The sequence below is a fragment of the Ctenopharyngodon idella genome, chromosome 20, assembly GCF_019924925.1.
Source record: "Ctenopharyngodon idella isolate HZGC_01 chromosome 20, HZGC01, whole genome shotgun sequence".
Taxonomy (NCBI): Eukaryota; Metazoa; Chordata; class Actinopteri; order Cypriniformes; family Xenocyprididae; genus Ctenopharyngodon; species Ctenopharyngodon idella.
The window spans coordinates 12867750-13156107 of record NC_067239.1 but is presented as its reverse complement, the minus strand read 5'-3'; the positions used below and the strand labels follow the sequence as shown (position 1 = coordinate 13156107).

The 288358-nt window shown below is 37.2% G+C and overlaps 7 protein-coding genes and 1 long non-coding RNA gene across 29 annotated transcripts in view; 3 read left to right on the top strand and 5 right to left on the bottom strand.

Annotated features, from left to right (window-relative positions):
• snx14 (sorting nexin 14) overlaps positions 1-45054 on the top strand; it is a 75627-nt gene extending 30573 nt beyond the window's left edge. For 3 of the 8 annotated variants that reach the window (XM_051875578.1, XM_051875572.1, XM_051875573.1), the window contains 8 exons: positions 13223-13263; positions 14413-14532; positions 15240-15363; positions 16141-16305; positions 19614-19709; positions 21156-21247; positions 21363-21419; positions 21509-21991. In XM_051875578.1, the coding sequence (XP_051731538.1) occupies positions 13223-13263; positions 14413-14532; positions 15240-15363; positions 16141-16305; positions 19614-19709; positions 21156-21247; positions 21363-21419; positions 21509-21550 (737 nt within the window). In that variant the 3' untranslated portion in view covers positions 21551-21991. Of the gene's footprint in view, positions 1-13222; positions 13264-14412; positions 14533-15239; positions 15364-16140; positions 16306-19613; positions 19710-21155; positions 21248-21362; positions 21420-21508; positions 21992-44593; positions 44722-44795; positions 44848-44941 lie in introns of those variants that run through there. The other 5 variants (XM_051875574.1, XM_051875577.1, XM_051875576.1 and 2 more) reach the window with 5 other exon arrangements.
• nt5e (5'-nucleotidase, ecto (CD73)) lies at positions 24898-99885 on the bottom strand. 2 transcript variants are annotated; one of them, XM_051875582.1, is made up of 9 exons: positions 99496-99882; positions 96895-97117; positions 89718-89906; positions 54596-54793; positions 53565-53719; positions 48505-48613; positions 47054-47203; positions 46658-46858; positions 45007-46567 (listed from the first exon to the last, which is right to left on the bottom strand). In XM_051875582.1, exons 1-9 carry the CDS (start codon positions 99817-99819, stop codon positions 46407-46409), a joined length of 1710 nt encoding a protein of 569 aa, XP_051731542.1. In that variant the 5' UTR covers positions 99820-99882; the 3' UTR covers positions 45007-46406. The 2 variants fall into 2 exon arrangements, with proteins under 2 accessions (XP_051731544.1, XP_051731542.1); XM_051875584.1 differs by lacking the exons at positions 45007-46567; positions 46658-46858; positions 47054-47203 and adding an exon at positions 24898-25127 and having other exon boundaries at positions 99496-99885.
• A 6206-nt stretch (positions 99886-106091) lies between these two features.
• Positions 106092-133824, bottom strand: mei4 (meiosis-specific, MEI4 homolog (S. cerevisiae)). The gene is made up of 5 exons (XM_051875589.1): positions 133615-133824; positions 131532-131771; positions 122726-123216; positions 119823-119954; positions 106092-106449 (listed from the first exon to the last, which is right to left on the bottom strand). The coding sequence occupies exons 1-5, from the start codon at positions 133697-133699 to the stop codon at positions 106213-106215; spliced, it is 1185 nt and encodes a 394-aa protein (XP_051731549.1). The 5' UTR covers positions 133700-133824; the 3' UTR covers positions 106092-106212.
• Positions 133825-133881: 57 nt separating this feature from the next.
• Positions 133882-159825, top strand: LOC127502569 (interphotoreceptor matrix proteoglycan 1). 3 transcript variants are annotated; one of them, XM_051875555.1, is made up of 20 exons: positions 133882-134103; positions 136395-136662; positions 136894-137126; positions 137915-138130; positions 138890-139056; positions 139391-139422; positions 139553-139599; positions 139683-139783; positions 140767-140916; positions 144390-144448; positions 144677-144697; positions 144840-145018; positions 145137-145198; positions 146794-148417; positions 148802-150108; positions 150583-150802; positions 150960-151170; positions 152263-152448; positions 155236-155312; positions 158535-159825. In XM_051875555.1, exons 3-19 carry the CDS (start codon positions 137030-137032, stop codon positions 155273-155275), a joined length of 4719 nt encoding a protein of 1572 aa, XP_051731515.1. In that variant the 5' UTR covers positions 133882-134103; positions 136395-136662; positions 136894-137029; the 3' UTR covers positions 155276-155312; positions 158535-159825. The 3 variants fall into 3 exon arrangements, with proteins under 3 accessions (XP_051731515.1, XP_051731514.1, XP_051731516.1); XM_051875554.1 differs by lacking the exon at positions 136395-136662; XM_051875556.1 differs by lacking the exons at positions 136395-136662; positions 152263-152448 and having other exon boundaries at positions 133884-134103.
• myo6a (myosin VIa) lies at positions 159369-221730 on the bottom strand. Of its 4 annotated transcripts, XM_051875557.1 has the most exons (34): positions 221571-221729; positions 198386-198509; positions 191448-191517; positions 191296-191369; positions 189904-190033; positions 188925-189030; positions 188697-188752; positions 188479-188576; positions 188096-188260; positions 186264-186344; positions 182209-182389; positions 180664-180808; positions 180287-180444; positions 179268-179359; positions 178174-178246; positions 177892-178019; positions 177712-177807; positions 176083-176253; positions 173316-173354; positions 172293-172386; positions 171643-171773; positions 171435-171512; positions 170957-171086; positions 170586-170676; positions 169094-169244; positions 168759-168967; positions 167509-167587; positions 166121-166281; positions 165234-165269; positions 164929-164967; positions 164187-164290; positions 163730-163861; positions 161482-161700; positions 159369-160222 (listed from the first exon to the last, which is right to left on the bottom strand). In XM_051875557.1, exons 2-34 carry the CDS (start codon positions 198500-198502, stop codon positions 160023-160025), a joined length of 3834 nt encoding a protein of 1277 aa, XP_051731517.1. In that variant the 5' UTR covers positions 198503-198509; positions 221571-221729; the 3' UTR covers positions 159369-160022. The 4 variants fall into 4 exon arrangements, with proteins under 4 accessions (XP_051731517.1, XP_051731518.1, XP_051731519.1 ...); XM_051875558.1 differs by lacking the exon at positions 164929-164967; XM_051875561.1 differs by lacking the exons at positions 159369-160222; positions 161482-161700 and adding an exon at positions 163542-163621 and having other exon boundaries at positions 221571-221730.
• A 2638-nt stretch (positions 221731-224368) lies between these two features.
• Positions 224369-232757, top strand: LOC127502581 (uncharacterized). Its single transcript, XR_007926885.1, has 3 exons — positions 224369-224443; positions 224523-224626; positions 232520-232757. It is a non-coding gene; the product is annotated as an uncharacterized LOC127502581 (long non-coding RNA).
• senp6a (SUMO specific peptidase 6a) lies at positions 228729-269337 on the bottom strand. Of its 9 annotated transcripts, none has more exons than XM_051875567.1 (25): positions 268907-269337; positions 264850-264885; positions 264374-264502; positions 261909-262002; positions 260419-260482; positions 257392-257489; positions 257039-257188; positions 256509-256570; positions 253201-253289; positions 249980-250370; positions 248773-249014; positions 244800-244931; positions 244446-244479; positions 244165-244353; positions 240100-240287; positions 239782-240008; positions 238496-238612; positions 236997-237119; positions 236794-236886; positions 235262-235476; positions 235102-235175; positions 234305-234393; positions 233032-233100; positions 232647-232797; positions 228729-229487 (listed from the first exon to the last, which is right to left on the bottom strand). In XM_051875567.1, the coding sequence occupies exons 3-25, from the start codon at positions 264390-264392 to the stop codon at positions 229272-229274; spliced, it is 3126 nt and encodes a 1041-aa protein (XP_051731527.1). In that variant the 5' UTR covers positions 264393-264502; positions 264850-264885; positions 268907-269337; the 3' UTR covers positions 228729-229271. The 9 variants fall into 9 exon arrangements, with proteins under 9 accessions (XP_051731527.1, XP_051731522.1, XP_051731523.1 ...); XM_051875562.1 differs by lacking the exon at positions 264374-264502 and having other exon boundaries at positions 268907-269005; positions 269111-269337; XM_051875563.1 differs by lacking the exon at positions 264374-264502 and having other exon boundaries at positions 249980-250367.
• Positions 269338-281613: 12276 nt separating this feature from the next.
• Positions 281614-288358, bottom strand: part of nrl (neural retina leucine zipper) — a 7736-nt gene continuing 991 nt past the window's right edge. The window contains exons 1-4 of the mRNA XM_051875588.1: positions 287855-288358; positions 286650-286922; positions 284121-284336; positions 281614-281959 (exon numbers count right to left, since the gene is read on the bottom strand). The exon at positions 287855-288358 is cut by the window's right edge and continues 991 nt beyond it. Of these exons, the coding sequence (XP_051731548.1) occupies positions 281810-281959; positions 284121-284336; positions 286650-286922; positions 287855-288358 (1143 nt within the window). The 3' untranslated portion in view covers positions 281614-281809. The remainder of the gene's footprint in view (positions 281960-284120; positions 284337-286649; positions 286923-287854) is intronic.

Sequence of the window (288358 nt, the reverse complement as noted above, 5' to 3'; positions counted from 1 at the left end):
CTGGCCAAAAATAGGAGAAAAGTACTGTATAAGCAAAAAAGAAAATAGTAATAGTAAAATATAGTAAAAATTAATTAACAAAAAATTACTCACATGGACAAAAAGAGGACAAAAGATAATTTCTTTGGAATATTACAACAACAAGTTAACCCCAAACACCAAAATGAAGTCAACAGAAGGGACTGTTGCTCCAGTTCTCCACACTCCAAACATCTAAGCTCTGCCTTTTAACTCCAAACAACTCCTCCAGTGGACCAGTCAGGATAGCGCAGTAATCAGCGAGGTCGCCAATTGATTGAACACCACCTGATAGTCTTTAGCAGAGTTTTAGAGAAAGAAAACAAACAGAAAAAAAAGCAGACAACAAAAATCACTCCCACTTATATACACATCCTAGGACGTAACAAATGCTTACTCTGCTCACCACAATCTGAGTTAAGGTAGCCTTATGGTCAGCTTGCACGTGTGGCTAATCTCTATAGACCTCTCTAATCTGCAAGGCATTTCCGACCGCAGAAATGCTGCTCACTGGGTGTAGCTTTTTAGGGCCCAAGCCACTGTTGGCGCAGGGCCCTCTTGATCCCCTAAGGATTATTTTTTTTATTTTTATTTTTTTTCATCATTCTGGGCTTTTTGGGGGCCTTAACATGCTCAAAAACTCGTGAAAATTGGCACACACATTGGAATCTGCGGCCATTAGGATGCCGCAGAGGCTGGTACCTGGGGTGGCAGGGGGGCTCGACAGCGCCCCCTTGAACGGAGTCCGAAATCTTGGTCCATATATCAAACACGCTTGCACGCATTAGTATGAAACTCGGTACAGATATAGACCTCATCGGGCCTAACAACTTTCGTGCTCTAAGTTATACGCCGGCTCAACAGGAAGTCAGCTATTACGGGTTGTTTGGAAAACGCATGCTCTGGAATTTGATATACTCCTCCTAGGCGATTAATCCGATCACCACTAAACTCAGTCAGCATGAAGTCAAGACATTGATGATGCTAAATTGCCAGCGGATTTTTGATATCTCGAACGACTTGGCTGTGGCGAGGCAACAAATTTATGGCGAGAAAAGGGAAACAGGAAATGTGTTATAACTTATGCATACATTGATTTTTATGAAACTTCAGCTGTGTGTTCGTTGTAGGACTCCGATCACATAGATGTGACTATTGTGAGTCAAAGTTATAGCGCCACCAACTGGTAGCAGGAAGTGTGTCACTTTTAAAATGCTTTTAGATCACCCTCTTTTTTTTTTTTTACCCGATTTCCTTCAAACTTCATCACAATAATGTCAAAACATGGCAGATGTAGACCTGTGAATGTATTTGTGATATCCTAAATATTGTTGCCATGGCAACACGTCAAACTTTAATAATATTCTTGAGTGTTTTTGAGGCGTTTAACATGCTTCAAATTGCATGAAACTCGACACACACATCAATGTTGTCGACCAGTAGACATGGACAAAGATTTAGAAACGGGCAGGGAGAAGGGCCTCTATAGCGCCACCTTTTGACAAAAGTGGGGGGGTTAGTTTTACAAACTCGGTACATGTATTGTTCTCATCAAGCCGGACAATTTTCTATTTTACATTCATTAGCTCCGACCAACAGGAAGTCAGCTATTTTGGTTTGAATGTGGATTTTTTTGAAAAAACAGGCTATGAATTTTATAGTACTACTCCTACAGGGTTTATACAATTTACACCAAACTTTTTTAACTTGGTGCTAAGACATTGAAGTTGTTTAATTGCAAACGGATTTTGGATATCTAAAATGGTTTGGCCATGGCGAGGCAACGAATTTATAGCGAGAAAAGGGAAACAGAAAGTGTTATAACTTCTGCATACATTAATTGATTTTCATGAAACTCCGGCTGCGTGTTCGTTGTACAAGGCTGATCACATGGATGTGACTATTATGAGTCAAAGTTATGGTGCCACCAACTGGCAGCAGGAAGTGTGTCACTTTCAGCATGCTTTGAGATCACCTTCTTATTTTTACCCGATTTGCTTCAAACTTCATCAGAATAATGTCAAAACATGGCAGATGTAGACCTTTGAAAAGAATCATGATATCTCAAACACTGTTGCCTTGGCAACGCATCAAACTTTAATATTCGTTTTGGATGCTTTTGAGACTCTTAGCATGCTTCAAATTGCATGAAACTCGACACATGCAGAATTGCTATCCAGTAGACATGGGCAAAGCCTTAGAAACTGGTGTGGAAGAGGGGCTTTATAGCGCCACCTTAAAGTGCAGTAAATGTGGAGTGAATTTGATATAATCCTTTGATGTTTAACCGTTTTAAATGCCTATTGCCCACTGTGCACAGTTGCCCTGAAGCCAACGGGGTGGCGGTGCCACCGGGCTTGGGCCCGCCATTGCTGCTTGCAGCTATATTTTGTTTTGTTTTTGGTAACATTCTGAGTAATCTCTTTAAACTGTCGTGAGTGAAAGTCCCAGGAGATGTTTTGTGTGTGTCTGTGTTAGCCTAATTAGCCTGAGCTCAGAACTCTCAATGGAACAGACAACATGCAATAAAACAAGAAATTTACATTCCTGAAGAAGAGATCAGGGCTCTGAACCGGTTCAAGGAACGAAAATGAAAACCGGAAACGAAACGAAATTTTGACTGGAACGTAACCAGAAATGGAAACTAAATCAAATTTAATCGTTCTGAACAGAAACGCTAATTTGAAATGGCCATTAACCTGGTTAATAACGTTATTTTTTCGTTCTATTTAATATTTTGATTTGGCAGTCAACCAATCACGAATTCAAATAGTACAGCCTATGCAGATGTGACGCTGACGTATCCAAAGTGTGTGAAATGTCCGCGCTCACGTTCTAAAGTGTGTGAAATGCCCGCGCTCAGGCTCTACAGTGAGTGAAATGCCCGCGCTGATGCGCTCAGGCTCAGCGGTCAAGTCATCATAGGTTAGGTAAGTCACAATGGCAATGCCCTGGCATTAGTTTTTCCGATGATATATGTCACCAACCGTCAAGCATTAGGCCTACATTTAAGTGAAAACGAATGTCAAGTAGGCTATGCAGCTTGTTGTGCGTTTTGAAACCAGCGAAAATTGCAGGATATGTAGAACATAAGTTCACACAACGTCACATCACGCACATGCAGCGCTTCTGTGAACGGAGAAACAGAATAAACTATAGGCCTACATAACACATATATAATAAAAGGGAATATATAGGCCTAGGCTACACGATATTTCACTATATAATTAGGTCTACAGATTAACAAAACGAAAGTGGTTCATTGTGGCGCACTCCAAAGATCTAGGAAAGGAAACAGACATTCTGCTTGTTTTCGTTATTTAAGTGTCTTTTGTAAATGTATGAATTATGTCTTGCTTTTACCTGTATGACCATAAATTACGGAGTACAGTTTACTGTTATGGTGCGTTCACACCAGACGCGAATGAAGCGTTAAGCGCGAGTGATTTACATGTTAAGTCAATGCAAAGACGCGAATAGACATCCTGCGGCGCGAATAGAGAGTTTCGGGCATTTGACGCGCGTAACGCGTGATTCGCGCTAGTTGAAAAATCTGAACTTTGGCGAAAATTCGCGCCGCGTTAACCAATCAGGAGCTTGCTCTAGTAGTGACGTGATTACGACGTAGCGAGAGGCGGCAGAAATCCGAAACACAAAAACCGAGGACAAAATCATCTTCATCTGTATACATCTTCATACTTTTATAGAAACAGGAATAAAAAGTATCTTGCTTGGAAGAAAGTGAGTGAGGAGTTCGGACAATCTGGTAAGTTGTAAAAAACGCTTTTTACTCAATTTGAGCTATATGTATATATATATATATATATATATATATATATATACATATAGGCTCGAGTCTCGTTTCTGAACACTTCCTCTGAATAAACACATCAGCTCGTCAGCGGGAAAATAGTTGTAAAATACGGCGAATAAGCTCAATTTGCCAGCTTTAGCTAGCTTGTAGTCTCAATGTGTATATATATATATATATATTGAGACTACAAGCTAGCTAAAGCCGGCAAATTGAGCTTATTCGCCGTATTTTACATCTATTTTCCCGCTGACGAGTTGATGTGTTTATTCAGAGGAAGTGTTCAGAAACGAGACTCGAGCCGCCTGGCAGAAGCCCCTCTCATGACGCGAATTCGCGTCTGTTGTGAAGTGAATTTCACATGCAAATGAAGTAAGTAAACTCAAAATGTTCAAGCGTCCAACTGCGCGCGAATAGCGCGATTTATTCGCGCAAGTCGCATCTGGTGTGAACGCCCCATTAGAAGGAAAAAAAATTCCAGCGGTCGCGCCGGCGCCTCACGCGCACGCAACACAAATTCTTGCATTGCTTACTTGATATCGCAGCCTGTTAAATAATTAAAATAAAATACAATAAAACATATAAAACGTTACACTGCTCAATTCAATTCTGTAAAACAATCTGCCGTTTACCACCCGTGACCACCGCCTGACTGTGCTGTTATGTGAAGGATGATGTCGATAATGCGAGTGAAGTACAAAGCTTAGCTACATAATAAATAACAGTTTAGCATTCGTCTCGAAAATGGAAACAGTGCTGAATGAGAACGGTAGGCTTCAGATTCACTTTAAATTAATTCGTTTAGCATCTTATTTAGTTTTATTTCTAATAAATAAACCTATTTCTCGCCCTGAATATAGAATAGAAGCTGGAATGTCGTTAAAAAAGAAAAGAGAATTCTTTTTTAAAATTCGTTTTGGCTTGACGTATAGCCTGAATAGGCTGTTAACTTTAGAGGTTTTGTGGTAAAATAAAATAGGGCAGTTCTGTTCATAATTTATGTTTACAAACATTCTAATTATATTATATAGGCTATTTGTAAACATTTTATTTTATTTACAGATTAATTACATTATTTCTGAATGTAATAATAAAATGCAACGTATACGCGACTTATCTTTTTTCCTCTCAGGAATAGCGTCAGGTATTTTTAACCATTTAGCAAACATTTTAAAATATCTTGAAAAAATCCTTTATAAACTGTTGATAGTTTTTCCTTTCTTTTAATAGGTTTACATTTGGACAGAATCTTGTTATAAAAGATAATAGTAGGCCTATTGGCTAAGACGGCAAATACTCTCTTTGTTTTTTAATAAATAAAATGCTGTACGTATTATTATTATTATTATTATTATTATTACTATATTATTATTAAGTAGGCTACATGCAAAAAAAAAAAAAAAACGTTATTAACCGTTATTTTTTGTAAACAAACCGGTTTCGGAACGTTAATAATACAGAAGGAACGCTGGAACAGAAACGTTAAAATACCTGATTCTGCTCGGAGTGAAATGATTGAATTTTTTTTTTTCGTTTTTATGCCCTGGAAGAGATAACAAAGCAAAGGCACAGAAAGCCATTTGCCAATTCTTCTCTACCCACTCATTCACATCCCCCCTGTCCTGACCTAGCCCAGGTCATGGAAAGTTTACTCAAAGTACCAAAAGTTAACCTAAAATGTTTATACAAATTCAAATTCAAAATTGCTTTATTGGCATGACTGTAAATCATACAATATTGCCAAAACATAAAACAATAATAAAAAAACATCAATATAATAGAAAAAAATACACACTAACATTATACACTACATTTCTTATAGCTTGAGAATCCACAATCGCCTTGGTGCGACTGGAAAGATGGATATTCCCACAGCAGTAGTGTAGACCAGAATAAAGATCCAGAATAAAGCAAGTTTTCATTGGTTTGAATTTATGGTTCTTTGTTCTGATTTGGGTATTTAAAGGGAATTGGCAAACAGCACAAAGAAGCATCTGTGAACAGAATTTCAGGTACTATCAGGTATACTAACTCTTTAATAGATTTTGGAAAGACTTTAAGTAACACTTTAGTATAGGGAACACATATTTACTATTAACAATGAATTTTGAATTTTTGCAAATAAATGTTAAAATTTGATTCATTCTGGATTCTTCTAAAACCATTTTGACCAGTAGATTAAATCTGGATTCTTCTAAAACCATTTTGACCAGTAGATTAAATCAAACTCGAGGATCATGAATTGATTCTATTTATATATAATCTTTCCATCTAGAATGTTTATTTTTAGCAGAAATAAAACCATTTCGATGTCAACAACATGGAATGACATCCGGGAATGTCATTTATAACTATTATTATGCAGCCAGTAGTGGGAATGCCCAGTAGCAACCTGACTGTCAACCACTGGTGCTACGAAGCGAAAAATCGCTGACTTTCTTCTTTAGAAAACAACAGGAAGGCGAGTCAATGCACATTTTGTCATTGTAAAATTGTACCTGTTGGGGTACAACAGCTTTTCACTGCAGTGTAATCAAAATAAAAAACCTTGAGAGAAACCAGGCTTATTTAGGAGACTGTTCTGGACAAACAAACCAACATGGTGTTATGATTTCAGGTTGCATCACAAGTCAGATTTTAGATTGTTATCATTCAGAATATTTAATTCAGTTCCTTCTGCTTGAAGATTGGGATATATCATGCCGGCGTATGGTGGGGAGGAGTTGAGGTTGGCCATAGGGGTCTATGCAGAGGACTTGTTTGGTTCTTGTGGTCTTTGCTAAGGATCTGTGCTGATGGCACATCACATTGCTCAGAGAATCAAAACGGCTTGTCTAATGAGACTGCTTTATTTTAATGGGGATTTTAAAATAAAGGAGTACGGTGGATTTTTATCATTGTAGGGTGGTTGTTTTCATACACTGCCAACATGCATTTATGTCCAAACACCATGTAAAAGTGGATTTTGCATAATAGGTGCCCATTAAGAAATCATGAAGATGTGCTCATTATACATTTTAAGTTGTTTACTTGTAAATGTAACAAACAATATAAAGAACAATAATTCCTGTAATAAAATAATAAAAAAACAAAAAAAACAAAAACAAACAAAAAAAACAAAAACAGAAATCATTAATACAAACAGTTAAAAAAAATATATATATCTTTTTTAATGTTACATACTAGCAAAACACTGCAACAATATTTTTTAAAGTATAATTCCAAACTGCTATAAGCAATACCATGCATATGGCTGAGGAGATATAGATTTTAACAAATCAAAATTACCATTCATGACCTCTAATGCAAACATTAGCCATTAAAAGACACAATAACTAATTGTACAGCAAGCAAGTGTCTCTGGATCTATTTTATAGTTGATCATTTATAAATCATTGTATAATGGATTGAGCATGTACATTGAAAAAGCAAATGCATGGCATATAAATAATTATAAAAATAATATAAATGTAACTATAACAGTTCTTATAATGCATTATAGGTCTAAATGAGTCTTTATGAATATATCTATAAAACAGTTATACTCACTTGTAAATATGTATAAATGGGGCTATAATATATTATAAGCATGGTCTTCACCGAAAGTGTTACCAGAATTACCAGTCATACAATTTTTATATCAACTATGCATTCCGTTAGTTTTGTTAATAACAGTGATAACTAACGGCTTGTTTTTTAATGATATCTCCCAAGGGGAGCATGTACAGGGTGAAAAGCAATGGTCCTAGTACTGAGTCTTGCAGTACTCCATATCACACTTGTGATTGATGTGATATCTCTTCATTTACTGCTACAAATTAATAATGATCAGATAAGTACAATTTGAATCATGCCAATGCAATTCCACTAATGCCAACATAATTTTCAAGTCTATTCAAAAGAATGTTGTGATCGATAGTATCAAATGCTGCACTAAGAACCAGTAACACTAATAGAGAGATACAACCACGATTGGATGATAAGAGCAAATAATTTTTAACTCTAATGAAATCCTGACTGGAAATTTTTCTAAGAAGGAACATTTGTGAGGAGACTGCCTTTTCTAGTATTTTTGACAGAAAAGGGAGATTTGAGATCAGTCTGTAGTTAACTAATCCTCTAGGACAGGGGTCGGCAATTAAGTTTGGCATTGGGCCAAAAAAAGATTCGCCACTAAATAGTGGCGAGAACATAGTCAAAAGATAATTTAAATGATGAAAAATGCAACTAGAATTGCCTGTGACAGACTGTTACAGTGTCTTTTGTAACTGGTATTGAGCTGTTACTCTGTGTTAAATCCTGTAGTAGGACAGTCATTAACAAAAAGCCATATTTGTGTGGCAGTGTCTGGGTTTTACACTGGATAAATTAATAAAGCGGAGTAGTGACCTGGCAAGTATCTTCATTCACCAACTTGCAACACAGACCGCCTTGCTAAAACACACATATGTGAGAGATGCGGAATGGATAAAAAATAACTAAGAGGACTTAAAATAAAAATATAAGAGGACTTAAAATAAAAATAAAAGAGGACTTGAATAAGCCCAATAATGGCATGTTTGAGTCATGCTCTTAACGAACTATGTTTTATTTCCTCTTCCCATATTGTGAATAATATGTGTATCATTTGCTTGTTACACAATGGAGCCTAACTTACTGTAATAATTATTTGACATAGCCTACTTTTACACTCAGAATTTTTCCTTGTCATCCTCGCGTACTAAACTGCATTTATTTTAAATTGTTTGCGTGCTGGAGGTATGGTATTACATCGTGTGCAGAGTGATGTTAATATTTAAGCTAGCTGTTGAGAGAAAATGGCACTATCAAAGAGTCTAAAGAGGAAAGTTGACAGCGAAAATAGCTCATACAAAGAAGAATGGAAAGACAACTATGCGTTCATCCTATCTAGTTTTGTGAATGCAAAGCCGGTGTGTCTTATCTGTTATAGTTGTAGCTGTTTTCAAAGAATATAACACCGTGTCTACACCGGACACGAGTGGCGTGATGCGACACCTCAAATGATAATAGAACCCACTATAATCACGAGTCACGCGACACAACACATTCCCGACAGTGAACGGATTCTCTGTTCTGTTTCTAACGTAGTCCAAGTGCTTTGCAACCGTCGGTTTATAGCAATCAGTGTAGACAGCTTTGAGCAACAGCTCAAAGCTGTCTACACTGATCGCTATAAACCGACGGTTGCACAACGCAACGCTAAAAAATTCGCATCTGGTGTAGACACGGTGACAATAGATGGCACCACGAGAAGATCTATTTCAGAACCAGCCGCTATCAAAATAATCTGGCTGCGGGCGCGGGCCAGATATTATTGCTGGCAGGCCGCCTATTGCTGACCACTGCTCTAGGATCAAGTTGTTGTTTTGTTTTTGTTTTTGTTTTAAATGAGAGGGTTAATAACAGCCAGATTGAACGTTTTTAGACATATCCTAATAACAATGATGAATTAATAATTTTAAGAAGAGGATCTATGACTTCTGGAAGCATCTCTTTCAGTAGCTTAGTCGGTATAGGGTCTAACATACAGTGCATCCGGAAAGTATTCGCAGCGCTTCACTTTTTCCACATTTTGTTATGTTACAGCCTTATTCCAAAATGGATTAAATTCATTATTTTCCTCAAAATTCTACAAGGACCTCTTGTAGGACCTCTCAAGCTCCATCAGGTTAGATGGTGAGCGTAGGTGCACAGCCATTTTCAGATTTCTCCAGAGGGTTCAAGTCTAGGCTCTGGCTGGGCCACTCAAGGACATTCACAGAGTTGTCCCGTAACCACTGCTTTGTTATCTTGGCTGTGTGCTTAGGGTCGTTGTCCTTTTGGAAGATGAACCTTCGCCCCAGTCTGAGGTCCAGAGTGCTCTGGAGCAGGTTTTCATCAAGGATGTCTCTGTACATTGCTGCATTCATCTTTCCCTTGATTCTGACTAGTCTCCCAGTTCCTGCCGCTGAAAAACATCCCCACAGCATGATGCTGCCACTACCATGCTTCACTGTAGGGATGGTATTGTCCAGGTGATGAGCGGTGTCTGGTTTCCTCCAGACATGACGCTTGCTATTCAGGCCAAAGAGTTCAATCTTTGTTTCATCAGACCAGAGAATTTTGTTTCTCATGGTCTGAGAGTCCTTCAGGTGCCTTTTGGCAAACTCCAGGTGGGCTGTCACTGATGACTGCCTTTTACTGAGGAGTGGCTTCTGTCTGGCCACTCTACCATACAGGCCTGATTGGTGGAGTGCTGCAGAGATTGTTGTTCTTCTGGAAGTTTTTCCTCTCTCCACAGAGAAACGCTGGAGCTCTGTCAGAGTGACCATGGGGTTCTTGGTCACCTCCCTGACTAAGGTCCTTCTTCCTTGATCACTCAGTTTCAATCCTGATACAATCCTGTCTCGGAGGTCTACAGACAATTCCTTGGACTTCATGGCTTGGTTTGTGCAATGACATGCACTGTTAACTGTAGGACCTTATATAGACAGGTGTGTGCCTTTCCAAATCATGTCCAATCAACTAAATATACCACAGGGGGACTCCAATCAAGTTGTAGAAACATCTCAAGGATGATCGGTGGAAACAGGATGCACCTGAGCTCAATTTTGAGTGTCATGGCAAAGGCTGTGAATACTTATGTACATGTGATTTTTTTTTTTTTTTTTTTTTTTTAATAAATTTGCAAAGATTTCAAACAAACTTCTTTCACGTTGTCATTATGGGGTATTGTTTGTAGAATTTTGAGGAAAATAATGAATTTAATCCATTTTGGAAAATAACAAAATGAGAAAAAAGTGAAGCACTGTGAATACTTTCCGTATGCACTGTATATGCTTTGATTTTGATGATTTAACAAGTTTAGACAATTCTTCCTCTCCCATAGCAAAAAATGATCAGAATTGTTCCTCAGGCAATCTACAGTGCACTGTCTGATGCAATACTGTAGCAGACGGTTGCATGGTTATAATAATAGTATCAATCTTGCAAGTAAAGAAATTCATAAAGTCATTGCTGCTGTGCTGTTGAGAAATATTTGAATTTGTTGAAGCTCTGTTTCCCATTAATTTAGCCATTGTATCAAATAAATACCAAGGGTTGTCTTTAGGGGTAGATAAGGTACAAAGTTACCCCTTTAAGAAAACTGTTGTAACCGTAAATGTCTGATTTTTGCAATTTTTTTCTGTCAGTGGAGGAGTTCTTACATGCATTACTGTGTTTAATGGATACAGTTTAAAAATGGCCATAATTACATAATGCAGACACACTTCTGTGTAATCAGTTTGTGGACAATGTTTTTAACTGTACCCTTCATAGAGAGCTTAAGCGTTTTTTTTTTATGTGATGAATCTGTGTGCGACTTGTTAAATGTTCCTATTAAAAATTTGAGGCGAAGTCATTAAGTAGGGACTACAGTCATTTTGCATTGTCATTCCTAGTGTTATGCCTAGACCAGAATTGGTTAAGCGAAGGAGATATTAAAGCAGCAACAGAGCCAACTTGATCAGCTTACCTAAAATTGTACATTATTTCAGGGTAAGCGTAATTGGACAATTAGATATTTGCAGGCGATGTCAGAATCCTGGCCATTATGCCAGGGACTGTGATGGACTGTGATAATCATCCTCTGGTGCTCCAGCCATATGGCACCTACAATCATGCCACAGTCCAAATTACTGATATTACATTCTTTTCCCCATTCTGATGGTTGATGTCAACATAACTGAAGCTCCTGACCCATATCTGCATGATTTTATGCATTGTTCTAATGCCACATGATTGGCTGATTAGATAATCACATTAATAAGCAGGTGTACTAAAAGTGTTTCTGATCAATTGCTCATTGAGTGTAAGATACCAATGCTGAATAAATAATTATATTTAATAACAGTATTAATAATCATAATAAGCATTTATTCCATCATGTAATTTACAATAGCCCTCAAAAGTTTTTGGACAGTTTATTGACACTTAAAATGTCATTGCATTAGATAAATATTAAACAAAATGTCATGTATGCTTTATGATGCTAGATCCTATCTGAGTTTTAAGAGTTTTCTGGTGTGTAAATCAGTTCATCACTATGAACAATGTTTTACAACCACAATGTACCACATCAAATGTTGCTTATCCAATCAAATGTCAGAAGTGCATAAAATGGCATTGCATTAAAAATTGTCCAGGCTGGTGAAGTTAGGTTGTAGACTTGCTAGATAACAGTCGTGGGGAAAAAGTGTTTGGATAATCTTCAGGAAACCCATGAATCAGTCAGATAACATGAGTTAAAAACATTGTCTGAGACGACAACTGTGTGGATGTTTCTCAGCGGAAAGAGAGAAAGTTTTACATGAACTACCAGATTATGGTCCAAAAATCTTTTTTTTAATTGGTAGCTTTGTTTTGTCCTTAAACATCATTAAAAAAAAACATCCCTTTTTTTGAGAAAGCATCTTAAATAAGTGCATTTTGTATTGCGGCACTGTCAATTTTTTGCACTTATTTTATTTTAAACCAAAGCATTAATATTTATTTATAATGTGTTATTTTTTATCCTTTTTTTCTGTTTGCATATAATAAATGTTGTTATGCATATTTTGTTTTGGGGTAAATATTGCAAAAATGCTGCAACAAAGGGTTTTCAGCGTACTAAAAGTTATAACAAAACTGACTTTTTTTTTGAGAAGCCTAAAAGAAGCTTGTGTCCATCTCTGACACACTCTACAGTTTCATTATCCTTGGGTACTGTAATATGTCCTACAGCATTAGCTTGACCTTATTTATTTATTTTGGCTTTCCAGTGGAAATCCTTTTAGAAGGCTGAAACGTGTATGTTTATCTCAGAGCAGCCCTCCTATTTCCCCTGTTTCATTAGGCTATGCTTAAAGACATTTAGAATGTTACCAAAATCATCCGGACCGTGACCCCAAATCTAAGGTACAGACCAAACTGTTGCATCGCTAATATGTCACAACCATTTAAAAACTTGAAACATCTGTTGTGCTTTCTAGCCCTCCAGGGTCTTGGAGGGCTAGAAAAACATACTGCTTAAGAGGAGTTTTTTCGCAGTTCTTGACAGTGAAATAAAGCACAGATGGCTAGAGTGATTATTGGTTCTTTATTCCTGTTCGTGAGAAACTCAGCTTGACTACCTTAGCTACAATCCCAAATGTTTTTCTTATGCAATCTGACACAAAAGCATTTGTTAGGAAAAGTGAAGGAAATACCAAATTGTAATACTACTTAGAATTGGGAGTTTGTTTAACAAACAGAGGCCAAAAACACTTCAGTCCTTTTTGAAATGTCTATAACACTGAAAAGTCTATAAAACATGGGAAAAGTGGACTCTGAATTAAATGAATTTACTTGATTGAATTTTGTTTTTCTCTGCAGGGAAGATATTTAAGTCTGTGCCAGGAAAACTAATGAAAGAGGTAAGAATTTGGATTTTATTTTCTCTGTTTTTCCACTTTAAAGCACAATGAAATCAAAACTTACCTTGTTTACTTTCTTTATGCACAATTCCTAGTCTTATTATGAACAGTTAATAATTTCGTATTACTCCAAATGTAATGGTGGCCAGCTGATCTTTAGCAGTCTTTGTTTGTGTGCACATGCCGACCATCGATGGTTTGAGCCCTGCACAGGGTGGGCAGAACAGAAGTGGTACACAAAGAAACACTTAATGAACGTTATATTGCAACTTTATTAAAAAAAAATGATAATGAACTTTATTCACAATGTGGTAACGTCTCCACATTGCTCTGAAACAACTTTTTTGGCTGACTTCAATTCGTACTTGGGTCATGTTATTGGTAATTGGACATGGACAACTTTTGTTTCAAACGTAAGGAAATCATTCCCAATTGATGAATCCAAATGTAGTACATACATCATTACGCCATTTCTACTGTATGTCATTACATTTTACAGTTTTTTTTTAATCTGATCTAGTGTTTACATGTCCTATCGAACGGATTAGAAAAGGTTTAAACCACCCCTTACAATCAAAATGAAATTTCAATCGGATTTGGCAATTCATTCCGATTGACATGGTTACATGTGACTTTTTTGTTCTGACTGTGCTACTAGTCCAATTACAATTGGATCCAAGTAAACACAGCTTTTTGGCTACTGTTGTAGGAAATATGGCCTTGCCAGTCAAAAATCTTGCCAATAGTTAACTCAAAAATGTAATGCCACTTAACTTTAATAATAACTAATTACAATTGGGATACATGGAGATGTTCTGAATTGTAAACTTGGACTTCAGCCTCCATGTCACTGTCAAAAGCCTCCTCAGAAGTGTGTGCCAGTGGTGCAGTTAACTAACTGATTCAGTGTTCATGTTTAGTTGGGTACTGCTAATAACATGTGGCACAAATTATTATTATCATGGGAGTTTCCTCCCTGAAATTCTGAATGCGGGGTGGTGAATCAGTGTTGTACTGACATTTGTACTGAAATTCCTTCCGTTCAGGAATGCTGTCTAGCTTGTCTTTTATGTTACCATTGTCAAAATTTAAGAAGCATAGAATGTTTTTATATGACTTCATGATGTCTATTTTCGCTGATTTTTCTAGAAAGGGCAGAACTTGGAGCCATTTATCCAGTCTTTCTTCACTTCCTGTGAATCCCCTAAACCGAAACCCAGCAGACCTGAGCTCACCATCCTCAGCCCCACTGCAGAAAATAATAAAAAGGTACGCTTGCTACTCAAAAAGAAACACTTTCCATAACCCCTTAAGCACTATTATTAAGTATTCAATTTGTGGATCATTTTCTGGAAAAGGTTATATTTGTAAACCAAAAAATTTTTTAACTGAGAATTTGATATGGACAAAATACTTTTCTGGTTGCTTTATTGCTATAAAAATACATTAAACTCATTGTAGCACATGTATACTCTACAAAAAGTCTGAACACAGCTGCTTAAAAACCCAGGTTTTCATAATTATATGTACTTTTAATAGAAGATCACTTAGGAGTTGAAACTTGAAAGATACTTCTTTACAGCAAGGAAAGGCAAATTTTACTCAATTAACATTACTTTTTACATTACTGCAGTAAAATTCTTAATGAAATTTGGTCATTAGTTTTTTCTAAGCATTGATAATATTTGTACTAGCCTTATAACTGATAAGAACTAAATGTTTTCTCTTTCTTAAATTTTTCGAAATATTACAAAAAAGTGAAATATTACAATTTTGAAATATCTGAAAGTGAAGATGAAATATTATTTGGGCTAAACCTTGTTTTGTATAGATCACTGGTACACTTTCATTGAAAGATGCACTATATAAACTGTAATCTTCAGTAAACAATGAATAGTCTTGGACATCCATTTTACTGTTCACAAATCATTTTAAAATGAATAAGTTAAATAAAACTTCTCCCCGTGTCATTTTAGCTGTTCAATGAGCTGTACAGAAACAATGCCAATCTGCCTGAAGGCCTGGAGAGAAAACACAACCAGAACTACTTCATGGAGCTGATGGAGGTTGATGGAGTATATGACTATATGATGTACATAGGTGAGTGTAATTCAAACAAACTTGAGTTTATTGATCCAAACAATTAAAAAAACTCTTATATTGTGTAACACATGTATAGAGCAAATACAGAAGGTATGCACATCAAATCAAAAATGCTTATAAAAGGGATAGTTCACCAACAATTGAAAATGTATTAACCTGTTTGATGTTATCTTTTATTTGTTTATTTTTACATAGAGCACAAAAATAATCATAGTAACCATGTTTGGACCATGAAAGTGTATTAACAGTGGTACATACAGCTTTTCTACAAGTCTCCTGAAGTCACATGACAGCTTTGTGTGAAAAACAGATTCAAGATGGCATTGATTAATCACATACGTATGTAGAAACCAAATGAGACGTGACACTTTAAAGGGGTCATAACATGAGAAATCAAATTTGCCTTGATCTTTTGTCATATAAGAGGTCTTTGTACCATTAATGTCCTCCTCATTATAAACAAAGCATTTTTTTAACCAAGCTCCAAAAACAGCTTGTTTTGGATATTGATGGATTTGTGACGTCACACACTCACGTCAGACAAATATATTTGCATATGCCTGCCTCCAGATCAAGACAACCCAATGAGGGTTGAAAATAACTTTTCACACAAAATAATAATTTTTCCACATCTCAAGGAACATTAAAATAAAATGTCATGACCTCTTTAATTCTTTACGCACTGAGGGACGAGTCAAAGTTATTTTCTCTAGTAATCAACAGTTATGTCACAGTTATTAGTGGAGAAGTTTATGCTGTTGATTTTTGACACAGGTCGCGTGGTGTTCCGCATGCCCGATTGGCTGCATCACTTTCTGAGTGGAGGTCGTATTCTCTTGAAGAGGACTCTAGAGGCATACGTAGGGCATTATTTCCAGTCCAAATTAGAGCAGATCATGCAAGAGCATCGCCTCGTCTCCCTCATCACTCTGTTGCGAGGTTTGTGTGCTCAAGTCCACCTTTATAAATGCATTTCTTCAAGTTTTTCAATATATACTGCAATACCTGTATCTAAAAACTACAAAATAAATATTCTTGTCATGAAAAACATTAAACCAGAACTTCTACCCAAACAGAGAGACAGAATGTTGTTAGTTAGTTCCTGAAGATACCATCAGTACCTTATCTGACCCATGCATTTCAGGAAAGCGTTCCACTTAACTTTGAACATACATTTTCTGACTTCCCTTAGCACTTCCTCCCGGGGAAATTAGCATCACCACTTTTGGAAATTTGTTAGACTTTAAGATATAAAATTATGAAAATGTACACCTTCAAAGCAGTGTAAGTTTCAATGGATAAAAGCATCTGCCAAATGCATTTATGTAAATTCCCTCAGAGGGTAAGTGAGATACTGACATGGCAAATTACATCAAAAAATATTGGCACTTTGCATGCATGTTCATGACCCTAAATGAGGAGAATTTAAAAAAAAAATGTGGTCACACTTTATATTAGGTGTCTTTAACTACTGTGTACTTACATCAAAAAGTAAGTACAATGTACTTATTGTGTTTATGTTCAGAACGGCATCTCAAAACATCCAAGCGCTTCGTGAACATAAAATACGCAAACTTCATCTCTCATTTGGATGAAGAAGACCAGTGTTGCTAATAAAGTTTTGATGGATTACAATTGTAATTAAGGTAAATAATACTATTACAGTGATATGCAGGAGGTCGTACATTAGGCAAGTGTGAGTCCGTTATTATTGATGCACAAACAAACCGTGTATGTGCGCTCTTGACTCACTGATCGCTATAACATTGTATTTGTGCATTAACACAGTTAAAGGTGCTGTATGTAATAAATTTTTGAAAAGATTCAGCTGGGAGAACATCTAGCAACTAATTAAGTTAATTGATATCAGGTCTGTAACATGATTAGCTATAAAATGGATGTCTTAGAGAGGCAGAGTCTCTCAGAAGTAAAGATGGGCAGAGCTGTGAAAGAGTGCGTAAAAAGATTGTGGAAAAAAGCATGTTCCTCAGTGTCATATTGCAAAGGCTTTGCAAATGTCATCATCTACAGTGCATAACATCATCAAAAGATTCAGAGAAACTGGAGAAATCTTTGTGCGTAAGGGAGAAGGCCGAAGGCCTTACTGGATGCCCGTGGTCTTCGGGCCCTCAGATGACACTGCATCACTCATCGGCATGATTTGTCAATGGGCCCAGGAATACTTCCAGAAACCACTGTCAGTAAACACAATCCCCCGTGCCATCTGAAGATGTCAACTAAAGCTCTATCATGCAAAAAGGAAGCCATATGTGAACATGGTCCAGAAGCGCCGTCGTGTCCTGTGGGCCAAGGCTCATTTAAAATGGACTGTTTCAAAGTGGAAAAGTGTTCTATGGTCAGACGAGTCCAAATTTGACATTCTTGTTGGAAATCACGGACGCCGTGTCCTCTGGGCTAAAGAGGAGGGAGACCTTCCAGTGTGTTATCAGCGTTCAGTTCAAAAGCCAGCATCTCTGATGGTATGGGGTTGCATAAGTGCATACGGTATGGGCAGCTTGCATGTTTTGGAAGGCATTATGAATGCTGAAAGGTATATAAAGTTTTTAGAGCAACATATGCTCCTCTCCAGACGACGTCTATTTCAGGGAAGGCCTTGTGTATTTCAGCAGGACAATGCAAAACCACATACTGCAGCTATTACAACAGCATGGCTTTGTCATAGAAGAGTCGACAGAAAGCCTGCCTGCAGTCCAGATCTTTCACCTATAGAGAAAAGTACGTCAAAGACAACCACAAACTCTTCAGCAGCTGGAAACCTAAATCAGGCAAGAATGAGACCAAATTTCAACACCAAAACTCCAGAAACTCATAACCTCGATGCCCAGATGTCTTCAAACTGTTTTGAAAAGAAGAGGAGATGCTACACCATGGTAAACATGTCCCCGTCCCAACTATTTTGAGACCTGTACCGGCATCAAATTTGAAATGAGCTCATTTTGTGCATAAAATTGTAAAATTTCTCAGTTTAAACGTTTGTTATGTTATCTATGTTCTATTATGAATAAAATATTGGCTCATGTGATTTGAAAGTCTTTTCGTTTTCATTTTATTCAAATTTCATTTTATTCAAAAATTCGGGTTGTATAAAGGATACATGCTTCAGGCTGCTCCATATCCCAAAAAGCAACTCGACTATGACATCACAGCAGATTGTGCTTAACCTACCCCACACAGCCGCAGAATACTTGTTACTGTTTTACTTAATTGTATTGATACTATTTAGTTTGTGTAAGTTTTCTCCAACAACTCAAGCATACCTATAGGCTTGTAGGAAGGTACATAAAAAATAAAAAAGGAAAAAAATGTAAATAATAAATCAGCTTCATAGTGGATTCAGGCAATTGCACAACATAAGCAATCACATACATTCCACAAGTTAGTGAGGGAAGAGCATAAAAAATTTGAAGTGGAACGCAGTACAGTCTCTACAAATAGCTGATGAGTTTAATCAAGTGTGTTTTATTAGAATTTGGGAATGTGGAGTGCTGGTGTTGTGGCACATTTAATGTCCTTTCAGTTCTGGTCTCAAAGAAAACTCTCAGAGTCGAATCTCCAGGTCCCAGAAGCGTTAACTTTATTGTCAAGCAACAAAGTAAGATGAAAGCTGCACATCTGATCTTCTCACTCGCGACACACACTTTTATACAGTTTTAACCAATAATCTCATTTGCAGGTGCTCTTCTCCCTTTCTTGTCCTGGTATCTCCCAAATACTCCCCAACATTTTCACCACAGTCACTTCATTAATTGGCTATCTTGTTCTCTTTGTAAGGGTGACCAACTGCCAACTAATCTTCATCTTTTGACTTTTGAGGAATTCTGCCAATTGATGGTCAACCCTTTCTAATAGGCAAACGAAATATTATAACATGGACAATCAACATTCCCCAGAGGCAAGAAGCCTTCACGTGACACCTTTAATGATGGTCTTATTCATTCCACAGCCACCTGTTGTCTAGTGGAAAAATACCAGCAAAATAAGCTTAGTGGCCAAGCTAACTTCTCAGATACATTTGACACTTGTATTCACAGTCAGTTAGGCCATGAGGCCTCAAAACACTTCTGGCTTTTATAGTAAGCAAACTAATTCTACAATTGTTTTCTATAGGACAGATAAAATATTCATCAGTGTACTTCCAGAACCAGTTAGTTATTGTGCTGTACTGTTGTTCATGGGTAGATTTGTGTACTTCAAGTGATCATATTATTAATACTGCACCTCTGCAGATGCTGTTTTCTGTGAGAACACAGAGGAACGCTCTCCTGAGGACAAACAGAGACGAGCGAAGAAGACCTTTGAGGAGATGATGAACTACCTACCAGGTACCTCATAACAGCTGCAGTTATCGATTGTTTGTGACATGCCGTGTTTTAAAGTGGTCCTATTATGATTTTTTCCATGTTCATCTCTCTTTACTGTGTAATGAAAAAAGGTCTGTAAAGTTTCAAAGCACAAAGTCACTCCATTGGGAGTTAGTTTATATATCAGTGCGCACTGTTTCTGATCTCCCTGAAATGCCGCCAATGTAGGGTTGAGTTAGTAGTGTGCTGAAAGTCGAGGTTATGGTAAGGGGCGTGACATTTCCGAAACACGCTCGAAGCAGTTGACCAATCGCAACACACTGGTCCAGCCGACCAGTCAGAGTGCTTTTCAGAAGGAGGGGCTTCATAGAGACAGGAACTAAACAGGGGTGCATTTCCCGTACAACAATGTAACTTATTAACTACCATAGAACGATGCATCATTGGAGAAACTAACCACGACTGTTTCCCAAAACCGTAGTAACATGGTCACACATCTGACATTTAAACCACATTAGTTCAACAATATAGAACTGTCATTAATGACGTCACATGCAGGTGGAGTAATAACATCTCCTAATTAATCTATTGGAGATCTCTGAGATGCTGCTGTAATTGATATACCACCTAATGATGAACAGATAAACAGTATACCACTGTTTTTGTTCCATGTCATTTTGCTTTTTTTTTGACGTTTGATTCATTACAGTTTCCCTCATACATCATATTCTGGAGCTCCTTTGTAAATTTTACACACATGCGCACTTTTTAAAAATGCAGCTGATTGTTGACACGCTAAAATATATAGATTAAAATATTTAAATAGAATGAAAGAAATAGAATGTACTGAAAGAGCATGATCTATTTAAGTCCACGTCATTTAACATGAAACTATGCTTTTAAGCACAGTTCGAAAGCTGTAGTTCCAACCATGTAAGTTTGTGATGCTGTTTGCGAATGTTCATTTGAACTATGGTTTCAGGAAATGCCAAATCATTCAACTATGTTGGTAACAATGGAACTTGCGACCATAGTTAACAAAGCTTTTAGGAAACACACCGCAGAGTGTTACTGACAGACAAGGAGAGGAGAGAATATATTAAAAATGTGTTTTTTGAAAATTCAAGAATGAAAACCTATTCTAGTAGAGCCCAAAAACAAAATAAAGACTTTGTAACCGGGCATAATAGGCCCCCTTTAAGCTGGACCTCCATGTCGAGATGCAGCAGGTTTATGGTTATGTGTTGTCATTTAAAGTGTTTTTGTATCAGTGATAAATAAAAATAATAAAATGCAACTAACCATATCATTGATTTAGGATAGTCAACAATTAAAAGGGAGGAGAAAACACATATATATGCAAATATTGATATGATATAAATATTGATTAATCAGCATATCATGCAGTTTTATAATGTTGATAAAATGATAGATGAACATCACTAACTGATGTGTGGTGTTTCTCAGATCTGATTGGGAAATGTATTGGTGAGGAAGCGAAGTATGAGGGCATCAAGATGCTTTTCAATGCCATTCAGCAGCCACTGCTAAACAAACAGGTACACACTGCCATATGTTTATCTAACGTACTGATGTCATTTCCTCAAATGCTCCTACTTTCTGCTAATTGTGCTGTTTCTCTTTCATCGGACACTACCTCTCATTTGCAAATAGATGACGTATGTGTTGCTTGACATCGCTGTCCAGGAGCTATTCCCAGAGCTTAGTAAGGTAACACTATTCTGTACCATAGTTACGCTCTGACAAAGAGCCGCTCATGATGTTTATTAATGGAGTTTCTGCTGTTTTGTCTTTTGTAGAATCAGAAGGCAGGTCTCTCCATCTCCACTAGGAGGATGTAAAACATTATCAGAGTCTCAACATCAACATTTTAAAGCATTTTATTGCACTACTAAAATACAATTATTTATTGACATGTATGGCATGATTATTTCATTGAATCATTGTATCCCTGCCTTATTTTTCCACTTTTTTTTGTTTAAATTGTAACAGCATTACAACATCAGGAGTTTGGAAATCAACTTCATTCAACCCACATAATTTCATTATCAGTAGGAGAACATCTATCAGACCATTTTAAACCATTTTTACATTCTAGATTGTTCCCCTAAGACATTAAAAAAGACAGAAACAAGTAAAAAAAATTCAAAAATACAACTGAGACATTTCATATAGTGTCATACAGTTAAGAATAACTGTGTGCAGAATAAAAGTACTGAAAAAAAGGTATTTTTGTAAATGTTCTGGCTTTGCTCTCAGTAAATAAAAATGTAATATATCAAGCTCTTTCGTCCCTAGTCATATGTTTTAGAATGAATGAAATTGTTTTAAAAATATGATCTACTGTGGTTTAAATAAATGCTTTATAGGAACATGAATAGCAACTCAAGAAGGAGAAACATGACAAAATAAATAACTCTACCCGAGAAGAATCTCACGAAAACATGTACAGGTCATAATTGAGAAAAAATATGAAAATGATATTTTTAAGGAAGAAAATGTGATGTTCTTAGGACCATCAATATGTCTTTCTTTCTTTCTTTTTTTAACAATTAAGCCCAACTCCATTTTTAAAAAACAAAAGAAAAAAAATTGTATTACTGAAATACAAAAAAAAAAAAAAAAAAAAAGAAAGAAAAAAAAAAGAATTTGAATTAAATCATACTATCATGATGTATTTCTACAGTACCCTCCACAAATATTGGCACCCTTAGTAAATATGAGCAAAGACGGCTGTGAAAATAAATCTGCATTGTTTATCCTTTTGCTCTTTCATTTAAAAAATTCACAAAATTCTAACCTTTCATCGAAGTAAAACAATTGAAAGTGGGGGGAAACTCACATTGTGAAATAAATGTTTTTCTCCAATACATGTTGGCCACAATTATTGGCACCCCTAGAAATTCTTATGAGTAAAATATCTCTGAAGTATATTCCCATTCATATTTACATTTTTTAGCACACCAGGATGACTAGGAGCATGACATTGTCCAGCCATGACTTCCTGTTCCACAGGAGTACAAATATGTGTAAACACAGAGGCCAAATTCCCTTAATCATTCATCACAATTAGAAAAACCAAAGAATATAGTTCTGATGTGCAGCAAAAGATTGTTGTGCTTCACAAAATAGAAAATGGCTATAAGAAAAAAGCTAACGCATTGAAAATCCCCATTTCCACCAGCAGGGCAATAATTAAGAAGTTCCAATCAACTAAAAATGTTACATATCTGCCTGGAAGAGGACGCATGTCTAAATCGCCCTAATGTGTGGTGAGGAGGAAAGTTTGAGTGGACAAAGGATCACAGCTGGAGAATTGCAGAGATTAGTTGAGATTAGTCTCATTAGAAGAGATTAGTCTCAGAAAGACTTAAAAAAAAATGATCAAACAGCACCTACATCCCCACAAGTTGTTCGGGAGGGTTTCAAGAAAAATCCTCTGCTCTCATCCAGAAACAATCTCCAGCATATTCAGTTGTCAGACAAGACTGGAACTTCAAAAGGGACATGGTTCTATGGCCAGAAGAAACTAAAAAAAGAGCTTTTTGGCAGCAAACCCACCAGATGGGTTTGGTGCACACATGGATAAAAAGTACCCCATGCTCACGGTTAAATATACTGCTGGATCTTTAATGTTGTGGGCCTATTTTTCTGTTGGAGGCCCTGGACATCTTGTTACATGATGTTGATACATGACATGGATTCTATGAAATACTAACAGATAAAAATCAAAACCTGACTGCTTCTGCTAGAAATCTTATAATGGGCCGTGACTGGATCTTCCATCGGGACAATGATCCAAAACAAACATCAAAACCAACACAAAAATGTGTCACTGAGAACAAAATGAAGCTTCTGCCATGGCCATCCCAGTCCCCTGACCTGAACACTAAAGAAAATGAGTGGAGTGGAGTGAACTGAAGAGAAGCACCACCAACATGGAGCTGGGAATCTGAAGGATCTGGAGAGATTCTGTATGAAGGAATAGTCTCTGATCTCTTGTCAGGTGTTCTCCAAACTCATCAGGCATTTTAGAAGAAGACTTGGAGCTGTTATCTTGGGAAAAGGACGTTGTAATAATTGTGGCCAACGCGAACTAGAGAAAAACATTTATTTCATAATGAGCTTTTCCTCCCGTTTTCAAATGTTTTACTTCAATGATAGGTAGAATTTTGTGAATTTTTTTAATGAAAGATCAAAAAGATAAACAATGCAGATTTATTTTATCATCATGAAAATATCACAAAAATATCTTAATGGACCTAAAATAGGTATTTTTAAAGTAAAACATGATTCTGGGGTGAAAATTGACCTGCTTCTTTGTGAGGTTTTTCATAGTTTACCCTTTTATTATTTCTATGACTTTTATCTATAAAGACGTGTAGAAAATACCTGTATAGAAGATCTCTGTATTGCTCTAAAAAGAACTTGTGTAACAAGATAAGTGACTCTTTTATCCTTACTAGATCGCAGTGTTAATTGTCAGTTAAACTGAGCTGTTTACTTCTATGAAGGTAACTAATCTCTGGGTTAAAGGTTTCTTTTTTTCCTCCGACTGTACAATTACACACAAATGGCTACACGTTGTTACACAAGTACATTAAAAATAATTACACTAGCTAAACAATCATGACCCAGAGAGCCCACACCAGCAGAATGGTGGGCATGTATCCTTGATGTCCAATGCAAGAGCTGGAAAATTGAATACGTCCTTCCAAAACTGGATGAACTCTCTTTCTCTCTGAGATGTAGCTGGCAACAACTTCTATATCCAGGTCACCTGTGGAATACAGTACATGCAGTAGTATATTGTAATACTAAGTATTTGATGAAATGCGCAGTTAAATGTGCATATGTGCATATATAATTAATTACCACTGTCATGTTTGAGTTTCTGGTCTTTGATCATAGAGAATCCATCTCCTCCGTCCACTAGGTAAGAGGGCAGCACCACTTTATACACCTTCTTGGGGTTGAGTGGTTCATAACGAGGCACTCGACACTCAGTGCAGAGCACATTCACACTTTTAACACGATTTCCAGGTGTTTTTGATAAATCATACACCAGCTGAAAACCTGCAGAGGAATTATAAGCAGTTACATTGCTTCAGCTGATTTAACGTGCAAGTCATATGGACTAGATTTATGATATTTTTATTTAATTTTGAGAGATTTACAACACTTGACAATGGTATTCCAGTACTCAAATTGAGGGGGATTATTGTTTTAAACAGTTTACAAGAAGTTCACAATGTACAATAAGCATACCTGACACCTGTAGGAATTCTCCAGTGTTTCCTCCGTATCTTTGGACTGAGTGCTCAAAGACTTCTCGCAGAGTAGATCCATTCATTTGGACCAGGTCAAATGTACCTCCAAATGGCAACACAGCGATCAGGTCCTCCGTTGTGATAGAACCTTCAATCGAAACATGCATTAGGACTGTTTCAATGCACTGGAGTTGTGCTTAAAGGTAGGGTGGGTCATTTTCGAAGAGGCTAGCAATAGCGAGCTAGCTTTGAAAGCATAAGATCCAACCCTCCCTTCAGTGCGTCTCCAAAGCCACGCCTGCTCCAAAACACGTGAACGCATACAGCAGGGAGCAAACAAAACTGTCACGAGAGACGCGTTAAAGTACCTCATGTCTCAAAGCACATATAATTATGATAATAATGAACATAAATATCTTAAAGAGCACTGACCTGTACCACCTGACTGCTGCAGATTAATTTCCGCGTTGATAGTGTTGCCTTTGAAATGCATAAATTCACGAACCGCTCTGAGTATAACAACATGGGTTTCCATCTCTTCCGAATTATGGTAGTTATGGCGTGAACGCAGCATAAGCTCGTTGTTTTGGTTCAGGAGGAACTGTAAAAGGTAGCTGCTGTTTTGGTTACAGTGCTCGTGACTGACGTCTGTCTGTACTTTGCATTGCATGAAACGCGCTGATAACGCATGATGTCTGCGCAAAGTTGCAAACGGGGCCTCATTTATAAAATGTTGCGCAGAAACCATACTAAACACCTAAATAATGTCATTTACATATAAAAGATCACCAGTCATCGTCCAAATCCTTTAATTTAGAATGGCGAGCTGCAAGAATAAAAACATACGTTGACAGGCAGGTAGGACATCCTATCGTATCCCTTGGACCAAGGGATATGATTGTACGAACATTTTATGGTCCTGCGCCATCCACAGACAATATAAATACATATAAACACATTTACACCACTTAACTTAGTTATTGCTATTGGGATGTGAAGAGCCTGCCTTGAAGATTTTGAATAATCGTACCATTTCGCTCGTCAATAGATTGTCGAATGGCTCCACCGTTCAGAATACAAGAGCTGACATGGTTCCACTGGATTTCATCCGCATGTTTAATATTATTATGGACCTGAAATACAAGCAAAGAAGGTGTCCTATGGTTTAAGGGCAAGATTAATAGCAAATCTACCACTTAGTTTGATCTTTAATAAAATATCAGTTCTGTTTAGGGCTGACAGCACTCTAATTTACCATTTACTTTGAATTTCTTTTTTCACTTTCCCACTCGTTCAAATTTTGCTCTCTGTGTCATTTTTTCTTAGTTTCAATATTTACTTTTGAGGCTGCTGTTAGATGGTTTGTGGTTTTAGAGCTGGGCACTTTGGTTTTAAGAGCTTTACATTTTTGATTTAACCTTTTCAGGTACAAAGATTGTTTATCAATGTATGTGGGTTTTTTTTTGTTTGTTTGTTTGTTTGTTTCACCTGATATTAATAACTGTTTCTGGTGATCTAATCACAAGTGATCAGACAAGACAGATGTTAATACCAGGTGCAAACAGATTTGCATTCAAAAAATTACATGGTCTGTCACTGCAGTGCATGCTGAAGAAAGTGTGTGTTGTTTTACCATGTCTGGCTTTTCTGGGTTTTTTCCCTTTGATGTTATTTTATTTTAAAGCTGCATGTTACTGGCAGAGTGGTTGACTGATGAGGAAAGTAGGCAGTCCTTACTACAAATGTGTTGTACAAGCCTCCTGATGTGGTTTGGGTTATCACAAAACACTTTGGACCTTTTACACCTAGATTTAGCTTAGATCACTTGAAACAAATGTTACTACCAGGTGTGAATGGGGCCTATAAGATTAACATCTGCCTTATCATTGAATACATTTGAATGCATGGATTTTTGTTCATTATTTTTGTAAATGTAGTGTTTGTCCCATCTAGAATAGTCCTTATTAAGAACAATATGCAAAATGATGCTATCAAAAAATTGCACCAAACTTTTAACAGCAAATTTATCTTTAAAATCATATACCTATTGGCCATGGCAACACAGATTAAATTTCCTAAATTACATTCACGAAATCGACATTCCTCAGAAGTTCCATTGAGATAGACAAGAGTCTGTCCTACATACTGAGAAGAGTAATTGGCCACATTCTTCCTCCAAGTGTCCACTTCAGCCTGAATGTCTGGATCTAGACAAAGTCAGAGCACAGGTTGACAGGTTAAAACTGACATATCAAAAGAGAAATCCACAATGGCAATGCATCACATCTGATAGGTACAGTGTAGTACACGGGTGTCCAGTCCTGCTCCTGGATGGCTAACGTCCAACCCCTTCCAACACCACTCTGGAAGTTTCTAGTAATCCTGAAAACCTTAGCTGGTTCAGGTGTGTTAAATTTGGGTTGGAGCTAAACTCTAAAGGAGATTGGAACTCCAAGAGCAGGACTGGACATGCCTATTATAGTACTTTATTACACCCCCAGTTCAGTTTATGGAGCTCTTTGCTAAGAAGCTGGATGAAAATCCAGAAAAACAACATCTTTCTTTTATGAGGTCATGAAGTTCTCTTCCTATAAAGCACTGCAAATGACTTAATTTTGAAATATATAACCATATAAAATCACTGACTTGTAGTCAGTAAGTATGAAATGATATATCTATGGGTAAAACTAGACTCAATTACATTATCGGCAAAGCTTAATGGGTGTGGGAGGCTGTTACTCAATTCCTTTGTTACAAGTTAGATTTTCGTGGTAACAGAAAATTCTTAGCTTGGAATTTGGCTATTGAGCATAAAAATTCTTCATGGTAGAACAAACAAGTTTAATGTCTTGAAAGGATAATTGCTAAAAAAAAAAGCTGTCTCTACTGAGAAGATTGTTTTTTGTTTTTTTCTTACTACTGTCCTATATGCTCTATTGACCAGGTGCTTTAAATACCCTAGCTTGTTTCCATGTTTAGAGTTTCCTTACCTGGTGCTACTGAGCTATTCAGAAGAATTGGGTTGCCTGAAGAATTCACCACATTTCCATTTGAATCAAAAAGTCACTTTTAGGAATCCCAGATATTTTCCAAAGGCATAGGCCTGGACCACAGGAACCTGACGCCCATCCTCAGATTCAACCATCACTGGGTATGGTCCTGCAGGAACCTCTGTGGATGGTGGATCTCCTACAGAGATGATCACACAAAATGGATGAGTAAATATAAAAATCAAATACAGTACTGGTACTGTGCAAAAGTCTAAGACACATTAGATGGTTCACAAAAACATTTGTTTCAAGATGGTTATTTATATCTTTTGCTTTAGTGTGCCGTTTGAGTTACACTTTTTTAAGTTGTCCTTATTACAATGAAGCTACACATTTAAGTACTGAGTAATATTAATTAATAACAACATGTACTTATATGGTTATGATTTGGTTTAGGGTTAGTTGCTTAATTGTGTATAATTTACTGTTATTACTAAATACATGTAAGGTGTAACAAGGACACTGCAAAATGAAGTGATACCAACTTTTACTACACAGAATAATCAGCATGTCGGTAGTTGTAGGTAACAATCAATAGCAATGCTAACTAATATTCTTATAATATAGTTTCACCCATACAGCAATATTGTTTATAGATTGAAATGTTAAGATTTATTAAATTTCATGTGTTAACCACATGAAAAATTAGTATTCTCACTAACAATAACAACAGCCTCCAAGTCTCTATTATATTGTGCTGTGTGGATATGGCTCGGGTCTCTACTTTAATGCAAGTCTGTGGGATTTTTGTTTGTTTGTTTGTTTGTTTTTTGCCAATCTTATTATCAACCAGGTGAAATCCGTTAAGTCTGATCACTTTGTAATATAAAACAATAACACCTCTCCTCAGCAAATCACATGATTTGTGGCATCATTCATGCTCAGAGGACAAATGTGAACACCCAGGTTTAATACTTAGGGTCAGTGGTTTATTTATTATGAACAGTGGTAATTGTGATGCTTGCCTAGACAACACAAAGGCTGCAACAGGTCTGAGTAAAATGCTAATGAGCATTACTTGGCAGTCTGACCAGTTTCTGGAGCCAAAGGAAACTTTCATGTCACCGTTGTCCTGGTTAGCAGTTTGGATCAAAGTAAAACATAAAATGCACTTTCATCTTTAATCCATCATACCCATTATGATCAAAGCTCGTGTCTTTTAATAATACACATATTAATAAAATTTCATGACAGTGGAAATAGAGGAGAATGGGTGTCACTTTGTTTGTGGTGAGATCAGCACAGTCCTTCAGCAAATTCACACCTGTGCATACACCATAACCACTATTGTATTTTTGAGGAGCTGTGCAGAAATACAAGATCCAAGAGACCGCAGCCCTGATCCCGGCTACTGTAATATGCAGAATTTACTCACAGTACATTTAATAGAGTGGAAATAGAGTTCTTGCTCTAATCATGAGTGGGAATGAACAGTCCTATGTCTTTAACAAATAAAATTACGCACAAATTATTCTCTAATTTGTGGATCTGGTGAAACCGGGTGGACCTCTACTCTGTACCCCTTTGTTTAGACTTTGAACAGTAAACTGTACAACAACACAATTCAGTTGAAAATCTACCTCAGTAGGTGATAAAGATCTGCAGTGCTGGAGGCTATGGTTTTCATGCTTTTTATTATTATTCCTTGAGGTTCACTTATAATGGAAAGATTTTTGCACAAAAACACTAATTTTTGGTGCTCTGTCTGCTTTAAGACAGAGGCAACTGGGTGAGAGTATCTCAAATGCCAAGGCTAATGGGTTGCACCCAGTCAGCAGTGGTGAGAATTGGTCTGTGTATTAGTGTTAGGAACTTTCTTAGTAACTTCAATCTAGGTTACATTGTTACACACTAGGAGGTGGCAAGGGACTGGCTTTATGAGTGAGGTAGTAGACCAGTCAATTAAAAAACGCAGATTCATTCAGGAACAAAACAAGGTTTTATACAAAGAGATTGTTTGAACTTTGTCCTCCAGTGAAGTTGAATGAAGATCAATCAACAAGTAACACAGTGCTGGGATAATGGTGAATCTTCCCTTCATAGAGATCAATGCACTGACTATTGCTGATGGCTGTCAAGTAAAATCCCCTTAACTCTTGAAAGGATGCGACCACAAAAATATCACTTTTTACAAAATTATGACCACCTAGAGAACGAAATCTATACCATATGCAGGTAATTACACGCACTCGCTCTCTTTCTCTCTCACAATACTCTACTCAATAATACTGTACACTAATAACTTCTGAAGCAGCCCATTCCTTTGTTGCTAGTTCTAAGGTTTTCGAATTAGTGACAGAGGCTTGGGCTCAACTGTTAAACTGTTAAACTTTCTATTATTATGAATTCAGACACTGATGAACACCTGCTGTTAACAAGCAGAATCACTGAAGGAAAGAGAAACAACAAGAACAGAAAAAGATTAAATCACCTGAAAATAAAAGAAGACATTAAATATCTCAAGATCTGATTAAACAACTTGACCCTTGATTGGTGAACATTAGTTTTTTTATTTGGGTGCTATAACTGTATTTTTAAAACACATTTGTTGTGGCAAAAAAGCTGAAAGAAAACGTGATCAGATGAGGTTAGCTAATTATTAATGGTCACAATCATCATCTAATGGCCTAATTCATCGGTCTCATCAGAGTCTAATCTAGATTGTTTTATGTTCTTGTTTATGGTATTCCTGTGATTCTACAGCATGAGATCCATCAGTGTTGTGACAACCAGATAATATGATTTTGAAAACAGTTTGTGCGTAAAACATTTTGAAGTATTATATCATCCAGAGTCACACAGACATCAAGAATTTGCATATGAATATCAACAATGGTGACAATCAAAAGCTTCATGCTGCAATGCATGCTGGGTACCAGAATAGTACAAAAATTGTCCATGACTCCTAGCATGCATTGCGGCATGAATAAATTATGTTGCTAAATTGCCTGGTTATTTTCTTTAATTCTTACTGTTTGCCTTTATTTTTGCTGTTGTTTTTGTTTGAGTTAATCTTTTATCTTTTTTGTTGATTGTCACCATTGTTGAGATTTATATGCTGATTTTTGATGTCTCTGTTTATCTAAACAGTGCTGTAGTTCAAACATTTTTTGGAAATGATGAGTTTAAGAATCCTTCTTAACTGATTGCTTAGCACTGAATGATCTTATGTTGTAGTATTACAGTGTTGGCAATATAAAATTACATTTATAAAAAAAAAAAAAAAAACATTTCTTTTATCTTCAGTTGATTTCATCTAACCCTGTAGCTGGAAGTCTGATGTGGTTTTTGTGTTTCTGCTCGTCTTTTTTCTGTTCTTGCTGTTTCTCTTTCCTTCAGTGATTCTGTTCTTGTTAACAGCAGGTGTTCATCACTAATGTTCAATCACTTAATTAATCACTGAATTATCTCATTAACTTTAACACTGCTTCAGTGTTACTCTAACATGCTGTAGTGTGGACACTACATTTAAAACTGACGATTTGGGGTTAAAAGGGTTAAAAGTGTAAGATAAAAAAAAAAAAAACAGAGTGAAACGTAATTTAATAGTAATCAACTGTAAATTAATTTACGGCAACATACTGTAAAAAACAGCAATTTACTGCCAACCCTGCTGCAAGTAGTTTACCGTAAAATCAAGGAAAAAACAGTAATATACTGTAAAATGTAAAAGTCTGATTTTCTAAATGAAACAAGTTAATTTCACTGAAATGTTAGTGAAAGTTAATAGAAAAAAGTTATGCAAAGTCAACTGATAATGAGAGTAAATATTAAACTGAACTGTTTTTATGTATTTTTGCACAAGATAATATAGAAGAGATCTGTTAGTTTAATTAATTCATTTTGGGGGTTACCGTTGTGCTTTAGTACAGATATGTGTGCTATTGCTAACTACAGGTGCTGGTCATATAATTAGAATATCATCAAAAAGTTGATTTATTTCACTAATTCCATTCAAAAAGTGAAACTTGTATATTATATTCATTCATTACACACAGACTGATATATTTCAAATGTTTATTTCTTTTAATTTTGATGATTATAACTGACAACTAAGGAAAATCCCAAATTCAGTATCTCAGAAAATTAGAATATTGTGAAAAGGTTCAACTTTGAAGACACCTGGTGCCACACTCTAATCAGCTAATTAACTCAAAACACCTGCAAAGGCCTTTAAATGGTCTCTCAGTCTAGTTCTGTAGGCTACACAATCATGGGGAAGACTGCTGACTTGACAGTTGTCCAAAAGACGACCATTGACACCTTGCACAAGGAGGGCAAGACACAAAAGGTCATTGCAAAAGAGGCTGGCTGTTCACAGAGCTCTGTGTCCAAGCACATTAATAGAGAGGCGAAGGGAAGGAAAAGATGTGGTAGAAAAAAGTGTACAAGCAATAGGGTTAACCGCACCCTGGAGAGGATTGTGAAACAAAACCCATTCAAAAATGTGGGGGAGATTCACAAAGAGTGGACTGCAGCTGGAGTCAGTGCTTCAAGAACCACTACGCACAGACGTATGCAAGACATGGGTTTCAGCTGTCGTGTCAAGCCACTCTTGAACAACAGACAGCGTCAGAAGCGTCTCGCCTGGGCTAAAGACAAAAAGGACTGGACTGCTGCTGAGTGGTCCAAAGTTATGTTCTCTGATGAAAGTAAATTTTGCATTTCCTTTGGAAATCAAGGTCCCAGAGTCTGGAGGAAGAGAGGAGAGGCACACAATCCACATTGCTTGAGGTCCAGTGTAAAGTTTCCACGGTCAGTGATGGTTTGGGGTGCCATGTCATCTGCTGGTGTTGGTCCACTGTGTTTTCTGAGGTCCAAGGTCAACGTAGCCGTATACCAGGAAGTTTTAGAGCACTTCATGCTTCCTGCTGCTGACCAACTTTATGGAGATGCAGATTTCATTTTCCAACAGGACTTGGCACCTGCACACAGTGCCAAAGCTACCAGTACCTGGTTTAAGGACCATGGTATCCCTGTTCTTAATTGGCCAGCAAACTCACCTGACCTTAACCCCATAGAAAATCTATGGGGTATTGTGAAGAGGAAGATGCGATATGCCAGACCCAACAATGCAGAAGAGCTGAAGGCCACTATCAGAGCAACCTGGGCTCTAATAACACCTGAGCAGTGCCACAGACTGATCGACTCCATGCCACACCGCATTGCTGCAGTAATTCAGGCAAAAGGAGCCCCAACTAAGTAATGAGTGCTGTACATGCTCATACTTTTCATGTTCATACTTTTCAGTTGGCCAAGATTTCTAAAAATACTTTCTTTGTATTGGTCATTAGTAATATTCTAATTTTCTGAGATACTGAATTTGGGATTTTCCTTAGTTGTCAGTTATAATCATCAAAATTAAAAGAAATAAATATTTGAAATATATCAGTCTGTGTGTAATGAATGAATATAATATACAAGTTTCACTTTTTGAATGGAATTAGTGAAATAAATCAACTTTTTGATGATATTCTAATTATATGACCAGCACCTGTAATGATGAGCTGCAAAGTTTTGAGTAAAAGTCATGTTTTTAGTTGTTTCATTATTACACATTACGTGTTTGCAGTTTTATATTAAGAAATATTCTTTTTCAGTTGACTCAAATGAAAAAAGTTCACAGTACTAACACCGTATAATACCTAGTTTTTAAACTAGAACTGTTTGGAGTAATCGGTTTCCCAAATGAAATGAGTTAATTTCCATGGTAGTATTATGGTAACATACTGTAAAAAAAGAAGCGCTGTAAATTTACAGTAGAGAGCTGTAAATGAACAGTACATTACTGGCAACCACAGCTGCCAGTAGATTACCGTTATTTTAAAGCACAATTTTTTACAGTGTAAAAAAAAAAGTGCGCTGTAGATGAAATACAATAGTGCGATAGAATGAACAGTGAACAGAACAGAACAGTAACAGAAGCTTATACAATACATTTTAACAGGCAAAATAACTGAAGAAAACATCTAATTTCTAAATGAACTAAGCCAACTAATATGATTCATATTCTTTTGGTTTCTCTACCCAATGTTTAAAAAATTATTAGGCTATATTTAAAAATTGTAAATAATATAATAATAAATTATTTAAATTATCATATTTAAATATTATCTTTAAATTATTATTATTATTTTTTTTAATACAGATATCTGTACTCGGTGTCGGCAAGTACTAAAAATGAAAGTAACGGTATCAGGCTCATTCTGGAAATAGTGGTATCGGTGCATCCCTAGTTACCATTGAACAAAATCTCTGGCATTTTGAGTTCTGCACGCTCGCAAATCCTCTCATTACAACAAAGTGTAGAAATTATGTATATAAGAGATTCATTGTGCAGTGTAGACAGCTTCATTGATTATTACCGAACTTTGCGAGATGAACTAAGTTGAGCGACAACATTTTAGTGATTACCAAGGTAGAGCTATTTGCGTGCTTTCTGCCATGACAAATACAGTATACAGTTTGCCTGCTTTTCTGTTAAAATGAACAGTGGTTTGTGAACGTAGATGCTTTAATAACAAATAATTCATCTGGAGTGTCTCTGCTGGGATGTGTATGTTGTACATGTAACTTTAAATTAATTCATGGAAATCTATTTAAATGTTTTTAAAGGGGAAGCACATCTGATTAGCCTTACCCTGGAGTTGGTTCTCCCTCCGCCTATGGTTTTAATAACTCTATTTTTCAGTAAGAATTATTGTCAATGTCAAAAGATCAAAGAAAATGTGCATCCTCATGTAATGACTCCTTTAAGCTATCTGCCATGTGATGTAGACCCCATTTCTGTCCTTACATATGTAGTTGTTGAAAGTTAACTAGTAGTAGCCCTTCTTGTGGCTGATTCTTGATGCAATCATGGACAGCAAGCACAATAAACCTCACATCAATCGGAAATAAGCTAATTTCCCATTTAGTGGAGTGAGACCATTCATCTCTCGAGCTGTCGCAATCTTTTTTTGGCGCTCTTTAATGTGCCGTGACAGATCGCTGCAGCGCTTCAGCTCAAGTGGCAGGTGAACTCATCATCTCTTCCGCTTTACTACTAGTTACAGCACGAAATAAACATGAATGAACATCAGATATGTTGAAAGATACAGTACAACCGAAATCTGCATCATGTTACATGTAATCACACAATCAGTGTGTCAACTGTGGAAAGACATCAATAAAACAGCTTGTAAACAATGTCATATAACATCACATTTAGCTCAGAAAAGCCATTTAATGTCCAAAAACTTGTTAGTCAGCTAGAAAAAATAACTTAGAGAGGAGCATTTTGATAAATATATTGCATATTCATTTATTTTTACTTACCCTATTCTTCAATATTTAATGTAGGGTGAATTGCCCTAATGTGGGACATTTTTTTGCATTTCAGATTTCTGTGACATATTGCGATGTGTAGCCAAAACATTAAATCCACACCCAATACCATTTTAAAAACCCCAGGATGTGTCCTAAACAAATCAAAAGAGAAAATGCAGATAACACATTCATAATAGAAATGATAGACATATTAGTGCTCTTAGTGCAAGCCGCCTGAGACAATCTGCAGCTGCCTAATGTGGGACAGCTGTGTCCTTAATGTTGGACACTGAAAATGATAAAATGCCAAAATCGATGATAAAAAAAAAAAAAAAAAAAGTCTATGAAAAGGCCAAAGTCTATGATAAAAGGCCAAAATCAATTGATTCATGTAGAATAGTAAAATCTTAGTTAATAATTAAGTTAATAATTCTCTTGGTTATGGATAGATGAAACATGGATAATTGAACAATATCAGACAAATGATACAATATGATAGTTTTGATGCATTTATTATAAAGACATTAAGCGACTATTATCATAAGCCTATGTCATGTTATGTAAATAGAAAAGAGTTAAATGCACAGTCAGCTCTCTAGTTCATTTTACTTAACAACAAACACATACAACCACAACAGGCATAGCCTAGGCCTATTTGAAGGCAAAATTTTAAATCTTGCAACTTGCAAAAAAACAACAACTTCCCAGCTTGAACAAATTTTAGGCTAGGTTCAATCTTGAGTTAGAATTCATGAACGTGCTGTGAACTACAGTTAAATACATTTAAGACCATTTGGCCTGTTTTGTTTTCTATTTTACTAAACAAAAAAACAAAAAACATACAATAATTCTTGCAAAACAACACTAAAACCCTGTAAATAACCATTTTTGTCCCACAAACCATACCCCACCACACATTTTTCACTGACTGAAGTACTGTCCCACATTAGGCTAAACATACTGTCCCTCTTTTCTAAACCACATTTCCTAAAGTGGGACAATGGGAAATTTAATAAAAATATAAAAATATAGTTTATACATACAAAGTTATTTTGATGGACAAACATTTCATTAGCACATTAGGCCAAAAAGTACCAGGATTGTTTTGTGATGACCAGGATGACTGTCATTGACCTTTGGGTGGTTTTCACACAAGGTGCTTCCTGTTCGATAATTGCTCCACCATCATATTGTCACAGGATAAGAGGCTGAAGAGATACACACAACGAAGAAGAATTCAAATCCAATAATATTTACTTCAAAAAGCATGACAGGAACATACAGGCAAATACTAGCACATTCTAACCTAGAAAACAACATCAATACAGGACAAAGGCCAGACTCAAACTGAAGGCTTAAATACACAGGCAACTAATGAGCAAATGAAATGATTAACGAGGTGAAGGACAAGGCACAGGTGATAGAAATTAACTGGTGAAACACATGAGAAAAACTAGGTCAAACTGAAAACAGAAGACAAATCCAAAAACAAAAGACAAAACACACATATTCCTGACACATATATGACTGGACATTTGAGAGGTTATGTGATTTTGATCACATGGCACCACAGCTTTGTCTAACCCATAGTTTCACTGGCATTTATCTATTTATGGGGGACCTACAAACACTAGACCTTAGGTGTCCCACATTAGGCAGTGTCCCACTGTATGGCAATTCACACCTATGTTTGAATAAATCCGTTTTATGACAGCCACCATTTAAATGTATATATATTAAATAATAATAATAATAAAAAAAGTTTAGAAATATATTTTTTGTCATTAAAAATGTATTATTATAACATATAACATTTATGACAGCCACTGTAATTATAAAACTTCCTAATGTATAAAAAAATTATAAGTAGCCTTCAAATCAGTTACTTTTTAACCTTTAATAGTATAATGGTGTACCAACTGGGGTTCCCTGTATAGTTACAGCATTAGTTTGAGATCCCCAGACCACCCTTCAGGGATTTCATTTGTGAACATGTCACCTTTTTTTACCTTTTGTGAGTTTGCAGATCTGTTAATATAGTTGGTTGTCCATCTTATAGATGAACACCATATTTATAATGAAACCATTGTCACGATTATTTAGTCATCTGTTTTAGTTTAGTTTCATTTTCATGGACTTTTAGGGTATCAGCAGGTTAAAGATATGAAATGTAAACACAATGTATAGGTATACTACACACCAACATATTATTTTAAATGAAGGAACTTTATCCCACCATATCAGTCTCACCCATGCTTTCCTCAATACTTGTGTCGGGAAATCGTGAAAACTGAAGCAAGGATGTCGTTGTTTAGAATTAGAGCAGCTGGGTACGCTGCAGTAGCGAGAGAATTCAGCCATTAGTTTTGATTGTGTTGAGATGAGACCAGAAGTAGCGATACACTGCTTCACTTACCGGATATAGGAAGTGTGATAAAGGTCTATTAGTTGGCGATGTCACTTTGTAAAGAAAGACAACGCACCTGTCTGAAGCTTGGCAACAGCCAATCACATTACTTTCTGGTGTTGTGTAATGGAATTTTTTAATCATAACTAACATTCTTTTTCCTTGCAGGAATAACATTTATATGCTTTTAAAACCTGAATGTCCTCAAACCTTGGGCCTAAATCAGTGTGTGTCTGAATCATGTCCAAATATAAGAAAAGGGGAAATTAAACTTAGGGACAGCTAGACATCCATCTAAATATAATAGCCCCATGATATTGAGTAACCAACGAACTAATAAACACATGATTTGGGCAGATCTTGCTTTACCTAGTAACTGGAGGGTTTGACATATGAAGAGCCAATCATATTGTAGAATGCTTTGCCATGCTCCTATCCTATATAAACTGTTGTATTCTTTTTGCTGGTGGGATTCTCTGTGATTGATACGAGGTCCTCTGGCCGTGATTAAAGCATATTCTAAGGCATAGTCTGAAGTCTGACTAGACACTAGAGAATCTTACTTCCATACTCAGGTGATTAGTGTTTAGTGGAGCACTAAAGATCTTATACCCTAGTGATAGTGCTCAAAAAGGGTCGAGACGTTGACCGACACGAACAGATATTGAAGTACGCTTAGTAGAGTATAAATTCATAGGTGTCTGGGACACCTGGGTGTCTGGGACACCTGGTTTAACTTAAGTCAGGTGCGTAGGGGAAAATCTACCACAGTTGCATGAACGGAATTGGCTAGCGACTGCTCTAGGGTATTTGCATAAAGCAATCTGATTGGCTGACGCCTGCGTTGGCGCTTGAAAAGTTGAGAAATGTTAAACTTCTGCCTCAAGCAACGCGAGTGATGCGACGTGACGGAACCCACAATTCAGTTTGCCAACGCTTGACGTCACCCATTCAAAGTAAATGAGAAGAGTTAACGGCGGCACCCCGTGTGAATGCAATAGGCTATTAAAGAGCACTCGCGCCAAATGCGCATGCCTATCCACCTTATTTTTACAGTTAACTGCACTTTGATATTCTTCTCGTTATTTCCCTACAGCGGCTAATAAATCAGAAGTGTACCACATTCACAGAAACACCTTACTTCTGCGTTAAAAAATAAGGTAGATAGACAAACACATAATATGCATGTGCATGCCATCACCGTTTTCACAGATTTTCACTTTGAATTGAATCCGTTCCCTCCTTCAGGGAATGAGGGTTACATACGTAACTGAGATGTTCCCTTTCAGTCGGTCACGTTCGACTTACATCAGAAATGAACCGACGAATTGGGATCCCTAATAAAACGCCACAGTTACTGACCTCTTCCAGCGCCCAGCGCAAGCCACAGCATCCAGGTGCACCTTGGGATTGGAGAAGGGACCGGGCTTACACCAAGAGAGTCTACTGCTGCTCCACATGACCCATTCAGTAAGACTTGGATAACACTTTGTAAAGCGTGCCCACAGGGGATGCTGCGGAGACCACAGCTTAGCCTAACACAGGGGGAGAAACATCTGGCAGGGACAGCAGTGCAGAGTCTGCCGAGGGAAAGACACGGGCTCACCGTGAGAAGGTTACCGTGGAATATACACATATGGGACCGCCATAGGGGACGCAACATATGGTACCCAGCCTAGCACAGGCATAACGAGTGCTTGGCCTAGCGACAGACACTCTGCAATGTCTGAAGCCGCAAGGGGTGGTGGAGGAACTCAACAGCGTTCACCTAGACGAGGAACTTACTGGAGCAATGGACGCACGTATCCGGCCCAGCGGGCGGGACTGGCGTTGCAAGCTGACACTTAGAACGGGTCCTTTGCGCTACTGGCCACGGGAAGATAAGTAATTGAACAGTAACAAAACAATTAAATGATAAAACGGTCAAATGAATGGCAGCCAAAAAAAAAAAAAAAACTGTAGAATTAAAGTAAAATATCCTAATTTAAATAAACAGAAAAACAGTGTTATTTTACAGGTATTTCCTGAATTATTACGATCAAATTCCTTCACTGCAAAAAACTTTAACATAATTTTTTTTATAAATGTTAAAAAATACTGTTATTTTACAGGTATTTCCTGATTTAATTCAAATGACTGGCAACAACAGAGCATTAAACATTAACAGATCTCTCAAGATCTCAGCGTCTTCACTTATTACAGTCCAGACTTTATTTCTTTTATACAAAGGTTCTTATTGAGAATTAACAGGTTTAGATGTTGATGTCTTATTGGAAAAAAAAAGTCACCGTTATGGAGGTAAGCACTTGCTTTAGTTGGACTCTTGACCCTTGACTTTTTCATGTTAGTTTTTCTCTGACTGCTTTAACTGTGTGTTTTTAATGCATGTTTGTTATAGCAAAAAAATGCAAGTGTGATTTACTGTAACCTCGTGATATTGTGGAATCATATAACCTGGTATTCTGATTTTTAAGTCATTATGCAGAAAATGTTTTCAGCCTTTTTTTTCTTCTTTTTTTTGGAGCACAGCGTAATTATACGGTGACAAGCAACATATTCTGATAAACAGATCAACTCTGAACATTAGAAAACAAGCTACTAAAAAGTCACAGAAAAACAGCAAAAATAAAATAGTGAGAATAAAGGAAATTACTAAGACAATTCAGCTCATAATTTTTTCATGCAGCAATGCATGATGGGAGCCATGGATGAATTTTGATTGGTGGTACCCAGAATGCACTGCAACATTCTTTATTATTCTCACGATTGTTGAGATTCACAGGCTGATTCTTGATGTCTGTGTGTGCCTAAAAGAAAGGTTTTATTATTATTATTTTTTTAAAATCAGAAGATCTTTTAAGAAATCCTTTGGGTTATGTTGAAAAAGCTGATCTTCTGCTGTAGAATCACAGTGCTGCTGTAATCAATAAGGTAAATCTAACTCAGAGGTTGGGCTCTCAATGAGTTCAGTGATTCAAGTCAAATAATGATTATGAGAAAACATTACCAACACCACCTGATCATTTTTCTCTTTGTTTGTTTGGTTGTTTGTTTTAATTAAAATTATAACAGCCCAAACTAAATCTAATATTAAAAAGTGAAGGGTCAAGAGCCCAACTAAAGCAAACACTGATCTCCATGATAGTGACTTTAAAATTGTGGTTTTCTCCTTTGGTGATTCTGCTTGTTAACAGATCACCTTCCTGACACATTTACTGTTTTAAAATCATAACACAATGAATGTGTCAAAATTAACACAACAAGTGTTGTCCCTAAACTCACACACTGATGTGTAAGAATTGTATAAGCCAATAGAATTGTGTAAGCCAATTTGAGTTGTTTTTTAACAAATGCTTTTCGACACATACTGAATGTCTGTGTTTGACACGGTGAATGTATCAAAATTAACACAAGTGTTATCCCAAAACACAAGCACTGATGTGTAAGACTTTTTTTTGACTGGACTTGACAAAGAGACCATTGCAAATTTGGTCTTCATGATCGGAAGTAGCACAGGTGTTTTATTTTTTGTTGTTGGTTGTTTTCCTCTTTCCTTCAATGATTATGCCTGTTAACAGCAGGTGTTCATCACTAGTGCTTAATTAATGACTTTATAAATTAATGAATTATCTCATTAACTTCCCTCTTGAATGGTCTTGGTCTTGGAGGGTCTGGTCTTGACTATACCTCTGGTTAATCTTCCTGACACATTCACTTTGTTAAAATCATTGACTCAATGAATGTGTCAGAATTAACACAACAAGCGTTGTCTCTAAACTCACCCATTGATGTGTAAGAATTTAACACATTTTGAGTCAGTTTTAACACATCCTTTCTAAGAGTGCAGGGTTGCACACTCTTCATAAGGCTGTCCCTATTTTTCTGAAAATACTCATTTTTTATCTAGGGTTGTCCACTCTTCACAAGGCTGTCCCGAATTTTCTAAAAAATACTCCTCTTTATTTAGGGTTGCCCACTCTTCACAAGGCTGTCCCTATGTTTCTGAAAATCGTCAGCTTTTGTCTGTTAGTGGTCAGTTCCGAACCTCTGTTTTTCTGAGGAAAAAACATTCAGTGCTAGGTTCTTTTATTTTTTCAGACCAACCCACAGACAAGCGCAGCCTCCTTCACACACACTTTTTCTGAATGCCCCTCTCAAGCAAAATGCACTTCTGCATATAAACGCACATCTGCGTATAACTACTTCTACGCATGCATCACTCCTGGAAATTGCTTCTCCTTTTTCTTTTACTTTAATCAATTAATTTTAATTCAATTATCTTTCATTTAATTTCGTTTTGGTGAAGTCTTAGGCACACTGTTAGACCTTGCCAGGCTTTTTTACAGTAAAATACTGGCAACACTGTTGCCAGTTATTTACTGTAATCTACAGTACGTTACTGTGAAGATACCACACACTAAATTAAAACTCGTGTTAACTCATTTCATTTGCAAAAAACCGACTGCCTTAAATTGTCCCACTGCCATTTAAATTTACAAACTAATATTTGTTATATGCTAATAATGTGAACATATTATTACTATGACCTTATTTCATTAAAGTTCACTAAACACATTTTAAATAAAGAAATTTTCTCTGCATCAGCAAATACAGTCACCATCTGTTGAATAAAACAACATGCAGCATATTACCTATATTTCTTGATCTTCTCCTGAACTTAAGCACAGGCTCTACTCTTCAGCACAATGGTGACCCACAAAACTCAATTTTACAGTAAACTACTGGCAACAGTGTTGCCAGTATATAACTGGCATCAGTGTTGCCAGTATATAACTGGCAACAGTGTTACCAGTATATAACAGTTTTTAACTTACAGTTTGTTACTGTTAAAATACATTTTGTGGGTGTGTCTTTTTATCTTACACCTTTAACCCTTTCAACCCCACAGGAACATCCTCTAGTGTCCACACTACAAAGAGTAAAAGTAAAATTGATGCTGAGTTGCAGAGACATAATTAAGTAAATATGTAAAAGATGATTGAGCATTAATGATGAACACCTGCTGTTAACAAGAGGAACAAAAACGAAAAAAAAAAAAAAAAAAAAAAACTGAGCAGCAGAAACACAAGAACTACAACTGTCTTCCAGCCATTACTCATTAGTGCACTTATTACTGACTAGTTTAACTTTATTTCTACAGAAGATCTTATTGAGAATTAACAGAAGTTTAGATGTTGATGTTTTATCGAAAATGTTTGGTTTGATGTCACCATTGATGAGATCAGTATTTGCTTTAGTTGAGCTCTTGACCCTTGACTTTTTATATATAAATTTTTTGTTATGGCAGAAACAAATGTAGATAGCGTGTCGATAGCCATGTCTTGACGAAGATATAACCGTCGCAACAGTCTGTTAATTTAGTGGATTCATACTGTGTTTAATCTCTTATGTTATTAACAGACTAAAATTTTACATTAACACCACTGTGAAGCTACAGCAACAGTTCTAACAACAATCAGTTAAAATGATTTTTTTTAAACGCATCCACAAAAAACAGCTGCAGCATTACTTAGACACACAGATGTAAAAAATCAGCACATCAATGTCAACAATGGTGTCAATAAAAAAGTACCATTCAGCTGCATAATTTATTCATGCTGCAGTGCATGCTGGGAGTTTTGTACTATGCTGGCACCCAGCATGCATTGCGACATTAAACTTTTGGATGTCACCATTGTTGAGATGCATATTCTGATTGTTGATGTCTATGCTGTCCAAGTTAAGCAGGAGCTCAAAATATTTTATGCACTATATGACTTCAGTATTCTTCTAAGTAGTTACTGAAACACTGTTGGTTCTTACGCTGTTGAATCACAAACTTAATACAATCAATAAACATAAAATACCCATTAAATCAAAGACTAGACACAGAAAGAGATCAGTGCTTTAGACAAGTACAAGATGATTACTGTATCATCACAACAGCCAAAAACATCTGATCAACTTCATGTTTGCTTTTTTCTGCCATAATAAACATGTTTTATAAACACTCAGTTACAGCAGCCAGAGAAAACTGATGTTAAAAAGCCAAGAACCCAACTAAAGCAAACACTGGTCACCACAATGGTGACTGCAAACTTCAATAAATTTTTATTTTCAATTAAACATCAACATCCAAATCTGTTAATTCTCAACAAGAACTTCTGTACATGTGTGAAAGAAATAATGTCAAACTGATTTGTAAACTGGTTTGACACTCAGTGTGGCTGAAGTCAGTGGTAGTTCTTGTGTTTCTGCTTGTCTCCTCTTTTTTCTGGTCTTGTTTCTCTGTCCTTCAGTGATTCTGCTTATCAGGTGTTCATCAGTGTCTGAATTCACTCACTTCTTTTAATTAACTCTGTCAAGTGGACTATATTAGTGAACTAATGCAGGGAATAGTGAATGAGGGTATAAGGTGTGATTTAGAACACAGCCTCTGAGTGTCGATTTTGAGCGCTGTTAACTCGCAGTATATTCCTGTAGGCTACTTTCTCAAAATTGACAAATATTACCCAGAATGCATTGTTTTCTACAGCATATTGCTGTTTTAATGGAAAATTGTTTGTTACTGTCAGAATTTGGCCGTTTGTTTACAGCAAGGTTTAACAGTGAGGTTTATGGTTGTGTTTTCATTTATAGTGTTTTTGTATCAGTGATAAATACAAATAATAAAATGCAACTAACCATATCATTTATTTAGGATAGTCAACATTTAAAAGGGAGGAGAAAACACATATATATGCAAATATTGATATGATATAAATATTGATTAATCAGCATATCATGCAGTTTTATAATGTTGATAAAATTATAGATGAACATCCCTAACTGATGTGTGGTGTTTCTCAGATCTGATTGGGAAATGTATTGGTGAGGAAGCGAAGTATGAGGGCATCAAGATGCTTTTCAATTCAGCAGCCACTGCTAAACAAACAGGTACACACTGCCATATGTTTATCTAACATACTGATGTCATTTCCTCAAATGCTCCTACTTTCTGCTAATTGTGCTGTTTCTCTTTCATCGGTCACTACCTCTCGTTTACAAATAGATGACGTATGTGTTGCTTGACATCGCTGTCCAGGAGCTATTCCCAGAGCTTAGTAAAGTAACGCTCTTCTGTTATATAGTTACGCTCTGACAAAGAGCCGCTCATGATGGTTATTAATGGAGTTTCTGCTGTTTTGTCTTTTGTAGAATCAGAAGGCAGGTCTCTCCATCTCCACTAGGAGGATGTAAAACATTATCAGAGTCTCAACATCAACATTTTAAAGCATTTTATTGCACTACTAAAATACAATTATTTATTGCCATGATTATTTCATTGAATCATTGGATCCCTGTCTTATTTTCCCACTTTTGTTTAAATTGTAACAGCATTACAACATCAGGAGTTTGGATTAAGAAATCAACTTCATTCAACCCACATATTCAACCCACATATTGTCATTATCAGTATGAGAACATCCATCAGACCATTTTAAACCATTTTTACATTCTAGATTGTAAAATTCTAGATTCTAGATTTTATGTCTTTTTTAATGTCTTAAGGGAGACATTAAAAAAGACACAAAATACAGAAACAAGTAAAAAACATTCAACAATATAACTGAGACATTTCATATAGTCATATAGTGTCATACAGTTAAGAATAACGGTCTGCAGAATAAAAGTACTGAAAAAATGCTTTTTTGTAAATGTTCTGGCTTTGCTCTCAGTAAATAAAAATGCAATATATCCAGCACTTTCGTCCCTATCATATGTTTTAGAATGAATGAAATTGTTTTAAAAGTATGTGATCTACTGTGGTTTAAACAAATGCTTTATAGGAATAGCAACTCAAGAAGGTGGTGATTTCTTGCCAGACAAACCACTATCTACTTTAATTGTCACAAGTTGTGCTAATTATTTGTAATCTCCATCAAGAAACATGACAAAACAAATAACTCTACCCGAGAAGAATCTCACAAAAAGATGTACAGGTTATAATTGACAAAAAATATGAAATGATATTTTGAAGGAAAAAAATTTTTTTTAGGACCATCATATCTTTCTTTCTTTTTTTAACAGTTAAGACCAACTCCATTTTTAAAAAACAAAAGAAAAAAAAATGTATTACTGAAATCAAAAAAATGATAAAAAAAAAAATCATCCGGCTAAGAAAGTCAACATGAATTAAATCATACTATCATGATGTATTTCTATTTTACTCCTTAGATTTATTTTCACATTGTAATAATGAGAATATGGGGTTAAATGTGCTGAATCGTCATGAAAATATCACAAAAATATCTTAATGGACCTAAAATAGGTATTTTTAAAGCAAAAAATGATTCTGGGCTGAAAAACGACCTGGGCATTTCTTTGTGAGGTTTTTCATTGTATACCCTCTTATGAATTCTATGATTTTATATATAAAGAGGTGTAGAAAATACCTGTATAGAAGATCTCTGTATTGCTCTAAAAAGAACTTGTAACAAGATAAGTGACTTTCTTTTATCCTTACTAGATCGCAGTGTTAATTGTCAGTTAAACTGAGCTGTTTACTTCTATGAAGGTAACTACTCTTTGGGTTAAAGGTTTCTTTTTTTCCTCTGACTGTACAATTACACACAAATGGCTACATGTTGTTACACAAGTACATTAAAAATAATCTCACTAGCTAAACAATCATGATCCAGAGAGCCCACACCAGCAGAATGGTGGGCATGTATCCTCGATGTCCAATGCAAGAGCTGGAAAATTGAATACGTCCTTCCAAAACTGGATGAACTCTCTTTCTCTCTGAGATGTAGCTGGCAACAACTGCTATATCCAGGTCGCCTGTGGAATACAGTATATGCAGTAGTATATTGTAATACTAAGTATTTGATGAAATGCACAGTTTGCATATGTGCATATATAATGACTTACCACTGTCATGTTTGAGTTTCTGGTCTTTGATCATAGAGAATCCATCTCCTCCGTCCACTAGGTAAGAGGGCAGCACCACTTTATACACCTTCTTGGGCTTGAGTGGTTCATAACGGGGCACTCGACACTCAGTGCAGAGCACATTCACACTTTTAACACGATTTCCAGGTGATTTTGATAAATCATACACCAGCTGAAAACCTGCAAAGGAATTATAAACAGTTACATTGCTTCAACTGAAATAACATGCAAGTCATATAGACTAGAAGATTTATGATGTTTTTATGTAATTTTGAGAGCTTGACAACACTTGACAATGGTATTCCAATACTCAAATTGAAGGGGATTATTGTTTTAAACAGTTTACAAGAAGTTCACAATGTACAATAAGCATACCTGACACCTGTAAGAATTCTCCAGTGTTTCCTCCGTATCTTCGGACTGAGTGCTCAAAGACTTCTCGCAGAGTAGATCCATTCATTTGGACCAAGTCAAATGTACCTCCAAATGGCAACACAGCGATCAGGTCCTCCATTGTGATAGAACCTTCAATCGAAACATGCATTAGGACTGTTTCAATATTATTTCTAATATGCACTGGAGTTGTGCTTAAAGGTAGGGTGGGTCATTTTCGGAGAGGCTAGCGATAGCGAGATTGCTTTGAAAGCAAAAGATTCCACCCTCCCTTCATAACGTCTTCAAAGCCACTCCTCCTCCAAAACACATGAACGCGTACAGCAGGGAACAAACAAAAGCGTCACGAGAAATGGCGTTAAAGTACCTCATGTCTCAAAGCACATAACATTATGATAATAATGACCATAAATAACTTAAAGAGCACTGACCTGTATCACCTGACTGCTGCAGATTAATTTCAGTGTTAATAGTGTTGCCTTAAAAATGCATAAATTTGAGTCACAAACTGCTCCGAGTATAATGTCATGGGTTTCCATCTCTTCCGAATTATGGTAGTTATGGAGTGAACGCAGGTTAAGCTGCTGTTTTGGTTACAGTGCTCGTGACTGGCGTCTGTCTGTACTCTGTATTGCATGAAATGCGCTGATAACCTATGATGTCTGCGCAAAGTTGCAAACAGGGTGCGTGAGGGTAGGTAAAGACATACGTTGACAGGCAGGTAGGACATCCTATCGTATCATTTTGGACCGAGGGATATGATTGTACAAACACGTTATGGTCCTACGCCTTCCACAGACGATATAAATCGAGCGCAGCGTTAGTTCAGTCAGGCCACGTAGGCATAGTGCTGCGACCAGCTGATGCGGTCAGCTGTCAAATCGCTCCAATCACTACCATTCTCCTATTAGACACGGGACATATAAACGTGGCATTACTGCTCGGTAAATATGCTCAAACTGCTCGCAACCCTCCCTCCCTCCACCTTATAAGCATGAGCAGACACCTTCTGGTTGTCGTCTTCTCGTTTCAGATCACTAAGGCTTTCAAGTCCCGGCTGGCATGGACCTCACTGCTGAGAGACACTCATCCTCATAACCAAGCTACAGTATAGACGTCCCACTGCCATATCTACACGATTACCATGTTCGCTTTTAAAGACATTACTAAGTGTCTTAATTGTCTATGTATTTTCAAGCTGATGGTTCCGGGGGGTTAATGTTAAAGCTCTTGTATGTTCAATTAATTTTGAAGCAAGAACCCCCATAAGGAACCATACCGCCAAAGAAAAATTGTGTTCTGTCTAAAAATCCATATAGACCACTTAACTTAGTTATTGCTATTGGGATATGAAGAGACTTTCAACCAGCATAACAAAAAATGTTTTTGAGGCAAATCACCTACCCTGCCTTGAAGATTTTAAATAAACGTACCATTTCTATTTCGCTCATCAATAGGTGATCGAATACCTCCACTGTTCAGAATACAAGAGCTGACATGGTTCCACTGGATTTCATCCGCATATTTAATATTATTATGGACCTGAAATACAAGCAAGGGCAAGATTAATAGCAAATATACCACTTTGTTTAATGTTCAATAAAATATCAGTTCTGTTTAGGGCTGACAGCACTCTAATTTACCATTTACTTTTTTTTTTTTTTTTTTCACTTTCCCACTGGTTCAAATTTTGCTCTTTGTGTCATTTTTTCTTAGTTTCAATATTTACTTTTGAGGCTGCTGTTAGAGGGTTTGTGGATTTAGAGCTGGGCACTTTGGTTTTAAGAGCTTTACATTTTTTATTTAACCTTTTCAGGTACAAAGATTGTTTATCAATGTGTGTGTGTATGTTTTTTTTTTTGTTTGTTTGTTTTTTTGCACCTGATATTAACATCTGTTTCTGGTGATCTATTCACAAGTGGTCCGACAAGACAGATGTTAATACCAGGTGCAAACAGATTTGCATTCAAAAAATTACATGTGCATACACATACTGAGTGCATACTGAAGAAAGTGTGTGTTGTTTAAGCATGTCTGGCTGTTTTTTTTCCCTTTGATGTTATTTTATTTTAAAGCTGCATGTTACTGGCAGAGTGGTTGACTGATGAGGACAGTAGGCGGTCCTTACTACAAATGTGTTGTACATGCCTCCTGATGTGGTTTGGGTTAACACAAAATGCTTTGGACCTTTAATATCAAGTGAATTTTGTGCCATAATTAAACAAATCCAGCATTTTGCAAACGAACTCAATCTGCTTTGCAAAGGGAAAACTCGACTCACAAACAAACAGAAAGCAATGTGCAAATACAAAGGCCTGTTTGAGCGAGAACGCAGAGGAGTAACAAATGTATTGTGTTTTACAAATATAAATAAATATTTCACGAATAAATACAAACAATCCTACAAATTGCATATAACCTGTGAACAAATACCAAACCTATAGCATATAAATGCTCACCTGTCTGCTACGATTGTGAGACACTTGCCTTTTTATGAGGTCTCTCGGCTCGATTTTCTAACAAATGTGTCCAGGCAGATTTTCTCACAAATTCAGCTGAGCAACTCCCTCTTACAAAAAAGCAGATGGTGCTGTGCTAGGGGTTCAGTTTAGCACTAGAGGAGCAAATGGAAATCCTGGCAGCGGCAGGTCGCAGCGCCACTTCCGGTGGCATCCGGTGGAATAGTTTTTTTTTAATAAAAAAATTGATGATGCATATTATATACCAGCAAGCAGATGCGACCAGAATATGAACCCAATAAGCTAAATTGCATAAAAGAACATACACACACAAGGAGTGTCCAGCGGCCGATAGGCATTGTACATACGCACACACGCACGCAAACACACAAACATTATTTATTTATTTATTTGCTTATTTATTTATTTAATGTGATCTCACGTTTTTATTTTTGTAGCTATTACAAAAATGTATTTCGTTTTGCCAAATTTCCATTCATCACTTTATTCATTTACGTGCATTAAATGAATGTAAAATAACCTGCCAAAACTTACATAACCTCAAAGAGATTTCCTCTGGCAGCTGCCAGAGTTTGTGACAGCTGCCACGTTTTTCTCTGAGTTTGTCTGTTTCTTATGGAAGCCCGTTTCCGCCACAATTGAGTAAAAATATATAATTCTGTAAGTCATAATAATGACAAACTTTCTCATAATTATGACTTAGTATCTCATTATATTGAGAAAGTTTCTCGTAATAATGACTTAGTATCTCATAATAATGAGAAACTTTCTCGTAATAATGACTTAGTTTCTCATAATAATGAGAAACTTTCTCTTAATAATGACTTAGTTTCTCATAATAACGATAATAATGTCTCATAATGTCACTGCTCCGCTGCTTTGCGCATGCGTAGAAGTTTCTCATTATTATGAGAAACTAAGTCATTATTACGAGAAAGTTTCTCGTTATTATGAGAAACTAAGTCATAATTACGAGAAAGTTTCTCATCATTATGAGAAACTAAGTCATTATTACGAGAAAGTTTCTCATTATTATGAGAAACTAAGTCATTATTATGAGAAACTAAGTCATAATTACGAGAACGTTTCTCATTATTATGAGAAACTAAGTCATTATTATGAGAAACTAAGTCATTATTACGAGAAAGTTTCTCATTATTATGAGATACTAAGTCATTATTACGAGAAAGTTTCTCAATATAATGAGATACTAAGTCATAATAATGAGAAAGTTTCTCATTATTATGACTTACAGAATTATATTTTTTTACTCAATTGTGGCGGAAACGGGCTTCCATAGTTTCTGCTGTTTGCTCGGTAAAAACTGCACTTTTCTCAGTGGCTTGCGGTGGTTTTAAAATAATGAGGCAAACACATGTGTATTATTATTATTATTATTATTATTATTAGACATATTTTTTATGTATCACTGTTTTTTTTTTTTTTTTTAATTCATGTCCCTGTTACACTTAATGTTGTCACATATTCCTGGTAAAAAAACATTACATAAAAAAAGGCTAAATACAATTATATTTTGTATTTTTACACTATGTAATATTCTGTTTATTAAAACCAACAAATCTCATCAAGTTAGTGTTTTTACGTATTTTTACATTTATTCCAAAATAATAACAAAAGGCAGTAACAATACAAACAATATATTTTATTTGTTAACTGATGTTCAGCTGTTCTTTTTAACTTTACCAACGGGTGTCGCTGTTGGACAAAGTTACTATATGAAAACTAGTGACTTTTACCATTTTTAATGTCCCATTTTGTAATACTTGTGTTGTTTTATTTTTGTAATAGCGATAATTTTCTCATCCAGTGTTTTCTCTAAAGAAACTGATGGCAGGCAATGAACAATATTTTGAATTTGAACTGCAGTACCCATTTCAACCATTAGCTGTCATTCTTACATAGAGCCGCTTTAAATTATGATCCTTCTGACTTTGAAGTTATGTAAGTTTTGGCAGGTTATTTTACATTAATTTAATGCACGTAAATGAATAAAGTGATGAATGTAAATTTGGCAGTTCAATGAAGTATATATATATATATATATATATATATATATATATTTGTATATTTGTTTGTGTGTTTGCGTGCGTGTGTGCGTATTATACAGTGCCTATCGGTCGCTGGGCACTCCTTTTGTGTGTGTATGTTCTTTTATGCAATTTAGCTTATTGGGTTCATATTCTGGTCACATCTGCTTGCTGGTATATAATATGCATCATCAAGTCTTTTATTTAAAAAAAAAAAAAAAAAACTACTCCACCGGATGCCACTGGAAGTGGTGCTGCGACCTGCCGCTGCCAGGATTTCCGTTTGTTCTCTAGTGCTAAATTGATCCCCTAGCATAGTGCCATCTGCTGTTTTGTAAGAGGAAGTTGCTCAACTGCATTTTTGAGAAAATCTGCCTGGACACATTTGTGAGAAAATCTGCCTGGACATATTTATGAGAAAATCTGCCTGAACACATTTGTGAGAAATTCGAGCCGAGAGATCTCATAAAAAGGCAAGTGTCTCACAATCGTAACAGGCAGGTAAGCATTTATATGCTATAGATTTGGTATTTGTTCACAGGTTATTTGCAATTTGTAGGATTGTTTGTATTTATTTGTGAAATATTTATTTATATTTGTAAAACACAATACATTTGTTAGTCCTCTGCGTTCTCGCTCAAACAGGCCTTTGTATTTGCACACTGCTTTCTGTTTGTTTGCGAGTCGAGTTTTCTCTTTGCAAAGCAGATTGAGTTTGTTTGCAAAATGCTGGATTTGTTTGTTTAATTATGGCACAAAATTCACTCCATACCTTTTACGCCTAGATTTAGCTTAGATCACTTGAAACAAATGTTACTACCAGGTTTGAATGGGGCCTATAAGTTTAACATCTGCCTTATCACTGATTAAACTACGGGGCTGTTGAATGCTCGAATCTGATTGGTTGATCAACGTTCTAAGGTGCGCAATTATTTTCAGGGAAACGCACAGCTAAAGTAGTTCTAGGCAGGTCTTGACCGCATTACAGTTCCATACCACTTCGCCAAATGATTTCAGTTATTTCAAAAGGTCCTTACAGCCTACAACAGCAAAAGAAACAAAACCCACAATGACACCGACCAAGCAAATAAATATAGTAAACTATAGGATGAAAACGACAAATTAGTGTCATGGTTTTTGCCACAAAATACGTTTTATTGTGTCCTGAAAGCGCATCCTCTCTCGCGCGCGCGCTCTCTCTCTCTTTCAAATGTACACACATACTGCATAACGTTAGTACGGACACACACTTGCACAGAAACGTTTTGTCAGCACTGCTCTGATGAATTAATTAGTAAAATGACTCACCAGCAAGGTAATAACTGTGCGATTCTTGAGGTAGATAAACTTATTGTTTCGTTTCGCTGTTAGTAGAGACAGTGCTGCCGTGAGAGAGGCACAGACACTCAGGTAGGCTAATTCACATATGCTGTCTCTCTCTCTCTCTCTCTCTCTCTGCTTTAATAACTGTGTTAATAAGTGCGTTAATAACTGTATCAAACGGTATTATTTTGCTATCAAGACTCAAGCCTCCGTTACTAGTTTTGAAATGACGTTTTGGAATTAGCAACGGAGGCTTGGGATGAGATGCGTAAGAAATTAGTCTCACACACATGAGTGTTTTAAGGACAAAAACCTGACAAATGTTTTGAAATACACCATCGAAACAGTGTCTTGAGGTGTGGTAACCGTACTATAAGCAGAATAATTGATTCCGGGCCATTGAATTCTTAGAAAATAATGCACACCCGAGGTGTAATGGCCACTCCAAGATTTTCTAATAATTCAATTATTCCTTACATATATTTGTAGGCATGGATTTGTGTTCATCATTTTTGTAAATGTAGTGTTTGTCCCATCTAGAGTAGTCCTTATGAAGAACAATATGCAAAGTGATGCTATCAAAAAATTGCACCAAACTTTAACAGCAAATTTATCTTTAAAATCATAGACCTATTCACTCACCATGGCATCACAGATTAAATTTCCCAAATTACATTCACGAAATCGACATTCCTCAAAAGTTCCATTGAGATAGACAAGAGTCTGTCCTACATACTGAGAAGAGTAATTGGCCAGATTCGTCCTCCAAGTGTCCACTTCAGCCTGAATGTCTGGATCTAGACAAAATCAGAGCACAGGTTGACAGGTTGAAACTGACATATCAAAAGAGAAATCCACAATGGCAATGCATTCAATTAAATTCAATTCACATTTATTTGTATAGCGCTTTTCACGATACATATCGTTTCAAAGCAGCTTTACAGAGAATGCATGTCAACGTTAGAGAATGCAGTTAGCTAATAATGTAATAATTTAGGCAATTTAATTTACAATCACTGTTGGCAGTTTAATTGAAGGTAGAAGCAATGAGCTCCTGGAAATAATGTATTACAACGCATCACATCTGATAAGTACAGTGTAGTACACGGGTGTCCAGTCCTGCTCCTGGATGGCTAATGTCCAACCCGTTCCAACACGCCACTGGAAGTTTCTAGTAATCCTGAAGACCTTAGCTGGTTCAGGTGTGTTTCATTTGGGTTGGAGCTAAACTCTAAAGGAGAGTGGCCTTCCAAGAGCAGGACTGGACATGCCTATTAAAGTATTTTATTACACCCACAGTTCAGTTTATGGAGCTCTGATTTGTAGTCAGTAAGCATGAAATGATTTATCTATGGGTAAAGATAGACTCAATTACATTATCGGCAAAGCTTAATGGGTGTGGGAGGCTGTTACTCAATTCCTTTGTTACAAGTTAGATTTTCGTGGTAACAGCAAATTCTAAGCTCGGAATTCGGCCATTGAGCACAAAAATTCTTCATGGTAGAACAAACAAGTTTAATGTCTTGAAAGTATCATTGCTAAAAAGCTGTCTCTACTGAGAAGATTGTTTTATTTTTATTGTTTTTTACTTCTGGAATCCTACTGTCCTATATGCTCTATTGACCAGGTGCTTTAAATACCCTAGCTTTTTTCCATGTTTAGAGTTTCCTTACCTGGTGCTACTGAGCTATTCAGAAGAATTGGGTTGCCTGAAGATTTCACCACATTTCCATTTGAATCAAAAGTCACTTTTAGGAATCCCAGATATTTTCCAAAGGCATAGGCCTGGACCACAGGAACCTGACGCCCATCCTCAGATTCAACCATCACTGGGTATGGTCCTGCAGGAACCTCTGTGGATGGTGGATCTCCTACAGAGATGATCACACAAAATGGATGAGTAAATATATAAATCAAGTAGAGTATTGGTACTGTGCAAATGTCTAAGGCACATTAGATGGTTCACAAAAACATTTGTTTCAAGATGGTTATTTATATCTTTTGCTTTAGTGCACCGTTTGAGTTACACTTTTTTAAGTTGTCCTTGTTACAATAAAACTACACATTTAAGTACTGAGTAATATTAATTAATAACAACATGTACTTATATGGTTATGATTTGGTTTAGGGTTAGTTGCTTAATTGTGTATAATTTACTGTTATTACTAAATACATGTAAGGTGTAACAAGGACACTGCAAAATGAAGTGATACCAACTTTTACTACACAGAATAATCAGCATGTCGGTAGTTGTAGGTAACAATCAATAGCAATGCTAACTAATATTCTTATAATATAAGTCCACCCATACAGAAATATGGTTTATAGATTGAAATGTGAAGATTTATTAAATTTCATGTGTTAACCACATGAAAAATTAGTATTCTCACTAACAATAACAACAGCTTCCAAGTCTCTATTATATTGTGCTGTGTGGATATGGCTTGGGTCTCTAATGCATTTTTTTTTTTTTTTTTTGCCATCTTATTTTCAACCAGGTGAAATCCGTTAAGTCTGACCACTTAGTAATATAAAACAATAACACCTCTCCTCAGCAAATCACATGGTTTGTGGCATCATTTATGCTCAGATGACAAACGTGAACACCCAGGTTTAATACTTAGGGTCAGTGGTTTATTTATTACGAACAGTGGTAATACAAACCCGATTCCAAAAAAGTTGGGACACTGTACAAATTGTGAATAAAAAAGGAATGCAATAATTTACAAATCTCATAAACTTATATTTTATTCACAATAGAATATAGATAACATATCAAATGTTGAAAATGAGACATTTTGAAATGTCATGCCAAATATTGGCTCATTTTGGATTTCATGAGAGCTACACATTCCAAAAAAGTTGGGACAGGTAGCAATAGGAGGCCAGAAAAGTTAAATGTACATATAAGGAACAGCTGGAGGACCAATTTGCAACTTATTAGGTCAATTGGCAACATGATTGGGTATAAAAAGAGCCTCTCAGAGTGGCAGTGTCTCTCAGAAATCAAGATGGGCAGAGGATCACCAATTCCCCCAATGCTGCAGCGAAAAATAGTGGAGCAATATCAGAAAGGAGTTTCTCAGAGAAAAATTGCAAAGAGTTTGAAGTTAGCATCATCTACAGTGCATAATATCATCCAAAGATTCTTAGAATCTGGAACAATCTCTGTGTGTAAGGGTCAAGGCCGGAAAACCATACTGGATGCCCGTGATCTTCGGGCCCTTAGACGGCACTGCATCACATACAGGAATGCTACTGTAATGGAAATCACCACATGGGCTCAGGAATACTTCCAGAAAACATTGTCGGTGAACACAATCCACCGTGCCATTCGCCGTTGCCAGCTAAAACTCTATAGGTTAAAAAAGAAGCCATATCTAAACATGATCCAGAATCGCAGGCGTTTTCTCTGGGCCAAGGCTCATTTAAAATGGACTGTGGCAAAGTGGAAAACTGGTCTGTGGTCAGTTTCTTTTTGGAAAACTGGGACGCCATGTCATCCGGACTAAAGAGGACAAGGACAACCCAAGTTGTTATCAGCGCTCAGTTCAGAAGCATCTCTGATGGTATGGGGTTGCATGAGTGCGTGTGGCATGGGCAGCTTACACATCTGGAAAGGCACCATCAATGCTGAAAGGTATATCCAAGTTCTAGAACAACATATGCTCCCATCCAGACGTCGTCTCTTTCAGGGATGACCTTGCATTTTCCAACATGACAATGCCAGACCACATACTACATCAATTACAACATCATGGCTGCGTAGAAGAAGAATCCGGGTACTGAAATGGCCAGCCTGCAGTCCAGATCTTTAACCCATAGAAAACATTTGGCACATCATAAAGAGGAAGATGCGACAAAGAAGACCTAAGACAGTTGAGCAACTAGAAGCCTGTATTAGACAGGAATGGGACAACATTCCTATTCCTAAACTTGAGCAACTTGTCTCCTCAGTCCCCAGACGTTTGCAGACTGTTATAAAAAGAAGAGGGGATGCCACACAGTGGTAAACATGGCCTTGTCCCAACTTTTTTGAGATGTGTTGATGCCATGAAATTTAAAATCAACTTATTTTTCCCTTAAAATGATACATTTTCTCAGTTTAAACATTTGATATGTCATCTATGTTGTATTCTGAATAAAATATTGAAATTTGAAACTTCCACATCATTGCATTCCTTTTTTATTCACAATTTGTACACACAGCAAAATCCCCAGTGTTAAATTAACACTCAAAGTGTACATATGAGTCCATCTTGCCGGGTGTTAAAAAGTAACACTGAAGCAGTGTTAAAGTTAATGAGATAATTGATTGATGATTGAGTGATGATTGACAATCAGTAGTGACAACTGATGTTAATAAGCAGAATCACTGAAGAAACAACAAGAGAAAGAGAGACACGACAACTACAACTGACTTCCAGCCATTAAACATTATTACACTTATTATTAACCAGTTTGATTTTATTTCTGTAATACATCAACAAAAGTTCTTATTGAGAATTAACAGATGTTTAGATGTTAATGTTTTAATGAAAGTTTATTTTGAAGTCACCATGATGGTGAAAAGCATTTTCTTTAGTTGGGCTCTTGACTCTTTGTCTATTAATGTTAATTTTTCTCTGGCTGCTCCAACTTTGTGTTTGTAGAGCACATTTGTTATGGCCAGAGAAACTGTGATCTGGGCTGCATTTCCCAAAAGTGTTATAAGCCAAAGTTGGTAAGTTTAGGTTTATGACGCTTTGGGAAGCACAGCCATAATGGTTGTGTTTTGATGATAACATTCTCATTGTGAGATGGCCTGATTTGTTGGTGACATCCAGTATTGTTAACTGGTCATATAGATGTTATATTATTTCTTTATACTAAATCTGTTACCGCTTGAGATCCAGCAGAGCTTTTATAATCTGAAGTGTTTTTTGAAACACACACAGACATCAAGAATCAGCATATGACCCTCAACAATGGTGACAATCTAACAAAGTGCTTCTTGTTGCAGTGCATGATGGGAGCCACCAATCAAAACTCATCCATGGCTCCCATCATGCATTGCTGCATGAATAAATTATGCAGCTGAATTGTCCTGTAATTTTCGGAGATTGTTCATGTTTGCTTTTATTTTTCTGTTGTTTTGTTGTGACAGTAGCTTGTTTTGTGATGTTCAGAGTTGATGTTTGTCAGTATTTTGTATTTATTTATTGTCACCGTTCTTGAGAATCATATGCTGATTCTTGATGTCTGTGTGTGTCTAAACATAGAACCTTCTGTGCATAATGTATTTTTCTTAAAAAAAAAAAATATTGTTCATACTGCTGTTGGATCTCAAGCTGTAAAATCATAGGACTACAATCTTTAATACTAAAGCTAAACATCAAGCATACAGTCAGAGACTACGGCTCTAAATAACATCAGGCCATTGCACGATGACAATATCATCAAAACATATTGCGACCAGATCATATTTTCTCTGGGCATAACAACTAAAAACTAGTAATAAAAGGTACAGAGTCAAGAGCCCAACTAAAGCAAACGCTGACCTCTTTCATGGTGATTTGAAATGAAACATTCCATAAAACATTAATTAACACCTTTTTTCTCTCTTTCCTTCAATGATTCTGCTTATTAACATCAGGTGTCACCACTGATTGTCAATCATCACTCAATCATCAATCAATTATCTCATTAACTTTAACACCGCTTCAGTGTTACTTTTTAACACCCGGCAAGATGGACTCATATGTACACTTTGAGTTTTAATTTAACACTGGGGATTTTGCTGTGCAGTGTCCCAACTTTTTTGGAATCAGGTTTGTAGTTATGCTTGCCTAGACAACACAAAGGCTGCAACAGGGCTGAGTAAAATGCTAATGAGCATTACTTGGCAGTCTGACCAGTTTCTGGAACCAAAGGAAACTTTCATGTCAGCGTTGTCCTGGTTAGCAGTTTGGATCAAAGTAAAACATAAAATGCACTTTCATCTTACCCATTATGATCGCAAAGCTCATGTCTTTTAATAATACACATATTGATCAAATTTAATGACAGTGGAAATAGAGGAGAATGGGTGTCACTTTGTTTGTGGTGAGATCAGCACAGTCCTTCAGCAAATTCACACCTGTGCATACACCATAACCACTTTATTGTATTTTTGAGGAGCTGTGCAGAAATACAAGATCCAAGAGACCGCAGCCCTGATCCCGGCTACTGTAATATGCAGAATTTACTCACTTACAGTACATTTAATAGAGTGGAAATAGTGTTCTTGCTCTAATCATGAGTGGGAATGAACAGTCCTATGTCTTTAACAAATAAAATTATGCACAAATTATTCTCTAATTTGTGGATCTGGTGAAATCGTGTGGACCTCTACTCTGTACCCCTTTGTTTAAACTATATGAAAAGTTAACTGTACAACAACACAATTCAGTTGAAAATCTACCTCAGTAGGTGATAAAGATCTGCAGTGCTGGAGGCTACGGTTTTCAGCATTTACACTGGTGTCGTGTTGCTTTAAAGGTTTCATGACATGTTCTTCATTATTATTCCTTGAGGTTCACTTATAATGGGAAAATTTTTGAACAAAAAAACACTCATTTTTGGTGCTCTGTCTGCTTTAAGACTTTTCAGTAAAGGCCCACTTCTGCATCCCTTATCACCTTATCAAACAATCAATTCTCGTAATCAATATTTTGGATGCAGGAGAAATCGGCAGGAATAAAGATTTGAGCAACTTTGACAAGGGCCAAATTGTTATGCCAAGGCAACTGGGTGAGAGTATCTCAAATGCCCAGGCTAATGGGTTGCTCCCAGTCAGCAGTGGTATTAGTGTTAGGGACTTTCTTAGTGACTTCAATCTAGGTTACACTGTTACGCACTAGGAGGTGCCAAGGGACTGTTTTTATGAGTGAGGTAGTAGACCAGTCACTTCAAAAACGCAGATTCATTCAGGAACAAAACAAGGTTTTATACAGAGATTTTTTGAACTTTGTCCACCACTTTGAGTGAAGATCAACCAACAAGCAACACAGTGCTGGGATAATGGTGAATATCATGCTTCCCTTCATAGAGATCAATGCATTGACTAGCGCTGATGGCTGTCAAGTAAAATCCCCTTAACTCTTGAAAGGATGCTACCACAAAAATATCACTTTTTACAAAATTATGACAACCTAGAGAATAAAAGCTATAATATACGCAGGTAATTACACACGCCCTCTCTCTTTCTCTCTACTCAATAATACTGTACACTAATAACTTCTGAAGCAGCCCATTCCTTTGTTGTTAGTTCTAAAGTTTTCAAATTAGTAACAGAGGCTTGGGCTCAACTGATAAACTTTCTATTATTATGAATTCAGACACTGATGAACACCTGCTATTAACAAGCAGAATCACTGAAGGAAAGAAAAACAACAAGAACAGAAAAAGATGAAATCACCTGAAAATAAAAGAAGACATTAAATCTCTCAAGATTTGATTAAACAGCTCGACAAACAGCATTACCAGCTTCAGACATCAATCATTTGCATATGAATATCAACAATGGTGACAATCAAAAGCTTCATGCTACAATGCATGCTGGGTACCAGCATAGTACAAAAATTGTCCATGACTTCCAGCATGCATTACGGCATGAATAAATTGTTGCTAAATTGCCTGGTTATTTTCTTTAATTTTTACTGTTTGCCTTTATTTTTACTGTTGTTTTTGTGTTGACTTTTAGTGGCGTGTTTTATGATGTTCAGAGTTAATCTTTTATCTTTTTTGTTGATTGTCACCGTTGTTGAGATTCATACACTGATTCTTGAAAGATTTAATGTCTTTTATCTTCAGTTGATTTTATCTAAGGTTTGTAAGACTGATGTTAGACTATCTGGACCAAGAGAGAGCTATTCTTTGAAAAAACAAAGGAAATTAATTTTTGGACTCTCTCTTATGAAATTAGCATCCCCATCTAAGATGCAATCACACTAAGTCAATCACACCTCACACCTGCCTTAATCTACATTTCCTTTTCTTCACCCCCTCTTCCCTCATCTCTTCTCTCTACATGCAGAGATAATCTGAAATTCACCCAAAATCAATATGGTTTAATGTGAACAATCATCACAGAATGCTATACATGTTTGATATCGTTTGAAATGTCTCAATGCGACTGGTACAACGGTCTCGTCTACATGGAAGTAAACCAAAAGGTATTAAAGGTTTTAAGAGTTTAGAGATACTTTGGTTGCAATTGTGGGTGTGCCCCTTTCCCAGGGTCCTTCATCCAAACTAACTCCTGTTCCCCAACAAGGTGCGAACTCCCTAGGTCTGTGACACTAGTCAATGCAAATTCTGACTGTAAGTTCATGCCCCACATTGGGGGATGTTTTGTTTTGGTCTGAGTATTTAAAGAAATGTTGCAAAAGGCTCTGCACGATTCTGTAGTCAGATGAGCCCACATTGCTGAATGTCCAAGACACTCAGCAATGTGCATTTTTCTAATGTCAGGTATTCATCTTTTACTCTATTTCTAAGCATTTGATGTGTTGTATTGATCATCTTTTAATTGAATATGTAATTGGCATGATACGTTTACCTGACTAATAAATTGTTACATTTGATTTTATTCTGACTTACTCTGAAATTATTGACTTCAGTAGATTACGATGTATCCATTGTTACCGCAAATCTGCATCAGGTTAGTACCGGACTAAAGTCCAGTTTTGAATGGAGCATAGGGCACGCCAACAGAGATTTTAGAGCTCCGGCTAACGCTTGACATTAGTTCAAGTGTACTTAAGACTGTAAAAGCTAAAAAGGGAATTTCTGTTTAGGACAACAAAATGACCAACCTAAATAGGGTGAGCCTTACCTCTGTTCAATGTAATGATACTCTAGTTAAGTGTACATGGGAAACCATGGCATAACCAAACCAAAGCTACTATCAGAGAAGTAATATTGGTTGGCTTATCTGTAGCAGTGGTTGTGACCTCTGACTAGAGATAGTGTTACTTTAATTCAAGTGTATACAGATCTATGGGGACTAAACAAAATACTTTTAGATAGAGCAAGCATGAAAGCGGCCTTCTAAACAGTATAGTCAGTTACCTCTGTCTAGTGACCAAGACTGGCTAGTTTGTGATTGTGGGCCCCCATAATAAATGAATGGCCAGTGCGAGGACCCTGTGCGACTCTGAGAACCGAAATGAATGAGTACAATAAGAGTAAAGAGTTAAATAGAATATTCAAATGTCTAGATAAATTATAAATATAAATATAAATGGTCAATAATCAATTGGCATTCCAACCTAAATTCGAGGTCATAATAAAATGGAGTCAGATAAGAGTTTAATTGGAATTAAACTACCTTGACACACTGAAAAGCTCGAACGCGCAAGAAACCTTCCCCGTCCTATGGGAAAACCGCCGTTGGGCCTATTGTGCGGGCCTTACAAAGTGGTGACCATCCTCTGTGATCTCCCAGCCCAGGCGAGTGACGTCTTTTCAGCAAAATATTGGGATTTGCAACAAGCAAGAGGTTTGATCTTCTTATTTTCTTCAGCTGCTGTGGTAAGTCAATTCTCATTCATTTTTTAGAAGTGTTGAGGGAAAAACAGATGCATCCCATATAGACACATTTAGAGAATGGGTCGGCAATACCCAGTGTTAGACCGGATACCGAAATCTGGTGGGGTTGGAGAATTAGACACAACCACATTGCTTCAGGGACATGATAGTGGCATTGTAGATCAGAAAAGACATCCCATGCTATAAATTTTAAGATCTCTTTGTTTGCTAGAGATGAAACCTAAATTCGAATAACATCGTCCAAATTATATTCTGGTACTTAATGGAGAGTTGTAAATAAGTTTTAAAATCAGCAAAATTCCTTCACCATTGTTTCATTGGCTTTGTTGCAACAAACTAGCAACACCTTGATGAGCAAACAGAATGAAAAATTCAAAATTTATAAACAATTGGAAAACATATGATTTGATAAATGGAAAGGCAGGTCGATGCATTGTTTATGAAAAGCAAGTTAGGGAAAAAGAAGGGTGATGTGATGCAACACATGTAAAAGTTAAGGACTTTTTGATTGGCCAGAATTACACCTCAGCTCTTATTGCTACAAAGCAGAATTACTCTTGACTACAAATAATTAAGAGGTGATAAGCTTAAAATCCTAAACTGATACACAGAATGATAGTGATGTTGTTACTATATTTTAGTTAATAAAATACATGACAATGTTTTTGAGAGTAGCTCATAGCTGAGCCCATTGGTACAACCACTCAGAGAACATACACTTTTCCTCCCTGGTCCATAGAATCGGTTAGCCAAATAGTAACACAAATTAAATCTATCACATCTGGTAAATGAGAAAAATGGCCACTGTGCCTTCATATAGTCTTTAAATAGACTAAATGAAATAAATAGGCCTTTGAAATCTAAAAACAGAGATTGTGCATTGCATCAACCCTGAGCCAAAAAAAACGTGCAAGAAACCTGAGCCAAAACCTTTCAATATTCAAATGTATTGACACGAGAACATCACATTTGTAACAATCTGTGACATCTTGGCTCTAAAAAGAGAAACTGAGTGTGGATTTGACCATGCACCCAGCATGTGCTTGCAATTCATTGGATGTTTACAACAACAGAGTCCTTCATTGGCTTTAAGCCTGACCGTTGTTGTACACTCAATGTACATGCCAGTACAGCTGTGACTGCAGGACAAAATCACCAGAATTGCCTTCTGCAAAACAAGAAGTTTTGAACTAAGTTGTTCCAGAGACTCTCCAGAGACCAGAAATAATATTATTTAATTTTTTACTATTTTTAATATAATATAATTATATTATAAATCAAATTATAATATACACTATATTATAATCGCCAAGCAGGGCATTAAATAAAGAAAGGTGATACATTCATCCATCCAATTCAATTTCATTGGTCCACTACACAGTGCCAAAAGGAGAGGGGTGTGCTTTCATTTTTGCCCTTACAAGAGCATTACTAGAAGTGTGGCACATGTGATAGCAAACCAAATCATCCTTCACTGGGGTGCACCATCTAAAATTGAGTCTGATCGGGGAAGTAAATTTACAAGGAGGGTGTGAAATGCTAAACATCAGGCAGAGATCTACATTAATCAAATGTGTGAACAACACCATAAAACAGCAATTGCTAAGCAGACATCACCAAAACAGGTGAAATAATTTGACCCACAGATCTAGCTGCACTGAGAGTGACTAAGGGCATGGGCATCAGCCCATTTGAGCTTCTGATTAGGAGGGTGATGGAAACACCCGTTAATTTAAAGTTTCCCTAACAGAACAGGGGTCTCTAATGCTCATGACACAGCAGACTGTGAAGGCTCAACTGCAAGAGCAGCTTTAGGTGTGACACATTCAGACTGCACTGAAACAGCAGCAAAAATTCAGATCTGGACAATGAAACTCGGTTTCACGTGACATCTGGAAGTAAAATTGCAATAGACATGATAATGGTGCAATTAAAATAACTCCACATGTTTGAATATGAAGCTGTTGAAAACTTTAAAATTAACTGTAGTTCTCTCTGCATTTGTTTCTATCTCAGGTTGACTATTGCAATTCCGTGGAGGACGAATACCAGGAAGGTGCCTGACCCTAACTGCATCAAGCCAGGACAGCGGAATTGTTAGAACATAACCTGAGATCTGAGAGATGGGTGTGAAGACACTTGAAGGGGCCATTCACACCTCACAGTAGTAATTCACTACATATATTTACATGGCCTCCCGGTATAGCACCGGAGCTAAATTCTGCAACACAGATTGTTATAGATTAGGTTCCACCCATCTCCTAGACATGAACACAGAACACACACCTCCACCATCATGGCACCTACACCCTCATGGCATAACCGCCTGGTAAAGATCTTGATGATCCAGACTGAACACTACACATCATAGAAGACAAAGATGGCTTAGATTCCAAAAGTGTTACTCCACTAAAAATCTATTGTCCATCTACACACTAACATATTCACATAGCTTTACACACATTGGAAAATAGAGTTAATCCCATGATGACAGTTTAACAAAGACACACATAGTATACGCTATTTACAATTTTCTGCCAACTCATGGTAAAAACACTGTAATATACATATGCATAGCTACAATCACAAATCGATGATGCAAATTCTAAAGCAGAGGCAGAATCTGCTATTAAAAATTCAAAGCGTTTAAACTTTCTGATTGTTATTGGGGTGGTTGGCAAACCAGAGGGCCCCTGGTTTCCCAACATATCACTAATAACAAAAAATATTATCAAAGCGGATAGATCTGGAGTGCAGGCACTTCAATCAATCAACTACAAAATTTATAATTTGACCACGCCATCAAACGTGAATTAACCAGCATAACACACAGCACACACGCGCACAAACACACCGAACTGTTGCAAGGAACAGACAATCTCCATTCTTGTATGACTAAGCATGTTCCAAGTCACTTCTTAGAAATCTTAGATCTGCATAGGTGGCTTGCATTGGAGTATTCCTGAACAAACACAATGATTATTATATGTATACCTTCATAATTGTTGTATACCTTCATAATTGCTTTTGAATATTATTGTTATTGTTGTCAGGGGAAATGGCCATGGCTCCATGGACGCCAGCTGAGACAGGTCCGAGAACCATGGTTGGCTCCTCCATAGGGGAGCCACCAGGAGGACTTTGTGGGCACCTTCCCTGATTCGTCTGATAACCTGGGGAATCAGAGCGAGCGGGGGGAAAGCGTACAGGAGGAGGCTTGGCCAGTCGTAGGCCAGCACATCCTTGGTCTTTGAAAAGTAAATTGGGCAACAAAAGTTGTCTTCTGAGGCGAAGAGGTCGACCTCTGCCTTCCCGAAGACATCCCAAATTTCCTGAACCACGAGGGGGTGGAGCAACCATTCCTCTGTGGGAAGGTTGCTCTGGGACAACATGTCCGCCTCTTTGTTCAGTATGCCCTGAATATGCGCTGCTCTGAGTGAAAGCAAGGTGTGCTGGGCCCACTCTAGGATGGATCTCGTTAGAGTGAAAAGGGGCTTGGATGAGAGCCCGCCCTGGCGATTTATGAAGGACACCACTGTCATATTGTCTGATCTGACCAGGACGTGGTGTCCCGCCAAGAGGGGGAGGAAGGATTGGAGAGCTAGATACAGGCATCTGTGTGCCACTAGCTCCGCCTCTGACTGGGCCAGGACAAGCCAGTTGTCGAGGTAGTTGAGTATGCGTATGCCCATCTGCCTCAGAGGGGAGAGGGCCACGTCCATGCACTTTGTAAAAGTGCAGGGAGCCAGAGACAGCCCGAACGGAAGGACCGTGTATTGATACGCCACCCCTTTGAAGGCAAATCTCAAGAATCGTCTGTGATGGGGGGCTATCTGGATGTGAAAGTAAGCATCCTTCAAATCTAGGGAAAAGTTCTAAAAAATTCTCATGGGCGAATTTGCAAGAAGATCTTCTTCAAAGTGATCATTTTAAATGAGCGCTTTATCAGGGCCCGATTCAGATATCTGAGGTCGAGGATGGGTCTGAGACCGCCATACTTTTTTTTTGGAGGCTGCTATGGTGGCGCAGGCTTTGCGCGACTTGAAGTGGAGGAGCTGGAGCGCTTTGGCAGGAAGAGTCGCATTGCCTGGGACGACTTCTGTGCCACTGTGAAGTGTTCAGCAAACCCATCCACTGCAGGGTCGAAGAGACCAGTAATAGAGACAGGCTTTATCAAGGAAGACGGCTTTATCCGCGTCCTTTATCTCCGTCAAGTTTAACCATAAGTGGTGCTTCAGCACCACCAGGCTGGCCATCAAATGCCCAATCGCCTGGGCCGTGGTCTTAGTGGCTGGCAGGGCCAGGTCTGTGGCGCAGCGCAGCTCTTTGAGGGCGGGTGAATCCTGCCCAGGCTGGTCCAGGTCACGCAGAAGCACCGCCATCGAGTGCAGGACGGAAGCTGCTTGGCAAGGTGTAGGCCCGTCCAGCGAGGGTCGACGTGGTGCGACACGGCTTGGATGGGTGGGTGACCTTGGTTTTCCAGCCAATGGCAACGGGCGGACACAGGTGTGCGTCCACAGCTTCATCCAGAGGCGGCAGTTTGTCATAACCCTTCTGCTCTGCGCCGTCAACCGAGTTGAGAGCGTGAGAGGCAGAAGAGCGAAGGCGGGCAGAGTACGGGTGCGCCACGATTTCGTGAGCTCCTCGTGTACTTCAGGGAAGAATGGAGCTGCCCGCTGGGGAGGAGCCTGGCGACGTCCGGGCAAAAACCACTCGTCGAGGCGGCTGCATGCTGGTTCTTCAGGCGCAGACCACTCCAGGCCGAGCTCTTCAACGGCCTTAGAGAGCACGCGAATGAGCTCGGAGTTGATAGAAGCCCTGGCGTCGATCGGCTCAAGAGATGGCAAGGGGCGGAGTCGAGGTGTGAGTCCGGCCAATCCTCAGCGTCCGAGGCTGCTAGGGACATACTGTCATCCAGCGGCTCTTCGTCAGATCCCCAGAACGAGACCAAGTTACTCGCGATGGCAAAGGGGTGCTGGTCCGGGCGGGAGAAGTGGACGGGGGAAGGCTCTCTCTGTGGAGAAAGTGAGGTGAAAGTGAACGCGGGACCTGAGCCGACATGAGCTCACTTTCATCCGAGCGCTGAGATCCTCTGTTCCGCTGTTTTTTCCTCACAGGCTCCTGGGAGGAAGAAAACGGGAGGGCACGAGGGGCGGAGTCGCGTTCTGAAAAGAACGCTATCCGTGAGCGCAGAGAGGCGAGACTCATACTCTCGCAATGAGAGCAGGTCGATCCAGTGAGCGCAGCTTCTGCGTGGGACTTGACCAGACATCGGACGCACTCACTGTGCCCGTCATCAGCGTGCAGAGGGACATTTGTAACAATGCCGCAGGAAATTTGCTCAATGAAAAATGCTCTTTCAGCTTCCAACTGCGGCCGCAGAAGGAAGAACACCATAAGCACGCGCTTGGCGCTGTGGGCGGCTCGGGTGCGAAGCGCTGACCAGGGTGCTTGAGAGCGGCGTGGAGGACAGAGCTGCTTGAAAACGGTGAACTGATCCAGCTGCTGACGAGGCAGCGCGCTGATCAGGGCTGCACAAGAGAGGCGAGCTGGCAGAGCGATGAGCTGAAAGTGAAAGTAAAGCTGCTCAAGAGCGGCGAACTGCTTGAGAGCGGCGAGCAGAGGAGAGGCGAGCTGATCTTGCTGCTGCAGAGCGGCGAACTGATTAGCGGCAAATTCCAGCTGCTTGCAGGAAGAAGGCGGCTTCAAGTCTCGGGATCAATGAAGAGATGTGATCTGCGTCGCTGAAGGAGAATGAATCAGTTTGCCAAGGCGAGACGGCCGCTTATATAGCCCGAGACCCCGCCCATTTTGGCGGGCTCAAGCGGCCCTGCCGCGCCACCATTGGTTCGTTTTCTTAAACTCCACAAACCAATGGTCGTGCAGTTTCACTGCGTGAATAAAAAAGGCTTCAGAATTGGTGAAAACAGGAGTTTCCCCATTGCGTCTTGCCTAAAAAGGCAGACGACGCAGTACGTTGTGTAGTATCGAAAGGGAACATCTATTTTCTAAATGAATTAAGCCAACTAATATGATTCATATTCTTTTGGTTTCTCTACACAATGTTTAAAAAATTATTAGGATATATTTAATATTTTTAAATAATATAATAATAATTTATTTAAATTATCATATTTAAATATTATCTTTAAATTACATTTTTTAAAAATACAGATACCTGTACTCGGTGTCGGCAAGTACCAAAAATGAAAGTAACGGTATCGGGGTCATTCTGGAAATAGTGGCATCCCTAGTTAGCACTGAACAAAATCTCTGGCATTTTGAGTTCTGCATGCTCGCAAATCCTCTCATTACAACAAAGTGTAGAAATTATGTAAATAAGAGATTCATTGTGTAGTGTAGACAGCTTCATTGATTATTACCGAACTTTGTGAGATGAACTAAGATGAGCGACAGCATTTTAGTGATTATCAAGGTAGAGCTATTTGTGCGCTTTCTGCCATGACAAATACAGTATACAGTTTGCCTGCTTTTCTGTTAAAATTAAAGTACTATACCTGATAGGTCCCAAATTGAACTGAAATTAATTGCAAGCTTGTGAAATTTGTGTCAATGCCCAGCCCTAGTGTCAATAAATGTTAAATGTGTAAATGTTTTTTAATTAATCATAACTAACATTCCCATTCAGTCGGTCACGTTCGACGTACGTCGGACAGACCGACGAATAGGAATCTCGCTAGAGAGGCCAATCTACTTCGAGTGTAACTACAACGAGCCAATGCACATTGGCATGCAATCATATGCATCAGCTGCTCGCCTCGCAGCGCGGGTATATAACGAGCAGCAGGTGCGTTGCATCTTCAGCTTTTCGCTTCGGAGCCGAACGGTGTTTGTTCCTGTTCTCTGCAAGCAAGTGTCTGCTAGAAGACGAGTCAAGCTTTTTGGTTGAACTTCTCTTTTTTTTCGAGTGCGGGCGAACAGCACAGCAGCGGGGTCGAAGTCCTCTCTTTATTTTCTGTTTTTTGTTTCGTTTGCCATTATAGAGCAGATAGCTGTTTTGACAGCGTCAGAAGGCTGTTCTCACGGCCGGTACGGTGCGCTTCGAGCGCTGAAAGCCGTTTTTACGGCTGGTAAGAGTGAGCGCCTTCAAAGAGAGAAAGAGCACACGACAGGCTGCACACAATCCCTGTCTGTGTTGCGGCGGCCGTTCCCCTGCGTGCTTCAGCACTCTAAAAGAGTAAAGTCCTTAAAAGAGCTTACACAAATAGAGCTTGCGTCTTTTTAAAGATGACATTCTATTTGTGTGTTTCTGGATGCGGTCGTTTCCTGTCCTCACTGACGGCCACGATCACTGTTTCACATGTCTGGGCGCGTGCTGAAACGATGTTCGTGGGTGGTTCATGTTTTCGTATGAGAACATGATCACATCGACACGCCGGTCGTGACTCTTCTTTCTCCGGGAAGCTTGAGTCCCCTCTGTTGTTGGCCAGCTGCCGCTTGTGTGTAAAAGCACAGCCGCGGGTCTGCCCGACACTCTGGGAGACCGCGGAGATCAGCGAGAGCAAACCTCTCGCTCCTCTGCGTGTCGTGTGCCGTCGAGCTGTCGGGCTGCAGCGCGGGTTGTCACGGCAACCCAGCGCTCACTCGGCGCTCTAGATGCGCGGTCTCCTTGCCTAATCTCCATTGTAGCGCCCTCTCTGGTGCACCAGAAGAGGTCTACTTTGGTGAAATGGCTTGGGTGTCTTGAGGTTGAGGGGTTCCTTCGGGGAACCAACCCCCTAGGGCCCCTCCCTCTAGTGCATTACATGCTGTGCAGCTTCTGGATTGGATTGCTGGTCCTTTTCATAGGGGAACCTAGCATTCCATTTAGGGCTCCAGCTGAGGGTCAGATGTCGATTGCAGCATCGGAGAGAGGGCTGTTATGCTCTGGAAATGAGGGTGACGCTGCCCACTGTAATGGTGTGTGCTTATGCTGACTCAGATTCAGAGTTTACAGCCATGCTTTCCCGGGTGTTCCGGATGTGCATGAAAAACTTGGCAGTATGGAACTATATTGGTGCCGTAAATATGGAATGCCAAAAGTGCCAAAATCTGCATAAGTTTTTACTCTCTCACTACCCTTATGGGTGGGGTGGCTGTTCACAGACCACACCCACCCTGCATGTGAGGCCAAGGCACTCTTTATGCATGAGGGTAGTTCTGAGCCGGGGTTGAGCTGCGCTTGTTGACTAACCGTGATCAAAGTCACGGCGCAGGCCTTCGGCCAGACGATGTCCACCTCAGTGGTCCAGAAGTGCCCCCCTGGCTTACCTTGCTGAGGTGCAAGAGGTCGTCAAGCTAAACGCTTTCTCGACACTCCCATCTCACAATGTGGCCTTTTCGGTGACACTGTCGGGGACTGAGCCCAGCAGTTCTCAGTTAGTGGCAGACCAGGGAGCCTCCCCCGACAAACCATTGAGTTCCTCGTGGGCCCTCAGTCTGCTCGTCGCCAAGGGTGTCGTCCCCTGCAAAAAAAAAAAAACTCCGGCCCAGTCTGCTCTACTGTGTCCGCTGCAGGAAGATGACGCGTCCCGTCTCTGCTACTGTTTAAGTGGTTAGTGAAAAATCACCCCTGAGACGGGTGACCCAGAGATGGGTGGGGCTGCTCTCCCCCCCCCCGGAGGAGGGCCGGGTGGTAAATCCTGTTGGTTGGGTTTGTTTCTGTTCTCCCGCTGGTCCAACAGCCAGCGGTACCCAAATTTTCAAAATGAGAGCAGTTCCTCCATCTCTGGGTCTGAAGAGGGCTCGGAGAGCAGTGGGAGGAGAAAAGCCTCACCACTCTCATCCCCCTCTTCCTTCGCCAGAGGGCAGCAGCGTGCAGTCGAGAAGGCAGCAAAGCCTCTCCTGCGCCCCCTGCCCAACCGTGGAACCAGGTAGGTGTTGCACAGCACACTCTGACCCCGCTTCGGGCCGCCTCGCAGAGAGAGCCTCCTGAGCTGCGTCCCTGTGTTCCACCTCGCTGCCTCACTGCGGGTACGCCTGCGGTCCCTTTGATCCCGCTTGTACGGTCTCTGTGAGCCTGGTTAGCGCTCCCCAGTCCGTCTCGCTGGCTCATTCGGACCATCGGGCTCGGCTATGCAATTCAGTTCGCCCGGCGTCCCCCCCAAGTTCAGGGGTGTCCACCTCACTGCAGTGAAGGCTGTCGATGCCCGTGTCTTGCGTGCGGAGATCGCGGTCCTACTGGCGAAGGACGCGATAGAGCCGGTCCCTCCAGCCGATATGAGGTCAGGGTTCTACAGTCCCTACTTCATTGTACCCAAGAAAAGCGGTGGGTTACGACCGATCCTGGATCTGCGAGTTTTGAATCGGAGCCTTCACAAGCTACCGTTCAAAATGCTCACGCAGAAACGCATTTTCGAGTGCATCCGTCCCCAGGATTGGTTTGCAGCGATCGACCTGAAGGACGCGTACTTTCATGTTCCGATTCTTCCGCGTCATTCCTGCGCTTCGCGTTCGAAGGTCGAGCATATCAGTACAGAGTCCTACCCTTCGGGCTGGCCCTGTCTCCCTGCGTCTTCACGAAGGTTGTGGAGGGAGCCCTTGTTCCCATGAGAGAGCAGGGTGTTCGCATTCTCATTCTGGCACAGTCCCGGGATCTGTTGTGCGAACACAGGGATTTGGTGCTCAGACACCTCAGCCAGTTGGGTCTTCAGGTCAACTGGGAAAAGAGCAAACTCACCCCGGTGCAGAGGATCTCTTTTCTCGGTATGGAGTTGGATTCGGTCGAACAGATAGCACGCCTCACAGAGGAACGTGCTCAGTCGGTGTTGAACTGCCTGAATACGTTCAACGGCAGGACAGCGGTTCCACTGAAATTTTTTTCAGAGGCTCCTGGGGCATATGGCAGCCGCAGCGGCAGTAACCCCGCTCGGTCTGCTTCATATGAGACCGCTTCAACACTGGCTCCACGGCCGGGTCCCGAGATGGGCGTGGCAACGCGGCACGTTCCGGGTGGCAATCACTCAGGAGTGCCGCCAAACCTTCAGCCCGTGGTCGGACCCCTTGTTTCTTCGGGCTGGAGTACCCCTAGAGCAGGTGTCCCGGCATGCTGTGGTATTCACGGATGCCTCTGCCACGGGCTGGGGTGCCACGTACAACGGGCATGCAGTATCAGGGGTGTGGACGGGCCCCCATCTGCATTGGCACATCAACTGCCTCGAGTTGCTAGCGGTACGCCTTGCTCTGAGCCGCCTCAAAGGGCCGCTACGGGGCAAGCATGTACTGGTCCGTACGGACAACACTGCGACCGTTGCGTACATCAACCGTCAAGGTGGTCTACGCTCCCGTCGCATGTCGCAACTCGCCCGCCATCTCCTCCTCTGGAGTCAGAAGCATCTGAGGTCGCTTCGTGCCATTCATATTCCCGGTGTGCTCAACCGTGTGGCCGACGAGCTATCACGAGCTGCGCGGCCAGGAGAGTGGCGACTCCACCCCCAGGTGGTCCAGCTGATTGGAGAGAGTTCGGAGAGGCTCAGGTAGACCTGTTTGCCTCACCAGAAACCTCCCATTGCCGGTTGTTTTACTCTCTGTCCGGGGGAACACTCGGAACAGACGCACTGGCGCACAGCTGGCCCCGGGGCCTTCGCAAATCTGCGTTTCCCCGAGTGAGCCTACTTGCACAGACCCTGTGCAAAGTCAGGGAGGACGAGGAGCAGGTCCTGCTAGTTGCGCCCTATTGGCCCAACCGGACCTGGTTCCCAGAACTCTCAGTCCTCGCGACAGCCCCTCCCTGGCCCATTCCTCTGAGGAAGGACCTTCTTTCTCAGAGACGGGGCACTCTCTGGCACCCGCGTCCAGACCTCTGGAAACTCCATGTCTGGTCCCTGGACGGGTCGTGGAGGTTCTAGGTGACTTACCCCCCGAGGTACTTAACACCATCGCTTCGGCACTTGCTCCGTCTACGAGACGGGCTTACGCCTTGAAGTGGAACCTGTTCGTCGAGTGGTGTTCTTCTCGTCGAGAGGACCCCCAAAGATGCTCGATCGGTGTCGTGCTTTCCTTCTTGCAGCAGGGGTTGGAGCGTAGGCTGTCCCCCTCCACCCTCAAAGTCCATACTGCTGCTATCTCCACGTATCATGACCACATAGATGGCAAGTCTGTTGGTCAGCACGACCTGGTCGTCAGGTTCCTTAGGGGGGCGAGGCGGTTGAATCCTCCTCGTCCTCCCTCCATACCCTCAATGTTAACAGACATTTGTAGAGCTGCGGGCTGGGCGACACCTAACACGTTCGCTAGATTCTATAGCCTTCGTGTCGAGCCGGTCTCCTCCCGTGTTCTCACCTCAGGTCAGAGGCACGGAGAGGCCCCGGCTTAGTGTCGGCTTGCTGCGCTTACATGCGCTTTTTTCTCCAGAGAGTCCCTACAAGGCAGACCCTGTTGAGTCCTCCGATCTCCCTTCGGCAGCCGACGTGGCGGAGCGTCTGGCGCTAGGCCTATACTCCGTTGTATCCTTGAAAACCGGGTTTAGGCTGGGTACCATATGTGTGACCCTACTGGGATCCCATATGTCTAGTTCCACGGTTGCTCCTAAACGAAGCCCGTGTCTTTCCCTCTGGGAGAACCCACCTCTCATCGAGTTGGAGTCACCCCAGTTCTTCCATATGTAGTACAGCCTACGGGTTAGTCCATATGTACTTCTCCACATAACTCCTTCGGGGAAGGATGTGGCTTCCGCAGCGTTCCTTTCCCAGCGGAAGGGTACGCTTTCCCAGCGTTATCCAACAGTCTCACTGAATGGGTTTTGGGGAACAGCAGTGATCGACACTCTCTGTGTTAGCCCTGTCCCACCGTCCGTAGGCAAGGGGGTTCAGGTGGCTTACAACAGAGCGCTGGAAGAGGGCAGCCCCTGTGGCGCTTTGGTAGGGATTCCTATTCGTCGGTCTGTCCGACGTACGTCGAACGTGACCGACTGAATGGGAACGTCTCGGTTACAAAGGTAACCCTCGTTCCCTGAAGGAGGGAACGGAGACGTACGTCCCGTCGCCACAGTCGCTGTACCCCGCTGATGCTGCCGCCTATCCGGTTCGGCTCCTCGGCGAAAAGCTGAAGATGCAACGCACCTGCTGCTCGTTATATACCCGCGCTGCGAGGCGAGCAGCTGATGCATATGATTGCATGCCAATGTGCATTGGCTCGTTGTAGTTACACTCGAAGTAGATTGGCCTCTCTAGCGAGATTCCTATTCGTCGGTCTGTCCGACGTACTTCTCCGTTCCCTCCTTCAGGGAACGAGGGTTACCTTTGTAACCGAGACGTTCTTTTTCCTTGCAGGAATAACATTTATATGCTTTTGAAACCTAAATGTCCTCAAACCTTGGGCCTAAGTCAGTGTGTGTCTGAATTATGTCCAAATATAAGAAAAGGGGAAATTAAACTTAGGGACAGCCAGACAACCATCTAAATTTAATAGCCCCATGATATTGAGTAACCAACGAACTAATAAACACATGATTTGGGCAGATCTTGCTTTACCTAGTAACAGGAGGGTTTGACATATGAAGAAGCAATCATATTGTAGAATGCTTTGCCATGCTCCTATCCTATATAAACTGTTGTATTCTTTTTGCTGGTGGGATTCTCTGTGATTAATACGAGATCCTCTGGCCATGATTAAAGCATATTCTAAGGCATAGTCTGGAGTCTGTTTGGTTTTTAGGCTGTGCAGCAGACTAGACACTAGACTAGAGAATCTTACTTCCATACTCAAGTGATAGTGTTTAGTGGAGCACTAAAGATCTTATTCCCAAGTGATAGTGCTCAAATAGGGTTGAGACGTTGACCGACTAGAACAGGTATTGAAGTACGCTTAGTAGAGTATAAATTCATAGTCTGGGACACCTGAGTGTCTGGGACACTCGGTTTAACTTAAGTCAGGTGCATAGGGGAAAATCTACCACAAATTGGCGAGCCAGCTTCAGGAATCTCCCTCTGTCAGTGGATGGGGACGAGGAACTTGTTGTCTTCATTCTGCCAAACTGCAGATCCCTGTTCGACAGAGGGACCATTCCTGGACGGGCTAAAAGGACGTAAGGTTAAGGTAGGACAGGCTCCATACTTTTCCTTACAAATGCTTCTAAATTAAATAAAAGGTTAAATTGAATTTCATTTTGGATTCTGTTAAGAAAATTACTGAAGAACACTGGTGATCACATTTAAATGATGTTTACTTTTGGCTGTTAAGGGCAGTGAGTGATTATAGTTTAATTTAACCAAAGTTGTATTTGTTGAGTATTTTAGTTGTTGCGATGAATGCTCCCAGCAAGCTGTCAACAAAACTTTGTTCCCGCGAAGAGCAACTTGTCATGTATGCTGGAGTTAGAAGTGCTAAAGATTCTACGCTCATATGATCACAGTCAAGGCAGTGATAATGTTGGACGACTAAAGAACTGTGCTGAGGGTGAGACAGTAACATTTTGAGTTAGTGTTAATGATCCTGTGTATATATGCTAGAGACCTTACACTCGCCTTTGAATTTGGGTAGGTAGTGATATAGCTGCTTCAAGAGATTTGGGAAGGGGAAATGCCCTGAGATGCTGTAGCACTACAACTTGCTCTTTGTTTGAATAAGAGAATTCTGATTAAGAAAGAAATGTTGAAAGAGCTGAATATGATTAATAGATTAATATACTTACATTTTGAAATAAATAAATGAATGCTGAAATTTTTAAAAGTATAAATAATAGGAAAATGCACCTGTGAAGCGTTGCTATTTTCTGCATTTTGCAAAGAAAATCTGCTTGCTTTTTCCTGCAAAGAAGAACTTAGCTTATTAATAGAATGAAGAACTGCTGTTGTGTTAACCAGATGAGACTTCTGGAATTAAGGGACATTTTATGGTTAAGATTATGGTTAAGAAAAATGGAATTTAAATAAAGAACTGTAGGTTTAATTTGAATTATGCGGTTCTCTTGAGTGTTTACATTTCAGACCAGGCAGCTTCTGGAACAGCCGCCTTGACAAATGGGAGTGAATAGACTGAAGTCTGTTCAACAAGAAGACTGCAGAGAGAAGAAGAGGAAGTGACTGATGGTCCTTCAGCTCCCCTCCTGAAAGAGGAAGTTTTACACTTCTGGAGGGGGTCAGCATGGAGAGGACTGATACAGTGCAGGAAAAGGTGAAACTTTCACTTGAGACTTTTTCTATGGACATTTTTGCCATGCACTATGCAATTTTGTGACAGGATCGAACACAAGCCAAGACTGTCTGAGAGACAGAGAAACAACAGAGCTCATCCATCACAACACCAGGCCTTTGAGTGCCATCCCTGGCTGACGATCCAATGCAACAGCCCAACAAGTTCAACTGACTGATGATCCACACAGAACACAGAAGGACTTCCATTCCTTCCCTTGTGGGCAGGTGCTGCATATCAATGATCACTACAGAGACCACTTCAAATTCTGTTAATTTTCATATTAATTTGATTCCTTTTGATTATTCACTGGTCTTACAGCAGTTCTTTGTATTTTCTGTAAAACTAACATTCTGAATCTGCTTTTAATAGTTACCAGTCCAGCCCTACTCTACATCTTAATGTAAGAAAAGGAAGTTCATTCACAGAAGTGGGAGTGTGACTCACTAATCATTTAAAACCGGGGCTGGATTTGGCATAGTGAAGGCTATAAATAGGATGTTAACTATTTAGTTCTCTGGGAAATAGGGCACAGGTTGTCCAAAGAGAAAATTATGGCTAGAAAAGCAACAATATTGGTCACTCCATTTCGTTTAAAGGTCATTTTCTGGATTTAATAAGAATAATAACTCTAAGATTCCAAATTTTTGAAATCACAAATGCTGTCATCACCAGGGATGTGAAATGGGAATGTTATTTGTCCATGTATCCAAGATTGTGTGGATACATGGATACACTTGTGTGGATACACTTCAGTCTTCTTCTAAGTAGCTAACAACAAAAAGTTTGAAAATTGTAATTGTGCAGTGGATGACAAATTGCATTTGAGAAATTGAAATTGGCTCTCTCAACTGCAGGCCTAGGTCTATATGATTATTCTAAACTATGTAATCTATTTTATTCATGGCGACTGACATCGAACATTTGATAATTAATGTCCTAACGTTTAGACACTGTCGCAAGGGGAATGCCATAGTGTGTCAACATTTAGTAGCTTCCACCGTCGTCAAAGTTGTGTTACCCGTTTAGATTTGGTGGTATTCCACTCGTAACAATACATTCCCCATTTAGTTCACAATCTGCTGAGGCAGACAAAAAAGGTATGATGCTCTGGCCAGAGGGGGGGTGTGAAAGTGTGTGTGAAGGATGGTGAGATGGTGTTTGCTGAGACACCAAATCAAATAAATCATTCCAATCAGAACAGCTGTATCTAAATTTATTAAGTGGGCCCACAGGGCAAAATATGCCCAATAAAGTAATGGCCATGGATGAATCTGGCTTAATATCCTGGCCTGGGGCAGGAATAAAACAGTGCCACACCTACGCAGCGCATAACTTGGGTAGGCAGAGAGCAAGCAAGCTTGACCTGTCCACCCCACACTTAACCTTTTCCTTTTGCAGCATGATGTTGTGATGGATTTCATCAAACTGATTCTGTTCCAAATGTATAAATTTTTGTCTTGTTACTGTTAACATGAACAAAGTGGGTTGAGTGTTTTCCAGGTGAAAAGGCCTATGCTACTGAGTGAGATGTACTCAAGAAATTGTCTGATGATAATATGTTTCAGTTTGTAAATAAAGAGAAAACAGAGTTGAATTGGCTAATTGTAAAGAATAAATTTGAAATGTATAGTGCCTGTCATCTACAAGGTGGATAATGAGAATGCAAATTAGATGATAAAACCCAAAATTGTGCATGACAGAAAATGGGAAGTCATGGGTTCAAGCCCTGCTCATTGTTTTGATGGCAATGAAAGTATGAAAGCTCAAAGAAAAGGAAAAGAGCCAGGACAGCCCGCAGCCCACAGGAAATTTCCTCAGGTAAAACTAAAAAGGATGACCGGCCAGATAAGCAGATGAGTCAATACATGTTGTCACTAACTAAGATACTTTAGGTTTGCATTCACAGGTGACAGCAACTCGGAAATGGTTAAATTCTCCACCAATAAGGACCAGTGGAGGTGCGGTTGTTATTTAAGGGAAAAATCTCAATGATCAGCAAAATGGTTGTTGAGTGTGACACCTGAGTCCAAGCATCTGATCTTAAACTACACCAACCAGCCTCAGCAACCCCACACAGCTCGCAAAGAGTCACCCTGGTGAAATGGAATTTCCATGGTGCGAACGAGATGACCAACACACCTGGAAGAAGATGTGGACCAACTAATGGTTTAAGCTTAGCAGAAGAATCCATTTGTGTGATGATGTTTTTTGATGATTTTATTTGATTCAATCAAACTATAGGGCTGAGTATTGATATAGATCTCATGATTTGATCAGTTACTGATTCATTTGAAAGTATTTCAGGTAAATGTAGATCAAAAAGAGGAAATTCTCTTAATGCATTAGACTATAGGGACTAGGTACATTATTGTAAAAAATAATAAATAATCTAGGGACTAGGGACTAGGGACGTGAGGGTTTTAAAATCCTAATGCAGACATACAGTTATAGATGCTACAGTTTTTTAATAGTTGCAATAGTTGTTCTCTAAATAAGAGAGAATGTGTGATAAGTCGCTTCACCGGACTAGGTCCAAATATAGACCCTTTTCACATTTAAACTTCTATAGCGGTGAATGAGAGACTACATTAAATATATATATATATATATATATAGTTCCCATTTGCTCCAATAGCAAAGGAAAAACTGCAATAGTGTTTTCAGAACTTACTTTAATAATAATGAGAGTCAAAAGAGAGAAAGATGTCAATTTTACTGTCACTCCAACAGCCACCATATTAGAAACATGCAAAGGTAAAATAATACTAAGTATTGTTATAATTGTACATACATAAAAAAAAAAAAAAGGAAATATAAAAACTTTGCAGGATTTACAATGCTGATGACCGTTAAACTGCGTTATATTCTCGTTCTGATTAAAGCTCGCCATACAGGGCAAATTAAAATCTGACTAATTCTGTAAATCTGTTAAGTATACTATTGGTTACAGAAAAGACAACCCGTGTTCAGGAACTCTTTAAAGTTGTAAGATCATAATATGACTTGCAAATTTGACATTTGATTGATTGATTTGTAAAGGAAACACATTTAATTTCTAGATTATTATTAGCTATATAGCATAACTAGATTTCCAACATACCACTAAAGTTTTAATAAAACTCAGAGAATGAATTAAAACAAGTTATGTAGTATGCACAAAGCTAAAACCTAGACCCAGAAGAATGTGACCCAAAAGTGTTAAACAGTTTGGACATCCAAGCAAAATAGAGTAATTACTCAAACAGCAAAATTCTGAAAAGCTTTTTTAATTCACAATGTGGATAGAGTCGATGATCTGGATCAGTGGATCCATTATGAACTATTCCGCTTTGCAAAAATTACCTAAATTGCCTCAGAGTTAGTTTAAAATAGAGGTAGAACATGTCATGTCCATCAGTTGACTCTGGAAAATAGGATTCTAGGGAGGTCGGTAAAGATTTAATGCCATGTCAGCAGCTAAGGCTATTCCTATGACAAGAGCTAGGTTATATAGAGTTCATTTTGAAACAATGCAAAATTAGAAAAGATATGTTTTAATGGTAAAAATTATAATACTTAAAGACCCCATGTGGTGAAAATCAAGTTTTTAATGTTGTTTATATGTCTATATGGTGTTTTAATATGCTTTCAGACAAGCCATATGCAAATTCATAAGTTACCACCATTGACAGAGTGGGTCTCTGAGCTGGTGTGCATTAAAATCTGCTTGCATTAAAAGCTAACACAATACGGATAAGAAAATGCTTAAGAATGCAGAAAACACAAAGCTGAATCTTAATTTTTCAAAAGAAATGCATGGGAACGTCCTAAATGACATCTGATGTTGTAATTTGTTGTTAGTGTATGAGTCCTGTTCTTCTTGCCACTTGTTTAATAAGTAATGATTCAGAGTAGATCTGAGGTAAGGATTTGACATTCTGTATGCAAACTGATAATAGGCATAATGAGTGCATATCTGTCAGCGAGGCACCGTGCGTCATCGCCCAGGAAGAAGCTACTCCTCTAGTGGAGTGAGCTCTCAACCCGAGTGGGCAAGGCACGCCTTGGGATTGATACGCCAAAGCGATGGCATCTACTATCCAGTGGGCCATCCTCTGCTTGGAGACAGCCTTTCCCTTCTGCTGGCCTCCGTAACAGACAAAGAGCTGGTCTGAGGTCCTAAAGCTTCGTGTTCTGTCCACGTACAAGCGCAGAGCGCGGACAGGACAGAGCAAAGCCAGGGCTGGGTCTGCCTCCTTTGAAGGCAGCGCTTGCAGGTTCACTACCTGATCTCTGAAAGGAGTGGTAGGAACCTTGGGCACATATCTGGGCTGGGGTATCAAGATAACGTGAATGGGTCAGAATGGGTCCTGAATGGGTCCTGTTTAATTCATAGTTAGAACATAATGCATACCATAGAGGGTTAATTTTTTTTTTTTTTTTTTTTGTCTGAGCAAAAATTAAATATTAATTTTTACCATGATTTACAGAAGGCACACTAAAATGTCATTCAGTATAACAATCTTGTCAGGGATATTTAAAACAAAAAATCTATTTATGTCATATTACAGACTAATGACTTTTACCCCAAATGCTAATTACTTGTAATTTACATTTTAAAAATTGCCACTATCCTAGGTTTTGCCCATTTGTCAGCAAGAATGTTTTCTCACTTATTATTTTATATATTTTAATACGTACAGGTCAAAGTATGTTGTTTCAATTTTTACATAAATGTAAGTGTTACACTGAATGACAATGGAACATTATTTCACACACATTTTGACATTTTATTCTTCCAAAACTTATTTGAAACCTTAAAAGTAGACATTTCACTTGCATTTAATGTGGTTTTTAGGTATATAAAATCACTTTTGTAAATTTTTATTGATGTGGACTAAATGTCTTTGACCCTTAAAGGCACAGTTTGTAGTATTTTTGCCGCTAGAGGTCGCCTATTCAAAACAAAGCTTGATGACAGAGTTTGAGCGCGGATTCTTGGGAGATGTTGTCTTCACCTCACAGCCGGTGGAAAAGAATCGGTATAGGACTCGAGCAGAAATCATGTTCATGAATGAGATTATTAACGTTACTGTAGTATGAAGCAGAGCAGGGCAAGTGATGTGGGAGCTGAACAAGGTCGCTGGAGTGAGTGCTAATGAGAGACGAGATCTGTGGAACTTTTATTATGCCGCAGTCGCTGCTTCCACTTCTTCCGGTCAAGCGTATGAGGTAACACAGCACTGTTTGTCATATTAAATGTATTTGAGTGAGTTGCTGCCGAGCATTCACTTGTTGCACACTGCAGTAAGCTAGACTGATATTAGAATATCATTAAAAACTAAAATGACATAGCCTACTATGCTCATATGAATACTCAACAAGACAGGTATTTAGACTGTTAGAGAGTGGAGGGCCACGAAGGAGAACTGGAGTTGGCATTGTGCGCTGTCCGAGAGGCGGCTTTTCTGTGCGCACATACATTTCGGGTGTGTCAGATGACGCGAGTACCACAATGGGTTGTTTTCTGAGGTTAATTGCATTTAATAACTCTATTTTAATGTCAAGCTAATCACATATAAGTAACAGTCGCGTGCCCAGTCTATTCCCTGCTATATTTAACTAAAAACTTTGACCTTTTACCTAAAAACTTTGAACTTTTTGAAGTAGCCAATTTAAAATCATTCAGATATCACAAGCTGTAATGTAGGGTAGTGAAGAAAGAGAGATAAGTACATCAAATTACAGGGAGAAGTTAGCAGATGCACATAGAACACATGAGGATTTAAGGAAAATGGAGACATCAAGCCATGGGGGAGTCAAAAAAAAAAAAAAGACACCAAGGCCGTACAAAGAAAGACTAAAGAAAAGAGAGACATCTAATTCAAGTCTGTCCGATATAATGGAGTTAGAGTGAGACATAGAAAAGAACTGATAAATGGATAAAGAAAGGGAAATAAGCCCTGAGAAAAGAGCTAGCAAAAATTGATTTCAGTGAAAGCAACAGACAGACAATCAAAGGTTAAAATACAACGCAAGACCACCAAAGAGCTGTGTATTGCCAAGAATCTGGCGATACAATACGTATCACGATACAGGGGTTACAATACGATATATTGTGATATATTGCAATATTGTAAGAAAGGCGATATATTGCGATATTTCTTTTTTTTTTTTTTAGAAAGATCTAATTTTTAAAAAAAAAACGGTCATAAAGAACACAACCATATGCATAAAACCTGACAAGCAACTTTATTTTATTTAATCAATACAGTATCATTTGCATTTATATCACTAATCACTATTTTGTGCAATCTAAGTAAGGGAAAATAGTAAAGTGACTGCAGGATTCTTTATGTGTATATGTTTTAAAGGTTCACAGTATAGCAGTTTTTAATTTCTAAACTATTTAACAACAGAAAGTGCATAGTCCATTCCATGACTGAATGACTGTTTGTTTTATATTTAATACTGTAAAGCTGTTTGCTTTAAAGCAGTCCACTGTATAAAGTGCTATTTAAAGTACTGAACTGCAGAGCTGGTGCAACCATATCCACATCGCTATGATCAGATGCTTTCCTTCTGCTGCCACCGCTGTCAATTTTGTTGTGTGTTTATTTTGTTACTGAGAGGAAAACGAGCAGTAACGTTACATATCAAATATTCTATCAAAACGCTTCTCAGCAGCGCGGATTACGTCGGGATGTTAAGCGAGCTCTCAGATTCAATGCGTTTCCCGAGTATTTGGATTTTAACATGGCCTATTTTACAAACAAAATGACTCTTGTCGATTTCCTTAGTGGCTTCTTTATAGCTGAAGCCAAAATGAGTCCACACCGCGGGAGCGGAATAATTCTACCTTCTTGTGAGCTGGGTTTGCTAATGCTAACACTAGCGATGCACGCACCTTCACCTTGCGCTTCTCCGGCTCCGCGTCAGTTTATGTTCTGAGATAACACTGCCATCTAGCGGTTGGGTTTTATACAGTCTGTGGTTTTAAACGAACACAAAGCCACGAATCTTGGATGTAAATAAATAAATATGGATACAGTGTTTTTGAGAATCGATACAGTATCGCCAAACATAATATCGCGACATTCACGTGTATCGATATTTTCTTAGACCCCTATGAGCTAATGTATACTGGTTAGGAGATTTAGGGAAAATATGTAGAGAAAACAATTATCAAATGAGGAAAGTACATAAAAGGGCACCTCCATGACCAATGTATGCAACACAAAAACTGAATTTCATTCAATTTACAATGTTTTGGACCTCTCTAAGTCAGGGGTTTCTGTTTTTCGGTTGGCCTGGTTGAGTTTTGGTGAGTTGAGTTTTGCCAATTGTGGCAGCGGTCTCTTGTCAGAGGTGGTATGTTGATTTTTTGATTTTGGATGAGGACCTTGAGCTGTGACAATTTAGGAATGGACCCAGAACTCGAAAAGAAGAGGCTAAATGACACAAAAGGGGCAGAAGGTCCTGTTAATTCAATAATATAACAATAGGCCCACAAGGGGCAGCAATGCAGGTTGAAAAATGTTAAGTTTCGAATTCCAAATTCAATTCCACATGACACTTTGTATGTAGAGGCTGCCACTTAAAATATTTAGGTACAATGATGAAACGAGCATTTAAAAAAAAAAAAAAGTAAATGGGAAGCCATAGACAAACCTTTCAAAAACTGTGTTCAAAAACAACTGAAGAAATTGAAATTGGTTCCTTCACACTGCAATATGTCCAGACAGCAGATCATTTGATTTATTAGATAAGTGGAAAATTTGGGGTTTATGACTGTGGTGTTTAACACAACTACATGGCAACTAATACCGATCAGCTGTATTATTTGAAACCTTTAGACACTGTCAAATGGGGAATGCCACATGGCCTATGTTCAGTAGATCATGTCATTAGAATTTTGTTACTAATTTAGAATTGGTGGTATTTGCACCTTGATATTTAGGATGGTAAATTGCATATAAAATTAAAGAAATATTGATGAGTCAATTAGGAGGCATACTCTAAAACGATATAAGAGGACACATGATTACACCAGCAACTCTTAGATGGGCATGGTTTTTAACCATTGCGCAAGGGAGGAAGTGAAAATCAAAGTCACTGACAGATGATTTGATTTTTTTTTTTTTGATAAATGATTGATATTTTTTATTTTTTAACCAAATGCAACATTTGTGTCCAAAACAATGTCAGAAAAGGTGACAGCCAAATCCAAACATGGATTTGAATGGTCAACCAAGGGGAATACCAAATTAATTTAAGGATGGAGATGAAGTAAAATCAGAATTTGAGTATATTTGTGTGTATAATTTATGAAAAAATATGAATTACATTTATTGTGATTAACAGAAGCTTATAAACCACACCAAAGAGAGCCTTGGGAGAACAGTTGGGGACCCATAAGCAAAATGACATGGCCGAACAGACAAACATTAAATTGGTTATTCGCAGAAGAAAGGAGGTGTTTGTAAAGCATATGAAGCTAACTGTTGTACTTATGTTCCAAATAATACAGCTCCTGATGGATCATTCAACGAGGCAATGAAGAAACTGAATAATAAGAGAAGAAATCACTGAAAATGGAGGAGATAAGCATATTGGGAACTGGTTTGACAAAATATTTGAATTACGGGGTAAATGGCTTACTAAAGTGAAAATAATAATGGCAGTGGCTATTGCTATTTTTGTTTTGTTGTTCTGTTGTATTATGCCTTTTCTCAGATCAATGATGGCCAATGCAGCTGACAAACAGATGATCACTGTATCTGTAAGACAATCTGGAGTCAATATTATATGCACTAATTCTGGAGTGTGTCAATTGTTCCATGGCTGGATGAACTGGATACATTTCTGTGACCCTTTTTTAAAGAAAATATGGAAGGGGTGCCTTTTTTATTTTTATCACAAAGTTTGATGATGTTTTTGGTGAGAAAAGGGAGTTAGCCACATTATGTATTTTCTTTGGGGAAAAAACAAAGTAAGCAATGTAGAACATGGTTAGAGTAGGCAGTTAGTAAGTGGGTGTTTTGTTTATTATTTTGGCTTAAACCCCCTTCCTGATTTTATTTTCGTTTTTATCTTTTATTATTATTATTATTATGTTTTTTCAAGTTATTATACTTATATTACACTACATGAATGAGAGGGGACGACTGAGGGTCTGAAGCAGGTCATTATCCGTGTTACGAGGTAATGCAACCAGATTTGAAGGGAAACGACAAGAATGTTTTCTTAAATTTCATTTATTACTATACTCATTCATTTACTCATCATCACTTTGAAGTTGTAATGTGCACTTACTAATCTACTGAAAAGTCCAATGGAACTCAAAAGAAGAAAGGATCGACGAGCACATCAGTGCTTGGCAGCTTGGGCAGACTCTACTGGTGGTTTAAAAACCCGCTGTAAGCCCCAGCACCAGATTAGTGCCCTAGGCAGAACCAGGGCACCTCTGGCAACGGTGGAGCAGCCCAGATAGCGCTCCAGGCCACCGGAAGCGCCTGAGAGTTCCTCTGACACCATGGGAAAACCAGTGCACCAAAATTAATAATCTTATATTAACCATAATGAGTTTAATCACTGATATATTCTACATAACCATGACAACCATGGGCAAGGCCAAGACATTCCACGCACATGCTTTAACACAAATTGCTGATTTATTTTTGATTTTGTTGACCCCCTAGAGTGTTTAGTTAGAGAGGCAGAGCCTTTTACACTTCCCTAGTAAAAAATGTGGGCAGTGTTGTTTGACTCTGACCTCTTCTGGAGTGCAGTCACATGAGGCAGCCATTTGGTAGTGAAAAGGAGGACCACTATTGATCCTGAGACAGAAGATGAGAGGGCTGACTTGTGAGGTTGCACTCTGGGAAAAGGGAAATGGAAGTGGGAATTAAGATATTCCCAGAGGGGGGATTTGATGGAGTATTTTATCCATCCTATAGAAAACAATTAGTTTGCTTACTATAAAAGCTAGAAGTGTTTTGAGGCCTCTTGGCCTACGTAACTGTAAGGGTCAGACAAGTTAACTTGGCCACTGAGCATATATTGTTGGTAATTTTCCACCAGATAACAGGTGGTTGTGAAATGAATAAGACCATTGTTAAGTGCATCATATGAAGGTTTTATGCCTCTGGGGTGTATTGACTGGTTTGATACAATGTTTCATTTGGCCCATGGGAAAAGGGTTGACCATCAAATTGGCAGAAGGCCCATGAGAAATTAAGTCAAAAGATGTAGAGTAGCTAGAAGTTGGTCACCCTTACTAAGAAAATTGTCTCTTATATAAGCAACACCTGCAATTGTATTAGTGAAATGACTATGGTAGAAGGGTCGGGGAGTACATGGGAAAGATGAGTGGGGGGAGAGCACCTGTAAGTGAGAATATGGGAAAATGTAAGGGTGAATATTACCAGCCAATGATATTACTTTGGTGTGTTTTAAGAGATAAGAAAAATGTATAAAAACTGTTGCCCCAGCTAAGAGAGATTCAGATGTGGAGCTGGCATCTCACTTTGTTGCTTGACAATAAAGTTAAATACTTCTGAGACCTGGAACTTCGACTCTGTGAGTTTTTCTTCGAGACCAGAACTGAAGGGACACAGAGACATCGAATTTGTCACGACACTCTTCCAGGAGCTGTTGGTCAAGACCACCCTGGGGCATCTCCATGAGTGCTTTGGCCTGGTAGACCTGAAGCAACGTCATGGCATGCAGGGCTCTGTAAGCCTTCTCCGTTAAATTGGAGGAGAACTTACAGGCCTTGGATGGGAGACGCGGTTCACCCCACCAGGTGGCGGACGTTGGACACAGCTGCATCGCGACGGCACGCTCAACTGGGGGGATTCCAGCGTATCCCTTGGCCGCCCCACCGTCTAGGGCGGTGAAGGTGGAGGAAGAACCAGACCGACTTCAATCAGAAAAAAGGTGTCTTCCATGATCTGGTCACCTCCTCATGCACTTCCGGGAAGAAAGGTACTGGGGCGGGGCACTGAGAACCAGTGCGGGCCGCCCTGAGAAACCAATCATTTAACCGAGAAGGTTCGGGACAGGGTGGAGGATTCCAGGTGATTCTCGGCGGCCCGGACAAGCATAGCAGTCACTTCTGGGTTGGGCTCAGGCAACGCTACTCTCCCAGAAGGAGGCAACCCAGATAGCAACTTTGTGTCGGCACAGATCCGGCCCACATCTGGCACATGTGGAATGATGATCTGGGCCACATGTGGCAGGAATGATGGCACTTGGGCGGACCGCTCCTGTTTTCCAGATCTGGGCCACAAGCAGGCCATAGAAATGCCAAATGTCAGCCAAGAGCAAAGAAATAAACCAGAACTGGACCTTATCTGAGCCACAAAATATTATATATTATTTATAGAGTCATCTCAGCATTAACAAGCCTGTTATCAAGCAGAATCACTGAAGGAAAGAGAAACACAAGAACTACAACTTTCTTCAGCCACAGCCTTAGAGGAAATCAACTGAAGATAAAAGACATTAATATATCAAAATAAGACAATTTTCTCATAATTTACTTGTGCTCATGTTTTTCTTTCTTCATTGGAGCACAATAGTAGGGCACAACGGGGCTAAAGGCAAACCTTAAGAAAAATGTGCTTTTCACTACTCCCATAGTTGATTTGCAGAAAAAAAATATATTTATATTTTTATTGAACATTGATGGAGCAACACATTTTGTGAGGAAATTGGTGGATCCAAAATGGTCAATATTCATATTCATGCATTTTATTCATATTTCATGTTAATCATTTATGGCTTACGATTTATCAATATTACTTTTGATTTCATATATTCATGTACTCCTACTCCATATATTAATCCTCATCATATTTTCAAGTATTTACTCTTTATTGTACTCCTTTATGGTTATTCTTCTTTTATCTTTAAGAGTATGTATGCTTGCTATATTCAATTGTTCTTCAAAGTGTTCCAATGTGACAGGTCATGTTGACACGTTTGTGGTTAGATATTGGACACCTGCCAAGTACTGCAGAATTGATGTTCTGGTGATGTACCTTTTCGTGCAGTAATATTTGGATTCAAATGAAAGGGGATATTTGAAATGTGTTCTGTCGTTCCGACAAAGGTGTTATACCCACTCTTTGGGTGCTATTTTTTACTCTATCTGAAAACAATGGAACGGTTCAAGCTGACCTCTCTTATCTATCCAAACAGACCTGGAAGGCTGTGATGTAAGTTTTCCTATGCTTATGGTATAAAACGGACTGGGTCTTTGATAGTTTAGCTTTTTCTTTGATTTGTCTTTGCTCCCGCTTCCGCTACCTCGCACTGGGCCCCGCCCCATGCTTGGGACGGCCCTGGAAGCAGTGGTAGTGATGGCAGAGATGAAGAATATAAGTCATATTGTGGAAGTCAGGTATTTGGATACATTATTCTATGCAAGATGTGATCCATACTTCAACCAGAGGTCAGGAAAGATGCCACTGCCTATTGGCCTCACTTCACTGACAATCAGGGATGCTCCAAAAATGACGACTAAACAGGTCAAGAATGAGTTACGTGTGGAAAGTATGGGCTACACTGAAAAAGAAGAGTCTTGTTGCTTTTCACTCATGCTACAATCATTGATTTGGAATTCCAAGAATGAAACAATGATAAAGATAGTTTTAATGTTTTTTTTTGTTTTGTTTTGTTTTTTTTGGTGACATGGTTTCACTATTTTCCAGGCAGTGACATTTTTTTTGACATTTTCACATGTGAGTTCCAAATGAAATATAGTAGCACAAGCTGAAATGGAATGTTAATAAAGCTTTTTAATGTTTTTTGAAACACTAAGACCTTTTCACTACTTTTCAGATAGTGAAAATGCATTTGAATGTGTGGGCAGTATTGGCAAATTGGCCAAAAATTATTGACACTAATAGGACAATGTCAATGTCAGTTATAAATGATAAAAGTCAGTCTGGTTAGCAATAAGTGAAGCTGGTAATGCTGTTTGTGGAGTTGTTTAATCAGATCTACAGAGATTTAATGAATTTGGTTAAATCATCACCTAAGTGTAAAACTGACGTTCTTGGATTAGTAATAATTATACATACATGTATGTGTTATACATACCTGTGTACAAGAATGTATTGGTGTGCCCTCCAATCACAACATCCACTCCCCGAACTTTCTTTGCAATCATTTTGTCCACTGCGAAGCCAGAATGTCCAAGCGCAATGATCTTATTAACACCCAAAGCAGTGAGTTTGTCCACTTGAGGCTGTAAAGCAGTAACCTCATCCTCAAACTGGAGATGGGGGCCTGTAAAACCATTTAAATATGAAAAAACACCATCATATTACTGCAGGGTGTAACCTAACCTGTATATATCCATCTATCCACCTTAATGTGTTTAAATGTGCCACCAGGCAGTGGTGGCAATAGTTAATATAAATGAACAATAGTTAATATCGTGAGGTCACTTTCTTTTGGATGCTCTCAAAGATTTTCAATTTGTAACTGAAAACTTAATAAAATTTGAAACTTCAGACTGAAAAAGTACTCTCAGTTTGAAATTTAGTTAGAGAACTTATATGCACAGAGCAGTTCTATACAAATTAGTACATCTACAATAAGAATTATAGCCACTGTGTTTATAAGACAATTAATTTCAAGAATTTATTTAATCAAGATTCTTTGTTCTACCTGCTGTACCAAAATTCGACAGAATCATGACCCCAAAACCGAGGTAATGTTCTGAACCGTTGCATCACTACTAATAATTTCTGGAAGATAATTCATCTCAGATCACTATATTAATTTGGGCAAAAACAGCTCCACCAAATGGGTTAAGTTGTTGACATCCATGTTCCAAGTTTTCAGTTGCGAGGTCAACACTTTGCATTATAATTAGGTCAGTCATCTCAGTTAAAGGAAATTATTCTCGCAGTGTAAACATGGCCAAGTAGTATTTAAACTCTATTGCACTTTTCCCAAATATATTTTTCTAAGTATCATGCAAATAATACATAAATTAAATTGAGCCTTATACCACTCATAGCTAGTCTTTGCCATGTTTTCACTGTTGCACAGTATGGGCCGTTATTATGCATCTCCTGACAGAATACAGAATGTCTGGATCAAAACACAGCCGAGGAAGAAGCAGAAACAAGCGATGTAAGCATTGGTTATGTGCATGTAATCTAACATGATCATCAGACATTAAACAGCATATACAGTAAATCAAAACTGCCTAACGTTACTGAATTAAACGTTGAACCCATGAAGAGGTGACGACTGTGAAGCTTTGGCGGTGTTGATGGACTCGATCTACTCCATCTGTTTTGCTTTTTGTTCAAAATGTTTTTTTTATTAAACTTACCCACATTCAAGTGTTGATAAAAAAAGAATGCATGAAGCTACAATAAAATGTTTTTTTGTTATTGTTGTTTAAAAGTAGAGGCCCTGTTCTCTCTTTTGATATATTGTTTGTTCAAATATTCATACAACAAAATATTCTGGGGGCTGTGAAATTTTGTGAAAATTATCAAAAATTATGGCGCTGGCAACTTTAAAAAAATGCTTTAGTGGAAAATGTTAAAAGTAATAATATGACTACTACTAATATTATTATTATTATCATTAATAATAATATTAATATTACTTAAAAATTATTTATTAATAATGAGTCAGTGTTCTACGTCAGAACGCCAACACATTATTGGCCAGCTCCTGCGTCAGCATCACACGCATGTGTTGTGCTGCTCACGTGTACAGCGTCGGCCAGAGTCGATGTTCTAACATAGAACCTGGAAGTGCTGCACTGTGTCTACAATGCAAACAGCATAGGAGAATGACAGGGAAGATAATAAATTGTTGAATAAAGTTGTTAGTTTTGTTTTGTTTTTGCGCACAAAAAGTATTCTTGTTGCTTCATGCAACCACTGTAGTCACGTGGACTATTTTAACTACGTCTTTACTACCTTTCTGGACCCTTTAAAGGATTGGTTCACTTTCAAATGAAAATTATCCCAAGCTTTACTCACCCTCAAGACATCCTAGGTGTATATGACTTTCTTCTTTCTGATGAACACAATCTGAGAAATATTAACAAATATCCTGACACATCCAAGCTTTATAATGGCAGTAAGCGTTACCAAATGAGTATGAGCTGAAGAAAGTGTCTCCATCCACACCCATCCATCATAAACATATTCCACACGGCTCCGGGGGGTTAATAAAGGCCTTCTGAAGTGAAACAATGCCTTTGTGTAAAAAAATATCCATATTTAATAATATCTAGCTTCTGCCAGTCCGCCTTCCGTATTCAAGTTAGGAAGAAAGTGTAAACTGCCGTCGCGTCAGTTACATTTTTTCCATAAGCTGAATAGGTAAGGCGTAGGATGTAGCATAAGCTTTTTGAACTGCAAGAGTTTTACACTTTCTTCGTAAGTAGAATACGAAAGGCGGTCTGTTTTTTTTTTTACACAAATGCATTGCTTAGCTTCAAAAGGCCTTTATTAACCCCCCGGAGCCGTGTGGAATATGTTTATTATGGATGGATGTGGATGGAGGCACTTTCTTCAGCTCATTCTAGGTTGGTAAGCTTACTGCCATTATAAAGCTCGGATTATGTTCATCAGAAAGAAGAAAGTCATATACACCTAGGATGGTTTGAGGGTGAGTAAAGCTTGGGATAATTTTCATTTGAAAGTGAACTAATCCTTTAAGTCTAGACTACAGACTCATCTTTTTAACCAATTCATTAAATTCCCCAACTCATAGTTATGCTGCATAGTCAGGTCTGCCAGAACTGAAAACATTTGCATATATTACAACTATGTCATTAAATTTAATGACAAATGGCATCTATGGTAATGTTAGTTCTTTTGTTTCTCTTCCCACCCTTGGTATTCCTATCCTGAGGGTTTCATTTCCGTTTCTTGCCACAGTCATCTTGCTTGATCACTGGGAAACTATAGGACTAAAGAATAATATTCTAATAGCTCCCTGATAAAAATACTTCCACTTGTACTCTTATACCACAAAACCACATTTACCACATTTATATTATAACACATTTTCTATCACAGTAATGACTAGGGGTGTGACGAAATCTCTTGCCACGAGATCCTGAGATATTATGTGATGATATTTCTTGTCGAGGTGAAAAGTTGTCTCGAGATATTAGTTTAGTTTGTGGCAAAACCCTTTACAATGCTTGCATTATATTGTTCTGTCTTTTACTGCATATGATAATTCATATTCAGAAAGTAGAACTGAAGTGGCATTCATTACTTTAGGGGGTTCATTGACCCTTTTTTCTTTTAATATCCTGTTTCTCTGTTTTAAAAGTGAAATAGTTTGCGAATAGCAATTCATTACATTCTTCACATTAAAATTTAACATTTGGCCCTACTCAATTTTTAAAAGAATATCATGTGTAATACTTATTTGATTTCATTGTTTTGACCCATGTAACATTGTACTCTAATAAGTAAGCTACCACAATTGTATTCAAATTATGAAAAAACAGAACTGGCGTTGCGTCAGTTGAGCTTTTTCTGTAAATTGAATAGAGAAGGCGCAGGATGTAGTGTAAGTTTTTTGAACTGCAAGAGTTTTACACTTTCTTCGTAAATAGAATACGGAAGGCGGTCTGGCGGAAGCTAGATATTTTACTTCATAACTTGTTAAATATGGATTTTTTTTTACACAAATGCATCGCTTTGCTTCAGAAGCCGTGTGGAGTAGACATTTATGATGGATGGATGTGGATGGAGGCACTTTCTTCAGCTCATACTTGTGACCCCTGTTTACGAATATGAGCTGCGTCAGGATATTTATTATTATATCTCCGATTATGTTCATCAGAAAGAAGAAAGTCATACACACTTTGAAAGTGAACTAATCCTTTAACACGAAGAAATTGCTGTAAAAAAAAAAAAAAAAAAAACTGCCAAATTTCGACAGTAACATGCTGGTTTCCATAAAAAAATATACCGTAGAAAACAATGCGTTCTGGGTAATAGTTGACATTTTCGAGAAAGTAGCCTACAGCAACTATTACCCATGATTTAACAGCGCTCAAAGTCGACACTCAGAGGCTGTGTTCCAAATCACACCCTATACCCTCATTCACTATTCCCTACATTAGTTCACTAATATAGTCCACTTGACAGAGTGAATTCAAACACTTATGAACACTTGCTGTTAACAAGCAGAATCACTGAAGGAAAGAGAAAAAACAAGAACAGAAAAAGATAAAATTAACTTAAGATAAAAGAAAACATTAAATCTCTCAAGATCTGATTAAACAACTCCACAAACAGCATTACCAGCTTCACTTATTAGTAACCAGGGGTGCGTTTCCCGAAAGCATCATTAGTCAACTATGGTCGTAAGTCCCATTGAACTCTATTGGTAATGACAGAACTTGCGACCATAGTTCGCTTTGGGAAACGCACCCCAGAATTACTTTATTTCTGTCATACATCTACAGAAGTTCTTATTGAGAACTAAAGCCAAGTTTACACTACAGGACTTTAAACGTCAGCAGATCGCTGTGCTGTTCAGACTACATGACTTGCTGTGGAGTCTTGAAGTCGTTGTGGTGTTTACACTACATGACACTTCGTAAATGATCTGCAACCCAACGACTTTATTTGAAAATGGATGTTGGGAGGAAATTAGATTCAATTTGAATTAAATTTAATTAAAATTAAAATAACCCTTTCACACATAAGTTTAAAACATTCTGGCTGACCTCCCAGAGTTATTTTGACTGTTACTGTTATTTTAGAACGTTTCCCTTTATTGTTTCCATGACGTCGCGTCATGCTTGTCAAGTGGCCACACTGTATGACAGATGTATTGCTTTTCTCACCATGTCATCAACTATCTGATATTCCGATTCTCAAATATGTGCAAGCGAGTGTTATAAAAACCTATATAATGACCTTGATCTTAATATATAACGTGAATTCATCCATTTGTCCCGAAATACATGTGGCCGGTGAACTGGGAGAACAATAGAGTGAGTGAGCTTTATAGTTACTTACACAATGTGTATCTGATATGAATAAACGTCAGCAAATTATATTTGAATGGACTGTTATTTCTGCTTCCATAGACATCCGTGTATATTTCATTGGCTGTAGCGCGTCGCGAAAACGTGACACCACAGGATATCAAGTCGGCCGACAGCTCCAGATATTTAGCATGCTAGATATTTGTCTGGCATCAGTGAGGTGTCGGCGACGCGTTAGTGAGCCTCTTTGATGCGTCGTTGGGTAGTTCACACATAAAGATTGGCGAGCACCGATCACCGGCTGATTTTCCCCCGATCACAGCCCGACCTGTCGGCGAGCTCGTTAACTTGCAAATCGGGCTTAAATCAGGCTTAAAATCCTGTAGTGTAAACTTGGCATAAAAGAGGTTTAGATGTTGTTTTATTGTTTCGTTTGACATTACCATGCTGGAGATCAGTGTTTGCTTTAGATGGGCTCTTGACCCTTCATTTGTGAACATTAGATTTTTTCGGTTGATGTAACTGTCTTTAAAATGCATTTTTTGTGGCAAAAATAGCCAAAATAAAATGTGATCTGATGAAATTAACCAGTTATTAATGGTTAAGATCATCATCTAATGGCCAGATTCATTAATCTCATTGGAGTCTAATCTAGATTGTTTTGTATTTTTGATTATGGTGTGTATGGTGATTTTACAGCATGAGATCTATCAGTATTGTGATAACACAAAGGATTTTGAAAACAGTTCGTGCACAAAACATTTTGAACAACTGAATCAGTCAGTCACACAGACATCAACAATTGGCGTATGAATCTCAACAATGGTGACAATCAAAAGCTTCATGCTACAATGCATGCTGGGTACAAAAATCGTCCATGACTCCCAGCATGCATTGCGGCATGAATAAATTATGTCGCTGAATTGCCTGGTTGTTTTCTTTAATTCTTACTGTTTGCCTTAATTTTTACTGTTGTTTTTGTGTTGACTTTTAGTAGTGTGTTTTGTGATGTTCAGAGATGATCTTTCATCTTTTTTGTTGATTGTCACCGTTGTTGAGATTCATACACTGATTCTTGATGTCTCTGTTTATCTAAATGATGTAAAACATTTTTTGTAAATGATGAGATTAAAAACTCTTCTTAACTAATTGCTTTGCACTCCTTGATCTTATGTGGTAGTATCACAGTGTTGGCAATATAAAATTAAGCTTATTTAATAACAACGTTTTTGATAATGGATTAGACAATGGACAACTTCAGTGAACCAAGAATTACATGATGATTATTATAATCAAAACATAACCTACACCACCTAAACACAATTTTTCTTGGCTTTTTTTTTTTGCCCATAATCAATGCGTCGTAAATATGGTTATAGCAGCAAAAAAAACTAACGTTAAAATGTCAAGGGTCAAGAGCTCAACTAAAGCAAACACTGACCTCCATCATGGTAACGTCAAATGAAACAATAAAATAACATCTGAAGCTTTCTCAATAAGAACGTCTGACAGAAATAAAGTCAATCTGGTTAGTAAAAAGTGAAGCTGGTAATTCTGTTTTTGTTGTTTAACCCTCCTCTGCTGAGATCTTTGGCCTGTTGCACAAAGCCGGTTTCAGTTTCTACCCAGGTAAGTTCAAGACTAGTTTGAGCAAACTCTGGTTTTTCGGGTTTATGAAAGTGGATTGGTTTTTAGCGGGGTTTGTTGCTATGGTAACTGACGCTACACGGCTAACCTGCTCCGGAGCAGGTTTTATTCTGGGTTAGAGATCGCAAACCCAAACTGGACCAATCAGCTGTGAGTAAAGTGACATGTATCTGATGCAATAAAGCCACTCCTCCTGTATCTTTCGTCCAAATTAAACCAGTTTATAATGAAAACATTTTAGAGACAATATTTCTCAACATTTGCTGTTAATTATTTATTATATTTATATTAAATAAATTAAAATTATGAATAATTCATGACATATTCATATAATTAGGCCGATTATATTAATTGACAATATTAAACTTTGCTTTTAAATTAAAATAAATATAATACATGCATAATATATAAAGCTTTTAAACAGATTAAGCTTAAATGTATTCTTTACAGTGTATAAGCCATTCAAAATTACACATTTCACAAACAGTCAACATGCCATTTTTTTTTTTTTTTTTTGAAATACAAGTTACTCCTTCATAAAGCACAGGTAATTTGAGATATTTCAAGTGTGTGACTTGCAACATTATGTGTAAACCTGGCCTGGCTATAATTAAGTGTAAAAAAGTATCATACCTGGCATAGACAAAGCAGGGGTCTCCACTGATGTGTAGCCAACAACACCTACTTTCTCTGAACTGACACTGAAGATTTTATATGGGAAATAGTAGCCGCTGATCTGATGAGCAATTGTCTGATCAGCTTTAATATTTGCGCTGAGAACAGTGCAGTTCACTTCCTGAAGGAAAGGTTTCACAAGGCCGTCCACTCCATTGTCAAACTCATGATTTCCTAAGGCCTAAAGCATCACACACACACAAACAATGTTTTATGCAGTAAAATGTCATATATTTATATGAACATATCATAAGCTTAAAGGCACAGGTTAGTATTTATATTCTCTCTCTCCCTCTCTCTCTATATATATATATTATGCACTTCAAATAGTTTTCTTTAAGATGATGAATCAAATAATGTCATCAACCATAAGATAAAAAAGGATGCTTGCACACTTACTGTAGAATTTAATAAATAACCACAAAGGCTAATGTGTTAAGAGGTCAAAAATGTATACGTATAACCTTAGTTATTCATTAAATACTGTTTGGAGCATAAAGTGTGTGAAACTCCTAATGATCTACGGTATAGGCAAATAAAATAAGCTTTAAGGTATTCATCAAAGAATATACATGAATTGAAAACAATAAATAAAAGTGCTTTCCCGTTACAGATTTTTCTTATGTCATTTTAAATAGTTCTGTTTGTTATCCTGATGGTGTTTCGTCTTTATATGGAAACACTGTTCATTGTCCACGATTGTTTCAAACTTACAGATTTTTGCTCAGTCGCTTTTGGAATTAAGCATTAAATAAAAGACAAAATTGGAAATTGCAATAACTGTAGACATTAATAGTAAATTCAGAATGCAATATTGTATTCCTGAGTTGTAAAAACATGGCCAATTTTACTGTAGATTTCCAATTTAAATTTCCAAGAGAATACAAAAGAACTGGGTTTTTCAATCTTGTAAAATTAGTAAAAATCATTCATCCCTGGCAGGCTACTACTGATTTACAGTACTTTAATAACAAATTTAAAGTTAGAAATTTTACTGTACATTCTTTACAGTGTATGTATTTAAATGTGGACATTTAAGTTCCATAATTTTATTCTATCAAAAACATAAGTTAAAAATTAGCTCTTTTTGGCCATCAAACACTCTCTGTTTAATGCACTCCTCATCTACAGCACTTTAAATGAATGAGAATAGAAGAATTCACCCAACCATTTCTAAACTTTCTTTGACAGTATATCATTCGGGAATCTACATTTGGGAAACACCTTTTCTGTTTATGTTCCACAAGTTTGAGTCCCACTACACCTGAACAGGTGCTCTGTCCACTGTAATGAAGACTCCAGTGGCTCATGGGCACCTGTCCAGTACGTTCTGTCCACTTCTGCTCTACATTACGTCAATAATAATATGAGGAATACATCCCTTTGGCACCTATAATGATGGAAAAACTGTCAACACTTTTGATACCTGGATGAATCTAAGAGATCCCACAGGAGTCACAGTGATGAGCAACTAACTAAAGTTTTATTTTATGTCTGTATAGCTATATGAATGGGGGAACAAACCTGATCTGGAACTAATTTCACATGAATACAACACACTTTTAGAAGTTGTTGCATTTGGCCCCATGACCTGTATACAAGCTTGTATTCACTTTAAGTCTCTTATGCTCACCAAGGCTGCATTTATTTAATCAAACGTACAGTAAAAACAGTAATATTAAATATATATATATATATATATATATATATATATATATATATATATATATATATACTATTAAACATTAAAAGAACTCTTTTCTATTTTAATTTTATAATGTTATTCATTCCTGTGATCAAAGCTGAATTTTCAGCATCATTACTCCAGTTTTCAGTGTCACCTTCACCTTCAGTGTCCTTCAGATCCTTCTAATATGCTGATTTTCTGATCAGGTAACATATTCTTATTATTATCAATGTTGATAACAGTGCTGCTTAACATTTTTGTGAAATTGGTGATTTTTTTTTCAGGATTCTTTGATAAATAGAATGTTCATTTGTAATTGAAGACTTCAGATGCAAAAGCCTCTAAGTGCCATCTGAAATTTTCTTCTAAAATGAGCGTTTTTATCAAGCTTGTATGTTTATGTTCAGTTATTTCACTTTAATGGCAATGAAAATGACCTATTAATTGCCATTAAAGTGAAATTACTGAACCTAAACATACGAGCTTGATAAAAATGCTCATTTTAGAAGAAAATTTCAGATGGCACTTAGAGGCTTTTGCATCTGAAGTCTTCAATTGTAATAATATTTCACAATATTACTGTATTTTGATTAATTCTTTTACGGCATACTCAATTGCATACTTTTTAAATTGTTGCTCTTTGTTCAAGGCATTGCTTTTTTATAGGGCGTGTTCTAACAATGTGAAAATAGTTTAACTTTGAAAAAGCGCATCAATGGTTATTTTGTTCCATTCAATTACGCTCCGTCCAGATGTTTTTGAACGGCCCCTAAGAAATCAGCATCTGTTCGATGCACATTAATCATTTAAATCAACACATTTACCCTAAGTTTTCGTGAACCCGATAATTAATGTGGACACAATATTCTTACCATTGCATCGTATCCGAGTTTATTCATGAAATGCGCCGCTTCGGCACCTTTGTACAAGTTAAACCACACGGTCCCTTGAAACTGATCACCCGCGTCCAACAGCAGAACATTTTTCTCCTTGGCACGAACTTCTTTGATTTTCGTAAATCTCCGTGCTACCCCTGCGAAACAAGGTGCTTTACTGCATTTGCCTGAGTCTTTGTTGGTCTCCTCCACTCGTGCGTGGACATCATTAGTGTGGAGTAAAGTCAGCTCAAACTCTGTCCTGCACATCTGACAGTGAATCCAGAAGAAAAATAATGAATTGAGCCACTGCATCATCATCTTCTCTGCCTTTGCTGTACTGAGAGTCTCATCAGACTTCAGCGGACTTCATTCTGGAGGCGGGGTTAGTGGTCAGCACCAGGGGTGTTCCTTTTTAGAGAAAATTACATGTATATTTAGCACACGTCTGGAATGGACATCAGACATGTTCATTATTAATCCACAAACATCATACAATAGACCCTTGTGCATTCATACACCATGGACAAGAAAACCAGGGCTACTTTGGAATGTTGTGACTGTTTACAAGTTCACTACAAATGAACAGATGGAGTAAATGACTTTGCGTATTTGGCGTGCTGGCCGGGGAGTGCTCCGAGTACTCCCCTGCGTCTCTGGTTAGGATAGTAACCAGGCGAGTGTGAGGAGACTGGGTGGTGGAGGAATGCAGAAAAAACTGTCGAGCAATATAGATGAGTCGGCTACGTACTTATAGATCTCCTCTCTTGCTGATTTGATAGATCAATTGAACGTGCTCCTGCCGAACTTTAATAAAACATAATTTCTGTTTCTAGTATATACTATTATTTCTGTCTCTAGTACCACTGTCCTTTTTGTATAATTTTTTAGTAACACTTGTTTTAATACTATTGTTCTTATTAATAATAATAATAATAATAATAATAAAAGTATGTTAATTCATGGCCACAATATTGACAGACATAACTGCCAGAAAAACAGTGATGACATTCCAAGAATTTTTGGTGAATTGATATTTTGTAGTATACTTTACACGTCAAGAAATTATCTTTGTCCCAACCATAATCTTGAAACAACTTATGTAGGCCTATAGCCTAGTACTTTTTATGTACCTAGTTAAAATAACCAGCATTCCTACAAATAAATGAAAGGTGAACTGACACATTTAAACCCATGAAAAGTGCAAATAAACAGTTTGAAACAATTGTGAACAAAAAGTTTCACATAAAGACAAACACAATGAAGATAACACACAACACTGTAAACACACAACATAAAATAACCTAAATAACAAAAATAGAATGTAAAATGCGAAAACACCTTGATAAACACAAACACAAATATGAGAACAAATAGAACTATTAGAACTATTTAAATAAAATAATTATATATATTTAATATAACAGTTCTTTCTGGTTCTTGAATCTGACTGAATGAGAGCCGTGTGATATTCTAGTGATAACAGCACTCCTTCCTTTTCACCGTTTGTATCACTCCGCTAAAAGCAACTGTCATGGCGGCCGAGCAAATCCACCATATTTTTTCACAAATACTACACTTGTTGTACCACGAACTGTAGTTTTAAGAGTTTTTTAGGTGAGAATGTAGTTTTTTAGACCTGAAATATGTTTTTTACAATTTGTTTAGACATTTTCAGAGATGCAAGCTCCAGGTCGTCAGAGGCCATTCAGTGCTTGTGTACATGCCAAAAACATCTTAATCTCAGCCAGTGCTTCGGGGATTTGCCACTGGCTCTTATAGTGGTTAAACATGAGAAATAATTGGGTACATAAAACGGGCAATCTTTGGTCTTTTCTTAATTTATTACTTGTTCCTGATCAAATCGAATTGGGCTATGTTAAATTTAATAATCTAATATTAAAGGCCCACTGAAGTGCCTTGGAATGTGCAGAATTATTCAATGTGTTGACATAATTTCAACTGAAACACGAAGCAAGACATATCAAACAGCTCCTCCCCTTTTTTAAAATAGCAAATAGCGTTTTGTTTACCACAGCTCGGCCAGAGCCGTTGCACTCGGTAAAGCTTTAGTTTCCTTCTGATCTCTAACCATTTCTCCTCCTAATCTTATCCATATTGCTTTAAATAATAGCATTCTGTGCAGAATTCAAATGTGTCCGATACGTTTTGTGGTCTGCACCGTCTCGCGGATATGATCCGCGCTGTGCTATCGTGTCTCTGGACCGGAGCAGACTGTGTGCGCTGCGGTTCGCGTGACACTAATGTGAAACCAGACTTCATTAGCCTCAATGGAAAGCATATTTACAATGTCTTAATCAAGGCTTGTTCGAGATGCATCGGCGCTGCGCCGATCGATCGGCGTATTACATCAAAGTACCGAGAGAGTGATTCAAAAGCATAAGGAGTCATCTGCTCTCCAGTTGCTCTTGCTGTACTTTGATGTCATACAGCGATGGATCTGCGCAGCACCAATGCATCTCGAACAAGCCAAATGTGAAGCTGACATCACACCGCGTTGAGTTGCTTTGTGTATTTGACATGCTGGGAGGATTGTGCTGCCTTTCCGCTATTGAGTCATTCATGCTACATCGAGAATTGCCATAGTGACTCAGATCAACGTTCCGGGAGAAAACTGAACAATGGAATACGCTTGTTTGCAACTTGATCCTTCCCACAGAAAAAAAATCCCAGCTGTTCTCACCACTCAGCTTGCTCTAGACAGGAAGTGTGTGAGTTTCCTTAAACCCAGAACTGCAGGGAAAAGCTCCAACTTCTTGCAGCAAGCGCTTTAAGAAAAATGGACGGACTGTGACGGACTGTGAGTTTCACAAAAAGAGATGTGCCCTGACACAGTCTGAAGTGGTTTATCAGCAGCCACCGCCTTTTTGCCCCCTACCTCTGGCACAGTAGTTTGAGACAGTCCATGCCATCGAGATCCTGAGTCACCTTGATAAGCTAAAGGGTGTCATAACATCAACATATGGTAGCATCCTGGTTAACTTCAACTGATGTTCAGTGATTATAATGTGTATATGTATTTATATAGATAACTAAAAAGTTTGCTGGTGGCATTGTGGACACTGCTACATGGATGACCAATGTTGGCAATGAGTTTGGCTAAGTCCTAAACTGTGTCCTAACGACTTGTGAGGGAGCTGGCCTAGATGACTTGTGTCAGGGCATCGTAAAGCAAAACAAGAATGCTGGGGAGCCAGAGCCAGCTGTGATATACGTTGACCAGGACAGCTGCAGCAAGACAGGTTTGCGACCTTATGTCTTAATCTAATAGAAATGTGTGTGCATTTATGCTATTTATGCGTTTCTTATTCATATTAACAACCATGTTTCTGAATGAGAATATTTCACAGATCTGCATGGTTTCAACTAATTTTGGATTACATGTCTTTTCTACTTTTTCTCTGGTGACTTGTGAGACACCATATGACAAACACTACAGAGGAATGGTATGCATGGCTGTTGTCCATGAAGAAAGCTGCTACTGAAGCCCATGCACAAAAAAGCCTGTCTAGAATTTGCCAGGGCTCATGTTGACAAAGGCACAACTATTGGGACTATATATACTTTGAAGTGATGAGACAAAGATTAATCTTTTTGGCTTTGATGGGTTCCAAAATGTATGACGTCGCAAGGATGAGGAGTACAATGAAAAATGCATGGCACCAACAGTAAAGCTGGTGGTGGCAGTGTTCTTGTGTGGGGTTGCATGAGTGTTGCATGAAGAGTGTTGCACAGATGTACTGTGAAATACAGAAAGAGAAGATGCTACCATGAGTCTGTGCCCTAGGTCACTGGGCACTCTTTCAACTTCATAATGACACAAAACATACATCTAAAGCCACTGGTTAGTTTCTGAGGAAGAACAGGATAAAAGTAATTCAGTGGCCATGACCAAGCATGTCACCAGATCTCAACCCAAAATAACATTTGTGGGGAGTTCTGAAATAACAAGTTAAAGGAACACTCCACTTTTTTTGAAAATAGGCTCATTTTCCAACTCCCCTAGTGTTAAACAGCTGAGTTTTACCTTTTCGAATCCATTCAGCTGATCTCCGGGTCTGGCGGTACCACTTTTAGCATAGCTTAGCATAGTTCATTGAATCTGATTAGACCGTTAGCATCTCGCTCAAAAATGACCAAAGAGTTTCGATATTTTTCCTATTTAAAACTTGACTCTTCTATCGGCCTAGAAAATCGCAACTTTTCATTTTCCATCGGTCTTGGTACACAATGTAACTACAGAAGAGTCAAGTTTTAAATAGGAAAAATATCGAAACTCTTTGGTCATTTTTGAGCGAGATGCTAACGGTCTAATCGGATTCAATGAACTATGCTAAGCTATGCTAAAAGTGGTACCGCCAGACCCGGAGATCGGCTGAATAGATTCGAAAAAGGTAAAACTCAAATGTTTAACTCTAGGGGAGTTGGAAAATGCGCCTATTTTCAAAAAAAGTGGAGTGTTCCTTTAAAGGGATAGTTTACCCAAAAACAAAAATTTGATGTTTATCTGTTTACCCCCAGGGCATCCAAGATGTGGGTGACTTCATCACCGCATCAGTTAGAGTTAAAAATCATCATTTTTGTTCTACTGAAGAAACAAAGTCACCTACATCTTGGATGCCCTGGGGGTAAGCAGATAAACATCAAATTTTCATTTTTGGGTGAACTATCCCTTTAAATGTTATTCTCCATCCAGGATCTGAAAGAGATGATGAAAGACAGATGTAGCTGTATGTCGTCAACTTGTTCAATGTCTAGAATAATTGGTCAAGGAGGTCATACAAAATATTAGATTTAGTTGAATTTGTTAGGGTGTAATCATTTTTGCAACACCTCATTTGAATTAAATGTATTATTTTTATTATCCTAAACCTGTTAGGCGACCACATTCTTATGTTAATAAAAATAAATGTTTAAAATAAAACAAAGCAAATCAATCAACCCAGATTCAGTGTTACACTTTACAGTGAAATCAAGCTATGGATAGCTTACTTAAAGTATTTTAACATCAAAGTAATTCATAATTCAGTGTTTCTTTCGACTTTATGTCAGACTCATTTTCGTTTGTGTTAATTTAAATGCTGCATACCCTAAAGGCATAGTTGACCTAAAACCGAAAATTGTCTCATCATTTACTCATCTTCATGCCAAATTTCTAGTAATCCTGAAGACCTTGATTAGCTGGTTCAGGTGTTTAATTAGGGTCGGAGCTAAACTCTGCAGGAGTTTGACACCCCTATACAGGTGCTGGTCATATAATTAGAATATCATCAAAAAGTTGATTTATTTCACTAATTCCATTCAAAAAGTGAAACTTGTATATTATATTCATTCATTACACACAGACTGATATATTTCGAAGGGAAGGAAAAGATGTGGTTGAAAAAAGTGTACAAGCAATAGGGATAACCGCACCCTGGAGAGGATTGTGAAACAAAACCCATTCAAAAATGTGGGGGAGATTCACAAAGAGTGGACTGCAGCTGGAGTCAGTGCTTCACGAACCACTACGCATAGACGTATGCAAGACATGGGTTTCAGCTGTCGCATTCCTTGTGTCAAGCCACTCTTAAACAACAGACAGAGTCAGAAGCGTCTCGCCTGGGCTAAAGACAAAAAGGACTGGAATGCTGCTGAGTGGTCCAAAGTTATGTTCTCTGATGAAAGTAAATTTTGCATTTCCTTTGGAAATCAGGGTCCCAGAGTCTGGAGGAAGAGAGGAGAGGCACACAATCCACGTTGCTTAAGGTCCAGTGTAAAGTTTCCACAGTCAGTGATGGTTTGGGGTGCCATGTCATCTGCTGGTGTTGGTCCACTGTGTTTTCTGAGGTCCAAGGTCAACGCAGCCGTATACCAGGAAGTTTCAGAGCACTTCATGCTTCCTGCTGCTGACCAACTTTATGGAGATGCAGATTTCATTTTCCAACAGGACTTGGCACCTGCACACAGTGCTAAAGCTACCAGTACCTGGTTTAAGGACCATGGTATCCTTGTTCTTAATTGGCCAGCAAACTCGCCTGACCTTAACCCCATAGAAAATCTATGGGGTATTGTGAAGAGGAAGATGCGATATGCCAGACCCAACAATGCAGAAGAGCTGAAGGCCACTATCAGAGCAACCTGGGTTCTTATAACCCCTGAGCAGTGCCACAGACTGATCGACTCCATGCCACGTCGCATTGCTGCAGTAATTCAGGCAAAAGGAGGCCCAACTAAGTATTGAGTGCTGTACATGCTCATACTTTTCATGTTCATACTTTTCAGTTGGCCAATATTTCTAAAAATCCTTTCTTTGTATTGGTCTTAAGTAATATTCTAATTTTCTGAGATACTGAATTTGGGATTTTCCTTAGTTGTCAGTTACAATCATCAAAATTAAAAGAAATAAACATTTGAAATATATCAGTCTGTGTGTAATGAATGAATATAATATACAAGTTTCACTTTTTGAATGGAATTAGTGAAATAAATCAACTTTTTGATGATATTCTAATTATATGACCAGCACCTGTAGATGATATATCATTAAGCATTTATCAACACAAGACTTCCAAAAAAGCACAACAAAAAACTGACTGGTTTATAATTTATTAATCAATAGTTAAATCATATTTTTAGACGAGGCACTTCATGTAAAGTGAGCTCTTAAAAGGGAGCAAAGTTTTGAAATGACAGCTGTCAGCCCATGTCTGCTCATTGGTGTAGCTCATGTCTGCTCACCCTGAAGAGACCACCAATCCGCCACATATACAGAGAGAACAGGGGAAACTCATCTGCAAGAGTTAACGCTTTAGTTTCCAGGTGGATCACAAGCTCCTGGTTTACATTACAATTAGTGTCCTGTGCAAGTTGTTCCAGCAGCCAGAACACATAGAAGGAATTCTGATAGAGGATCCAGTCCATCTGATGCTGCAGCTCCTCTCTGGACCTCTGCACGAGACAAAACCCAGATTAAAGGGTTAGTTCACCCAAAAATGAAAATGATGTTATTTATTACTCACCCTCATGTCGTTCTACACCCATAAGACCTTTGTTCATCTTCAGAACACAAATTAAGATATTTATGATAAAATTCGATGGCTCAGTGAGGCCTCTATTGCCAACAAGATAATTAACACTTTCAGATGCCCAGAAAGGTTCTAAAAACATATTTCTCATTTCATAATTCTTGTCCACAGATCATATGCTAGCAAACTTCAGACGAGTAGTAACCACACAAGCACACTGATCTTGTTAAGTCCTTTAAGTATAACTGAGCACTCTGGTCTGTATGTTTATGAGAATGGGTTTACTCAATTTCACTTTGTAGTCAAACTCACCAGAAGCGAGCTAAATCCATATACTTTAAAAACAATTAGAGATGTCCTAAACACTAAAAATGATAAATAAATAAAGTAAATAAGGTTTTCTTTTAAGTGTCAGGTAGGGTTAGTTTGTAGTATGTCCTCATTTGGATAGCTAGAATGTGTGCATGTTAATCTTGATTATCTTTGTGCTTTGTAACCATAGGAGTCTGATTCAGCCACTTGGATAAAATGTGAAGAATGGAAACTTGTAGAAACAAGTAATTTACTGGATTGATGTGCAGCTTAACTAACTAGATAACTATAAGCACGGTTGTAACCATGAATGTTTTTCAATAATGTTAAATTAGAAATAAATGCCACATTAGAAAATTAATTTATAAAATCATCTGCTGTAAATATTCATGATGAAACCTAAAATAATTGAAAAAGCATCATAGCATCAGCATCATTCCTGTCCACATCCAGTCCTACATCTGGTCCTACCAGGTGTAGGACCAGATGTGGGCCATGCTATGTTGCTTTCTGGGAACTTGAATCTGGCTATTAGAGATATGAATAATCAGTGGGTGGAAACAGCTGTCGACATTTTGATTTCCGAGAAGCTGGAAGAGAAGAAGAGAGTTTAAAAATAAACAAGTGGCCTTAAATATTCCTCAGAGGTCGCTCATCCATGTGTAGCCACTAGATGGGGATCAACACAGAAAATGCTGTGCTGTACTGGCAACTGAGAGAGGGACATAGCATTTGTTGGCAAAGGATGCAGAAATTGCAGCAGCACCCTGAGCCTGAAGAAAGACTGAAGCTGAGGTAAAACTGTATCTTTCTGTGCCACTAATAAAATCATAGGCAGATCCATTGCAGGTGTGGAGCTTGCATGCTGAAGAACTACCTCATCTTGGCTCAGAAGTATCTCTGCATTGCATTGCAAAGTGTTCCTTCAGAGAGGGTATTTAGTGCCAGTGGACACATCCTCTCAGCTCACCATCCAAAGCTTAACCCAGAAAAAGTGAACATGCTCACATTTTTGCACTTTAATCTGGACTGAAACATGCCAGCCCAGAAAAGATACATAGGGATTGGTTTAAAATGTTAATTATTGATTATTTGTAATAATGTCCTTTTGCTCTTTAACCTAATAAAAAAAGTTGTGTTGTTTCACAATTTATTCTTTTGTCACAAATCAAGCCTCTGTGGCTCCCTCCGATCGCAGCCAGAGGGCACCATCACCTGAGTACTGATTCCTCTCACAGACTTCATTTCCCATCATCCCGTACCTGGCACTGATTACACTCACACATGAATCCAATCCCGTGGACTATTTAGCCAGGACTCTTACTCTCACTCTTTGTAAAGTTTTGTTTTGCTGTGGCTGACAACTCTGAGCGTTTATCCCTGTTTATGTTTTTTCTGTGTATGACCCTGGACTGTTTACCTTGTTACGATTCTCTGCTGCCTGCCTTTATTACTGTGCCCTGTCTGCCTGGATTACGTTTATACTGTTTGCTGCCTGCCCTGATCTACTGCCTGGTTTACGATTACATCTCTGCTTTGCTCTGTTTATACCTGTCGTCGGTGATTGACCATTGCCTGTTTGTTCTATGAGAATTTTTGTTATTAAAGCTGCACATGGATCCGAACTCAGTTGGCTCAGCGTTACAGCTTTATACATTTGTGTATTGTACATCTGTATTGTTTTATTTATATTTATTTGTATTTAAATGTGTATATATATATATTTATTATATATAATAATAATAATAATATTTATATAAATATTTATTTGTATATACATTTTAATTTTTGTTATTTGAAAGAAAAGATATTGAACTTGTTATTAAGAGGACAAGTTTGCATCTTCTCAACCTGTTTTTCTAATGTAATTCAATACTGTGATAATACAGTATATGCAATAAAAGCTTAATCAATTAATCAAAATTAAATAGAATCAAATGCCTAGCTGTGAGTTTATTGTGCATTTGGTAACATAGTGGGCATTATTACGCTTTATGTTCACATTTGCATAATTTTTGTGGGCAGATGATTACAGCATTTCACCAGATTTGTAGTGAAATGCATTTGTAAAACTGTTTTCACAGAAACAGTATTTTTCCACCAAAATTAAAGCTCAACTGTAGTTTCCATCAAAATAAAAGCTCAAGGGTTAATCTCTTGCAAGTGAAGAAATTAGGACAAAAGTATTATAATTTCCCTACTATAGCTTCAAGTAAAATAGTCTTACAAAATCTTGTGGAAAACACTTTATGGTCAATGAATGGCTTTTCTGAGGTAAATGTAATGATATAAGTGACAAAGGTTACAAGCTGCTTTACTGATGTCTTTCCGCAGTTGAAACCGATTGAGCGTTTACATGAAACGATACATTTAGGTAAGTTGTATCTTTCAACGTACCTTCTGATGTTCATTCATGGTTATTTCATGCTTTAACTTGTAGTAAAGCTGAAGAGATGATCAGTTCACAGGCCGCTTGAACTGAGGCGGCTACAGTGATCTGAACTGATCTGATTGGGAAATCAGTATTTTCAACTCAGCCCTACAAAAAGCTTGAGTTGGGGTACTTGAGCTCGGACTTGACTCTGGACTAGAGTCCAACTTTTAACAGACTTGCACTTGTCATGGACTCGGATGTATTTTTACTCAGACTTGACTCAAGCCTTTGGGACTCAAAAAATGTCTCAGAGTACAACCGAGTCCAGTGCTGTCTGTGAAATTTGACAGAAATGCCACTGGCCCGATTGTGTCAGTACTGCATTGTCACGCAAATCTATCATTTCAATGTTTTTAAGTCTTCGTTCCAGTGATTTTAAATAGTTCAAGTGCAAAAAGTCAAAAAGATGCAAAATAGAACTGAATTCGGCAAGCTGTATGAGACAGCGCATGCCCTTACACAAAGAAAATATATTTCCTTATATAAGAATGATCAATATATGAAATGATTTAAAGGTATTTTGAAAATATACAGAATAATATATTGTGTTAATATATTACAATATATCAAATAATGCATAAGGAAATGCCGCTTTTCATATATTAAAAAAATATGTGACCATATATGGTAACACTTTATATGGTCATGCAGAATAAGTCATTAATTTGTGCTTTACAAATACTTATAAACAGCCAATATGCAAGCTAATAAGCAACTAGTTAAAAGTGAGAATGGCTCCCCATACTAAAGTGTTACCCAATATATTTACTTATATGTCATAATATATGTACTTTTACATTCAATAATACACATCTTAACATATAATATAATATATTTCTTATATTTTAAATTTATTTACATTATATATGTTTCATATATAGCTAGTTAACAATAGCACAAACACACCTGCATGCACTACAGTATTTAGCAAAGAGACAATCACTGTGCTGAAAAGTGCACAGCCATTACTTTTTAAATAAAGTAACAAATAGTCTTAATGGTGTTCAGCCAAACATCAACCTAACCACATGCTCTACTCTTCAGCACAATGGTAACCCCAAAAACTCAGACATACCAGGCAGAAACTTTTATATGATTTAAAAAAAAACATTTAATATATTGACATATGCATTCATATTAATTTAGAATACAGACAAACATTATATTAGTGTAATTGTCAGGATTGGCAATATGTTTAATCTACCCTATATTAAACTATTCCTTTTTTTGTTTTCTATTTATAAGGCTAATAAATGTTGCAATCAACTGCTAGCTCATTATTTAGTAGAACGAAGTAACTACATGATGTTTCTCTGTCTCTGTCATTTACTCTGATAAGCAGTTTAAATCAGTGCATTGACTAAATGCTTTCTGCACTGTAAAAAATTATTTTCATGATTTATCAACTTTTCACAAAACTTTTGTCAAATCAGTTTAGGTTCACAAATGTTCAGCTAACATAATATTTTAAGTTTCTGTTGAATAAACTAATTTCTTTCTTTGTATCATCTCAATGTTTTTGTTTAAATGAACTCAATTTTAAGGCAACCAGGTTATTTTATTTTTATTTTATTCTTTATTTGACAGGGACAATGGACAATAAAAAACTGCCCCAGAATTAGCTACAAAGCTAAATTTAATCTGCTGTCCCTGGGCAGGAGTAAACTAGGACTAAAGTATCAATATAAGAATATGTAGGCCTACAATAAAATCCCCCCATAAGTACAAGACATACACAATAAAATCCCCCCATAAGTACAAGACATACACAATAAAATCCCCCCATAAGTACAAGACATACACAATAAAATAACCCCATAAGTACAAGACATACACAATAAAATACCCCCACAAATACAAAATATATGACATACAACCCATCACTTAACAGTATAAACTACAATAGAGAAGAAGAAGAAAAAAAAAATCATTACATTATATATTCAATGGTCACAAACCTGACTCATCTTTAACCATTTTTTTCAAATGTAATTTAAACTGCGCAAAACTAGTACACTGTCTAACATTAATTGGTAAATTATTCCAGTTATTAACAGCTCTTACAGAAAAAGCTGATCGATCAAAATCAGTTACTCTAAAATGCGCTTCACAGTCACCTCTTGACGAAGCTCTTGTTTGTCTTATATTATCAGTATGCAAAGAGACAAATGCCTTTAAGGGTGAAGGTGCAAGATTATTGACGATTTTGTACATCAAACAACAATTGTAAAACATAAAATTGTTAAAAGTAAAAAAAAAAAGTACTTTTCAATTATAAGACAATGATGATATCTGTCAGATTTCTTATCAAACACTTTTATAGCACGTTTATATAAGATATGTAAAGGTCTAAGAGTAGATTTTCCTGCTTGTCACCATGAAGTTATACAATAAGAAAAGTGAAAAAAAAAAATCAAGGAATGCAAAAACACTCTTGCAGCTTCTGTTGAAAGTTGACTCCGTATAAATGTAAAATTTCTAAGTTTCTAAGTAAAGTTTCTAAGTTCTAAGACTATTTTTTAACATGCTTTTCAAATGTTAAATGAGTGTCTAAGATAACTCCAAGATATTTAAAATCAGACACAATTTGTAAATTTTCACCATTAACTATTATATCTGGTAGGATCTCTTCCTTCTTTCTAATCTTAAAATACATACAGGCAGTTTTCTGAACATTTAATGTTAGACAACACTGATTAAACCAGTCTGAGATTTTAGTCATGACAACAGATAATTTTTGTGATACCTGTTCATTTGTTTTTTCATGTACATAAACCACAGTGTCATCTGCGTACATTTAAATATATACGTCAGGACAAACATCTGGGAGATCATTTAAATACAAACTAAAAATATAATATAGACCCCTGAGGTACCCCTGTGGAACAATATCTCATAGAAGATATGCGTGTTTTAATCCGGGTGCACTGATTCCTTGATGCAAGATAAGACTCAATCCATTTCACTGTTTCTACAGAAAAGTTAAAATGTAATAATTTAGATAAATAAAATATTATGATTTAACGTATCGAATGCCTTTTGCAAATCAAGGAAAACCCCACCCACAACCCCACCCTTGCCTAGTTTTAACCGTACTCAATAAAATAACATACAGCAGTTTCCGTCGAGTGCTGTTTACGAAACCCAAATCGCATAGGGCACAATAAGTTATTTTGTGTATCTAAAAAATTTACTTTTTCTATTTTTTTAGACACTACTGACAAAATTGAGATTGGCTTATAATATGCTACATTAGATGGATCACCTGACTTGAAAACTGGGGTAATTATCCCAGTTTTCCAACAATTTGGAAAAATAGATTGTACAATTGATGAGTTCACAAAATGAGTGATTGGTGTTAAAAAACTTTCACAGTTGTTTTTTAAGAAATTACAGTCTAAACCATCTCTTTAGCATTAGAATTTTTCAAATCTTTTATGATATTCTGAATTTTATTCTCTGAAACTGTTGTTAAATGGAATGCAGATTTTACTGAATTAACAAAATTAAGTTCTTTGTATCTAATTCCAAATTTTTCAGTCAAACTTTGAACTGAGTCAACAAAATAATTGTTAAATGTATTTGTAATTTCATTAGGCTTATCAAGTATTCTTCCTTCAAAATTTAATTCTAAACATTTAGTACATGATTTAGGGTCTTTCTTTCTCAATAGCTTTTTACCTTTAGCCTCATTTAAAATATTAATAAAGTATTGTGCCTTGGCCTGCCGAAATGTCTTAACTACCTTATTTCTTAAACTATAAAAAAAGAAGTCGATCCTGTCGTAGACCACATTTTATAGCTATTTTTTCTAGCAATATCACGCATTTTCATGAGCATCCATACCTGTTCAGTAATCCATGGTAAATTATTCTTTCTATGCCTATTTCTAACTAATTTTATATATTTATTTCTTGTGTTTTTTATATCCTCTATAAAGATTTTATGCACAGTTTCCAAATCTTCAGTAGATAAAAGGGATACCCAATCAATTTGTCTAAGCTCTTCTTCGAACACACTCATATCCTTTTTTGGTATTCTAAAAGAATAGTTCTGTTCATTCTGTGTAGTATCACGATAAACAAACCTATTTTTATTTAACTTCCTGGATATGAGTGTTAAATTGTGATCTGATAATCCAGTTAAAGAATTAAAAGTCTTTGTAATTCTGTCTGGTTTATTAGTAAAGATAAAATCTAATAAAGTTTGCGAAGTAGCTGTAATTCGTGTAGGGCTCTCAATCAATTGTATAAAATCATGCAATTTAGTTATTTCCTTCAGTTTCTTTTTGGCCTTTTTATCAGACCAATTAAGATTAAAGTCCCCCATAAAAATACACTCTTTATGTGTATCAACTTCTTTAAAGAGATTTTTAAAATGATCATAGAATGAAATATTGGATGAGGGCGGTCTATAAACTGTAACTAGGGTAAAAGACATTTGCGGAGATAAAGTAATTAAAACAGCAATACATTCAAAATTGTTTGAACATTCAAGATGAACTTGTTCACTTATTAAATGATCTTTAACATAAATAAGGAGCTCTCCTCCTCTACCATTTTTCCTATCCTGTCTGAAATATTTATACCCAGGCATTATCAAAGCAGCACTAGGAGAACTTTTAGTTAACCACGTTTCAGACAATAAATAACACAAATCTGCACACAATAAATCTAAATTTGAGTCCATAAGCAAATTTTCAAGTTGTTCATGTTTTGGAGATACACTTAGGATATTTAAATGCCCTCCTAAAATACCCTTCGGTTTTGCCCCGCGGTCCCAAATTACTTTAGAGTGGTTCACCATTTGGAAGTATTGCACCTCTCGCCGGCCAATACATGGTGACAAATCGAGGTAGCTCCTATGATACCCTCCGACAGCACGTCCGGACCACAGTCAGCCCCGGCTTGATGACCAGCAACCGTCCGGTAACACCGCAGCTCACGATGCCCCTCGGTGACACACTCCAACTGCACATCTGGACCACAGCCAGCCCCGGCCCGACAACCTGCAGCCACCGCGGGAAGCCCAGGTGAATCTCCAACACGCTCTGGCAAACCAACCAGGTCACGACCAGGCCCGATCCGACCACAGACATCCACTGCGCCAGGTACAGCGCCAGAATCCGAAACAACACACTGAGCACCTCCAATGTCGCTATTCCTCAGTACACTCGGTGTTAACGCTTTTCTGTGTTTTAAAACAACGGAATACGATGCAAACTGGCCTAGTCCTCTTAAACAACCTGGCGACTGGGTCTTGTTGCCGCGTGCATGGGTAGTCCAACAACACTGAACGGAAACATAAAGGAGGGCAAACATGTATCTGAAAATCAAAGATCTCTGCATGAATTTCATCTTATGAAAGTTCATAAAAGCTGCAACATAATCAACAAACTAAACACATTAAATGTATAATAATTAAGTCACTTTGTTTTGTTTTAGTCCTAAGAGCAACTTTACTTTAAGTTAAACCAACAAATCATTTCTACAGTGTGATTGTGTCTTTAATAATTTCTGTGCATGATGTAAATATAATGCCACATCCACAACAATGCATTTTAATTTTCAAATAAAAATAACATTTTCTAAAGTGTCTTTACGTTCTGTTTTCGCTGGAGGAAAACAATACTGTAAGCAGGGGTGAATGCAAAACTGTCTCGTATCGCTCCCGCTAGGGCTGCAGCAACTATTCAATAAAATCGATAATAAGCAATAATGAAAATCATCGACAACGATTCTCATTATTGATTAGTCGGGTCTGCCCACCGTGCACGGAAAACTTCTGCCAGTCAGGTCAAGTTACACCACTGAATAACGCATTTCTATGGACAAAAATGCATCTAAAAATAGTGGAGGAAGCAGAGTGAGCTGTTGCAGGAAAGGTACATGATCCAAACTGCCCAAAACATGAGAATTCTTGTTTTAATGCTTCAAGCTAATTCATTAGCGTAATGGCTTGCCCTGTCAAGCGCTTTGACATGCATGTGCGTCCTCAGCGCAAAACATTCATTCTACGGCTATATCCTTCACGCAAATTCATGCGAGCATTTCCATTTTGCATAAATGTTCGTCCTGACAGTCTGTGTTGATTTTGGATTTTGGAGTCAGACCTGAGTTTCAGTAGCCATGGAAAAAAAAAAACAATAACTAAATCAGCATATTATCATCTCAAAAATATTGCAAGAATTAGATGCTTTGTCTCCAGTCAAGATTTAGAGAAACTTGTTCATGCTTTCATCACCAGCAGGGTGGATTATTGTAATGGACTCCTCACTGGCCTTCCCAGAAAGACCATAAGACAGCTGTAGCTCGTACAGAACGCAGCTGCCAGGATTCTGAGCAGAACCAGAAAAGTCACTTAGAAATACCAAGGGTTCACTCAAAGCAAGGAGAGTCTGTTTTTAGCTGTTACTTTAGCTGTAACTTCCTGAAGAGATCAGATGTGCTCCAACAGTAGTCACATTCAAATCCAGACTCAAAACATATCTTTTTAGCTATGCATTTACTGATTGAGCACTGTGCTACGTCCGAACTGATTGCACTTTATTTTATATGTATCATCTTTTTATTCTATTAATTACTTTTCTTGTTTTTATTTCATTTTTAATGCATTTTATATCAATCTTTTATGTATCAACTTCAATCTTTTTATTTCTGAATGTTTTAATGCATTTTAAATCTTGCTGTCTGGTTGAAAGAGATGGAAGAATTAGGAAGTAAGCATTTGTTATCCCTGGATGGAGCTCTAACAGAGTTAGTCCAGGAAGATTTGTCTGTAAGGGTACTGTTTAAACGCACAGCTACCTGACAAATATAAATATTTTTACAGTTATCCCTCCATGTGAGGAAGATCTATTTAGATCCACTCTGATGGATAGATCCGTTTCGATCCGCTGTGACGAACAAACAAAGTTGAGTAGAGTTATCCCTGGATGGAGCTCTGGATAGAGTTAGTCCAGGAAGATTTGTCTGTAAGGGTACTGTTTAAACGCACAGCTACCTGACAAATATAAATATTTTTACGGTTATCCCTCCACGTGAGGAAGATCCGTTTAGATCCGCTCTGATGGATAGATCCATTTAGATCCGCTATGACGGACAACAAAGTTGAGTTATCCCTCCAGTGTGAGGAAGATCCATTTAGATATGCCCTGATCGATAGATCCGTTTAGATCCGCTCTGACGGACAACAAAGTTGAGTACAGTTATACCTCCAGCGTAAGGAAGATCCATTTAGATCCGCTCTGATGGATAGGTCTGTTTAGATCCGTCTCTTCCATCCAGATAGTGGTATTCTCTGTTTTTACTGTTATTTTTATTTCTTATGCATTCCATTTTTATTCTTATGTATTTGTTTCCTCTTTATGAAAAGCACTTTGAATTACCATTGTGTATGAAATGTGATATATAAATAAACTTGTCTTGCCGGCGCACGCACCCGTGTCAGACAGACGAACACGGTAGAGAGGAACACAATTAATATTCAACGCAAAAATATTCATTTTGCTGAAATATCTGTTGCTTAAAGTTACATGTAGATTTAAAAGTCAACATGTCATTCAAGTATTTTATGAGAGTAGTAACTGTAAAGGGATAACATGTAATTTAATATAAATGTAAGACATTACTTATAGCCTATTTACAGGATAAAGAAATTACAGTATGAGGTGATTGTGTCCAGAGTGAATGTGTTTGTTCCTGCGGAACATTTATCTTGCCTGTTGGTTAACTCTGAGTTTGTGGTTTTTTTTAAACTTTATTGCTATCTTAATTTTTAATGTAGAGATTTAAACTATATTCACTAAATACAGTGCTTAACAAATTTATTAGACCTCTGCCACCCAATGTAAGGTTTGTGCCACAGCTGTCCTCAACTATCAGTATTGGTGATTACTAAAATATTTTTTCATGTTTCTGTAATGGTTAATTCACCAGTATGTGTAAGCTCTTTAGTCACAGCAGTATTTCTAATGCTACAATATAACTTTATAGTTGTTGTTGTTGTTTTTTTTCTCAGATGCCCAATTACAGTCAATAACAACAGAGACTGTTATTAAGTTTTTTGGATATTATGTGTGAATAATGACTATTTAGTTTGTTTCAGTTTGTTATTTGAGTTTTTGACAGATTCCTAAAATATTTGTGTTCTCTCTTTATTATGACAGGTAGTCTAATAAATTAAGCACTGTGTTTTCATAGAATTTAATTGGCACATTTGTTTGAAGTACATTGGGCAGGATGTGCTGTGCAATAGTGTGTTTTTTGTCAATAAAAAAAGAAAAATAATAAAATTAGGATTTTTATCCGATTAATCGAAAAAATAATCGGCCAACTAAACGATTATCAAAATAATCATTAGTTGCAGCCCTAGCTCCCGCATCACATTATGTAAACAGCATTTATGACAAAGAACTGCAGATGCAGATATAATGACAGTCTATCGATAAACACACACCTTTTCCTCTGCTTCTGATGCTGTGTTGTTAGGGAGGAGCCGAAGCCTGCCACCATTTTCAGGTTTAAAGGGGACTGAATTAGTATACAGATTACGGCGCTAATCATATTTTTTGGGGGGGGGGAAGTGAGGGTACACTATAGCTTAAAATATAGAAGTGCCGGTAATGCATACCAGTCCGTACTGGCCCACTTCGAACACTGTTCATTTCTAAATATTTTTATATGTATCAATATATAGCCATACGTGGTCAATGCATATATTGCAGTATATTAAAAAATAAGCACTAGATTCCCATATATGGAAATGTATTATGTAATATATCGCATTATAATTTGCAGTATATTCCCATATATTTTTGTTACGCAAGGGTACACCCGAAGCATGCCTGCCTTTCATGTCTTAATATGCTTCTACACTGTGAAATACACACAAACATATGTCAAAAATGCCTGTCTTGGTACGTATTCACGTAAACACAGACAGTTATGTCTTAGATTAAAGTAAACAGTTGGTGGAACATTTGATTACTTCATTAAATGTATGTCCTATTTCATTAATTTCATTATTGCTTGTAATTAGTAACTGTTTACAAGTTTGTACTCACAATTTTAGTTTTTGCTGTAGTAATTAAAGTAATAATTTCAAAAAGGTGGCAACTTCTAATTTCAAGGCCAATGGAAAAATAATGTTCCTTTTCAAAGGGGAACTCACACTGTGTCCTAGGACTCTAATGGGGGAACGCCTCAGCGTGACTAGTGTCTGAAGCATGTGTTTAAATGGGTCAATTTGTATTGGCCAGCGACAGCCTATGAATCACTACTAGTGCGATCGTGAGGTATAAGGCACCTAGAGAACATTCCATGCTCTTCAAGTTCAGGGAGTGTTTTGTTTGAGTGTGTGTGGTAAGAAAGCGATTTATTATGGCTTGTGAACCTAAGCGTTTCAAGAAGTGTGTGGATCCGTGTCCAAGGTTTTTGACACCTGGTGACACCTGATGTTTGGGCGAGGAGCACGCACGCTCAGTCATCGAGGCGGCTTTTTGCATGCATTGTGAGAATTTTCCAATGAAAAAGCTCTGCTCTCGTCTGTCCCTCTTCTCAAGGGAGGGGCGACAGGCACCTGTACCCCATGGCTTGGGTCCTGCTCTCACTGAGGCGAGGAGAAGACTGAGATTATGGGGGTCACAGGTAGAGCTCGCTGAGGAGTTTGAGAGAGGTATAAATCTCTTGCACTCTTCAGCAGCTGACGAGAACGAGCTGCTGGAGGAAGCCAGTGCTCTGCTGGCGTCAAGCCAGGACGAGCAGGAAATGGCTGATGAGGGTGAAAAGGTTGAAATGGCTGAGACCTCAGCCTCCCTGCCCTGCGTATGTTGGGCTGCAGGAGGTTATGGAATGCGCTACGGCCAAACTCGATCTACCGTGGAAGCGCAAGAAGGAGGACACCGCTCGTGGAAGATTAGATGAGCGGTTCCTATCTGAACATAACCACCCAGCTCCCGTAAGCCTGAAGTTTTGTTTGTGGAATGGATGGACACAAGAAAGGTCTCCATGTGCACATATAATATTTGATTTGAACTCTGGATTGAAGGTTGCAAAAATGCCTGGAGAACTTGGGTAAAAAAGACTCCTGAGTAAAAATTGTGCAACCTAGTGTCACAAAAAAAGACTTGTATATATTTAGTATCAAGTTTGAAGTGTTAGATTTAAAAAAAAAATGACACCTTGCACTTGAAAACAGCACATTGTGTTATAATTTTACAGCTTAAAAAAAACAAAAAAAAACAAACAAACAAAAAAAAAAACGTGAAAACCTATTTCAGCTTCGGGTTCAAAAGAATTAATATATGTATGGTTTGATATGACTCTTATCTTTGGTATTTCTTACCCAATACATTTTACATACAATTTAGTTTTAAAATACTGTCATTAATGTATTTTAAGGTGCTTCAGTAATATTGTCAATAATACTGTAACTTGCTAATTTCAGTTTCTTTAGAGAAATGCATTACACTAAAACACAGAACTTTTCCACTAACAAACAAGTCCTCACTAGGAAGAATGTTTTGATATGTGTAGTGTGTTGTAACCTACCTCACAGGTTTCCCATAACTGCTGTGCCAGCTGAATGGTCTGAGACATTAAGAGTTGAATAAATGGAGTTCTCAGGACACAACTTCCTCCCAGAGCCAGCAGACACTCTGACAGCACATCTTGAACTGAGAACTAACAGCAGAATGAGATCACATCAGACAGATCGGCCTCTCTAGATGATACAGTAATGAAACTGAAATACTGAAAAATTAAATAAACAGACTGAAATTACTAAATATAAGATTCATATATGAGGGAATTAAAATGAGGTTTAGGATCATGAGAAAGCTACTGGAAAAACTGTGCAAACTTTTGATAATGATAGGCTTAAGTCTTATACCAAATGTCAGGCCTACAGCATCTGTGCCCACAGAATTCCACTGAATTGGAACACCCATTATCCACAAAGCATGTTTGGCACGTAGCCTGAGTTTATTTGTGGCCCTAAGCTGTCATATTTAAAACATTGTTATGGAGCATGTTACCAAATTTTACTACCACTGATATACAGTAAATTAAGCACTTTAACCATATTAGGTTTCTAAAGAAGGACTATGAACGCTGTCACACACAAACATTTTCTAGGTCAACAGCACCACTCTCCCTTTCCTGTGAAGCCGTGGTCACACTACACTTTGAGCACACAAAATTTCTATGGACAATGCAACAGTCATAATATGATGCGACTCACTTTTTTTTTTAATAATACAACATATAATTCATCCAAAATATAAAAATATGCAACATATTTCACTTTGCTGCTGCAACTCTTCAGATTTAATGTTTGCATTCTTTTAATTCAGCTATGAGGTCACACCATGATGCATCAGTCTTCTATTTGTCACACTGGCAGAGTTCACCAAACTTGAACTTGAACTCATAATTGTTATTGAACTGAACTGAAACAACACTGAACTGACTTCAGCTGAACAATGAATGATACTATTTTCTTTTTAGAGCTGCTTTACAGCAGAATTGAATTCTGTATGTATCATTGAATCATTATTTTCCTGTTTATTACAGTAAAGCTGCTTTGAAACAATCCATATTGTGAACATGAATGGTTATAGCTCAGCAAGCTCAATTTCACATGTTGTAGTGCCCGGAAACGCTAATTCATAACTCATGAATGTGTTGTATGTTGTCACAAAGAGTTCTATACTGTAGCATGTCAACATGTTTACAGCTAATGGTCTAATAACACCAATATTTAAAAGTAATTCTATTGCTCCCTTAAGTATGCAACTGTGTTGCCTTTACAGTAAAGCAGGAATGCACAATATGTCACAAACAAGGCTATGTACTTGCAATTGTTTGGCCAAGAATGTGCTTGTGCAATGTCAGCAAGAGGATGGAAAACGAAAAAACAACTTGACTATTATTTAAAAGTTGACTTCCAGGGCAACAAATGAAAGTACAGAATTTAACAGTTTTAAGAAAGGGAATTTGAAAGTTTTATGAAAGGGGTCACATACAGATGTGTCAGGCAGATGACACAGAGCAACCTCAAAACTGTTTTCTATGAAATTACACATGGCAATTTGTTTTCTGTAAAATGCACCCAGCCACTCACATGCTGTAGTTTTCATTAAATTACAATATATTTGTCTCAAATCATAGATAAGGGTTGAATGCCACATCTTTATTTCAAGATCGCAATATAAAAATGCGAAGGTATTTATTGTTGATGTAAACAATATGATTCGTGACATAATAGTTTTTTCTCAGACTGTATTTATAATGTATAATTTACCCAAAAATGTAAGTTCTGTCATCATTTACTCACCCTCGTGTCATTTCAAACCTATAAGATTTTCGCTCAACTTTCAAACACAAATGAACATATTTTTTATGAAACCTGAGAGATTTCTGTCCCACCATTTAAAGTCCATTCCTCTAAAACTTAAAGATCCAAAAAATGTCATAAAGGCATTGCAAAAATAATCAATTGAGTGGTCTAATCTAAATCCAAGTCTCCTGAAGAGACACAATGGCTTTATATGATAAAAAGATTTACAATGACGCGCATACTCTAGTAAACACGGACGTATGAGTGATGCACGAAAACAACATGAGAGTGAGTAAATGAAGAATTTAAATTTTTGGATGAACTAACCATTTACAGTTTGGGAATAGTCAATTTGACATGATTTCTTGCAATTAGAACTATGATTAATGGCATTGATCATATGGAACAGCACTCCTCAATGTGAAAGTGCAAACATAATTTAAATCACCATATCACATTTAATTTTAGTAGTAGTATGATTATTCAAAGCACTTTATTCTTTTATTCCTTATTCTTATACGTATAGTGCATTAATAGTGGGAGAGGTGGGACATAGCGAGGACCGGGAAATTCTGTGTAATTCAGCCTTACTTCAATGTCATTTTTCCACCGCATACACAGTTGGTGCTTTTGTATAACCAGGGCTTAACCAGGCCTTATGAGATCCAGCGAATGCCTGCACTGAAAGCGCGAGTAGCCTACTGAGTGAGGAAAAAAACGAAAGTTTACTGAATGTTTACGGAGTTTCAATGACACTACATTAAACTACTATATATAATGTTGAATATAATGTATAATAATGCAATGGGGGGATATTTGTGTGTCCTTATAATAATAAAATAATACAAATATTATTTGAATAATAATAAAGTAATAATAATAAAAAAAACAACTCTCTTTTATTATTTTGGCTTAAAATATCACGATAGTATTGTATTGAGAGTTTAGTATCGTGATTTGTATCGAATCGTGACATGAGTGTATCGTTACACCCTTAATGAGAATGTGAGTACAAAAAGACCCATCTGGTGTGCATTACTTATGAGTTGTCCTGGCCCACTTGTCACCCGGTCTGTGACCGACTTTATCCACAGTACACAAACATCTCTCTTACCGCATTGAATTGCTGGTTGGTTAGTAGTAGACTGATCATCTCCTTCAACAGATTTTCCACTTTGCTAAAATGCTGCACTGAACACCCATGACGTGTTCCTCCTAGACTCAGGGTCTGTGCCACCACTTGTGTTCCATGATGCAGCTGCTCTGGGTGATTTAGAGGCTGTCCAACATGTGTCTGCCTGAAAACCTCCACCACGGAATCCAGCAATTGCACTACTGAATCCCAGACCACATCACCATCGCGACACAGAGACGGCTCACAAACTCTGCGCAAGCCACTCAGACACTGTAGAAACTGCATGTGTTTTAACATCCTGTGGTCCTGGCGCCACTGCCTGTCCTGGAGGGGAAAGTTCTGACTGTTTGGAGGGGTTGGAGGCAAACATGGTCCCTTAGCAATGTATATTTGTGTTTCCGTGCTGTTATCAGTGTCACAGCCGGAGTCACCCTTTAACTGGTGCGGGTCGTCCTGAGAGAGTTCTTGACCTGTGAAAGCAAAACACAGCATATCAGTATCATTCTGTGATAATGAGACCTGTGTCCAAAGCAAACATCTTGACTCATGTTATGAAATAAAGATGAAACATTTGTCCTTTGTCGTTTACTCTTAAAGTGTTTTCACACCTGACTCACTTGTTTCAGTTTGGTTCATTTAAGCACATATGAAAATGGCAATCGCACTCAAATCTGCACCAAAACAATAAGTCTGAGATCACCTGAACAAGGTGGCTTCGACCAACTGAGTGGTTCGGTCGTGTTGAGCAATCAATCAACGCAATCAGACCCAACGGACCAGCTAAGTAAGTTGTATCATAATTCATAATGGAAAAATGTGTTACGTAAAAAGCAGCAGTGTCTGATTTTGTGTGCGAGCACATTAATTATCACAGTTAAATATCTAGTTCAGTCATGAAACTCTAGAGGCCTAGATCTGCTACGGGGTTTATGTATGTGTATTTATGCAGCAGTAGCATATCTTACATGCTCACAGCAGCATGTCTGTGTATCTATTAGCAATAGCAAATCCATACTTGGACGTTTCACACTGTACATTCCTAAACCCTGGGTTAACGTTCTTATTTACATTTACAGTATTTGCTTTGTGTCACATTTCTTTTTACGTGTGTTTGCAGCATTGAGCATTATAACCAATCACACAAGTTTTAATTGAGCTTATGAATGCAATGTCCAATCAGAAGTATTCTCCTCTCCACTAATAAGCTCAATTCATATGGATTAGTTTTACAATCTCTTCATGAACTTTTTCAAGCATCAAAGTGGTAGTTGTATAGCTGTCCACGGAGGGACAGAAAGCTCTCAGATTTCATTAAAAAGATCTTCTTTTGTGTTCTGATGAACGAAAGTCAGTTATCAGTTTAACCATTATTGTACAGCAAAGAAAGATACTTGTCATCTTTATTTAGCCATCTTCATATTTGAAATAGCTAAATGCTGAAAACAGAGTCTATGCAGTTTTCAACTGCTTTACATTATGAAAACTGGCAAAACCTTAAGAAGCTTCTGTCAAAAGTGAAGTGACATGTGAAGGCCAAGTATCGTAACCCATACTTAGAATTTGTCCTCTGCATTTAACCCATCCAAGTTAGTGCACATACATTAGGAGTAGTGAGTAGTGAACACACACACACTGCAAAATGTGGACACACACACACTCGGAGCAGTGGGCAGCCATTTTTTATTTTTTTTTGCTGTGGGACCAGGGGAGCAATTGGGGTTAGGTGACTTGCTCAAGGGCGCCTCAGTCATTTCCTGCCGGTATTGTGAATCAAACCTGCAATCTTCATCTTCCCCGTCTGACTCTCTAACCATTAGGCCACAACTGCCCTCAAAAAAGCTAAAAACGTAATTCCAAAAATTACAAATGATGTTGTATTATAGCATAGAGGTTTCATGGACCACATTTATTTACCAACCAGGATCACAAACAATATGGTTAAGATTCATGTTTGGATTTATTACAGTTTGCCACAAAGTACGTTCACTTGCAGGTTTAGTATCTGCAAATCGCACACTTGGCTTTGTGAAGGAACGCAGACTGGCTGTATTACACTTTCATTCGAGCAGAATTTTACAATGAACATCAAAGAGATGTTTGCTGTGTTGTCAGATCATCAGTGCTTTTTGCAGCCCAGAAAGAGAGCGAGCTCATTGTTGTCAGATTGAGAACATTAAGTAAACACTGGACAGAAAATGTATCCTTTTAAGAGAAAACCCCCATTTGTTCTCTTGAACAAAAATCTTTTAGGAAAGATATGGGAGGTTTGTTAAAGGATTAGATCACTTTAAAATGAAAATTACCCCATGATTTACTCACCCTCAAGGCATCCTAGGTGTATATGACTTTCTTACTTTAGACAAATACAATCAGAGTTATATTAATAATCACCCTGATGCTCCTAAGCATAATAATGGCAGTGCACGGAAACCACCTGTTTGAAACTCAAGAAAGTGCATCCATCCATCATAAACGTACTCCACATGGCTCTGTGAGGTTAATAAAGGCCTTCTGAAGCGAAGCGTTTATGTAAGAAAAATATCCATATTTAACACATTTTAAAGTAAAATATCTAGCTTCCGCCAGCTTGACCTGACGTCAGTTACGCTTTTTTCGTAAGTTGAATATGGAAGGCGGTCTGGTGGAAGCTAGTTATTTTACTACATAACGTGTTAAATATGGATATTTTTCCTACACAAACGCATTGCTTAGCTTCAGAAGGCCTTTATTAACCCGCTGAAGCTGTGTGGAGTACTTTTATGATGGATGAATGCACTTTTCTGTGTTTCAAACAGTTTCTGTGCACTGCCATTACAAAGTTTAGGAGCATCAGGGTGATTAATATAACTCCGATTGTATTCGTCTGAAAGAAGAAAGTCATATACATTGCACCTAGGATGGCTTGAGGGTGAGTAAATCATGGGGTAATTTTCATTTTAAAGTGAACTAATCCTTTAAGGCAAGATAACAAAGACTTTTCAGGACAAATAATCAGTGGGCCAAATATCATGACGATTATTCTTAAATAATTGAGAGAGGCAGAAATCGTTATCATGATTAAAATATGATTAATCATGCATCCCTTCTAAAGTCTGTATAATCTGGATGAAATGATTCTGTACTGTTTGTCCCCCACTGTAAGAAATCAAACAGATTTTCAGTGGGGTAACTTGAGTGTAGAATATACCTGATCTTACTAAGGCAGACAATGAGCTGAGGCCCTGTTTGCATCTGGAATTAAGATGTGTTTTTAGTGATCCAATCAAAAGTGATCAGCATAGTTTCATTGCTGTTTCCACCAGGATTAGCATGCATCTCATCTAATTTTGTCAAAAATCTTCCCTCTTTGTCACACACTTGATCACTTTCATGGAAAGCCACAGACAAATACAAACAAATAGACATGCCATGTTGCACAGCTTACAAGCAAACAGGAAAAGACACAAATGAAAAGGAAAAAGGCAAAAACGATTTCCATTAGAGTCTGTGTTTTTGGTACAATGAGGTGAAGTCTGAGTCCCTTTCTTTTGGTGCACTTTCTCATAACATGTCCCATAACATGTCCCATGGTGGAGGCAGTGCTTCTAGTGCTTCTAGGACAGATAGCATTTCTAAATCTAAATATCAAGAAAAACCACAGATATTAGATCAAATTAGATCTGATAACTGTGGTTTAACAGAGAATTCTGTGATGAATGTAACCTAAATGCTTCTCACAAGATTTCACAGCAATGTTATTAATTATGTGGTGAATTCAAGTGTTTTCTTCCCAGCGCTGTGTAATCTGGAAACCATGAGAAACATTGTGCCGCTAAAGGCTGGTTTATACTTCTGCGTCGAATGTACACTGTAGGCTGTGTGTACCACGCGTAGCCTACGACGTAGCCTGACATGCACCTCTTCAAAACTGTAACAGGAATGAACAAACGATCTGTTACTGTTTTGCCGCTTCTCTGCCGCTTCTATTTGTAAGCTTCTTTGACAAAGTACATGACAAGCTGCTTCTTCTTCGGCTTTTGCCTTGATACTCAACATGACCGCAGACACTGTCTACTAGTGGTCTGCATGCACCACGACGCAGACAATGATGCAGAAGTATAAATGAAAACAGACGCATAGCCTACAGCACAGAGACTCCTGCATAGGTCTGATGCAGAAGTATAAATCAGCCTTAACACTAACAGAAATAACTTGTGGCAGAAATGGTCTAATGTTTTCGAGTGCTTTTAAGTGCTTCACACAACTTTTCCCAGCACTTCAAAGCTTTAAATATTGCCCAATTTTAATGTTATTTTTAATGTGATGTCCAAAACATTATTTGTTCATCCTTCATAGTTTGTCCCAATTTGTAAAACTAAAAGTTTCATGATGTAGGAAAGCAAACACTTATTTAGAAATAAAAAAGACAATAAATTACCACTGTAGTAGATGCTGCAGAGGAGCACTTATTGGCATATTAGCCATTTCCACACCCTAGTATATATTTTTAATATTTATTAATAATAAAATAAAAGTTAATATTATCTGCATCTCAACTCAAGCTCAGTGCTTTTCTTTCAGCCCTCACAGTGCTGCCAAATCAGGGGCTGGTGCCACCTTAGAACTTAAAGGGTTAGTTCAACCAAAAATGAAACTTCTGTCATTATTTACTCACCCTCGTGTCGTTCCAAACCCGTAAGACCTTCGTTCATCTTCGGAACACAAATTAAGATATTTTTGATTAAATCCGATGGCTCAGTGAGGCCTTCGTTGACAGGACAATTAACACTGTCAATGCCCAGAAAGCTACTAAAGACGTATTTAAAACAGTTCATGTGACTACAGTGGTTCAACCTTAATGTTATGAAGCGACAAGAATACTTTTTGTGCGCCAAAAAAACAAAAAAAACAAATAACGACTTTATTTAACAATTTCTATTGATGGACGATTTCAAAACACTGCTTTATGAAGCTTTGAAGCTTTACGAATCTTTTGTTTCAAATCAGTGGTTCGGAGCGTGTATCAAACTGCCAAAGTCACATGATTTAACTTGCTGTTAATGGAGGCCTAGCTGAGCCATCAGATTTTATCAAAAATATTTTAATTTGTGTTCCGAAGATGAATGAAGGTCTTACGGGTGTGGAACGACATGAAGGTGAGTGATTAAAGACATAATTTTCATTTGTGGGTCAACTAACCCTTTAATGGCACCGGTGCTACTGCCCTCAAATGTTAGTCTGGAGCCCTGGTTCTTGAGGTCAGAAAAGTAATAATGATGTTAAAAGAATGTTATTTGTTGTATATTATCACTGCAAAACAACAAGAAATGCTGTAAATATTGCCGCAAATTCATTTTAGGCCACAAAAATCAGAATAAAGTCCCGCAAAATTCTGGAAGGACTGTATAATAAATTATTTGCACCTCAGAGTGTGCAGATGAAACGCAATAAAAGCTGTCATGTTATCTTGCATTCAGATGCCTGGTGTTTGAGAACACAATCGTGTGACACGCTTCTGGGAGGGAATTATACTGAAACACTGACAGGCTTTGCTCAGGCATTACAGAATGACCTAAACAGCATTTCAGATGCTGTGCAACGAGATCGGTCCGCTGGTTGGTCCAGCTATTCCGTCTCATCGCAAAGTCACGTCTTTTTTGATGCGCATCAAAGAATTTATTCAGTGTTTCCATAATAGTTTATGCAGAGGTTTTCGTATCGCATAAAAAATTTATTCGCATCTTGGCATTTCCATCCCGCATTTTTTTATGCAATATCCCAAAATGCACATAAAAATAGGTGGATGGAAACATAGCTATTGACAAGTTTTTCCAGCTTTCCATGCTGTTATACGGTAGGAGGTGCTGTTGTCTTCTGAAACAGCACAGCATCTCTGTGTATATGTACTTTTGCATCCATTCCTCTGTTTTTTTTTCTTTTTTAAACCAGAAAAAAAAAAAAAAACACGGAAACGCGGATTTTTGGTTTCTTTAGTGATTTTAACACTAATGAATAGAATAAGCAGATACAAACTAATTTTTTTCATACGAGATTCCTAAAATAATGTAAATTATATACAACTTGCTTTTTAATATATTTAAAAATGCTACATTTAATTTCTAGTGTTTTTGCATCACTACACAGATGCTCTAGCAAGTTCTTACTGACATGAATGGTAAACCCATTGTGAAATCTCAATGGGTTTCTCAAAATGTCTTAATAAATATGCATGCCTAAAAAAGATGTCATTAATTTAATTCTAATTCATTAAATTATTTTTTTTTTTACATTTATATTTTTACCCTCAACCTATTCTAAACCATATAAAAATTACCTTTTGGATAGCGCTTTATGCTTCGAGTTCCCACTTGTGATCCCCTCCGATCCCATCCCTTTGCTTTCTACTCTGTTTTATATGAATAAAGGCCAAAATGACTTCTAAATTATTGTGACTGTACCTTTACCTGACTGTTAGGCATTTTATATTGTTTTATATTGAGAAATTGTGTAGGAGTCGTGTTATGTGCTAGCTTAAGCTGGCCGTTCAAATTAAAAATCATACCCCAACATTACGTTATGTCATGATGAGGAATTTATGCCTCAAAATATAATTTTCATAAAGACAAAATTCCCATGCCCTTTGCCTCAGTGGAGGTCTGACATGAAAGGTTTCTCATTGAAAGCAATTATGTTACTGGCCACTTCAATTATGTTACCGGCTGGGCGCGTTTGCCATCAGTATAGCGAGTGACCGCATTTCTTTTGACATGCAGCAGTATCAGACCCCTTGTGAGTTGAGTGAGAATGGGTTGAATTTTTAAAGAGACCAAGAGGAGAGCAACCTTGACCATGTTGGGACTGGTGTTCCTGCAATGCCCGTTTCAGTTTTAAAATCAAGTCATGTATTTCCATGGTTCCAGAGACATGACTCTTAGAAGTGCAGGTGAAACATTTTTTCTGTAATTTAATTCAAAAAGTAAAACTTAAATATATTCTAGATTTATTAGACATAAAGTAAAATATTTCCAGACTTTTTTTGTTTTTATTTTGATGATTACAGCTTGCTGCTCATCAAAATAAAAAAATCAGTATCTCAAATTATTAGAATATTTAATTTCAAGTTCTATTAAATTACCATTCTATTAATACTGGGTTTAGGTCAGTAATCCCAACAGCAGTCACATGGGGAAGTCTGCTGACTTGATAGTTGTCCAGAAGACGATCATCAAGACCCTCTACAATGAGGGTAAGCCACAGGTCATTGCTGAAAGAGCTGGCTGTTCGCAGAGTGCTGTGCCAAAGCATATTCATGGAAAGTTGACTGGAAGGAAAAAAAGTGTGGTAGGAAAAGGTGTACAAGTGAAAGAAATGACCGCAGGCTTGAGAAGATTGTCAGGCGAAGCCGATTTAAGAACTTAGGAGAGCTTCAAAAGGAGCGGACTGAAGCTGGAGTCAGTGCATCAAGAGCCACCGCACACAGACGTCTTCAGGAAATGGGCTACAACTGTCACATTCCACGTACCAAGCCACTTCTGAACCAAAGACAACGTCAGAAGCATCTTACCTGGGCTAAGGAGAAAAAGAACTGGACTGTTGCTCAGTGGTCCAAAGTGCTCTTTTCAGATGAAAGTAAATTTTGCATTTCATTTGGAAATCAAGATCCCAGAGTCTGAAGGAAGAGTGGAGAGGCACAGAAACCATGTTGCTTGAAGTCCAGTGTGAAGTTTCCACAGTCAGTGATGATTTGGGCTGCCATGTCATCTGCTGGTGTTGGTCCACTGTGTTTTCTGAAATCCACAGTCAACGCAGCCATCTACCAGGAAATTTTAGAGCACTTCATGCTTCATTCTGCTGACAAGCTTTATGGAGATGCTGATTTCATTTTCCAGCAGCATTTGGCACCTGCCCACACTGCCAAAGGTACCAAAATCTGGTTCAATGACCATGGTGTTACTGTGCTTGATTGGCCAGCAAGCTCGCCTGACCTGAACCCCATAGAGAATCTATGGGGTATTGTCAAGAGGAAGATGAGAGACACCAGACCCAACAATGCAGATGAGCTGAAGGCCGCTATCAAAGCAACCTGGGCTTCCATTACACCTGAGCAGTGCCACAGGCTGATTGCTTCCATGCCACGCCGCATTGATGCAGTAATTCATGCAAAAGAAGGCCCAACCAAGTATTGAGTGCATAGAAATGAACATACTTTTCAGAAGCCTGACATTTCTGTTTAAAATATCTTTTTTTTTTTTTTTTTTATTGATCTTATGAAGTATTCTAATTTATTGAGATAGTGAATTGGTGGGTTTTTGTTAAATGTGAGCCAAAATCATCACAATTAAAAGAACCAAAGACTTAAAGTACTTCAGTCTGTGTGCATTGAATTTATTTAATACACGAGTTCCACAATTTGAGTTGAATTACTGAAATAAATGAACTTTTCCACGACATTCTAATTTATTGAGATGCACCTGTATATTTAATGTGTACAGTAAAAATATGCAGTGTTATATGCAGTGTTATTTTACATTTGATTAATCAATTTTTTTTGTTGTAGGCTATTAATAATCTGAATACCACTCTAAATCTTAAAACACTGTTTATTTAATTTGTTTGTATTTAGTTTCTTTGTTCTGACTGTTTACTTGTTTTATGTAATTGTTTTGAGGACATTTTTCTTACATTAGTTAACCTAGTATTAGTTTTTGCTGAAGTATAGATAATTTTCATAAACTTTCCATTTAAAGATTTTACTAATCTCCATGTATTTTCCAGGTCTTTTAAACAGATGGATATTAAACCTTACCTTGTCCTGGCTCAGTGTTGCTCCTCGTCTTGAACAGTAAGCGCGTGAGCAGCAGCTCTTGTCTGACATGCAGCAGATCTTCATGAAGACCTCGAGCTTTAGACCTCCAACCTTCATCCTGCTGTCTGAGTCGATCAGCCAGAGATTCAGCAAACTCTCTGGCTCCTCCTGATGGTCTGGACTTAATAATAGCCACAGCCACAGCCAGTCTGGAGATTCTTATATACCAGCTCACTGCTCCTACAGAGATAATGTAACAATTCACCATAAGCAAGAACTAGTCCACTTCTAACACAATATCCACACTGGACACAAGCAACACACACATACACACACACACACACACACACACACACACACACACACACACACACACACACACACACACACACTTTCACAGTTGTGAGATTTACTGAATCTGCTTTTGTCCACATTCCTGAACAAATTCAAGCAATCACATGAACTTAAATAAAATTTGAATTTAATGAAAATACACCTGAACTTAAAAAATAAACACTTGAGTGGGTTCTAATGACATACTGAAAATGCACTCAACAAATGAGACAACAGATACAACAACACTGATGCAATAAAACAGTAAAATAATAATTCTCCTTACACATTTGGGCTGCAATGTATGCTGGGAGCTAGAGCTCCTCCCCCTTTTCCATGGATACATTGAACTTTTATTTCAACTTAACATCATCAAGTAAAACAAACACACACACGCACGCACGCACACACACATAAACACTAACAATTTCCCAATGGTTTGTACTTAATCAAATATCTTCTATACCACCACAGTTATTATTGTGTGGATGTTTTTTTTTCTTTTTTTTTTTTCTGCTATATGACTTATTTACAGCTTAATAATAAAATATTATTATTACAGTAAAAATGTGAATATTATACAAAAATAATTATAAGAAATAATTATTTCTTTAACTGGTTTAAAGTTTCACATGAAACTGAAGGGAGGAGTAAAGACAAAACTTCAATTTCATGTGATTATCGATTTCATTTTTGTGTGGAGTATCCCTTTAAAAATGCATGAATGCATTTTGAAATGAAATATGAAAGCAAGTGTTACTTTTAGTGCCAAGATAGCACAAGCACACAATTACACATACACAATCTAGTTTTAGTGTTGGCTGACAATGAAAACAAAAAGTACTGACACTTTGTGATTATAAAACATTAATGGTTTATAATTAATGTGATTAAGTAAACCAGTTTAAAAAAAAGTAATTTGATGTAGGCTACAGGTTGTCCTGAAAAAAGAAAAAAAAAAAAAAAAAAAAAAAAAAATATATATATATATATTAATTCAACAATGAGGTATTATATAGTTAAATAAAATATAGTTAAAAAAGTTAATATGTATCTTTTTTTCAGCGTGGACACTGATTGCACTACCCTACAAAATGGTGTAAAACAGTGCAGAAGTAGTGTAAGTGTACACAGTGTAGAGCACTCAAAGATGTAGTTCCGGCATCTACCAACAGGGGCCGATGGGGACAAAACGAAAGACGCCTACTAACGTAACTGTAACACAATCTCGACTCAATTTAAAAAAAAAAAAAAAAAAAAAAACTTTTTCATTGTAAACTTAAAATAATGTATTCTCCAAAATGGAAAACCTGCTGACGACTGGACCCCAGGCAGTCCATTTATTACAAGGTATGATGAACCGTTTCCACACGAATGTCAACGCACTTGAGGCATTATAATAACCTACTGTCCTAAAGTAAGTACAACAGCACAGCTGCAATCAGAAAATGTGTACATTCGAAATTTTGTCTAATTATATTGATAATTAATGACTCAGACCAGTTTTAGGTTTCCCAGTTTAACAGATAAAATAATGTGGGATCGTTAAACAGACTTTCGCAACAATCGCAACATTTTTTTATTTTTTTTTTTGCATTTGACCCTCCAATAATCACATAAAAAACATCATAGCAGTTTTGTCTTGGTACTGTGCCGCCTCAGTACGTTTTTGTAAGGGTTATCAGCCTTTGATAGAATATCATTAACCTGTATCCTGTACGTTAAAGTTATACAATCTGAGTGATTTTACCTTGACGAAATGAGGCAGATTTCTCCTCCATTCTTCTCCAAACATTAGGATGTAAATCTGAGACGCTTAGATTATGTATACTCATTTTAATAAATGTCACATTAACGTCGAATAAAAGTAATTTCCTAAAAAATCCATTGACAAAATAAGACCTAAAAGACGAGTGTAAGCAGTCAACGCTAAACAGAATAGCCACGCCCTCCTCACTGATACCACGCCTACTCTGATGACTGCGGGACAAATAAGCTACTTTCCTTTGAAAATAGACGACAAATTAAGTGGCAGACATTTTGTCAGTGTCATTAATAGTCAGGTATTGTCCAGCAATACTTTGCAGTCAGAGCACATGTTCAGCCTTGTGGGTTTTAAATGTACAATCTTAACGTAAACAATTCAGGCCTTAAACCGCTAATAGCATAGCTGTGCAAGACAGTTGTCATGTGTTGTTGAAATCGGCGCTGTTTCTCCTGTTAAACTGTCTTTATACCGGTGAGTGACGGTTACTAACGTTACATAACTTTCATTCAAGACTGTACATGAGATGCTTAAAATTCTTTTATTATTATTATTGGTTTAAAAGTTTTCTTAATATATTGGAGTGATGGCTGTCAATAATTCATAATATTGCTGTTGCTGGTTGCATAGGTGACCAGAAGTATCAGTTTCTTTCAAAAACATAAAAATGTCTAAGTGATTCCAGATTTTTGAATGGTAGTGGATATACCACACCTAATCTTACTTGAAGGACTTTCAAGTGGATTGAGCAATAAAGCATTGACCAGACAGTGAACAGCTCTCCAGTCATCAAAACAAGACAGTTCAATCGGATTAGACTTCCTTACAAAAGCCCTTTATCAGGAATTATGTTTACATAGTGGGATTAAATCAACAGACAGATTATTTTGTTTGTTTGTTTGTTTGTTAGAGAACTGCAAGAAATCTGTAGTTTTATTCTGAGTGGGTTATACTGATGAAGCACAGATGATTGGGGTTATGACAGATTACACACTAGTTTTCAATACATTTTTCTGAGTTAAAGCAGTCAGTGTATAAATGAGGAATATGTAGACGGAAATGGACAGCATCAGAGGCAATTAATGTCAGTGTAACCCTGGAGTCTGGGCCAGAGTCACGTTGACATCCTCAGCATCTAATGACGTAACCTTTCTGTCGTCATTTGAAGTGTTCCTGTAAATACTCTCTAGTCTGCACCTCTGATGAAAGTGTCATCCCAGGTTTAAAGTAGTATGTGATTGGTGGTAATAAAGGGCATGTGTGGGGGGATTTAATTCACACAAGAATTACACAAACTACAATAAAAACTACTAAATAAAAAAAGTGCAATAAATTAGCCTCTTACCTGTCATCCCCATTTTGGCCATACACTGGAAAATTGACATACTTTTGCAGTTCATAGACTACAGTCCTAAGCCCTATTCACACAGTATTAGTATTACTACTTAATACAACTATACAATTTGCAGAAAGAAGCTGAAAACCATCAGAAATGCGAAAACAGCATGCGTTAAGGAACATTCTACAGTTTATGATGTATCTTACAGCTAAACAACATGTTACGCAAAGCCTTGACATCATATCCAGGAGATAAGTCAGTAAATTCGAGTAAAATCACAGGCTTCGCTTCGCTTATCCCGTGCGAATGCGCCAAATGAAATTCAAATGAAAATCCAATGATTTTAGAAATCATTTGATTTCTAAATCACATGAGGTCCCCAGATAATACTAATCCCATGCGAATAGGGCTGTAGTCATGGTTTTAAAAAAAAAATTACAGAAGTGTAAATTTACTTAAAAGAAAATACACTGCACTTTATTTGCAGTTTAAAACAAGCAAAAATGGCCCACAGTGGTAGTGTTGAGGTTCTAAAAAAGCCATTTTAGAATAGTACACAAACATCAGTGTCTGCCATGAAGAGTCGTTAACTTGTGATTTCACAAATTTTTTCCAAAGCATAGTTTAAGTGGCAAATGCTAATGGAAATTAAGGCATTATGGTGATGTATTATAACACATAATTAACACATTATAGTAATGTATTATAACACTTAATGATGCACGCAGTGTTTAAATTAGTCCAACATGTGTTTTTTTTCCAGTGAACTTTGTTACCGTAAACATGTCGTAAGACATTTTGATTGGCATAAATGCGCGCAAAGAGCTCTCCATTTAAAATCACTAAAAAGCTGTTACTCATCTCAGTTCATTGCGATTTCTGTTTGAGTTCTGTAATAATCAATGAAGATGTCTACACTGCACAACAAGTCTCTTATTCATTGAACAAAAACTCAGGTGTTTTGAGTGGTGAGTGGATTCTGGCTAACTTAAACACCTCTGATTGGCCACTGCATTCAAAGAGATCAACAGACATGTCTATGATAGGCTTCATTGCTCAACGCTGCAAAAACACATTGTAAATAGAAACCCTCTGATGCTCTCCAGAGCGCAAACACAGATACACACTGGAGAGTTTGTCAAATCAATTTCGCCAATATGATATTATAACAGTATCATCCGAGGGTCCTCTTGCTTTCGTTTGAAGGTGCTTAGCACCTTCAAACGCCCTCTGTCATTTTGTGCCCTAGGCAACCGCCTATGCCACAGGCTGGCCATGTGAGGTGGACTGACATTAAAGACGAACAACCATGAATTAGCATGCAATTCATGTGATGCCAAGGCTTTGGTATTTATAGACCAAGCATTTGGACCGTCAATGGCAGAAGTAATTACTTCTAACTTTTCTCTACTTATCCCTATCACAGGGGTCATAGTTCAAAAGCAGTCAGATTCAACAGGCTTTAAACGACCATTACGGGTGATCCCAAGAACGAACATCCACTTTTGAGAATGGACACCCTGTTTAAACCCAGCTAGGAGGTCAGCAATCATTCGCAGCTCTCTCCACGCATGCAATGACATGGGAGGGATGATTTGAGCAGTACTGTGGTAAATGCTGCTACATGAAGTGAGTGATTGATCTGGCACTGCAGCTGACAGACGCTTGAATGGAAAAGCCACTAATTGGATGAGGTGGGTGGGCCACGGGTAAAGCAGGATTATGTCTGAGCATCAGATAATCAGATTATTCCAGAAACAGATCTTGCTTTTTTAACTACTTCACTGTAATCTGTCACACAATGTCATGCCTCTACACCAAGACTATATCTCTTTCATCTATCTCTACCTGCTCTCTCTGCTTTTGCTTTTTACATTCACAGTATTGTGTTCTGTTAGACACTGAAAGTCTGTCTCAATTTCCAGGTTTCTTCATTACTATTTTTGGGTCTCAGTGCTTGACACCAAGGTCTCAGGGACCATAATGGCTTTTTCTGCTTCTGACGGATATATCCAAGAAAAAGGACTTAGCACCTGAAGTCTTGTGCTGTCTCAATACAGCATGGGGTTAGATGTAAGACTTGAAGTCAGCATGTCTTTGAAATGTGGACATCTCTTCACACTCTTCTTCTTTATACTATCCGTCACAGGAACTCAAGGTAACAAAGTCAAATTTTATCACAAGATGTATAGATGAGGACAGAATTTTCGGTTTAAATTTGTGAATGGGTGATTTCTGCTACAGTGTGCATTAGTATTGTAACTTACTCAAGAGATATGAAATTACTGGATTCACCAAGAAGCAAAACATTTTCCAATCTGTAGTAGAATGCAACCAAAATGTTGTTTTGATGAACATATAAAATGTTTTTCATATAAATGTTTTATAAGAAACAGTCAGGAGTATAAAATATTGCCACATAACTGACTATAGAGGCAAATGTGTTAAGGATGTTCTTTAATTTTTATTTATTTATTTATTGGTAGTGCCCTCTATCATCAAACAATGAAATTTGGCATGGTGTCTACATGTTTTGTGAATTCTAGATATTCATCATGGGCCATACATTAAAAATGTACTGGTTTTGCTTTTACTTTGTTAGGAGCTTTTCTCTATTGGTGGCAAAAATGGCCTAAGACATATTCAAAATAAGTTTCTTAAAATGGCAGAATTTATATAGGTTTAAACATACAGTTCCAGATTTATTGTCAAAATGTAAATTTGCTTGCTTTTTGCACCAAAAAAACAGTGTCCTTCAAGCATGAGTGCAGAAACAAATCTTAGCATTGCATAATATCCTAGTTTTGGCAAATGACTGTGTTGAGAGTCCGTGAGGGCTTTGAGAGCTGATTAATGTCAACCTCCTAAAGAACATTTTAGTAGAAATATGCCAAATTATAATGAAATTAGTAACCTTTTAATTTTAAATTACTTTTTTTTTTTCAGACAGAAGCAGGCTCAATCCATTGGAGACTCTTCACACTAGCAGCCTAACAAACTTGCCAAACCCACCAAAGCAGAATTCAGGGGTCAGAACTATATTTGAAATGGAGAAGCATCGTGTCAAGAGGTCAGACTTTTTCCACTCAGAAGTGAAAGTATGTCCACAGGAGACAATGAGAGAGGTCATAGCAAGCCATCAAACATTCTACACACTGAGAGGTAACTGTCAAACTTATGTACAAAACAATATCTTGCCTGTTAGAAAGGTTAACCCTTTTAAATGTATTAATAGTTCTGTTTAGTACAGTGGCTCTCAACCCTAATCCTGAAGGCCCCTACTTCCCTACACTGCAATTTTGTGTGTCTCCGTAATCAAATACACCTGACTGAGATCGTCAGCTCATTAGTAGAGACTTTAACCCTGTGTCCAAATATAGTAGGTGAAAAACAGTATGTGAGCCTCTGAATTAATAGTATTCATAAAACAGCAGGTGAAAAGTTACCCGGATGGCGAGATTCTGAAATACGCATCTGATAAACACTTTACTATCCTATGAGGCCACGGGAGAGAATTTGTGAATGGTAATGAATTGATGCAACTGACGCCGTAGGTCATGTGACAGTGACAACATGGCGGATGTAGTACGTCTGAATTTTCATTTTACACACATTCATTGTATATAGAACATACTTTTTTTAATGGTCACAAAGCAAGTTTCAAACCAAATATAGTACAAATTACACAGTATGCAATTTCAGACGCAGCACAAGAATTGAAATTAGTGTGTCAGGCAAGGGAGACATTCAACATATGAATTTAAAAAAGTAATTGTCTAATATAAATTAATCAATGCAATACCTCTGTTGACTGTCTTGATTTTTATTTTATTGCAATTCAGCAATACAGAACAATATATTTTAAATACAAAACAGATCCAGAACAATTTAAATATGCTGTTTATTTATTGACATTGTCAGTTTGCCAGGAGGCTGTATGGGAGGCTTTCCGGATCTTTTTGGACAGAATTCCCAGCAGCTCAGAGTACCAGAAATGGGTCCACACATGCCAGCACAACTCCCTGTGCATCTCAGATCTTGCCATGAATTTCAGCCATTCACAGGAACACATAGACATGGTCTACAGGGTAAACTAATAAAAATTGCACAAAATACTATAGTCAAAAGATGTCATATAACTGGAATCTTTGTGCGTGTGTGTGTGTGAATACACTTTAAAAAGTGGTAACCTGAAATTTCTACCTAATTTAACCCATAAAAATTAGTTTTGTTTGTATAAATTAAAATATTTAGGTTGATTCATCTACATTTAAATAATTTTTTTAATTTAAATGGTGCAATTTTTAAGTTACCATTTTTTTGTCAGTGTATCTGTGTCTGTAGGTGAGTGTTTTTAGTCAATGGCCAAAAATTCAATGTTTTATCAAAATTCTCTTGTAATAATCTTCCTTTCCTTTACAGAGGTTGAATATGAATAGTGAAAAAATAGAACGGTGAGACTTCACTTAGAATCATGACTATAATTTCATATTCTGAAAGCTGAAAACTCCAAGTCATCTATAATGAAAAGTATGGACCGTGATTATTTTAATATCATGATATATATTCATTTTAAATTTATAGAAATATAAGTGAAGAGCCAGCAACCGATGAAGCACAAGATATGAAAGGTATAGTTGAATTGTTTTTGGTCTTCAGTGAGAAATTTTCAGCATTTTGGTAAGCTGAACTAAGCTCAATTTCTGTTTTTCAGGTTCAGAGGAAGTCCTGACTGAAGCAGCAGTAAATGAATTTATTCCCACAGCTGAATCTACTACTGTCAGCACTACAACAGACACCTCAACAGCCTCACAGGTCTGGAGCACATTTGTCTAACATACTTCATATACTTGCTTTTCATATTAAAAAAATGGAAGCTGTGGTTGCTAGAAATTCACTTGAAAAATATAGTGACAACATTTCAATCATTATAAAATGTTGTTTATAAGCAGCCTTTGCTCTGCTGTCATTTGGGCCACAACCACCAGGTCGATAAGCCTTGGCTTAAGCTTAACATCTAAGACAGATAAGGTAGTACGGATTTGCAACATAAATTGTGGTCTTCAGGATTACTGGGGTGTGTTCCACTTCGCTTTTAGACCTCGGCTGTGTCCATTTTTTTATGCCCTACCCTTGTTAACTTTCCTCTGACTTGTTCACTCGGACGTATTATCATTGCTTATGTTGCATGAGTGCCCACTACTGACGGAACCCTAGCAATGGTTTTAAATTGAACGCCCTAAGCCCCTGATAACTTGCGGGTAAATTAAGTGCGAGCACTGTGAGTTGTTGTTGTGACGTCACAATCATTGTGATTGTGGTCTATGGAGCTGCCTGAAGTGTACATATATTGAGTAGACTTGCTCCCTTGGTCAAAATAGAGAGTCTGCCCAAATAAACTTCCTAGTGCCAGGAACTTCCTAGTGCAATGCACAGTTCAACCGAGTCTTCTGAGGTTGATTCCAAGTGCCTGTCTTAAGGTTAGCAGGCCTTCCAAACACTCTCATAGTAACATGGCACACCTTCAGTGGAAGGAGGTAGGAGGGAGAGAGGTGGTGAAAGGAGGTGGCATGTTACAGAGCAGAAAGTTCTGAATCATTTGCAGGTGTTTGAAATGGTGATTTTGTTCTGTTAGAGACCATGGCAGCATAAACATTAGAGGAGAAAGAGGTCAGCAGAGATTGATACTTGCTACGGTCAGCTGGGTCATTTGACTTGTGCCATAATGTCAAGGCAAGATGTTAAGATGCAGATTATACATTGTTGCAGTAATAATAGTTCTTGTGCTACATTTCCAGGAGTTGGATCTTCATAATGTGGTTCCAGAGCAGCCAGAACATCATGTCATAGAGTTCAGCGTTACTCTGATGGACTATGGGTATCAAGAGATACTGAGAGATGCTGATTCACCTCAGTATCATGACCTGTCACAGCATCTTCAAGATCAGGTTTGTGAAAATGACCAAACAGTGATCCAGAATTCAGTGTTTTTGAAGATTCTAAGAAGGTTCAGCAGGTTGAGAGGTCTCATGAGGGTTAGACTAAGGGATCAAGGGGCAGAATCTAGGGGTGGGGGGAGCTGTTCAGAATCAGAAATTCTCACAAGCGACCCACAAGACCCACAAATTCCCACAAGTGCATCTGTGCTGTGTCTGAGTGAAAACTAAATCACTGATTCACCTTCATGTTGTTCCAAACCTGTTTGCATTTCTTTCTTCTATGGAACACAAAAGAAGATATTTTAAAGAATGTTTCAAAAAAGAACTCTGGACTTTCCACTGATTGGTCTTTTTTGTGTCTAGCAGAAGAAAGTAGTGCATACAGGTTTGGAACGACATGACGAATTGAAAGAATGTTTGGATGAACTACCTCTTCTTGATATTCACACAAAATACACATCAAACCTCTCTTACCTGAACAAAATTCTATTCTTGTTAATTAGTTCTTGCTAACTTACATTCTTTTCAACACTTTTTTTACTCTTTCTCATTAACAAGAATAATGAGACACAGTTGGATGTATTCAGGGATAATAAGTCCGGGCAATGGGTTATGGGAGATGTTGTCCTTGGTGGAATGACAATGGTCTGGGGAGGAGTGCCCTCTGGTATTTATCGCTATCTCACAACCAATTTGTACATATTTTACAAAGTGGCTAATTCGTACGAATTCGTACGACCTAACTCGTACGAATTCATACCATTTGTCTAAACCCCAGTGACGGATAGGTTTAGGGGTGGGGTTAGGGGTAGGTCATTTGTGCGAATTCATACGAATTTGGCAACTTGTAAAATACGTACGATTTAGCAGAAAAACTTATGAAATCGTACAAGTGAGGTCATATGAATTCATACAAATTAGCCACCTCGTAAAATACGTACGAATTGCCGTGAGATCGGGTTGCTATATCTTGGGCACACCAACTGGTGACCGTGACACATATATAGCCTAAATTACATCAAATCAAATGTCTGTTGTTTCTGAGTGGAGCAAGTAAATTCATTTTCTGTGAAATAATCAATGCATCTATCAGACGCCGACAGTGAATAACAAATATAACCTTATATAATACATACAGTACACAGTTAAGTACATAGTGCATAAGTACATAGTATGTGTCACTTGAGACACAACTTTTATGTTTATGAGCACTATTCATTTATACCACACCTTTAAACTAATCCTTTAAAAATCACTGTGTACTCTAGTCTCTAGGCTCACGGTGTCCTGGACACCAATATTTTAATGATTCAGAAAAGATAAAGCCAACTGAGATTTTGGTATGGAGATAAGGATCATGATTTTTGGGGGGAGTATTACAGCACACCCTGAGTATACAGGTGCTGGTCATATAATTAGAATATCATCAAAAAGTTGATTTATTTCACTAATTCCATTCAAAAAGTGAAACTTGTATATTATATTCATTTATTACACACAGACTGATATATTTCAAATGTTTATTTCTTTTAATTTTGATGATGATAACTGACAACTAAGGAAAATCCCAAATTCAGTATCTCAGAAAATTAGAATATTACTTAAGACCAATACAAAGAAAGGATTTTTAGAAATCTTGGCCAACTGAAAAGTATGAACATGAAAAGTATGAGCATGTACAGCACTCGATACTTAGTTGGGGCTCCTTTTGCCTGAATTACTGCAGCAATGCGGCGTGGCATGGAGTCGATCAGTCTGTGGCACTGCTCAGGTGTTATAAGAGCCCAGGTTGCTCTGATAGTGGCCTTCAGCTCTTCTGCATTGTTGGGTCTGGCATATCGCATCTTCCTCTTCACAATACCCCATAGATTTTCTATGGGGTTAAGGTCAGGCGAGTTTGCTGGAAATGCAAAATTTACTTTCATCAGAGAACATAACTTTGGACCACTCAGCAGCAGTCCAGTCCTTTTTGTCTTTAGCCCAGGCGAGACGCTTCTGACGCTGTCTGTTGTTCAAGAGTGGCTTGACACAAGGAATGCGAAAGCTGAAACCCATGTCTTGCATACGTCTGTGCATAGTGGTTCTTGAAGCACTGACTCCAGCTGCAGTCCACTCTTTGTGAATCTCACCCACATTTTTGAATGGGTTTTGTTTCACAATCCTCTCCAGGGTGCGGTTATCCCTATTGCTTGTACACTTTTTTTCTACCACATCTTTTCCTTCCCTTCGCCTCTCTATTAATGTGCTTGGACACAGAGCTCTGTGAAGAGCCAGCCTCTTTTGCAATGACCTTTTGTGTCTTGCCCTCCTTGTGCAAGGTGTCAATGGTCGTCTTTTGGACAACTGTCAAGTCAGCAGTCTTCCCCATGATTGTGTAGCCTACAGAACTAGACTGAGAGACCATTTAAAGGCCTTTGCAGGTGTTTTGAGTTAATTAGCTGATTAGAGTGTGGCACCAGGTGTCTTCAATATTGAACCTTTTCACAATATTCTAATTTTCTGAGATACTGAATTTGGGATTTTCCTTAGTTGTCAGTTATAATAATCAAAATTGAAAGAAATAAACATTTGAAATATATCAGTCTGTGTGTAATGAATGAATATAATATACAAGTTTCACTTTTTGAATGGAATTAGTGAAATAAATCAACTTTTTGATGATATTCTAATTATATGACCAGCACCTGTATATTAGAGTTACACTTTATTTTGATGGTCCCCTTTAGACATTCTGTTGACTATGAGTAATGTTGCACCTGCATGAAAACTAACTCTCATTGAGGTATTAGTTGAGTATCAGTAGACTATTAGGGGTAGGATTAGTAGAATAAGTTGACGTAGTTGCTTCCTTGGGAGGCTCAGATTATTCAGCAATGTTGTAAGAAAATTCATGTTTTGTGAATCTGTTGGAGGTCTTTCTATTCTGTCTTGACAATGATAGACTGTGCTACCTGGCAGTATTGGTTTATACATTTGCCTATATGTATACAGTATAATTTGGCAACCTATGTTTCCGCCATGGAATAAAAAAAAAATACAAGACTTTTTTTCTCACAATGGCAAATTTATATCCCGCAATTCTGACATTTTTTCCTAAGAATTGTGAGATATAAACTTGCAATTGTGAGTCATAAAGTCCAATTTTGAGAAAAAAATTCAGCTCACAATTCTGACATTTTCTAGGAATTACGAGTTTACATCTTGAGATTCTAAGAAAAAAGTCAGAATTGTGAGTTTACATTTGCATTTCTGACTTTATAACTAGCAATTGCGAGTTTATTTCTCAGAATTCTGTAAAAATATTGTGGGATATAAGCTCGCAATTATGAGAAAAAAGTCAGAATTGTGATATGTAAACTCACAATTGTAAGGTATAAAGTCAGAACTGCGAGAAGTCACAACTACCTTTTTTATTCAGTGGTGGAAACAAGCTTCCATAATAGGGCAACATAAGAAACTGCATGCTTGTCTGTTTGTTGCAGATGCAACATGTTTTTAAAGACCTGCCTGGATTTATGGATGTCCACGTGTTAAAAATTAGGTAGGTATACTCACAAAAATTCTCTTCTGAATTCATCATCACATTCTTTATAACAGCAGTGACCATTAGTATTGCTAATGTAAAAAAAAAATTACATTCACACTGACATTTGTGATTGTATCTCTATCATTTACTATTCATATTTCACTAGGGAAATGTTTGTATATATGTGATTTCTTATTGCATTTGATTTTACTTTCCATCTTTGTATCCTTTCCTACATGCAAGCGAGGCGGAAGAGCCTGAAGGGTAAAAGTTACATATGTATATAATGTGCTGTGTGGAGTCTCTGTATACTGTATACATCACCTTTAGTTTCATCCATCTATTTCTTGGATATAAGCATCTGCTACATAAATGTAAATGCATATTGCTATATTGATTTCTCCAGGGCTGGAGGAATATCTGCAGTCTACTCAGCTGTTTTTGAGACTATTGTACCTACCCTTGCTGATGAAAGTCTTGGCACAGTTGTTTCATCTACAGGACCACATCTGAAGGACATGATAGTTAAAGCACTGAGCAAAAAGACCTCTCTCCTTGATCTTAATTCACTGACATTTGAAACAGGTACATGGACAAATAAAAATGCATTTCCATGTACAATTTATTAAAAACAAAAGTCTTGTTTGATTATTACAAGTCTGTCACAGTTCTTACAAGTTGTGTACAAATTTTCTCTCATCAGGCAAAGACCAGCCCCCAACCAGAATGCCTGTCACTGAGGTTTCTGAAGACATAATAACTGAGGTGACAAATGTAGTATAATTAAGCAATAAAGTACAAGAGACCATTCTATATTGTCATGGTACAAGAGGTACAAGAGACCATTCTATATATAGTCATGGCTAAAGGGGCACAACTCACAAAAAATGCCTGAAATGCCTTCCATATTGACAATATAGTATAGCCTCAAGTGCTTTATTGTTTTAAAAATAGATACCAAATAAGTGATAGATGCTATTTACACTAAGGCAGAAAGTATACTTCGTTTTTTACAGTCAAACGCACAGCCTTGCAAAGTATACCTCATTTGACTCGTACGCGTACACATGCATGTGTAGGTTTGAGCAATCTCTCGCCACGAGTTACAACCCATGTAAATATCTTTGTATTCTTTCATGCTAGAGTTGTACAAATGAGGGTACTTTCTAACTTCTTTGCACAATCTCGTCTATGTAGGCCTCCATTGTCGCTGTAGCTTGCATGCGTTCCGGTCTGTTCTGTTTATGCAGTTTTTCTTCGACTACCTTGTAAATTGACGCCCCCAGTGCACGGTTGCCCCCTTGTGGATAAACTAATTACTGCAAAAAAAGTTAAATGCACATGTGCGACCTGTGCGCAGTTACAAAAGTCTGACGATGCACATACTCTTCTGATGATGAAATTCGTGCCACGTGCACTGTACGCTGACCTTCGCGTACGTGTAAAAAGTGAAGTATAGTTTGGCCTTAAGTCTAAATAAGTGTACACAAAGTATAAATAGCAACAAATAGTATTTTCTTTGCACTTAGTACAGTTGAATATTATTTATTCTAAGTGTAAATAGTGATACATGCTATTGATGCTGCCTTGTTGGGACATTACTTGTCCCTCTCCCTAAAGCCCTCCCCTACACTGAGCCCTATCCCTACCTGATAAACACTTTATTCCCACTATTAAATACCCATTAAGCAATTTATTTCCACTTCCACTGAATATTTTCTTAATTATTATTTAAAATAAATGCCTCTAATGCCACCTGCCTCACTCCACTGACCTTATTATTAGCAGGATTTCTTTTGTAGTTTTGTCTGGCTCAATCAGACAATGGTGGGCGGATTTAGTGTAAATAGCCTCTTGTTGGTAGAGGCAGGCTATTTTCACTTTGTTTAAATAGGTTTAATAGGAGAAGAGCATTACTTGTATGCAGATGTACAGCAGCCACAGTTAATGGCGATTGTTTTTTTGTTTTTTTTTGTAAATAAAGTAGTTTGAGTTATACACACTTTTTCACTGCATAATTATTGTACTCTATCCTGGTGGAGACTGAGACGCCGCTGCTGCTAATCTTTTCATATTCTCCGCACCTCTCATGGCCGTTGTGAGGAAGGTCATGTTTTTTGCGTCGTAAAATGTAATCGGTTTATGTGATTGACAAGCTGAGAGACCACGTATTAAATCAACGGAGGTAATTATCAACTAGTTTAGATCAGTGTCCGATCATTCCGAGAAACTACCTATGAAAAAGTTTTTCATATCCATATTTGACCTAAAAGCATATAAGCTCAACCCCCCCCCCCCACCCCCCCCCCCCATAACATCTTTAAATGCAGCAACATAATTGTACACCTGTTAATTTGCAGTCCTCTGATCAAGGTTCATATGGTGACATCAGTTTTCCAACAAAAGGAATCAAGGTTGAAGTTCATCTTTCATCAGATGGTGATGAGAATGTTTTGGAGACCATTTTAGACCCAACTTTAGACACAGAAAGCACCACAACAACAATATCAACAGTTGAACCTGAGAATGAGCCAGTCATTATACACCAGCTTGAAACTATTAAAGGGGAAACTGGTGAGCTCATAAAAGAAATTTTTCAAGTTCCACCAGTAGAGGAAGCTCCTGGTGAGGATGGTAGCAAACCAGTTGTTATTGTCGATATAGTCAACAATCTGGCTCCAACATCTTCAGCTGCTACCTCAGCATCACCCTCGAGTGGAGAACAGCCTAGAACTACAGAGAAACCTACACCAGATAGTGACTTCAAACTAAACACCATACCAGAAGATGACATCATGTTTAACCCAGTAACCACTACCCACATTTTGTTCACCACCGCAACAACAGTTAGTCCTGGGTCCGAGCAGCCAAAGTTAGCTGTTACAACCGACTTCACCATCACCCTACAACCTTCAACTGAACCAATTGATCCAATAACTGAAGTGACAGATTCTAATGAAATTCCAGAGGTGCCTCAAACAAGAATGGCAGTAAAGGAGGAAGATACCAAAGTGGTGATGGCTGAACCAGACAAAGAGTCTAAGTCTGAGGTTGATTTACCCAAGGTAAAGGTTGTGACAACAGAAACTGTAAAAGTAACTGGATCTGCGGAAGTAACTGAAGATACTGTTATTTTAGAAGATCATGTATTACAACCTGAAGAAGTGACTATGGTAACAAAAACTCATACAGAAAATAGCACATTAGAACCTGTGAGAACGATTGTGGTACCAGAACCAGAAGAAGATGGGATTGGAAAATCAACTAAACAGGATGAAGTTGCAGAACAAGAGGTAAATGTTTTAGAGGAAGAAACAAAGGTCATTATAAAATCAGAAGAAGACGTTGAGGAACATACAACTGATGAGAAGATCAAAGTGAGACAAGAGGATGATGTTCAGGTAACTAGGAAGCCAGGAACTGAGGCAGTAGAACCTGAGGAGGAACCTCGTTTAACGGAATTTAAAGAAGGGGATGAGGTGGTGGAACCTGAGAGAGAAGCTGATGTTGTAGAATATGAGGAAGGCATCAAAACTGAAGAGCCTGATGTGGACATAGCAAGTAAAGTCCCTAAACCTACTGAAGGTTCAACAGAACCTCCTGCAGAGATGATTAAGGTTAAACCACCAGAGATTTCTGTGACAGAAATTTACCTCATTGAGAACATTGACTATTACCAACCTGAAGAAGGTGATAATTTGCCCTTTGTGACAGATAATAGTGTTCAACCAGGGATGGACATTGGTAAACCTGAACATGTGGAAAACTCTGGGCTTGAGGATCAAAAAATTGAGGAAGTTCTTGAGATACCAGATATGGTTACAGAGGACCAGACCACAGAAGCAGAAGTGGCTGATGTTCACCCTACTGTATCAACTGCCTCAAAATCTCTACTTGAAATGATCACAGAATCAGCTTCAAAGAAAGATGGGGACTTACCATCTGTTGTTGGAGATACTGAGGAGCCACAGCTCACGGATATAGGTGAGAGCTATGCTATGTGTGTTTCTCAATAAAAATGAGATTTTTTTTTTTAGACAAATAGGAATATGTACTGTATGGCAAAGTTTTGGCTATCATCTGAAACACTGGAGACATCCATATAGTTTCCAATAACAGATCTGATTACAGAACTCTGCAGGGTCTTTAATTTAAATTTGATAGTGGAATTGAGACAAGATAAAAGACTAAAGGAGGATAAGATAGCTAAGTGCAGAAGTGACAAGAGCGGTTTTAGGTGAAAGTATTGGAGATAGATGTTTATTGTTTATTGGAAGATAATTGCTGGTCAGTCATATTGATCCAAAAAATTAACTTTTCCACATCAAATGTTCAGTAATTCCTAACCTGTCATTTTTGATTTCCCAGAGAAAGACACTAAGACAGAGGTTGTCCTTATAGAACAAGAAGAAGAAAATGCATCACTGCCCATGGAGACACTTGCAACTGACACACTTTTGACAACTGCACCTGCAGACATTGATATTTTTGAAGTAGTCCTAACAGATGTGCCGGTTGTTACTCCAACATCTTTGGAAAAGGATTATGATTTACCAACTGAAAATTTACAATCAACTGTTGTCCAGGGCATTGTATTTAAAGAGTCAGAAAATGACCAAGTGCTGAATGTAAATGAGGACCCATATATTCATTTAAAAGATCCAGCCACTGAGTTAGACCAAATAGATGTAGTGAGTACTGAGACCATTGACCTCTTAAGTTATGACAATGGATATTCTTTTCCAAATGGAGGATATCCCTTGAAGACAACAAAAGCACCATCCCTAACACTGCCCATGGAGACACTTGCAACTGATACACTTTTGACAACTGCACCTGCTGACATTGATCTTTTTGAAGTAGTACTAACAGATGTGCCGGTTGTTACTCCAACATCTTTGGAAAAGGATTATGATTCACCAACTGAAAATTTACAATCAACTGTTGTCCAGGGCATTGTATTTAAAGAGTCAGAAAATGACCAAGTGCTGAATGTAAATGAGGACCCATATATTCATTTAAAAGATCCAGCCACTGAGTTAGACCAAATAGATGTAGTGAGTACTGAGACCACTGACCTCTTGAGTTACGACAATGGATATTCTTTTCCAAATGAAGGATATCCCTTGGAGACAACAAAAGCACCATCCCTAACACTGCCCATGGAGACACTTACAACTGATACACTTTTGACAACTGCACCTGCTGACATTGATCTTTTTGAAGTAGTACTAACAGATGTGCCAGTTGTTACTCCAACATCTTTGGAAAAGGATTATGATTCACCAACTGAAAATTTACAATCAACTGTTGTCCAGGGCATTGTATTTAAAGAGTCAGAAAATGACCAAGTGCTGAATGTAAATAAGGACCCATATATTCATTTAAAAGATCCAGCCACTGAGTTAGACCAAATAGATGTAGTGAGTACTGAGACCATTGACCTCTTGAGTTACGACAATGGATATTCTTTTCCAAATGAAGGATATCCCTTGGAGACAACAAAAGTGCCATCACTAACATACTTCACAACTCCCTCTATGACCACAGCAAGCAAAGGCAAAGAACTAATTGTGTTTTTCAGTTTGCGTGTCACAAACATGATGTTCTCTGAAGATCTTTTCAATAAGAGCTCTACAGAATACCGATCATTGGAAAACAGATTTGTTGAACTGGTAAGTGCAGCTATTTTAGCTGTTGATTTCTGTTGATTGACTTTAACACATTTAACTAAGGATTTGTCATGAACAGTGGGATTTTACAGTGAGAGAACATAAAAACTCTTTATTTTCTTGATTTATTAAAGCAGTTTGTTATAGTGATGAGTGAAGTTGTTTTATCTGTTCAAAGATGACTACAGGACACTACTTGCTGAACTAACATTCAACAGTTGAGTCATGTCACAATAATGTAGCATACTGCAGCTTTATCATAATGTTTATCATTGTATACGCTATATATACACATTCTTTTAAGAACATGAGGTGGTAAGAGTTTATACTATGCAGTATGGTAGTATTTTACAGTATATTTTATAGTATAAGGTTAGTGCTTAGGCTAAAAGAAGGTCCTTCTGCTAACTCCTATAACTGTCCAGTGATTTTGTATGGTGAACATGCATAAATTATGCATTTATCTCCTCTGCACAGCTACTTCCATATCTACAGTCTAACCTAACAGGCTTTAAGCAGTTAGAGATCCTAAACTTCAGAAATGGAAGTGTGGTGGTCAACAGCAAGGTGAAATTTGCCAAGTCTGTGCCGTACAACATTACTCAGGCTGTCCAGCACGTCTTGGAGGAGTTTTGTGATGCTGCAGCCCAGCGTTTGGACATAAAGATTGATAGCCATTCACTAGACATAGAACCAGGTAAGAGTCTTACCTGGTATGGGCTTTATAAGCATCCATTAATATTGTTTTCTAACTGGATCAGTCATTTTGGAAAGTAGAAACATGGACAGAATTTCTCAAAGAAGGTCAAGGATTGCTACAAATGAGATGAGTCCAATTTCTTCTTTCATTTTAGCTGATCAAGGTGACCCTTGCAAGTTTCTTGCCTGCAATGAGTTTTCGAAATGCGTGGTGAACCTCTGGACAAAGGAAGCACAATGTTTATGTGAGCCGGGCTACGTAACGCTGGATGGACTGCCATGTCAAAGCCTCTGTGTGGTCCAGCCTGATTTCTGTCTCAATGGAGGAGAGTGTGAGATTGTACCAGGGCATGGTGCCGCTTGCAGGTACCTCAGCGAACAATCACATATAGCTGTAAACAGTTAAATTCTACAATCTAAATTCAACTCAATTCTGTTTTGGAATAGAATTTAATAAAATGCTTGTCTCTAATGTCAGTCTCATTTTCACCTTAAAGGGTTAGTTCACCCAAAAATGAAAATTCTGTCATTTATTACTCACGCTCATGCCGTTCCAGACCCGTAAGACCTTCGTTAATCTTCGGAACGCAAATTGAGATATTTTTGTTTAAATCCGATGGCTCCGTGAGGCCTACATAGGGAGCAATGACATTTCCTCTCTCAAGATCCATAAAGGTACTAAAAACATATTTAAATCAGTTCATGTGAGTACAGTGGTTCAATATTAATATTATAAAGCTACGAGAATATTTTTGGTGCACCAAAAAAAACTAAATAACGAATTATTTAGTGATGGCCGATTTCAAAACACTGCTTCAGGAAGCTTCGGAGCATAATGAATCAGCGTGTCAAATCTGCAGTTCGGAGCGCCAAAGTCACGTGATTTCAGCAGTTTGGCGGTTTGACATGCGATCCGAATCATGATTCGACACGCTGATTCATTATGCTCCGAATCTTCCTGAAGCAGTGTTTTGAAATCGGCCATCACTAAATAAGTTATTTTGTTTTTTTTGGCGCACCAAAAATATTCTCGTCGCTTTATAATATTGATATTGAACCACTGTACTCACATGAACTGATTTAAATATGTTTTTAGTACCTTTATGGATCTTGAGAGAGGAAATGTCATTGCTCCCTATGTAGGCCTCACGGAGCCATCGGATTTAAACAAAAATATCTTAATTTGTGTTCCGAAGATCAACGAAGGTCTTACGGGTGTAAAATGGCACGAGGGTGACTAATTAATGACAGAATTTTCATTTTTGGGTGAACTAACCCTTTAATTATAGGTAAATCTAGTTTCTGACTCTATGCTGGCAAATGTTTATAGTGGGACATTTTTGCCAGCACTCCAGTAGTTTTGTAAACACAGGGATGTTGCTGTATAGCTGTGAAGGATCTCTTTAAGTATAAAACCTCCATTGTAAATGTTCTAACTGTCTCTCTCGACCCTTTTAGATGTCCTATAGGTAAATTCTGGCAATTTATCGGGGAGAGATGTGCAGAGCTGGTCTCCATGCCACTAGACCCCTTTCTTTCCCTAGTGTGCCTCGTGGGGGTGCTCACCTTTCTTTATGCCATCATTTCTCTCTTGTTATCTATGTGCAGGAAATGTGTACGGACCAGAAAGAAACTAACTCTAGTGTAAGCAGGTCTTTTTTCGTCAGATTTTCTGAAATTTTTGCGGTTAAATCATTTGTTGTGCTAACAAAGATCCCAAAGACAAGATAAACAATTAAATATATTTTTTAACATTTTTACTAGACAAAGAAATGTAAGCAACATACCAAATGCAAATTTGTGATTGTCTTTATTTCTTATGTTAGGAATGTTCTATGTCCAGTACCCAAGTTCTTCAGTTTGTAAGAACAAACAAAACTTCTGTTATATGCAGAGTTCCATGCTAACGGCATTGCTGTAAACACAGTTTTCGTCTGTTTTTACAAACTAAGAGAAGAAATTCCTTTAATGGCATATTGCTGCGAAAAAGCATATAAATTAATTTGATATGTCTTATATAATATCTTTCTTAAGCTAACTATTCACAGTGAATTAAAAAAATACGACATTTACAAAATTGCTTTGCATAAAATGTTTAAATCTTTACTTGCTTCCCTGTCTATTCTTCATGTCATTCTGCTCTAAACACATTTATGAACACACTTTTTTTTTAACCCTCATTAGATATACATCTCATTCCTTCTGTGCCTTTTATCTTTAGGATAGTGTCTTTTTTATTGCCTGAACAATCAGATGTCTCCTTTCCAGCCCAACTGGACTAACAACTGAAGCCTCAACAAGTAGAAATTATGATCAAATTATTCAAAAAAAAAAAAAAAAAATGAAGTCCAGCATTCATTGATTGCAGTATCCCATTTTCTGAAAGTCAATATACACTCACTGGCCACTTTATTAGGTACACCTGTTCAACTGCCTGTTAATGCAAATATCTAATCAGCCAGTAACATGGCAGCAACTCAATGCATTTAGGCTTGTAGACATGATCAAGACAATCTGCTGAAGTTCAAACTGAGCATAATTGGGGAATGGGGAAGAAACGTGATTTAGGTGACTTTAAACATGGCATGGTTGTTGGTGCCAGATGGGCTGGTCTGAGTATTTCAGAAACTGCTGATCTACTGGGATTTTCATGCACAACCATCTCTAGGGTTTACAGAGAATGGTCCGGAAAAAAGAAAATATCCAGTGAGTGGCAGTTCTGTGGGTGAAAATGCCTTGTTGAGGAGAATGGCCAGACTAGTTCGAGCTAATGGAAAGGCAACAGTAAATAACCAGTCATTACAACCGAGATCTGCAGAAGAGCATCTCTGAACACACAACACATTGAAAAGCAAATGGGCTACAGCAGCAGAAGATCACAACTGGTGCTACTCCCATCAGCTAAGAACAGGAAACAGAGGCTACAATTCACATGGGCTCACCAAAATTGGACAAAAGATTGGAAAACTGTTGCCTAATCTGATGAGTCTCGATTTCTGCTGTAACATTCAGATGGTAGAATCAGAACTTGCTGGTGGTCTAATGGTGTGTGGGATATTTTCTTGGCAGACTTGGGCCCCTTATAAGTACCAACTGAGCATTGTTTAAACACCACAGCCTACCTGAGTATTATTGCTGTCTGTGTCCATGCCTTTATGACCACAGTGTACCCATCTTCTGATGCCTACTTCCAGCAGGATAATGCACCATGTCACATACCTCAAATCATCTCAAACTCGTTTCTTGAACATGACAATAAGTTCACTATACTCAAATGGCCTCCACAGTCAACAGATCTCAATCCAATAGAGCACCTTTGGGATGTGGTGGAATGGGAGATTCATGTCATGGATGAGCAGCTGACAAATCTGCAGCAACTGTGTGAAGCTATCGTGTCAATATGGACCCAAATCTCTGAGGAAAGTTTCCAACACCTTGTTGAATCTATGCTACAAAGAATTAAGGCAGTTCTGAAGGCAAGGTCCAGCCTGGTACTAGCAAGCTGTACCCAATAAAGTGGCCCATGAGTGTACATGCACCTTCCAGTTGCATCTTTTTCACATACTCATGTTAACAAAAACTAAAGAGTATGAACACTGAATTAGTGATTGCAAGGCAGAACTGTATTTAAATATTCCATTATGGTTTTTTCTCCAAAAGATTCCAAAATTATATAACCACAACTTACAAACTTAAACGTTTTACCCACATTTTCAGCTCTATGTGGGCTATTTTTGGTCTTTATTCACTTCATTTAAGTGAATAAATAAATTAAGGATAAACTGGATAAATGAATGAGTGAAAACATTTAGCTGATTTCAACTTCTGCAGCATCATTGTGGGAATCTCTGAGCACACTGAAATTCAACACAATCACGGCAATTGTTACTGTTACTAATTTACGCATTGGCAAAATAATACTGTAATGAATTTTTACAATATCATTAATAAACTTGTATGAGAGTTAATGTTACAGGTAGATCGTCATGCTTACATTTCAATTTGTACATTTTTGAACAAATAGTTTTTGTTCAAAAGGATTGGCAATTTGTGAGTTACTTTTTTTTTGCTGCCTTGCAAGCACTTTCAGGACAAATTCTAGTTAAACTTCTTTTTTTGTTGTAGTTACATAATTTAGTAAACATTTGCTACCACTTTTCCCATAAAAACAGGACTTTACTCAAGGAATCCAAATGAAATGATTTCCAGAATGTTCTAAAACAACAGCCTGTGTTGTACATAAGAAACGTTTACTAATGTGTCTTTTTTACAGAAAATGTGATGCCTTACAATCCTGTGAATTTGTCCTCGGAATATGACATTTTCTTTCTTTTTTTTTTTTTTTTCCTTTCCTTTAACTAATCTTGATGTCTTTCTTTGCCTTTTGAAACCTGGGCTTCATATTGTTGCATGTGTTGTCCTGTTTTACAGAGGCCGAGATAAGACCACCATACCAGGCCTGACGAGTTAATCACAGATGATTTCCACATTACAATACTGTCACTGAGGTAAGATCAGATCTCATATTACCTTGTGTTGTAGTTGTTCAAATTAGATCCCAAATTATTAGACCAGTGGCCTGTTGCATGAAGCTAGTTGAACAAACTCTGAGTTTCAGAGTAGGTTTGCAGTTGACAAATCCAGATAAATCCAACCTGGTTTAGATCAGGTTCAACTGTTGCACAACGCTCGATATAAACTTTCTCTGTCAACTCAGGTTTAATTCAGAGTTTGCAAAGCGCCTGCACCTGAAAGTCTGACACGTGTGGCAAACAGCCAATCGCACGGAACAAGGAGTGCGTCAGTTTGATTCACTTCTCGCGAGAGAGCCGTGCAATTCATGTCGCTTCCAAAGATTAAGTGATCGTTATGAAAAATATGAAATAAAACGCATTTACAAAGCAGAAATAAACACTGATGCAGTGAAAGTTTGAGAAGGCAGCTGAAAGAAAATATCTGACTATATCAATGCATGTGAATCAAACAAATAGACCAAATAATTAATATAGTTTCACAAAGAGCTCAAAAGAATACATGTAAGCTTAATCTGTTTAAAAGCTTTATATATTATGCATGTATTATATTTATTTTAATTTAAAAGCAAAGTTTAATATTTTCAATTAATATAATCGGCCTAATTATATGAATATGTCATGAATTATTCATAATTTTAATTTAATATAAATATAATGAATAATTAACAGCAAATGTTGAGAAATTTTGTCTCTAAAATGTTTTCACTATAAACTGATTTAATTTGGAGCGAGAGATACAGGGGGAGTGGCTTTATTGCATCAGATACATGTCACTTTACTCACAGCTGATTGGTCGAGTTTGGGTTTGCGATCTCTAAACCAGAATAAAACCTGCTCCAGAGCAGGTTAGCCGTGTAGCGTCAGTTACCATAGCAACAAACCCCGCTAAAAACCAATCCACCTTCATAAACCCGAAAAACCAGAGTTTGCTCAAACTAATCTTGAACTTACCTGGGTAGAAACTGAAAACGGCTTTGTGCAACAGGCCACAGGCCTAACTTAATGTCATGTTTAAGGTTAATTAAACCTGTACTTCAGCGCAATTGAATTAAAAACATATGGAAAGCATCAGCTGTTGTTTCTACTATGATAGCCGCAAGACCACGTCAAACGTGGTGAGTGTGTGATAGAAATCAGATTGTGCTTGGTACGTTTTTCGTCAACTAAACTTGACTAAACTTTCAACTTAAATTCCATCTGGCTAGTGCTCTTCCCATAATGTTTAGGAGTTAGGTCAGTAGGCAGAGAATATGTTGTCTTTTGTCGCTGTTTGAACACATTCGACCACATGAGCGTTTACACTATGAAAGCAATCCGGTCGAATGCATTTTAAACTACATCTGGAAGTGGTTGACAAGCTCATTTACACCTGTATTTAGCGTTGTCCACTTGTGGTCCGATCAACCAAAACACATCTTAATACCAGGTCTGAATAGGACCTAAAACTAAGTAAATGTAACATTTTTAATGGATATTAGATTACTTAACTTTTATAAGCAAAACTTTTTACATAGTCTGTGGTTTTATGTACACTGTGTTCCAAATTATTATGCATTGCTGTTTTTGTTAATTTTTCCCTAAAAAGTCTATATAATTGGCAGTCAATAGGATTTGTCATACCTCAACAATTATATTGTAATCTGGATTTTATTAAACAAAATTACCAATGATGACAATGGCATCTTTTTGCAAAATAACTTAAAATTCAGTGTTCCAAATTATGCAAAACAGCATTTCAAAACACTTAATAGTTTCTAAAGGATTGAAAACAGAAATCTTGTCATTTTTTTGCATTAGGAGGTTATTTTTCTTTCTTTTCTTTCTTTCTAGATTTCTTTTTAAATCAAAGCTATTTCAATCAAAAAACATCTTTACAGATGAAGTTACATATTAACATAGGAGCCCTTCTTTGATATCACCTTAACAACTCTCTCATCCATTGAACTTGTAAGTCTATGTATAGTTTCTGCCTGTATTTCCTTTGAGGATGCCAGAATTGCCTCCCAGAGCTGCTGTTTAGAGGTAAACTGCCGTCCACCCTCATAGAGCTTCCTTTTAGGTATGCTCCACAGGTTCTCAATAGGGTTGAGGTCAGGGGATGATGGTGGCCACACCATGATTTTTTTTTCTCCCTTTATGCCCATAGCAGCCAAGGCCTCACTGGTATTTTTTGCAGCATGGGACGGTGCATTGTCTTGCATGAAAATGATTTTATTTCGGAAGGCATGGTTCTTCTTTTTATACCATGGCAGGAAATGGGCAGTTAGGAACTCCACATATTTTGGTAATGTCATTTTGACACCTTCAGGCACCTTAAAGGGGCCTACCAACTCACTTCCTATGATTCCAGCCCAAAACATCACTCCACCACCTCTTTGCTGACATTGCAGCCTTGTTGGGACATGGTGGCCATCCAGAACTCCATCCATCTGGAACATCCAGTGTACCACGGCATTCATCAGTGAATCAAACAGTTTGAAAATTAGTCTTCATATATTTCTGAGCCCACTGCAATCGTTTCTCCTTGTGGGCATTGGTTAAGGGTGGCCGAAATACAGCTTTACGCACAGCAGCAATCCTCTGGAGGATCCTGCATCGAGAAGTTCTTGAAGTTCTGCTTCAAATACCTGGTTGCTACTCATGAGTGGATTTTTCACAGCTGCTCTCTTAATACGATGAATTTGCCTTACAGAAACTTTCCTTAATACGCCTTTATCTGAACAAACCTGTCTGTTCTGAATCACACACAAATCTTTTCACAGTACGATAATCTCTTAATTTTTCGTGAAGTATCCAGTGTTTTCATACCTTTTACAAGATACTGCATTATTTCACGCTTCTCATCTGCAGAAAGATCTTTCTTTTTCCCCATATTGCATTAAACCTGTGACTTGCTTAATAATGTGGACCAACCTCCTTAAGTAGTTTCACTTTAATTTGGCTCACCTTGCAAACTAATTACCAAACCTGTCTGAGATTGATGTCAGTGATTGTAAACTGACAGGAGAAGCAGCACAATTGAAAATTTTAATTGAACAAAATCAAAAGTTTGTTTAATTGAAATTGTATTTCCAAAATAATTTGGAACACAGTGTATATAATGGTAAACAAACATCCTACATAATTTATATAGCTAAACATCTCTTTATCTATTGCACAACATCAACGCAAAATAACTTGTTTCTCTTTTAACAGAGATGGGACGCCACATGTCATGCTGTCTTCCAATGGGGCTTGTCCAGCCATTAAAAGAAGTTTAAGAAGCTTCCTATGATTCAACAACTCATGAAGATTGTAGAATGACTGGCCAAACATCCTGAACAGATGTATAGCCAAGTATAATTGCTATTGGTTAATACGTTACCTGTCGTTCTCATGAGAACGTAAAGAAATGCACTGGATTTCAGGTAGAATGTTTTCACAAGGCAGAAATGATCAAGGGTTTCCTCACAATGAGGAAATGTTTCGTTTGATCATAAAGAATACTTAAAATGTTCTCATAGTTGGGAACATAATTGTGTTTTGGTGTATAATTATATATTGTCTTACACGCATAGTGAATAAGTATTTGCGTATTTGTTTTTGTGTGCGCGTGTGTATTTTAGAATGTTTATCTTGGGAAAAAGAGAACTTTGTCGCAAACGTAAAATAAAGTGTGCAACAAAAAAAAAATTACCAATTTTGTAAGATTTACCCAAAGCACTGATTACATACAGTATTATATATACAATTTTTACATCATTGGTCACTTACATGACAATTGTGCTGGTTTATATCTATGTAAAATCTCACTGTATTTGTTGGAAAAAAGCAAACTTTATTTAGCTGGATAGATCATGCCTACACCAGTACCTTGTTTAGTTTGATACAAATATTCATTTTGTATATAGAAATAAATCTCATTTGCTTATTGCTCTTATACATATTTGGTCAGATATCACAATTACAGGCTGTGCTTTAACTTGTTGCATAATTTGATAAAATATAGTGTTACAAAATTAGGGACAATAACAATATCACAAGAATGACTAAAATTATTAAAATCATTATTTTTATTAAACATTTTTCATTCAAAAGTCATAATTTAGTTGTAATTACTTACCAGAGTTATTGTATTTACTGTTTTGTAGATTTTGTAAATACTTTTTGCAAGCAGTTAAACTCACAGTGAATAACAAAACTCAGAATCGTGTAAAGTGCTGAACAATATCAGTATTTACATCTGCAAGTCAAAGAGGAGCTTTATTTCAATGTGAGACTGATTTAAATGTTAGGAAAAGACACACTTGTTGAATTACTCTACAGAAACATTCCCAGTGAAGAATTTATGGAGTACTGATCATATATCATACCAAAATATTACATTAAGTAAATTATATTAAGAGGCAGTTTAGAGGCAATGACACTGTCAAAAACAGTAATTAAAGATCAATGAGATGATTCAATGCAACAGATATTCAAAAAAAAAAAAAAAAAACAGAACAAATGAAATGGCACCTAAACAGAAGCTCTTAAAGAAAACAAAATAAAAGGAAACATCAAAAGACTAAAAGAATCAAAACAAAAAAAATATTAAAATACTAAAAAAAGAACTAAGAGAAAGTCAGTGCTGGTTATGTAAGAGTTGGCAGTCTTCCCTCATTAAACTAAAGAGCTGATGTGTGTGTGTGTGTATATGTGTGTTTATTTGAGCATGCTCTGCAGCATGGCAGTGGCATAAGTGGGTCGGGCCTGCCTGCTCTCGATGGCGCTTCTAAGGTACTGAATGCCTCCGCAGCGCTCCCAGATTTCCTCAAATTGGCGGGGTAGAATCTCGGCACCACGCTTCCGTGTCAAACCAGTCTCCTCCAGACTCAACTCACACATCTCCATATCATCCTTACCTATAAACAAAAAACAGAGATCACATTCAGAACTAAACAAGGAATGAAGTGATATAGGATTTTTGGCCGATACAGATTTTTTTGCCTAATTTTAAAGGTAGACTATGTAACTTTTTGTTCAAAATTAACAAAATTTAAATGAGTCAATATATAATCAAACCTTCTTCCAAAACGTGTTTTTGTCTTACAATAGGATTACCATAGTGAATCAGGGTAAGTGTTTATATTTTAGCCCTGACGGGATGGTTTTCGCAGAAAATTGCGTAAATACACATCGCCAGTGCGTTTCTCATAATCTGTAAATAGAGAAAAGTTGGTCTGGCTACTTTGACAGGTGTGTGGTGTGTGAGTGGCATAGGTTAGTTGTCACAACGAGTGAGAAAGGATGACATGGAGCAGCTAAATCTCCAAACTCCAGGGAATCAACCATTTTAGACAAACGCAGAACAGGAGAGTCTGTTGGCAAAAAGAGAAAGTGACAGAGCTCGTAATAAAACCAGAATCAACATTGGCTTGGCTTTTCAGAGATGGCGAGAACAGAGGGATTTGAAATGTTGTAAAAGTGACGTGGAGATGGTGTTTTTATTACTCAACAGGTGAGTAAAGTATTTTATTGAACAGATAAATTGCCATATCTAGTTCTCTAACCGAATTCATTGTAAAGCACCATCTATTGTGAAGGGCCATATTGATCTGCACAGTCACGCAGAGCCGAAGCACAACCAAAACAATGTTCTTTCGCAAAAAGCATGTAGTTTTTTTTTAACTGCTAGAGGGCCAAAAGCTACATAGTGTACCTTTAATAAATTTTACCTACCAGTATTCACACACCTACAACTTAAAACTTAAAGCAAAGTATGAATGTAAAAAAAAAATAAAAAATAAAATAAAATATATAAAAAGTTATGATTCCTTATGAATACTGACTATGATTGTTTGGTACGTGCTGTTACCGATAGCAATGATTTTAGCCATTTTAGCCAAATAACTCGTTATTTCATTTTTAAGTCGATTTATGTCGAAATAACGACTTGTGTCGAAATAACGAGAAGTTCTTTTGTTTTTCCTCCCTACCATAAGTTTTCTTTTTTCCACCATGCGGTTCAGGGCTTCCGTAGCTCTGCACTGATACTCGTTATTTTACAATTTTGAAAAAATTGTCCGATACTGATAAGGAAACACAATACACTGACACCAACAGCTTTTCTTAGAAACAAATGTATTGCTGTGAAAAAAATGAGAGTGAAAGTGAACGGGACCTGCCACCAGCAGAATAGGGTGTTTATCCGGGTGCAGCTCCATCTGTCTGGCAATCCAAGGCCCATCAAAGTGAGCGTACCACCATCCTTTCTTCTTGTTCTGCGGGTCTTTGTATTGGTCCCCTGGTCGGATGAAGGGAATGCGAAAGAAGCGCTGCTGTCTGTTCATGACGATCTCTTGCTGCCGAGGCATTACAGGCACAACCGGGTTCTGCTGGGCTGGAGGATGATGGGACGACAACTCCATTATAGTGTTAGAAAAACACAATCTAATTCTCCTAACATTGTACACAGTGTAATATTATTGGTCCAAAAATCCCAATCCACATGGCTACATATAAAAGTATATAAATATGAAATTTTCTAAGGCTATGTTCACACTGTCAGTCCAAATCTGATTATTTGTGTATCCGATTGGAATCTGACCTAAATTATTGTCTGGTTTGTATGTCCCAGTGGGTTTTTAGTTTTCCAGAATATCTGCATTGGTTTCTGTAGCAATGCTGGTGTGTTGGTAGGCATACAACACCAACAACAACAAATGCAACATGGAGGGGTTTGCAATACAGATGTTGTCTTATTTACAACATGATAATGTGTAGCCGCCACGCTGGACTACTGCATCGTCTTCTGAGGCAGCGGCAGAAACACAGGAAGCTGGCATGTGTGGCTTTATTCCATGCTGTCGTCTCTGCCAGTTTCAAAACATGTCTCTGTGATAGTCATTTTCTGCTCGTCCGGCACTTTGCAACAACACAACCTTGTTTCTGTAGTGACTTTCATCATGTTTCCTATAAAAATGTCTGACATTTACATTACGTGGCGTGAGAAAGTTACATAAACCACACAAAATCCGATCAGAGAAGTCAGACTGAAACGGATTTCCAGAAGGGATTTCAAACTACATATGAATGTAGCTCAAAATGGATTTATAAAATTTCATGTGATTTTCTTCTGTTCACACTTGCTAAATCTGAATCTAAATCGAATAAGCACAAAAATCGGATTTGGACTGACAGTCTGAACGAGGCTTAATTGGCTGAGACGTGTCAACCCACAGAGTATTTCGCTAGTGAGGACAGAAAAATATAAAATTACTGCAAACAAAAAATAAATAAAAAAATATGATTGGTTAGAACCAAGGATACGGAATAATATGAGACAATACCAACAGAGCAAGTTGAACTGACTCACATTAACAGTAATGACAAACCACTTCTTGTGCTATTTTTTTATGCTGAGCTTCTACATGAAACTTGAAATTCATTTTATCGGCAGCAATTATATAGGCTATACTGATTGATAAAAGGTTTAAATGTTCTTCATCTGAAATTCTGGCTAATGCATATGTGCTCATTATGACCATTTGATATGGTATTACTGGATTGTGCATGTGTGGATCTGATTCAGAGAGCATTATGAAAGGTCAGCTAAAACAATATTGTAAAAGTACAATCAAAAGTTTGGGGTCAGATTTGTATTTATTTATTTAATACTTTTACTGAGCAAGGATGCATTAAACTGATCAAAAGTGAAAGACTATTCAATTCTTTTTGAACTTTCTATTTATTAAAATAATCCTGAAAAAAGTATCACAGTTTCCACAAAAATATGAAGCAGCACAACTGTTTTCAACATTGGTAATAAAAAATAATGTTTCTTGAACAGCACATCAGCATATTAGAATGATTTTTGAGGATCATGTGACACTGAAGACTGGAGTAATGATGCTGAAAATTCAGCTTTGATCGCAGGAATAAATTACATTTTAAAACATATTCATATGGAAAACAGCTATTTTAAATTGTAATAATTTTTCATAATATTACTGTTTTTTTTACTGTATTTTGATCAAATAAATGCAGCTTTGGTGAGCAGAAGAGACCTTTCCAAATTTTTGAACAGTAGTGTAAATACATATTACAAATAGTTAGGAAATCAGCAGGGAAAGCAGGATATTTTATTTATTGTAAATATTGTTTTCTCTTGACTTTGTTAAATTAGTGAGTTAGGCTCATTATTGTATTTCTTCTCTTTTAATTTTTTATTAGGTCTTTTAGTCATGTTTTGTGGAGTTAGACAGCTGATGATTTATTATTTTGTCCATACTTACCGATGAAGCCTTTGCTTCCAATGTCAACTATTCCCAAAAAAAAAAAAAAACACCACAAAAAATGATTTCTGCCTACAGAGTGTATTATGTGTTTCATCCTAACTCTGGTCAATGATCTCCAGTGGGATTTCTCACCATAGTCTGTGACGGCTTTCGGTGCCCTCTGCTCATCCTGAGCATTGCGTTTCTTGTTCTTTGACTTCCATGCGTGATACACCTTCAGTCTGCGGTGAAACTCCTCACGACACGCAGCTAACAATTCGATATCTACATGGATAGTGTGAAAAGAGAGTTGGAAACTGAAATAAAACAGACATCTGCATTTATCCACATTTGTACCCATCAACACAGAATTAGGTTCATTTTAAATAAGTTGAAATAATCTGAAAGCAATAAAGCACAGAAACTATTTTTCAGCAGATTATGTACTATGCAAGAAGAACCTTTTTGACCGATGCTGAAGCAATTTAATGTATGGTTTGGACTGTATACTGTCATAAACATTTTTCTACTGAAATGCAGAAACAAAAGAAACAAAACCAAACATATTCTATTCAGATCTACTGATGAAAACAAATAGAAGCTTTCCTACCACAGGATGTATTGATGGCATCCCGTAATTCAGCGTATTTCCACTTGCTGAGCTCATATTTCTTGACTTCAGGTTGAGCATTTGTGGCGGTCACTTGTGGAGCTCTGAATTCATGGAAACAACACAAACAAAACCAAATGAAGAAAAAAAATACTGATTCATTTTCCTACACTAGGCATTTGACTTGCCTTACTTTGAAACTAGAGCTACCTAAAGTACCGTGGAATTACAAGCTATCTGGTACAAAAATGAGAATCTCGACTTATCAATCAAAAAACAAAAAAAAATAAATAAATGTACACTACATACAATAAATAAAACTTACAGAACACCCTAATTTGTATTACTAAATCAAAAACATGGTAATAAGCAATATATTTATTTTGCTACAAAAATGTCTACATTTATTTAATTGTGAAAGTATCAAAGATTGGTTAAAGAAAAGAAGGGTTTAAATAACATCACAACACCAATAACAGGAAGATCAATTTTAGAAAAAGAAAACAAATCAGCATTAAACAAATTACAAGAAGGAAACACATTCATTCATGCACAGAAGTGATAAAACTAGACTCTGGATTTATTTGATTAACAAAATGAAATACTGTGATTGTACTAAAGATTATTAGAATGATTTAAATTGCATATAATTTAGGCTCTTTATCAAGTATTTTTTTTCAATGGATAAGGTTTAGATTTTTGGTTGTGTATATCCATAGCGATAACAAACCCTTCTACCCACCGAGCCAGAAGATCAGACATTTCCTTCGCCATTTCCTCCCTGAAGGACATGATTATTGGACCGTACATATGTTAGTATATGACGTCAGTATATGACCCGCTAAAAGAATATTCCCTCCATGTGTTTATTTTACCAACAAGATTCGCAGTTGGACCTAATTTAAGTTCATGTTGATAAATGTGAAAATACATGGTAGTTTCATGGAATGTTTACAAAACTACCAAAGAGCTGCTTTTAAACTAATCTAATAATTTGCAGTAAACAATCAAGATTTCAATAGGAGACATAGTGAAAATGTAACCTACATGGTCAAGCTCTTGAGCTTTTGTGGTGGTGCAACACTGTAAAAACAGACAGGAAGAGCATTAAATAGATTGACGGAGAGACTAATCAGTGTCCATCGGTAATTAAACAAGACTCAAAATCCCACCACCATCAATGCTTTAGAAGAATGTTCCAGGTTCAAGGCAAGGTAAAAGAGTCACACCATGAAGAAACAAATTTTGCTTGATCTTTTAATATATTCAAGTTTATTGTGTTATAAAAATATATTGTGCAAAAAAAATTTGAAAACAGGAAACCCTAATGACATTTTTTTTTTGATGAATAGAAAGTAAAAGAACAGCATTTTGTTTTTAAATAAAAATCTTCTGTAACATTATAAATGTCTTTATAGTAACTTCTGATGTAATTTAATGTGCGTTTGATGACTGAACGTACAGTAGTCTTAATGGATTGCTGTATTCTTTTTGCTAGTTGATTTGGAATCAGTTTCTGGCTCAGTTTCTAGTATCTATTACCTACATTAATTCTTCAGCAAACATTTTATTATTATTAGAGCTGAAGTTGTCTAAATTGTCATCTGGTTAATATCTGGTTCTGCCCTGCCCCACTGACTTCTATTGTAAGAGCATTACAGTAAATGAGATTTTTGTTTGTTTTTACTCACAGTTACCATGCATTGAACTACACAAGCATTGAACCTGGAACAATCCTTTAACTTGCAGCTGTATGATTGACTGTGTTTGCATGAAAAGAAACACTCTTAATATTTAAATGCATGTGTAAAGTACATGTATTGTAAGTAATTGTATAAGGGGCATTTTTAGCTGTAGGGGGTACTGGATAAAGGTTTTGAGATGGAATGCATTTTCTGGACAGTTGGAAGCGGCATTCAAAGGGATGCAAATACCTCCGTAATCCGGCTTCCACAGGTGTCTCCTCTGGAATGAGTTCAGCCTCGCTCTGAGCGATCCGAAGGGCCAGTTCTCTGTCCCGACGTTCTTGTTCCAGCACAGCCTGTCGGGCAGTCTCCTGCTCCCTCTCTGCCTCCAGTTGCAGCTCCATCTCCTCCTGAGGAACACGCCAACAGTGACACACGTCACAATCAGCTGCTTTGTCAAAGTCACTTTACTTCACCACACACCAACATAATATTCGGCACAAAAACTCTGTCTGGTTTTCACATACGATTTGTCAGTTCAGACCAATATGTAAAAAAAAAAAAAAAAATGACAGATGGGCTGAATGAAAATGCAAAATCCATCTTTGAAAGCAGATGTCACTTTTAGAAAAGCAGAAATACTTTGATAAATCCCCTGGTACACACAGCGTTGTGCAACCTTACAACCTTTCATGCAACCTTACCTGCTTGCCAATTTTACTGGTAGTCCACTGTATGAAGAATTTTTGGGTATAATATGTTTTTTAGTGTGTTTTTAGACTTCAAAATTCATAAGAGTTAGGTACCATTCATTTATGAAGATTATCATGATGAACAAAATGTGTAAAAATCAAACTTTTGTTGGGTCACAGATCTTATTTTCTGCAGTAATCCAAAAGCCAATAAAAAAATCCTATTGGGTTTTTGTTGAGGGTACCAAAGCGATGCGAACTTCCAGGTTGGCCTACAAAAATATGTCATCACTGCGGCACTCTATTCACTGTTGTGTAGCAAAATAGACTGAGTGCCACCAAGTGATAGTTTCATAGTCATAGTAACAGCAGCGGCTCTAGGCATGTGACAAAGCGTGAATCTTATTGGTTTACCAGTTTTCTTTGCAGTGTGATAAAAAAGAGATTAGAACCCCTATCCATAAAAAACAGCCTTTCATTCAAATTAAAATGTTTAGCACACCAAATACTCATCTTGGTGTGATCAGGCCTTGAGGGAACAGGGTCCGAAACAAACACGCGACAAGCACCAAACGCAAGGAAAAATGGCACTGGCGTGTAAATAAACTCACCAGTGACCAGTACATTTATTAGGAACTGTTATAAGGGCTGTGCGTGATCCAAATGCTCTCAGATATTTTTATGAGAGTTATGAAAGTGTGGCTATATGATGCTGGAAATTACATCATATAGAGTCATATACATTTGCTTTTTGCCACAAATATTCAAGGAAATAACAGCTAAATAATGTTATAGTCATAGGCTCAAACACATATTTTTTGATAACAGAAATATTCATGGCCAGGAAATTTTCACCTATTGGCAGGTGTGACCGAAGGTTAAGATTTAGACCCTGCTACATTAAGGAAAAAATGCAGGTTAAATAATGTATAACGCTGAGGTCACCTGCAGTTTTCTTTCCTCCTCCTCTCTTTTCTTACGCTCTTCCTCTTCCTGTCTTCTCTTCAACTCCATCTCTGCTTTCCTAAAACAGACACACAGAAGCTTCAGACAAGAATCTTTTTAAATGATGAAACAGAAGTACCAACAGATCCTTTCTTCCATACTGTGACGTACATCCAAGTAAAATTATAGGAAAAGAAAAAAGTGTCTATTTACACTAAGTGCAAATAGCGTCCCTTGTTGGCAAACACTATTTACACTAGCTCCGCCCACCAATGTTTGTTTGGGCCACTCAGTTTTTACAAAAGATGCAGAGTTCAACATCTTCAGTGGCGCAGAGGCTTGCAGACCTGACTTTTAACGAGATCGATGCGGGTTCAAATCCGGCTTTTTCCAAGCTCGCCTTTTATTTTCAATAAAAATTAAAATAAATGTTCTAAAAGTGGAAATAAACTGTGAACGAGTGTTTAATAATATTAAAAGTATTAGAGGAAGGTGTAGGGAGGGTTTTTATTCTCCTAATAAGGCAGCATCCATTTTAATAAATATAACAATTTACACTCTATGATATTATTGCATCCTGTTAATGTACAAAAATACTGAGGTGCAAATAGTATCTGCCAATATAAAGTATAGATAGCATGTAATTACTATTTACTCTTATTGCAAAGAACTGATACTTTTACATGGTGTAAATAGAATATATTGCTATTTTCACTTAGTGTAAATAGCATCTATCGCTAAGAAAATATGCTACTTTCACAGTGTAAATAGCATCTATTAGTATTTGCACTTAGTGCAAATAGCCGCTGCCAAAGAAAAATGCAGGGCAGGGACTTGATTCTATCCATCTTAGGGTTTAAGCGGACTAAATGATTGGAGAATTCCCGCATACGTAACTAAAAAGTAGTCGTTTCACTGGAAGATTGTGTTATGACATTTCAGATGAATTGCTAGCTATAAAATCTGAAAGATAAATTATAAGATAGGGTGAAATTTAATTTCATGCCAACTTCAATTAAAGTCGGATTGTTTTTTTTCACTGTGCATACACAAGGACAGTGACAATAGTAACTTCAATTTGGGTCTTTTCTTCAGCTATCAGGTGACTTTAGAACATAGCACAAGAGTCTTATGTACTTCTTTGATAGTTTTATGGTGTTTTATGGTCCTCATTCACTTTTATTATATAGAAAATACCAGCTAGTATTTGAAATGACGTCTGTGATTTGTTAATACTGATGTATACTCACAGGCGTCTATCCTCTTCCTCTTGTTTGCGCTTCTTTTCCTCTTCCTCACGTCTCTTCCTCTCTTTTTCCATTTCCTCTTGGATGCGTCTCAGGCGCTCCATCTCCTCCTCCTCCTGTTTCTTCTTCTGCATGGTGCTGAGCAGCTCCTGTGAGCGTTTGACCAGAGCCTGGTGCTCATGGTCGATGTCTATGCGGCTCATTACAGTGCTCTAGAGTGTGATAAGAGACACAGTACAGGATACAGTTCTTTATCTGCACTCCTTAGGTTAGATGAGGAATAAGGATTTCAGAGAATTTGAGCATGTTCAATATAGGTCCTTCTCCCTGACACACACCTTAATCTTGAGTATGTGGGCATTGATAGAGGAATCTAGTTCTTGCATGTGTTTGCTCATTTCCTGTTTTCCCTCCTTGAGTCCAGACACCACCTCGTTCAACTTCCCCATACTCTTCTTCAGGTTACGTGCCTTAACCAGCCCATCGATCCTAACAAACACATGCGCAATTACATCAGTAACAGCAAATTCTTAATGCTGCTGTGTGTAATTTCACTTCCAAAAGATTATTTCAACAGTTCTACAGTATGAAATGTCTGATATATATGGATGATTACCACAGAAAATCATTTTAAATAAACTACCGTTCAAAAGTTTGGGGTCCGTTAATTTGGCTACATTTATTTGATAAAAAAAAAAAAAAGGAATGTAAAATATTACAAGAGTATATAACTGTTTTCTATGTGAACATATTGTAAAATGTCATTTATTCCTGTGATCAAAGGTGAATTTTCAGCATCATTACTCCAGTCTTCAGTGTCACATGATCTTCAAAAATCATTCTAATATGCTGATGTGATGCTCAAGAAACATTTTTTTATCATCAATGTTGAAAACTGTTGTGCTGCTTGATATTTCTTTCAGGATTCTTTGATGAATAGAAAGAATGTTCAATCAAAAGAACAGCATTTATTTGAAATAAAAAACTTTTTCAACATTATTAATTCCTTTACTGTCACTTTTGATTAATTTAATGTATCCTTGATTATATATTTCTTTAAAATGAATCAATCAATCAATCAATCAATCGGACCCCAAACTTTTGAACAGTAGTGTATGAATTTCTGGTCATGCGTTAATGTAATAATGTGGGTGCAGTTTGCTTCATTTATTTCCAAACAAAATGTAATTATGTTTACTGATGACTTTTAACATGACATCATGAAATTATAAAATATATGAAAAGTATTGTATATCAACTTACATAGATAGGGTAAGTGATTCCATCACAGCAATCTATTGCCAACATTTCTTAGTCTTATAGTTATATGACAACAGTGTGATATTTGCATAGCAACACTTTACAATGTGTCATTTGTTAACATTAGTTAATGCATTAATTTACATGAACTAACTATAAGCAATGTAGCTTATAGCATTTATTAACCTTTGTTAATGTTAGTCAACAAAAATAAATGTGTTCATTGTTTGTTCATATTAGTTCACAGTGCATTAACTAAAGCTTAACATATTATCATACGGTATTATCATATCAGTAAATGTAGAAATGAACATTAACATGATTAATAAATGCTGTAGAAGTACTGGTTAATGTTAGTGCATGTTAACTAATGTTAACAAATGAAACTTTTACAGTAAAGTGTTCCCTAAATGTTTATTCACAAAGTTGCCTGCTAGACTTCTCTTGTAAACACATGTACCACGTGAGCTAAAATTATTTGCTGTAGTGACTGACAGCATGCCACTGTTCTAAGGAACAGTGAAGAGGAGGTTCTAAGAAACGGTGAAGAGGAAAGAAGGTGCCGCTCACCGTGGTTTGTGTTTCCTCCTGCACAGCCACATGCGAACGGTCTTCTGCATATGGATACACGCAGTGGCTCGGTACAGCATCTTATTTTTCACTGACAGAGCAAGAATAAAAAATTGAAAGTATAGATTATTAGGTAAGTTATTTATTTATTAGTTTGTTTCTGTAGTTATTTATTGCTTTTAATTATTCATATGTTAATTTCTGTTCTTTTTCCTTAATGTATTTGTATATAGAGTGTGTAGTGATTGAATCTAAACAAATGGTGCACTATTTTTTCCCCTTCATTTTAATTTCTGCAGGTTTGTCCTCCTCTGTAGGTGTATATACATAAACGACAGGTCATAATCAAAGGGCAACCATCAGTTACGTACATTTAATAACGGACAGGGCGCACCACTGCACCTTCTTCCAGCGGCTGCAGATGAGCCATTTATTGACGCGCTTCACCAGTTCAGCCAGATGATCTGGATCTGACTTCATGATCTGATCAAACTCCGCAAACTGACACAAGAGCAACATGAATCAGTCAATCAATTGCACAGGTGAAAGGTTTATGGAGGGTATTTTTGGTCACAAGTAAAGAAAAAATAAAATTATCTATGATTTCTATACTATAATCAGAAAAAGGATATTCACATCACATAAAGACATGAACATTAAATCTAACAGTTGGGCGAGTCATTCCAAAAAAATAAAAAAATAATAATAAAATATCATATATAAAATATTCTATATACAAACATAGCTTCTTATTTTGGGGTAAAATATGACATGCACATTTATCTTCATGATACACAGTAAAAATGAATGAATGAATTAATAAATAAACAAATAAAAAAGACACATCACCTTTCCAGGTCTGAAGAAAACTTTTGTCAAACCAAATTTATAATCATTTTCATTCAGGCCAAGAGCTTTGAACAAAGCCTGTTGAAGAGAAAAAAAAAATCAATGTAAAATGCTTTTAATATGTGAACAATATAGAAGAGTGACATCCTGCACATGTATTTAAGCTGTGTAACAACCCATTGTGTTGCTGTCCTGATGTAACACACACCTTGCAGAAGAGTCTTGGGTCAAGTCGGGTTAGTTTGGCGGGCATGTACTGCTTGTACATGTTGTAGAGTTCATGGAACGGCGCTCGTGAGGGGAAGCCGCCCTGCATCAGATCCAGAACAGACACCATCCCTGAGCAGACAAATACAGGAACTCTCAGACACAGGGTGAGAGGAGATACATGCGACACACATTTGACATGTAATAGTCCAGCTGTCTGCTTGCAAACCCTGACTGAAATTAGATTTTTTTTTAAAGCAAAGACTCTGTGTCTTGACACTAAAATACTGTACAACCTTGTTGCATTTGAAATAATAGGTAGCTGATGCATAGCATGTCCATGAGCTTCCCTTCTTCACCATAACATGATAAATATTATGTTACGTTTTTCCCCCAAGTAGTCTATCAATTAAAATAAGGTCATAAAAGCTGCATTTATAATAAATAATTACTGAAATGCTGTTTCAGATAGTTTCAGGAGGATTTTAGCATGTCACATCGCAGGACACATCCATTTGAACTTGAACATGAAATTGCGAAATCTAAATCCTGTAGGAAACAATGGTTTGACACTGGCAGTTCTGTGTAATGTGATATGTGTGCGGGCGAAAACATGCTGCACTGTGTGTGTGTGTGTGTGTGTGTGTTAACCTGAGCACTGTAGTTGAGACAAAATCTGAGCTCCCTCAAATTGATGGCTGACCATCTTCAGATTGGGCTTCACACAACGGACAAAACTTGAACCCTGAAAAACAGCAGCACAATCATTACTAGCTGTAAATCATAAAAAACACTGTCATCACTTTCAAACAATCTTTCTGTGCCACCTGAGCTAATACAGTATATGTGGTAATATATTGTCGCTGTCGTGCGGAAACCTCGTATGTCCAAAACCGCTACTTTTTAGGAAGGAAAAACACTATTTTTTAAAAATAATTCTAATAATAATAATAAACACAGTGTTTTCAAAGTTGATTCAATTGTGTGTGTCATTATATTAGTAACATTTTTGCCAAAATCAAGCTCAAATGGAGCTGCAAGGTTTTCAGAGAATTTCAGACATACGTGTTTTGTCCATCATTAGAATGGCTGCATCTGAGGCAGTAAGTGTATCGCATTGTTTTCATCAATTTACAGGTTATAAAGTTTATTGTAGTTATGTGGGCACTCATTTTTTTCTGTCATTTCGCCAAAATCTCATGTTATAAAAGATGCTTTGCACAGGCTATTTAAGACAGTAGTGCTATGACTCAATGACAAATGCGAAGACGCTCTTCTCTGCTCCTCACACACATAACACATTAGTTTTTACATATAGTGTTTCTTGAGTAAAGAAAATACAGTAAAAAGTATTAAAAAGATCTTGTGACTAAACCTGGTAATTCCATTGGATCCTCACACTGTCAGTCAAAAGTCATAACTATACCCACCTCTGTCATGAATGAAGTGCCTCACACAGTTTGGAGCATCTCTGCTTGTTTGCAATGCAAGGGTAAATAAAGAACTGGATGTTTTAATAGGTTAAATATTTGCAAAACCCACAGACAGAAGGGTGGCCAATAGTAGTGATTTATGAAAAAAAAAAAAAAAAAAGGAGATATGAGGTTTCCGCCAGACAGAGATGATATATAACATTTAGCTAAAACAACAACAAAAATGGGCTTGATGACTCACAGTACTGTGAAGCTTTTCCAGAAGAATATTCAGTTGTGTCTGTGAAAGAAAAAAATATATTAAAAAAACAACTTCAAAGTATCAAATTTAAAAATAACATTAATACTGAGTGTACATACAGAACAAACCTATAGAACCTATATGTATTTCAGATTCTTTTAATTAATTAAACAGGCTGCAGCTCACATTCAACTATAAAACAGGGTAACTGTGCTTTAAAATACTCAAGACATTTTCAATATATACATACTAATATACACTATATTGCCAAAAGTATTGGGACACCCCTCCAAATTATTGAATTCAGGTGTTCCAATCACTTCCATGGCCACAGGTGTATAAAATCAAGCACCTAGGCATGCAGACTGCTTCTACAAACATTTGTGAAAGAATGGGTCACTCTCAGGAGCTCAGTGAATTCAAGTGTGGAACCGTGACAGGTTGCCACCTGTGCAATAAGTCCATTCATGAAATTTCCTCACTACTAAGTGTAACGCAAAGCGTCGGATGCAGTGGTGTAAAGCACGCCGCCACTGGACTCTAGAGGAGTGGAGACGTGTTCTCTGGAGTGACGAATCACGCTTCACTGTCTGGCAATCTGATGGACGAGTCTGGGTTTGGCAGTTGCCAGGAGAACGGTACTTGCTTGACTGCATTGCGCCAAGTGTAAAGTTTGGTGGAGGGGGATTATGGTGTGGGGTTGTTTTTCAGGGGTTGGGCTTGGCCCCTTAGTTCCAGTGAAAGGAACTCTTAATGCTTCAGCATACCAAGACATTTTGGACAATTTCATGCTCCCAACTTTGTAGGAACAGTTTGGGGATGGCCCCTTCCTGTTCCAACATGACTGCGCACCAGTGCACAAAGCAAGGTCCATAAAGACATGGATGAGCGAGTTTGGCGTGGAGGAACTTGACTGGCCTGCACAGATTCCTGACCTCAACCCGATAGAACACCTTTGGGATGAATTAGAGCGCCAACATCACTGCCTGACCTCACAAATGCGCTTCTAGAAGAATGGTCAAAAATTCCCATAGACACACTCCTAAACCTTGTGGAAAGCCTTCCCAGAAGAGCTGAGGCTGTTATAGCTGCAAAGGGTGGGCCAACTCCATATTAAACCCTACGGATTAAGAATGGGATGTCATTAAAGTTCATGTGCACGTAAAGGCAGGCGTCCCAAAACTTTTGGCAATATAGTGTATCAATACATATGAATTTAGAGGTTGATCAATATTAGATTTTGCTGATATGATAATAATGTTTAAAGAAAGAAAATGTTTGTTTGTTTGTTCATAGTTTAGCCATGCAAGCTACCCTTGCTATATTCATGGTGAGGAAAAAAAACAAAAACAAAAAAACAATTAAAATAGGTTTTTAAATTTTATCTTCGATAAAAATTCTAAAACTTGATCTGGCCTTACTTCATTAAAAATCTTTTGTGCAAATACTTGTAAAATCTGAAATAATGTTCTAGTCTTTCCTTCTTGTAACAGGTTGGCCCAGAGAAAAGCCACAAGAGTTTACTTTCAATTAAATGTCAGATATGTCGGTATATCTTGTAATTAAAATACCAATAACATCCATTAAAAAAAGATTTTATGCATAATACAGGACTTTTTATTATAATAACCAAAATACATCAGAACTCTTATTTTGAAATTTCTTTGCTTTTCTACTTCCAGCTGCTCATTCAAAAATTGTGCTGGTATTGGTGAGTGAAAAAGTCATTTAATGCTTTGGAATAGAGGAGAATATTTCAGAATGGCTTGCTTCCCACAGACGTAAAGTTGTTATCTAAAGAGAAATTATCAGACATTATTATTTTTCAACAAGACAATACTCCTGCCCAAATTGCAGACAACCAAGAAGTGACTTGAGAACAAGTCCATCGGGCTCATGTTTTGGCCTAGTCATAGTCCAGATTTGAACCCAAGTGAATATTTGGTCTCACATTAAACTCAAACAAACTGGGAGACATTTTTCAATTACTTGTGAACTGTCAAAAGTCATTAATGATGTGAGTGAAACAACACTGACACTGTCTTTTTCTTCTTGTAAAAAGACTCTCTGCAAGTTGGGGAAGGCTATTTCATGATTAGTTATTTTATCTACAGTAATTGTGCAATTCTTGCTCATTTCCTGACCAGTGATTTGTGATTAAAATGTTTAAGACCATTAAAAGACCATTAAATATTTTTCCAGTTTAGGCTTGGCCAATTTGTTTTGCCCAGGAGTGTATATAAAATTATTTACATATGTCATGCTTGTAATATTTTTTATTCGTTAGACTATATAAATTAACAAATATTCAGAAACAAGTGCGGTGATATTGCCTACATAAGCTACCATTTTATTTTTTTCTGTTTAATTTTAAATCTAATGACTGGCAACAGCTGTTCTTAAATTCTTAGAGAATCTTTAGACACTGCAGACTATATGACTGTAAACAGCGACTGAGTGCAACTGGAACAGACCCGGTCCGTTTGGGAATGATCAGTCGTCACAACCATATTACATTCATGATCAGCCTGACAGTCGTGTAGTGTGTTCCCAGCTTAAGCCGTATCACGATTACTGCTACTCTGTCACCATATTTAAGACTTCTTAATTGACATGAAGACTTTTGTTATACCATTTAAGATATTTAAGACTTTTTATGACCTTAAATTTGACATGTATTTAACTTTTTAATGTCCAGTGGAAACCCTGTACATTTGTTCATTTTTTCTTTCAAACAGCTGTCAAACTAAATGATTTTGAAACTGACCTTGAATTTGTTGCCTACACTGATGAAGCTCAGTTTGCCAGCCTTCTGCTTGGTGTCTTTGGAGTGGTTTGAGTTCTCGAAGAGCTCTCCGATGAATTTATCCTTCGACTCGCTCACCAGACATGCCAATGACATGTGAAGCGCGTCGTTATTCTTCTCCACAAACTGAGTCTGAAAGAGAGAGAGAAAAAAAAAAGGTCTGTATCACATAGGACTTTAATACACTGTTCTAGGAAGCAGATCAATTTAAGCTTTGCTTCAAACTGCAACAGTTAGTGTGAAACAGTATCTAGAATAAATTACCACATAAGTGTTTGTGCAGTACAGTAATTTTAGGAGAATGATGGTTTCTAGAAATGTTATGGTGAGGAAATTTTCACACCGGTAAATTAACTTGTGACAACACCGGTATTACCGATAACACTGGGTGGGGGCTCTCGCTTTTCAATTCCATTTATCACGAGTACATTTTACAAGACAAGATATTTGTCAATGATCCTCAGGATCTGTTGCGCAGCAAATCCTCTGCCATCGTCTCGTCAGTCATCTAATCACTCCTTACACTTGGCACATGATCAATGAAATCTGACTGCTGCTGCACTGTGCTGCAACTCTGCAGCTCATGTTGCATATGGAGCAGAGCATAAGCTTTATAGCCTAATTGAACTAAATGGTTTTTATTTGTATAAAAAGCAAAACAACAGTAGGGGCGGTGCCACGGTGGGCAAGTAATATAATCAGTGTACGGCTGAACACTGTGTAACACTGTCTACCGCAGCAAGCCTATTGATTACAATGTAGTTTTTGTTTCAAGTACACATTTTAATTTATTTTTTATACATTTTAATATCAGCTTTAGTAGTGAAAGAGGAATCAGAATATTAATTGAGTTATTTACATCTAAAACATTTTAAAGTCTTTTTACACATATCTTTTCATTCCTCCATTAGTTTAAACTGACTTTTACATTTAAAATGAATTTGTGCGTCATGTGTTTGTAAAAGCAAAAACACATTCTGTGTGATTATTTCCCTTTAGAAGTAAAAAAAAAAAAAAAAAAAAAAGTAACTGAACTGGTTTAACTAATTTAATTGAGACATTAGCAAAAATTGAGAGAAAATTGATAAATCCTTGATAAGGGAAATTTGTGTATTTTGACTGAAGCAGAACTAGCAATTTGTGAATGAGTTACACTTTTAAGTTCACCTTTGAAACATATAGATTAAACAGGTTAGCAAAACAGTGTGAAAATATTAAATATATTAAAATATGTAAAATAATTAGATTTTCCCTAAAATGGAATGACTAGTGTGTGTACGTGTGTGTGTGTGTGTGTACCGGTTTGGCTATTCTTGTGAGGGCCGAATGTACACTTGTATAGCGAAAAATTATAACAACTGACTAGTGAGGACATTTTACTGGTCCTCACTTGTTAAAAAGGCTTATAAATCAGCCAAAACATCCAAATCTAGTGTTTTGCATGTTTCTGTGATGGGTAGGTTTAGGGGTATGGGGTTGGGTTAGGCCATAGAAAATATCATTAACCTGATATAAAAATCAATGGAAGTCTATGCAAATTCCACACTAATATAGTAAAACAAACGTGTGTGTGTGTGTGTGTGTGTGTACCGTTTCATAGCAGACTGCTCCAGCAAAGTGTCTTATGATGAAGCCCTCGTCGTCTCTGACGTTCCTGTGCACTGTCAGCTTGGACTTCCTGGGAACCTGCGAGATGAGTGATTTGACAACTAAGGCCACTAAAATAAGAGTGAGATGCTGAAACGAGAGCTATTGTGAAGTGTGACTTACAGTCAAGCGGAAATGGTCCTTGTGTTTGCTGTGGACAGTCTCAGTAAAGTGCTGGTCACTGGGTTGAGGTAGCCGGTTCTCTTCATCCAAGATATCCAAGATGCCAACTAACTTCGACTCCACCAAGTCTGAACAGAAGAACATACAATGGCAAAGACAAATTTATACATTCAATCAAGCACACTTAGGCTGCCAAAAGTTTCAGCCTCCTGCTTTCTAAAAAGGCAGAAGAGTGCAAACATAATATGTGTAGTGTAGATTCATGTTTAATGAGAGACAGACCTATACAGTCCTGATTATCCACGTAATGGACTTCATTGACTCCCAGACCTTCTCTTTGATACAGTTCCTGCTCCTGTTAACCAAACACAAAACAGCAGACATAATATCAGTCCAGCTCATGCTTTATAATGGCTAATTTCAACTCTACTCAGCCTAACAATGTCACTTAGCAATTTCTATAAGTGCAACACCAAAACATTGTTCAGTTTTGGATGATTTGGTAAAAATCTGCTAAACAGTTTATTTACAGGAAAATGCAGTTAGCTTGTGGCAAATCTGCCACGAAAACATGTAAAACACACATAATCATGCGTACAAGAAAACGCAAAGACAAAAATGAATGAATGATTGAATAAAACTTTTTCTGTTTTACACTGGTTAACATCTGCATAAAATGGCAGTGCTGTTCTATTCTCAAATTCTGTTGAATTTGTTTCTGCATTGCATTTGTGTTGTTTTGTTTAATTTGCAACATTAACAGTATAAGTGAATTGTTGATTCCTATTTGTAGAACTCCATCACTTATTTTGTTGTAGTAGAAAAATGTATTTTGAAAATACTGCATGTGAACATTTAAGTATTTTCTATTTCATTAAATTTTGAAATGTAATTTATTCCTGTGATCAAAGCTGAATTTTCAGCATTACTCATCTTTAGTGTCACATGATCCTTCAGAAATCATTCTAAATCTGATTTGCTGCTCAAGAATCATTTCTTCTTATCAATTTTGAAAACAGTTGTGCTGCTTCATATTTATATTTAACCTTTATTAACCTACATATTTAACTTTTATTTGAAATAAAAATTAGAAATTTTGCAACATTTAAATGTCTTTACTGTCCCTTTGTTTGATCAGTTTAATATGTTCTTGATAATAAGTATTAACTTCTTTTAAAAATATATTTTTTTTAAAAAAAGTTTTGAATTAGTGAATGCAATATCATATCAAAGAAAATGTAATAGGTAGATAATTGACAGTAGCTTTAATAATATGTACAAAAACATATCTTATGAAAATACATGGCTGTAAATTGTGACTCGATGAGCCACCTGTTGTAAATTAGCTGTGCCTGTATATCAGCTGAATCACTCACCTCTTTGAGAATGCGCTCATTAAAGAACTGCTGCAGTTTCTCATTACAGTAGTTGATGCAGAACTGCTCAAAACTGTTGTGCTCAAAATACTCTGAGGAAAAGGAAGAGAAAATTTACATTTGGTAATATAAGTAGCCATTTCCGAGGAGTCCGGGTTTGGTTGGTTAGCTTTAACAGGTATATTCCGATATTAGGAAAGATAACTTACAAATTGCAAATATTTTATTATATTTTAGAAGTTGTGCCAGAGACGTTTTGTTGTAGCGATCTTAACAGCATGAAATAGACTTTGAATGATCAGTCACATGGCATTAAAGGATTAATTCACTTTCAAATGAAAATTACCCCAAGCTTTACTCACTCTCAAGCCATCCTAGGTGTATATGACTTTCTTTTTTCTGATGAACACAATTGGAGATATATTGATAAATATCCTGACGCATCCGAGCTTTATAATGGCAGTGAGCGGGATCAGCGAGTATGTGCTTCCATTCCATTTAATAAAGGCCTTCTGAAGAGAAGCAATGCGTTTCCTTCGCATCAGTTACACTTTTTCCGTGAGCTGAATAGGGAAGGCATAGGATGTAGGGTAAGCTTTTTAACCTGCGAGAGTTTTACACTTTCTTCGTAAGTAGAATACGGAAGGCGGTCTGGCGGAACCATATTTTACTTTATAACTTGTTAAATATGGATATTTTTTTTTACACAAACACATCGCTTTCCTTCAGAAGGCCTTTATTAACCCCCCAGAGCCGTGTGGAGTATATGTTTATGATGGATGGATGTGGATGGAAGCACATACTCGTTGATCCCGCTCACTGCCATTATAAAGCTTGGATGCATCAGGATATTTATTAATATTTCTCTGATTGTGTTTATCAGAAAGAAGAAAGTCATATACACCTAGCATGGCTTGAGGGTGAGTAAAGCCTGGAGTAATTTTCAGTTGAAAGTGAACTAATCCTTTAATGGCTTAGGTGACTCAAATAAAATTGTGTGCAACTGAGTATCCTTTTACCAAAGCCAGCGATGTCCAGCACACCAATGAAGTGAGCAGATGAGTCAAAGGGGAAGCACTGGTTGATCCTGGTAACCACATGATCAAAGAGACGGCTGTAGATGGCTTTAGCCAGAGCGTCACGTGCACTACTGGCCTGCTCCACCTTCAGAGGAACCCTGGAGAAGATAAAAAGGTGAATGATAGCACCATCTGATACATTACACACAATTAAACCAAACTGTTTATTTCATGCTAGATATTTTGGCTAATCAAAGGAAAAGCACTCAATATCACTAATATCTCTGGTTAGGGATTGTTGTGGCTGTGATTGGTTATCTACTGAATTCCAAGCATCTCGGTTCAATTTTTCATTAGAAGGCATGAGCAGCACTTACTTGATGGCTGTGCCTTTAATGCCCCCTGCAGAGGTGAGCATGACTCTGGTGGTCAGACTGACCCGCAGATCTTCCTCATCCAGACCCAACAGCTCCGCACAGAACCCTAACGACTGGCCGCATGTCTTCTTTAAGACACAGCCCCCTGAAACACACATGAACACCAATAAGGGACCAACCCAATAGTAGAGCACGGTTGAGACTGCTCAGCGCAGTACATTGGAACATTACCCAGTAGTTTTTCTTCGTTTTTATCAAGATCTGCTTTATAATTAAAGAAACAGATAATGTGACCTGATGTTTATTGTGAGGGAACGGTTATGCTATATTTGTCAAATATGTAAAAGAAATGAACTGATTTTCTTCATTTTTTTAAACAGATCTCAACCTACCTCACACACATTTGTTTTTCAGTCATGGTGGGGACTTCTCATTGATTTCCATTGTTTTTATAGTAGGTTACATAGGAACAATAAACCTTACAGAATTTTAAGTATTATAATAAATTAAGACGGCAACATATTATTTAGTATCTTTATTAACCTGCTGTCATTGTGGGCTTTGTTGAGATGTCCTCACAATGTAGATCATTTCAGGTTTTACTATCATTGTGGTGACAATGATATCCAAACCAGTGTTATTTTAGTATTATGACAGTATATACAATTATAGTATTTATTAATATTTTGAATTAGCTTTAATTTTTATGTTTAGTTTTCCTTTTAATTTTAAATTTAAGACATTTTTTGTTTAGTTTTAGTAATTTTAATACTTTAACTTATTTTATTTTGTTTATTTGCCAAACATTTCTAATTTTCGTTTGAGTTTTTAAGTTTTTTTTTTTTTATCTAATATTTATATTTTTATTTTAACTTTATTTCAAGTATTTCAAAAACAATTTTGTAATAATTTTAGTCTTATTTAGAAGTCACAACTACTAATCCACACCTGGCTCAAATTGAATTTTCTGTCAGAAACAGCAAGTCATAATGAAAGCATTTCTTTTAAATGCAAAATAAACTCATAGCAATGTATTCTGTCTAACTGGTAAGTAACAAACCAATTTTACTGAAAACTTAACTGCTGGATACAAATTTATAAACCCTATAAGTTTGTAGATATTGCTATAGTCTGGATTATTTTCACTGTCAGCAGCTTTCAATGAATAAACACAAAGTTAGCTGGTTGGTTGGTGTTTTGATGTCATGCCAGCTTCCTTGGTTATTTTAATGGTGAGTAAACAAGTTAAAATACTATTAAAGAGCAAGATAAATGCCTAACTAAGGTTTTTAAATTTGGCTTTAGACAAAAACTCTTAAGATGGGTTCAGGGTTGACTGTTAAAAATTTGCTTCTAAAGTGTTTGCCGAGTCACAAACTAGCCAAACAGTGTATGTGTAATATCGTACTCGGTTACGAACGTAACCTCGGTTCCCTGAGATACGGAACGAGTACTGCGTATGGGGAAAGGTCTCCATACGCAGTACGAGTGAAGTATCGAAAGGGAACTGTATATATTCAGGAGTTACACTAGCTCTCAGTTTACCTGAGGTGCTTCCAGCCTCCTCAAAATCAATGTTTCCAAGGTGCAAAACCCCAGCCACCACCCTAAACAGGTTCAACTTCTCTGTGTCATCCAGACCGATCTTCTTCATGGCCACACACATTCTGTTAAAGTCGGCATGGTCGTCCAGCAGAGGGTCTTTCAGAGCGCCGGCCTTCAGATGCTGAGGAACAATTCTCAAGTTAGACTCATCTGAGACAACAGCATGTTGTCAGAACAGAAACGCCTGAGCTTATCCAGGAGCACAATTGCACATAAAACTCAGAAATCAATTTATTTTAACATTTTGTTACTCTATACTACATAACCAAAAGTACATGGGCAGCAGAACACCAACTCCACATAATCATTTAAATATATCCACAAAGCTACATTGTGAAACTCATGACTGTCATAGTCTCCATGTCATTGCCCTCAGGTTGTCTACTGAGATAAAAATGAATATGCTATATGCTTACATGTAGTGGTTCGGTCCATTTAATGTAACTGCAGACAACCAAATTGCATTAAAGTTTACTGTATTGTAATGCTTGCTTATTGCTTTGAGGTCTTGTCGCATGTAGTCATATTTACTGTTGTTCGGCAAAATTTTGCAGGCAAAGTCGAGTCATTTTAATACTGTGGGAATCACCACAATCGAGAGTTTTGCGTGAAAGTGGAAAGAGTTCCCCATGGAGATGCTCAAGTTGGTCGTCATGTAAATTTGCCATGCTGACCAACAGAAAGCTGCTTGGTTTGAAAGTGACTTCTGCATGAGCTGTGCTTAATGCATCACTAAACTATTGACAATGGACCATTTCGCCTGTGAAATTTCGCTAATGTGACCATACCTTCAATCTCCTACTTGGTTTAAAATGTCCTGGGATACTGTGCATTTTGAAAATGCTTTTGCAATTTTGTTTTGTTTTATTTTTTAGACTCCTCAAACACAGAAGCTCAAACATGCAGCATTCTAGTGACTTCAGAGTGAAGAGTGGTTTGTAAAGCCACAGGGGTACATTAGCTGTTTCCATTCAACTATTTTTATGAAAATTTTGGGATATCGTACTGAATAAATCCCTCGAACTGCATCAACAAACTCACATGACTTTGCCTCAACAGTGGATGTGATTGGATAACTGGACTAACCAGTGGATCAATCGCATCGCACAGCATCTCAAGTGTTTGTTTGGTCGTTCTGAAATGCCTGAGCCAAAGTCTCATCAGAATGATTTGGTTTAATTCCCTCCCAGAAGTGTCTCACACGATTGCGTTCCCAAACACCAGCATCCGAACGCAAAAGAACATGACAGCGTTTACTGTTTCATCAGTGTGCCCTGAGACACAAGTCATTTATGATGGAGGAAAAAAAGAGCCACAGTTTCTTCCCTGATTAAATCAATATCCATTTTTATTACAGATATTTTGTGCCAATTTCGCAGGAAGTGACAGTTTTGTTCTCTTGAACACATGGGATTGAAACGCTGCTTTATTTGCAAATGTTTTATGCAATATTCTAATTAAATTTGCAACTTTGGATGGAAGCACAGCTATTTATAGAAAAGGTAAAGCCAAAATAAATATACAATCCATAAAAATAAATACATTTTAAAGAAAAATATAACTACTATATATAATATATAGTCTAATCTTATATACAAACCATATCCTTAGACTATATATGTTTATGCTTATATTTTCATTAACTTTACTGAAAGATCATAAATGATGTGAAATTTCAGGTCATATGACTTCATCTGACAAAATGGCAGGTGTATGTAGGTTTTCTACAGTCATTGATGTCTGATTATGTTGTAAAGTGCAAAAAAAGCAGGTTTGTTGTCAACATTTTCACAAGTCCCATCCACTGACTGAAGTGTAGATGTTAAAATCATGACCCTGGTGTCGTCCACATATCTGAATATGAATAAAAATCCATGCTGCAGAATGGATTCAGAGAAGCTATGGTGGCCGTCTGGCCGACATGTCGTCGTCTGAGAGAGCGAGCAGCGAGTAGCTTGTGTGAAGCAATGAGGTTTCTTCTTACTTCTAACAAAGAACGGTCTCTGTTTCTAATAAACCAGACAACTACTAGTACTACTACTACTACTTCTTCGTGTGTATTCAACATAGTGACGATGCAAGCTGCCTCTAAAAACACGAACAATTTAGAAGAAGAACCTGCGGTGTATGAGATAGAAATGGCTCATTCTAAGGTAATAAAAACATAACGGTTCATTATGTAAGGTCTTTATGTACCACTGAAAACATAGTTATGTATATTATATTACATTACTGTCAATAGATCCTCCCAAATTTTACTCATTGCACCCTTAATTTTTTGAATTATCAAAAAATGTTGGGGATTCTGTGGGGTTTGATCACAAACTGCAGTCTCTGTGGATGTTGTCTTTCAGAGGGTGTGGGTCGTGACTGTAGCGGGTCGTGACTCTCATCAGGTGTGAAACATTCAGTGATAGCAGCAGGTAAACTCCAGTACTACTATCATGAATTTTTCAAAAATTTCCAACCTCCCATGACAATCACAAGCCTGACTATAACTGTGTGTGGATATTTTTAAATGACATAAATTTTGACTGCCCCAGATGCCTGTTAATACTGAGCTGAAACTATCAATAAAATGATAAGTCGCTGGCATTATGGATTTGTGTCTTCTGTTCAAAAACAGGTGACATTTGAAAGGAACCTGAGGGTTCACAAATGCAGGTGCTAAAGAAATTTGTCCTTATTGAGAAGAGCACATACTGTACAGCAGACACAAACACTGCAAATATACTGTGTCACAGTATACCACTAATATCATTAACCTGAATTCATGTGGTGGATCTTAACAGTGCTTTAGACTTGCATCCTGCTGTAATACTATTACTATTTTGTGTCAAATAATAAACATGAATATTAAGAGAAGAATATCCCGTTACCTTAAGGAAAGCCAAAACAGGAGGGAAATGGCAGTTTAGCTCCCAAGAAATGAAAGTAACTTTCCATTTTTACAAGATCAGGGTCAAATATATTTCACTTTTTTTTTCTTTTTTTTTTCTCGAGCTTTTATGTGTAACATGGCAAGAACATGTTATAAAATTGGATATAATGCATAAGGTTAATATGTAACCAGTGTAACCCGGATTTTTTTGTTTTTTGTTTTTTAAGAAAAGGATAGAAAAGGAAGTCAAAATTAAGTTGTATTGAACTCAGAATATTCCTTCAAGTTTGTTTCCTTGTTCTTTAGTTAACGATGAGACATCGATTAAAATAAGTAAGGCCACATTCCATACGGTACAAAAGTCCACAATATAGTTATCTTTGTCCTCTAAGAAATACATTGGACCCAGGTCATGTATTTATATCACAAAAGGAAGAAGAAAACCAAAGTCCCAATAATTGCACAACAACATACATATTCACCTTCCCATCCTTTGATGTATCATGGACACAAACAGACACACAACCATAGACAATGATGATTAGTACAGTGATTAGATTAGTATGAACACAATCATGCATAAATTATAAACAATTCGAAATACAAGGTAATTTGCAAATGCCTTGCATCTGTGAAATATCAAGCCGTAGATCAGCAACCAAACACAAATGTAGACGCTCACAAAAGACAAGATGAATCAGAGCTGAGGCTTATCATGCCTAATCAACCCTAAATCCATAAATTCAGAATCACATCCCGTAGTGACCCTCTACTGTCCCCTTCATCAAAGACTCTTCTTCTACCCATCACACCAATGACTCTACTAATGACACTTGACATTTGATATTCAACAGTGCTTTGCATCTGCATACATTGACAGCATTTTATTTAAGAGCTGCTGTGCAGCCAAAATTATATACCATTTATCACTGTAAAGCTGCTTTGACACAATCTTACCCATCCAAACTAACTAAAAATGTTTCTTTCAATGTTTAAATGTGCAGGAGTGAGGGCAAGCGAGTTCCCCCTCAAACAACCTTTAGAGTCGTTCCAAGCCATACTGGTGGCAGTTCTTCTGATTATACAGAGAATTCATTTAAAATAAACGTATTACCTCTGGACTCTTGCGGTTTTGGGGAATCAGCTTGTCTGAATCCTTGGTAGAGAAGTACCTTGTGCATCCTCGACTTAGATACTAGATGGAGAAGAAAAAAAATAAAGTATACAAACGTGTTAAGAAACGTGTTCTTTAAAAGAATACCTGGCAAACAGTCAAGAAGGACTCTATTTAAATAATACAATTTCAACACTTGCAGATCACACTAATAAATGCATCAACATGAATATTTCAAATAATACTTTCATGCTAATATAGCACAAATTAAGAAGAGACATGTCATAATCGGAATGCATATACTGTAAAAATATCTGTTCAGGAAGCCAAATGTTCAGGAAGCCAAATGTGCACACCGATATGCTGATAACTCCTAAAAATCAGCTTATTGAACTAACCCGTTGTCTCGGTTTACATGCAAACCAATAACCTGGCAATGGAAATAAACCGCCTTTACAAGACTTTATTAATAAATCAGGTTATTCCCCGGCATTGAGGTCAGAACCTAACAATTTGTATATCTGACTCAGATGGAATACTCTGTAATGTCAGTTGTGATGATAAAGAAAGCATTAAAAACCCAAGAATAATCCAAATTGTCAGCAGGAAACTTACTGACTTATACCAAAGTCGCTTTAAGTGTTATTCTATAGTCTTTGCTTGTATTCTGCCTTATATGAAGTTACAGATGCAGCATTTTGGCTGCACCATTTCTGCACAAGATGAGTACACATTTTTATAATTGGGTCGAGAAATAGTCAGAGTTTGCAATATTTCCGCGAAACACTCGCTCAGTCTGGATGCACTTAAATCCACAGTAAGGATGCTTTCCTGTCACATATTAGACATGCGCACTTCAATAAGCCCACAGAATGCAGGTTAATGTGTGTATACATGTTGGGTGAAATCAGGGTAAGAGGCAAAAATCGATCGGTTAATGTTTAAGCTGTTTATGCCTTTACTCGAATAAAGAAAAATGGGTTAACACCTTTACATGACCATGTGCATAGCTGGCTTATTAAGCATAATCAAGTTAACAATGTGCATATAAACATGCTCATTGTTGAGTCACTTAGGCCCTGTTCACACCTGGTATTAAAGGTGTGTATTAGTCGATCGGATCACAAGTAGACAAAGAAGACACATACCCGTTTACACCTGGTGTTTTAATCTGTCTCTGTTATCCACTTTCAACCACTTCTGTCCCGATTTCTTCAAGGAGAGGGTCTATGAGAGGGTAAATGTATGTTGTTGTTTTTTTCAGATCTTTCGATCTAATGGACCAAATAAGCTCGCACAATTTACATATAAATGCGCACGGAGACAACAGAAAAACATACAGAGAGCATCCGCTAAAGTTTCTGCTCTGATAGCCGCAAAACCACGTTGAACGCTGCGAGTGCGTGTTAGAAATCAGGAATGGTGAGAGAACATTGTGCTTGGTACGTTTTTCATCTTTAAACCAAACTTGGGTCTTCAGTCGACAATGTTTAAATCCCGTCTGGCTAGCGCTCTTCCCATAAGGTCAGTGGGCGGAGAGCAGGCAGTCCTTTGTGGCTGTTTCGAACACATGAGTGTTTACACTACGAAAGCAATCCGGCCGAATGTGTTTTTGACTACCTTTGGAAGTGGTCGAAAGTGGACAAGCACAAAACGTTTTAGACCACGTTTAAACCTGTATTTAGCGTCGTCCACTTGTGATCCGATCTACCAAAATGCATCTTAATACCAGGTATTAACAGGGCCTTACTGGCTATTTTAAAGAAGTCCAAGTGTAATGTAAGTGTATTTGTCAGGCTGGAGTGGGTCTGTGAGATGCAGGATTCACACACCCTGAAATAGTCTGGAGAGCTGAGGTGGAACTTCTCCTTGATGTCTTCAGGAGCTCCAGCACACAGCCTGTAGAAGATGTGATAGTTCCTCTCCTCCTGACCCTGCGTGCAGATACGGGACTTCTCCAAAAGGTAATGGGACACAAATCCACCTACTACTGCATTCTGGAAAACAAATCAGCACTGCATTCAAATAAATGTCTAACAAATTCATTTACAAAATCACACATTTGCATCACTATATCAATCAAAAAGACAGTAGCGCATGGTGTCGTGCCAAGCACTCAGTGGACAACAAACTCAGCGATAAACTAAAACTGTGCACTGCTATCCAAAAAGCATTACATTCATCTGTTTTAGTGAGACTTTTTAACAAGACACACCTTTTCATTAAAGTGAATCTCCACAAATTTCCCAAAGCGACTGCTGTTGTTGTTTCGGACAGTTTTGGCATTTCCAAATGCCTCGAGCAGTGGGTTTGCTGGAATTGAGTGAAAACAGAAAACAGTTGTTTCTTAGTCATATTTTCTATGACTTACATTAGTTAAAGTATAGTGGAGTACAAATTTAGATTAGTAATGGTCAGGTCATTCAAGTGTACCTTCAACTATTCTTTCATCAATGTCTTGACCTGTACCATAAGATGTAGTTAAGTACCTGTGAGAAGAGAGAGTAACCCATCTTACATTAAATTAAACATTCACAATTCCTAAATTCATATCATATCATGTATTAAGTGTAAAAACACAGGATTAAAGTGTTATGTATAAATTCATATCTTCATATTATTCAAACTATTTATAGATATATAAATGAGACCTTTCTATACCTGAGAACAAACTTGGTGTTTTCGGTCTTTCCAGCTCCTGACTCTCCTGACACAATGATGGACTGACTCATCTTCAACACCTTCATGTCACGATAGGCTTTATCCGCTAAACAAAAACAAATAAAAGGTATGAGTATATACAGGGAGTATAAATAAATATTAATTAACATATTTATTCAAACTAATAGTCTATATTTTGTGTACATCACTGAAAAGCCTTAAAGTGCCCCTATTATGCTTTTTATTAGCTTTCATGCAGTGTGTAAAATAGCTGTTTGTAAATTTAAAAGGTCTGCAAGTTTTAAAGCTCAAAGTGCACAACAAAAGAAAGAAAGAATCGATTCTGAACTGCTGAAACGAGTCGTCAGTAATTCCAGTCTTACTTCCTATTACAAACCTAATGTAACAAATTTGCACAATGCCAGCCTATGGTCTTCATTGGCTGCCCGCGAACAACGTCTGCTTTGACCCTCAAACACTGTAGTTGTAGCTGAGACTGGAAGTGTTTGGTTCGTGTTTTCGACATGTCGAGAAGACGCTGGTTTCTGTGCTGCCACTGTGCTGCAGACACTTCAAAAGGGTGAGGACTCATGCTGGAATTGATACGGTAAAACCGACGCCATAGTTACTGTTCGTATCACTTTGTATCATGTGCTGAGAAAGCCTCCGGAGCTGAAATTCAAATATGGTAATAAGCGTTTTGTTTCCGACACGTGCTGTAAGTGGTCAACCAATCACAACAGACTGTGCCATCTGACCAATCAGAGCAGAGTAGGCTCTCGGAAAGGAGGGGTTTAGAGTGACTGAATCCTTGATCTAACCGTTTCAGACACTGTGAGAAAAGTAATGATGCTGCAATGTATATTATGAGAAAATAAAGTGTTTTTTGATCTTGGATGCATGTAAACCTATTGTAGGAACCTTTAAAATAGCATAATAGGGGCACTTTAATATCACTTCCTTTGCATGAAATGTTTACCAATTGCATAAACGTGAGGTGGTAGAGTGCCCAGCGATCGGCCCCGGTACTGTTTAATGCTCTCTGGGGAATACAGCTTGGGAATCTCACAATATGGATTCACAGCAATCAGGATGTTGGCCACAAATGTCTGAAACACAAAGTAACATGAGCAGCAAGAAAGGAACTAATTATTGCATTTTTATTCTGCAGACAACCAAATACTAATAAGCATTGAAAATTTGTACATTGTACAATCTGTACAATGATTTTTTGGGAACTTCAGAAATTAAAAACATTTAATCATAGAAGAGAAGTGTGTATGAACTGCGTTTTTAATGACCACTGCTTGGTCATTATGATTTTTTTTTAAGTTTTTGAAAGAAGTCTCAACATTTGTGATTAGTCGAGTCGACTAAACGATGATGACGTCATTAATGAATAAATAAGGGGCTGTTCACACATAACATGTCATTTCCATTCCAAAGCGGTACTTTTCCATTGTTTTTCTATGTAAACACGCTAGACAGACGTGTATGACCGTTGCGCTTGTGTCTTTTGCAGTGTCTCGCGCATGACACGGCATTCTAAAAATGCGGCGCTCAAGTTCAAATCAGTTCAACATTAAAAAAAAAAAAAAAAACGCATCTCGAGACCTTGCAGTTTTCCCATTCCACTGCCCGAGTCTTGTGTTTTTGAAAGCAAAAATGCGAGCCCTGAGCCTGAACCTCGAGCTGAGACTCGAACATGGGTTGTCTTGTGCACAGCTATGGCATATGATGCTGCCCACAAATATTGATCCTACATAACAGCTTATTTTTATCAGTTCTTTTGTCTTTGTCTCTGCTCGTTCTAAATCAGATAGAAATAAAGTAGCACAGTAAAGATTACAATTATATGAATGCATTAATGAGAGCGACTGAGTATGAATTAATTGTACCTGGCAGAATCTCTCTACAAATAGTGAAGCTGTGGGTTTTAGTAACTAAGAAATAAATGCTAGAACTTTTCAGCTTCTAAGCTATTTTACTGATAAATCACAGAACAGTGTTGACAATACATTTCTGCACTACTGAATGATTCTGCTCCGTTTCACACACAGTTGAGCATGCAAGCCATTCAAAGTATACTCTATTGACCACAAGCACAGACAGTGTATGTGCACAACCAAGTGGACCCTTCTATTTCAGTGTTCAATCACAGAAAAATCATGCAGCACATGTGTGTGGACACCAGTGGATGAAAATGACTTTACATGCACATTCCGCAAGACGAAGCGGAAAGCGACCAACAGAGCAAGTGAAGCATACTTTAGGCTAAGACATCTTGCCATGTAGAGTGGACATCATGAAGTGCTGGGGACATAAAGAATAGTGTCTTCATGACAACATTTGCAATAAAGAATATACTTACATAAATCTTATCTTTACTATAGCGCACACGGACATTATTTAGAAGCGTAGCTTCATTCAAGTACATCAATGAGCCTGTAACACACACAGGAAATCATTAGTGAATGGTGTCATTTTATCCAACACATCCATTTCGAACTCATTGACACTTACAGTTGTCCTCCACATGTTTGTTGACATCATCTTCAGCAGGGAAGACTTGATTGACAGGAGCTTGAAAGTTCTGGAACACAGAGAAATGAATTTATTAATTGTATTGCATGCTAAAAGCCCATGAAAACTTTTGTACAAGACTAAATTCCAATAAGTGCCACACGCTTTCACTTGCACATGCACATACAAACAGCTCTCCGTTAGCATTAAAGGTTAATGAACACTTAATTTGGATTCTGCATGTCAGTGAAAAAAAGTGAGCAGTATTTGGAATCATGAAGCTAAGGTGTTGCTAGGGAATTGTGGAGGGTTGACAGGGTGTTGCTAGGGACCTCTAGATATGCAGATACTAAGATGTTTGCTGAGTCTCATTTCGAAGGTTGCATCCTCTGGAAGTCACATTTGTAGGCTGCATACATCATAGAGGATGCCTCATTTCACTAAAGTAACCAATACATTCCAAAGTCATAAGAAAATTACAACAATTAATAATGGTTACTTTTCTGAAATTAGACATCCTTGATGACGTATGCGACCTCCGGAGGATGCAGCCTTCGAAATGAGACATAGTGGTTGTGAGTGTTTGTTACCCTAATAATTTGTGGTGACTAATTTGTTTTTACTATGATGCTATGCTGTTGCTACGGGGTTCTGGCTGGTTTCTCAGGCCGGAAAAAAACGACATGACTGTCAGGCTGATTATGAATGTAATTTGCTTGTTACGTCTGATCGTGCTCAAACAGACTGAGTTTGTTCCAATTGCGCTCAGACGGTTTGGCAGAATGTCCTGTCATGACTCACCAATCGTTAAGTGTGTTTTATAGCGGACTGACTCAGTCTTTAGGTTTGTGCTCCTCTGACTGTCAAAGACTAGAATATGCTCCAGTCGATGGAAACAGTCTTTAAGTATGTTGAGTTCAGTCTTAGAAAGTTTCAGCTAGTCGTTAAGTGTGTCCCCAACTTAAAGGGTTTGTTCACCCAAAAATGAAAATAATGTCATTTATTACTCACCCTCATGTCGTTCTACACCCGTAAGACCTTCATTCATCTTCGAAACACAAATTAAGATATTTTTGATTAAATCCGATGGCTTAGTGAGGCCTGCATAAACAGCAATGGTACTTCCTCTCTCAAGATCCATAAGGGTACTAAAAACATATTTAAATCAGTTCATATGAGTTCAATATCTAGTGATGGCCGATTTCAAAACACTGCTTCGGAGCGTTATGAATCAGTGATTCGGATCGCGTATCAAACCACCAAACTGCTGAAATCACGTGACTTTGGCACTCCGAACCACTGATTTGATTCGTAAAGCTCCGAAGCTTCATGAAGCAGTGTTTTGAAATCGGCCATTACTAGATATTGTTAAAAAGTCATTATTTTGTTTTTCTTTTGGCGCACAAAAAATATTTTTGTCGCTTTACAATATTAAGGTAGAACCACTGAACTCACATGAACTGATTTAAACATGTTTTTAGTACCTCTATAGATCTTGAGAGAGGAAGTACCATTGCTGTCTATGCAGGCTTCGCTTAGCCATTGGATTTAATCAAAAATATCTTAATGTGTGTTCCGGAGATGAACGAAGGTCTTAGGGGTGGAGAACGACATGAGGGTGAGTAATAAATGACAATATTTTCATTTTTGGGTGAACTAACCCTTTAAGTCTATGGAATTCTGAATAACAAAGAAAAACAATAGCACTTCTCTCTTCAACAAGTTGCATAATTTGAAGTGTTATTTATTTCTAAAGCACAAATGGTGCAGGATTAGTTACATGCTGAAATTTAAAGGGTTAGTTCTCCCTAATATTAAAATTCTGCGATCATTTACTTACCCTCATGTTGTTTCAAACCCATTAGACTTTTGCTCATCTTTGATATTTTTTATATGAAATATCATCATAATGATATTTTTACTGAAACCTGAGAATCCATTGCACCAAACAATGATAATTCAAAAAGTTTATAAAGACATCGTAGAGGACATTGTATGTTTACCACATAAAGCACATCAAACTCAGTAAATGGAAGCTCAAGCGTACTTGCTTGATGTGAAAACAAACTGGTTTTCATGTGTCAAGCAATTACAGCTGAGCTTCCGTTTACTGCCCTGCATGTACTCTATGTGTGTGTTGATGTATATATATACACAATAGTAGAATAAAAGCCTAAATTAAATCTCTACATTATATAAAGTAGGGCTGGGAATTGACCCAATTTTCACGATTTGATTTCGATTCACAGGCTTGTAATTCAATTCATTTCCAATTTTGATTCAATTCGATATTGATTAAATTGGATATTTATCAGGTACAGTACATGCCAATTTTTCTCAAGGAAAAAAAATCTCTTTCAACTAATGCTGTAAACTATACAAGGAACCCTGTCAGTTGGTTCATTAGGCTTACTAAAGGTTAAAATTAACTGATTTGTATAGAAACATTTAAATTACACATATTAAAATAACATTATTAAAATAACATTATAATATTATAATATTTTTAAATGACATAATTATGTTTCTACTCCAATTAGCTTTTTGAAACATAGCCTAAACACTTAAACGGTGGCTGTTATAAACACTTGTTCTTGTTAGATGTATTTAATTATTCAAACATATTAAATATTGAAGAACAGGTTCAGAAAAAATATAAAGGATATGTAATATAGTGCACATATTTAGCAAAATGCTCCTCTCTAGAGTTCATTTTTCTAGCTATCAAGCTATGGTTGGTCACTGAATGGCTTTTCTGAGGTAAATGAATCGATATGAGTGACATAAAATCCATTGTATTGACATCTTTCTGAGGTTGAAACACTGATTCATAATAAAATTGAAAGCTGATACTATATATTATTCATGACACTATTTAATATCACAAGTAACAAAGCCTTTGATTTATTGGATGGCAGGCGCTCTACAAATAATGTATAGTGAAGTTTTGTTCACATATCAACTGAAAACAGCAAAGACTAAAAGATCGATCCTTGGGATTTAAGAATCGACATTTTCATCAAAATGAGAATCGATTAAAATCGAGAAACCAATATTGTGTCTCTTCAGAAGTCTTGGATTAAACCACTTAATCTGGATTACTTTTACAATCACTTTATGAACTTTTTTAAGCATCAAAGTTTCAGACTTTTAATTGAAGCACAGAAATCATCTTCATTTGTGTTGCAAAGATGAACAAAATTCTTACGGGTTTGAATTCTTACATTCTTATGACATGAGGGTGATTAAATGATTGCAGTATTTTAATTTTTGGGTGAACTAACCCTTTAATACTTGGGGTCTGATAGCAATATTGATGCTTGCCTTAGCAAACAACTACAACTAATTAACTACAGTTCCCACTTTATGTATTCCACCTCCATGCTTCTGTTCTGATATCAGACAGTAGTGTGTCCTCCACACACTCACACACACACTCTTATAGCGTGTGAACAGACAACCCATTGTGCTTTCACAACTCAGCGACATCACACTGCACACAAATCACATGGGCTAGATGTAATGCTGCACACAACACTCGGTCTTGTAGTTGTCAGACGTGAAAACACACACACAAACACACACAGAGTTATTGCTACTGTAATGTGTGTAAAGCTCCAGAGAGGGCCGGACTCCATATGGGCAACAGGATGTGTTTGCAGCAGCTCTGAAAACAGACGCATTCAGCCATAGAGTTTAAATCATTCTGCTGCTTGTGCAAAGAATCTGAGTGCAAAAAATGGTTTTGACAGAAACATGACAAGAAATGAGAGTACCTCATTATGAGATCGTATTAGCAGTTCCTTGTTCTTAAAGCACAAGCATTTTATTAAAAGCCCTTAAATCAACTGAACATTCTCTTGGGAATGCGGTTTTTAATGAGATTTTCACTGGTGTTCCTTGACAACCAGTAGGAGAGTGAGTACTTTCATTTCCACCCTGAACTATAAGTCATGTCTATCTTTGTTTTCTACAGAACTGTGGCTCCTATTCATCCTTCCCCATTTCAGTCATTTTAACAATAACCACCTTGAAACAAAGCAAGTTTTGTATACTTAAGGTTTGTGAGACTTATGTTCTTATGACAACGTTCAGTTAAAGATAGACATTTTAATAGTACATTAAAGCTATATTCAGATGAACGATCAGTCAGTAATGATTACAGTTTTTTTGATAAGTTTCATGAACCTTGAAAATACAAAACTCCCTTTATTTCAAGACGGACAAGGCTGAAAGCAATGATAACTTGCAGCTCAGTAAGTCAGTCATTTAATGATTCATTAACCACTCTAATGGATTCAGTGGGTTCAGGATTCTTTAGAATGATTCAAACAGGTAATGTGAGTTTTTTTGGCAATTAATTAATTATAACAGCTGGCTCATAATCAAGCACAGTCATTTGTGAGAAAGAGGTTTTCTTGCCATTGGTTTACTGTTCTCATCACAATTCATTTAGATCGCAAATTCACATCACTCAAATCAGGTACAACATGTTTTTTCTTATAAACTTTAACACACAATGAGAAACTAATTTTCATATCTTTCATTGTTGGTTAAACAACAACAATAAAAGGTTGTGAGTCCAATCAAAGATGTCAATTTGTCTGTCATGAATCTCGAACAAATAGATGTCAGCATTGGGAGGTTGGGTGACACGACCCTTGAAAACCACAGTACGACACAAAGCAGAAAAATTAGGATAAACATGGTTTGTGCTGAACACAAAGCATTTCGTGGGGCTCACTGTTTGAAGTCCACAGTAAAATCTGAAACAAAACCTACAGAGAACAACTGCTGAAAGTCAAAACTAAAAACAATGATTTTTATACACTAATCAGGCATAACATTATGACCACCTTCCTAATATTGTGTTGGTCCCACTTTTGCTACCAAAACAGCCCTGACCCGTCGAGGCATGGACTCCACTAGACCCCTGAAGGTGCTCTGTGGTATCTGGCACCAAGATGTTAGCAGCAGATCCTTTAAATCCTGTAAGTTGCGAGGTGGGGCCTCAATGGATCGGACTTGTTTGTTCAGCACATCCCACAGATGCTCGACTGGATTGAGATCTGGGGAATTTGGATGCCAAGTCAACACCTCAAACTCATTGTTGTGCTTCTCTAACCATTCCTGAACCTCTGTGGCAGAGCGCATTATCCTGCTGAAAGAGGCCACAGCCACCAGGGAATACTGTTTCCATGAAAGGGTGTACATGGCCTGCAACAATGCTTAGGTAGGTGGTACGTGTCAAAGTAACATCCACATGGATGCCAGGACCCAAGGTTTCCCAGCAGAACATTGCCCAAAGCATCACACTGCCTCCGTCGGCTTGCCTTCTTCCAATAGTGCATCCTGGCGCCATGTGTTCCCCAGGAAAGCGACGCACACGTACCCGGCAATCCACGTGATGTAAAAGAAAATGTGATTCATCAGACCAGGCCACCTTCTTCCATTGCTCCGTGGTCCAGTTCTGATGCTCAAGTGCCCACTGTTGGCACTTTTTGTGGTGGACAGGGGTCAGCATGGGCACCCTGACTGGTCTGCGGCTATGCAGCCCCACATGCAACAAACTGCAATGCACTGTGTATTCTGACACCTTGCTGTCAGAACCAGCATTAACTTTAGCAATTTGAGCTACAGTAGCTCGTCTGTCCAACCTTCGCTCCCCACGTGCATCAATGAGCCTTGGCCGCCCATGACCCAGTCGCCAGTTCACCACTGTTCCTTCCTTGGACCACTTTTGATAGATACTGACCACTGCAGACCAGGAACACCCCACAAGAGCTGCAGTTTTGGAGATGCTCTGTCCCAGTCTTCTGGCCATTACAATTCGGTCCTTGTCAAACTCGCTCAAATCCTTACGCTTGCCCATTTTTCCTGCTTCTAACACATCAACTTTGAGGACAAAATGTTCACTTGCTGCCTAATATATCCCACCAACTAACAGGTGCCGTGATGAAGAAATAATCAGTGTTATTCACTTCACCTGTCAGTGATCATAATGTTATGCCTGATCAGTGTATATTCCGTTTCATGAATATCTCTCACTAAATCCAATTCTACAGGTTTAAACCTTAGACTTTTCAGCTTGTAAGGCTACAAAAAAAAAAAAAAAAAAAAAAAAAAAAAAAAAATGCAGGCTCAAATGATGAGCTAATGCTGCTAATGCAGCTAATGCATTTCATTAATTAACTGCTTTAGTTAACATGAACTAAGAATTAAGAATACTTCTACAGAATGTATTAATCTTAGTTAATTTTAGTTTCAACATTTAGTAATACATTATTAAAACAGATGTTGGAATTTGTTAATATTAGTTAATGCACTATGAACTAACGAACAAACAATGAACAGATGGATTTTTATTAACTAACATTAACAAAGATTAATAAACACTGTAACAAATGTATTCGGTCATCATTGTTGTTCCAAAACTCTATGACTGTCTTTCTTCTGTGGAACATAAAATAGCGTATTTTGATAAATGAAAGAGTTTTTTTCTTCAAAATACCTTTTATTTGTATTCAGCAGAAGAAAGAAAAATCATACAGGTTTGCAACGACATGAGGGTGAGTAAATGATTAATTTTTTTTTCACATTTGAGTGAACTATCCCTTTAAACCAGATGTGTTATTATACTCAATATAAACATGATAACAGTTTAACTTGCTCAGCAAGATTCAAATTTTTGATCTGACATGACAGTACATGACCTTTAAACATAAACTGAATAAAAGACTTAATGTAGAGCCCTTGTGAGTGCATCATTTACTTCCGTTGGATAATGAACTGCATTTTCTGACACATAATAAATGCAATAATGTACAAAAAGAGCTTGTGTAACTGGAAACATTTGGGTTCATGTACTTGCACGCAGCATGTTTCGGCCTTAAACATGACACTGTGTTCATGTGATTTCTGCAGAAGCTACTCCTCACCTTCCCTCTCTGGTTGAGAGGTTCGATGGTCAGACTATCGGCACTGATGTCGATGATTCTGCCCAGCTGGAACCCATCCGTGGGGTGGGGCGCCCACACCGGCTTTCCATCATCCATTTCACCACTGAGGAAGAAAAATAGGAGAACAATCAAACGCCAATTGAAGAAGAACAGAGAATGACTGAGGTCTAGAATACTGACAATCACTGAAAATGTTAGTTTGCCTCTGGCTTTTTTCTTTTTCTTTTTTACACTTCAGAACTTTCATTAAAAGTAATTAAAAGAATCTATAATATTTTACAATTTAGTATTACTGTACATTCAAATACGAAATTACATGCAAACATGTTTAGCAAAGTTTAATGCTATTTGCAACTATTTAAATGTACAGTTCTTCTAGAGGGTCCTTCTACGATAAATATTGAAAATCATGTCCAAGCAGCTCTACATTCCATTCTGTTTGTATATTTGATTTTATTTTTTATTGCCTAATTCAGAAAATTTTATACAGCAGAGGTTTTAATAAGAACAGATTAAGAAAACTGTATCTGCCCTCACAAATTAAAATGTGAAAATTGTGTGGTTAAATTGTCACAATATTAAATAAAATTTATCTTTCGCATTTTCAAAACAGTATTTCAAATTTCTGATTTAGCTTCAGAAAACAATATCTATTATGCAACTGTAAATAAATGTTTGTAACTTGGCCACTGGCCATATTAGGATGTGTTTCATTAGAAAGACTAATGACTACTGAGGGAAAGATAAATGGAGCAAAACACAGAGAGCTGCTTTATCCAGATCACTTAACTCAGACTCCAGAATGAACACAAATCTTTCTGCATGACATCAAGCCAAAGTACAGCCAGGACAACAATGGAGTGACTATGGTGCAAGTCTCCAAACGTCTGAATACAACATAATTTAAAAACATCTTGTATATATTTGACAGATTGTTTACCGTCAAGTTAAAAGTAGTTGAGCTTTTTTCACTTAAACAGAAGCACAATACAATAATACTAATAACTGAACCAAAAATAAAAGATAAAAAATTCTCAGATACCCCATAACTTGCCACCACATCTGTTCAAACATGGTTCTATCTCCCCTAACCACTGCGGTTAGTCTCTCCATTGGTAAAGTTCTAAAGATTTCTCGATACCAGAGTGAAAGTAAAGGGGGTCTAGAGTGAATCCACTCAATTAGAATGCATTTTCTAGTGAGTAACAGAAGCCTATCACAGAGTAGAAACTGGTTAGCAGATAAAGCAATGTCTTTTGCTGGCAGACCAAGTACGAAAAACCCAGCCCAATACCTAAAAAAAAAAAAAAAAAAAAAAAAGTCCCTGGGTGCAAAATCTGAAAAACCAACAGTAAGTGAGATATATTGAATTTTCTCTTCAAAACATGCAGTTTTTGCCATTTCCAGACGTACTTTAAAGGGTTAGTTCACCCAAAAATGAAAATTTTGTCATTAATGACTCACCCTCGTGCCGTTTTACACCCGTAAGACCTTCATTGATCTTCGGAACACAAATTAAGATATTTTTTTTTAAATCCGATGGCTCCGTGAGGCCTACATAGGGAGCAATGACATTTCCTTTCTCAAGATCCATAAAGGTACTAAAAACATATTTAAATCAGTTCATGTGAGTACAGTGGTTCAATATTAATATTATAAAGCGACGAGAATATTTTTGGTGCGCCAAAAAAACCCCAAAATAACGACTTATTTAGTGATGGCCGATTTCAAAACACTGCTTCAGGAAGATTCAGAGCGTAATGAATCAGCGTGTCGAATCATGATTCGGATCGCGTGTCAAACCGCCAAACTGCTGAAATCACGTGACTCTGGCGCTCCGAACTGCGGATTCGACACGCTGATTCATTATGCTCCGAAGCTTCCTGAAGCAGTGTTTTGAAATCGGCCATCACTAAATAATTCGTTATTTTGTTTTTTTTTGGCGCACCAAAAACATTCTCGTCGCTTTATAATATTAATATTGAACCACTGTACTAACATGAACTGATTTAAATATGTTTTTAGTACCTTTATGGATCTTGAGAGAGGAAACGTCATTGCTCCCTATGTAGGCCTCACGGAGCCATCGGATTTAAACAAAAATATCTAAATTTGCATTCCGAAGATTAACGAAGGACTTACGGGTCTGGAACGGCACGAGGGTGAGTAATAAATGACAGAATTTTTATTTTTGGGTGAACTAACCCTTTAACAAACTCCTCCTAGAGCTTTAATCAGATTAACATCATTTTTGGTAAGTCTAATCTAAAGGCCTTTGAGAGTTAAATTGCGAAGATCTTGAGTTTTCGCTAAAGGGCGTGTCCGTGGTGGCCTGACAAAATTTGATGTTCCGCCATGAAACAGAAAGTTGTTGTAACTCGAGCATACAATCCCCGACCTTCCCCAAACTTTACATGTTTTATTAGAGTCCTGGCCTGAAGACATGGCAATATTCAGTTACAGTCATAGCGATGGTAAATTGCAAAGATCTTGATTTTTCGTTGAACGGCGTGTCCGTGGCGGCTAGACAAACAGGAAGCTGTTGTAAGTCAGGCATACAATATCTGATCTGCTCCAAACTTCACGTGTTTGATAAGAGTCCTGGCCTAAAGACATCTACATGCAAATATTCAGTTAGTCATAGCGCCACCTGCTGGCAACAGGAAGTGAAGTGTTTAACACTGTGATGCACTACTAGCAACATACTAAAATATGAAATTGAGTACTAAACATGCTAGAAACAAACTAAAACATGCTAGCAACACTTAGCTGAGTGCTAAAGCATGCTATTATCGTCATGAAACAGGAAGTTGTTGTAACTTGAGCATACAATGTCCGATCTGCAACAAACTTCACGTTTGATAAGTGCCCTGGCCTGAAGACATCTACATGCCAAAATTTAGTTACAGTCATATCGCCACCAGCTGGTAGCAGTAAGTGTGGCAAATACAAATGACTGATGTTGTTCTCCTATATTTATATACTTAAATGCATATTGCCCACCGTGCTCTGTTTTCCTAAAGCCACCAGGTGGCAGTGGCACGGTGCGAGGGCCCTTTTATCGCGGCTTGCAGCTTTAATTTGTATTGTGTTTTGACCAGTCTACTGCAAGGGAATATTCTTCTGATTGATTTAACTCTATCTGCCCAGTTGTCATCAATATACTCATTACTGAGATATCTCCTCCATGTACGCCAAATATGATCAATACCACTGTGATCCACTGTGAATAAAGAAGAAATTAAACTTTTGAAATAAGGCGTTGCGTATCAGTCAATTTCAACAAAAAGGATAAATAAAAGATAAAATATCGCTGTATACTGGCATATTCCCAAGAGGCTTGAGGTTACCTGAGTTAATAAAATGGTGAATGTTCATGTTAGAAGCAGTTTATTCTGCTTCTAAAATCTGAAATATATGTATTCCACAATTATTGGGATCCCATCACTTCATACTTTGTGCAACAAACCCTTTTCCAAGATAACAGCTTTGGATCTTCATATACATTTTTATTTTTATTTTTTAATTAAATCCACTATAAGGAGAATAATCCTGGAATGTTTTCATCAAAAACCTTAATTTCTTTTCGACTGAAGAAAGAAGGACATGGACATCTTGTATGACATGGGGGTGAGTAAATTGTCAGGAAATTTTAATATGAAAGTGAACTAATCTTTTAATGATCTGACAGATTTTTCACCTTCTGTCAGTTAAAGCTAACTGATCTACTACTCAGGATGTGTTTTACAGCCTTAAGTCATGACGTCTGTAGGCTTGCTTATAAAATTCAGCTGTCTTTGCTTACCACACCTCAACAAGTAAAGGAAATCATTGCAGTTATTGCATTTGAGCAATGTCAGTGTGGCACACATGGGTCAGATTTAAAGTATCTCACAAAAGTGAGTACACCCCTCACATTTCAGCAATCATTTTAGTATATCTTCTCAAGGGACAATACTATAGAAATGAAACTTGGATATATGCAGCTTGTATAGCAGTATAGATTTACTGTCCTCTGAAAATAACTCAATATACAGCCATTATTGTCAAAATAGCTAGCAACTAAAGTGAGTACACACTAAATGATAACAGCTGTACGTCATTTAATCATGCAAAGCCACATGTCCTATTCATCATGTACATGTTTTTGTCTGCTTGATAGGACCATACAAATTTGTGTATCTTGTATTAGAGCAGTTAAAATTTGGTGCTTTGAGTACAATTCTCTCATACTGAAAACTAGATGTTCAACATGGCACCTCATGGCAAAGAACTCTCAGAGGATTTGAGAATTAGAATTGTTGCTCTCCACAAAGATGGCCTAGGCTATAAGAAGATCGGTAACACCGTGGCCAGGGTCATTCAGAGGTTTTCCAAGATGGGTTCCACTCGGAACAGGCCTTGCAAGTGTCGATCAAAGAAGTTGAGTCCTCGTGCTGTGCGTCAGGTGCATGAGTGCTGCCAGCATTGCTTTAGAGGTTGCAGAAGCGGGAGGTCAGCTTGTCAGTGCTCAGACCATAGGGCGCACGCTGCAACAAGTCGGTTTGCATGGCCGTCGTCCCACAAGGAAGCATCTTCTGAAGCTGGCTCACAAGAAACCCCGCGGACAGTTTGCTGAAGACAACCCGTCCAAGAGCATGAATTACTGGAACAATGTCCCGTGGTCTGATGAGATTAAGATAAACTTGTTTGGCTCAGATGGTGTCCAGCATGTGTGGCAACGCCCTGGTGAGGAGTACCAAGAAAATTGTGTCTTGCCTACAGTCAAGCATGGTGGTGGTAGCATCATGGTCTGGGGTTGCATGAGTGCTGCTGGTACTGGGGAGCTGCTCTTCATTGAGGGAAACTTGGATTCCAACATGTACTGTGACATTCTGAAGCAGAACATGATGCCCTCCCTTCAGAAACTGGGCCGAACGGCAGTTTTCCAACATGATAACGACCCTAAACACACCGCCAAGATGACAACTGCCTTGCTGAAGAAGCTGAAGGTGAAGGTGATGGAGTGGCCAAGTATGTCTACAGACCTGAACCCTATTGAGCACCTGTGGGGCATCCTCAAGCGGAAGGTGGAGAAGCGCCATGTGTCTAAGATCCAGCAGCTCCGTGATGTCATTATGGAGGAGTGGAAGAGGATCCCAGCAACAACTTGTGCAGCTCTGGTGAATTCCATGCCCAGGAGGATTAAGGCAGTGCTAGATAACAGTGGTGCTCACACAAAATATTGACACTTTGGACACAGTTTTGACATGTTCACTTAGGGTGTACTCACTTTTGTTGTCAGTTATTTAGACAATAATGACTGTATGTTGAGTTATTTTTAGAGGACAGTAAATCTATACTGCTATACAAGCTGCACATTGACTACTCTAAAGTATATCCAATTTTCATTTCTATAGTATTGTCCCTTGAGAATATATAATAAAATGGTTGCTGAAATGTGAGGGGTGTACTCACTTTTGTGAGATACTGTATATGGGTTAGGAAAGTCCTTCCTGACATGACAAGAACAACTCATATTTCCACAGCTAAAAGTAAAGAAGGGAATTCTTCAGCCAAGTATCCTGGACAGGTAAGTCACAGACTATCAGCCCACATCCAGGTCAAAAAGTTGGAGCACTGCTGCCAAATTGAGAGCAGACACCTGATGCTTACTGTGCAACTCTCACATCACGTCTTCCAAAACCAGTTTGGCAGTAAAACAGCCTCTGGGTCTAGGATTGGCATGTCAAAGCAAGAACACTACAAAGCCAACTGCCACCTGGATCTGTGGACTTCCCCGCATCACATTGTATCACCATCCTCATCGCCTTTCACACTTGCCTGGAGACTTTAAACACATCCACTACCTTTGTTTTTATTTTAATTCAAAAAACATCTCTGTTGTGTTTTACTGTGAATCCCACCGCCTTTAGATGCAACACCTGATTAGTGTTTGAAATTTTGCAACACCAATGTCCTCTTTTCTTCATGCTCAAAACCAGAGAAAAAAATATATAAGGTCAAAGTTTACAAAGTAACTTATTGTCAAGGTTGTAAAATTTATTGAGTATAACTGGATCTATGCAAACTTGAACCCATTATGTCTTCCTGGTCTCGTGTTGCTGTATAATCATTTCCATTTATGGGTCAATGACATACAAAAGTATCCATAAACTAGATTTTCCCCTATCTTTATTAACAACTTCTTATTCATGTTCATTTCCAATGGTTTGGAAAAACCTTTTTACAATTTTAACATTCAGTATCTACAAAACAAAAGTTATCATATGGTGTAACCATCAAGTAAAAAGTAATAACATATGTAAAGGTATACTATGCAACTTTTGGCCCTCTAGCAGTTAAAAAACAAAACTGTATGTATTTTGCGGAAGAACGTTGTTTTTTTTGTTGTGCTTCAGCTCTGCGTGACTGTGCGGATGAATATGGTTATCCCACTGCTCATAAAAACATACTAGGCTTAAGAGATATGACCAGTTTCGATGGAAAGAAAGCTGACTAGCTGAAGGCATTACTGTAGCTATACCCATTAATAGATGGTACTTCCTTGAAAAGCACAGCGCTACAGCAACCATAATGAAATAAGCCTTCACAATAGATAATGCTTTACAATGTACTCTGTTAGACAGCTTCATATGGCAATTTATCTGTTCAATAAAATACCTTACCTGTTGAGTAATAAAAACGCCATCTCTGCGTCACTTTTACAATATTTAAAATCCCTCTGTTCTCACCATCTCTGAAAATCCAAGCCAATGTTGATTCTGGTTTTATTACGAGCTCTGTCATGTTCTCTTTTTGCCAGCAGACTCTCCTCTGTTCTGCGTTTGTCTAAAACAGGTGATTCCCCCGGAGTTTGGAGATTTAGCTGCTCCACATCAACCTTCCTCGCTAGTTGTGACAACTAACCTATGCCACTCCCACACCATATACGCGCCAAAGTACCCGGAGCAACTTTTCTCTATTTACGGACATGACGAGAGACACACAGGCAAGTGGCGCATGTATGCAATTTTCTGCGAAAGCCACCCTTTCATGTCTTAAATATAAACACTTATAACAGGCGTACCATAGTGAATCAGGATTTGGAAGGACTGATGATGTGTTGACTCATTTTGTTCATTTTGAACAACAACAACAAAAGTATACCTTTAAATATGTGTACACATCTTAATCACTATTTTCAAAAAAAAAATTTTTTTTTTAATTTTAAAATATTTTTCAAGGTAAATTTCATGAAATATTAATTCATAAATATCATTAGTTTTCTATGTCACAACACATGACATTTCAAAACCTGAACTCACTTTGCCTTGTCAGAGAAGCCTGTCATTTGAGATTTTTTTCAAATATTAAGCAATGAAGTTGTTTCAGTTTAAAATAAAATATGTAAAATGTTTCTTTTATTCTTTTACATCATTAAGATATGAGAACAGTTGACATAATGACAAAGCAATTTTTTGGCAAGGGAGGTAGTGCCTCCTCAAAAAATTAGGATGAGAAAATAATCCATATTACAAAAATAAAACAACACAAATATTACAAAATGTGATTATAAAAAGTGTACAAGTCACTCGTTTTTCTAAAGTAACGCTGTCCAACAGCGACACCCTCAGGTAAAGTTACAGCAGGAGTCTGCGTCTCTCGTGCCTCCACTGAACTCATAGAGAAAAAAAGTGTGCACCTCTAAAGTGTGCGGTAAGTTTTGTGGGAGTAATAGAGAATGAATGGGGAAAAGTCACGTAAGAGGAGGCAATGCCTCCATCGCACTATGATTGGATATGATTGGTTTGTGTGATAAATCCCGCCTTGTTTACGTGCGGGTTAGTCTAAATGAACAAAATGATGAGGTCAGTGGGAAGACTAATTAAAAAGTAAGTAAACAACTCACACACTTATATATCACCGCTTTATGTCACGTCAAAATCAAACTTGAAATGGCCTGAAATCATGACGACTGCGGGGGTTTTAGTGAACAATCAGCATGGTGAAATTAAAGATACATCTTTGTGTCTGTAACAGAGTGTTTACCACGCATGACTGATGATCACTTTATAATATTAAAGTTAAACCACTGTAGTCACATGCACTGTTTAAATATGTTTTTAGTAGCTTTCTGGGCATTGAAAAAGGGAGTGTTATTGCTGGTGATGCAGGCCTCACTGAGCCATCAGATTTTATCAAAAAAATATCTTAATTTGTGTTCCGAAGATGAACGAAGGTCTTACGGGTGTGGAACGACATGAGGGTGAGTAATTAATGACATGATATTCATTTTTGGGTGAACTAACCCTTTAAGGTAAGTTGCATGCAATTATGCATAATTTATAGTTATTACTACAGCAACTGCATGTAAACTGTATCAAGGCCACTGTAAAATAAAGTGTTACCCAAATGTGGAACACTGTTAAATGTAATTACCATTGAACACATGTGGGGGTGGATTTACTTGTGTGGGTTTACTGTAATTATTTTCAGTCACAACCTATTTCACAACACTCTAAAAAGCCTACACCAAATGCAATGAAGTTACTTAAAATTATAGCCCAAAATGTATTACAGTGTATTTAAATAAGAGTATAATTTCTTTCATTCTGTTCCTACAAAATGAAAATCCTAACCTAATCAACCCAGATAGATCACTGGAAAAGATTTTGTCTTCTACAAAAGAGCAATAAAAACTGAGCATGTCTTTAAATTGATTGCAGATCTTCATCATGAACTGTGAAATACAGAAATATATCAAAACGAACATTGTGGATAGAAGCACTATTGAATATTAGTGGTTCAACGGATCACAAAACTCAAGGTTCGGATCATATCACAGTTATTAAGTCACGGATCGGATCATTTTTCGGATCAGCACAAAAAATAAATAAATAAATAAATAAATAAAAATTGGGGGGTGGGGGGTAACTTTGCATTTATTACTTAGCCCACTTTAACTACTCCGATAACACAGAAGAAACTACTAGCCTAACTAATACATTATTAAAGGCAAGTGAACAGACTGTAAAAAGAACAAATATTGTACACTAATTACAAGCATAGATAAATACAACATAAAGTTACAAATAAAGTATAAGGTCTAACTGTAGTATTAATTTTCGTGTACAGAAATGTAATAATAAAATGTAAAATGACACTGTTCACTGTATAAATTTAATATATATTAATCTTTGTTAAAACTGTGTTTTGTTATTTGATTTACATGACAGACAACAGCAGGTATTTATAGGTTGCTGTCACTTTAAGAGTAAGACCCCATGCACGCACACATCCGATAGATAGGCTACACATCCGAATTCTCACCTCGTTCAATTAAGACATAACCGAATGTGTTTACGGGAATACTTGCCAAGAGGGGTATTTTGACTGACATAATGCGTGTATGTGTCCATCCAAGTGCATTGAGGACGCGAAAGAGAAATCAGTTTGGAGTTTGCGAGCTATCTGAAACGCGCCTCTCTGTGTGCGCGCGCGAGCCTTGTATGTGCATCTGTGCGCACCGATAACAGCGTGGCGTGCGATACGGAATTAAATCCTCTTTTGCCTCTTCTAGCGCTGGAATTTAATGTGTAAACTAGCAAGACAAAACACGTGCAAATGCCTTTCACTTTATTGCGGTCAAACTTGCAATTGATCCGCGAATCACCTGCGTGCCGAACCGTGGGGCTTGGTCCGTATACGGATCAACAACGATCCGTTTAACCACTATTGAAAATATATTGCCATTTTCTGACTGGAGTCTATAATTCACACAGTGTAATAATCTATGCTTCTTGTCAACAATGTCTGTGGAGCGACTCACATTTGACTCATATACTGCTGTACTGTATTATACTGTTTATAGTATGATAAATGTCTTTACTGTCATTTTGGATCACTTTAATGCGTCTTTACTGAATAAAAGTAATAATTAAAATCTTACTTACCCCAGGCAGTGTATCACAGTTTCCACAAAAATATTAAGCAGCAAAAACTGCTTTCAACATTGATAATAAATATTTCATGAGCAGCAAATAAGCATATTATAAAAAATTCTTAAGGATCATGTGACTGAAAACTGGAGTAATGATGCTATAATAATATTTCACAACATTATTGTTTTACTGTATTTTTGATCAAATAAATGCAGCCTTGGTGAGCAGAAGAGACTTCTTTTAAAAATATTAAAGAAAAAAATCATAATTATTCCAAACTTGACCAGTAGTATACATCACAAGTTGTGCATTGATGACAATTACTTTTACCATGTAAAGAGTGCTTGTGTCCCGTCTGGTTTTGATTTATAAACAAATTACCTGTAAAGAGTAGTGATGGGAGATCCAATTATTTTCTGTTATTTAGGACACTTCTCTCATCAATATCTATTAGCTCTGAAGCTTACGCCCAGTTAGACAATTCCAGTAATTCCAGTAAAAAAAACAAACCTGAATGCTACACCTTACAATGGAATTATAGAAGACAGTAGTCCCAGCAGTAGCAGTAATCCCTCCCTTTGCTGCTATAACAGCTTCTGTGTGTCTGGGAAGGCCTTTCTCTATGATGTTTGAACATGGATGCAGAGCTTTGCTCCTATTCAGACACAAGAGCATCAGTGAGGTCTGGCGACAAGTTTGCTTTGCAATCCAATTCATCTCAAAGCTGTTCAGTGAGTTCAAGTCTGGGGTTTGTGCAGGCCAGTCAAGCTTTTTCACAATAGACTCAGTAAACAGACTTTGCTTTGAAAATATATCCTATCCTGCATAGGAAAATTGAATAGCTGGAACTATTGCCAAAAAAACTAATAATTCGCTATTTGCTCTCTCAGAATCACTGGAATAACTAAACATACAGCTATATCACGTTCATAGCATTAAAGTCATAACTGAAATCCTTTGGTACTACATAATGAAAAGGGATTTTCAGCATAAACAGTTTACATCAGTGTTGTACGTGGTTGTTTATTCTAGCTTCTGAGTTTTCCCAAGTATTCCTGTTGGATTTATTAAATCTCTATCTCATTTTTTGTTCTCTATCTTCTTCGGCGTGCGCTCCATTACAGCCACAATGTGACAGTAAGTGTTAAAATAGTTTAATTTCCTCTAAAATGTCATGCAGTCCTTTTTTATAATTGTATTACTATGCATACAGATTAAGTGTAAATGTAAAAGAAATAGTGATCAGTTACAGAATCTAAATTCATCCATTTTCCCTTATACAAATAAAAACAATTTAACATTAAAGCTGCAAGCAGCGATGAAATGAATCAATCTCCCTCGCACCCGGGCTCACCGCCACCCGTTGGCCTTAGGAAAACAGTGAACAGTGGGCGACATGCATGTAAACGAGTAAATACTGGAGAACTATGGCAAAGTCATTTCAAAGTGCCACCCTTCCTCCTGCCAACAGGTGGTGCTTTGACTGTAACTGAATATTGCCATGTAGATGTCTTCAGGCCAGGACTATTATCAAACATGTGAAGTTTGGAGCAATTCAGACATCGTATGTGCCTGAGTTACAACAACTTCCTGTTTCGTGGCGTTAATCGCATACTTTAGCACTTTATCGTGTTTCTAGCATGTTTGATACTCCGTGGGATATTGAAATGAGTTTCTGGGAGTGAATTACAGTGCAAAGCATGCCATTTCCTGTTGCCAGCAGGTGGCGCTATGGCTAACTGAATATTGGCATATAGATGTCTTTAGACCAAGACTCTTATCACACATGTGAAGTTTGCGGCAGATCGTACATTGTATGCCTGAGTTACAACAACTTCCTCTTTCATGGCGAAACATCAAAATTTGTCAGGCTGCCACGGACACGCCGTTCAACAAAAACTCAAGATCTTTGCAATTTAACATCGCTAAGGCCTTAAGATTAGACAGACCAAATATGATGTTGATCTGGTTAAATCTCTATGAGGAGTTAATCACAATGTAAAACATGTCATTTCCTGTTACCCAGAGGTGGCGCTATGACTGTAACTGAATATTGCCATGTAGATCTCTTCAGGCCAGGACTCTAATAAAACATGTGACGTTTGGGGCAGATCAGACATTGTATGCCCGAGTTACAACAACTTCCTGTTTCATGGCGAAACATCGAACTTTGTCAGGCCGCCATGGACACGCCCTTTAGCGAAAACTCAAGATCTTTGCAATTTAACGTCGCAAAGGCCTTTAGATTAGACTGACCAAATACGATGTTGATCTGATTAAAGCTCTAGGAGGAGTTCGTTAAAGTACAACGTCTGGAAATGGCAAAAACTGCACAAATTTTGCAGAAAAAATTTAAAAATATCTGACTTCCTGTTGGGTTTTCAGATTTTGCACCCAGGGACTTTTTCGTAGGTATAGGGCTGTTACATGTGTGTACCGAATTTCATACCTGTACATGAAATGTAGCGCAAAGGGCGCTTAATTTAGATTTTGTAGGTGGCGCTATTGGGCCATTTTGCCACACCTAATTCTGAAAACCTTATCAGATGTAAATGTTCGCCACTTCTGACATGTGTGTAAAGTTTCATGAGTTTGAGCATGTTCAGGCCCTCAAAAATGTGATTCATTTCGGAGAAGAAGAAGAATTGAACGAGCAACATGTGTGATAAGAGTCCTGGCCACCTGTTGGCAGCAGGAAGTGTGGCACGTTGAAATGACTTTGCCATAATTCTTCTGTATTTACTCGCTTACATGCATGTTGCCCTCTGTTCACTGATTTCCTAAGGCCACCAGGTGGTGGTGAGTCTGGGTGCGTGGGCCCTTTCATCGCTGCCTGCAGCTTTAATTATTATTATTATTATTATTATTATTTTACATTGACTGTCTTGGCAAAAATCACTTATATTTGTTATATCACTAATAGATGTTATAATGCCAGTGACTGATTTTTGGATGGCCTTTAAAAGCATGGAATTGATTAATTTTGTCCCTGTTTGCGGTCACATCTCAGGGTTATCACCAGTGGAAGTTCTTGTGGTGTCAATCAGCTTTGTCATGATATAATTTTTCTATGGTTCTTTAGTGAATTAGCTCACTCTTAAAATAAAAAAAGCAAGCGAGCAACAACAACAACAACAACAACAGTATTTGTTGTTTTGTGCTCAAGAGCAAAGAAGGTATAACATTCAAATCAAGTAATTCCAGTGTTTTTGTGCAGCTGAATGAATGAATGTGAAGACTAAAGGCACAATCACACCAAGGACGATAGCAATAAAGATATTTGTAAAAATCATTCTAAATGTAAAAGAATAGCAGACCACAACACTATGAACGATATGAACACTGACAGCCATTCAAATCCATCATGCTTTAAAAAAGCTTGAGCATTTAAGGCGGCAGATGACAAAACAACACCACACTTATAATAAACAACGATATAGTGCATTGGTGTGGATGCTAATATAGTTATATGGTTATAGTTATTCTTGGTGTGAACAGGCCTTAACATTTTGGACTGGGCTGGTAACAGAATAAAGGAAACTAGAGGAAGCTGCCCTGCAAGCAGTTATGTAAGTCTATTAGAATGGATTGGGGTGGCATTGATTCAGGATGAGATGTGGAACATGATTTTGGATGAATAAAACTCAAGATAAAGTGATCTTGCTGTGATATAGCCACATGTCTCAGTTTCTCTGACTGTTTGAATGAGTCAATGCTCTTCTTGTTGCACTGTAATGACATTTTAATTATTTAGAGGCCATTCACAAATATGTTGGTCTATGCAAACAAGTGCCAAAATGAAATCTTTGGCAATTACGTCATGGCTTGGCAGTGGGTTCTTCTGAAAAGAACACTCTAGTAACTACCCAGAACACACTAGTAACTAGTAGCAATGCCCTGTCAACCACCCAGAACAGTATTATGCAACATTATTATAATTTAAAATAACTGTTTTCTGTCTGAATATATTTTAATTCTGTGATGCAACTGTGAATTTTCAGCATCATTACTCCAGACTTCAGTGTCACATGATCCTTCTGAAATCATTCTAATATGCTGATTTGCTGCTCAAGAAACAATTATTATTATTATTATTATCAATAATGAAAACAGTTGTGCTGCTTCATATTTTTGAAGAAACTGTGATACTGTGATTAATTGAGGAATAGAACATTAGAAAAAGATTTTTTGTATGTTTACTGTCACATAAATATGTTTATAATATCAACAATGCAGTGAAGAACATCAACTCTTCGCTTACACAACACTGCAATATTATAAATAGCATGCATGTGTTATGTCTGTCAATTTGGTACAAAATTCCTAACTAAACTAGTCTATGAGATTAACTAAACTGCATGAGATTGCCAAGAGATGAGTAAACTAACTATTTATTTATTTATTTATTTATTTATATATATATATATATATATTAAAAAATAAATAAATAAATAAATAAATAAATAAAGTAGTGCAGTAATGGAAAATAATGGTACAATATATAAATTTTCTTCTCTGTGGATAACATATTTCAAAATTTCCTTTAGAGCTTGCCCCAAAGCTACATGCTTTGTAAACTAAAAGTAAAAGTCAAAGTAAAAAGGTCAGTGCTTCCAACACAGACTTCACTTGGGCGGGCCGCCCAGGTTAATTAATGGCCGCTCAAGTATATTTGGAGACACATTTTTGCTTTTATTATTTTTATCCTCTTATACTTTTTTTTTTTTATCCGTCCGAGATAACGAAACCATCCGCAATCGATTAACTAGTGGAAAATCTCTCAAAGTGTTTCGTACCTGCTCATTCTGTGTGCGCGAGAACTGTTTACACCCGCTGACATTCCCACGTGCGCGGTGGATTCACAAAGACAGGGCCCGACAGTGTGGGTGCTTCTGTGTGCAAACTGTAAAATGTATTTAGGAGCATGTGTGCGAATAAAGCATAATTCATCCATTTTGTTAGATTAAATGTCATAAAGTCTTCAATACATGAAATGGTAAAACAAACGTCTTAATGATCATTTTAAGATGTTTTATATTTTGGGGATGGATACATGGATACAGCCTATTGATTATTAAACTTCAAAAGGCTATGATTTCATTAAAAAAAAAAAAAAAAAAAAAAAAAAGCGCTGCACATTGCAATGTCACAAGGCAGCTTCAGACTGCTTCCAAGTGATTCTCAATCAATGAATAGCGCACATTTATGCCAAGCGATTGCTAATGAACTCAAGTTGATGAATTATGACAATGTCTACTTTATGGCCTTTTTTATAATATAATTTTTATCTCTCTCATCTAAAGGATCAGCCCGCAATAGTATAGACATTTCAAAATAAGAGTCCCGGTGTATTTCAGGGACTTTTTTTTCCTTCTGGGTATTATTGGTATTTTGGTTACACAATAAATTCTATTTAATTTGATTTCCATTTAATTCATAGTAAACTATTGTAGTCTCTGGCTGGGATGCTGCCCCACAGGAAGAAACGACTAAGAACATTATTTGACACATATTGTTCAATAAATAGATTTTACTAGCATCAATAAAATCTGTGTCCCATTCACTGAGAGAGACACTATATGACAAAGCAAGGGGAACTCTGTAATTTTGCATAATTTACAATGTATAATAATGCATAATATTAGCATACAATTAAATGTAATAGTAGACTATGTATTAAAAATGAATTTCCAAAAATTAAAAAATATTGTTAAAAATCACACATTATTTTTTGTTTGTCACATCATGTAGTAGACCATTTTTGTGCCGTGGGTAATAGGATTTTCCACCCGGCTACCACCACAAGTATATTTCAAAACTGTGGGAAGCACTGGAGGTATTTCGTTATCAAGCAAAAGCCAAGATTTACATATGTAAACTTCCACGTATTACGCAGACAATGATGACCATTTAAGTCTTTTTTTTAGAACACTTAAAAAAAAAAAAAAAAAAAAAAAAGATTTTTTCTTCCTTGAATCAGACAGATGACCACAGGACTCAGGAGGACTCAAAACTAGGGATGAGCTTTTTTTTTTTTTTCAGTAGTGGTTATAGCAATGAGTTGGTCTTAGACAAACAATTTATTATTCAAAAGTCATATTTCATTGCGTCAGCACTATAATTTTATTTTATACATCAAGATAACAAACACGTTGTTTCAGCCAAACACCCAAAAATAAACTGACAAATTTTGTCATTAAATGCGAGGATTAAATGGAAATTTCCCATCAAAGTTACATGTATCATTATTTGTTGTCCTCTATCAGGTATTAAACAATACTGTGCGATTTTTTTGTGAACACTTATACTGTATAACTGTAAATTCTGTATGCTGTGCAGTAGAGCAGCATGGTTAATCGTTGAAAGATGGCATTCTCAATTCAAACACAGACGCGATCTTTTTCCTAAATGACAACGATTCGGCTATGATTATTAAACCTTTGACAAGTATGATCACAGCGGAACTTTTAAATATGCGTTTGAATGTCATTGAATCATTAATTCAAGATTAGCTTAAAAAAAAAAAAAAAAAAAAAACACTGATTCATCCAGTAATGAAACAAGTGAAACAATGTTTTTATGAGTGAGTCATTGAATCATTCGTTCAAATCGATTTTCTATAATAAATTATTATTATTTTTAATTAGACTGCAGAAATTTGCATTTTGTCAGAACCTCTAGTAAAATGTTATTTTGTTTAGTTGTCTATTCAGAATGCAGCTCTTCTGTGCAGTGTACATGTACATATATATTGTACTGTGATATTGCTTCGTGTTTATACTGTACACACATACACACACACACCTCTAACCGTAAATAACATTTATTTATTTAGCAGATAGACACTGTAAACCAAACTGATTAGATAAATTACTGCCCCTGGATGCTAGTGTGGTTCCTGTAAAGGGCATTACAAATGCAGCTTTACTGTTTATTACTTATACTTAACAATTAAAATGTATTAAAAGTATAAAATAAAACTACAACATGTCACCAATAAATACACATTAAATTCAATCCCAGTAATTCAATCTATGCTATGACACCACTCTATCTCCTCCTGAGACAAGACATACATTTAAAATCACTATAACTAATTCTTTCATGACTCCAGCATGACCATGATGATCTGTAAACAAACTGACACGGATTTAAGATCATGCTACAAAAGACCAGAAAGCATCATAAGGCCACATGAAAAGATAAAGACGGAAAACAAAGGAAGTAATAGCTGCTATGAACTGACATTTCAGCAGCAGAAAGTTTTGTGTTGACTTTGAGTTATTCCACTCCAGGCCCACTCTTCCTCCACACCACACAAATCTGGATTGTTGAAAGAGAGCTGGCAGAGGACTGAGGGCTCACTGTCACAGTGCATGAGATCATGAGAGCACTGCATGTTGACAGCACAAAAAAGCCAGTAATAAAAAAGTCCAGCAACTGTTTAGTGCTCATCCTATCAGAGCGGACTTAAAGACATCTAAAGGTAACATTAAACTACTAACAAAATGTTTACTGAAATTGAAATATTACACTAATTATTACATTTAAATGGAAAAAAAATAAGTTGCCACAATGTTGGCTGACTAATATATATAAATAATATTTATATTAAATTTATATTATATCTATCTATAGTTTGTTTGTTGGAGAAATATAATTTAGGCACGATAATGTGTAGCACTATTAATATTAAAAATAGTGGAAATATTTTTTTATGTACCATTCTTAGGCTATATATATATATATATAAAATGTTATGTTATATTATATATAGCCTAAGAATGGTATATTTCCACTATTTTTAATATTAATAGTGCTACACATTATTGTGCCTAAATTATATTTCTCCAACAAACAAACCATTGATAGAAGTAGAGTTTTGTGATTTATTTTAATTATATTATTTTTTCACTTATGAATGGTAAAGAAAGAGATATTAATATGTACAGCTTTTGCATATTTTTAATATCATACATTAATAGTGCCTAAAATGTTTCTCCAAAAAAAAAAAAAAAAAAAAAATTATAAATCTTAGAACCAGTTTTGTTATTATATTATATTATATTATAATATATTATATTATATTATATTATATTATATTATATTATATAATATTTCACCTAAGAATGGTAAAGAAAAAAAAAACATTATTAATATGTATGGCTTTTGCATATATTTTTAATATTAATAGTGCTATACATTAATAGTGCCTAAAATATGTTTCTCCAAAAAAAAAAAAAAAAACTATAAATCTTAGAAGCAGAGTTTTTTTTATATTATTACATTATATTATATATATTATATTTTCACCTAAGAATGGTAAAGAAAAACATTAAATGTATATGGCTTTTGCATATTTTAATTTAGTTTATGTATTAACATCAGATTCAGAACTACTTACTAGACTGAACACAAAAGTATCTAAGGTTGTCACTACTGCATATGAAGGTTGGTGTAGGTGTAGTTGGCTGTTCTCGCACAATGACAACAGAGCAAGTGCAGCTCATTATGACACACTCAACACAACATTATTCAATTTTCTTTCAGCTTCCATATTAGTTAAATCTGAGCTAAAGTATTTGGTGATTTTAACACCAGCTTAAAGATTGACTAGTGTGATCACAGGTCAAAATCTCAGGCTAATGTAAAAGACATGACCATGGTGTGACAGCACTGGTAAAAAAAAGTTAATCAGTGGCAGAGGTTTCTACACCGTAAGGTACACGCATGACAGACAAGCAATTCTCAAAATAAGTGTACTAGAGTTTTGACAAAGAATGGTTAATAATTTTATTTCTTATACAGAAAACATGAAAGAATATAAAGTTATTCTAATCCTCAACAGTCTGAAGTGACACAACCTGTTTGCCAATAGAAAGGTCACACATGCAACCTGAACTCACATGAACATTTCTGTTCATCCAGACACACAAAGGCCTGACGAGACTTACACAAACACTGCTGTCATTAATGTGGACCTGTTCCAGCGAATCATACAGTAGGCCTTCAATATGTGAACAAGTCACACACAACAATTATCCTAGTAAGTGATGCGAAAATGTCAGTCTCATGCTCCTGTCAGAACATATTTAACATTTCATAAACACTTATGTGGTACCTGATTTTGGATGAGTTGAAAAGTGAGTTGGGTGACTCAGCATGACACAAAGCTTTTCACTCACAGTGTCTGTTCCAAAACCTAATAATGCTGTGATTTAGAACACAGCCTATGCTGCAGTAGGCAGAAACTGAAATGGAACCTCATAAGTGACCAATTTGGAACTCTGCATAGGCAGCAACTCTGTCTGTATGACACACTAAACATACTAGAGACTCATTTTACAAATGAGCTGCATTCGAAAATGCATACTACATTTGGTTTGAAACTTACCCTGTGAACATTAAAAAAAGTATGTTCTACATAGTATGACTATGGGTAGCATGATAGAAATTCGGATGTACTACATTCGCCATGTTGTCACAGTCATGTGAACTACCAGCTTTATTTCCATTCACAACTAGTAATGTATCCATCGAATGTGCAGAATCTTGGCAGAACTAGCAAGTAATCTGGGATTCACATACTACTCTTTTTGTGTATTGTTTTTCACATACTATATAACATAGAAATATAGCCAAGTAGGTATATTTAGACGCAGTGATGATTTCGATAGATATTAGCATACTGCTAGGCAAAATAATAAGCACAAACAAAAAACTCTAAGCATTAAAAAATACACAGTAAATTCAGTTATTTAGATTAAACTATTTACATTGAACTTATTTACAAAAACCTTTTCCAGCTTTATTTACCCATTTTGCCTTACAACATCAAAGTAATGAAAGAAAAAGCAACAGTTCTGAAAATGTAACGATGCATCCGCAACCGGTTGGAAATCGATTAAAACATGTGACGATTCAAGTCGGTTGAGATGCTAAATGAATCGCAATACATTTGGGGATGAGGGTTTATATGAATGTATAGCTGAGGGGAACTGACTGTGTAAAGAAAAGTTTAGATGGTATTTTCTTTTCATCTTACTTCCGTACAATGCAATTTAAAGTAGTTTTAGCGCACAGCACTGCTTTGTTTACAGTGGTAACCATGGAAGCGCTGTATTGCCGCTGTTCCATAAGTGTCAAGACAGTGAATTTACATTCTCATGCAGCCCGTCTGCTGTTATGAAGTTTTATGTTGCATAATTTTACAGAGCTAAAGTCTGAACATTGTGTTTTTTCTTCAATGTTAAAAATTATACAATCTAATTTAAATTAAAAACTGCTCATGCTGCATGTATGCAGCATATTTGTTGGGATCGTGATTAAAATGCAGTGGTTGCCTCTAATTTTAAATGGCTACAGATAGTTCAGCCTGTAATAGAGCAAATAAACATCTTGTTCATGTATTCGTGAAACCAGTATTGTGAATCGTATCGAATCGTGAGTTGAGTGAATCATTACATCCCTACTGAAAATGAATAAAAACAACTAGAATAACAGGGTTGGAAAAGTCATCAGTTCCCTGATTTAATACTTCGTAGAACCACCTTTTGCTTTAATTACAGCCATTAATCTTTTTGGATATAGCTTTGCACACCTAGGTTGGGGAATATTTGCCCATTCTTCCTTGCAGAATTGCCCAAGTTCAGTCAAATTCTGTGGTGAGTGGCAGCGTTTGAAAGAACACGGAAGTCTTTGAATTTGAAAGCATTTTATAAGCGGGAGCGTTTGAAAGCTTTCAAAAGCTCCCGTGTGAATCTGTGTAAGTGCTTGGTGAAGAGCTTCATTGATGACTATTTACAACGTTTTTACATTGAAGCCAATCACAGACATATCCGTTGAATGCGTGAACACAATAGCCAATCAGAGGTGTTTACGAATCTGCTCAACAGCGCTCAAAGCGTCGCATTTTTAAAATTTCAGTACCGACTAGGTACTGTAGTCAGTACTATTGATAACTCTATTTAGGATCATTGTTGTGCTGGAAGGTGAATGACCTGCCCATCTTCAGCTGTCTAGCAGAGGGACGCAGGTTTTTGTCAAGAATTTGGATATACTTGGCAGCATCCATTTTCCCTTCAATCCTGACCAATCGTCCAGTCCCTGCTGAAGAAACACCCCCACAACCGAATACTGCCACCACCATGCTTCTCAGTTGGTATGGTGCGTTTTGGGTGATATGCTGTGTTTGCTTTTCACCAAACACATCACTGAAAGAAAGAAGCCTTTCCTGAAAAAGTGTCAGAGTCTCGTTTGCGCTATGCAAAAACACACCTGGAAGGTGCTATGGTCTGATGAGACCAAAATTTACCTTTTTGGATTGAAGTCAAAGTACTATGTTTGGCATATACTCTCACATTGCCATCTTCGATTATTTTTGTTGTTGTTGTTTTTTGACACAGATCTTGTGACAATGCATTCTGGGATTGTCTTCTCCACAAATTATACATGCAATGCGACCTAAAATTTGGTATCTTAGAAGGCAGTGCAATTATGCTGCCTACCTTTTCCTTTATGTAGGCTGCATGTCTGTGATGCCTTAAAATGCTGCCTACGTTGTAGATCGCCAACAAGGATTGGAACGGATCCACTGTTCAGCATGAGACAAAAGTAATGCAATGAAATGTCTTGTGTGGGTTTTATTGAATATAAGACACATACTGCACATACCTCGGTTTACACTGAACCCTGAGGCATCAGTAAAAGGTGTGTACAGTGTGTACAGATGTACAAAAGCTTGTCATTTAAAATATGACACCACTCTGTAGGGCAGTAGCATGCAATGTCGAGTTGCTATGGTTATCCTCTACCTATAGGGCGGATATATTTGAATACTGTCAAAAAAGAATAATAGATGTTAATAGTACAAGGTAAGGTCATAATAGCAGAGGTCCCATCATCACTGGTCAAGTGTCACACTTGTGTGTCAACAATGTAGAGTGTCTCCTTTAAATTTTATAAATAATTCTAATCAATTCATAAAACACTTCAACATGTTGTGATATTAGAATTTCGATAGCTTTTGTGAGAAATTTTAGCCACATTTAACCACATTTTTTCCCCTCAACTCCAAAACATTTCTTTTGCTGTGAACTATTCCTTTAAAGTCACAATGTAATTCCGTATTGTGACGTGGATCTGAATGAAAAAGATTATCTAAAAGAAAAAAATGAGGGCTGGACTGGTTTCTATCCATCACATAACATTAAATCCAATGACTCAGCCCAATGATCAATCCAGTTGTTCTTACATGTACCAAAATATCATTAGCCATTCAAATATGTACAACCTATATCTGTGAAACTTTCCAAGGTAATTACAAGCCTACAGACTCATTTATGATACAAATGACAGAAATGTCTTTCGAATGTCAAGCGAGGTGAGTCATGACTCTCTAGCAGCCGCACCTGTAGGTGTGTCATTGTGGTCAGATTGTTTGAAATACACAATGTTTGTGTGTCCCTGGACCCTCTCATATTTCTTTCATTATAATGGACAGACAGACAGAGCTTAACAACATATTTGCTTTCTGTCAGCTATTCTTAAATGATCTATTCCTTAGACAATGACAGGTGAGTGCCTGTCCAATCTATATGGGACAAGTAGCATGTGAAAGTTCCCAAGGAGCAAAGGGCATTTACAACTTCTTCTGACACAGCAGGAGCAATTTACTGTTAAGGCAACTTACTAATCACCTTCCATGAATGTATTAAAGCTTTTATAATCATTCAGATGAATAAAAAACAACACAGTTCAACAATACAATAGTCTGGAAGTGAAAGTTTGCCTTTGGTTAAACATTTGAATTCCTTACACAAGCACAGAACCAACATTTGCAAGGTAAATGAGTTTTGAGTGACCAGGAAACAGATGTATTTCTAAAGTAAAGGCCTTATGAATGCTCCTACAAACATAGACTAAAAAGATGCAATGAGATGCCTTGCGATGATATAAAGCAGCCTTGACCATCAGCTGATCACAGGGGTGAGCCAATCAACGCATCAATGATGCATCAGTCCATGCATCAGTCATAGAATCAAAAAAGCACGCGAATGAACATACAGTACACAACAACAATACACTTATGCTGGGAATGAGTTCCTATGTTTTCCTCCGCAATGCTATCTGGACGTATTTGCTAAATCTAACAATTATCCCAGTACGCTTTGTTCAAATGAACCAAACACACTCAAATCCAAATTAAAAGCCATAGCGAACATCATGCAGATGAAACTCACCTCCGTTGCTCGCTGCCCGTGCAGTCAGTCGGTAAAGTGTGTAGGCATTCACATGAACTCAGACCCGGTGTCCCGGATGTTGATCAGCCTCAACTCCCGGGATGAAGTCCACGCTCCATTGTGACGTGACGTCACGCGTGCCCATGGAAGCGCCTGCCTCCGTATGGGTCGCGTTGTGGGGCGGGGCGGCCTTCATCCCATATGAATTCACCTACGTTATAAAATGCTATTGCTTTATGAAACATACTGGAGTTTCTGATTAGCTGAAAATGATACATACCTGTACCTACTGTATATGGTAGGACTGTTGATCTTTAATGCCTTCTTTGTTAGTTGAATGGAAAACAGCGCATTCTAGTGTTTTCCAATTGAAAATACATGCAGACACATGCATAGCCTATACTAATTGTAAAATAGTGATTAGTGTTTAAAAGGCGAATATCGTGTGATTTACGCTCATGTGCTTTGTTGCTAATAATTTGGATGTAGTTTAAATTATGTTGCTTTTAAATGAAAATAGAAAAACAAGAACAGCCAAATTACTGGTTATTTAATCTTCCCCTAAAGATTTGTTTTCCAAGCTTTTTTAGTTTAAAGACACATTTATTTATTTGTTTGAAATCCCATACAGAGAACGCACTGTCAAAAGTGATTAGTCACGCACAGTGTTGGGTAAGTCATAAGCAAGTAATTAATTACCAGCTACTAGCTAATCACATCTTCAACAGTGCAATTAGATAACTGTACTAATTAATCTCTTAAAAAAGGTATTGCATTACTTATTACTAATTACTTTCTATCCCATATCAATATCCCATATCAACCTTGACCAGTTGAACAATACAAAGATAACGCTCCGAAGCTTCCTGAAGCAGTGTTTTGAAATCGGCCATAACTATATAAGTCGTTATTTTGTTTTTTGGCGCACCAAAAATATTCTCGTCGCTTTATAATATTAATATTGAACCACTGTACTCACATGAACTGATTTAAATATGTTTTTAGTACATTAATGGATCTTGAGAGAGGAAATGTCATTGCTGGCTATGCAGGCCTCACTGAGCCATCTGATTTCAACAAAAATATCTTAATTTGTGTTCCGAAGATGAATGAAGGTCTTACGGGTGTGGAACGGCATGAGGGTGAGTAATAAATGACAGAATTTTCATTTTTGGGTGAACTAACCCTTTAAGCTAGTCCTAGACTAAAATGCATGTTTGAGCTGTTTTAACTGAAGGCAACTTGTACTGACATATCTTAAAATATGTCACTGCCATTGTTTTGTCTCAAGATGCACACCAGTAATTTTTTTTTTTTTCTAGGGTACGTTTACTAAAACTACTTAAATATCATAATTGAACTAAGGCCTAATCCTGGTTTACTCTAAGCCATGTCTGTGAAACCGGGCCATAAAGTAATAAAATTTCATGAACTAATCAAAGTATTTAAAGAGAGAAGGTTACATTTAAAAGATATATTTTAACATTAGACATTCAATTTTCATATTAAATCCATTATTGTTTTATACAGAATTGTTCTATACAGTATTTAATGCAATTACATTAGAAGTAACTGTAAATAAATTACAGAAAAATTAAGAGTAATTCCTTACTTTACTTTTTCAAGGGAAAAGTAATTAAATTAGAGTAATTAATTACTTAGTAATGCATTACATCCAGCACTGGTCATGCATAATTTATACACAAAAATATGTTTCCTGCTTCTTGCTTCACGTTAATGGCCACCTGCTCTGCCCTGGTGCCCACTCTCCAGGCCTACTTCCTCCTCAGGGGCCTGGCCCTCCATCCCTCCCCCTGGTCTGCCTCCATTGCACCACCCTCCTGGGCTGCATTTAAAGGGATAGTTCACCCAAAAATGAAAAAATTCTGTCATCATTTACTCACCCTCAAGTTGTTCCAAACCTGTATAAATTTCTTTGTTCTGTTGAACACAAAGGAAGATATTTTGAAGAATGAACAGTTTTGGGGCACCATTGACTTCCATAGTATTTTTTTTTCCTACTATGGAAGTCAATGTCAGTCAAAGCAGCCTGGTTACAAACATCCTTCAAAATATCTTCCTTTGTGTTGCAGTTATGTTTTGCCTGTGTTTGGATTACTCTGTTTTCTGCCTAGATTTACTTTAGTTGTTTGTTTAAATTAATTTTGTTCGCTGTATCTGGATCCTACTCTCTATCGTTTCTGAAGCAGCCATGTTACACAATGCCACATGACAATGCCAAGATGATAGTAAATGTAGTAGGCTATCTTTGTTTTGCACACATGCATATAGAATATTATACTTTTTTAACAGTACTGAAGTAAGTTCTTCATCAAATGTTATAGGCTACCTACTTTGACAGTCCACGCTTTTGGACACAGCACTTGATCTGTTTAGTGCAAGGAGTTATAAAAGATTATTATTCATCCTCATTCATTTTAATAGCATCTGCTCGGCTAGCACAGTGTCTCTGAAAGTACTCTGAAGTACTGCTGTCTTTGCTCACTGTGGTCTGTTCCAGGATAGGATCTTTATAAAAAGAGATGTACAATAATATAATAAAATGCTTGACATTTCAATGTTTCTAGGGGAAAAATATTTTGGTCAGAAAACACAGATACTTTTGAATAGCTGCCTATGGAGAAACATGCTTTTTTACAATTGGTTGGTGCAAGTTTTTAGAACCTACAGTACCAACTTGAGACAAGAAAACGTAGTATATTTCACACTTTTAGGACCATTTTCAAAGCAACTTTACGGAAAGACATAGCTAATGTTCAGGCTTTGTGTATTTCCCCAGTGTTGGTACATATAAATGTCAGGAAACCCAATTCCTGGCCACCTGTCAATGTCCATGGACCACTAGTTCTTTGGTAAGTTGTAGAGATCACTGTTGAGTACATCTGCCTTTAATTCAAGCAGATAATCGTTTGTTTTACTCCCTTTTTGCAGTTTCCCTAGAGCCAGCCAAGTTGCAGGATGTTTTGCCATGCAAGCTCAATGTTTGACACTTTGTTGCTTTCAAAATGACTCCTGTATCCGCTCTTCAGGTTAAGGTGGGTGAAATGTCGCTGCATATTAAGGCCAATTCACACCGCACAGACAAACACCAACAAACACGTTTGTTGGGTTTTGTTGGATCGGTGTGTTACCCCTGTCGGCATCTGTTGGCATTGGTCAGGGTATGTTTTCACCCGACTGAACATGTTCAATCAGCGTTTGTCAGTGTCTGTTGGATCAGTGTGAACATGGCAGTTATTTTTCATAAAATTCAACAGCCAACTTGTTTGTCTGTGTGGTGTGAATTGGCCTCATGTTTGTCTTGCAACTCCACCTGTCACATATCATCTGTTATTTTGGTTCTTTGAGTTTAGTTTCTTTTAATATTTTTAGTTCCTGTGTCTTTAGTTGCCATAGGGTGGGTTGCACCAATAAGGATTAAATTAAATGAAGTTTAGTTCTAGGATTTGTTGATCTGGGTTTTATTTTAAATCAAGTTGTGTTGCACCAGATAGTTTTAAACTCAGGTTAAAAAATAAAATCTGGGATTACAATTAAACCTCCATTCACAATTAATTTTCTCCGCCATGATGGATTCGCCATTGTAATTACACAGCAACAATGTTCATATTCAGTATCCTTCTTAATTGACCACCTTGTGGCCTAATGGTTAAGAGAGTCTGACTTGTAACCCCAAGGTCATGGATTCGAGTAACCAGCAGGGGCAGGAAATGTAAATGGGGGGAGTGAATGAACAGCGCTCTCTTCCATTCTCATTACCCACAACTGAGGTACCCCCTTGAGCAAGGCACCTAACCCCCATTTGCTCCCTGGGCACCGCAGCAAAAAATGTGTGTCTTCAATACTCATTGCTGTGTGTTAGGGGTGTGCGATATAACGATTTTTGATCGTGGACGATTAAAATGTCTCCACGATCTGCTTATGAAGAAATATCGTAGTATCGTGTTACAGTGCTTTCTATCAGTTGCAGTTCCAGCGCCTCCGTCTCAGCATACTGTTCAGTTTACATAAACATAGTTGGTTATGTCTAAAGTGAAAGTAAACATCTGAGAGAAAATTGGATGCATGACTGTATATTAGAGATGTGTGCAGGTCTTTAAAGTGACAGAGCAGCCTAATATTAACCATGCTGTCGCTTGTCCTTAAAGGGATAGTTCACCCAAAAATGAAAATTCTGTCATTATTTACTCACTGTAATGTTGTTTCAAAACTGTATTAATTTCTTTCTTGTGCAGAACACAAAATAAAATATTTTGGAGAATGTGGGTTAACCAAACAGTTGCTGGTCTCTATTGACTTCAAAATAACTTTTATTTTCAACAGAAGAAAGAAACTCATTAGGGTTTAAAACAACTTGACCGAGTAAATTATGGCAGATTTTTTGTTGGGGGCTCTTGCCTGAGAACTTTAATACATTAGCTTTATTAAGAATCAATGTATAATTTATACAGTGAAGTCTAGTGTTTTATTTTTATATTTGTTCATTTAATTTTTTTACTTGAATGCTACTGTTAAATACACCTACTGTAGCTGAAAAAGCATTTTATTAATTTCATTTGTATAATGTATATGTTTTTCTTCTTTTTTAATAACAAAGATAAAATAATGACAAAGATTTTTATCTTCGCCACTTTGGCCTAAATGTCTGCCGTTTAGGCCTGGGAGGAGGAAGAGTATTTCTGGAAAGTTGGAGAGTTCACTGTCGGAAGGAAATATTTTTGTATTTTCAAAATACATAAAATACTTTGTGCCAGTTAACCCCTGCTGATTTCCTGTACCAAATACTATAGTTCAGGCCTCCCCATCCATCATCCAAACCATCATGTACACAAGCTGCAAATGTCAGAAAAAAATGGCTCCATCTAGGACTGGAAGCAAATTTTCGGTGTGCAAAGAAAATATGGAGAATGGTGGGGACTCAATTCCAAAAAAAAGTGGATTCTTCTTTTCTGAGGCATTTGGAAATGATAATCAATTCCAACAGCTGGAATCGATTAAACGCTGCTAGGGGCCGGTTATACCAGCTGGCCTGTAGCACAATCTAAAACTATGACTTGGTGCAGCAACGGTCAGTGTCCACGCTGACACATTCTACCTCACTGATAGTTGAGACGCTAATTACATTGCTATGGTTACAATCTTAAACTTACTGACTCTAATGAAGAGATAAAAAATGACTGCTGAGTGTGGAAAAAATACATTATGCATTGTAATACAATCACAGCGATCTGTTCCTATCCGTTACATGTTGCAGCTGTGGCCGGTAACAGGGATTGACAGCAGGGGACGGGGCTGTTATTCACTCCAATCAAATGAGCTTTACTGGTTTATAGCTACCCCGCCCTTTAGATTAATGGTGGTTAACCAACATTAGCACCTGATATAAACCTTATTGACACCATATGAGTAGATCTAAAGTCAAACACAAATACAGCTCAGTAAATCAGTTCACTGGTTTACAAAGCACATTAATATTCAATGACAAATTGACAAAACTGAAGCTGTATGATCATGGTGTTATTGTCTTGATTTAAACATTGAATATGATGAAAAATCATACTTAAACTGACTACTTTATAAAATGATCACTGAGTTTGGTGCTGTACTGAACTTGTACTATATTTCAGCTGCTTTATTGCTTGTATCACTGCAAAATGTAACTATGTTATCGGCCAGTTCTAATCTGCTAAATGCCACTATAAGGTATGAAGATATTTTCTGAATATAAGGCATGAACATGAAGACAATTTTCTGTAAAGCTGCTTTAAAATAATGTATATTATGAAAAGCGCTATACAAATAAATTTGACGACTTAATTTTCTTGCGGCTCTAGAGTAATTAATTGGATGACACTTAGGCTCAGGTGATTGGTGACCGCCTATGAGCCACTAAAATCAGACCAGTTTTGCTCACTGCAGAGCCAAATGATGTCCAGCTTTCCCTCTCTGGACATAATGGGCTGAGCTTGACCTAGTGGGTGGAGCTTAACTTAATTAAGTTTAGGGATAAGGTACCACTCAGAGAGGGGGAACTGGACATCAATCTACACCCATTGGCTCTGTAATGAGCAAACGACATTGACCTCCTTGACCCAAACAAACAGCAAAGTCTATGTTCAGAGCATCTGCTTTTATGTAACATTAGCTATGTTTCCATACAAAGTTATGAATTTAACTTATGCGCAAATTTGGAATATCACATAAGACCTTTGCGAATACAGCATAGTTTCTATCCCAAGTGTTCAAGAGAACTAAATCGTCACTTCCTGGAAAATTGGTGCAAAACATCTGCAACGAAAATGGAAGTTGCTGCAATCGGGGAAGAAACTGGCTCTTTTTTCACCATAAATGACTTGTGTCTCAAGAGCACGCAGATGAAACGCAGTAAACGCCGTCATGTTCTCTTGCGTTCAGATGCCTGATATTTGGGAACACAATGGTGAGAGACAATTCTGGGAGGGAATTAAAACAAATCATTCTGATGACAGACTTTGCGTCAGGCATTTCAGAATGATCAAACCATTTGAGATGCTGTGTGATGCGATTGGCCTACTGGTTAGTCGAGTTATCCAACCACATCCACTGTTGTGGCAAAGTCACATGAGTTTGTTGTTGCACTTCGAGGGATTTATTCAGTAAATGTGCTGCCATCATACTTTATGCGCATGTCTTATCAGATAAAAAGTATATCCGCCTCAATTGAGCGCACAAGTTTTCAATGCGCATTTTTAGAACTAGTTGTCTATGTACAACCAACAAAATGAAACGTAAACTTATGCAAACAGCTTCACATACAATTTTACTATTTTGCTTAATTTAAATAATAATGGATGTTCCTTTAACTCAATGTACTGTATCTAGATACATACAGGATCAGTGTCTCTTCCTTCTTTCGATTTCCATACCATGTAACAATTCTTAATCACTGGCTATGCTTCTAAAAGTCTACAGCAAACAGGGTCAAAGTTGAATGTGACTGAACTTTGAGCTTCACACGTCAGACCTGCTGAAGTTTGATACTTTGAACATTTACGAATCATGTAAAAGTGCCTTGAGAACACCTCAACTTACTCAATTGAACGAGTTGTGAATCAATTGAAATATGTAAACAAGATATTCAGAAAGAAACAGGCCTCATTTTTGACACTTCATATTCTTGTATTAGTACCAAGGCAAATGTGCACTCTTGAACGGCAAATAGCAGAACATTGAAAAATGAATTCTATTTCGTTGTAATCACAAAGTTTGCTTGGATACTGATTTTTACAAAAAATGCATTAATTTGCTTCAGAGGCCTTAAGTCCAAATGGAATACTGAACAGTTCTGTATTTAATCCTCTAGGCACATTAGAGTAAATCATCAAAGATGAACACGTGAACTTTTATTTCACAGATGGCGCAAAATTGAAATGTGGAGCAACAAATGAGGAGCAAAACTCAAAAGGCATTTAAAAAAACAGCAAAGTAAAAGAAAAAGCCTAGCTTTTGTACACAATTTATTTAATACAAAAAAAAAAAAAAAAAACACACTTTTTTTCATATTTTGTATCATCAAAACTATAAGAAATCATAAGAAATAACGGCAGAGTTGTCCAGCAGCGAACAATCACACAAGGCCCTGATTGGCTTTTAGAGTTTATAAGTCATGTGATGGTAGAAGCGTAGCAGCGTGGGCGGAGCTCAGGAGCTGATTGGAGGAATTAGATCAGCTGACTCTAACATATCCTCATACGGGCTGTGGCAGGCGTCCGTCTGTTCCTCACTCGCCAGACTGAGCTGCTGATGAGTCTGAATCTTTAGAATGAGCTCCTTGATCTCTTCCCGCTTGGTTTTCATCCTTTGCTGGGGAAACCAATCCAATAAATTCATCGGGAGATCAAAGCTTGGAAGAGGATTCTTAAAAAGAAAACGAAAGAAAAAAAAAAAAATCAATTATTGCACAAGTTACAAACTTACTAAACTGAACAGTCAATTCAATGTGGATATGAGGGTCACTAAACAGCTGTAATGAATGTCTGTTTTTATAATCTTTCATTGGCACATAATTCTCTTGCCCTGAAGCACATTTTTTGCTCAAGTATAAGTGGGGAAAAATGTAAATAATGTACCATCATGGCACTGTTGTAGGGCTGCAACTAATGATTATTTTGCTAACTGATTAATCTAAATCTACTTTCTCTTCAATTAATGAGATGTAAAAAATATGAATTAATATTCATTTAAAAAAAAAAAAAAAAAAGACATTTTAACTGTCCTCCAAATGATGTGCAATTTGTAATTAATGAAAACAAATATAACGAATGTATTTATGTAGGCTAGATGTGCAAAACAATACTCTAATAAAAGTGAATAAAAATAACTAAATTCAAAATGATAAAGAAAAACAAAAGCACAGACTGAATGCAAACTGGTAGAAGATGGGAGGTACACACATTCTGGACTCATCTGAACACATTACATTTACACTCCATTTCAATAGTCCCTTACAAAAATACAATTACTTGTTACATGTAGAATTTTAAACTTTTAATGTCTAACAAGAAATGCTTTACACAAATGTAAATTTTAGTTAGAACTATTGTGCTCCAATTCTGTTGCGCTCTGTTTGACGTGTGCGTAGTGATTGGAGAAACGAAGCTTTTCGAAACTTAAAATCAACTGAACCAATTGTTTCGCAAAATGATTTACTTCCAAGCACGCTGATGACGTCTGGGGTCCATTTCAATAAGGAGGTTCAACCAACTCAGGAGTTAAAACTTGAACTCCTGAGTTGACTTACCCTGAGATGGGAAACTCTTTTTAGTTTTTAGTTTCAGAACAGCTAAATTGAGTTAGTTTAATCAACTTTGAGTAGGTTGACTCAGAGTTAAACGAGTGCACCATGACTACGAAAAGCCATGATCAATGGAGCTCCGATATTACGATTCACCATGGCAACAGCATCCAACAAAAAGACGTCCACATAATTCTGAGTCAACACAAGTTTAATTCTTATCACTGATATAATATCAGAGGTGACAACTGGCAGAACAGTAAGTTATTGAACTAATATTCATTTTCATGGTATCCCTCAGCCAAAAACAAACAAAAAGTAAATAATTTAAGTGCATTTTTCTTATTTTGCAAATTATTTGACATGGGGTAAGAAAAATAAGGCAGCGGCTATTTACACTAAGTGGAAATAGCATATTCTTAGCGACATATGCTATTAAAACAGTCAAAATAGTGATATATTAATCTGTGAGGTGTTTTGTTCATATAAATGCATTATTCACTGGTGTAAATCAACCTAACAGATGTTTTGTGTGTGTAGTGCAATCAAATTAGTTGATTATTTTCAATACTGATTAACCTTGTGCTTCCTAATGGACATTTTGCCTTTTGCAAGTTTTTTTTTTTTCTTTCCATTTTGCCTGTGTTAAAGGGTTAGTTCACCCAAAAATGAAAATTCTGTCATTTATTACTCACGCTCATGCCGTTCCAGACCCATAAGACCTTCGTTAATCTTCGGAACACAAATTGAGATATTTTTGATTAAATCCGATGGCTCAGTGAGGCCTGTATAGGGAACAATGACATTTCCTCAAGATCCATAAAGGTGCTAAAAACATATTTAAATCAGTTCATGTGAGTACAGTAGTTCAATATTGATATTATAAAGCGACGAGAATATTTTTGGTGTGCCGGTTTGGCGGTTTGACAAGCGATCCGAATCATGATTCGATACGCTGATTCATTATGCTCCGAATCTTCCTGAAGCAGTGTTTTGAAATCGGTCATCACTAAATAAGTTATTTTGTTTTTTTTGGCGCACCAAAAATATTCTCGTCGCTTTATAATATTAATATTGAACCACTGTACTCACATGAACTGATTTAAATATGTTTGTAGTACCTTTATGGATCTTGAGAGAGGAAATGTCATTGCTCCCTATGCAGGCCTCACGGAGCCATCGGATTTAAACAAAAATATCTTAATTTGTGTTCCGAAGATCAACGAAGGTCTTACGGGTGTAAAACGGCACGAGGGTGAGTCATTAATGACAGAATTTTCATTTTTGGGTGAACTAACCCTTTAATGCCAACTGGATAAATTTGGCTCAGGTGTGTATTTTTATTGGAGTTTTATTATTTCACCCCATTTCCTTACACAAAATAGTTCCACTCAGGACCTTAAGGACAAAAAATGCCCCCACTGAAACCCATTAAAACTACAATATTTAATCCCAGGGCCATTTAACTATAAAATGATGCAATCTTTGTTAATAGGCTTTCATTTTGTTGGCAAGGCTTCAAAATTAAAATTTGTACTATTTTTTACCAAATGTTGCCATTTTCTCAGGTTTGGCCTATAAAGCAAACGCTTGCTTTATTCCTGTTTTCTGCTTCTGCATATTATAGAGCAAATTAGATAAATTATGCAGATATAATTGTGTGGGTGTGTTGGTATTGATGTCAAAGTGTGGTTTATATGTGTATTAAAAAAAAAAGTGTGTGTGTGTGTGTGTGTGTGTGTGTGTAATATTTGAGAAAAACTCTACTGTACTGCAAATCACAAATCCAACCACTGTGTATACCAGTGGAGTTTTGCTGGCATCTAATGGGAAAAATGTGGTACTCCACCCAAACAAAATCTTACTGAAAGCTAATTTTTTTAAGATACTGTATCAACCTCAAATTTGGACCAACTTATTTAGATTTATGGCTTTGATTTTCTAGCACTTTTAGAGTTCAACATGTTTCATAAAATATATTTTTTATATAATGTTCATAAATCATTGTCCAAGGTTTGCATAGTTATGAGCGACAGAAATCTAGAAGTCTTTTTTCATAGCCCACTTGACATCTTGCAAAAGTCCCAGTTTTATGAAACTTTTCCCTATTTAACAATAAATCCTTGTAACATTGTGATGTAATTTGTCTTTACAGGGCTGTCTGGGATGTGTGTAAATGAAAGCACAGAATACGAGTAAACAATTACGCAATGCCAGAAAAGCCTCAGTGACTTTACTGTGGAGGAAGCAGTGTTGTCCAGTGTTCTCATGTATCCTCTCACCTCGAAGAAGCTCTCCACATACTGTAGCACGTAAACTCCACAGTCACTGAAGTTATCCTGCTGGGGCACACGAGGACTCGAGCCCTTCATCACCTCTTTCCCGAAACTCCTCTGAGAGCCCTTCCTCACCTCCCACTCCACCTCTAGATACCTGCACAAACACCGAGACAAACATTCACAAACACTTATACCAACATAAAAATGATAACTCAAGGCCACGCTTGTTATTGTTTAAAGACTTCAGATGCAGCTTCTCCATGATTCCCATAAGAAAAAAAATATTCATTCAATAAGTATACGTAAAAACATATGTGATCATGAAATCACACATCCATGTCGAATAAAGGTTTTATTTTCACTTCTGTTTGTCTAAGTGGTAACTTACTCTCGTAGCGTTTTCACCACAGTCGACCGTGTCGGTCCACGTAGAGAGTCCATGATTAGAATGCAAGGCCTGAGGATTTCAATAACATGACAAAGAGTGCTGAAAAAATCTACATGACCAAACTTCACAACATGTATTGTAATCACTCAATCCTGAATAAAAATTCAATTTAAGTTCAGGAATTAAACTGAAATTTAAAAACCAATCTCAATTCAAATCTGAATGGCTTGTGCTTCTGCTTTTCATCATCACTTATAATGTACTGATTGAAACTGCCCTGTAGATCTCAAATTTAAGACAAACAGATGTAACGTTTATTGGACAATCAAAGTTAACACTTTAACGAGTGCAATATGCGATATTTAATATGCTTAATATTGTTTATTTTTTCACACCGTTGACACATTTGATTTAACTGTTTCACTGTTCTGCGACAGTTACCATACTTGATTTGGTTTACTATGCAAAACAGGGTAAGATGTGGGGGAGATCCATGAGATTCATGTTTGGATTTATTAATAATTAATAAGCTTTGATGGCAGATTTAGTTACACCAAACAGTGCAAGTGGTTTGTGACAGAACACAGACCGACTGAATGACACTTTCATTTAAGTAGAATATCTCAAATGGATATCGTTCCTGCTAATCCTGCTATTGGAGGGCCCCTGTTAGAGTTTAGCTCTAACCCCAATTTAACACACCTCAACCAATCAAGGTCTTACTAGGCATACCACAAACTTCTAGGCAGGTGTGTTGAGGCAAGTTGGAGCTAAACACTGCAGGACAGTGTCTCTCCAATAGCAGGTTTGGACACCCCTGTCGTAATGGCTTGTACAGCAGTCTGTAATATTTCATCTCCTCTTTTTTTTTGACAAACAATAGTGTTGTCTGGTCATCACCTTGTCTTAATCATAGGGAAAAAAAGCTTGTTGACATATTTTTTTGTCAGTTTTGGTTTACGAAATTAACACTACTTGGAAACTAATTGAAATAAGTTGAAGCACTAAAACTATTAGCTGGAAATAAAAACTAAAGCTGTACTAAAACGAAAATAAAAATGAATAAAACCTAAAAAATAAAAAAAAAATATATATATATATATATATATATATATATATATATATATATATATATATGACGAAAGCACAAAAAAAATTACTTGAAATAAAAATTAAAAAAACTAAAATTAAAAAATTGAAAACATAATATAAAAGCTAATTCAGAATATTAATATTATTTTGTTCACAATATGTGAGGAATATTTGCTCTCACTGTTTGCAGATGGTGGGTTTGGACGTCCACTCTGCTCGGTCAAAGCTCCCACATTCATCGACCAAAGTGCCATCATCGCTGCACTCATCCTGAAAACAAACATAACAAGCAACAACACGTCAATATGAGAGAACTCTTGGGTAAGAAAAAAAAACAGATGTTGGAATCTAAAATATTTCATTAATTACAATTTCTGTTAGTCAAAACAGTTCCATTGCTGCCCAATATCACCAGCTGTTTGCATGCATAACCTTTTTATTTATGTTTTTAAGTATTTACGCTACTGTCAAAAGTTTTGGGCCAGTAAGATTTTTTAATGTTTTTGAAAGAAACTTCTTATGCTCATCAAGGCTGCATTTATTTGAACAAAAATACAGTAAAAGCAGTAATATTGCAAAATAATTTATAATATTTTAATATAATTTATTCCTGTGATGGCAAAGCTGAATTTTCAGCAACATTACTCCAGTCTTCAATGTCACATGATCCTTCAGAAATCATTCTAATATGCTAATTTGCTGCTGAGGTAACATTTCTTACTATCATCAATGTTGAAAACGGTTGTGCTGCTTCATGTTTTTGTGGAAACCATGATACATTTTTTCAGGACTTTTTGATGAATATAAAGTTCAAAAGAGCAGCCTTTATTTGAAATAAAAATCTTTTGTAACATTATAAATGTCTTTACTGTCACTTTTGATAGATTTAATACATCCATGATGAATAGAAGTATTAATTACTTTAAAACCAAAAAAAATTCTTTCTGACCCCAGATTATCCAAACTGAAGTGAATTACCGGACATGAGCTTTGGTCATCAGAGTATTGGGAGTCATCTGTTCCATAACATTCGATTATTCTATGTAAACCATCTGCAATAAAAGCCAAATGGAAGTCAAGCATTGACACTCCAGCAGCCGACAGTCTCCATTCACTCGTGTGGTTCACGTCTGCTCACCCGTGTACTGCTGTCTGTTCACCTCAGCTGCAGATCTGTGCAGGACGGCTGTGTGCTGGCTGTTGTCTACCAGCTCATCCGAACCTCCATCTGTGGGTGGGCTGGAGGAGACAGCAGTGCTATGGACTGGAGCTTGAGGCTGGTACAGTGGGTTTGGCTCAACATGAGCCTTCTCGAGACCCGGAAAACAGATTATGGCAAGATACCAGTGTGCACTAGACAGACATAGAAAGACGGGTCATGAGATTACAAGTCGATTTAAAAAACTGACAATATGCTAGTGTTAAATTGTTGTATCATTGAGATACTTTTATAGTTTTTAGTAGTATTTTGAATTAAAATGAAATGGAAGATATAAACAAAATCCAATTTCAGATAAAGTTTGTCATTTTAGTGTGGTTTTTTTTTGTTTTTTTGTTAAAGTGCCCCATTATGCTTTTTCCAATATTACCTTTCATGTAGTGTGTAATATAACTGTTTCTGAATGTAAAAGGTCTGCAGAGTTTAAAAAAGATCAAAGTGCACGACAAATAAAGTTATTGTCTCCTAAAAGAAAGAATCAATTCTGAACTGCCGAAACAAGTCATCAGAAATTCCAGTCTCACTTCCTACATAATGCCAGCTTATGGTCTTCACTGGCTGCTCGTGAACGTCTACTTTGACCCTCAAACACAGTAGTTGTACCTGAGACTGGAATAGTTTGGTTCGTGTTGTTGATATGTTGAGAAGACACTGTTTCACTTTGCATGAATTTCAAAAGGATGGAGACTCACGCTGGAATTGATACGGTAAAACTGACTCCATTGTTCCCATTTGTATCATGGTGCATCAAGTGCTGAGGAAGATCCTGAGCTGAAATTCAGATAGTAATGTGCGTATTTTTTTCCGCCACATGCTGTAAGTGGTCAACCAGTCACAACAGACTGGGCAGTCTGAACAATCAGAGCAGGGTAGCTCTCGGAAAGGATGGGTTTAGAGAGACTTTTGACCTTGTATGCTTGTAAACCTATTGTAGGAGTTCACCAAAACAAAATTAGGAACATTTAAAATAGCATAACGGGCACTTTAAAATGTCTATATAGTTTTTATACATTTTTATTTCTGTTTTAGATTTATCTATTTTAGCACATCAAGTGAAACTAAATGAAAATGGGAAAGGTTGCCTTAGCAACTAGATGAAATTAAATTAAATTAATTAAATTAAATTAACTAAAGTTTAAGTTTTTTCATATTTTATTTTATGTCAACTAACGAAAGTAACGAAAATGCTTTATGGTTTCAGTTTTAATTGACCTGCACATCACTCAGGGAGTTAGATTTAATATAAAATACTAAGCATTTGAAGCTATTTAACGTTAACAGTGTGAAATAAAAAATAAATAAAAAGCAATTCATGATATCCATTTGCTGTGTGAACAATTAAAGCTTGCAATACTACTTTCATTTAAACCACAATGAAAGACATTCATATGCGTCTTTCCTCTAATGAACGTCTTCAAGAAAATGATGGTTAAATGGAGATAAACACTCACGACTCATTGATGGGCACAAAGATGAAGTCTTTCTGGAAGAGGTCCACGTGACGTGTCCATGTCTTCACTCTATTGTGTTTCCTCTTCTGAATGCTAAAACGCATGAAAGTCACATCCGAAAATGAATCACAGTACTAAACAGCACAGTAAGTGAGCTCCAAGAAAAGTAAATGATGATATTTGAGTAAATGATGTAAGCTCACGGTATGCTGGACGTGTCAACTGCGTTTCTCCGCTCTCTTTGATTGAGTCTCTTATAGAAGAATGAGCTAAACACATGACTGCGGTGAGCATCTTCCTTCTTTAACTTCTCCAAAAACAGATATCTAGTAGACAGTACAAACACTTATCAGAAATTGTCAAACTCACATACAAAATCAAGTACACCCCATGAAAAGTGTATTTTTGTCAATCAAGGAAATGTAATTTAAGAAAAGACATTTCAACTGTCATTTTTGTAATGACTTCAGCAGCTTAAAAGACTGACATGCCAATTTCTTGTGTGTAAAAAGTTAGTACACCCACGTACCGGCCATTAATAACTACATTAATTGCCTAAAAATCAATGAAATGCACTAATTAATAGAACACACCTTATATAAACCAATAAACTCAAGTTGAAGCGCTAAATTGAAGTACATAGTGGAGAAGGTCACGAGTCATAAAAGGGATTTAAAGCCATTTCTAAGGGGCCTTTACATGACACGGTTTTCAACTAAAGCTGAAAACTTTATGCGTTTTGGCCGCTCATTTACATGACAACAGTGTTTTGGGGGCCTGAAATCGCCAACTATTGGCATGGTATGAATAATACAACTTTTCCATTTTTAGTATATCGTTGTTGTGTAACCATACCTCAAGATTGTAAAAGAATAAAAGGCACTAAACAAGGAGAATGTTTCAGACCGCTGGCAATCTGTCTAAGCCAAAGATTCACAAGAGATGGTCTAAATGAAGAGCAGGACTTGAGTCAAAAGTGGAGTTGTTTGGCAACAGTTCCAAACCAAACACTGCATTTGAGAAAGAGGACCTCCAACCTCCAACTGTGAAGCACAATAGTGTGATTGTTATGGATTGGCTGTTACAATTCCATATTATTCCAAAGAGTGTTTGAGAAAAACTGAGTCCATCTCTAAATGGAGTAAAAGCCAAAATTAAATCTGTTCATCATATAAAGTGATCGTGTCTCTTCAGAAAATTTGGACTAAACCACTCAATTCATATGGATTAGTTTTACGATCTCTTTATGAACTTTTTGAAGTGTCAAAGTTTGAGAAATAAAGGCAGTCTATGGAGGAACAGAATGTAGTCAGATTTCATTAAAAAGATCTTCATTTGTGTTCGGAAGATGAACAAAAGTCTTACAGGTTTGGAACGACATGAGAGTATTTAATGACAATTTTCATTTTTGGGTGAACTAACCCTTTAAAGTGGACGGTACATGCAAGAAACCTCTTCAATATCACGGAAATGGCAAAACTTCTGCAAGTTGATGTAAGAGATTTTTAGACATTCATAGGATCACTATTTTTGCTGAATGAAAGACTTTTCTTGTTAAAGCAAATGTCCGAAAAATTCCAAATGTCCTAATAGAATTTTAGTATTAATATGATATGCCCGCATGGGACAAAACCTTTCATGGGGTGTACTTTTACAAAGCACTGTATTTAATCTCAATATTGATGAAAATAAAGATAATGACTTTAAATAGAAGTCAATGATGACGTCGTTGAGAAACTCTCCATCATTCAAACAGTGCAGGTCCTCATTGGTTACAGAGATTCCTCCTTTAGCAGGCGGCGGGGGGTAAACCAACAACCTACAGAGAAAAAAAAAAAAAACAGTAAACATCAATGCTGCATTTGTAGACCATCCGCTACTAGATTTAGCTCGCAAGCATCACTAGCGTGGTCTCGCCTACCGCTCGTCTTGTGTACACTCTTATCACTCAAGAAATTACTGTTTATTTGTTATAATCTTCGAGGTGCAGGTGTAAGAGAGAGATAAATTTACTACTATTGTACTATGTATATACTGATTTACATTAGTTGGAAAGCCTATTTGCCATTACGTGATGATAACATACTTTAAATTGCCAATAAGCTTTGTTAATTGTGACCAGCTCTGTGACTGGCACTCAATTTGCCCAGGTTTGAGATACAATGTAATGTACTCTATGGGACCTATTCAGTCTACTAAATATAATGAACTGAATAAAAAGGTTAGTTGGTAAAAATCACATTTTATAACAAAACATATTTCCTTAAGTAGCGACTGGTCTATTTTCCTTTATTAGACTATGCAAACATTAAATGTGTTTTACTGGATTCAATGCATCTTGAACTTGAACTCTTTGTTGTATCTGACAGGTTTAATCAGCATGTTATCCAGTATGAGTGTAGATGAGGTCCTGGCTGGTGTACCTGTATTTAACGACTTTTGATGAGGTCCACACTGATTCCTTTGCTCCGTCTACACAGTCGTCACCAGCGGAAAAAATTCCCTCTCTACGAATGCTTTGGTTGGTTATTTTCCCTGCTCTAGCTAGAACATGACGGCTGCACAATAGGGGTTGCACGACTAATCGACTAGTCAATTTACTGCTGTGCCATGACACTTTAAGCTTGACGTCGACTAGTATATTATATATATATATATATATATATATATATATATATATATATATATATATATATATATATATACACAAATTAGAAGTACACATTTAAACTGGGGCTGGACAATTTTTCAGATTTTTAAAATTAATTCGAATTTTATGTTTTGCCACAAATGTACTTTTTTAAAATCGAGAATCGCAGTTTTGAATATTTATTTGAGATTTAATTTTTTTTGTCATATCGCCCATCCCTAATTTGAACTACTGGCCGGACTGAGCTAGCAGAAAAAGTCTTATTGAGCCCTTTCAAAGCATAAAAATAAAAAAATAAAAAAAATTGTTACAAGCTAAGATTTTTTAATTTGTCTTACTTGATGATTGGACCAGTGAAGGTTGGCTGGAGCTCTGCCATCTCATCATCCTCTTCACAGTACTCTTGGAGCCGAGCAGACATGCGTGTTGGGAAGCTAGTCGCTGGAGAAGGGATGGGGGCTGTTTGGGCTATATTTGCTGTTGCCACGGTAACCGTGACAACCGAAAGGGATGCTGAGGGTGATGAAGATGGTGTTGCTGATTCTGCAGCTTTCTCATCTTTAACCTGAGGTGAAGGATAATTATTGGCACTTTTTACACACAGATGATTATAAAATTAAGTCAGAATAATTATGAATGAGCGCAACATAAATCACCTTTTCTTTTTCTTTGGAGGCTTTATTGTACTCAACCAATCTAACGTTGGCCTCATCAAAACTGATCTTCTTAGGGAAATCTGTCAGTTTGTTATTTCGGCCGATTTCAGCAAAGATATCCTCCAGAAATACTTGTTCCTGCATTGTGGGGCCGCTCTCGAAAATCAACACAATATACTTCTCATCATCTGGAGAGCATCAGCAGAATAAGAAAAAAACAAAAAAAAAACAGATTTAGTCCAAATGTAAGCAGTAAAAATCACCAACAATGATGAAACGAAGAAAACTAAGTGACCTTGAAACAAAATCACTACCAGCTTTGAGCAATTTCACTTCTGTTTCTACAGTACATCCATCTTCCCAGTAATGAAAACAAATACATACATGACAGGTCACAATTTATCTATCACTTTGAAAAAACTCCTATGTTTGGGGCTATAAACAGCTGCACTATTGTTGAATCATTAACTAATTTTAACTGATTTGGACATTTATGATAAGCACATAAGCTCCATTTACAATAGGGCTGCACGATTAATCAAATTCAAACAAAAGATGTGATTTTTTTTTTTTATGCGCAGCTTGTCAGGGAAGCGTGGCTCTGTGATTAGTAAATGCTGCTCCATCTGAAAGCCAAAGGAAGCTCTCATGCAGGAACTCCAAATATGCTTTGCAGAAGTACGATAAAGCATGTCATTCCAGGGAAATCCCTATAGCAATGGTTCTCAAACTTTTTTGGTCGCGCCCCCCTTTAAACCTTTAAAAAAATCTGCCGCCCCCCCTATTATTTTATAATTATACTTATTTTATAAATAAACATGTGTGTAATAATATATTATTTCATTAAAAATTATAAAAATTGAAAGATTTTTTAAATTGAAAAACGTGCAATAAAAAAAAAAACACCTGCATTAGTTTCACTTTGTAATGTCACTGAATCATTGAAAACTATAACAAGAGAAAATAATAGATCAGAATTTTTCATTTAAATTAAAAAAAAATATATATATGTATATATATATATATATATATATATATATATATATATATATATATTTCAGTGATACTTTGAATGAACAATTTATAACCGCCAATATATAACATTTTAGCGCCTCACAAGCTCAGCTTCCTGTAAGTTACGTCTTCTCACCGGAACACATACAGCAGCGGAGCATGCTGTTCACAATAGTAGCTTGTGATTCTGTCAGCTGAACGAATCGGTGTTTTTCTATGGCGAGCAACTTCTATGTTTGGCTTGTTTACACAGTGACAAGTCAAGAATCTGAAGAAGAACGATTCAGTGTAATTGGCGTTCGGTGCCGCTTTATATAGGCAGAGCACCAACCGCTATTCATGCACTTGAACAGCATTGCAAAACTTTTTTTTTCCTTTTGATCTCCAACGTCCCCCCTGCAGTACCCGTACACGCCCCACACTTTGAGAACCACTGCCCTATGGGTACCATACTATCGCTGTAGCTGAATAAACAGTAGACTAAAACGCTATGACTAATAAACACACGACTAAGACAACATATGGTTTATCTGAGTTCTTTAAGCCTTCTCGGGTATTTTCTTGATAAAGTATATTTACTGTATAATGCAATGCTAATCGACATAGCCTTTATCACTGTATAGCATACTATTAAATAATATGTTGTGTGCCTTATTCTGTGTAGAACACACATCATCTCACAGAAGAATGTTATTTCACACTTAACTGACGTTATGAAGTGAGTTGAGTAAAAACATGTTAAATGTTGTCTTTTGTTGGACAAGAGGTACGTAAAAGCTTTTAAATGTCTAGAAAGATGTTTGACACGTGTTGCTTTTTCAAATGCACGTTATAAGCAACTCAAACTCGCAGTGCTTTCAGATGGAGCAGCATTTACTACACTGCATGCATCATTATTATGCAAGTTGATTTTCTGATCATATATTTTTTCAAGGCACATTTTACCAATTCCAAACCACATCACCACATCTTAATAACTACTATTAATTTTGTATTTAATCATTTATAAGTGATATATAATTGTTCATGAAGGCTGGAAATGAAAAACCTTATATTCCTTATAATCAGGTGTGCATAATTATTAGGCAGGTTTTCTTTTACAGGCAAAATGAGGCAAAAAAGAGATTTAACTCAGACTGAAAAGTCAAAAATGATTAAATGCTAATGAGAAGGATGCCAATGAGAAATTGCAAAGTTATGGCATGACCATTGGACATCAAAATGCTCATTGGGTCAACAGGGACAGACAAAAACAGGTAGAGAAGTAAAGACACGTTAAAGTGATAGTTCACACAAAAATGAAAATTCTGTCATCATTTACTCACCCTCATGTTGTTCCAAAACGGCACAAAATTTCTTCTTTCTGCTGAACACAAAGGAAGATATTTGGAAGAATGTCAGTAACCAAACAGATCTCGCCCCCCATTGACTACCATAATACTTATTTTTCTTACTATGGTAATAAATGGGGGGGGCGAGATCTGTTTGGTTACTGACATTCTACCAAATATCTTCCTTTGTGTTCAGCAGCACAAAGAAATGTATACAGGTTTGGAACTACTTGAGGGTGAGTAAATGATGACAATTATCTTTTTTGGGTGAACTATCCCTTTAACTGCAAAAGAATAAAGAATTAAGGTGAAGAATTAAGTGTGAGACCATCAGGAACCCTTTAGTCTCCAGCACTACCATTTTCCAGAACTGCAACCTACCTGGAGTCTCCAGAAGTGTAAGGTGTCAGGATATCAGGGGCTGTTTACACGACACCGTTTTCAGCTAAAAAAGGAAAACTTTTTATGTGTTTTGGCTGTTCATTAACGCGACAACAGCGTTTTGTTGGCCTGAAAACACAAATTTTTGAAAACGGGTTTCAAAATGCAAGTTACTGAAAACGATACCGTTGCCATCTCCATGTAAACTGCAAAAACGTAAATCTGTGAAAACGGTGACGGCATGCACATGCGTATTGCGTGTTTAGTCTAACCACATTATTTTTCAATACAGAAGTAAGGTGTTTTCTGTGAATGTGCGAGACTTCTGATTTATTAGTCGCTATAGGGAAATAACGAGAAGAATATCAAAGTGCTGTAAACTTAAAAAAATAAGGTAGATAGGACATGCGTGTTTGGCAAGAGTGCTCTGTAAAAGAATGTGTATGTGCAGGCGCGTAGTCTTTCTTTACAACTACTTGTCTGGCATGAGTAATACAGAGTTTTTAGTCATTTTCACGGATCCGTGTGAATGGGATAGTTTTGATAACGCTGTCATCTGTACAAAGAAAAAACGTTTCCATTTTTAGTACATTGTTGTCGTGTAAACGTACCCTCAGAGACTTAGGTTAGGTAAAGAATCTTAAAAGATGACCACCAGGCACCACATCCTCTTGTACCACTGTTTGAAGAATTTATCTTCCAGAATCTGGCAGAGTTCATTTTTGGTCCATCTCCTACTGTGAAGTCCATTTTGCAGAGATGGACTAAAAATGATCTTCCAAAACTGCCAGATTCACTTCAGCTGAGCCTGCAAGTCTGCGAGCTACGCAGAGGATTTTACCCAGCAGTAAAAGCGGCATTACGTCACGAAAGTGCGGACTCAGAGGAAGACTGAGGGTTTAGGGTGCCATTTGGGATTGGGCCTAAAAAAACAGTCTTTATGTACTTCACAACACTTTCACAACAGGGGAAACACACTGATCTGACGAAGTGTCTGTTGCTGGTGCAGACAGACTGCGACATTTTTAGGAGCCACTGTACATGTGCTTATTGTAACTGTCCATGTGGTGTTGGTCAGTGCTTGTTTTCACCGACTGAACATGTTGATTCGGCATGTCTGGTCGTGGAATGTTTAAGAAGTGATGTACTAGAGTCTGCAGATTATCAGCGTTGGTCAGTGCAGTGTGAATTGGACTTTAGTCTGTTGTTGCATCTACAAGGAAATGCTGCTGAAGCTTTTCACAGACCTAACTTTTCATTTGTGCAATGACCCTTAAGGAAATGCTTTCATCATTAAGTTTTTGATGCTTGCTTGATATGATTCAGTTCTGATACTCACTGTTGCCGTTGCAGTCGTACCATATTCCTCCGTTGTCATGAGACATCTGCAGCTGAGCCTGTAAACGCTGGCACTCCTCATCGGTGGTCTGCAGAAACAGAACTGGCAGCTTCCTGACATTACACCACTCACATCTGGTCAGCTCCGACGACTTCAAATAAACTGTTTCCAACACGTCCACCTCAGGACCTCCAAATCACAACACCACAGCAAAAAATGACAAATGAGACTGGAACAAACAGTAAATTTTACTTGAATTTTTTTTCAAAGCTGTATCTTACCTTCTGTATCCAGCTGAATGTAATCCACTGTAAACTAAAAGGGAAAAAAAACAAAAAAAACAAAACAAAAACAGAGTTAATTCACCCAAAAATGAAAATTCTGTCATCATTTACTGATGTCGTTCTTAACCTGCAAGACTTTCGTTCACCTTCGGAACACAAGGGAAGATATTTTTAATTAAATCTGAGATGTCTGTGCCTCCATTGACAGCCCACACAACTAACACTTTGATGCTTCAAAAAGTTCATAAAGAGATTGTTTGCGGGTTTGGAATGACATGAAGAATAGTAAATGATGACAATTTTCATTTCTGCATGTGATCTGAAGCAGGTTTTTGGTTTAAGTGATCTCACCACAACCGGTTTGGTGACCATCCTGCGCAGTGTGCCAATCCTTACACTCCTGCACTCCAGAATAATACTGTCCAACTTCCCTATTTTCATCTTCTTAGACGGAGATGGATCTTCAAACACAGTGTTCCCAAACTCGAAGGGAAAAATACCAATTAAGAAAAATACACACTCCAAACACACCACAAACAAGAAATGAATGCACACTCTACATCCTATAAAGAGATTTTTTCAGATCTGCATGTTTCTTAAAATATAAACTGTCCAGGGTTTAATAATTCTCTCACGTTCATGATATGATACAAAATTCTGATTGATCCATGTCATTATCTCATGTCTAGGTTACGTTACAGCCATGATTTGCTACTTGCTAATGCTGTGTTATAAGGGGATATTGAAGATTTCATTTCACTAATTGATTTGATTCCGATTCACAAGCTCTTGATTCAAAAAACAACTTCTCAACTAATACTGTGGACTACACAAGAAATTCTGTCAGTTACTACATTAATATATTAAAATAAATAAAATTAAAAGGTTACAACTTCAACTGCTCAATTCAACACTCAAATAAATGACGTATATAAGAACAAAAAAGGCAATAATATTTGGTACAAATGAAGTATCAAAAGCAAGTAATCATATGGGGTTGTATGGTGTTCCAGAACACTGCTAAAATACAATATACATAATATAAACAATCAACTTATGTGCATTATATGTACATGTATTATAACTAATTCCTGCAGAGGGCAGGAGATTGTTGTTACACTTACAGCATGATCAAACCCTTTTTTAATATCGGCCAAATGAAATTTAATTCAAATGTTCGCTTAATCTTTGATATTTGGCAACTTCTTTATGATAGAAATGCTACAACCACTGTAATTTCTTGAACAAGAATGTGTGGACATCAAAAAATGCAAACTCAAAGTGAGGGTTTAAACTTTTTTGAAATCACGATGAACAGTGCACATATTTAGGAAGATATTGATGTGTTCTACTGTGTTGGCGTAGGTGTATAAACAGGGCTCCAGACAAAAAAAAATTCATTAAGGAGCCATTGGCTCCTATAGGGGAGAAAAACAGGTGCCAAATAATTTTTTTAAGAGCCACACAACAATGAACTTAAAATTTTAAATCACTTACTTTTAGTCATCCTGTTGTGATTAAATATCTCCCCTTTACAGTTTCAACTTTTTCATCTTGTGACTTTTCTGGGAAATGAATGTCACTATTTTCACTTAATACTATTATAGTTTTTGTTAATGTTTTGAATTCTATTAGATTTTTATATTTTCTGCTTTCATTTTTTTAAGTTTTAATTTTTTTGTTTTTGTTTTTAGTTTTATTTTTTGTTTTTAAACATGTCTGTTTAGTTTGTATAGATTTATATTTTAGTATTAACATTTATTTCAAGCAATAAAAAATGTTTTTAATGGTTTTAGTTAACTATAATAACCCTGATGCTAGTACAATCTTTATATTGAATAATGTGTCAAATAATGTTCTTAGTCCTTCCTACAACAGTTTACTTTGAATCAAATGAAAACAAATGTAAATATATGGAAATAAATATATAAATATATTAAATTTGGTTTGTGTAACCAAATAACAAACAGGGGCAATTGATACACATACTACTTGACTTTGATTACATTGAAATGCAGCGGGACTCTTATTTTGAAATGTCTGTGCTTTACTTTTGCTGCTCATTCAAGTTCAGATGAGGATTAAAAAAAAATTACGTTGCTACAACCGTATAAATAATGTAAAGTAAACTTTGTGATAATTGATCAGCATTAGTTCATAAGCAATCGGTTGACAAATGTACGCTAATCATTGAATGTGAGCCGCTCTGAAGAATGTGCAACAGCGCCATCTTTTGACTTCAAAACATGCAGCGCTCACATTTATTTAATGAAATTAATAATAATCACATTAGGGAGTATCGCGATTTGTTTTTCCATCCACAAAATAAGACGCCTTAAAATGATCGTTTATACTCTTGTTTTACTGTTTAAGGCACTGAAGACTTTTAATGACCTTAAATTGATCTGATGAGCATGAGCAGAGTGGAATAATGAAAGTGATCAGCATGATTGATATTCAAAACGGTAAACACGCGATGCATTGTGTGTGTGTATCTGCAGTCTGTAGAGCCGGTTTCCCCTTTTGAATGACGAATATAGACGAATTTATATGAAGAAATAGGCAGTTGTCTCCTTTATGCAGGAGCAGAAAGGTGTGTTCAAATGCAGCTGTTTTGCACCGACGCAGGCGACGTGAGGCAACAACACAGTCGGCTTTCATCAGCTCTAGTTCTTTGGCGTCTGTTTGCTGTGTGAAATTTTTCCCTATCTGTTCATATTTCGGCACTCTAACTTAGTGAAACATTCACCCGCAGCATCTCATTTAATTACGTCAACACAGCAAATTATGTGATAGGCTACTAGTCACAGAACACGCATATAACATGCAAATTTTACAATCATAACGTGTGAATTTGTATGGTCGCCAATGGCGACCTCAGCAAAAATATCACTCACAAATTAATATTTTTAGTCGCAAATGCGACCGTTTTAGGCGTAGTCTGGAGCCCTGATAAATGATTTAAATTACAAATCTAAAGAAATGGTGCACATTGTGTTACCAGATGAACGTTACAAGCATCCCAAAATCACAGTGTAACGAAGTTAAAGGGTTCAGGGAAGAAGGGCAGCCCTCACGAAGAAGGGCAGAAGAAATGAAGCAGCAGCCCACACGGACGACTGCCGCATGTAAAAATAATAAAACAATAAAAAAAATATAAATAGTACAGGCCTGGTCCTCTCTCATCATTTCTCCTTTTATTCTCCCAGAGCTCCTCCGTGAGACTCGAGGCCAGCGTGGCGCGCAGGTGACGCTCATTAGAAATCGCGCCACCGGCCTCTCTCCGTTCCCACGGCTCTCGGCCCCACCCTGCTTGCCACACATAGCATATGCAGAGATGGGGTTTGAGATGCGCTCCACGCGTGGAGCTGCATTTACTGTAACGAAGACACTCTGAGATGCACGTAACCTACGTGCATTTAAATAATTAAAGTGCATATAATAAACCCGCAGGACATATTTATTTCATTGAATCACAGCCTTTGTGAATTCATAATAGACCTATACTATAATATGATTTTTAATTGGTTTTAAAATATCATGCAGCCTTTAGAAAACAGTGTAATAACGCGACTCATGGATTCTCATCTGTGGAATGCACCACTTCCAGTATTTTGCAATCGAGGATTTTTTTAAAATCGCGTACTCGAATTTAATCGAGGAATCATGACAGCCCTAATATAAACATTTAATTAGTTGCTTTCATAAAAACTTGTTTTCATTATAGATTTATTTAAACATACAATAAATGAGACTTAACCTAACAGGTTGAGTAAAAATATAATGAACATGTAATATAAAAGAATAATAAAAGAATGCATTAAAATGCTCCTCTCTATTTTTTTCTAGTTATCAAGCTATGGACATTGAATAACTTTCCTGAGGTAAATGCAACATTACATGACAGTTTAATAGCTGTTTTATTGACATCTTTCTGCGGTTGAAGCACTGATTGAGACGATATGGATTTCAGTAAGTTGTACTGTATCTTTCAACATTCCTTCTGATGTTCATTCATATTTATTTGTTGCTATAATTAGTAGTAAAAAGGAAGAGAAGCTCGGTTCACGTGCTGCTTGAACCGAGATGCTACAGCGATCTGTCACGCCACTTTAAAGAGTGCCAAAACATTATTTATTGGTTGTATTTTGTAATAAAACTGACATGATTTAAAAGCTCAGATTTATTTTTATATCAAAAGTATCAAAGCACTAAGCTTATTGCAATTATTGCATGGCAGGTGCTCTACAAATAATGTTTAAACATTTGTTATTGGACCAAAAAAAAAAAAAAAAAAATCAGAAACACATGTAACACTGCTTACTGGATCTCTCATGCGATTCCTCCTGGGTAGCAGGTTTTTGTGGTTTGCCTGTGTGAAAAAGTCAGCACTAGGGTCCTCATATTCACCAGCTGCTTTCACCGCTGCTTCCACCCGACCACCGGAGGGTGCTGGAGATGAGTGGGCAGAGTCTGCAGGCCGTGGCGACACGCTGTCTAAACGATTAATGGTCCCTGTGCTGCTGACATTATCACTTTCTTCATCGTCATCACTGGACAGTACAACTGCATTTCATCAAAACACAACAAACAACACAGATCTGGATTACTGGTGTTATCTCATATGACAGCTTTTGGTTAAGCCTGATCAAAAATGCACAATTAAACAGTACTTGAATATTGAGAATATAGTATAGTATTTATGTTGGAATGTTTATAATTTTTAATATTATGCTGCTTTGTTGCTTTATTGTATGTTGCCTTCACAGCGGTGTGCTTTCATTCCTCCCTAACCCAAACTTAACATCCAAATCAGCCGAATAAGAGTGATGATGCAGTCTACTGTTGTTAAACTGCAGGACATGCTTGATATTAAAACTGGCTATAAAAAGCACATTAAGCCGTGAAAGCGATGCTGGTCCCTAGGCGGGCCACCTGTGCGCGTGCTCCAATAATTGTGTTAAATAATCGTGATTTCAATATTGACCAAAATAATCGTGATTATGATTTTTGCCATAATCGAGCAGCCTTATGACAAATCAAGCCACGTCAAACCAAATGCTGACGCACACTATATAAAGCATTCTCAAGATTTGGATAACATAGATTGGATAACATGGATAACATGCACTTTTCCCGTAGCAGTTCAGCCTGTGTCCTCTGCTATATTTTAAATGTGTTTTGTCTATAGAAATGTGTTATTCACTACTGTATAATGACTGGCAGTGGTTCTCATGCACAATGCACAGTGCGCAGATGCGATTAATTGATAATCAAATTTGTTTTTGAATATTTTCAGAATCTATTATCCATTAGTTGTTACAACCCTACTTATAATTTGGGTCTGTTCCTCACAAAGTTATCATGTCTTTATAAGACTTATGGACCACTTTTATGGTGCCTTTTTTTGGTCCTTTCTAACCTAAGCTAATCGAGCCAGCTAACCGAAAACAAACCAACGAATGTTTGAGATGATCATTTGTAGCATAATGTGATATGTGATGTAAGAGTTTGAAGTGTAGTGTACTTACTAGGGTCGTTTAATTCACATGGTTTGGTGACCTGCTGTTTCTTGCCTCCAGCTTGCTTGTGTCCATTACAAGCTGAGCTTCCAGAAGTGGCGACGGGTCTACCATTGTGCGGGAGGAGCATATTTCCATGGGTGATCCGCACCGATGGGTTTATTATAACGTCTAGCTGTTGAGAGCACCCCCCAGAGGTGGACTCATAAAAGCTGTTTATCTGAAGGTTGGGCAGCTGCGAGCGAACGGAAGGGCAAGGAGAAAGTGTTGATGTAACAGCAGAAAGGGGCAGAGTCTCAGCAGGTAGCATATATCCACAGCTGTCACATTTTACATGGTCCTCACTTGGCTGGCCACATTTACCACAAACTGTGAGGTAATCTTCAGGCTGAAGGGGCTGCTGGGTGTAGGAAGGCCGGAACAATCGTCAGACATCTTTTACATTTTTTAACATTACATGGTAACACTTTACAATAAGGTTCATTAAGTTAACATTAGTTAACTACATTAGTTAACATGAACTAATAATGAACTGCACTTATACAGCATTTATTAATCTTTGTTAATGTTCATTTCAACATTTACTAATACATTATTAAAATCTTGTTAACATCAGTTAATCCACTGTGAACTAACATTTGCAAACAATGAACAACTGTATTTTCATTAACTAACGTTAACAAAGATTAGTAAATACAGTAACAAATGTATTGCTCATGTTTAGTTCATGTTAGTAAATACATTAACTAATGTTTAACTAATGAACCTTATTGTAAAGTGTTACCCATTACACACTTAAAGGGTTAGTTCACCCAAAAATGAAATTTCTGTTATTAATTACTCACCCTCATCTTGTTCCAAACCCATAAAACCTTCGTTCATCTTTGGAATTCAAATTAAGATATTTCAGATGAAATCCAAGATTTTTTTTTTAATCCCCAATAGAAACGGTGAGTACTTAATGGCAGAAATTTCATTTTTGGGTGAACTAACCCTTTAAAGCAGCAGTGGGGATCGTTGATCCTAGAGGGCCATTGTCCTGCAGAGTTTAGCTCCAACCCTGATTAAACACACCTGAAGCTAATCAAGGTCTTCAGGATTACTAAAGTTACAGGCAGGTGAGTGTTTCTTTCAGGGTTGGAGCTAAGCTCTGTAGGACAATGGCCCTCCAGGATCAACGTTCCCCACCCCTGCTTTAAAGGGATAGTTCACCCAAAAATGAAAATTGTCATCAATTAATCACTCTTATGTTGTTCCAAACCCGTAAGACCTTCGTTCATTTCTTTAAGATATTTTTAATGAAATCTGAGAGATTTCTATCCCTGCATTGAAAGTCTATTCAACCAAAACTCTGACAGCACAGGGCTTCATGAAGGAATGCAGACTGGCTGTATGACATTCATTCAAGCAGAATTTCACAATGAACATCGCTGAACTCCAACATACAGGTTTGTCGGTGTTTTCAGATAATCAGTGCTTTTTGCAGCCCAGAGAGAGCATGTGCGCATGGTTGCCAGATTGAGAAGATTAAGTAAAACACTGGAATGTACCCTTTTAAGAGTAAAGCCCTGTCTGGGGGATTTAGGGGGCTTTCACACTGGGCTCGTTTGCTGCGGTACGAGCCCGGGTGCGATTGTTCCCAGTGCCCCCCGCAGCGTTGGTCTGGTTTCACACTCAAATTGATTCTATCGAATCCTGGTGCGCTTGCGTTCATCTTACGTCATCACAGACGTGCACGCCACTTGATAGAAAACAGAACACGGGTCAGCAAATTGTGTTTTTTATTAATTTGGGGCTATTGTGCGCAGCAGAGTAATGCTGGGTACACACTAAAAGATTTTTGAAAACTTTTAAGATTTTCAAAATGTGAGACCACAGACATGAGGACAAAAAATCCTAGATTTAACCGTTTTGCTCCTATAGTGTGTGGTGTGCTGTGATATGACAAACAGATTTTCAACCTGACTGTGAACACAGGAAATCTTGCAAAATCTCTCGGACTTCAGAATAAACATGACGGACGATAGGCAGAGAGAAATTGCGTCGATAGTGTTTGGAATGATTTTGCTACGTATTACAGCACACGTGTATAAACAATCGTGCTGTTGCCACAAATCGACAAGCTGATCCTCCATCTCTACTGTCCAAATCCATTTAACTTTGTGCTGCGCCATGACTTCATTTGTTATGCTTCTGTCAGCTCGCTTTCTGATTGGATATTGTTTCGTTTCACGTGACAATCTCCAAAACATGCGCACGTTTGTCCTCGGGGTTCCCCCACACATCAGGATTTCTGATTGTAAATATTCAAAATGTTGAATATTTACGATTCACGATCGGGGCGCCTCCGACGTTCTTCCGAGCAGATTCAGTCACTCTTAACTCACCTCACACCACAGGACAATCTGATAAAATAATCTGTAGAACCATCAAAATAATTGGGACATTACCTAGGATTGTCGAAAGGGAGAAATCGGCCCAAAATCAGCCCGATTATCTTGTAGTGTGTACCCAGCATAAATGACACTTGTGTTTACTGAACATGCGTCACATGTAGATGGTTTTCCACTGCTTGCAAACAGACTATTTTGAGGAGACAGCTGATTAACATTCATTTGTCGTTCTGATTGCACTCGCAAAGCGCGAATACACTGCAGGCTCACTCCTGCTCGAATCCAAGGTAAATCATCAACACTATCATCTCTTACATGTGTTTTATTTTAGTAAATATATTATAATCGGCTAAAACGCACGCGCAGGTTACTTTACTTCCTGAACAAGTGCGCACCCGAGTCCGTGTTGCTTTCATTTTCACACAAACCACGGCACAGTTCGAGTGCAACTGAACTCAGACCACCTCCTTCAGGAAGTCTCGGGTTCGGTACCCCAGTGCGCACCCGGGTTCGCATAACAGCTTTCACATCAGCGATTTTTCATGCGAACCGTGGCCTGTTTCAAGCTAAACTGCCAATGTGAAAGCCCCCTTAAACTCTTGACGAATCGATACAGAAGCAGAAATTGTTATCACGATTAAAATAAAATTAATCGTAAAAGCCTAAATGAAATCTGTTCATCATATAAAGCGTTTGGGTCTTATGGATTTGGAACAACATGCGGGTGAGTAATTGATGACTGAACTTTAATTTTTGGGTGAACCCAAGTCTTTAACTGAAAAACGTAATGAAAACAACAAAAATGCACATTTGACTTTTGAATTATCAAAGTCTCACCTCAACTGGTTTGCCCACAGGATCAGGATTATTGTTCATCATCCGCCGTTTCTGATGGACACGTCTCTTAACAGTGATGTCTTCTGAATCTAGTGATGTACAGCGGAACAACAGTCATGTATATCAATGTTGTATCACATGTTCTTTTAATCAAGTGTTTCTAAGAGCTCCAAAGATATCAAAGCATCTCCGACTAATCACTCTTAACTTCAAGTACACTGAAATCTACACTATTTAAGTTTGTTACTTGCAGAGGAACATTGTTTTGGTTATTACGTGAGTTGTGCTTTGGCTCTGCTATCCTGCACAGATGAATCTGTTAGCTTGAGGTGCATGCTGTGCTCATGGTTACAAATGATCACCTTATCGGTGCAAATGTCATGAACAACATCAAAACTCTCCTAATAATGAAAGACGGATATCTGAAAAAGGCAAGTATTTTATATGCCACTGTTGTTTTGACTTGTTAATGTTTTAAAATGGCGTTTTAAAGTTTGGCAACGCTGGCATTAGATATACAGTAATGATTACTATTAATAGCTGATAAAGGTGGAAATTATAACTTTGCAAGGCTATTTATAGGCAAATAAACCAAAGCAATAACTTGTTTAGAGAAGGGCATAGTTAACAAAAGCAATTAATGCACAGTAAATGTGATGCAAATGCTAACTATGTTGAGTTTTATTATGGGTACTCTTTCCCATTTTGCTTGCAAACACTTTCCAGTTTGAGGTTCAGCTGTGGTGGCTTCAAGAAGGGGCGTGTGATATTGACAAAAATTTTTTTATATTGTTATAAAATGTTTATGTTTATATCGCTCAATATTTTCTGGGATTTTCTCGATAACAATTAGATGATATTTTGCTGAGTGTGTTTATTGTGTTGGTACCTTTGGCAGGTTTAGGACTACCGTGGATAGCTGACTCCTAAGGTTTTTGATATTCTTCATATTCTGTGTGGTGGTCAGTTCGCAGCAGTGACAGAAATTATCTTTTCCAATAAGTTTAAATTGATTTTTTACCTTTCATAGGCATTTTTACCATTTTAAGGCCATTTTTAACCTATTTAAATGTATGCATTATCTTTTGTCAAATTCTTACATTTAATCAATAAATTTAATTAGAATAAGACACAATAGGGCTGTTACCAATCAAATGAAATCAGTATAAAACAAAATTAATCTTTGCAATGCAGAGGAAACACAGAAGCTGCATCTGAAGTGGCATTTAAATGCATTTACTGATTAATGCAGCTCAGACATGAATGCATTTAACCTGCAGTTACAAATGCATTAATAATATTTTGATGTTTTAAACAAAAAACGTTAATTACTGATATTTTGAAATCATTTAAAAAAAAGATACTTTAAATGTGAAATTAAAACTGCCTGTAGGTGGCAGCAAGTCACTGTTGAGTGAGTCAACAGATTTATTCAAAAGGCTGTCAGGAACAAAGCATTTGTCTTAATGGGTAAGTCATTGAATCATTCATTCAAACGATTCAGTCATTCAGTAATGAAACATCACGGTGTGTTGCTTATAGATGGAAATTAGTCCTGTGGCTTTGTTTGGAGTTATTTTTGATGGCGAAATAGTGCAAAAACAGGAAATATTGTGTCTAAAATGTAAGTCATTTAATATTACTTCTTGTTTACTGAACTCAAATCAAAAAAATAAATAAAAAAATCAAAATCACATTTGTAATCATGCTGATATTTGGAGCAAAACACTCCATGGAACAGCACTCCATGTGAAATTGATTAACTTTATGGATATAAATATAAAAGACAGGTATTTTGCCCCCTTATCTTGAATATTGGGGGCATTCTAAATGCATGTTAAAAGATTTAATCACCCAGTGAAAGCGTGCATTCTAAATGCGCAAGCGAACATTGTTAAAACAACAATCACAATATTATCATAGACGATATATATCGCACACCCCTAGCTTCAAGCTACTTCCAGTGCACATAGTAGTAGCCTGACCTTCTTTCCTTTATTTACGGATATGATGTGAACACGCACAGACGAATGATTCAAGTATGCACTTCAACTCTACAACCCTAAAATAATTACTGTATGCTGCCATAGTGATTAAGGAAAAGGCAAAACATGGTTTGGAAGATGGTTTTATGATTTGTTTATGATTTTTTTTTTTTTTTTTTTTTTCCACCAGGGCCAAGGGACAATCCACCAGCAGTTTTGCAGTGTTTGAGCGGGTTAATCATTCCATATCTATATTAATGCGCAGTTCATTAATATACCGATCGGAGATCACGCTGCGCATACACACAAGCATTCAGGAGCACAGAAACTTCTTGTCAATGCTATGCAATGATATTTATTAATAAAATAGCTTACAAAAATAATAGCTACAATAAAGAGGTAATATAGCTACAACAAAGAGGTAATATATCTGTTTTTGATGTAATTAAACTTGCAGCTTCAGTTCATTATAATTAAAGAGATGTTGCACAGACACAGATACTGCACATGCACAATCTCTCTCTGTCGCTAATTAAAGTAAATGCTATCTTTCCAAACTACTTCATCTCTGTGTCGGATTTAAAACATACAGAATGCTAGATCCTTTGCCAAAATAAAATATCGGGTGGCCTCCTCCGTTCATTCAAATCGAATCATGTCTTCTTATTTCTCCCGATATTCCAAAGCAACCGAAAATGATAGTAAAAGTTCAGAAGAGCAATTTTATCTTCTGCAAGAGCAAAACATTTGAGGTTGCATTGCCCAGGAAAGTGAAACTGAATTGCCGGTGTGTGCTCTATACAAATAAACTTCCTTACATTGCCTAATAAATACAAACTGTGATAAAATCAAATATGAGGAAAGAGGAAGACAGAAAAACAAGAGATAAGATATTTCTGAAGCCTAAGAACACATGGTGTGATCAGTAAAAGTCGCTAATAAACGCTTATATGGCTTAATCCAAATGTATGGGCTCACACGTACCCCTCATTCGGCAAGAATCCAAGTGTTTCCATATTCACAATTTTAGTTTCTAAACTGTTATTTCTTTTGCAAACAAAGCTTTGTACTTAACTTGTGTCCCAATATCCATGTAAAGTGCAACTTTTTTTTTTTTTTTTTTTTTTTTTGCATACCACCTTGTCTGGTATCGGTTGTCAAGCTCTCCGGCACAGCCCTATTTCACACTCCCTTCTAAATTTTGATGTGCCCTTTCCTTCAGTACCATCAGAAGAGTTACCTTTATGTGTCAGATGTTTTTACTTTGAATAAATTTTGAAAGTGAGAAAACTCATTGGTGCAGGACCCGCTCCATCTGCTCACCTGAAATCTTGGGACAGGTGAGAAGAATGTTCTCCAGCTCAACTCTTTGGATCAGATCAGGTCTGCGGGTGAGACACATTGGCAGACAACGTAAGAATTCTGAAATACAGCAGATCCACTTAAAAAACGTCACATTCTGGGTTCAGTTCAAATTAGGCTCCGTCAACATTATTTGTGAATATTTTGGTTTTTAAAATTGAGGGACAGACTATTTTCTGTAGTAATGACATGTAATGACAGTAATGTTTGTGACCTGCAACAAGCCACACAATGCATTTCACAACAGACATGGGGGAGAAGCTTTAGTAAAGGAAGGTCAAGTGTGCCTGATTTCAAAACCTGACAGATCAAAAACACAGAGGCTTATGTCTCGTATTGTTTTACCTTTGCACTTGAAAACAGCTTACTGTTAACTAAAATCAAGACAGTAGACTCCCAATGCTCATTTGTAGTAGAGCAGGTTATGACCTACTTGATGTCAAACATCGGCCACTTGTTATTCTGTAAGGTCAGTTGGTCCAGTGCCATACCTTTGCTCCAGCTTTCTGCTTGGAGCAGAGAACTGTGTGTGCTGGAAGAGCCGCCCCTGAACCACAACTCCTTGGGACGGAGCTGGGCTCATTATCAGATAGCTGGTTCGATTGAGGGGCGCAGACACACTCACTGAATGAGCTGCTTCACTGGGAGACCATGAACAACAACAAAGGGGATGAGTATAAATATCTGATGAAAATATTTAGAAAATATTGCAGAAAAAAAAAAAGACGTTGCAATGTAATACTAATCAATGGAAATATTAAATAACACTTTAAGCTATAATAATTATGAAATTACTCTTTTTCACCCATTTGCCCTGGGTGATAAATATATACAATTACAATACCTAAGCTTGCCAGTTCTGTTGAGTGGTCTTAATTGATTTGGACGCCGTTCATGAGTCTCCACAGACCCATTAGCACTGAAGCGCTTCATGGATGGAGTCTGCCAAAGATAGATCAGAGCACTCAGGTTATAAGGACATAGTTCAACATACCTGCAGACCAGCCCTAACAACCATCCAACGTGAGATCATTAACATGTAACTGACCACAAACTACACTATACGGCCAAAAGTATAATACCTTTCTAATTAACAGTTTGTTTATTCCAGGTATTTCTGGAAAGACCCCTCAAAGACAACACGTACATCCTACAATAACATTCTAGAAAACTGTATTTTTTTTTTACTTTGTTGCAAAAATTTGGGGAGGGTCCTTTTCTACTCCAGCATGACCATACACCTGTGCACAACGTGATTACGTCATCATACACTCACCCACCACCATGTTATATAGACATATGTAAATAAAGGACTACGTATCTCCATTGGGTCGCAAAACAACTTAAGTATTGTTGGATTATGCCTTACGAAAGTGTTATAAAAATAACATTTAATGGTGGACTGGATCCTGGAGGAAATATAACCACTTAATGTAATACAATTTATAATCTATGAAATCATGATATTATATTTTAGTCTTATGTTATGTTAACACATACACCTTTTTTAAGAATAAAAATATAAAAATTAGGTTGGACAATTTGCATAACCTAGATGTGTGAAAATATATCATCTATTTAGCTATATTATCTATTATATGTTCTTATATAATCTATTATAATATATTATAATTTACAACATAAATAGTATATCTATATATAGTAGGGGTGTAACGGTTCTCGGTACAAAAAAAAAAAAAAATTGCATGGGAATTAACGGGAATATATGGGAATTAATGGGTATTTACGGGAATTAAAGAGAACTGGAAATTTGCAAAATTGCAGGTTAGCCTATAACAGTGAACTCAAAGGATTAGTTCACTTGTGAATTAAAATTTACTGATAATTTACTCACCCCCATGTCATCCAAGATGTTCATGTCTTTCTTTCTTCAGTTGAAAAGAAATTAAGGAAATTTGAGGAAAACATTCCAGGATTTTTCTACATATAGAGAACTACACGATGCCAGCCGAGGAATAAGGGTCTTATCTAGCGAAACATTCATTATATTCATAAAAAAATAATAATAATACTTTAACAACAAATGCTCATCTTGCACTGCTCTGCGATCCGCCACACATGACATAATCACGTTAGAAAGGTCACGGTTAAAAAGTATATACATTTTTATTTTGTTTTTAGAAAATCAATGATCGTTTTGCTAGACAAGACCTTTATTCCTTGTCTGGGATCGTGTAGAGCCCTTCGAAGCTGCACTGAAACTGCAATTTGGACCTTCCATCCATTGTACCCCACTGAAGTCAACTATATTTAGAAAAATCATGGAATGTTTTCCTCATAAACCTTAATTTCTTTTCAACTGAAGAAAGAAAGACATGAACATCTTGGATGACATAGGGGTGAGTAAATTATCAGGAAATTTTAATTCTGAAGTGAACTAATCCTTTAAATGTTGTTGAAATCTTGCAGCATAATCTTGGTTAAAACAACCAGATTTAATGCAAATTCAGGTGAATTTCTACTATGCACATGCACACAGCACACTACTTTACAAACATTGAGTGGCAACCTAACATAGTACCAAAAAAAAAAAGCAAACAAAATGTCTTAAAATCAAACATTTCAATGTATTCATTTAATATTATTTATTTTATTTTAAAGAGGCTTATACCTTCCCCAACTTCCTAGGTTATCTATGAAAGCCGACATGTCGTTGAATCGCGTTCAGTCACTGTTTTGGCTGAGACTCGCATACATCACAAGCACTAAGTTGCCGGCTGCAGTTCACTTAACAGCCACTGCTGTTGCTAAAAACAAGGGTTTCTGAATTCTATTTGTAGCCCCTTTAAAATTAAATTTATATACTCTACTGTTAAAAAGTTTGGGGATATTGATTTTTTATTTCAAGAACTTTACAGAAAAAAAAAATCCTGGAAAAAATTACACTATTCTAATAATTCAGTGGATATATATATATATATATATATATATATATATATATAAATTTATTTATTAGGGATGCACCGATACCATTTTTTAAGGACCGAGTACCGATACTTTTTTCTAGTACTCGCCGATACCGATTAATTTCTCTCTCTCTCTCTCTTTTTTTTTTTTTTCTTTTTGATGTTGCAGTTTTCCAAGCACAACACAGTGAGACTAATGAATGTAGGACAGCTTCTTTATTATTACTCTAATGAAAAAAGTAATAATTTTTATGTGCTTGTCACAAACTTAAAGAACAAAAATTTCACAGTGTCCAATAACCTTCAAAGGGCATAATTACCAAGACCAGACCTTATTTCAGGCGATTTAGCAAAAACCCATTCAAAAAATCCATTGACTTCGGGACGATGGAACGGAACTTGCTTCCGGGTTTTGCCTACAAAAACACGTCATCCCTGAGGTACTCTATTTAATCATATTACTATTGTCTGCATTAATAAGTGCAGTTACTAATAATATTACATGTTTATTTATTGGAAATTTGACAGTAAAGCACTGAGCTTGAATTAAGATGCAGATAAAATTAACTTATTAACAGTAACGTGCAAAAACAAATTTTGTAGGGAAAAATGTAAATATTTTACTCGAAATGTACCATACTGAACTGACCGACAGCTTCAGTGATTATAAAAGGTGCACTCTTTACTTGTTTTCTGTGTTAGTCACAATTTGAAGAAGTTTTTTTTTTACTTTTTCATATATTAGGGAGTCAATAAATGCTCCTCTGCCGCCATCTAGTGGTAATTTTTATGTCTTTTTTAGGTGTTTGTTTGCCTAGAAGTGTTAGTTTTCCTTTATCTTTAAAAATTACAATAAAACTGGATAATATTTAGAGCTTTGAAGTGCAGGAAAACGTGTGAAGCACTTTAAAAAGTCCTTGAAAAATGCTTGAAAGACTTGATACCTTGATTCCCTCAGGTGAAAGCTCCTGCTGGCCACTCACTCGCTCCATGGTCACAAGGGTGGCACTAGTGGACAACGAGAGAGAGAGAGAGAGAGACTTAGGATGTTTTCACACTTGGCTTGATTAATTGGTACGAAGTGTTTGATTCTTAAGACCCTGATACACTTCAAGTTCAATCGAAGAACAAACTGGTGTGACAATGTTGAACAAAATCAGGCCAAAACGTTTGAAGTAGAGTTGGAAACATCTTGCCAAAGCAAACTTTCTAGAAAAATTTGCTCCGGCTAGTAAACAAACTTTTTTTTTGGTTTTGTTCAAAATTACATCACACCAGTTTGCTCTTCACTGGAAATATATTAGGGCCTTAAGCGAAGATTTGAGTACATCAGGGCCTTAATCGCCTACACCACCAGTCTCCTTTCACTTATTTTCATACCCTATAAGAGATAAGAGGAATATTTCAATTTCAAGGCTTTATGGGAAGTTGTTGTGAAGCAGAGTAGTACAAGTGTGGTCAGACGAAGCATATAAACATAAGCAACTAAGATTACTCAGTAAATAAACCCTGCTCATTTACATTATCATTACTTCATCTCCTGCTTTCTGCGCATCTCTGGCTTTCTCAGTCAACCTCTTGGCTGATAGAAGATTGTTAATACAGTTTTGGGTACCACACAAAACACTGATTTTGGGTACCATACAAGACTCACTGTTGACAGGTTTTGGATACCAGACAAAATGGATATCTTCTGACAAGATCCGGAGTTGGATCTACTATTTCTGACATGGAGACTCAATGTTACAGGTTCGCTGATGTACACCTGACTTCATAAAATTAGGCCTACTTTCACAAAAACTGAACTCTGGAATCAAAAAGATTCAGTTCTAGTGTGAAAACTGAGAGAATGAGAGATAAACCAGCCTGCTCTTTTCCATACAATGAAAGCAAAGAATGACGTGGGGTTGTGGGGGGAAAAAAAGGTACAAAAAGAGGTACCATAAAATTTGTCCATATACCTAATGCACTATATTCCAAGTCTATTTCAAGTCATGTTTTTAATCATAAGTATTTGTCTTTTTTAGAGCTTTTACGGCCTCTAGTCATGGTATGCTCTCATTGTTATTAGAGGAGGACCTTAGACATTCTACTAAATATTTCCTTTTGGAAGACTGTGCTGATGACAAAAGTGGCATCACGTGTACTTGTCCGCGAGCCATAGCAGAAAACAAGTGAAGCACACTTTCAGCACAACACATTTGATGGTAGTTTTTCTCCAACACAGCAGACCACTATGCATATAATTGTAGCAAAATTTGTGATAATTTAAGTATGTGGGGTCTTCCATTTTTTATGTCTTCTCTTTGGCCTTGATGTTTTTCTGTGTACCACAGTAATAACGTTTGACTCAAAGCAGCTTTAATCATGCAGGAAGCGTTCATGCAGAGATGCTTGAGTGGGCTGTAAGCTGCTCTGTGCTGAATGACCTTACTCATGTCTGCTGTCGTCTTCACTATCATCTGAGAGAGAACACCTCCAGGACTGCTTAAAGCCTCCATCTCGCCTGTCCTCACTTTTATCCAGGGCTATCAAACACATGAGAACAACGTATCAGAGCACAGCCATACAACAAATTATATCATAAGGAATCAATTTCTCTTGATCTCTTTTCCTTGAGTTGAAGAAATAAAAATAAGAAGTATCAGGGTCATAGGCAGGGTTTTATAATCAGAGGTCCCAAATAGGACGTAGCGTAGTGTAGTACGTCATGGCATATTGTAATACCAGTAGTACGTTGCATAAGTTACGCTTCAGATGCAAGTAGAATGACCAGAAGCTAGTTATTTTACTTTATAATGTGTTAAATATGGATATTTTTCTTACACAAATGCATCGCTTTGCTTTAGAAGGCCTTTATTAACCCCTCGAAGCCGTGTGGAGTACGTTTATGATGGATGGATGCACTTTTTTGAGCTTCAAACAGGTGGTTTCAGTGCACTGCCATTATAAAGCTTGGGAGCATCAGGGTGTTTATTAATATAACTCTGATTGTATTCGTCTGAAAAAGAAAGTCAAATACACCTAGGATGGCTTGAGAGTGAGATATTGGGGTAATTTTTTATTTTAAAGTGAACTAATCCTTTAAGGCTACCACGAAAGCTAGGTAACTAAGTTTATTATATTCATTCACAATATGTACATCATCATTATTAATGAAATAATTTGTTAATGTTTCTTGTCCCCTCACATTGTTACTTATAATTAAATTACATGAATCATGTCAATTATATGCCTAATTTAAATTCAAAATGGTGAATTAGACAAAAGTTCATTAGTTTGCCTGATTAGTCTATTTTTGTCTGTCGTTTAACATTTCTATCCTAAAACAGCTGTCAAATATAAAATGTTTAGTTTAGCTACTTAGCTACTAATCTCACACTTTATGACTGTTTACTGAAGCCTCAAGTTGCGCGCTCGAAGTCGCGCTCAGCAGCTTCTGTGAACATAAAGCCCGCCTACTTTGATTCAACTGATCATCTCAAATATTTTGACATTGACGAGGCAATTATTTCACAACCTTCATTATATACACCTCTGAAAAATACCGAGGTCCGAACCTTATAGCTGGCTACGGCCATAGTAAGTATATATCAACTTTCAGAGCTCCAACATGCATTTATTGAGATGCAATGAGCTGCAACTTGGTGATCAGAATCGATAATCGATTAGTTGGCCGATTATTTTTTCGATTAATTGATTAATCGGATAAAAATTCAAATTTTATTTATTTTTATTTTATTGACAAAAAACACTATTGAACATCCTGCCCAATGTACTTCGAACAAATGTGCCAAATGAATGCTATGAAAACATTCAGTGTTTAATTTATTAGACTACCTGTCATAATAAAGAGAGAAAACAAATATTTTAGGAATCTTTCAAAAAACTTGTTTAAAGCTAAAAGTGGTATTGCCATTTATTAGGAAAATAACAAACTGAAACAACTAAATAGTTTCTAAATAATATTCACACATAATATCCAAAAAAAACTTAATCTCTGTTGTTATTGACTGTAATTGGGCATCTAAAAAAAAACAACAACTATAAAGTGCGTTACTTTTTTGTGCCTTTCTTGTAAAACAGTAAAATCAAAACTTCATGCATAACAACAATTATATATATATTATATTGTAGCATTAGAAATACTGCTGTAACCAAAAAGCTTACACATACTGGTGGATTAACCATTACAGAAACATGTAAAATGATTTTAGTAATCAGTACTGTATTGATAGTTTAGGACAGCTGTGGCACAAACCTTACATTGGGTGGCAGATGTCTAATAACTTTAAGCACTGTATAGTGAATATAGTGTAAATCTCTACTCTACATTAAAAATGAAGACAGTAATAAAGATAATAAAGAAAAACACAAACTCAGTGTTAACCAACAGGCAAGATAAATGTTCTGCAGGAACACACACATTCACTTCGGACACAATCACCTCTTACTGTCATTTCTTTATCCTGTAAATAGGCTATAAGAAATGTCTTGCATTTATATTCAATTAGTTCTCCCTTTACAGGACTGCTATCATAAAATACTTAAATGACATGTTGATTTTTAAATCTAAATTTAACTTTAAACAACAGATATTTCAGCAAAATTAATTTTTTGCGCTGAATATTAATTGTCTCCCTCTCTCCCGCGCCGGCGCTCATTCAGTAAAGTTTGAAGTTTAACGCAGACTGTCAGGACGAGCCTTCATGCAAAATGTAAATGCTCACTGAATTTGTAATATTTACAGATAAGGATATAGACGTAAAATAAACGTTTTGCGGTGAGGACGCACATGCATCTGTCAAAGCGCCTGACAGGGCAAGCTATTACGCTAATGCATTAGCTTGAAACTTAAAATAAAGAATTATCATGTTTTGGGCAGTTTTGATCACGTACCTTTCCCGCAGCTGCTCATTCTGTTTCCTCCACTAGTTTTAGATGCATTTTGTCCATAGAAGTGCGTTATTCAGGGCTGTAATTTGACGCGACTGGCAGAAGTCTTCCGTGCACGGTGGGCAGACCCAACTAATCGATAATAAGAAACGTTGTTACTTATTTTCATTATCGATTATTATCGATTTTATGGAATAGCTGTTGCAGCCTTAGTGATCAGCAACTTGGCTCACCCAGTAACAGTTAAACTACCACTAAAAAGCTTGTAACGAGACTTTTATTCACTAATGATGCATTAAATTGATCAATATGTAAAGACATTTATGTTACAAGCTATAACATACATACTGAATTCATCAATGAATCTCCACAATGACAGCAGTGCTGATCTTGTGCTTCTACCAGTCAATTTTCTTTTAAGATACTAAAGGAATAGTTCAGCCAAAAATAAAAAAAAAATTGTGTCATCATTTACTCACCCTCATGTTGTTCCAAACTGTACGACTGACTTACTTCTGTAGAACACAAAGGAAGATATTTTGAAGAATGGTGGTAACCAAACAGTTTTGGTTACAATTGACTTCAATAATATGGACAAAAAAAAGACAATTCTCAAAATATCTTCTACTAGCATGTTCCACAGAAGTAAGCAAGCCATACAGATTTGAATCGACAAGAGGGTAGGGATGGGTATCGTTTGAATTTTAGCAATTCCGATTCCTATTCGAATTCTGCTTATCGATTCTGATTCTTATCAGTACGATTCCAATATGGTTATAAAAAAAAAAAAAAAAAAATGAAGTCAAGCATTTAGATATCAAACATATTTATTCTATCTTTTTGCAAAACATTCTGTTGCAACTGAATAACGAACAAAAATCAGCAACCTAAAGAAAAACTAATAAACTAGACTAATATATATCAAATATTATTAAAGACAAGCATACAGTTAGTAATACAATAAGAACAAATAAATGCAACTGAATAAAGTTCGGAAATTGAAATCAAATGTAAAATAACACTGCATTGTTTTCTTTTTATAAAAAAATAGATTAATGCTTATTAAAGTTACAATAGTTGAGTGAGTTTTCTCAACTGTTTATGTTCACTTAAGACATAAACTGTGTTTACGAGGATATTTTGACAATTGTGTGTGTATTTGTCTGTTTAAGTGCAAAATGACGCAAAAGAGAACTCAATTCAGTATTCGTGCACTATATGAGAGGCGGATTTTTGTGCCCACTCTGCATGTGCCCAGCACAGAAAACACTGTGCACTGCAAGTGCCGAATTGAGTTCTTTCATGTCTACTTGCGCTTAAATGGTTTAAAACCACATTAAATGCGCACACAGGAATCGATAAGCGGAATCAAAATTGTAATTTTATAACAAGTATCCGATTCCTGACCCTACATGAGAGTGAATAAATGACAGAATTTTCAGTTTTGAGTGAACTACTGCTTAAAGGTTAAGTTTTCTCCCATGCTTTCATCAGCACTGCAGGTATGACTGAAAACTTTGATTCATTCATTCGTATAATAAACTGCCATCAATCTTTTTCCCCATCATATCCTCCGCATTCGCCAGAGCCAGGTGGGTTTTTTTTTTTGGGTTTTTTTTTAAAAGGCCAGCAGCATCTCAGACTCTTCTCTTTAACACTTCTGATGAAATTGGTGTGTTCTGTTTCTCAAACTAGAGACTGTGATGTATTTGTCCTTCTGTTGTTGAACATGTCATACAATAAGCTAGGCCTGTCACAATAACTACTTTTTGTTGGGAGATATATTGTCCCAGACATAATTGCGATATCATTTAAAGACCATTTTATGCCACTGAATATATAATCCAGTGCTTCCCACACATAGACTTTACTTGGGCAGACCACCCAGGAATATTAACAGCCGCCCAAGCATATTTGGAAACACATTTTTGCTTTCATTATTTTTATCCTCTTATACTTTTTTTATCCGCCTGAGATAATGAAATCATCCACGATCGAATAACTAGCGTAAAATCTCCCCTCGCCCTACGCGTTTTGTACCTGACATTCCCACGTGCGCTGCAGAGACGCAGTGGATATTTCACAAAGGCGGCGCTGCTGCGCGTTCAACAGCGCTTCAGACTGCTTCAAAGTGATTCCCAATCAATGAATAGAGCACATTTATGCCAAGCGATTACTAATGAACTCGAGTTAATGAATTATTGCAATGTCTACTTTATGGCCTTTACATAATATGTTTTAGAGACAGTTGAAGGAATGCATATTGTATCTCTCTCATCTGAAGAATCAGCCCACAAAAGTATAGGCATTTAAAAATAAGAATCCGGGATTGTTTATAATTAAAAGTCACACGATAAGTTTTTTTTTTCTTCTGGGCATTATTGGTATTTTGGTTACACAATAAATTGTATTTAAATTCATTTCCATTAATTCATAGTAAACTATTGTAGTATCTGGCTGGGATGCTCCCCCACAGGAAGAAAAGACTAAGAACATTTGACACATATTATTCAATATAGATTTTACTAGTATCAGTAAAATCTGTGTCCCATTCACTGAGAGAGACACTTTATGACAAAACAAGTAGAACTCTGTCATTTAAATGCTGTAATTTTGCATTTTGCTGTAATTTACAATGCATAATATTAGTATGTAATTAAATGTAATAGTATGTAATTAGAATTTCAAAAAAAAAATAAAAAATAAAAGAAGGATTTTCCACCCGGCTACCACCACAGGTATATTTCAAACCTGTGGGAAGCACTGTATAATCACATGTACTTTTGTACTGCACGCATTTGAACTACTTCCGACAACAGGACAAATGGATTTGGCATGTTCACTTTGACAGCCTTAAGCCGTTGCATCATGTCAGCCGACACAGTGTTAGACACTGTCACTGTGAGAAAGCTGCACCTCAGCTCAGACAGCACACAAATACTGAATTGAGTTTTATTTCATGTCTTCTTGCACTTCAACGGACATATTCACACAAAGCCACAGTATCCTAATAATAAAAGTCAGTTATGTGAGCAGCACAACGCATGCTGACGCAGGAGCCGGCCAATAAGGAGTCGGCGTTCGAACGTGGAACATGTAAGCCTGCACTGCGTCAACTGCTCAAATTGTTAATTAAAGCCATTATTTTTGTTTTGTTTTTGCGCACAAAAAGTATTCTCGCCGCTTCATAACATAAGGTTGAACCACTGTATTCACACTGCCTAAGATGTCTTTACTACTTCTCTGGACCTTGAATGTGGTAATTTCATTGCTTTCTATGGGAGATAAAAAACCTCTTAGATTACATCAAAAATATCTTAATTTGTGTTCCGAAGATGAACGAAGGTCTAGCGGGTTTGGAACGACATAAGGGTGAGTAATTAATGACAGAAATATAATTTTTGGGTGAACTAACCCTTTAATATTATACAGCAGATTGTTTTATAAATCATCATATTGTGATGGCAAACTCACAGCTCATGTGTCATGTTGTTTCTCTTTTTACAAGTGAAAAGGGTGTTTACAAATCTGCCTTTAAGGCAAAAACATTTTTACTCAAGAAAAAAGTGTCTGCATCAGGCAAGAAAAAAAAAAGGCAAGCCAAAATAGTTCAGGTTCTGAGAACAACTTTTCTAAATTTTTAACTTTCCATTAAACTCAGCACAGACCTTCAGCTTGTTACAGATGTGTTTAACTAAAATTTTTACAGATGTGTTCTATAACCTGTCCTAAAGAGAACATCTTTATACTTTTTTAAACTCAAGTTGTGAAATGCAGGAACCTTTAAATCTCCTGACATTTTTTTTATTTCCATGTTCATCTTCTGTCTGTCTATCTATCTATCTATCTATCTATCTATCTATCAATAAAACCTTTAAAAGCATTTTAAGTGCAAGTGTAGTCAACATAAATGTGTAAACATTGAATTAATGTCTTTTATGTATTTTGAAGGCAATATGTTAATACTGATGACAGCATAATATATTATTTTCTAGTCATTCGTATAAAAGAGGAAAATGATATTCTAAGGTATACTGTACACAATGTAACACTGTATGAGGTTGAAGGGCCCACGCTAAACACTGAGAAACATGGCTAAAACATCTAAAGACAGCGGTAATGAATTGAAATAGATAAAGTATTGTGTATTTTGATGCAAGGCAGAAAAATTGCATTTAGTGTGTTTTAATTTCATTTTTTAATTCAATGGTTTCGGAGGTTTGTTTATATCGTCTCAGCATCAGAGGCCTCAGTGTGTTTTAGCATCCATACACTGAAACAGGCGCTTAAACAAGAGAGCAGACCTGCAAACTGCACATATGTAATACAATGCACTTTAATTTAAGTATATTTGTTGTTTAATCAACTCAGATGTGAATATTTTTTTCTGTGTGAAGAATGGAGCTGCTTGGTTAGCACGTGAGCTAACGCACAAGCGGTGAAACCTGACGGATAATATTCACATTTATGCACGAACACAAGAAAAACAGCTCATTAAAACATAATTAATACAAATACATAAATCTCTTATCTTACCTTCAATAAATAGACTCTTTTTATGATTCATTTTTGTCCATCTCTTCAAACGTGTTTAATCTCGCGCACTGCACTCAAGCGACTTCTGTCACTCCAACACTTAAAACAGTTCAATATTTTACATTTGATTTCATGCGTTCACAACCCAATCTGACTCAAATTCAATATACGTCAAATTATGTCGCTTTGTGTTTTTCAGTCCACCTTCAGTCCAAATGAGCAGAAATCCAGCTGAAAACAGGATCAGAGTGAAAAATATCCGTCTTACTGCGGTGATAAAAGCTTATTAAGGTAATTAACCGACCAGTGTGGGAGATTAAAATGCATTTAGGAAAATTTTAGATTTTAAGACATTTTTGTGAAACTCTGAGCGGTTAAAAGTGCATTATTCTGCAGCACGAAGCGCTATTGAGTCACTTCCGCCAAGACTTTTGTGCAATATCAGTAAAACGTCGTATATGTGGTTAAGATAGCTCGTCATATTCTCAGTAATGCTAGTGCTTTAGTATATTTTTCTTAAATATTAATAATTATCTATAATATAAACATCATGTTGGAACAGCCATAACATTTGTTTACTTAACTCATAATTGTCATATGATAAAAGATTAAAATCCTAATATCTGAAATTTTAAGGGCCATAGGGCATTTGTTGTTGTAAAAACTGTAAATAATAACACTATAAATGTTGATGTCCATGCATAATGTTTGGGATAGCTATATTATATGTAAGTAAACATTTCAAAACAATAAAACTGAAAACTTTAAAAGTCAAAGTTACAGAGTAGAGTAGGGGTGCGCAATTCAATATCCACTTTCCAGCACAGTTTAGCTTCCAACTCTAATCAACCCTGGAGAAGGTAATCAAACAGAGATTAGACACACATTGCACAACATCAGAGCTCCAGTTTCACAAGAATTTTTCTGTCATAAATGTCAGTCACAATTCTCAAACATTACATTATATTACAGTAACTGTCAAAAAATAGAAATTAACAAGGTTATAGAGAATACTATAGCTATAAAGTGTGAATGGATGCATACAGTATTTCTGTGTACATTGGCAAACTCCTGTCTCACATGCCATTTAGAAAGGATGACAAAATTAGAATGCAGCACTTACAAACACTAATTGTTTTAAATATTAATTTTAAAAATATTTAAAAAAAAAAAAAAAAATACTGTACAAATATTACACACTGGAAACTAAAAAAACATTAACGTGTCAAACAGTATCGTTATTTGAAATTGAAAAGTAAAAAAAGTGCTTTTATGACAAGATTAGTTAATAAAATGGGACAAATGAGTGTGTTTTTACACTCATTAAGCAAATGATGCAATCTTGCTTCCTCCATTTCACATAAATACACACAAAGTAAATTGGATACATCAACTAACAATTAATTGGCAGATATTATGCAGTACTCTAATAAGAATTACAACAAGATACAGATAACATCAAATATTTAAATTCTCAAACACTTCTCTAATTTCACCCAAAGGAGCTGCCAACTAATATGTTCAGATGCAACTTCTTCCTTTAGTTCAACCATTGCAGAACTGGATTGTGGGATGTCTTAAGCCCTATTCAGGCGGGATTAGTTTTACAAGGGTAGATGGAGTAATGTAATTTTACCACAGGACGTCTGTAATATTAATGGCCAATTTGCACAGGATAAGAAATCTCAATAAAACTATCAGAAGTGGGAGGGGTAACTCGATTTACACACCGCCATCACCTCCCTATCGTCATGTGCATATTACATTCTCCCTGATATCATTATTGCATCATTATTATTATATTATTATAACTAAATAAATTAAATTATATTATAATTAAATTAATTAAATTCTGATTGGATTCTGTTGGTAATAGGCACTTACCTAACGCTAAAAGAAGTTTTGTGCCTCCAACAAGTGCTTTCGACCTTCTTTTTGATCTGAATGGTATGCGGAAAACACTTGAGGTTTGCCACAGAGTCCTACCGCCTTGAACGCAACTGCTTCTTCAAGTGCCTCCATACTTGAAAAACCATGGAAAACTACTTTTAAACAGGAAATGATGGAATATGTAGCCTACATATTTACAGCTCGACTGTTTGCACTGGATTAGCATTACCTGAGGTCATTTTTCTGGACCTTTTTACAAAAGGTAAAAGTCACCGTAATCTTTACTGACATTTTCCGTAATGGACAATGGGGACAAACGGGACCAAAATCACTGAGAACCTCTGGTAATAATTACTTTTACCCCACCTCTCCAAATAATCCCATCCGAATAGGGCTAAAGGCCATGAAGCATACATCTTTGCTGTCCTCAAAATCAATCAGATGAAGGAAGCTTAGTACATTGTTAAAAGGGGAAAAAAAAATAAATATAGTTATAATAATAATAATTACGGCTGGGTCAATCCCCACGGAGCTGTTTACTGTAGCTGTAATGCCAGAAAGGGCAGACAGGATGTTCTGGTGGTTTGCAGTGTCAAAGGCAGAAGACAGGTCCAGTAAAATAAGAATATGAATGATTTGAAGTTTGTTCTTGCCAGCCAAAGAGTTTCAGATGGTCTTAGTCCCCATTTACACCTGGTTGTAAAATGTGTTTTCGTTGAACGCTACATGTGTAAATGGGGTGTAAAGCATTTTCAGTTTGTCCACTTTCGACCAGAGGTAGTCGAAAATGCTTTAGTAGACACTCGTGTGATCGAATGTGTTCAACCGTCCCCTCAAAGAAATCACTACTAGTAGTAAGAGATGTTTTAATGATATCAGAGCAGGAAGCAGCATTGAGCAAATCTCCTGTAGAAGGTGGGAGGGGATCTAGGGAGGAGAATTGTGTAAATATTTTTCAGGTGGCTGAAGTATTGCTGTTTGTTTTGATAGTAAAAGACCTTAGCAACAGAACACTAGAAGAAGAAGAAAACAGGAGAGGCTGAAACTTGCTCAGGTCAGCTGGGTCTTTTGTATGTTCATTGAATATAAACCTAACAGATTACTAAGATCATCAGGATCAAGTCACAAGTTACAGAAATACCAAGGCTTCACTCAAATCAAGGAGAGTCTGCTTTTAGCTATAATGCCTGCCGCAGCTGGAACCATCTGTTTAGCTGTGCATTTACTGTATGAGCCCTGTGCCTCTGTACGTCCGACTGATTGAGCTTTATCTTATCTATGCATCTTTTTATTATTCTAGTCCTTTTTATAACTGTTTTTTATAACAAAGATTTTATATACAGTATCTTTGGTTAGGGCTTGTCTGGTTGGAAGAGTTGAGAGAACTGGGAAGTGAGACATTGAGTTTAAGCACGCACTCAGACATTAGTGTGGGACACCAGGTCTTTGGATGCAGGCTGGTGTTTTACCGAAATCCATCAGAAGCAGACGGTTGGTGATGACTCCACTCCAACTCCACTCCAGAGAGACATTGGAAGCCATCAGAGGAAGAAGGTGTTGGAAAAGCTCCTTCTTATTGAAGGGTAGGAGGTCACTAGGAAGCTGGGAGTTGCTACTAGTGCGTCTCGTGAACCGAAGCTCTCTGACTCTTGCATTCAGACAGGGGAGCCCCGAATTTAGTGATTCAGGTAGTCAGGCATAAATAGTTGTATTTTTTATGCATATGTTGTGATTATTTTTTGATGATTTGAATTTCTTTTCTATGTAAAGCACTTTGAATTACCATTGTGTATGAAATGTGCTATAAATAAACTTGCCTTGCCTTGCCTTTGTCTCACTCCATTTCCTTTCAGCAGCTCTGAGCTTTGTTTCATGGTCACGAAGGGCATCTGTGAGCCAAAGGCTGGAGGTGGTCTGGCCTGGAGGTGAGAGGACTAATACTGTCAAGGCAGGATGTTAAGGTGGAGCAGAGAGTATCAGCAGTTCCATCAACATCAAGAGAAGAGAAGTGGTTAGTGGAGGGGGAGGCATGCAGAGATCACAGATAAAATGCCAGAGAGAAATCAAAAGTTATGACAAAATAAGACCAGGATTCCTGCTCGATTTCTGTGCACAGTAAAGCTCACCTTATTTGATTTGATAAACACTCCCTCCATTATAAAAATGTCATATTTAGGAACAATTTTCTTTCCCATTTTTATTAAATATTAAAGAAGGTCTTTGGTGCTTGGACCCCTAATTCAGTGCTCCTCAAACCTGACCCCCCACTAGTGCACTTTTTGTATAGCTCCCTCATTGGACACACACAGTTCGAGGTTGTGGCCAAAATCAGCCCCTATACCCTTAAATAGGGCACTAATTGAGGGGACAGTCATTTGTAGTGGTGTCCAAAACCATAGTGGATGTTATTGCATTCATTCAATCCCAGAATGCACCGCAATAACGAGTGTACAACTAATGTACACTCAATAGAGAATACCCATAATGCACTGTGAGGGTCATGCCGAATGAATTCCTGCGTCTCGTCTGACGCTGAACCATCATCCATTTTCCAAACCGCTGGTTCAATGTGGGTACAGCGTAATATCATACAGGTATAAATTCCTTTTTAATTAAATATTAAATTGTTTAATTAAGGTTTATAAATGCTAGTTTCCATGACAGAGTTCAAGATAAATCTTTTCATTACTACTGGAGCTGCCAGTTTGCTAAGTTTCAAATGATTATTAAACAGCAAATTTCCGAAAACTGAAAAATGTTGCCTTTGGAGGACGCATTTTAAGGCATCAAGGCATGTCTGAATCCAAAGTTAGCTTCACTTCCTGTTTCCTGAGATACCTTCATCTGATCGGTTTTTGAAGGCAGCATAGATGTATCCTTCACTGCCTTTGATATCCCACAATGCTGTGCTTTCCATTCTGTGACAGTTGAGCTAAAAATTAAAGAGGGTGTTTGAAAGTTGTGCTTGGTGGTCAGTTTGTGTGTAAATGTTTGTTTTTTGACCAACGTTTTCCACTTTTGATGTCATTTCTATCGAGAAATTACAATGTTAGTAATTAAATATTTGCTTATAGTTATCACCAAAGCTCTCTATTTTGATCATTAAACTGTTACGCTGCCTCAGAAGTCTGTCTGAAATCAGTTTCGTGAGGTACCTTCATGCACAAATGCTGCCTGCAAAGTCATTGCCTGATAGGGCAGCGAGGCAACAAGTCAACTGCCTAAGTTTTCAGATGCAGCTTCTATCTCAGGGGTGCTCAATCCTGTTTCTGGAGATCTACCTACCTGCAGAGGTCAGATCTAACCCTGATCCAACACACCTGTCTGTATTTATCAAGTGCTCCTAAAGATCTTACTTATCTGGTTCAGGTGTGGATCAGGGTCTATCTGTTATGGAGGACATTATCAGACAGTCCAGCAGAGGGTGCTGTCAATCTGGAGATATTACTTTGACAAAATTCTCTCTTTGTACACTTTGTACAGATGTGACAATAAAGTCAGTGTGAGATTTTGTTTTTGAAAGAAGATTTGTATGTTCACCAAGGCTGCATTTATTTGATGATTTATTTGACATAATATGTGAAATATTACTGTTTAAAACAATTTAAAACAGCTATTTTCTATGTGAATGTTTTAAAATGTAATTTATTCATGTGATAGCAAAGCTGAATTTTCAGCATCATTACTCCAGTCTTCAGTGTCACATGATCCTTCATAAATCATTCTAATATGCTGAAACATTTCTTACTATTATTACAGTTGAAAGGGCTTAAAGAACTGTGGAAACCACAATACAGTGTCTTTTTTTCAGGATTCTTTAAGTTCTGATTCTATTTGAAATAGATTTTTTACGTCCTTGCTGAATAAAAGTACCAATTTCTTAAAAAAGGGTAATTTTACCTATACACTATTATGTATATGTCCATGTCTTATATAAACACACTTTTATGTCTATTTGAGTTTGAGTATTTAAATATATTAATTCAATAATTCATGAAAGAAATAGTAGAATTATATAAGAGTAGAGTCAACTCATATTTTTATGTAAAATACCTGTTAGTTTTCCACTGTACCGCCTGCGGTACACACACTTTTCAAAAGAGACCAAAACCATGCATATACTCCAAATGGTTCAAGAACAGCATGCAATTTACTTTATGAATTTTACAGGAATGCTAAAGGGTTAATATAAATTATACATTTCATCATATTTTTCCAACACCAATTATGATAATATGATACAAATTGCAAGAAAGATATGATTTAAATATTTTCATTACTTTGAAGTTGGACATGATGATAATGACACATCTTCAAAAAGACCAGAAATGATTTTACTTCAACAATCACAAAATAAATCTGAGAGGTCAAACAGATACTCCCAGGTGCAGATGAATCAATGAACGACATTAACAGACATTGACAGCAAAGAACGATTCAAAACATATTCCTACTATACTAACTAATGTCTTACTCACTTTCATACTGTGTGAATGAGTAAGTAGTTATACAAACCTCCACGCCACATCATACCTGCTCAACTAAAAAATTTAAAACAGCCCTTATCATCCTAACATTTCATGTGCTCAATACAAAATTAAAATAAATATGAAACAAATAAATAACAAATACGGTAACAAATAATTTTTTTTGCAATGACCATGTTAACTTTCTAATCTTTGTATGAAAGCTGAGATTTCCTTGCGTTAAGATGATCATTAATAACACGATCATCAGCTTCATTATCTATGTCAACTCAAGTGGATGCTGTAATAATATAATAATTCATTTGACCAAATACTAAAAACTTCTGGAAATTCTGAAATATTTTCCATTCACTTTTCAGTTAAATTGTTAAACTGATAATATCTGAACATCCTAAAATCTGACCTTTTTGACAAAGTAAATAACATGATCGTTGTCTCATATTGAGTGACCTAGAAATAGTACTTTTTTATTTAATGTCCTATCATTCTTGTTTTACATTTTTCAAAAACTTAAAATGTCCTCTTTATTTAGAGATTAAAGTGGAAACAATTTTTTACTCTATTTTGTCATCTATAGTGTAAAAGCTATTGTAAACTTGCTAATAATAGATCTTGCTATCTATTATTATTGTATATGTAAATGTAATTTTTGAAATATTATATCCAGGATTGTGTTTGTCTATTTTGTGTGTGCTTGTTTAGATATGTGTGTATAGCACAGCAGTGGGGTGAGTGTGTGTATGTCCTGTCCACAATAGTGCCCCTCTCATAGACAATGAGGCCCGGCAGAGAGCGGCCTGCGCTCTATTATACCCATAATCCCTATGGCATTGTGCTCTGCCGAGAGAGAGAGCGAGAGAGACAGAAAGAGAGAAAGAGGGAGGAGGGACAAACGTGAGCTCATCCTAAACAACTCTCATCCAGGGTCAGATTCACAGAGAGACACAAAGAGAGAGAGAGACAGAGAGAATGGTGGAAAAGAAACAATCACAAAGACACATTTGAAATGATTGAAATGGACAGGAAATAAAGGTTTGAAAAAAATGAATAAGAGGTCAAATAAAACTAGATTTTTACAGAAGAAAATACGAGCGGTGCTTGCCGGTGCAAAACTCGCCACCCTGATGCGTGTGTTCTGGGTGCTTTGTTACTGTTGCGATTCTCTAAGTAGAAAAAAGAGGTGGTTTAATTAATTAATTAATTTATTTTTGTGAATTTAGTGTCTCATATCTCTTAGCATATACATGTTATGGTCACAGTTAATCTGATTACTGTCCCTTTAAGAAGGCACCAAAAGCAGGTTTTGCAAACAGACATATAACACCGAAGACACTATAGAACTGTACAGTTTTTTATCACTTGTGAAAACGAAGTTCACTTTAGAATACTTCTAATAAGAGTACTTATTATGGAAATAATATATATTTTAAAAGAATAGAGAATGTAATGTAAAGAATGTAATGTTTTCATACACATAATTGCATATTATTTGCAATTAAATGAAAATATAGTTTAAATTTCTGTTAAATGCAATTAGTTTTTATAAGTAATTTTATAATTAATTCTATTGTCTTTGAAATATGGTTAACATGTACTGTCGAATGCGCTGACAAAGCATTTATCGTAAACTAATATTTACTTAAATTTCATTTCACAACTTGTCAACGAGTCATGTATTTGAATATACTTATAATTACACATTTATAATGATGAAGTTGCAGTTTAGTATAATCAATAATTAACAGATTAATTATTAACTAATATATTAACTTTAAATATAATATCAAATAACAGTACAGTTAAAATTATAATCAAGTACTTTGTGCTTTACTATGTTAGTCAACACATCAAAATAATTGTACTTCTTTAAAGCAAGACAAAAGACCAGCCAGAGCACATGCCCGAGGTAAATTTCGTCCTGGAGCCCGAGCCCATCGCACAGTCTGACCAAGTGTGTGCGCCGGCACCAGCGTCCATCACTGAGGGCATTTTAGTGGAGTTTGATGGCATGTATTTGAGCCCCGCTCATACTCCCGTCACTGAAGTGCATTCACTGAGCTTGGTCCCCCAATTAATTATTATTTGATTTTCTGGATGATGTCATGATTCAAGGTCTCCAGTCTCCACTGGTCCCGTCAAGTCTCCTGTCTCCTTCAAAGTTGCTGGTTCAGCCCAGTCCCAAGTTGCCTTTGTCTCTGCTGGTTCAGCCCAGTCCCAAGTTGCCTTTGTCTCTGCTGGTTCAGCCCAGTCCCAAGTTGCCTTTTTCTCTGCTGGTTCAGCCCAGTCCCAGGTCACCTTGGTCTCTGCTGATTCAGCCCAGTCTCAAGTCTTGTTCATCTCCACTGGTTCAGCCCAGTCCCAAGTCATCTTTATTGCCACTGGTTCAGCCCAGTCCCAAGTCTCCTTCATCGCCACTGGTTTAGCCCAGTCCCAAGTCATTATCATCAACACTGGTTCAGCCCAGTTCCAAGTCATGTACAACACCTCTGGTTCAGCCTAGTCCCAAGTCGTCTTTGTCTCTGCTGGTTCAGCCCAGTCCCAAGTCTCCTTCATCACCACTGGTTCAGTCCAGTCCCAATTCATTTTCATTGCCACTGGTTCAGCCCAGTCCCAAGTCTCCTTCATCACCACTGATGAGCCTAGTCCCAAGTCTCCTTCATCGCCACTGGTTTAGCCCAGTTCCACGTCGCCTTCATCGCCACTGGTTCAGCCCAGTTCCAAGTCATGTTCATCGCCTCTGGTTCAGCCCAGTCCCAAGTCATCTTCATCACCACTGGTTCAGCCCAGTCCCAAGTCGTCTTTGTCTCTGCTGGTTCAGCCCAGTCTCAAATCTCCTACATCGCCACTGGTTTAGCCCAGTTCCAAGTCATCTTCATCGCCGCTGGTTCAACTCAGTCCCAATTTGTCTTAGTCGTCGCTGGTTCAGCCCAGCCTCCCCCTCCCTCCTCCTCTGCCAATGCCATCCAGTGCCTTGGCCTTGCCTCCTCCATTTCCCTGCAGCCCATCGGCTTCCCAGTTGTCAATTCTGACTTGGTCTGAGGATGCCTCAGATCCGCCTCGAGCCTCCGAGCCCCAGACTTCACCTCGGCCTTCCGCTCCACCAACTCCACCTGTGCTCCACGCTCCCTCTACTCCACCATGGTCTGTCTTCCCTCAGGCTCTGCTGGGCTCCCTCGTCCCTCTGGCTCCATCTTGATCTATCATCACTCTGGTTCCGTCATTGTCCTTAGTCATACCTACTCCGTCCCAGTCTGCCAAGCCCACTTCTCCTCCTTGGTCACACACATCTAAGGCTCCGCCTTGCCCCTTCCAGGCTTTTTTTGTCACCCTGGGTCTCCCCCTTTCACGCATCACCTCTGGCGGTCAGGCTCCTAGTTCCATCCTGGCTCCTCCCTCCATCGTTTGCACCATAGGCCTTTGTCCTGGCACTGCTCTGGGTCTCCCTTTTGGCTCCTCCCTTTGTCATCGCCTCCCTGGCTTCCCCCTCCATCATCTCTTCCATGGGTTATCCCTCTGTCAGCCCCTCCAAGGTCTTGTCTTCCTCCGGCTCCTCATCCTCCTCCAGAACATCCCATCCTACTCCTTCCTACATCCTGAGTTCTCCTTCATTTGTTGTTATGGTTTCTGATTAGTTACATACCTGTTCCTTGTTTCCTTATTGACCATTCCCAGTGTATTTAAGCTCTCTGTTTTCTCAGTTCTGTGTTCTGTATTGTCAGCGTCATTGTTAAGTGTACAGTGTTGGCTTAGGGTTCTCTCAGTGTTCATTAAATTTCATTGAATTCATTCTGCGTCACACATAGTTCTTAGATTCAAAGACACAGCTATCACACAGCATGTGATAACTGTCTGCAAGTACAGTTTTTTAAAAATACTTTTAAAATTTGAAATACAAGTGCACATTTAATACAAGTGCATTTTTCACAAGGGATTTTTTTTTATACCATGTCGTATCATATGTCTTGTATGTAGTTATCTTTTCAGTCGTGTGATTTTTCAAATTATGTTACATATTATTTTGTTTCTTTCCTTAAAAAAGAATGTGAATGCATAAGACTAAATGCATTATATTACATTGAATAATAAAGATTTTGGCCTGCAAGAAAACAGTCTTTATCTATTTAGAGTGACAAGACAGTTTATTTAAAGTTTAATGTCTCAAGTGCAGGACTAATTAATTCTCTCTGTGGAAAAGATAGCATGCACAGAAATAATAAAAAAAAGTAATAAACTTTTGCTACCTGTCTTAAGTTCTGGTCTAAATCAAAGTTTTGGCCTCTAGATATGAATTCTAACAATTCTTACAACTTTTGGTGATTACTTACAAACCCATCATACTACATCTGAAATTGTCTGAGTTGGTACTACATTTGATTAAAAACTTACTTTGTGAAAACTTGGACACACTACATCCGCTGTTGGCATTATGGCCTGGGATTCAAGAGTGTCCATCAGCTACACACTTAAAAATCTTGACAGAAGATGTAAATCACCCAGGTATTTCTCATGCACTGTTTACTGTTTACACAGACTTTTCACATTGTAGTATGGAAGTATGCAGTTTTGACACAGGGCCTGCCTGTATAAAAGCAGAATTCTGTGTTACTATACTCTCTTAAGCATTATTTGGACAGTATTGTACAGCATGAAGTATTATCAAAATGGCCCAAAAAAAAGAAAAAAAGAAAAAGGGATTTTAGCATGCATAAAGATGCAAATATGCTATCCATTCAAAACCATGTGCATTCATTTTGAAGTCTAAAAGGAGAAGCAGCCCCAACAGGGTTGAAAATGGTCATATGTTACTATAAATTATGATTTTTGGTGCAAACAACTTTACTAATATTATAAGTTGACCTCACGAAAAACAGTAAATTAAAAAAAGTATGACACACATCACATCAATGAGTCAGTTGTACATTCCACAGTGCTTTGCACAATCATTAATGGTAAAAGTATGTTTATTTCATAAGAAACCACTACAAACGGAGCATAATGAATATAATCTTTTTATATTTTTTTTTTACCCTGCTACAAAATATCAATGATATTGATACACACTATCAAATGAAAACAATTATCACATTAACAACAATAAATAAATACTGTGAATAAATAAGGAAAATACTGTAGCCAAGTCAGTTTATAGACCTATGGCGGGCCAAGTAAACCTCTAGAAAAGTCTGCATCTGTCAACAATGCTCTAAATAGGCATCTACTATCACCCACAGTGACCAGCTCTGTGAATTGCTAAATTGATGTCACAGTTAAATTATACCCTTAACTTTAACTTGATCATAAAATGTAATTTCCAAAGACACAGTCACTCAAAGTTAGGAGGTGATCATCACTTGGCTTGCATGAACATGCAGAGATGACGTTTTTGCAGTGGTGGTGTTTATGTTTGGTTCGTGATTGCATTGTTTTACAGTGTGTTGCAATAGGTACTATGAACCCCTCAGTGCAAATATCACACAGATGGCTTATACATATAATGATAGATTCTGTATGCATTACTCTCTTGCTCAAAATGTCAGCAGTTTTGCATAGATTTATATCTCTAACAGTCATTTTGGTGAATGCCAAATGAAACTCTTGTAAGAACTAAACTCATCATGACAAATAGCTCAACACAAAGAGATAGCAAGCCTTTTGTGCTACCTTGGGTGATCACATTCGTATTCATAGGTATTAGTAGAAAACGTGCACACATACATTTTTGTAGTTTAGACACTAAAACTGTACAATATCACTATTAACAGCGCCTAAAATGTAAATGTGTTTACATAAGTACAACTTTAGAGTCTTTTCCTTAGACGAATCCTCTAACAATTGATCAAAAATGGAGCCAGGGCACCGTCATGGGTGACCGAGAGAGCAGTCACATACACTTCCATATTCTGACTTTCACTTAGTAAATGATAGAGAAATTCCATTTTAATGTCAATCTGTAAGGGCCTAATAAAAGTAACCATAACCCTTAAATCATATGCAGACTTTTTATGGCCAAATCATCAAAGGTAAATAAGTATAAAATGTGATAAATGTGTTAACTATGGTAAATAAATAAATACAGTATGATGGCATCTATCATATTTAATAATATTATAAATACATATATATATAAATCCACCTATGCATTCCATTAATTCAATATTCTATGATCCTCAAAGGATTCATTATACATATGTAAAATGCTTTATGTTTTAAATACTGTCAATTCTTCAATTCTGCACATATTCAGTGTCCATCCAAACATACACGTGTGCTAAAAAACCCTTTAAATACGAATACCTATGAATGCTAATGAAATCATGTTGGTGTTATACAAGCTCAAAATGGGAAAAAAAACGCAATCCCATCAGCAGCAGCATTCTAATCCAGGGCTCAGGTCCACCTCACAATCAACCTGCTTTGGTTAAATAGCTTATTTTAAGTCGAGTTGTAGTTACAGCTCTGTTGAATTACTTTCACCCATTGCTTTCATCAGCTCTCCTTTATTCTCTTCTGTTCAATGTTCATTTTGTCACAAAAAGTAATCCGGAGGAGTAGGAGAAGGCGAGGTGTTGGGATGGGAAGGCTGAGTCTCGTTCGAACTGATGAGCTTCTCGTAACGTGCTTTATATGAGTCTCGCTCTCTCAACACACGAGACAGCTCACACTGCAGCTGCTCCAGCTAGAGGAATCAAAAGAATAGATTTGAAATACCATTGATTAATACTGGGTAAGAACTTTCAGAAACACTTTACAGTAAAGTTTCATTTGTTAACATTAGTTAATTCATTAGTTAACATGGACTAACAATGAACAACACTTCTAAAGCATTTATTAATCTTAGTTAATGTGGTAACACTTTATTTTAGGGTCTTTTAGTTGCTTATTAGTATGCATATTACTAGAATATTGGCTGTTTATAAGTGATTACTAAGCACATATTAATGCCTTCTGCATGAACTTATTCTACATTCTTAATCCTACCCAATACCTAAACTTAACAACTACCTTACTAACTATTAATAAGCAGTAATTGGAAGTTTATTGAGGGAAAAGTTGTAGTTAGTAGTTTATATGTGTTCCCTATACTAAAGTGTTACCGTTAATGTTTATTTCAACATTTACTAATACCATATTAAAATCAAAAGTTGTATTTGTTAATATTATTGGTAACACTTTATTTTAGGGTCTTTTAACTAGTTGCTTATTAGCATGCATATTACTAGAATATTGGCTATTTATTTGTACTTATTAAGCACATATTAATGCCTTATTCTGCATGATCTTATTCTACATTCTTAATCCTACCCTAAAATTAACAGCTTCTTTACTAACTATTAATAAGCAGTAAATTAGGAGTTTATTGAGGGAAAAGTCATAGTTAGTAGTTTATATGTGTTCCCTATACTAAAGTGTTACCATATTATTTAATGGACTTGAGCTAATATGAACTAACAATGAACAGTTGTGTTTTTATTAAATAACCATAACAAATATTAATATGGTAACAAATTGCTTATTGTTAGTTCATGTTAGTTAATGCATTAACTAACCAAAGTGTCACCGAAACTTTCTAATGTTTCAAAACCTAGTGAGCTGCCTTGCTCATTACAATGGATTCTGGGATTGGCTTCTTCACAAAGAATATATGCAGTGTTGCACTAAAGAGTCGGCAAGCAACAGAACTTCCCTATTGTGACGTATGTCCGAGTGAAGCGGCTTTTCGAATGAGAAAAAATGTTGGCCGGGACTTGATTTTATCCATCAGAGGGGAGGGATTATTGCACGTCATCAAAGAAGAGATACTAATGTGAAGGATGGGCCAGGCTAGCAAAAATATGTTCTGCGAACGTTTTGCGAACGTTGCTAATATGTTATTTCTGAATTTTCAAACCATTTTTTTAAATTTATGCGAATGTTCCATTTGATCATTTTGTTAACATTATGGGAATGCTACTTTTGAATGTTCTCTGAATATTCTGAAATAAGTAGACCTAATAACATTTAATATACTCCAGTTATACTCCAGTTGTGTACACAGACAGCTGCGGACAGCACAGACGCGGACTACTTATACTAATACCGTGCGGACGTGGACTACTTATGCTACTTATACGCGGACAACTTATAGGCTACTGATACCGCGCGTATTTGTCCGTGTGGTCACAAAAAATGGGATGCATGTGGATGTCCGCAAAAAGCCTCCGCGTACACCCTCCGAAGACGAAGAGATTTTTACATCACGCGGACCCTAGCGGACCCTCCTGCACGCGGAAAGTATAACACTAGCTTAAAACGGTTCACAAAACAAAAAAAAACATTTAATGAACTATCTATAAATAACATTTTTGTGATAACATTTGCAGGACATTAATAAAGACCAGATAACTCATAACAAATGTTCTATTACTGTTACTGGAAGAACGTTTGTTCATAACAGACATGGCATTGGAGCTGAACTCTACATGACAGAACCTTGTCAGAACATTCTGAGAACATTCCTTGATAGCTGGGGGCACTTTAATGTTTTTGATTTAAGATCATTAAGGCACGTAATGGGAAGATGTATAAAACACTTTAATAAGTAATGATGTGCACAGATAATTTATTATAAACACTGCAATATTCCATAAAAAATAAATAAAAAAATTGAATTGAATTGTCCAGTTTGATTTTGTGGCGATTTTAAAATTTGGCCAAAAGAAGGGTTTATGATGCCTAGAAATGCTGTCTAGGTAGGCAGCTGACTAGGTTTCATAAGAGAGCTGTTGTGTTATAATTGACTTTTGTTGTATTTGTCACATTTTTGTCATATTTCAGTGTTTGATGTGTGTGTTGTGTACCTGCTGTGTGAGAATATGTTTCTCAGACTCAAGCGCGTGCCGGTGCTGGAGTCGTTTGTAACGGCAGGACTGGGCGTAACCACGATTCTTCAGCGTCCGTCTTTTCTGTTTCAAACGGACCACCTCATCTTTGCTCACTCCACGCAAATGTCTGTTCAGCTCTCGGACAGACAGACTTACCAACTGTTCATCAGAAAAACGCTCATCCACCCCACACTGAAAGGGAAAGAGACAATAAGAGATAAGTCCCAGAGATTTGCCACAGAATGAACACAACGTGTGATCATGACAATTAAAGCTTCATCAAACACTCACATGGACAAAATGGAGAAATGACAGTGCTTGAATTGTACAGTCTGATGAAAACAGCACAGTCCTATTGAAGTATTATTTATAAAGTTTGGTTGCAAGTAGTTTGTTTTGCCTTTGTTTCACAACTAGAACAGTGTTCAAACCAGTTGATACGAACATCAGGAAACACCATGACAATACAAAAACCAGTAGCTATAGTAATAACAAGCAAACCTGCGATAGTCATAAGGCTGAGCACGTTCATATTCTGTTACTATATGCTTGCTTTATTCATTTATTTATTTTAAGTGAAGTAGCTTTGGTTTTGGGATTAAAACAGTGGAGACTACTCCTTTTAAAAATAACTTGAAAAATAAAACTATAAATCTGTAAAATAGTGAATGATCTAAGGAATGGTGATTTATTTAGTTCATAATGTGTTGTGATAATAGTTTTTGTATAAATCAAATCTTACAAATTAATACCACCAATAAAATACTTTTTTTTTTCTCATGAAATCTGGTCGGATAATATAATAACGGTAAATCAAACATCTATGAGCTTTGTGTGTATGTGTATAACATAGTTTAGCCTATGTTAGAGTATGTGCATGTCTTTGTGCATGTGTGTGATTTTAGCAGCACATTTCCATACAGCATAATCTGACTGAGTGCAAGTGACAGTGATCAGGATTACATCGCAATAATAGTAGATATTACCATAATCTGATAGCGCTGCTCCACATTTAGAGGCAGACATCCACCAGTCCTATCCATCAAACTGCTTTCAACACACTTCACCACAATATCGCTAACCATTCACGGTTCAAAATGTGAAACAAGGCAGTTGCACAAATATTAAATTTATGCAAACCCTTGTGAGAAAAAAGTGCTTAATTGTATTGAATGTGCACTTGCAATGTACTTCAAATCTTAAAAGTATGTGCTAAATTGCAACTTTATCATTACAAATGTGTAATTACAAATATATTTAAATATGTGACATACAAGTTAATAGAAATTAAAGTATAGGTAACACTTTATTTTACAGTGCTGTAGTTACACGTTACTACATGTACTGACTATAGTAATAACAGTAAATTATGCATAATTACAAGTAACTAACCTTAAACCAAACCATAACCCTAACTGTAACTCTATAATAAGTACATGTAGTTAATTAATAGTACTCAGTACTTATTTAAGTAATTATAATGTAACAACGGCACTGTAAAATAAAGTGTAATCAAAGTATATTTTAGTTTACCATAAATACATTCTGCAATTGGCCTACATTTTGTATTTCACTTTAACTACATTTAAAGACAATAAAAGTAACGTAAGTCCTACTTACAGTTAGTACGTCAAAAAAAAAAAAATAAAAAAAATAAATCACACAAAAGTTTTACAGTAGCTAACTGTATTTAACATACATTAAAATATAATATACTTTATTTACGTTCAGTTAGCACTTAAGTATATTCTTTTAAAGTATCTTATGTAATAAATACTAGTTTTTTAAAAGTATGTTAAAGTGTAGGCCTACTTCTTTTCACAAGGAAATGTTAGTGTGACACAACAATGTACAAATAAGTTTTACTGGTGGATGCAGACATCAGACTTTACATTCTTTTAACATGTATTAATTAAATCTCATTAAATGCAGGTGCGATTGTCAGGATTATGTTTAGTTCTGTTTAGTTTCACTGTGTTTAGTTTTGTTTTCATTCAGTACTTTGTTCCCGTTTTGCCTGTGTTCTGTGTTCCCTATAGTTTCCTTGGTTGTTAATTAGTTCCACGCACCTGTTAGCTGATTACCTCTCCCCATGTATTTAAGCCCTAAGATCTTTATGTTCACTGTTTGGTCTCGTTTATGTTTGATTGTGGTTGCGTTAATTACAAATATACATAATTCACAGGATTGTTCTGATTAGTAGGATTATATTCTAGTGTGCTTCACTACAGCCACTCATCTGTTACAGTGATTTCTTTATGTAATGTTAGTTAAATATTTAACATATATAATGGGGAAGTGGCATTAGCTATTAGCATTCATATGCTGTAGCAGTGGTGTTTGCTGATAAGATGATACATTAAAAAGAGACAGACCTAAAACTCCTACTGAGTCTATGAAGAAAATACTTTTGGCCACTGAAAAAGTCTGATAATTGTTTTGTATCAGATGTATGTAATAGCGTTGACAACAGTTTTAGGAGGATAAATTTGTGACTGCAAGTACCTGAGTGACTTGCAGATGATGATGATGGTGATGATGATGATAATGGCCTTGCATTGGATGGTGTGGGTGATGGAGGCGGCTCTGTGGACTGAGGGGTTGTGAGTAGGGACTGGTCGATGTGTTGACATTGGAAAGAGATGGAGGGGTGGAAGAAACGACCAGTATAGGGCGGTGACACATGTCCGACGGCTTGTTAAGAACGACATCAGCACCGCTGTCACTGCTGGAGTCACCCATATGACTGCTGCTCGAACTCTGAGACAAAACTGGGAACTGAGTGAAAGACCAGATGAAATACAAAGAGATTACAAAGAGCACATTACAAATGGATTACAATGAAAATGCCCCATTTGAACAAACACCCAACCTTAAAAGGCCATTTATGCAGGGCGCCAGGATAAGATGGCATGTCAGTTACATTCCTTTGAGCTCTATCTAGCTGTTTTCTGAACGCAAAAACATCCTGCAAAAACTCTGTTCCTGGAGTCCTGCATGTTTTGTATGTTTCCCTAATCAAACACACCTAACTCAGGTCATTGGGTGTGTGAGATAAAGAAGTCATTCAAAATAGGGGCCACCTTCCTGTAAACAGGGGTCTCCAACTGTGCTCCTGGGGAGCTACTGCCCTGTAGAGTTCAGCTCCAACCCCAAACACACCTGACCCAGCTAATCATGGTGTTCGGGTTGCTTGAATTACAAGTAGGTGTGTTGAAGTCTATGGGAGGGTAGTTCTCCAGCAGCAGGGTTGTAGAGTTAGCTCCAACAAAACAAGCACACTTGAACCAGCTAATCAAGGTCTTCAGGATTACTTAAAAATTAAAGGCAGGTGTGTTAGAGCAGGGCTGGAACTGAACACTGAAGGAAGGTTGACCTCCAGGAGTAGGGCTTGAAACCCCTGCCTTATGTAAATGCCTTGCTAACATGTTGCCATGTGGTACATAGCCTACTAAATGTGTGGTCTTCCATAGCTCTTCCACTGTACTCAAGGGGGGCAATAGAGAAACCTGGGCATTTGAAAGTAAGTCTTGATCTTGACCTAACTTCCTCTGCATGATTCTCTTCATTTTTTTATTCTCCATGACAGAGTAAGAAGTCTGGCTCAAAAATAATTTTAACTCTGAGAAATTGAGCTTCAAAGTGTTTGTGTTCACATGCTTCGGCCTAACACACAAACAAATTCATGGTCCAAATATCTCAGATCATACCTGTGAATTCACAGCAGCAGCAGCGGAGTTTAGCAAGGCCTCTACTGCATCCTCACATCCCAGAAACCCTCCTCGATCTCGGTCCCCTCGCTCTGGCACTCCTCCAAGAGCTCCCAACAGAGACGCGGCACCTCCGGGCTCCCCACCGAACTGCTGCTGCAGTGCAGCCAACCAGAGCAGATCCTCCAAGGAGGTGGGGTTTGAACATGGTGCGGGGCCTCCAGCGGCTGGGCTCCCGTCCAGGTTCCCTTGAGAGCCGGAGCTCTGGCCTGATATGTATCCAGTGGAGATGGACAGCGGGAAAGAGATAGAGGAGGAAGAGGAGGATGCAGATGGTGGTGGGTGTCCATCACTGAGCGTGGGTGATGGAGGAAGTGAGGTGTAGGGACTGGAGCTGAGGCTGGAGTCAGGAGGAGGGCAAGGAGCATATGGAGAACCTATTGTCTCCTGATGGACGCCTGGTTTGGGGTATAGGCAGGTCGGAGGAGGCGGAGGTGTGTCAGG

What these genes read in the sequence shown, in the direction of transcription:
- mei4 (XM_051875589.1), bottom strand. Translation starts at nt 133,699, where the DNA reads ATGAGTATACATAATCTAAGCGTCTCAGATTTACATCCTAATGTTTGG. An exon ending in ATCTGCCTCATTTCGTCAAG is followed by an intron (nt 131,772 to 133,614) that starts GTAAAATCACTC and finishes TTATCTCTGTAG; the next exon opens with GAGCAGTGAGCTGGTATATA. An exon ending in CCAACCAGCAATTCAATGCG is followed by an intron (nt 119,955 to 122,725) that starts GTAAGAGAGATG and finishes TTCTGCTGTTAG; the next exon opens with TTCTCAGTTCAAGATGTGCT.
- senp6a (XM_051875562.1), bottom strand. Translation starts at nt 268,937, where the DNA reads ATGAATCATAAAAAGAGTCTATTTATTGAAG. An exon ending in ATCATTGACTTCTATTTAAA is followed by an intron (nt 237,120 to 238,495) that starts GTCATTATCTTT and finishes ACTGTCTACTAG; the next exon opens with ATATCTGTTTTTGGAGAAGT. An exon ending in GTGGTGAAAACGCTACGAGA is followed by an intron (nt 232,798 to 233,031) that starts GTAAGTTACCAC and finishes GTGTTTGTGCAG; the next exon opens with GTATCTAGAGGTGGAGTGGG.
- LOC127502569 (XM_051875554.1), top strand. Translation starts at nt 137,030, where the DNA reads ATGGGGTTAGATGTAAGACTTGAAGTCAGCATGTCTTTGAAATGTGGA. An exon ending in ATCCGTCACAGGAACTCAAG is followed by an intron (nt 137,127 to 137,914) that starts GTAACAAAGTCA and finishes TTTTTTTTTCAG; the next exon opens with ACAGAAGCAGGCTCAATCCA. An exon ending in GGGCATGGTGCCGCTTGCAG is followed by an intron (nt 151,171 to 152,262) that starts GTACCTCAGCGA and finishes CGACCCTTTTAG; the next exon opens with ATGTCCTATAGGTAAATTCT.
- nt5e (XM_051875582.1), bottom strand. Translation starts at nt 99,819, where the DNA reads ATGATGATGCAGTGGCTCAATTCATTATTTTTCTTCTGGATTCACTGT. An exon ending in GAATAGCTCAGTAGCACCAG is followed by an intron (nt 53,720 to 54,595) that starts GTAAGGAAACTC and finishes GATTTTGTCTAG; the next exon opens with ATCCAGACATTCAGGCTGAA. An exon ending in TGATGAGCGAAATAGAAATG is followed by an intron (nt 47,204 to 48,504) that starts GTACGTTTATTT and finishes TTTCGATTGAAG; the next exon opens with GTTCTATCACAATGGAGGAC.
- myo6a (XM_051875557.1), bottom strand. Translation starts at nt 198,502, where the DNA reads ATGGATGATGGAAAGCCGGTGTGGGCGCCCCACCCCACGGATGGGTTC. An exon ending in AACACCAAGTTTGTTCTCAG is followed by an intron (nt 188,753 to 188,924) that starts GTATAGAAAGGT and finishes CTCTTCTCACAG; the next exon opens with GTACTTAACTACATCTTATG. An exon ending in ATGAGCGCATTCTCAAAGAG is followed by an intron (nt 178,247 to 179,267) that starts GTGAGTGATTCA and finishes TTTGGTTAACAG; the next exon opens with GAGCAGGAACTGTATCAAAG.